Below are 239,022 nucleotides of genomic sequence, written 5' to 3'. Positions count from 1 at the left end.
ATTAAAGATTTTCAGAGCCTAGCATGCGACAGCATTGCTAAAAGATACAAAATCTACCCTGGTTATGTAATAGCAGCTGATACGACACTGCCGCTGTACAACGTTACAGGAAGGCCACATACTTGGGAGTCTTTCAAAAGCTCCACCAGCTGCTAGAGGATATGGAGGAAGAATTTTTCACACTTCATTTCTATTAGTCTGACTTACACTTGTGACCTGAATACCAGTAAACTGATTTAGCATTTCTCTACCAGCCACTATCTAAGCATCTGAAGGTATTTTATCCTAGATGTCTCTGCTGTGTTATTGGAACAACACACTGAACCTTCAGCAATGGATTTTCATTACACTTTGGCCTACTTTAGAAATGGGAAAACTAAAGCAACTGAGCCTTAAAGCAAGATTTGTACCATTACAATCCTATTGTGCATCTGCTAATCAAAGAGAGAAATAATCTGATATATGATTTGCTAAAAAACTAAAAGAGATTATAGAAATAATGGCTCAAAATTTGCACCTAAGACAAAATGGATATTAGTTAATAAATCCTAAACTTATCATATATTACAACAGCTTGCACCAAACACATCATCATCATCATCATGATCAAGTTGCCATCTCCCTGGTGCTTCCGATGCAAAATATTTCACTTAACCCACACTTCTATCTGACGCCAAGGTCACGCTAACACAGATGGCCCACTGTTAAGAGAGGGCATGTTGAGTGCAACAGAGACTCTACAGACCCCTGTAACGAAATGTACTGAAGGAGCGCTGATTTGAAAGACCTCTGCCAAGCCACCTTAGCCCCCCGGCTGAGATTCTCAAGTGGCAGCTGTAAATGGGTTATTCCCAAACGATGTCTGAGAGAGCATGGCGAATTCCTACCTGTTAAATGATGTTGACAAATAGTAGTCGGGTCTCCTAGCTTCATTCCATGAGGTTAATGCTGCAAATACCAGCCTAACTCATGCAAGAAATTCCATTCTGCTTCTGGTCTCTTCCAAGTTCCTGCATTGCTTACAATTGTATGGAAAATAGGCTTCACTCCCACCCTACTATATGAGCTTAGGAGGTATGAAATAATAAACAGTCAGATCCTCATGCAATAATACAGCATGTATGTATTTTACTATTTTCATAATAACTAGGAGTTATGACATAAATTAGGCAACAAGTAAAATGATAAATTGGATTCACAATATTAAAAACCCAACTATATAGTTTCATATTTTTTATATATATGTATACACACACGCATACACAAACACACCCCAGTTAATTTGAGTGAAATATCTTGTGGAAAAAAATAAATTCATACAATGTTTTTATTTTGAAACAGTATTTTAAAAGACTTGTTTGCTTTTGGGCTGGAAAAATTTACTTTGCTTCCTCGATGCCAGAAGAGGAGGAGGGAGAAACTCCCTGTATGCCATTAAATGTAGATTGGTCCACACAAAATTTAGACTTGTTTGGGTGAACTAAAAGCCAAAGTACTTTTCAAACCTAATGTAAATCATAAAATTTATGTGTTTTAACCAGGCTGTATCTTGTCAAGCAGAGTTCTAGCTGGTGACATCTGTTACGAAACATAAGGCTAATGTCATCTAAGCCTCAGCAGACATTGCTTATCTTTTAATTTCATTCCTAATGGGTTAGGAAATCCTTTGCATTTTTTCTCTTTGGAAATGGAACAAAGTTTGATTCCTTAAGAAGCAGAAGCTATACTATAAATACCTTGTGACATTTCTACTGTACAACAGAAAATCTGTTTCCCAAACAAACAACAGTGATTTACGGCAGAATAGTGTTAACAGTAAAAGGACCTAACACGCTGCCTGGTATTCAATGTCCCCAGTTCTTGGAAAAGCAAATCAGGCAGATTTTGATTATTAGGAATTACCAAATTCCCTCAACATTCAGACATATGAGCCTTTCAGTAGAGTTGACTGCACTGAATAAACCAGCATTTAGCAGAATTAACCATCATCTCATTTTTTTTTTCAGAAACTTTTTCCAGTCACCAGCAGACTCAATCCAGAATTGTGTATCACTTCAAAACAGGTACATTTTTCCAAGGCAGTATTTGAAAATTTATCAGCGTCATAGCTGTAAGAAGACAGCTTTGCACATAAATCGCTCTTAGAGTAAAAGCTGCCTAAACATTATTTTAAAGGAAAATTATGGGACAGCAGTGGAAACGGAGTTCCCTTTAGCAAAGTGCAATAATCCCTTGCTTGTTAGAAACAAGGTAAGTGTTTACATCTATATTTAACACTTGTTTCTTCAGAAGTCCCTCGACTACGAGGAAAGACTGGTTGGCAATTGAGAAAAGGTCAGTGACAGCTGACAATGTTGGTGACAACAGGAGTGAAAGGAAACAGCTACCCCAGGTTATCAACCTTTTACACAGCCTGTGATACGTACCCAGAAAACCTGACATCGGCATCACTGAAGGGAGGCAGGGATGGCAGATGAGCTGATAGGGAGGCACAGAATTTGTATGGGTTTGGGTTTCTGGCTCACACAGAGTTTACTTAGTTCTTGACTCGATGGAGGAGACTGGAAAACTTTGTTACTGGTCCCTTTTCACTCTTGGCATACTTCTTAAAGCCAGGCCTCGTGAAAGAGCCTCTGCAGGCTAGCTGACGTTTCTTGCACAACGCTTGTATAGAAGGGATTATCCTCCCATTAGCTACAGGCTTTATGCTCCCTGTACACTGGACTTATGTGCCTGGATAACAGATCTTCTAGGCTTCATTTAGATACTTTGCTATCTGTTGAGATGTTAATATAACCGAAGATCACCTAACAGCAACTAGTTATTAATAGTGACCTACTTTCTTGGATCAAATGATACTACCCACGGCAATAGTCAAGGTTATCCATATAGGGTTGTGCGTGTGTACGTGTACATACACGCGCACACAGCAGTTAGTTCAGCACACTGGTGAAATCCCTTACATGTAGAAAGGAAGAGCACAGATTTGGAAAGCAGATTTGGAACGTAGGCTTCCTGGGTTTTAAGAATGTTTTCCATGGCAGTGTAGTACCTCATTTTGGTTGAGGACTGATAGGACCTCGACATACAGCCTAATGCAAACATGCTTTCCTTTTTAACTTTACAATATAGTACTCGGCATTGAAATATAGTATTCTAAATAAATGATTCCAAATGTGAAGGTAATTCTACAGATTACTGTACTGTCTTTATTATAATCATGATAGTCCTCTGACTGGTCCTTTCAGATTTAAGAATCAGTCCATCATTTGAGATTATCGTTAATAGGAAGGTTAAATCATTTCCCTTTTTAATGAATCTGGTAGATCCATTATCTAGACATAAGCTAAAGAAGACATGCTACTACTAATTTGGGCTAATCTGGATATTTTTGTAATAGTTGAAAATTTCTTTATGAAACAGAAAAGCTGTAATAAACTGCAATATGTACTTCAAACAGTTATGGCAAGGAAAAAGCTAGAAGACCATCTTCTTATAGCAGTGCTAGTTGTACAACAGAACCTTTGACTGAATAATCGTAAGTCGGTAGGTAGAAGAGTAAGTGAAAAGCTCCTAGAGCTACCGGAGAAACTACAGGAACTAATCAATGAAGTTAACTGGGCTGAAGTTTCAAATGCCAGTATTTGAATAGAAGATAATATAACATTTCCTTAGGTTAGAGATGAAAACTGTTTGGAATTTGAAGCTCATGGAAGAGAAAAAAATATTTTGGATGAGCTCAGAACGGCACTGGATGAATAATCATTAGAAAAAAGATTACAAGAAACTCATAAACAAATAAATTACATCCTGAAGGCCAGAAATGCCAAAAATGAACTACTGGACCTGGAAAAGGAAATTAAAAAAAAAGAGAAATATAAAATTTTGAGTTTTGACACATAAACAGAGTTATGGCTTGTCGGCCACTGCAGCACTTCAATAACAATATCGATGGTTTTTGCTCCTCTTCCAGTAAAAGCTAAGTTACTTCAAAGTGCTTTATATTTACCAGTGTAAATGTGAGTTACATGGAGCATGTGACAGGGAATGACTTGCTCCTTTGCAGCAAATTGCTTATCTATTCCACCCCTATTCATATTCACCTCTACAGCCCTTTAAAACAAGGTGAACAAGGAAACAAATGCCACTATTATGTAAGAAATATGAACTCAAGGCCAGAGGTCATCTAGGACATGGCTCTGATGCTAAACACACGTAAATACACTTTCAAAAAATAAGTGTAACGTTAATGTCATAGTGGTATTGATAACAGTAGACCTTTACAGTAATGCAACAGGGATTTTCAGTTTCAAAAGCTACTGAAGCAAGAGTTAAGCATGAGTAAAAAGCAATAGCTCAGCAGAAATGAGAAAATCCAGGGTATTAACTACTACGAGCAAAGACTTGTAGTCTAGCAAGGCTTGTAGTGTATACAGGCTTCACCTGTACCAGGCTGCAAGAATAAACATACAAATTATACATTCTTTGGGTTATTTGCCAGCACCGGGAGTAGGAACTACAAACAGACAGCAGTTAACAATATAATCATACGGTTAATATTCTTCTAATTACTGACATAGCATGATACATTTCAATGAATGAAGTAACAAATTGGAACATGTAGTGGGACCATATAAACAAACATGTAGGAAGGCTGCTAGTACTCGTACCTGAAGAAGTGATCAGAGGAAGCCTGGACATGCTATCTGATCACAGAAAGGGTAATAATGCCCAAAGGCCCAAAGCAATACTGGTGTGAAAAGGCACATAACGGCTATGAAAGACCATATTAAAAAAAAAAATTCTAATTACCTCAGGAAGGGAAATAGTAGGGAAGGAAGACTAGTGAAAAAACAACCAAGCAACCCCCCCCACACTGTTGGCAAAATGTTGTGAAAGGGTGGTGTAGACTCATGGGAAACATCTCTAGTTTTCTTCCTCTCCTGCCCCTTCCTTCTTTCACCTTCTGTCAAGACCTGCTTATCTATGTACCAGCCGAGGAAGACAACTCTTTAACAATCTTCACCTAAGACAGTAGTTGTGAATAATTTCAGGATGTAACATCAGAAAGCTTCCAAACATCAGAGATGTTTTTGAACAGTCTCCGAGAAGAAAAGATGGGGATAAGAAGATACAGTTGTGGTGAAATGCAACTTGCTATTCTCGGGAGTAATAAGCAGTGGCAGAAAACAAGATACAATTATCCTGGTTTGTCTTAATTTTTTTTTTTTTATATAGCTATTCTAGAAGTATTAGATTTAGTACCACCCTTCCCTAACACCTCTCCAAAGGCCATCAGAGAATGGCTTTATAGAATTTTTAAAAAAACATTTCCAGCATTAGGTATGCCTGTTTATTTGAACAGAATCTATTTGTTGTGAAGAAAGAAACAGGGATAGGAAATCATTGTTAAGTTTTGGCAACTATATTGATAAAAAGCAAAATTTAAAACTTTATGTGATAAACAACTGGACAGAATGTAACCAATGTTCTCTCAAAAATTTAATATCAATCTGCAGGAAGACAGTTTTCTTCAAAATAAAATGTGACATAATTTTACAGCATGTAAATTTAAGAGAAACTTATCTTCAACTGCTGCATTAATAAATCCATATGAATATAAATAATCTGATTAAATCATATTTGTCATTTCCAGTTACAGATTAACAATTACAAGCAAATACAAGTTACTAAGCTAGAGTAATTTTTTGTCCTGGTCTGAATGTTGAGCCAACTTGTCCTTTCCTCTTCTTGGGATTCTGAAAAGTATCATACCTGGAAACAGAAAAAGGCATCAGCAAATTCTTATGAAATGCCTTTGTTTCAATATGCCTCTTCAGATACACATTAATGCAACACAGAACTACAGATGTTTATGTATATTTTTATATTAATGAAGAGTGCATGTCTCCTCAGATCTGGGGACCTGGAGGAGTTTTCGTCCACAAACCTAACTCAGACAACTCTGTGCCCTGCTTCCTCTATTTTTATTTTTTATTTTTACTTTTTGGGGCTGGGGGGGGAAGGTGGGACAAGGAATAGAAGTGGACAGGGTAGTATAGGCTCCTGGGAAGCATCTCTCATTCTCCTCCTTTCCTGTCCCTTCTCTCTTTCTCCTGCTCCAAGACCCGTTTATGTATGTATCAGTTGAGGAAGACAACTCCTAACAATCTTCATGTCAGAAGAACCCACTGGTGAGATCACAGAACATCCCGATGCCAATTTCCAGCTTTTTCACTCCAGTCTTTTCCAAGTCTAAGGAAACTCATTCTCCTTTTCTGTAGTTTATTGCCTTCCCCCAAACACAGCAGCTACAAAGACCACTACGGAGAGTCAAAATCCAGCAATGTGAAAATACAAGAGGCTACTACTCAGTGGGAGCAGGATGGACCTAGCTCTAAGTCTCAGAGAATCAGTGCCTCTTTGTACAGTATAGCTCTGAACATAATCAAGGGTTTTCTGGTCTGTGGTTAGAATTTCTAGGTCCTACATTAATAAAAACAATAAAAGACAATGTACTGGTAAAATATTTTGTATGTAATTTAGTATTTCTGAAAAAAAACCTGCTGTCAGAAGCAACTCTGACATTCCCCACATTAAATAACTATTGTGTTTCTGATAAAGAAGAAACATGAAAAGACCAAATCTCCACTGAATACACAATTACAAAAGAAAAAAAAATACTTACAGTTCAGCAAAATTCTTCCAGTCATCTTGGCTGATGGATGGTCTTATACCCTCAAGTGCAGTCATCAGATGGGACTGGGTAATAATTAAAGTGTTCTTGGCAAGCACTGACTGATTAAGGGTGCTGTCCTCCTTGAAAACAGAGCCAAGAACAGACAATGAAAAATTACCTCATGAATATTGGTAACTCTGGAACTCCTCATTACATGTACGGACAAATGTATTATAAACACAATCACAACTCCCCCGCCTCTCTCCAGTATTAATAACACAGAAATACCTATTTAGTTATATGAATGTTAACATCTGGCTTGTTTGTCCTCAAACTAGGTATCATTTATCTTTGCTATTTTTGTTACATTATATTTAACGTTATTGCAGAAATTATTTACTGAAATACCAAGAAGTGTGGGAAAACAATAGAAAAGTATAAAGACTAAATAATTGAAAAAACTGCCATACTCCATTCTTGCTTCTGTAATTGGCTTTGATGGCATTGATTTCTGTCCTCAGGTGCTCCACTTGCTGCTCCTGGTTATTTTCCAGGGAGTCTTCTTGAGAAGCTGCTCTAAGCATTGAAGGTTGTGATGATGCTGTGTCTCTCTGAGTCACGCTGGTAAAATCATGAGTTATGGAGTTTGGTCCAGACAAACACAAAGAGCTCTAAATTGACCACAAGAAGAAATACATTAACTCATTATGGATCCAAAAAAGCAACTCCACCATTAAGATTTAGCCTACAAATTTAATTCAGGATATGCTTGCCCCCACTGGCAAAAAAAGTACTTTCTTTTAAAAATATATCACATACATAACCTTTTGAACAGAAAGTTTAGGTTAATTTGCCACGGTGATTGGGGAAAAGTACAAATTTGAAAATAAAGTTTTCCATCTTTAGAAAAGGGCTAAATATTTTTGCAATGGCCTGTCTCAAAAAGAATAAAGGTCTACTAAGTCCATTGTTCTATTTACATATGAAAATCAGTGGTTCTGAAATCTGGGCAAGTTTATGTAGTTAGCTTTGGAGTGATTCATAATTTAAATATTCATCACCTCCAAATTCTCTGTGCACTTGTTAAGTGTGAACTTTCAAGTTTGAAAACTTTAAGAGATCAAAGTCCTTGTAGCCTTGCTGAAAAACTTTCACGGTTAGAGGAAAATTGAAGTCTCCAAAGATACATTAATGGAACACTATCATCTATAATGCAAGATAAAACATAGAAAAGCACCTCAGCAGTCAGTAATTAGCTCTGCAGTGCCAAGATAAGTTATTTTTGGCTTTAAGAATCAATGCAAAATAGTTTTGAAAATGAGTCTAACACCTTTCACAACTAACCTGTAGTAGCAGTTCTACAACAGATCTTGAAAATTAATGTCCCATGGCTCACACGCAAACTCTGAAGTCATCTGTTGACCATAAGGAGCTCAGAGGCAGCATATTCTGGTTTGCTTACCCGGCAGCCAAGTGAGACAAGGTGGCCAGCTGGTGCATGCAGGTGCTGGGTAGCCAGCCAGCACATCCCTATCTGCAAGCTAGCCAGAGAACGTGCTGCCTTCTACGCAATGTGGTACTACAGCAGGAACTCTGCTTCTAAAGAGCAACGATGGAAGCTAAGGTTTACTTCTGTTGTTTACACAGTCCCATGGTCAGATTATTCCATTAATGTACAGTCTACTGGAAACTGAAAAATGGTTGTTGATTCGTAAGATTATGACTTAATTCTTGAAAGCTGATTGGTCACTGTTTAGTAATAAAACTAAGTTAAAAAAAACCCCAAAACATCAAAGAGTCAAAAACTGGTTTAGTATTAAACTTGGGAAGGCAACAAGCCGCCAGCCCAGACAGTAAGATCTGGAACGAATGCAGTTTACTTGATTATAAGGTATTAAGCAGTATTTTGGGAATTTGATTTTAAAGTCCTGCAAAGCTGCAGAGAAGTCCATACTGTATTTTGTGAGATCACATCCTTCCATCTTCTTCCCCACCGTGGACCACAAGATACAGTCTGAAGACAGTTTGAAGGACAAAGCAGACATAATTGTATTTATAAAACCAAACCATTTGTCTGGTTCAGTTTTTCTGCTTCACAACTTATAATATTTACAAAATTCCAAATATTGAGTAATTTACCAGTTCTGAAGGAGTTCCATTTCCCAGCTCTGATTCATAAGAGCTTCCAAAATAAAGACGATACATGTTGGACCTTGGATCTTCAGGGAGCAAGTCAGACATGTCTAAAGAAATAAGAGATTGCTCTAGCCCGGCTTCTCCATCTGTTGCTGAATCATCTGAGCCACTGCTGTGGTTTAGAAAAACCATGGAAGAGAGACTGAAGTCACTATCAGAACTAGAACCAAAATCCTGTGACAAAGAACAGAACATTAGAAGTTAACTCATAACTAATTGCAATCTGAAATACATTAAAAAAAATTCATATACAGTGCAAATGGAAGTATCAATTTACATTTGATTCTAGTAATCTGTCTTTCTCTGGGAGTATATTTCCAAATATTTTGCTAAGAAAATCCAGTGCCTTTAAGCAGATTTTCTCTCTTCATGCTAGAAAAATAATTTGAGGAGATAATTGTAAGGTTTTATTTGTTTGCTTTCAACTGTCTCACTCACTCAGTAAGTGTTGGGAAACTTCACGTACATTTTCTGTAGAACCGATCACTTCTGTCTCAGCTATTCCCTTCAGGCAATTTACTACTTTGTGCAAAGTGCTCTGGGAGATTGTGGCGAGTCTACTTTCACAGAACCTAATTGCTGTACTCATCTTTAATCATAGTCCACACATTTTAAGTGCTGATGTGGAAATCACAGCTGTTGCTTTAGACTGGTGGCTGCAAAACTTTCTGATTGTACACCCCCATCAGTAAAAAATTTCTCAACACACTCCACCAAATATATACATATTTATTTATTTGTAATTTATATACATGTACTATTGAAGTTCTAATATTTTCTTCCTGCACTTCAGTGGATTGTCTTGTGCACCCCCCTGGGGCAGGTGCACTCCACTCTGGAGACTACTGCCTTGGACAACGGCCTCCTCTAATGACAGCTAATCATCAGGTATCCTTACAACTACTTACTGATGCTACAACTGAAGGGATTGTTAGGGAAGATATGCTGGCGATCCCTCCCAATACTATGAGTTGCATCCTCAGAGCCCCATCCCTTGGTAATAGCTTGGGCAAAAAGAACCCAAGAGGCCTCCTTGCTTTTGCACCCCTGACCCAATCCTTCCCTTTGACCTCTGAGCAGTGGAAGCCATGCCCGCCCCTTTCCAGCTAGAACCAGAAGGTAGGTATTAAAAATGTGAGGAGAGGTGGCTGAATAGAGGCTAAAAGAGGAAAGGACCTGTCAGTCATATAAGGGGCACAAACCAAGGGTGGGATCCTGTACCTTCCAAATGCAAGGATTAGCTGGTGCCTGGAAGACGAGCCAGAACAGGCCACTTCAGATATCACCATCCTCTCTTCACTTCTCTCCTGACCTCAGATTACACTCCATCTGTTGGAACAACTCCACAAAACCCACCAATTCCTTGCTTCCTCCATCAGCCAAAATTGAATTTGCTAGCTGCTCCCAAGAAACTCTAAGTGGGATCCCTCCTATTGATCTGTCAGACACTCCTCATAACAGTGATAAACAGATTTGGCTTACATAAGTCTATTTAATATTAAATACCCATCATAAAATGAAAAAAATCCTTGTGTTTAAAAGTATTTAAACTAATTTGTTACATTATTCTTGCATTTTTCTGCAAATGTATTAAGATTTTAATCCTCTGTATAAAAATATAGCAACACTAAATCTTATTAAACAGAGTTTTGCTAAAAAAAAAAATCAAACCAAAACCAAACCATGGATAAAATTAACCCTTTCAAACATATCAACATATTTCGAAAAAGAGGAGAGACTTCTTTTATGTGTTTTATTTACCTGTGTTAAACCTGAAGCTAAATTAGTATGGATTGCCTCTAACTGGGCATTGTACAATAAAGCTTTTAGGTCAGCCCCTGTGAACTGTTCTGTTTTTGCTGCCAAATCCTGAAAGTCCACATCGTTTGCCAAGGACAGAGAATGACTGAGAGCTTTTAAGATTTCATAGCGTGAATTCTGTAAAAAGGGAGGAAAAAAATGTCAGTAAAGCAACCCATTATTTTCCTTGTCCTGACTGCTAGATAGTGCTTTGGACCTGTCACAAGCAACTTCCTATCTGAGGGAGGAAGGATCTTTTTTAAAGAAGATACTATCCTAATAATAGTACATATAGGACATATGGTACAGTAGTCAATCTTTAAAATATAGGCATATATTTTGTTACATTTTCTTGAAAAGTCTAAGAGAGACTGTACCAAAGGCAGTATACCAAGAAATATATTTCTCTAACTATCCAGCTAATATCTGGGATTTGTATATATAAAAACATGAAGGTGAACTCTGCTACTTACCTGTCCTTTAGCAAAGACAAGTGTGACACAAGTAAAAAACTCACATTTACCTAAATGATCATATTCTAAACCAGAGGGGGGGGGGGGAAAAAGGAGGGGGAAAGAGAGTGTATCTGTGTTCTTACCGCACAGGATCATCTTCTTCATGTGTGTTTCAGAATGAAATGATGTGGCATTTATTAAATGTGCCAACTAATCTGAAAATGAAGAGCACTAATTTTTTCCTCATAAAACGGGGAATCAAAGACACTCATTGTACAGCCTCAAAGGCCTAATCCAAAACCCACTAAAATCAATGGGAATCATTCCTTTCCTAACTAGTGGCACATCTGACTTAAAAAGAGCTTGAATATTCCAAATTAAATGTGGGTAAAGAAGAGTGGGATCAACTGAATTTAGAACAAAACTGCACTGAAAACTTGAGATAATTCAAGAGTTGGGTTGGGAATGTCTATGGTTCATCACTTCAAGCAAATGGCAGATCCACTGGACTCTTAATTCAGAGAAAGACACAGAACATGAAAACACTACTCTGCATCCAGTTTCTTTCTGCAAAGTAGTTTCCTTTTTATTTATTTATTCTTTTAAATCAGCTGTATCCACAGGAACATGATTTGATCCTGAAGACTGTGGTAAATATCCTTGACTTTCCCCAGTTTTATGTGAACACATTGACACTAAAATCAATGAATTTATACTGTTGTATAACTGGCGCTGGGCAATCAAGTCCACTTTGTCCAGATTTGAAATACCACTAACTATAAAGAAAAGGAGAATAAAGACCATTAGTTTAATTCTTTTTTTCCTTGCCTCTCACATAAAATGTTTTGTTTCCTCACCTGATCAGGAGGTGGACAGTACAGGCACTTATCCAGTCGACCTGGCCTTAACAAAGCAGGGTCAATCAAATCTGGGCGACTAGTAGCAGCTAGCACATAAACCCCTTAGGAAAGTGCAGAAAAAGATCATTAACGTCTGCTAAACTTTTGCATAAAAAGGAGCACACAGATGAATTATTACCTTGTAATCCTTCCACACCATCTAACTGAGTCAACAGTTGGTTAACCACTCGGTCGGTGACTCCTGTGTTATCATGACCTCGGCGAGGAGCAATAGAATCAAACTCATCGAAGAAAACAATACAAGGCTTAGCTGCCTGAGCTCTAAAAGGAAAAAAAAAAGGAAATACTTAAATTCTGTTTAAGTTTGGGTCACAGGTAAAACTGCTTAGAAATATTAAAAATAATTGCTTTTTGCTTCAGAGAACAGCTATCTTTAATTAGAGAATAGAAAATCTGTTTTCTGTAGAAATTAAGAGGTTCTGAAGAATTGGATTGCAATGGAATCATGCTCATTTTTATGACATACTTTGCACTCACTTTATAATTTCTCAAGTACCCAACTTCATATTAATATACCTGAAAGCTCTAAAATCCAATCACTACAGATGACATCTTGGCTTATGTACATCTAACACAAAGACTGCCTACACTGTAAATTACACAAGAAGCAAAGGCTATGTATGGTATGTTTACATTAGTGAGCACTGAGGGTCAGTAAGGGCAGATTTGTGAGAACAACTGGCACTGAGGACCTCAACACCAAGTCTAGTATGACCCTACATACCAAGTGTTCATTACTAGTTGGAGCACACTAGTCTGTCTCCTGGAATCACCTGGAAGGAATTCAGTGTGTCTTTTCCAAGACAGTTCTGTGATGTGAACCAATGCACTGTAAATGGAGAGAACTGGGAGATCAGCTTCAAAAGCGCTCTCCTGTTCTGAGCCAAAATGCTCAGTTCTTAAATAATGACATTCAAGTTGAACTTGCCAAGAACTGAACATCTGATTCGGCCCAACTAATTATTTCAGATGTTTTTGTGATCTGATGCCATGTCTCTCCTAGGACAACAAAATTACTTCTTGGAGCTTCAATTAAAAAAATTCATTGATAACATCACAAATCTTTACAAAGCCAACCTGTTAAAGATATCCCGAACTGCTTGCTCACTTGCTCCAATGTATTTGCTGAGCAGCTCTGGTCCCTAAAAAAAAAAAAATCAGAAAAGAACATTCATGGTATGTTTCTTAGTTTTAATATGTAATTCAACATCAGCATAGATTTTATACACTAGAGTGGCATCTCTGAACAGAAGAGCCGAGGGGTCTAGATAAGCCAAAAGAATCTTTGCATTCCAACTTATTTTGAAGTTATAATTTCCATTTTTCTACTATAACAGAACATGTGTCACAGTATCATAAGGCAAGAACTTACACTGTATTTTGAAAATAGGTTTAAAATGCATTGCTCAATGTCATTGTCCAATGGAACCAAAATCTTTTTATAAAAAGTGGGAAACTAAGAACATCTAATTAAACTTTATAATTCTGCCTAATGAATAATTATACAAAAAAAATCTCAGTAATAAGAACTGTGAAGTTCCAGAAGTCAGATGGTGCTACATCCAGAGACATACCAAATTTTAAATGCGAGTTTCTTTCTTTGGTATTTTGCCCTCACAAGCACATACTCGCAGGTATTATGGTAAGCTATTTCATTGTTAATAAAATGAATCAGTTAGTCTTCAAAATCTTGCTACCTTGATGCTGATGAAATTCATTCCACTCTCTCGAGCAACTACTCCAGCTAACAGTGTTTTTCCTGTTCCAGGTGCTCCATACAGCAAGATTCCTGATCTCTGTCGTATGGGCAGGTTTGCAAATAATTCTGGATACTGGAAAAGATATTCAACAAGACATATTCTAAAATATGTAATTATTGTGCAGTGTACTGTAACATCACTGACTAGTGTTGATTTTTGTCTAAACAAAATGTGTCTAATTTCTTTTACCCACATTATTATCACAAGAGCTCACCCGGACTGTTAGTTTACTTGGGGCTGAAGTGGGTTCCTAGGATTCATAGGTACTTAAAATACAAACGAGTGGCATTTTGTACCAGAAGGAAACAGGACAGAATAAGGATGCACTAGAGCTTTGTAATGTACGCATCTGTACTTCTAAATTCCTATTCTAATCACAGACTGATATGATTAAATTATGTAAGTATACAGTCAAAGATTCTGTCCCTTATACAGAAAACTGTTTAGTCAGTTCTCAGAAGACTGAAATGGATGGCTCATCTTAATGCTAAAAGTTTTAAGCAAGGCAGAAATGCCAAAGTAAAACAAAGAGGAACTGATGGATTGGCATTCATCCAAAAAAGAGTACTCCTCTAGCAAGAGTACTGCAGAAGACAGCTGGAAATGTTATCTTTACAGAGCCTAATCACAAACCCTGCAACAGAGTGTAGCAAAGATGATGTTAGCAATGCCGCAGTATTCTAGAGCACCACTTGATCTGTAGAAAAGCACAAGCCATTGCCTTTTGCATTTGGAAGAGGGAAGGATAAAGAGTTTTCCAGTAGCTGAAGACCGTTGAAGACTGGGAAGCTAGAAAAGTAGCTTAAAATCATACCTGTCATCTTCCTGTCAAATACCGTGTCACACCTTAAAAATCATTCTTCCTCTACTAACGTTATGAACAAAATGCAGGTAACTAATTTAAAAGAACTGGGTACCTTTGCAGGTAACATGATGGTGTCCATGAGTATTTGCTTCACATCTTTTAGGCCACCAATCCTGTCCCAGCCGATATCCTTAGGTTTATGAAGGCTGACACTTCTCAGAGCTAATGGAGTAAAATCTTTTAGAGCTCTCTGAAAATCCATGGTTGACAGATCCAACTCTGCTTTAAAAAAAAGAAAAAAAAACCCTGAACACAAAAAAAACCCCTATACAGCCTGCCAGTAACAAGTTCCTCACAATATGTAACAATTAAATAAATTTTAAACATAAAACATAAAAGCTAGCTTTTTATTTCTGTATTACTCCACAGGCTCTGGATAATAGAAGTAAAACTATGAAATATGAGATTTTGTTGTCAACATACCGCTATTTTGAAATGCATTCTGGTTGGAAACACAGGCATGAATGGCACGATCAACCAGCATAGTAAAATCTCTGGCAACAAAACCTTCCGTTTCCTTTGCAATATATTGGAGGTCAAGATCAGAGAACTTCTTTATATCAGAATTCAGTTTCATTTTTATTATGGAATACAGCATTTCACATCTTTGCTTCTAAAAAATAGAATTGTGCAGCAAGTGTATATCAAGTTTACTATTTATATGGATTTCAGAAATTCAAAAAGTAAATACATGCAAGTTACTAAAATTTCCTTAAATATTTACATGTCACCAAACTTTCAAATAACAAAATCTGAGCAGGCATGAATATAAACAAAAGTTAGTTCTTCAGGTGAATTTCAATAAATTCACCAGTTTACCTTGCCACAGCTATCTTAAATCCAACAATAATAATGAAACAACCCTCCACCCCCCAGATTCTATAGTTTTACACTCATTTTTTCTGTTTCACAGGAAAAGAAACATCTTTCATTTTGCCAGTATGAGTAGAATATATTTGAGATGAAATATATTGCATTAGATAAAAATACATCAGATACTTTGGTATCTTTTGAGGTCCTGACTTTTCCAGTGATGTCTCATCCTTATTCATGTAATAGTATTAAAAATGATACAGGCAGACTTGCAGGAAGTGGGGAAAGCTACATTGTATGTAATGCAGAATTCCCCCACCCACCCACCCCCCCACAGTGGTTTTTAATTGCTAGCCTGTGACAGCAGACAATCGGGCTGGAACAACTCTTATTATTTAATGAGTGGCATGTCTGTGTCATGACATTAGGGCATGTGTGGGTGCAAAGCACTGCTTTCTCCTGCAATGAAATTATACTGTTTATTCTTCCCTCTATCCTTTTTACTTCTCAGAATGGAGTATATTCAAAAGTAGGAAGTTATAATTAATATAGAAAACAGAACCAAAACCTTCCCATAAAATTAACGCTTAGTTTTAATAACATTTTTAAAATACATACTCTAGGGACATACTTATTCCTCTGAGCTGTGAAAAAACACACCGCTTTAATCTCATTTATCTAACCGTAGTGACTTACATGTTTTATCCAAGCTGCTCCTCTAGAATCCCCGTACAGGTAACAAGGAGGCATGCATATCTCACCTACGTTACGCAACCTAACTAGTTTTACGTTGAACTGAAATGCCCTCTGAATACACCCTTCTCTTGCCACCGAAGATAAGGAGAGTGGGGCCAACTGGGAACTGGATTACTTTTATTTTTTTCAAAAACTTCATAATGACAGATCTAAGTACTGAGGTATTTAAGTATCATGAAAGAGCTAAGATTTCCAGATTTTTTCTCATCTTCGGGTGTAACCTACTATTTTTGCAGCTGTTCCAGTATTGTATTTGAGGCTGCAGGAAAGGCAAACAATATTTTAACCAAATGAATAAATACCAGAATTTACCTGATCTGGAGATCGGATACATTTGAAGCACTGAAATATGTGAGTTCCTTGAGCTGAAACCAGGGAAGGATGTAGGGAATGTTCAGACTGACTTGTGGCAATTAATGCAATCAAACTCCCCATGGAAATAACTTCTTTTATCAGATCTTTCAAAACTAAACACATAAGACATTGCTCCATGAATTGCAAAATAACAAAAGATTCTGCATTTCATAACAGACATTTTGACTGCACTGGAGAGCAGCATTAGGGCACATAAAGTGTTAACATCTCATTATATATTTCCCATGTCTACAGGCTTTTTTTAAATTAAAAAAATAAAATATATAGTTATTTTTTCTAGGACAGTACATTCCATTAATAAAATGCCAGCAGAAGTGCTCTTTAAAAGCTAAATTTGTAACATCACTGATGATGTCTACCACAGGATATTAAATGTGATTTTTTTTGTGTGTGCTATGATCCCTGTTCTAGAAATATTATTCCCTCCATGCAAACAAAAAAAAGAAATTTATAAAAATAAAAATAGCTGCTAAGCCTAGAAAATAAACAATCTAGGAAAAAATAATATATGAAAGTCAAAGAAATTACGGATGCAAGATAAATCTTCAAGGAATAATCTTTAAAACTCTAAACATCTGTTGTATGCATTATACCTGTAAATAAAGTAATAAGAAACACAAACAATTCTGCAAGTAACTTAAGTGCACATTTTTAAAACAGAAATGATGGTAAGATATTCTGAACTTCAAAAGCAATTTAATAAAAATTATGCTAACTCCCTCAAATTGAGCTAAGAAATAGAAGATGTTTTTTGCTATGGCTTTAATTTTACATGAACAGAGTTGAGTACAGCTTAAAAAATGAAGATATTAATCTTGATAATTTAATTTTATTTTGCAACTTATTACTGCCTAGATTTTAGGGAATAAAAAGGAACTGTATTCAGGATGTCAAACTATAATTGATAATCTTATTTTGAAAATCTATGTATTGTTACATTGTAAATGAAATAGAAGTTCTACAAAGTATACCAAGTAGGATGGTAAAGAAGTTAGTATTGAGCTAAAAGAAGTTGGTTCTAAACATCAGTATCAAATTTACATATCTCTGTAATTATAAATAATAATTATGGAAAACAGGATCAATTTTAATGATATGTCAATTATAATATTGATCTTATAAGTAATTATCAGTTAAAGATGCATCTGTAACTTGTAAGCAATTGCAACATATTTGAGTGCATGAACAAGGTAAAAAGGAACTGAGAAGCCTCTACGACTGGCAGTGGTGGTGACAACAGGCATTGCCATAAGCAGCAGAGGTGTACGTACCACTGGCAATGACTACTCCAAGCTCCAGAGTAGACAATTTTGATTCAGCTAGTGCTCCACAAATGGTCTACATACCATAATTTGTCAGTCCCTGCCATGGAATACCACATGGTCCAGAGGCAATAATGATACTGACAGAATTTTCCAGGTAGGACAATACAATTCATATGCAAGAAATTCCAAGTTGCATTATATTTTTATCCAGACACAGGTAGCACAGTATTACCATAAACAAGTCTATCGCTTTGAACGGTTTCAGGGCTGTTCTCATGTTCTGGTGTAGAAGGTACTCCAACAATGTGATCAAGATCGTCCATCAAAAGAATGGATGGTTGTCTCCATGCTGCCTCTAAAAAAGCTTCTTCCACATTTTTCCTTATGTTTACTAATCTTTTTCCTAAAACAGAAATACAATTTTAATGACAAAAGATATCAGGAAAAAAATCATCAAACTGACTACATCTTGCTCATGTAATACTACAATTTTTTGATTTGCATAGCTTAACTTCAGTCCTATAAATCCAGGTACCAAGATTAAACCAGAGTCAACAGTCAGTAAAGAAAGAGTCCACATCTTCAATCAAAACAGTACTACAAGGATCCATCTGCTCTAAAATGAGATTAATCATCTTTCACTAACCACTATAGAAGCTTACATGAATAATTTTTAGACATTTAAAACCAGAGCAGTATCAGCAGCACTCTAAATTAGCTACTAAAGAGTCCCGCAATTGGAAGAATTTTTCAGAGCGAAGGACCTAGCTCTTTATCAATCTTTCCCTTTTTCTCTGGAGCAAGGAGCTTAGTAGGGAGTTAAGCAAAAAGAGTACAGCCATGCAATAAAGGGCTCTGTAAGAAAACAGTTGAGTATTCTCTGCCTCTGGAACACCATAACTATTTGGGAAAGCCAGAGAATGAAAAACTAAAAAAAGCCTTTTTTGTCCTCTTCCATCTTTAGCGCAAAATACTTATTTTGAACTCACAAAACCTAAGGATTCATCTCATCATCATCTATAATCATGAATTATAGATGGTTTGATTCTTCTTTGGTACCTGTGTCATCCTTTCACTGAGTAATACAGGTATCCTTTAACACTTATGATTTGTTAACATACAATTTGTTCCAGCTAGCACAGCTGAAAAAACAGTTCAACTTGCAACTTCTTCCCATTTTGTAACAATTAGAAATAAGCATGGCAAGCATGGTGTGAATTTGGTGGTGGTACGTGGGACAGAAACTGATAAAAGTGTGCAATAATCTTACGGCAGCTGTATTTTCATCAGACTGTTAAAGATGCTTATTGCGGGGGATCAAATATCCTTGCAAAAGCAGTAATAATGCTAGAAAAATTATTCATACCAAATATAATAAATTCATAATTGTGCTTCTTCATCATACAGCAAACATTTGCAAGTAAAACAATTACCATACCTCTTAAAGCTTTACAATCAATTACTTCTACATGAGCATCCAGTCTATCGAATCCTTCTTTGCAGATGGCCTTTGCTAATGTTGACTTTCCACTTCCCTACAAAAATAAATGTGAGCTAATGTAAATTGACAGAACTATTTCATTCTGTTTCTGTGGAGTTTTTGTCACAGCATACACCAATTAACAAGCTGGGAAAGCTGTACACACACTGGTTTTATTCCTCACCAAAAGTATATACGTATTCTGTCTTTACATCACTTGGTAGACACCAAAGCCCTAGAGTGAAACAAGTATAAACAAATTCAGAGTGGATATATCCACTACAGACAGTGTTCTGATTCCGGAGTTCAGAGTTAAGACATCTGTTAGTTTCAGTGGAATATGGTATAAAATGGATCACCATAAGAGGCAATGGGAAAATAAACTCCACTGCCATTTTATAACACAGGAGAAAATACTATATTCTTATTTTCATTCAAATATTTCAGAGATGAGAAGTGTTTATTATACTATTAACATGAAGTAGATTAATCCCCTAAGGGAACAAATTGAAATTGCATTGGTAGCAATCTTTAAAACTTACATTTTATATATATATATATCATATATACACATGAAATATGAATACATATTGATGAAGTGTGCATATAGTGTGTATACATATATATAATATAATGTTTTACTGAATTAACTCGGTTAACTGCTTTTTTTTCAGCTTGTTCTTTAATTCTTTGGAATTCACATGGTATCAAAGAAAAGTAATGAAAACAGTTTTGTAACTACAGAAAACAATCTGGGAGGGTTTGCGAGTAGACAGTAGTAGTGTGTACCTTTCCTCCTGTGAGAAGCACCCCTCCACTTCGCAGTCCCACAGCAATAGTAGCCAGCTTTTGAGATAAAGGACGCCCCAGAAGACTGTGGCTTATGTGTTCAAAGGAAGATGTTCCTAATTTGTCCACTCCTCTGCAGAGTAAATAAAATATTAAATGGCCTAGGGTAGCATCAGTACACATGATGTACATAGTAATAACTTGCAGTAGGGTGAAGCTTCAATGCTGACACATTTCACGGTACTTCACCTTTTCAAGAAAAAGCTAAAGACAATTCAATTTTTAGAGACAGCCCCTTTAATTTGCAGTGGTGACACAGGGGACAGATAGCCATTGCAGAACACCCCCACAATGGAAGGGTTATCTAGTCATTCTACACCACCCTAGTATGAGGTAGGTCTCAGAAGGTAAGAGCTAACCATATTTTGGGGCTTAATCTACTTGAGTAACAACCTACTAAGGAATGTAACAAATTGGTAAAACAGGGAACATGCCTGGGTCAGAAAAGTTCTCAGCCTTTTCAGAAAAGCAGCACATAGTGCATTTGAAGGCATCCTTATCCTTTACCAGTCCTAAATCTCTGTGACTTTTGACACAACAGTGCTCCTTTCAGGTTCACAAACAGCAAGGCTATCAGTTTCGTATTTCAACTTTAAAAAAAAATTTAGCCACCTAGCAGATTAACCATGTAGCTGTTGAGCTTACATTGCACTTTTTACCCGTGGAGACACAATTCTGAATTTCTCTCCTCAGATGACAATTCTGATAAACCTAGGAACTACATTTCTTTGAGACTGTACTATTAAATTTAGTTAAACAAGTAAAGAGGTTTAAGTTACTGCGGGTGGAGGACTGACAGGCAGACTGCAACATATCGTAAGTTTTTCTTCATTTGGAAACCCCAGATAAAAACACCCTCCAACAGCCCCAGTATCCCTTACTGCTACACAGAGGTCTACTTCATACCACTTAGAAGCACAGCAAGAGTCACTGAATTATCAGTATTTCTTCTGAAGCTTACCTAGTTCTGAGGCCTCCCATCCTATTCTCAGACACGGTGAGCTTTTCAGTACATGAGTACATTTAGTCACGTGAAGTTTTCTATTCACTTCAATAAGACTATTCAGAGGACAAAATTAACCATCTACTTACTCTAGGATAAGGTCTGAGCCTGACACAAGCCAAAAGATGCAGAGGGGCTATTTAGATCTGGCTTAGTTTTCTAAAAAAATCGGCATTTCCACCAATGTTATTTTTTTTAATTCCCACTCCCTCCCATATTTTCGATGATGAAAATGTCTCACCCTAAATCATTTAGTTTGTGGTAAGGAAGGTTCCTGTCTGTATCACACATAGGTGGCTGGCTGTCACCATCAGCTTTTCTAGTTAGAGGCTGTAAAAGAACCTACAACACAGAAAAGAGTTAGTACTTTACATTATATATACCTACAGAAGAAGGGTATAGAAGTGACTAGCTGTTTTTGGAATTGTGTAAAGAAAATGTTGCATGCATGCTTTGCTGAAGCTTGCTGCGCTTGAAAGATGCATTGGTAAAACGTCATAGCTACAACTATTTCCAAAATGCAATCCAGTGTTCACAATGATGTAACAACCTGTGATTAGATGTTAGGCCAAGTGCTGTTTATACCAGACTATGCAGCCCACCATCTCTTTCCCTACCTGTAACACTACTTGTTCCTTATCCTGTGCCATGATAGTGAATCAGATCAGGAGTCTGATCTGGGTGAGAAGTAACCTAACAAAACACTTGGCTTTTTTCACCGGCATGAATTTTTCAGTCTAGTTCACCAGGGAGCTAGCATGGAAAGCTGGGCAGGCTAACAGAGAGGTTCACAGATGAGAACAGGCTGGTAGGAGATGCTAACACTGCTCTTAAGAAATGCACTTCATCCTTTCATCTTAGTACTAGTCACTAGCACAATTTGTAGAAGTCTTCTTGTACTTCTCTACTATCAAGAAAAATAAAGCTCTTAGTCTTTTTTTAACAGGAATCCTAAATTTTGCAGAAAAAATATCTATTCTAAACAGCCAAAACAGGAAACCTTAATTCACTGCTAAAATTTAACTGTATCGGTTTAAAAATGAAAAAAATGTTATCCCACTCCTATAACCATAAACCTGGAGTCACAGGCACTGGTTCAATCAGAATTATTAATGGAAACAGTAATCCTAGTATTAAATAGAAATATTTATTCTCCTGAGAAAGGAAAGACTGAAGAAACACAAGCACAGAAACTGTATAAACGAGAAGGCAGTGTGAGCTTGGTAGGGTTGAATGGGGAATATGTCTCATCTTTGTCAGAACAAGCTACTGTTCCTGCCAGATACACTGTGAAGTGATTTTACAGTGGTTTAGGTATTAAGGGAAAGAACAAGTATAAGGATAGTATGTTCAAACATGGACAGTATTGACTTTGCTCTGTTCTAATTGATTTTTCTGAGAATTTAATATTGACTATGAAATTCAGTAACTAGTGTGGCATGCCTGGAATCTCACCAATGCTGAGGCTATAAAATAACATATAAAGAATGCAGATACTTAATTTAATGAACAGACTGAGATTATTTATTTAAAAAGGGAAACTGAAATACGTTATATATAAAATGTAATATATTTTAAACCAAATGTAACAATTTAAATTACTTGATACCTGATACTATGTGATATTTACTTGTATATTAGTCTTTTGCAGCAAACTGGGACTCAGTATAAAAATATTCTCAGACTTATTTTCTTCAATGTGCATAGGATGCACTACACTAAGGAAAAACTCCTCCATTCCTGTAAAACCCAAGAAACAACTATTAAAATTCCAAATAAATTAAGTTTTTATTCCTCACAAGATTAAACAGATTAGTGTATTTTGAATTACTACAATATAATCCAAAATGAATGAAAAAGGTTAATCATTATTAAAGCACAATTCATGCTTACAGTTTCAGTATAAAGAGATATCTGTTATGTTAAATGGTGTATACATAGATTAAATGGCATATTGCCTAAGTAAATTCCATAATGGACAGTTAAGACAGCTACAGCACAGGACAGTATTATCCTTACCTTCTTTAACAGACAGATGTATACAGTCTGTGCTTGTCATTACCCATGGGAGATCGTCAGTAGCAGAATCCTGCAGCCAAGAACTGAAAGCAGATATAACATCATCTTCATGTATATCTTTATGCTAAATAGGAAAAAAAAAAGAGGGAAATTAAACAAAACAAGCTGTTAGTAAGTAAAACTGTTCTCTGCCTGTGCATGAGGCATTTGTTTCTCTTATGGTAGCAGAGAGATGGAAGATGATGTAAGAGTTTTATTTACACAGAAAATAACGTTTTGCCAATAAACACCATTTCTATCAACTGCTTTATGGAAAGCACCTATCTAGCCCTGCTACGGCAACATCTGAATCTTCCACAACCTCTAAAGATTTCACCTTTGGAACACTGACATGAGGGCAAGGAAAAGCTTTTATTCTTTTATGTATCTGTATTGCCAGGTCCAAGAGCACTACTCAGCTCCTGGGTTTGAAAGAGCACCCAAGAGATGCACCAATATTGACACATGACTTCTTTTGGGTGCTCACTGCACCCCTCTCTTCCCTCTATACTCTGTTTCCTATACAAAGAAGCCTGGGCTCATCTAGATCAAGGGCACCAACAATAAACTTCAATAGGCAGGCAAAGAGATCAAACAACTTAACCCAGGTCACCTAGATAAATGGAATAGGAAAAGAAATTGAGTCTAGTTCACATATATCTTGGCTGAGTTCCTAATCACCAAAGCATAATTCCTGTCTTAAAAAGGGGGAATCAACTGAGATCATGGAAGCAGCGTTCAAAAAGGAAAACGAAAGTTACTGTTATATTTCTTTCTGTGTTTGGTTTGTTCCAAGAACTAAAAAAACTTCAACTGAATTAGAAAGAAAGGGACAAATCTGTATTTAAAACATATAAAAGCACACATAACTACTTTGTACGATTTTAACAAATTACTGACAGAATACTCTTTTAACTCCAATATAAAAAAAAATAAACAATGCAGTTCAACCATTCCTCCCTAGGTAAGAAACCAAAATAGAATACTGGGCATAAACAACAAACCATGCATAAGCCCTGCTATGCTGGGTAAGTGCTGTATTTAAAGTTTTGAGAGGCAGCTAACTTGGGAAATAATCAGTCCAGTGTCACACAAAAACAAGCATACGGTACATTATGAAGAAATACGTCATTCCAGAGCTACACCTGACAGACTGTGAGAACTGGTACAAAATATGTTCTTACTGTCACAGATGCTCACTCAGAAGACTGGATATGTCTCACTTGCAGGAAAACAGAGGGATTCAATGATATAACTCTAGAAAATTTAATCTTTAGCATGAGGGGAAAAATATCACTATTAAAAGAAAGCAAAAACCTAAACAGCACATAAAAAAATATAATAATTTTACAGCAATTTTCTTTCCTAGGAAATCCACTGGGCACTGCAATGTTTAAAGAGTATAAGCAGGAGTCCCAGAAGACTTAAAATAGACATTTCCTCTTTAACTCTATGATTCCTTTTCATTTTTGTTTTTATAGAACTAAATGTATACACTTAAAATTTGCTAGGCTGGAAACAGTATTCATATACTACAGATGAGGGTCTGATGCAAAATTTTTATTATTGTTGGCATTTTGTTTATGCTTGAGACCTATTTAAACAGAAAATGCATCTTTTCCCCACCAATGCTATTTTCCCTTCATGATGTCAACATCCTTTTTAATAAAAAAGACATCGGAAATTGTCACGATTTGAGAATAACAAAAGACCCTGTGATTTAAAAGGTACTATACAGCATTCCTCTAATAGCTTCAGGAAACTAGGAGCTAAAATTCAGAAGTTCCATTTCCTCCACCCTCTATGACCTCTGCCAGTTCCTTTAAATAGGAAATTGTTACAGATAACATGCCAAACTATTTGAAATATTGACCAAGTGCAGAACAAAATTCAATGGCTTGATGTTTACAGTATCATTGATCAAAATACAAAACAGTATTACTAGAGAGGCCTTGTTTATATGGATCATAGCATCTTCTTAATTTAAATGACTTACATAGTAGAAAGAGAAAGCAAGGAATTATTCAAAAAAGAAATTCCTTTGGAATTATATCATACACAACAGACAACTTCCAAACTATCATCTAACAAATGAAAACAAATTAAACATTGAAAAAAACCCAACCTTGATCAGGGCAACGTTATCAGTTTTCCAATATATGAACAAACACATGACCACAAATATCAACTCACTAAGTTCTGTTTGGGTTGCAGTCTAAGAGATACAGGAATTTTAGGAACAGATTCAACTGACTTAATTCGGACTGTCGAATGTATTTCGATATGTAGTTTTTTTCTCAGACCATCTGGAATCTGAAATATGTAAAATAAAAGCAAATAAAAAGGAAATATCAGAAAGTAAACCAGTCGTAACATTGCATACATAGTACATCAGTTTCTTCATCACTAATAGAATTTCTACATTTGATCATCGACTATCGATCTGCAAAAGAATTAAGAAGGAAACCATAAAATGGATGGCGGTATCCAAATCGTGTTCTCTCATGCACACTTCTCATTGCCTTTTATCTCATTTGTGAAAGTGCTCACTATAGCTGGCCATCTACTAACTTCTTACATAAGAACCAAAAGGCTGAAAAAAAAGGGTTAGGAGGAATTCTTAGAACATTGTAAGAATGCTTTTAATATAGGAGAAAAACAACAACTCTACTTTCATTTGATTAAAATTAATTTTACATGGGCAGGTAAATATAGATAGGCCATTATATAGATCAGAACCAAGCACATCTGCTGCACAGAGAGAGAAAATCCAATTTCCCTAAATTGTACTAGTCAGTTTACCCTTTTAAAAAGGAAACTACTTTTCAAATACTCTGTGTTATTTTAAACATATATCCAAATTGAAAACATCTCGTAAATGTTTATTAAGACTTAAAGACTTTATGGTTGCTGCCATTTGGAAAATTGTTACGGCTTTCGAAAGATTTAGTGGTAAAGACCACTGCAGGGTCTTGCTCTCATTCCCAACAAAAAAATAAGTGAATGGTGACAAGTATTTTATGTCAAAATAGTCAAATAGTGATTTGGAGTGCATTTTTGTTGATGCCACATGAGCTTCCAGGAAAGAGAGAACATAAGCAGACTGTAGTTCTATCAGAACAAGCTGAAATGTCAGTGTCTGCACACTGGGACTTGTGGCACCTTGCAAAATTGTATATAAAAACTAAAATAGTTTGAATTATGTAAAGCTAGTTGATATTTTTTTAAAGATTTATTTTAAAGAGCATAGAGAAGCACTTGCAAACATTGTGTAGCACTAGGACAGGTGATGCCATTACTTTACAGTTTGATAACACCTAGAGTCCAAAGCACATTTTAAAGTGATAACTGATGAAAAGAATCTCATTATGTACTTACTGAATGTAAGTAGATACTTTCACATTCTCATGAATACAGTGGCTATGAACAGATTTTGAGAAAGCATGCATTCCCTCCAGAAACACTGAAGGATTTTCCCTATTTGGTGCAAAAATGCTAAGGGTGCAGAAACACAGAGTACACTGTACATCTTGGAGGATGATGGTAAGTAGCATAGTCCAGAATGAGATGGCTTTGCAAAGCACAGCTCTAGTAAATATTATCTGATTCTAGTACATTCTACTTGAGAGCTTAACACAAAGTCTATATCCCAAAACTGCATCTTAATTAGCCAGTTCCACAATTATCCAATAGAAAATATTATCCAATAAAAAGCCCAAAAGATAGTGTGCTCAAACTGACCCAAACTCTTCCAACATGCAGGGCTTCCCCACTGTGGCCATACTCTATGAGACTCTTTAGGTCTTCAAATCCGTTCCAAACAATTTGAACAACAGATCCCTCACTGGATGCTTGACTGCTATTACCATGATTTTTGTCTTGTGTACTACTCAAATGCTTTTGCTTTTCAAATGACAGATTTTGCTTTGCTTCTTGATGACGCTGTCTTGGGGAAAGCAGCTCATTAATTTTCCCATAAGATACTACAGGATTTGGATCCAAATCAATAAATTCTAAATTCCACGGGAAAACATGAACAGCATTGCACTGCAGAAACGCACGAGTGGCGGATGCATTCTGTACGCTGGGAGGCTGGGACTGACACACTCTGAAAATTGAGTCCATGTGAATTAAGTTCAGCAGCTTGTCTTTGAAGGTGCTCGTTTCATCTTTATCACACAAAGTCTTTTGTTTCTGCTCAGATGTATGAGAGAAAATGTTCCCTATGAAATTCCATATATTTGGGAGAACATTTGAGCCAAACGTCATGTTTGCATCAGCCTTGCTCTGCTCAAGGACTCCTGGCTTTAAGTAAGGTTGTTTGGCAAAAGGGTCCTTCATTGTTTCTTCTTGCTCTATGTTATTTTTCACAAAACTTTTGAGCAAGATGTCACTTTCTGTGGAAGGCGTGCTGGTGATATTTTCCTCAAGTTCGCGTGTTTTGGGAAGTATCAGAAGCTCCGTGGACGGCTCTAGTCTCCCATAGGGGGCTTCTGGCATAAGTGTACCTGAGTATGAACAGAGTAGGTCAATGAATGCAGCCCCTCCTGCAGAACAGCTTCCTCAAGGTGCCACCAGAGCCTTCACTGTTGCTTACCGATTTTGATGTAAACATGAGTGTGCTGTTCAACCCATACAGGAAAGACGGCTTTTGGAAATACTATTCGAATCTGGTCAAGAAGATGTTTTTCAAGAGAGGAAGCGTGCAGTTCCTGGGAAAATGTGATATCATTATAAATTCAATATTACACACATTTTTAACATTTGTTTGAAGATAAAAACTCTACATCTCTTTCTAATACACCATTTGAAATATAAAATACCATTAAACCTCACCACATTTAGTATTTCCTTAGGGGCCAAAAAGAATGGGGCATTGTGCAAAAAACTGCTTGTGTCAAAATCTCTGTCAGCTGTAAGAAAAGGATGTGAACAGGGGAAAAGGTTTTATTACCAGAATTTCCCAATCATCTGTTGAGAGCGGTTCCACTTCTACTTGCTGACAGGAGGAGACATGGGAACAGGGTTCAAGAAATACCTGGCAAAAGTAACACCATTTCAAAATATTTAACTTCTTATTTTTAAATACAGAAAAGCTCCATCTTTAATTCAACTAGAAAACTGACATGTCCTTTGTTACATATTTTCACTACTTTGAACATACATCTTCTTAATGACAGTGGGTAATTCATAAGCAGAAGATGGACGTTCAACATATTAGAAATGGATTGCACTGGGCATGCCTGGGGACTTCAACACACTCTGACCGTAAGGGAATGTGACAAGCATCAGGAGCTTTATCAGCTAACAACAATCAATTTTTAATGCATATTGATCACATAACTGTCTTTGCATTTTTATTTTTAAATGTCCTGGACTCTAGAATGCTGAAAAATTTGTCAAGTTGTGCCCAAATTTAGATAAAGCAGAAACAGATGAAGAAATGAGGAAAAAGTATGATACAAAAGCAAAATCAGCTCTTTTATGAATGGTTTCACAGGAAGCAGCCCCACTTCCACAGAACAGTTTTAAGGTCCTGTGTGTCAGGAGGAATGATAAAAGCTTTTGTGGCTTAGGCTTTAAGCATTAAACTTATATTTCAAAAGTCAATTTTTACCCAAGGTTCCATTTGACAGAAAGTAACAGTTGTCAAACAATATCATGTCATACATTTAAAAATAAATTTCATTATTTTTTTCTTGAAATAAAACTAGTTACCTGTCCTCTGCGAGAGATTTATTTCAGGTCAGCTTTTATAAAAGTAACAACTGATTTTAAATTCCTCTAGGTCCTCAGTTTGAAGCAAAAGTTGAGAGGAGTATCTTTTCCCCATCATGGTAAATAGAAGAGCATATTATTATGAAACACAACAAACATGCAATTCCTGAATCCAAAACAATGGCAAAACTACCTAATTATTCCTGTATTCATTTGATCATACAGATGGTTATTTCCAGGTAACACTTGGGGGAGGTTTTCTTAGATTTCCTTTGTCAACTGTTTTTCTGTCAAGGCTATTAATTGCTAGAACTAAAAAAGGTAGTTACCTTGCCACTGAACTAGCAAATTGTAAAGTTCCCCAAATAGATACATCATTTCTAGAGAGAATATGCTAAAAGTAAACAAGATAATACACTGCTTTGAGCCACATTCTTTGATGTCTTCTATTATGCTGAATAAAATTTTCAAAAGGAGAGAATAGGCATATATGAATACACTACACAATAACATTGCATAGAGTAATGCTTTTCTAATCTTGTTTGTTTAAATCTCTACCTATTAATATTTAAAAAAAACCCACGACTTGGATGTTGAGATTTTAACAGTCCCATGTCAGAAAGCTCTGCCTGCCTCTTGAGCATCTCTTCAGCTTCTGTCCAATGGAAGAATCGTTTACAAGAAGTTTCACACAGTGTCCAAGAGTAAGAGGCCAATTTAAATACATGTTCAAAGAGAGAGGACACAGGGGGACACAGTGAAGAGGGAAAAAAAGGATGAAAAATAAACCTCAAATAAGCCAAACAAGAAGAAATATGCAGTAAGTCAATAACTACTTTAAAGTAACAGGAACTCCAGGCAAAATATTCTCATGAGATAATTCCCAAATTATTTAATTGCTTAAAAGTGTATTTTCCTAAAATTAATGGCACTACAGATAGTGGCTCCAACCCTGCAAACACCTACCCATAAGCCTATCCTTCCTAACATTATTTAGGCAATTGTTAGTGATCTAATAAACAAATCTGTTTGTGTTCAAGACACTTCATGAAGGTTATCTTTTCTTATAAGAAGATATAAATGAAGTAACTGTCTAAAGACATGAAAAAAGGTCATAGCTAACTTGTAAATTATTACCTTTTCAGGTATCTTGCAATATACTTTATATTTAAATAAGAAAAAAAGATTGAATTTCAAACCTGTTCTCCATCTGTAATGCCAAGTTTCTCTGCTAACTGTCTGTTAATCTCTGCAATATTTTCACTTTGGTGACCTCGATGCCTGATTTCCATCCAGCTCAAAAATATAGGCTGCTGACCACAGGATACTTTCACAGCTTGGCCCTATGAGTTTCAAAGAAATAAAATAAATTAACATCAAACAAGCTAAATAAGATGACTATTAGTCAACCTAAACTGTATTTGATTAGAGAGATCAAAGGAATTAAAAATGTTTTCTGGGTTTTACATGCCCTATTTTAATTAATATTCCCTAACAATAACTTGTAGCATTTACAACATGTTAGCAAACAGTGTTTCTATTAGCAATGACAGATTTTTTTTTTTTTTTTTTAATTCTGGCAGACTGACCAACTTCTTAACCAAGCTCTTCTTTAGAATTCTTCTCCACGTTACCTATTTCCACAACTCTCAACATAGAAGTCTGTGTTGGTTGCAATTGTTAAACAGCTTTTAATCTTTATGGATTATTTTTAAGTAAGGGAAATAATTCCTCTTCCCTTCTTCTGTATCTTAGTCTAGCAAACAAATATCTTAGAGAAATGTATAACACCACATTTCTGTTTCCCAAATGAGGAAAAAATATAAGCACATGCTTAAACTTCATAAGCATTGTAACATGTGCATGGACTCCAAGAGTGCTTTCACGAGCTGGGGAATATTTAAAGTAAGTCACAAATCACATAAACTCAGACCAAAATGATTTTATCAATCTGTTTCAGAACTGCTCAGCTATTTTGTTTCCAAACTGAAGAATCTTAATATGTTCAGTCAGCTTCCATATAAAGAGACAATATCCTACATTCTATCACTCAATCAACATTTTCTGTATTTTTTTCAAAAAAGACTACTTTTATGAAAATCAAGTGACCGAGACAACGTACGCTGTGCATACACCACAGATTTACGCGTTAACATAGTGATGTTTTCTGTTCTGTTCTCAACTGTATCCTAATGATTTCAAATATTATTTGACTTTTTGGTAAACTCTGAAAACATTTTCAGAGAATATCTAAAACGGTTCCAAGATCCTTTTACCAAACGTAATATTTAACTTACTGCTCTTCCCTGTATTCACACAGATAAAGCTTCTCCCTGAGCATCATAATCTTCAAACAACATTGAGTTTTGTAGACCATTTTGTCACCCACTTATCTAATACCTTCTGCAATTAGATTTAGCTTTTGATTTCATTTAAGTTTTTTTTATGATTTACTCCTGTAATCTATTAACATAATTATTTGTCCCCTTTTTCACATTTTTATTCAAGAGTTTGCATTTAATATGCTATTCCTATCAAGATTTCAGAGGTCATCTATTTTCTTTTTGCAGATCACGTTAAGTAAAAGCAGAACGCTGCCATAACTATGTACAGAATGACGCTACAAGACTTCAAAGCCATTACGCTCCTTTTTCCTCTCTCTTGCCAGCAAATTTATAAAACACCCAGTAACTGTAGTAGAAACGAAGCTTACATTTATAGCGGATTTCTTGCAACCCCACCAACTACTTCTACTACCCCAAAGAAAAAAAAGAGCAAGTTTTTACAAGTCTAGATGGCTTTGCTTTTGTGAAATATCCTTTTTGGCCGTGGGAAAGCAGCATGGCAGGTTGTACAGGCTGGGTGAGGGCAGCCGGGCTGAGAGGGGCTTTGCCAGGACCGCGGCCGCCATCCCCGCTCCTGAGCTTCGCTCCCCTCTCCTCCTCTTCACCCGCTCATTCGTGCCATCTTTCCTCCGAGCTGTCTATTCTGCTAGCAGATCCTTAATTCTTGTGTCCAGGGCGCAAGGGCCACACGCAGGTTCTGCTCTTCTTGTCATGTGTAATGCGTTATTTAAGGCCTAAGGTGCGCTGCTGCGACTGATCCATGTACTTAGCAGGACTTTGCGTGGCAGCAGTCCCTTTCTATACAGGAACGTATAGTGAAAGATTTATGTACACCAGGAATTATGATTCTGCATGGATTTACCACTTCACCTCCTACCTGAAAAATTTAGATATTATTTGGTTAATACCGCTGAGTTACTGTGAAAACGGGTATAAAACACACAGCACTGAGACAGACGCAGATGCCCGCAGCGCGAGACTGCGTTGGGAGATAAATTCCGATCTTTTCCTCATTTGATTAAGAACGGACGGCAAAACGGGGCAGTCCCTGCCGGGCCCGGCCCCCACAGCCCGCGGGGCTGCGCGGGGGTCCCGCTCCGAGGCGCCGCACCGGCGGGGTCGCCCGGGCCCGGCCGCAGGGGGGGCGGGGGCGGGGCTCCCCGTTGCTATGGCCACAAAGCAGCCGCGTCTCTGTGAGGGGAGGGGGTGTCCCCCAACCGCAGGGGGGAGGCTCGCGCGCTCCGTCCCCATAGCGACACCGCAGCTAGCGGTGGGGAGGGCTGAGGCGGGCTCTTCGTGTCACCATAGCAACCGGATGCCGGGGGGGGGGGGAAGACGGTGCTCTCCCATAATCCTCTCTGACAGAGGCGTCCCTCCGCCCAGGCCCCGAGTGGAGCCGACCCGGTACCTGCTGCAGGCGGAGGTGAGAGGCCAGCACGGCAGGCAAGTGCAGGAAGCAGTCCCGGGTCCCGCTCAGGACGACCGTCACCGCGGCGGCTCCAGCTCCCCCTCCGCCGGGATTGCCGCTGCCCCACATGCCGGCGGCCGGCCGGGCCCCGCAGCCCGGCGCCACTGCGCGCCCGCTCCGCCCTAGCAGGGAGCTGCCTACTCGGAGGCGGGCCAGGCCTTCGCGAAGTTCCCCCTTCTCCCCCCCCCCGCCCCGTCACCCCCCAGAGAATGGTATGACCCACTGCCAGCCAATGCGGACGCGGCATATACTCATTCCCTGCCTCTGATTGGCTTCTCTATCGAGGGCTTCGGCTCTTTCTGTCTGGCGTAGCGATAACGTTAATTTCCGCCTTAGTAGGAGCCAATGAGAGTGCTGTCCGTTGCCTGATTGGCTGTTCTCTCGGCGAGCAGCTAGAGCTGCCTGTGCGAGGCGCGGTAGGTGATGGGAAGATGGCGACTGGCGGCGGCACTGGCGGCGGGCTGGGCGATGCCTACAAGCACCACGCGCAGCTGGGGGTCTGCGAGTCCCGCGCCAAGTACCGGGAGGGGCGGAGGCCGCGCGCCGTGAAGGTGGGGCCGCTCTGGGCCTTCCGCGGGCCGGGGACCGTCTTAGGGCCGCCGCCGCTGTGAGGGCGGCCCGGCGCTGCCGGTGGGGCCGCGGCGCGGGTCTGGCTGTGCTGTAAGCGGGACCCCAGCGGGGGGGTCCCGGTTCCGGACCGCCGCGTCCTCAGCGTTGGCGAGTGGCGCCGGAGCGGGCCGCAGGCGCCTGGCCCGCGGCTGGGGTTGTTGGCGGAGGCTTCTTGGGGGTGGGGAGTCCACCCAGCAGCCGAGCTCCCGGCGTTCCTCCGCGGCAGTCTCTTTTCTGAGTGCTTCTTCCCGCTCTGGATGTTTTTCAGTTCTTCTCCTCTCCTTGGTGCCAAGGTGCATCGGGACGTGGGCTCAGGCAAGCTTACTGTGCAAAACAGGCATATCCTAATTCTCTTTATTACAAAAGTCAGCCTGTCAGTGGAGAAGAATTGGCTCTTTTGGATTGCAAAATCAAAGCAGGAACTTGGTTTTATTCCTTGGAGGGGTTTATGTCTTACTATTGAGACATTTCATGCTCTTTCATAGCTAAAATATCCTGATGGTTGTGTTGTAGTCCACTTTGAGTGTTGTCATCGGGGTAGAGCTCTGTTGTGCCGGGAGTATGCAGCTGTGTAGTGTGATGGAGGCCTTGCCCTGAAGGTTTACAACCTTAAAATGTTAACCTGTTTATGCAAAAAGCTGATAGTAGATACTGGAAGGAATAATTGGAGTCACTCCCACATTGTATTTTGTAAGTTAATCACTTAGAAATGCACATAGCACAAGTAGTCTGGTTCTATGCAAAATATAAACCCCAAGATTAAGAACAGTGCAAGGAAAGCTAAGGAGCTGAGCGTTGCTGTTAGTAGCCAACATGCAGTTGGGTATGCAATGCCACAGCTCAGGACTCGCGTGCACCAGGCTGCTTTTGTACTTATGCTGCGGTGTCCAGTGGCTCCTGGGGAGACGAGAGAAGGCTACGCATCGTGGGCCTGGCCTACTGCGTAGCAGGAACTTCTCATTGCAGCAGCAAAACAGCTGGATTTGCTTTTTGTGCGTGCCCTTACTGTGTACAGTGTGCTGTAACAGCACCTTCTAGGGCTGACTTGGGAAAGACAGCAGGGAGGAGTAAGCTGCTATCACAAGAACAATTTATGTGACCCATTTGCAGAGAGTGTCTTTTCTGATGGCAGTTTGACAGCTGGTTTCCTGAGTGGTTCCATTTTTGTCCTGCATTTACTGGATTTTGAGAAAGATGCGTAGGTCACGTGGTCTAAACATTTTTTGGTTTTTTTAAACAAAATCAGAATGAATTTACTTTGATCTTATGGTTTAGCTACCTGTTGTATGTAGCTGTCACAGAATTCTCCTCAGAGTCTGTGTTATGTGTCAGTCGTTACACAAAACAGAGTAGTTTGTGTTTTTTTTTAACCTGCTGGGTGAAGAACTTGTTTGTCTCAGCATCTTCCTTGTATGTCTGTCTTAAATGTAGCTGTCTTCTCACTACAGTGATCAAACAGCCTTTGCGCACACATAATCTGCCCCAAGGAATTGTAGTGCTTTTTTACCTGCGTGGCCTCCCTGCCTGCAAGCAAGACAGGTTTTAAGTGTTATTTTCTTTATTTTGACAGTGCCTCCTCTTAACTTGTTAATAAGTCAGTCTTGCAAGGAAATTGGCTAGAAGCTTAGAGATTTTACTCAAATGGCAGTACTCTGACCTGCTGGAGAGGAGTCAGCTCTAATTTGTGTTCTACTTTGAGTAAGAAACTTGAGTTCAGTTCCCGCTCAGTGATGCAGAGGTCCCAGATAACTCTGCACTTACTGCTCCTGCAAGAGTCTGAAGTCAATGTAAAGTACAGAGGGATTTTCAGCATCCTGGGAGGACTTGAGGAACAACAGAAAACACAGAATGTGTTACTTTTGCAGTAAAGCAAGAATGTGAACATTTTAGAATACTCTTGTTTTTTTTCTTTCCAGGTTTATACTATCAACTTGGAATCTCGTTATTTACTAATACAAGGAGTTCCTGCATTAGGTGTTATGAAGGAATTAGTTGAACAATTTGCGTTATATGGTGCCATTGAAGAGTATCATGCTCTAGATGAATATCCAGCAGAGCAATTTACTGAAGTTTATCTTATAAAATTCCAAAAACTACAATGTGCATGGTATTGGACAGGGCAATATTTGCCTCTTGCTGTCTTAATCTTTTACACCTTCATTATTTACAATTTGTTAAGATTCTAGAGAGCTGAAGTAAAATCCTCGGTTTTGCCAATACCATTTAATTCCCTTCAGGGTGGCCAAGAAAAAAATGGACGAACGAAGTTTCTTTGGTAGTTTGCTGCATGTGTGCTATGCTCCAGAATTTGAAACAGTCCAAGAAACCAGGGAGAAGTTGCAGGATAGAAGAAAGTATATAGCAAAAGCAACAAATCAAAGAGGTTTGTAATTAAATTTGCTATAAAATCTTAACATCTCACTTCAGTGGTGGGTGGGGTTTTGGCTAAAGTGCCTGTTAAAGAAAATGCTTGTTATCTGGCTCTTTTAAAGGTGCATTTTAAGTATGTTTGCTGCAGAATGGAGACATCTTTTAATATTTAGAGGACTGTATCTTTTTCAAAGCAACTTCAGTTCCCAGTAGGAAAAAAGACTCACAGAAAGGTGGCTGGGAATGAAATATCACTGGTATTGCTTCTGTAACTGTATTAAATGTTTTTTCTTATGTGTTAGAACTAATAATGACATCAAATAGTGAAGCCACTTTTTTTGTTCTTTTAAAGATTGCTTTGTGTTAAAGAAAGTAGAGGGGCCTGAGAAGACTGTCTCAAAGAATTCCGACTGTCCGTGGAGTATACCACGGTCCTGTGTGACTGGTAACTGGGATCCATCCTGCTTTACAAGTTCTCACAGGGTATCCCAAAACACAGGTTGTCCATCTGGGAATCATAATCGGAGCCTGTTGACATTTCCACAGTATGGTAACAATTGTGCTGAAACTTCTGGGTACTTTGGTCAAAGCACATCCCTAACTCTAAACGTACAGCCAGGACGATGTCCTCCACCAGCTCCTTTAACGCAGCAAAGAACAGTTCCCGTTGATAATGGAGTTGATAGGTTTATGCCTCGTACAACTCACCTGCAAGAACGTAAGAGGAAGAGAGAAGAAGGAAACAAGTTTTCCCTCATTGGAACAAGTGTGGACAATACTGAAGTCATTATTGGTCCACAGCTACCAGAACTACCTAAAGTGGATATGGATGATGATTCATTGAATACTTCAGCTACATTAATTAGAAATAAACTGAAAGAGGTATGGATTCTGAAAGTTCTGATACTTTCAAAGATATACATTATGTACTTGTTTTCCATAAAAACAGAGACCCTAAGATAACTTAATTCAACATTTATTCAGTACTATCAGTTTATTTGCCACTTAAAGCTAGCCTTCTTACTACTTAACCATTTCATAATGCAGAATATTGCCGGCCATTCTGCTCTGTACCTCTTACACCACACTTCAGAAAGCATAAGCGTCAGTGCATGGTCTTAATGGATTTTTAGTAAACTACACTTTTTTTTCCATGTGGGGAGGCATAACTTTGCAGGTAGTCCTGCTGACCCCAGTGTGGGACTTGTATCTTGTTTCTCATTGAAAGGGAGTGAAAAAATAATAAAGTCAGAGTTGAATGTAATTTTGCTGCAACACTTCTTATGGGATTAAAACATATATAGAACCACAGATTCTATACTGAGAAGCATGCCTTAAGGTATGTAACCTTTTATGGAAGATATTAATCAATTAGCAGGTCAAACACTCCTGATAAAACTCCATTTAAATTAAGATATGAAAAAGCTCCCTTGACTATAATTAACTAGAGTGATTTGTAAGAGCTTTTCTCCAGTCAAACTGATAAATAACCACCCCTTATATTAAATACATTTCTCAAATATATGTCAAAACACACACTTTCCTTTTCACTTCCCTTTGCTTCTTGAAATAACCTGAGTTTAAAAAGCATACTAAACCTTACTTTGAAAACACCTTTGGTAGGGAGAAGGGTGATAAAATACGTAACACTCTATCACTGAATATCTGAAATTGGTTTATGGGGTTAAAATACAAAAATGATACTGCTAACACTATTTTCTAAATTTCAACTCTTGTGTTTAATGCTGCCTTTGGTGTTGAATTTTTCTGCAGAAAAAGGGAAAAAATAATACAAGTGCCATTATAGTAATATATCCTTCCTAATGCTCAAATGTTGGAGACAGCTTTACTCTAAAACTACCATAAAAAAGGAGTGGTTGCAGTTTGCTAAGAATTTTTTTTCCCCAATTTAGGTAGCAGATTCTGTTTCAAGAACGTCTGTGGAAAAGCTGGAGACTAGCTCTGCCAAACCACCTGTAAAGCAGAGAAGAAGAATATAGATACTGCTGGCATCTTTTTAAAGGATATAGTTTAAAATATTTATTTTTTTATGTCAAAAATAAAACTGTTTTATACTGTATTTCCAAACAATTCTCTGTTAAAAATTGTATCAATTTATACTGGTTTGTTCATTCCAAGAAACAATGTATTATTGCCACAATCTTGTCCTGTGTACCTCATAGTAAAACGTATTTTATAACTCATCAAAGAACGTATTTTATAACTCATCAAAGAACTGTATTTAGGTAGAGTAGTAGAAGTAAATTCTATTTATTCAGTAGCTTTTACAGTAAAGGAATACTTACTCATAGTTTTAAGTTGCTTCTACTTTTACTATACTGTGAAGGAAAAAAAAGTCTTACAACAGTATTCCACTTGGAGTTACAGTTTACGAGTTTCCTGGAAGGTTTTCTGTTCAAATGCCATACTGCTCTGTTTAAAAAAAAAAACCAAAACAAAGGTAATTTTCAATTAACTAAAGGACTTACTTAAATGTAATTGGAAAAGATGTTAAACTGAAATGTGTAAGCAGCGACAGTCCTTACACTTAGGATGCCTCTTGCATTTTAGCTTAGAAAAGGTAAATCCCATAGCATTAGTGACATCATCATTGAGAGACCGGTCAGAATGTTTGAAATTGTAACTGAAGGGGAAATTCAAATTGTTAACTGCTCAGCAGTGGTAATGTGTGACCAGGGCATGCTGTGGCATGGAGGGCAAGGTGGCCCAGCTGCAGGATGAGTTACACTGGCTGGAAGCAGGAATGCCAGAGACTGGGATGACTTAATGTAAAGGAGGGAAGTTTCCCTTGGTGATGATAAGACAGACCTGCAGCGTTGTGTTGCAACAACTCTGGAGTGGGAGCACTCCGGGCCATCTCTGGGCAGCAAAACTGGCATGGGGCTATGGTGCCCCATGCTGACACTCGCAGGATTGATGCAAGTGTAAGGAATCGGCTCGTGGCATATCTTTGCAGGCTCTGTGTAGAAGTGCTTATGGTGGCAGGACTCTGTCCGATATATTGTTCATTACTTTTTTTTTAAAATATATTTAAGTACAAATGAGCATTTAATTTGTGTCAAGGGGTACAATTAAAATTCCCCAACATGACTGCACTGGGAAAGTTAGTAAATTGTGGGTTTTCTTCATGTAAAGCTCATAGCCAAAATCTATTTATCGCTTTTGGGGCTTGAAAGGACATGTAAAGAGAGCTCTTTTAAATTAACTCTAACCCTGCCGAAACCAGGACACAGTGAAACTGGAGACCTAGTAAAAAGGCAACAGTTGGGTAGGGTACAGAACAGAGGGCACAAATGGTGGAAGCAAGAAACCAGCTGAGTTTTCCACCTCTTGCCTGAATTGTGTACTGGCTTTATCAGCAATGTTGACAGAAAATAAGTCATTTTTCTATGCGGATTAGCGAACACAAGTTTTGTTTAAAAACTTTTTAAAAGCTTTCACTGGTGTGAAAAATAGATTACTTACTTGAGTTTTCCCACATTCTTGAAAGTCTTTTGACAGCTTGCCAGGAGAAGTCTGGCATTTTGGAAACAGCTGCTTTGCAGCTGCTGTGATATAACACAGCCTGCAATCGTGGCTACCAGACCCTTTCTTCCTGTGTTCCAGCCTACCAGGTAGGTGAGCTGGCAGGAAGTGTCAGTTTCTAGCAAATGAAAAATTGCTGTGTTTCCAGCAGTCTTACACAACTTTTCTGTTTCTAGGAATTACTGCATGTATTTCAGAATTTTGTTTTTCCATCTCTCTGAAGGCACAACTTTCAGTATTTAAAAATGGCACGCAGTTCAAATAGAATAATGATTATTGTATTTATTAGGAAAAAAAATTATTTATTATAGAGCAGAAGTGCTCTCTACAGTTGAACTTAACACTGAGGAAATGAGCATGTTCTAAATTACTATCTTAAAAAAAAATTAATTCTGAATTGAATTAGATGTGTTGCTAATAAACAAAGCCCAGTTAGATGTAATTAAAAACCAGCAGTGCCATGCTCAGAAATGAACACTCTCAACGTCTTTTTTTACAGAAAGTCGCCAGCCTCTCCCAAAAGAGGCTCTAAGTGAGATTGATGACAGAGTTGCCAGTGGCGCTTAAGAAAGAAAAATAGAAGTTGTATTCCTGGAGAGCTTTTGGATAAACAATTCAAGAGAACAGTCTTGTTTTCTTAGTCTGAGAGGGTGCTTGAGGAGGATCATTCGTTGCATTGCTGCCCCAGGACAGACATTGAGCAACAGTGTGTTGCCACGTTCTCTGGTACCAGTGTGTGACTGTATAAGGAAACACTGGTGCTGTGATATGAACTCAGCACATACATGTCTCACAACTGAAGCATTTAGCAGTTGACTTCAGCAGGCCCCAGGTAACAAGTTAACGCCCTAATACGTACATCTCCTTACCAACTGTACCGAAAGTATTGCACATTTTTTTTAAACTTAAGGCTGACATACCTTTATGTCTGGCAAACATGGTCCAAAGGCTTCCAAGAGAAGATTTTCATCTCTGACTGCTTTTTCAAAGTCCATAAAAGAAAGCTTGCCATCATGATCATAGTCCTACAAAAGGAAGGGAACTCTTCAGCAAGGGATGATTACTTGGAGTAATTGTACTTTTAACATGGGAGGAGGCTGAGCTGAGAATTGCACGGACAAATCTCAAGCACAGTTGCACTGAGATAAATTAAAAGTAGGAGAAAATGTTGGGATATGTTCTGTATGTGTATTTACATCATTAGTGTACCTGCACCCTATTCATGAGACCAGAAATACTTTACCCTAGTGGTTTCTATAGTAGGCATGCTTCTGCCTTGTCTCTTTCCATACAGCACCCAGAAGCATACGGTGGAGCGTGATGATGCTAGCCCACTTCTTTTGTACTGCAGAATCTCAGCATGGCAGAATATTCCTCTGGGGGTGGAAAAAGCATCCTTGTGTTTTTAGTATTTCTGCAATTTGAAAACCTCCTGTTTCTACTGACATGGCAGCTTACACAGCAACAAATGCTATGGTGATGATAAGCACTTCTTTAAACCACAGAAAATAAAGGCTTTAAGTGAAGATACATCGGTGGCTATGACTAGTGTTCAAAGCACAGGGCCACATCAAAATTTTTGAAGATCAAGCCATGGAACCCTCACGGCTGGTGAATTTGCAGGGAGCACAGGTTCCAATGGCCAGAAAAGCAGAGGCAAGGAGCTATGTAGACAGATTCCTGAACAGGAAAGCCTGCCAGTGGATGCTTAAGAGAAGCAGAAGTGTCTGGGTACACACTGCCTTTTACATTCCTCAGCACAGGGGAGAGCAGGGCATGAGCATGTTCATTACAAATACTTGTAAGTATGAAAACGGTTATCATGGAACTGGATGTATGCTTAGTCACAATGCAGTTGTACCTACAGGCAATTGCTCAGAGAGTAGGTTTTTTTTTTCTTTCAGTGATGGACTCCACAAATGCGTTTTTGGATATCTAATAATTAGTTGTTTAGTTATTTGACATGGGCAGCAATCAGCAATATCCTACTTGGACAACTGCCCAGCAGCCAAATCAGGTCTTCAAACAAGTATTAGAGCTTTCTTATGTAAGAGGATTATGTATGTATGTGATTAGTTTATATATGTTCTTACATATACGAAGATTTCATTATGTCGAGAGGATACTGCTTGTGCTTGGACTAGCATAGCCCACTTATCAGCTGCCCAGACATGAGGGATTTTGGATGCAACCTGCAGGAAAGCTGAGCGTGTAGGTGCTCCAAAGATTAACAAATTGCTGAGTCAGAGATTGCTTTCTGCATGAAACTAGACTTGGCACTGTCAAGGAGTAAGGGTAAGACAGACCTTCCAGCTGCGGGTGTGCAAAAGGAGTGGGCTTGAGAAATAGAAAACACAGGGTTAAATAAAAGGAGTTGGGATTCAAAACCTGCTTTTAAGTGAAATTTTTGACCACCATCATAGAGGGGGAGGTTATATTTCTTGATTCCATGAAAATGTTGAAGCACAGTCCCTGGCTCATTTGGATATCCTAGATTAACCACAGTAAGACAAGTTTTACATTAATAATCTTGAGGTTACTATTCTAATAGAATATATAAATTGGACAGAGACATTTAGTGATCAATTGATAAAACACAAATGTACGTAATAATAAAGCTACTGCAGACACCTAATGCTGAAATAAATGCAGATTACACTGTTGAATTTTCCGCTTTTGACTGGGCTTTTGTTTTGACTGGGCATGCACATGTGTGTATGCACACATACATGTGCTAGTTTATACATAAAGTTTATAATGCATTCACATAATAAATTAACAGTTTCATGTGAGGATACTGGACTGGGACTTGTTAGATCTGGATTAGATTTCTGGCTTTCCTTAGGAGACTTGTTTATCTCAAGTATGGAACTAACTCCATGGCTCAGAACCCCACTGTAAAGCAGTCACAGTATTTAGTTACCTCATAGGAATGTTCTGAGGTTCAGTTAATGAATATTTGAAAGGCACTCAAGCATCACAAAGAGTAAGTACTTGCCATTTTCTTCAGTGCTATGTCTACCAAGTCCTTAATTCCCTCATCAGGATCTTCTTCTGATGGTTGTTTGAGAAGGCTGTTTTTCAGCATTTGAAACATTTCCTCTTTTGAAATGTATCCATCACCATTCAGGTCGTAAACCTCAAAACAGTCTTTTTGAAAAAGAAATCAATTTAAAGTTCGTACAAAATATTATCACACATCATTAAGTCACCTATAGACAGAAAATGTGAATTCTATGTTGTACAGCATAACTATTGAGCCATGTTTACCATATATAATATTTATATATGAAATACGTGTCACATTTTGGTATGTATACTAGTCAATTATTGGCTATTTACCCTTCATGGTTAAAATCTGTTTCTGCTCAAATAAATTATCTTCAGTTCACAGAAACCATAGTAACTTACAGATCTGAACTTCTCTAAAAGTGGCAATTTAGAATATAAATGAAGTTGTGGTTTAGAAGCCCAGTTTCCCATGGTGGGGACCAGCTGTCTATATCAGAAGGGCTTTACACCTACAAAACATCCTAGTAATTTCAGAAGCTGCGTTAGAAAAGTAAACAAAAGAAGAAGCAGCTGTACTAGCATGGAGAACTGAAGTACTCCTTAATGCAAAGAGGAAATATCTGTAACAGTCTTTTAAGAATTAGTATCTGCCCAATTTATCTTCTAAATGTTTCTACCTCCCTGGAATCAGACATCTACAACCATCATAAACTTTACTATCGTTCACAAAACTTATTTAAACAAACAAACCAACCTCTTGTTTTGTTTGAAGAAAAAAAACAGAGGTGGTTTTTTTCCTGACAAAGACTAAGCCTACAGTGAACAATTGTACTGGCATACACTTATGGCAGACAATACTGTATATCACTATGCACTAGTATATTCTATAGTGCTTAGAGCAGGGCCACATATTTTACTGCTTGTAGTTGTACTGACATACTGAGTGACAACCTGGGTGCACATCCTAGTGCTGTGACCAGGCCACCTTCCAGATGAATTTATATAGTGCATTAGGTATGACTGATGCTGCAACCTGGGAACTATGGAAACAACATGCTGTCATTCTCCTTTTTCTGTTACACTTTCCCCTACATTCCCCCTCTTTTTTTTCCTGCTGCTTAGAATTCTCGAGTTTTTGCTATTTTTTTCCTCCTCTATCTTTCTCCATCATTACTGTAGAGGTTCTCATGACCATCTTACAGACAGACTCAGTTTTTCCATCTATGCTTCCAAGCTGAAGAACTGCTAGAATTAACGCAACTGCTGCTGTATCCCCATTGTGCCAGACACAGGTCTTGGTTGGCTTGAGACTCTGTTACTTAGCCAAAATCACCCTTGAGCTACATCTGCTTCTTTCTAATTTTGTGTGTGAATACAAAAACATATTCTGTCAAAACTGTATACTGTAGAACAAACTTCAGTTCAAACGCTAGTTTTTGTCAGCAACAAAATAAGGGGGCAGCTATAACAGCAGGTTACACAGAAAAACCTCTGTCTCAGAGAAGCCATTTCAGAACTCCGTTTAAACTATACAGAAGACAACTCTTGAATTACCAAATACTTTATAAGAGTATCTACCAAATTATAACAAAAGCATTGTGTAATTTAATAGGCATGAATGGAATGATTACTACTAAGTACTACCATACAGATAAACCTTACATTTAATTTTTTCTTCCAGTGTCCCCCGAAGAAATACTGATAAGCCTTCCACCCATTCCACCACACTGATGCAGCTATCGTTGTCTCTATCAAAAGTGCGAAACACTGGGAAGTGTATTAGATACATTTAACATTTATATACTAGGGAAACACAAAAGAATATTTTCTTAAATTCAATGAAAATATAAAGTAATTTTTTTTCTAAAGATGTTTCTCTGCTTTCATCAACGTATGATTACCCTTCTTGAATCTTCCTAAGCTGTAACAATGAAGGGGATTTCTCACCTCAGCCTACTGATCTTCCACTTCAGAATCGGGATAAGACTTTTTGTTTGATTTGTTGCTTTCCTGACTTAAACAACTACAGGAAGTATGTTTCCATGCAGATGTAAACCAAATAAATCAATATCCCTTACACTAAGGTGTATTGCATGTGGAAGAGGATTTTAATGACCAGGTTTTGTCTCAGAAAATCTTGGAGAAAGTAATCCTACAAACAATACATACAAAGAAAAATAACCTCCTTTCATGTACCAAAATCTTTTTTTTCTTCTCCCTTCCCTGAAGTAAGAAATTTTCAGTCTTACAGCTTCACTTTTCATACAGTCTGTAATATAGTAGCTCAAATCCAAGATATAATTCAAAACATCAACTAGCATCTATAATAATTCATATTTCAGAATGGTAATTAGTCAATTTGCTACAGAAATGCCTCTACACATAGAGCCAAGCATTTTGGAGTTGGAAAACAATAGGTTTGCTTTTGCAAGCTGAAATCAGCCCCCTGGTATATAAGCATTAAAATAATTTTTAAGAAGGTATTTTCCAAGCTACCCGTGACTTGTTGCATAAAATGGCAACGAGTTTTTATTTTATGGCATTTAAATACCCCTCCTGCTAGAGAACAGGAGAAAGTTGAACCAAGGGGTGGCTCTTGGCAGCCTGAGCCTGAAAAGAGTGGCAGACTCATGCCTCCTCCACATCCTCCTCTAGACACCGGTACATCAGAGAGCATTCACGCAACTTTCACAGCAACTGCAGATGTGTCCCTCATGTTATGAATCTGTGAAATCACTGTATTTTCAAGATGTTATTTGGCTCATTACTCTCATCTCCCTGCATTGTCTGCCTAGGTCCTTTAGTGCTGTTCACAGCACCTCTATCCAGAAGTTACCTACTCGAATGCCTTTCTGGGACGTCCAAGCCTGAGCCAGAGCTGTCCACAAGCAGCAGCAACTGCAGCTCCTGCTGGAAGCCTCGGAGCAACGAGGGACGTGACATGACACCATGCTGCCCTCTTCTGTCACCACACTCCAGTGACTGGGATGGACAGAAAACCACAGGATAGCCCTACAGCTGCCTCTGGTGGATCTCCCTCGTACAAGAGCGTGAGCTATCCTAAACTAAGGGAAAACTATTTTGTGTAAAGAATAATAAAAAAAAAAGTTATCTTTTGCTCAGCAGCTCCTAAGTGTAAGCCTTCCTTTGCTGCTCTTCCAGGGATGAGATAGCACTACTTTGTCAAGGCACACTCATCAGGCCAACAACGTACAACTAAAACCATACATCGTTTTTAGACCTACACCTCTCACCTCTGTCCATGATCATGTCATCCGTCATGCCAAACGCGCTGTGCAGAGTGTCTCTGAACGAGTTACGGTCAAAGCCGACGGCAGCAAAGCGGTTGCTGGACTTGGCCACCAGGGCGTCGAAGACCTTGATCAGACATTCCACCTCGTTTTTATTAACTGCCCAGTCGAAACACAAGCAAACATATTTTATAACTTAACTTGGTACAAATACACGGCAGGCAGAGGGAGGCTACAGGGCCCGGACACCTCTGGGGGCAGCCACTAAACCCAATGCCCCGCGCCCCTCCGCCCCGTTCCCTCTGTTCCCAAGGGGGCGGCGGGAAGCGGCTGCTCGGGGGGTGGCTGGGTGGTGGACGGGGCCACAAGGGACGACCCGGGGCCGCGAACTCCCCTCAGGCGGCGGCGGAGGCACGGTTCCCGCAGCCCGGGGCCGTGTGCCGGGCCGGGGGAGAGACTCACAGTGCTTGGCGGATCGGCCCAGCGAGTCCACCAGCTGCTGCAGCCTCTTCCTGCTCATGGCGGCGGCCTCGCCGCTCCCCGCCGCCGCTGCCCTGGCAACAAGGGCGGGCGGGGCGGCCGTGGGCCCGGCCGGCTCGGTGCTTGGTGCCTCCAGCGGGTCGTACATAAATACTTTTTTGTCATATGCTAAAAAATAGCAGTTGTGGAAAAGAAAATACCTGAATGTCAAACTTCTAAAAATGTTTCTGGAAAGAAAAGCTGAAAATTGAATACTCCATACAATACTGCTTGTTCATCTGCTATCAGAGGACAAAAATCTATTAAAATACTTTTATTCCTGCATTTGCTCATTTTCTGCTTTATCCCACTGCTGAAACTTGGCACACACCTGTAGGGTGCCTGGTGCCACCGGAAACCCCCATCACCTTCTCACGTACTCTGCCTGTAACGGGAAGGCTGAAGGGTCGTGACCAGACTTTACTCTTCCTTTGGAGAAAGAGGATGCAAGAGGAGTCGCAACACATATTTGTTAATGTATTGAAAATGGAAACATTCCACTGTCGGCATTAAAGCAGCTTTGCTGTGAAGTGACAAAGCCCATAAGCCCCTGGGAGCAGGTACAGCACTTCCAAAGCGTGACAGCAGCCTTTGAAGCACGCGACTGGGTAGAACAAACAGGTACATTCAGACAATTAAAATGACATACCGGGTTATGTATTTGGAAGACTGGGGCTCTCATTTCCATTTTTATTTCTGTCTGTTGCAGGTAGTTGTGTAAAAGTCAAATTAGGTATCACATGGGACAGAGCATTTCTGCTATGGTTCATTACACATTCTTTTACCAAAACTGCAACATCACAACTTAGAAAGAAAACAACCCCAACAAAACCAAACACAAACCCCAAACCAAACCCCTACTGTTCACTGCATCTTGCCTTTACTTCAACCTCACTGTCAAAACCGTGTCTAGAATTGGTAACATCAAGCCCAACAGTATAAAATATTTGATCAAAATATTTTTACTATGGTTTAGAGGGACATTGCTGCAACTGAATGAATGGTTGCATTTTCCAAGAACTTCACTTGAAAAGTCAATTTCTCTGTAGAATGGCAATCATCCTTCTACCCCAGTTTTTAGTTACAGTTTGCAGGCTAATAATCAAGGTCTGAAAGGTCTTGAAATTCTTGGCAATAGGTTATTTGAAACATCTGTATACAACAGAGGTAAGTCCTAAGTTAGCACCTGTGCAATGCAAAAAGGGGTGATCAAGAGTACAATCTATAGTTGACCACTTGGGGCGGATTGGCAGATTTTAAAGGCTAACAGGAGGCCCAGCAATGGGTACTTCATTGGAAGGTATTCATAAGAATTTCATGTAAAAACTAAAATCAAATAGTTGCTTGTGTTTTCTTGCGTGCACATTTAATTTATAAAAGCGCTTTTTTTTTTTTCCCAATTTCTAAAGCAACTAATTGAAAGTAAAACAGCTTTATGATTTAGGTCAACATTCTGTAGCCCTCAAGTACAAAAATATAAATACAAACTGTTTAAACAGTATCTTTAATGAGATTCTGGCAGTAGTTTTTTTATCTAACAAGACACATCACATAACAGGTCTGCCACTGAACTTGCTTAAGAGTAAAATCAGCTTCAATATGAAGCTGTTAAGGTATCAAAACCCTGCTTTTTACATGCTAAATATCTTCAGCAAGTGTGCCCTTAAACACAGCAATGAACTTAACTATAATAATAACTAAATACATACATGAAACTCCGCATGTGGTACGTAATTCATAGAACTGGTTACAACAAATGATTACCTGCATTTTGTTAATTTAAAAATGGTACAAATCATGCAAAACAATTCTAAAGATAATGCAAAGAAAGCTACCAGTGTTTGCAAGAAGTGTTCAACTAAACCAAAATGACATTAAATGAAATACGCATATTTACTAGCAAAGATCTATCGCTATTTCAAAGAAGCAGAGGTAAAATCTTCAGGTTTTGAATGTCAGTTATACTGCAAAATGTCATTGCTCTTGCTTAATGCAGAAGCACATGCTTAGAAGCCCAGAACTGCTTACTCAGAAAAAGCCTGCTGACAATGGTTCTGGCTTCCCTAGAATCAGAGATGCTGCATGGATTAAGAATAGCAGAGATTTGCAAGAATCAAAGGCAAAGGCACCCTATTCAGTTAGCCAAAATAGTAGCATTCCCTTTCTCATAAGCGTGAAGACAGTAATGGGGCAGATGATAAACATTTCTACAAAGGCAGCTTTTTAAATGTTATCATTAATTTCCCATTTTGTAAATGCCACTAGCAGACACCAGCTTGTAGTAGTTTATGTATACTATTAACCTGCAGGATGAACTTGGGATTTTATTTGTCCTGATTTACAAATAAAGACTATTACTAATGCTTTAGAAGACTACTTTTACTATCTAAAAAGTTTAACTCTTATTTTCCGATATTTTACACCTCAGCTGGACTACCATCTCATATTTGTTTCAAACATCTAACACTGCTTACTGGAATTTTATGGAAGTTGTACCTCATGTATTAAGCAGCAGGCAATAACAATGGTCTTTCCCAGCACAGTTGCATCTGGCTGGCTACTGAAAGATTAGGAATATTTCTAAAACACAGGAAAACTCATGCAGTTTGGTAAAGTTTGCTGTCATTTCACAGTTTAAGTTTCCTTTAGTCATTGCACTTCTGTTGATAGTCTTGGTTTTTTTAAAATATTATTCCGAATCTGAATTTGAACCAGCAATCTTCTTTTTCTTCTTTTTACCATGTTTCTTGTGCTTCTTTCTCTTTTTTGTTTTATCCTAGAAAAAAATCAAAGGGAAGTTACTGTATAATAAAATTGCCATCTATTAAATTCTGCTAATGCAAAATGAGAGCACAGAAAGGATATCTTTACAAAGACATTTCAAAAGAGATTTCTATAGAAGCCTATTGAGAAATCACAAAAAGAAAATTCGTATTTCACCCAGTAATTTACACTATTATGAGCAGTCTTCAATTTATCTCTATCATGGTCTGGCTATTTCATACCTCTCATCACTGTCACTATTACATTTCCTAATCTTTGAAATGATTTCCAGTGCTTTACAGATTTCTGAGAAAGTAATAAGGAAGTGCTTTGACAAGCAGTGACATCTTGTATATGTGGGAATAACTAGAATGTTTACATATTTCAAAGTACGTGCTTACATTTACTCTGCAAAATTAAATGGTTCAACTACACTTGGCTAGAATCTCCAGCACTTGCACCATGGTCTGGTAGAGGGGGAAGACCTGTACACAACACTAACAAAGGAACAGCACTGATGTCTGTGTGGCACACTACTACCCTACCCAATACTATAGAGATATTAGTAGTTCTAGTAGGTTGACACAGAGTAAAATATATGCTACGGTAAGTGTTAAACCTATATAAATCTCAAGTCATATGTATCTGTATAGTGACAAATACCTATAGTGACAAAGTCTTCCTTTAATTCAACAACTGAAAAAGTGACTTCAGCAGGTAAATAGAGAAATTGTTAATTTCGATTCATGTGACAGAATACTTTTGCTATAAAACATCTGTATCACTGAAAAATGTGAAATTGGAAATTAACCAAGTACAGTGTATTATATCCTAAAACTACAGGATGAGTAAGAAGGATACTTGCTGTTTTCTCTTTTTCCTCATTGTTTTTCTTCTTTTTCGCTTGCACCTAAAAAAAGTAAATGAAATAAAATGTAATGGGAGAGCAGCTTTGGAAATGCTGTTTTAAATAACAGTTTGAGGTTTTGTTGCATAAAAACAAATGATGGCACAACAGTGGTAGAACATACTGAACAATTACCCATGAAGCAGCACTGGTTATCTGTGTTATATTCTAGAATACACATTATCCTATAAACATCCAATTTGGGAACACACTCTGCTTTTACAATACAGCAGAATAAGAAACAGCAATAGAGATATAAAGGTAAAATTACTAAGCTAATAATGTGGTAAAAATTCTTAATGAAAAACACAACATATTGGAACCTTCCCAAATTTTGTAATCCTACAAGAATACAAATCCTCAAAGTAGATATACACAAAGGTGAGAGTAATATTATTACATCAATTTTTTTTAATTCACTGGAAAAGAGAGAAAAAAAACTTTAGCCATTTGCCTATCTATTCACAAACATCAGAGAGAAATCTTGTGAAGGACACCATACTAATCACTTACCTTCATTTCACTGAGCTCTAAAATATCCATAAAAAGTTGAAAATTTTCAAGAAAATTAGTTCAAAATTACTTGTAGGAGCTGTACTAAACAATTCTTACCAAATGCTTTTATTAAAGAGAAAAATACAAACAACTTTGTGCTACACCCTTTAAATTCAACTGTACAGAGCAGAAGAGTTTCAACAATGTATTAAATCTAAGCTAGTTCATTCTCATTAACTCATGCAAATCAGTAAGCTAAAAGCATTATAACATCTGAAATTGAGATTTCCCACTGACCTCCTCTGTCTGATCCGATTCTGATAAGGATTCTGATGATAAAGGTCCATCACCACGATCGGCTTTCTTCCTTTTCCTGTGGTGATTTTTGCCTTCCTACATAAAATAATGTATTTGTAAGTAAAGTAAGGCTTTTCAAATTTTATAAAACTTCTGCTTAAAACTTAGATTGAAATATTATTTCTAAGTTGTGAAATATTTTTAAATATTGTTGAATTAAACTAATTACTCATCATCAACACATTACCCTAACAACTGTTAAAATGCTTTTAGTGGAAATAACCTTTTTCTGTATATTTCCTTCTCTTGTTACCAAGATACAGCAGCCTTCTAAAAGTGAGAGGAAGAATACTACAAGATAGTCTTTTATTTTAAATAATAAAACAGGAAGGAGTAAGCATTTGAAAATAAAATGTTTCACCACTTTTAAATACTACTGAGTAAATGAAGATGTCTCAATACATGCATACAAACACTGCAGCTTCAGACTCTTGCTTTGTTGATGAAATTAAAAAAAAAAATCTCCCTCTATATTTATGTCCAACCAGGACAAGCTGTGCCTGCCAGCTGCACTTCAATACTTCATATATAATCTCAGTATATGTAAAGGACAGTCTTTTTTTTAATGTTATTTTTTAAATTTTGATGCTGCATGAGATTGCTCTGATGAGCTACTTCTCCACATCCCCCTTTGCTCTGGAGCAGGCAAGGTGTTCCTAAGACTGAAGCTGCTTTCTTCCACTCAGTTTCCAAGGCCAGAACCTGAAAAGAATCTTGCTAATCATCTTTTTGCAAGGTGGGATCACACATCTCAGGTGTGCTATTTAGTCTATTATAGTTACCTCAATCCTTTCCCAGAAGTACTCATGCAAAGCACACATTTTTAAACATAATGGAAGGAAGAAAGTCGTCAGATGTGCGTACAAATCGGTGAGGTGGTGGGAAGGAGAGAGGGGTTGCATGCTCAGAGAAAAGGAAAAAGTAAGGTAATTTTTCTTAAGCTAATACATTTTTCTCTGGAATTTTTCAAAGCCATCTGCATTGGGTCTAGCTGAGCTGGAGATAATTTTCCCCACGGTGGCCCCCACAGTACTGTGCTGTGTGTTGGTAGCCAGGAAGGTGTTGATAACACACCAGTGTTTTGGCCATTGCTGAGCAGTGCCAGCACAAGGCTGTTTCTCCAACATTCCCCCCCATCCCCAGTAGGCTGGGGGTGGGAAAGATCTTGGGAGGGGACACAGCCAGGACAGCTGACTCAAACTGACCAAAGGGATATTCCATACCATATGACAGCAATAAGAAGCTGAGAGATAGGGGGAAGCACTGAGGGCACTTTTTTTTTTTTTTTTTTTTTTTTTTTTTTTTTTTTTACAATGTTTGTCTTCTGGAGCAACCGCTATGTGTACTGAAGCCCTGCTTCCTGGGAAGCGGCTGGGTATCGCCTGCTGATCACAGAATCACAGAATGGTTTAGGTTGGAAGGGACCTTAAAGATCATCTAGTTCCAACCCCTCTGCTGCGGGCAGGGACACCCTCCACTAGACCACATTGCCCAAAGCCTCATCCAACCTGGTCTTAAACACTTCCAGGGAGGGGGCATCCACAACCTCTCTGGGCAACCTGTTCCAGTGCCTCACCACTCTAACAGTAAAGAATTTCTTCCTAACATCTAATCTAAATCGACCCTCCTTCAGCTTAAACCCATTACCCCTTGTCCTGTCACTACACTCCCTGATAAACAGTCCCTCACCAGCTTTCCTGTAGGCCCCTTCAGGTACTGGTAAGCCGCAATTAGATCTCCCCAGAGCCGCCTTTTCTGCAGGCTGAACAATCCCAACTCTCTCAGCCTGTCCTCATAGAAGAGGCGCTCCAGCCCTCCAGTGAGCTTCGTGGCCCTCCTCTTCCTTCCAGGGCTTTGTCCCATAGCCATGGGAAGTAGAGAATAATCTTTTGCTTTTGCTGTATTAAACTGCCTTTATCTTGACCCATGAGTTTGGGGTTGGTTTTTTTCCATCTTATTTTTCTCCCCTCCCTGTCCTGCTGAGGAAGGGAGTGATAGACCAGCTTGGTGGACACCTGGCATCCAGCCAAGGTTAAAGCATCACACCATTATAAGTACAATATCTGTAAGTATGACTACATTTAGATAAATATATCCTCTGCTTGATGTTCCTTAATTTACAGCAACAAGCCAGCATCCTACCAGGCATGCCACTGACATACCATCACACATATTTTAGCTCATTGTGACTGCTCAAGATAAAACCCAAAATACTAGAATGCAGCTGATCTACTACAGATACTTTTTTCATATACCTGCATAACAAGAACAGATCCAGCAGTTTCTATGAACAACTACTACTAAAGCAGAAGCTGAACCCAACTAGCAGTCTACCTCAAATTGGGGGTACTGAATACCTTCTGACTTGTATAATTTTGGACAGAAAATTTCTGTAGGTGTAAACTGAGGCATTCAATATTAAAAAAAGAAAAAAAAGGGAAAAAAAAAAAGAGAGAGCAAGCTCCATTATACATGTAAAATGCAGTTCTGATGTAAGTATTTCAAGAGTAAAAATACCTTCTCTTTTTCATAATCTTCCTTTGACCTTTTCTTTTTTGTGCTGTCCTAAATAGAAAGAAAAACATAAACCATGACGACATTATTTTGGGAAAAAGGTAGAAATGCTAAAAGCACGTTGACCCATTGTCTTTTTCTGTCTATTGAAGGTTGTTCTGCAAAGTTGTTCTTTCTACCTTGCAGTTAAAAGGAAAAATATAAAAAAGCCATAATTTTGATGCAGCTGCTGATTTCCTGAACCAGGTAACAGAGTACTTGCAGTACATGCAGAGAGCCTCTGGAAGGAATACCAGCTATCACTACTGCAACCACACATAACAGCCTGGAGTCTTTATTCACTATCCATGCCCACCTCCACTGATCAGGCAGGGGTTAAACAGGTGTTTCTGTGGAGTTTTCTGCCTTCCAGTTTCAGCAGTAAGGGTATTTCTGTGTCCTTTATGTAGCAAAAGTTTTCGAACTCCCATTAGCACAATTCATAGGTATATGCAAACAGTGATTCATCACAATTTACACCACACTGAATTAGGTATTCCAGTGAAAACCTGTGATAAAGTCTACACACAGAATCTTAACAACTTGCTGTATTATTAATATTTAGGCAAGAAGTACAGTTACTACCCACTGTAACACAGAAAAATGCTAACAGAACAAATTGACTCGTGTTTTCTCCACTTTTTTGTTCATTCAGTAAGCCTGTGTATCTTCATTGCTCTACAGTCAGAAAAAGAAGATACCCTCAGTTTAATATGCATTTGGGAAAGGCTCAGTTCTCCAACAGGAAACTACTCAGTCCACAGATACTTAGGCAATATTCTGGCCACTGATATCCCGCAATACCTGTATTTTCACAGGTAGTGTTCAATTAAATAGCATAATCACAAGAATTTCACAGAACTTTTTATTTTTTAAGTGTTAATGTATTATTAAAACTAAACATTTGAGCAGCACAAAAGCTGCATATATTTGAGTTCAGAAAAAAAGCTAAAAATTGCTGGAATAAAGCATGTTCATTTCCTAAAGATCAAATTATTTCCGCCAGGCGTTGTTGCCAGTGGAGGAAGATTCATGATTGCATCTGGAAGACACAAGTGCAGCTCAGCTACAGTAAGAATGCATGGCTTTAAATTTGGAAGATTAAAAAAATATTGATATGCAAAAGTCAGAAATGTTTATGTCTTTATAACACAGATCAAGAAAACTTGCCAAGGGTAACGCATATTTACCTTGCTGTCTGACTCGGATTCAGAAGTTGAGCTTGCTGAAGATTTCCGTGAGGAACGATACTTCTTTTTCCTTCTTTTCTTTCCTTGCTTTTTATCCTATCCACAAATATTGTGGGGAAAAAAGAAGAACACAACCCTGAATTTATTCTCACTAGAATTAGAGACTTACATTAAATGTAAAGAATAGGGAACACCAAATTCCTACATGTTATCATGTTCTCTTGAGGAATAAAGTATACTACAATTGATTCTTTTAGCGGAGGACCTTCATAACTCTTCTGCATTGAAAAAATGTAAACTGGTGAGAAATCCAGGTTCTCTGGATTCTGCTTATTATTTAGATGTGTGCTGTAGAATCTGTTTATCTGTAACAAAGATTTCTGCTAAAAAGTAAAAATGGTATGTTTGCATTTTTATGATTAGATGGGGGATTCTATTGAAAAAGCATGCAATTCAATGTTAAAACAGAAATGGATCCAGTTTACAAGCCAGTGTTCATAAAGAAATTCTTGAACAAATATGTACCTAAAATTCACAAGTTTATAATATGTACCAAATGCATAAAAATTAAGTAGTTTTACACAAACCAAGCCCTCAAACAATATTCCAAAATATACTACCAAAATCTGTGTTAAATAAGCCTCATGAACAAAACATGTTAGATTCTAAAAAGTTAGTTCTTACCTCATCTTCTGAATCAGATGAACTGCTGGAAGAATCAGAGCTTGATGAAGAAGAGGAAGATGAAGACAACTTGACCAAACACAACAAAAAGTGAAGCTTGTGAGATGCAGCATTTTATCTAGCAAACAGTCAAAAGTCCATCCAAACACTTCCTTTATCATCACTTCATTTACAAAATATTATCAATGAAATTTTACTTCCAAGAAGCTGGTCTTACATAGATTTTCTTAAACAAAACTCTAAATAGTGACTTCTAACATTTTTCATTTAATAATACATATTTAATGCTCTTCTTCTCCCTACAAGCAGAAGTAAAATTCTCCTTGTACAGAATGTAAGCCACCTCTCTCAAATAAAAAAATCCATCAATTTAACAACTAAATTCAAAATTACAGCTACACTCTCTTTCCAAGAGAACTTTAATGACAAATAGGAACAACCTAAAAGCAAAAAAGCTCAGAAAACTGAAAATTTTGCTCACCCTATTAGATTTCTTCTTTTCCTTTTTCTTTTTCTTAAAAATAGAATAAAACAAATGTTACTTCGGCATCATGTTCTTTTATCGTGCATTTAGGTTTACGTACTTGGATGCTGGCTTTTAAAATGTATTGATGACATTCTGTATTGGCAGCACCAATGATAAATCCAGTTCCAAACACAGACTGTATGAAACTGAAAATAACTTACCTCTTTCTTTTTGGAGGAACTCTCGTTTCCACCCAGTAATTTCTCCCTGTGTTTTTCCAGTTCTTTCTTCCAATTCTGAAAACAAACCCAAACAGAAACACTGACATGAGCGTCATTTCAAAACAGCTTTTTATAAGAGACCTTTCTTGAAATCCTGTCCTCTATCTGACATTACAGTTTTCACAAACCCACATAAAATAAACAACATATAATGGTAACCAAGGCATTGCATTTTGATTTTGTAATCAAATGCATTTGATTTTACAGAAGATTAATATTCATCGAAATACCATGTTAGTTCATACCTTAATGTTCAAGGTATTTGGACTTAGGAGACTGTCCTTTATCTTGAAGGTCATCAATTATGGTATTTTTGGTTTTGTATTACTGTGTTCTTGCTAGACCACTTTAGAAAGCCAGGGCACCCTACCAGAAAAACTGCTATTTTGTCTTAAGTTTTAAAATCACCTGAAACAAAATTTCAAGACAAATTCTCCTTACCCTTCTTCAATGTATGGGTGTCTCTAGTGTCTGTTATGGGCCTTGTTGGTGTCCACAATGATTACATTATTCTACATGTCTTCATAGAAACACTCTTATTTTTGTTAGGCCAAGCACACTGCACAGATATAACTCCACTCTCATTCCTCCTTTTCAATCCCTCACAAGGTCTCTAGGTTTACCCAAAATCCCCCCCTTCAAGAGCTCTGAAACATCCAACCCGCCCCCATCACACTGAAAGGCTGCTGGCTTCAATCTGCACTATTCCTGCTTCATGTGCTTCCCTCTTTATTATTGTTACTCTGATCCTCTCTTTCCTCACAGTGAAGCTATATTGGTATTATATTGGCAAAGCAACGATAATCCACATATTGTGCTCAAGGGACAGAAATACCAGGAATTAAGTAAGATTATACCTGTGCATTGCACAGGTACGATACACAGCTCCCCAAGTCAGCATACTGTGAATTAGCTGAGCAGCGCTCCGAGAGACATGGCAGATTAGCCAGGATACGCTCCTGTGTGTAATGTGTTTCCACGGTCCAAGGTAGCATCTATGCGGTATTGCAGTGGGTTGTAGACTTTGATATACCAGCTACCCGGAGCTTCCTGAGAGGTCTCTAACAACAACCTGTGCTTTATTAGGCAGGCATTCTCTTTAAAATTAAGACTGTGCTAGTGTTATGTTTAAACAAAAAAGCACAACACCTGTCAGTAAAATAGGAGAGAGAGCACCTCATTCAGAGACTTGTAGTCTTTTCAACCATTCAGAGATTTGTTCTTAGGAGCTTTAGGAAGAACTCATAGCCATTTCACAATTCCCTGCATCCCTTCCTACCCTTCTGCCATACTGACAGGTTGTTATCTTCTATCCATGCCAATTTCAATTATTTCACAATAAAGCAAAGATACAAGCAGGAAAGGAATATGATAAAATACTAAACCAAACTCACCAAGCTAAAAATCACAGAGTGCAGAGCAAATGATCCTCTCAGAATAGCACCCCATGACCCTCCAAATACTGGTGTAACTTTTTAGGGAAAAAGGTATAGCAAGAGCAGAGGTACTATGCCCTTCCAGTAACAGAGGAGGAACATAATCTACTTCAACCAGAAACTCGCACACAGTGATGAATACTACTGCTTGAAGCTTATCCCAAGATACCAGAACCCAAGAAGGAACAGGAACAGTTAAATTCACTAGGTACTAATTTCTTCCTGTGTATGCAACAGCAATTACATGCGAAACTTTCTGATACTGTGCTGACCTCCAGTAAGTTCTGCACACAAGCATCAGAACAGCTGCATTTATAAGTAGGGAACCAGCATGGAATGTAATCGGCTTAGGATGAAAGAGAAAGAAATACTTTATAGTCCTGTCTTTATATTGAAGGCCATTCTTTGTGCCTTCTCCCGTATTAATATTATGTGTACATTCCTTGCCAAAGACATCTGTTTCCAGCAATACACCTCTTCCAATATTTTTGGATTGTGTGACCTTAAACAAGTGAAGATTAGCACAACAGACTTTGATCTATCATACCAGAAAATGCACGAGTTTCATTTGTTAATATAAACATATGCATTTATATAACTATATTTACATTTATGAAAAGTTCAAGTTTTATTCAGCAGCAATTTTCAAAACTTTCTATGTAGTGTTTCTCTGAACTGAGAATAGCTCTTCATGGGTTAAGTGGTAACCTTAACTTCTGATACAAACAAAACAAAACGTTTACTCATTAAAAGCTTGAGTGAAGTGAAATATTAGACTATTTGGTGCTGTTAATGATAATGGAGGAAAAGTAGCATATATGATAAGAAGAATCAAGTATTAACATCATAATATTACCAACCTCATTCATCTTTTCTTCAAACTCAGCCAAAGCCCTGGATCCTTTCTTTTTCTTTTCCAGTTGCTCTTTCACTTCTTCCCTACATAAAAAGGATGATAGATCACAATTACAAATTCCTTCTTCAGTGTCTAACTTTTTGTAGGGTTTTTTGAAGTTTAGCTTTGGCTGAACTTCCAACAGAAAGAAGAATGAAAGCATCTTAGATGTTATGCATATGGTTACCTAACCCTAATAACTTAAGTACAATAGCTAAATCCTTCTGAAAGATCTAAAGCTAACTTTACAATTAGGTAAATTGTTCTCTAATGCCTTACGAGAGGAGGCAAAATGGACTGAACATAAAGTAAGTTGTTGATAATATCTCAAAGTGATGATTTTGTTGGGTAGGGTAAACTGTGTTCTAAGAATATACCAGCAAAATGTTTTTCTAGAGATTACTTTGTTTAAAAATTAAGTATATCTCCAGATTTTAGGTATTAGGATTTGTCAAAGAGGTAAAAAGACCAATGGTTACCTTTTCTGAGAAACTGTTGCCAAAATATTTAAAGACAAATGAGAAATATGCATTTCAAAATGAAATACTATTGTTTTTAAAAGAAGAGATTGAATACATCTTTAGAAAAGAATGCCTTGGCCAGAGACAAGGAATCCTTCAAGATGTATTACTGGGTATTGTGGGGAGGAAGTAGGAACCAATGTCATACTAGCAAGAGGGAACAAATCTTTTACTCAAAAGGTCAGAAGGGCAGATGAGTATTGCCACTTACCATGTTGGTCTTGGCCTGTTCAAGTAGTCTTGTATTGTTGGTCCCGAATTTTGGGCAGGACCTCGCGCTCTGGCCATAGCTATGGGATTCATATAAGCCTTGAATATGAAACAACAAAAAGAAATGTAAAATTCATCAGCCGCCCTATGATACCAAAGTCCATCATTTTTGTTCTTCACAGAAACTTTTTCTCACTCGCTGAAAAATAATTCTGACTTGTTTCTAAAAATGTAAAATATTTAACTAAACCAAGTTGATTTGGTCTAGCAGAAAGACTCAGATAAGTGCTTTCAATTTGAGCTATACTGTGGCAGAAAGAACTCACCCACAAAGAGACCATGTTCCTTCCAATAATTCCCCTCCCCGAGCAATGATTGTGCAAACTGAGTACAGTATCACGATTGCTGAAATATTCTTCCTTGGGATACGGAAAATGTAATTAAATTTCAACTCTTACTCTCTGTGACAACTGATCTTAGGCCTTTAAGGTTTTGCTCAAAATTGATGATAGTAGATTCAACAAATTCTGCATAAAGTTTCTTGTTGTAACACCAAAATAAGCAAGTGGTGGTGCTTTGCTACGATTATGCTTGTATGAAAATTCTGTGACTTAGGGCTATTTTAAGGAGGAAAAAAACCACAAAACCTCTAAAACTCCCAATGTTATGAGGTATTCTATCTTTCAAACCCATGCATCCTCTTCATATTCACTCTAAAAATGTAATAGGTTATAAAAGATGAATTTATAACTTAGAATCCGTAATCCACCTCAGCAATTAATGGAAAAACTCTAATTGAGCAAACAATTCTTCAATTTTTTTGAATGCAAGTAATGTTTTGCTCATGCAAAAGGGAGGTACGTGTACTCCCTTATCTCATGGGCTTTTATCACTACGTAATCCCAACACTTCACAATTTACTTTTGCAAAACATAACACACACTGTTCTTACTGTCTAGAGTTTGGAGATGAGGAAAAAAATCAAATAGTCAAAACAATGACTAGCTCTGGTTGCCCAATCTGAGATATTTTTTTTTTTTTAAGAGAACAACATTTTGTAGATTCAAAGTAAAGATTTGACCATATGTGTAGCTCTTCCATGTCCGACACTGCTTTTTATCAGGCCATAAAGTAAGCATTCAGAAACCACCATGCATAGCAAGCAACCATTTATGAAAGCTGTCAAACAGCAGCTGCTGCCTCCCCTCCTGTTCCCCCCACCGCAGAAGCGGCGGCCACAGCAGTGTTGGACTAGACTCCGAGCGGGCTGGTGGCCTTCGGCCCTTGGGGCTACATTTAGTCCTGGAAGAGGGCCTTCGGGCTCTGCCTGGGAAGGGGCAGCGGGCCAGAGGGAAGCACTCCCCACACTGAATTTGGCTCGTGGTCCATCAGGTGGACCACACTGAAGGAATCAGAGGACTCTTTAAAGTGGACCACTTTTGACTCAAGCTGATTGTGCAACTCTAAAGCTGCCATTTGCTGTCATTTGTTGGGGCTTTGCTTTGTTGCTTTAATTCACACAAAAAAAGCTAACTAACATGGGCAAGTAAACGCTGAGGTATGCCAACTTAAACTAGTTTAATCTCATCTTGGCACCTTCTTTTGTAGCTAGGTGGATGTATGTGCCCAAGTAGTTATAGCAGTTTAAAATACGTATTTGCATTATTAACTCTAGCATTTTATGTTAGAAATCTACAAATGAGTAAAAATTTTGCATTTGAATTCAGCTTTGAGTACAAAAGGAGTTCCTTTAGCAATGCAGGAAAGTAGTATTTGAAAACCGTTTTCGTTAAACAAAGGTAATTTCAATGTATTAGATTCACTAGAGAAGACAACAGAAATGTAATCCATTACTTAGCTTACTCCAGTGAGCAAAGTGAGTCAACGCTTCTTGGTTACCATTCAAGAATTTATATCTGAGCTCCAGCTTCTTACATAATTATTATTCCTAAAACCAAGGTTTCTTGCTGTTCTTAAACAAATACTAGCTACTTTCTTACCTGAGCTAACCTGAAATGAAAAAAACACAACCAAACAAAATTCTTTCTACCTGCAGAAGAGGCTACAACGGTCAAGTGTTGGTTTTCTACTTCCTCAAACTCTCTCCAGACAACTAGCTATGAAGCTTCCTCCAGTGGCTTTCTTTAACTTTCTGGCAGCAAACACATAATGACTGAATACTGCTCTATATTCCACAATTAGGAGATTTATGTCTTAAAACACGTTCTTATTATTTCAAACACGTTTATTTATAAAGAAATACTTCACTGATAAACATTTCTTAGAAGTATTTACACTACTTTGCCAAACTGCATGTAACTAGCCAGAGAGAGCACAGAAATGCACTCTCAATAAAGGAAGTGCTTGTCTGCACATTCATTTTCTTCTTTTGGCACTTTGCTCAAGCAGCTATTAAAAGGTATTTGTTGTATAGCTTTCATACTCATAAAAAGCATAAGGCACCTTCAGTCAGCTCAGGTTCTCTGGGCAAGAAATACAGACTATTGCCTTGCAAGTATCCTGCAGATGTGAAAAAACAAAATTTATTTTCCATCTCCAAATAGTCAAAATGATGGTGTATTTAAGAAGGGACATGGGAAAGAAGTAACAGGCAGAAAGCTCTACAATCATAGAAAGGAAGCAAAGGGTCCTATATGATAACATGTCTGTACTAGCAGCCATCATGGCATAATGAACCTCATGTAAGAATATAAAGATTTGCTGGCATTGGTAGGTGCATCCCAACTGTCCTATTACAAGAAAATTACGAGTAAATAAATAGACACCCAAATACACCCAAAAACATCATAAGAGGGCAATACATTTCACGCACAGGCCAGGTCTTGCAGTCTAACACTGTCAACTCTTTCTCAGTAGACTCCACTATTTTAATGACTCAATAAAGCAATCAAAGGCACTTAGCTATCCATCTGTACAATGTATATGTCCATCACGTCTATTACATATTATTCCGGTAAGGTAAGCAAAAACATTTCCCTGAATGGATCTGAGTATGAACTCATAGCACATACTAGAAAGAGACAAAGAAAGGGGGGAAAAAAGTACTATGACTTGTTTTTAATCATAAAACTCATTAATTGTAAATTTTCAATGCCTAAATTAAATATGAGCATAAGGTGAACGGCTGACTGGTACAAAAAAAGTTTAAAGGAAAATACGAGGAAGGATGAATGTGGTAACAGTACAAAATTAGGCTCTGCAATCAGGTGCGTAGAAACGCATTTTTGGCCTGCTTCTGACTGCTGGCTCGCGAGGTTAGCAGAGTGCTGCGTAAAGCTCAATTTCAAATTGCTCAGGTACGGCTTAACGCCAAGTTTAAGGAAATACAGCTCAACGACGATCAGAGCTACTTCAGCAAATGCTGAAACTCCCACTGGGAACACTTTATTTTTGTAAGGACCAGGCCAGCATCTTAATCATCTTCACTTGGCAGATCACAAAGCAGGCATCAGTCACGACTGCTGCCGGATTTGACAAGGCAATTCGAGGTTCTGCCAGGGAGTCGCGGGCACGTGCCTGCCCACGCAAAGGGACACCCCACGTCCCTCCACACGGGACCTGCGGCAGTCCAGGCCCGGGGCGCACACCCCGGCCGGGCGGGTCCACAGGGCACGGCGCGCCTTTGTTGTCTGGTAGTATGGGGCCCCGAGGTCTGCCGGTCCCCCAATCCCGCCGCCGCGTAACCAGCCAGCCCTCGAGTGCCCCCCGCCCGCCACGGCAGGCCTGGCGGCACAGGAGCTCTCTTCTCTCTCGCCGTGGGGCGGCGGCCCCCTTCCACCCGCCCCCCCCGCCCCAGCGGCCGGAGTACGGCAGCGGGCCGGACAGGCCCGCCTAGGCCGCCGCAGCGGTGCGGCTGCCAGGGCTGAGGCAGCGTCCAACTCCCCACAGGTTCCCCACCAGGGCCCGCCCGAAGGTGCCGCCGCCGCGGCTGTGGAGGATCCCAGCGACGTCCGCCGCGCCGGCCTGGCCCCCGCCGCTGCCTCCCCGCCGGGCTGCCCGCGTTACTCACCACCCGGTTGTCCCGCTTCCCCATGGTGCCGCCAAGACCCTGCGCCGCAGCCGTCACCTCGGCCCAGCCTAGGGCCCTTTCCCCGCGCCCGGGAAGCCGCGCCGCAGGCGCCCCGGCCCTGCTCGGCCCGGAGCAGCCGCCGAGCTGCGCGGAGCGGCGATGGCGGCGGCCACGCAGCGCCGCCTACCGGGCCCACGGTGCCACCGCGGCCGCAGCGGCCCCTCGCTGCCGGCGGGTGGCGGCCGTTAGCGCCCCGCCTCAGCTCCGCTCCGCTCCGCCGGCCCCTTGGGCGAGCGGAGGCAGTGAACGGAGCGGTCGGAAGAGGAAGGGCGGGAAGGGATGATGAAAGCGGGGGAGCTCTAATGCGGTGCGCCGGTTGGGGCGGTGGCAATGGCGGGGAGCTACGGAGGGCGAGCGTCGTCGTGGCGGTGAGGCGCCCATCAGCGGCAGCGCCCCGGCCTGCCGGCGGGAAAACCCGAGGGGCAGGTGGGGGAGCGGAGGGCAGCTCTGAGGGAGAAATAACATATAAAGGTGGATTTGTATCCCGGGGCGCAGGGCCCGGGGCGCGTCTGGGACAGACCTCCCAGGAGAGGACAGAATTTCATTATGAGGGGTTTTTCTCCTCTTGTTCTATCTAGTGGTCAGTGACAGGTGGAACGGCAGTGTTTTCTTTCCCTTTTTCCTTCAGTAGATGCATATTATGAAATAGCAGCCCACCCTGGCGTAGAATTCAATGAAAAAAAAGCACATGTTCATCGTTTGTTAGCTATCTGCACTGCAAAGTAAAGAACATTGCAATATTGACCAGGTTAATGCAAATGCTAAAAGCCTGGGAATTACCAGGTGTCCAATTTCAGATGTCCTTTTCTTAAAATGTTACTGTTAAAAGTGACTCCACGTTAGTGTTTAGCTTTGTAAAAATGAAAAAAAGTAATTACATATTAATACTTTAATCATACAAAGCAAAAATTAGTTTTCTTTATGAAACAGCATTGCTGTGTTCATAATTTTTTAGCAACAGATGGAAAAGTTGGTGAGTCCACAGGAATTTGTGATACCAAGCTATTTCAGTAAAACCAAGAGCAGGGTGTGAGGAACTAGAAGAAAACTAAAAAGGTGACTACACCAGAATTGCAAGTAAAATTTGCTGAATTGCAAGTAAAATTTACTGTTGAAAATTGCAAGATAGTGCATAAGGGAAGGGATAACTTTAATTCCTCAGAAAATAGTTGGTATGTTCTGAAACAAGAATGGTGACTTTGGAAACGCATCAGGCTGAAGTTCCCATTGAGCTGCCTGTGATGCTGGAGAAGTACATTGAAGACAGAAGAAACAAACTGCATTAAAATACATAAAAAGATTAGGAGTATTACTAAATATATTGTGATACCCCTTTTGTGAAGCATGGTGATGTCCTCACCATGAACACCTTTTCAGACTTGGGCCATTTTGGAGTATGCCCACGCAATCCAGTTTTAGGTGACTCATGCGTCCGTGCAGGCTGTCCCCAGCGCTGCTGCAGCCCTTGGGGGTACAAGGGTGGCCCCCAGGTGTGGGAGCACAGCTGTCCGTCTGTCCCTGCGCTGACAGGGTGGTAGGACTGCAGGTCTCCCCAGGCTTCAGCTCAGCTGCAGCAGTGCAGGCAATACCTCAGCTGTGTCACGACAGAATTGCTTTTCAGAAATGTTGTGACCAAATTTGAGCCAGGAGAGTTTATTCATCCAACGCTTTGCGCCATGAAGTTCTGGTGGCTCTGAGCTGGTGTCTGGTGCCTGGAAATACAAAGACTTGCCATTGCAGGAAGCCAGGGGTGAGGAGTCCTTCCCTCCCTGTGCAGGCAGCAGGGAGGAGGGAGTCCTCCGCTGGGCACGCTGGAGTATTTTAATTAGACTCCCATTAGCTTTTCTTCCCTCACTGCGAAGGAGGCTTGGGAGTCCAGCCAGACAATTCAGCCTGCTAAATCAGATGTCTAAAAATGGATGAAAATACTTAGAGAAAGGACTTCTGTGTGACAGGAGACTGAAAGATGACCTTGTTTATGGAAGGGGAAAAACAAAGCAACACAACTGATGGGTGTAAAATGAGGAGTGATACAGATACTGTAAATCTTGCTTTCCATGTATCAGTAAATGGCAGGCAAATGATAGACTAAGACAAGGCATTTAAATCTTTTAAAATTAACATTTGTTTCTATGGTGCTAATAAGCATGTGACATTTAGTGTCATTAGATAATTTTGAGAAGAGGGTGAGAATATTTATGTGAATAATGAGAAGCGTAACATTTGTGCTTGTTTCTACAAAGTCATTAGTATTTTTGCTTAATGGAATTTGGTTTTAATTTTCTCTTCCATAATTGGGTTTTATGAACTTCATGCAGGGGGTAAGTCACCTTCTCACAGGTGAGGGCTCGGAAGAAAATTCCCATATGAAGAATTTGTTCCATAACTGTCCATGGGCTGTTAGATTTTCTTCTGTGGTATCTTGCCCTGAGCACTATCAGAGATGAAACACGGGATAGTATCCAGATCTGTGTGGTAGCTCTTACTTAATCTGTTAAATACTTCCACGATTTTTTCCCCCTTTTCACGAAGCATTAGTTGTGGCTACTATGGGTATTTCCGATGCTGACTGTTCTGCTCAGCCACAACCCTGACGGCAGTTGATGTTGTGTCTGTCCCTGGCTGGACTGCTGCTCATAATCTTATAATGTGCTTAAAGATTAATTTGGAATGTCACATAATGTAAAGGGAGGTGCTGTTTCTATTTAATGCTGCACCACATCCGCAGTGTATATGACTAAGTTTTGTCCAGGACTTTCATGGGTCCTTATATTTTCTTGGGGTGGTACAAAGTTTTACGTTTAAGTTGTAAAATCCTTTGTGGCTTTGGGGTCTGGGTAGCTTTGCAGTCATTTCTGTCTAGAGCTTTCATCCAGAAGCTGAGATCTGTTTGGATGCTTGAGGTAATAATTTTTAGATTCCTATGTCTGGTGGCTCATTTGGGGCCTTGTTAGTAGCAACTACTTGTATCCTGCTCTAAAGAGCACTTAATGGTCTTTACAATAAGCTGAAGCTTTATTTGAGTTGTTTTGATAAGGATTTTTTGGTTGGTTAGGAGTGAAGACAGAAAATACGCATCTGGTTTTAGAGTTTGGTGTTGTATCATTTTGTGTTTGACTCAAAACACGCACTTTTACCATTTCTATTTACCCAGGAACGTTACTAGTCATATTTATAGCCAATCAAGAAAAAAAGTCAATCAATGAAGTGTGCTCAGATTCTTAAAAGATGGAAGATTCTGCAGCAGAATTTTGAGGAATACACAAATACCACACACGTTAGTGCAACATTTGGATGAAGTAACATTTGGGGAAAATACTGCGTTTCATGAATGGCTGAGAGCCATGATAGCTGAATTAAAGCACAATTTGCCTAAAACAAACCAAAGATTTTAGTACAGACAAACTAGTGCTGAACCATATAGCATTCATAGCAATCGCAACAATTTTATGCCTTTGAAAGAAAAAGTGATCTTTCCTTTTTTTTTTTTTTAAATGGAATTCATCCTAGGTAAGCAATAAAGTAGTTCAGAAATGAGAAATCAGGACAAATGCGGTTAGATTTTTTATAAAACTCGAGGTACATGGTAAGGTGCTTGAAAGGGTGTGCGTGTGCTTATGTTTCTGTCTGGTTGTGTGTATGTTGATTTTCTAGAATACCCAGGGTGTTGAGAAAAACACTTGCAAACATAAAAACTAGAAAACAATGTTGCTAATTTTCTGTATTTAATATACAATACTTACTGCATTTGTATCCATTTTACATTTTTAGATAAAAGAAAAATATAGCTAGAAAGGTGAAGTAAACCTCGGGAAAGCAGTTTTAAATACAAAACTAATTCTTTGCCTTTTTACTTTCCAATAATTTGGGAACAACTAAAAAGAACTTGACACCGTGAAAACTTTTATTATATTGATTTTCATACTGAACCCTCAGCACCCAACAATAAATACACAACTTTGCTTTTCTTGCACTGCCAGCAGCAAAACGTTCAGTTCCAAAGGACTGTAATTCTGATATAATACAATATTGATAACCTTCTGTGTGCCTTAATTTAATTTTGCTGTATTGACACATGATTATTTTTGCAGTCAACCATCTTTACAAACTTGTAAAAGCTAAAGAATATGTTATATGGAAAGGTGCATGCTTGAAAGAGTATGCTCCGATGAACTTCAATGCAGTCAATGTAAAGTAGCCCCAGCTGAGGGTGTTCTTAGAGCAGAAAGCCCCAGAGGGCGAAATTTGGGACACAGAGCAGGCATGCAGTTAGATCAAAGGGCTTTGTTTGAAAGCTTGCAAAGGGAGCTCTAGAGTTTCCAAAGTGTCTGCATTATTTCCCAGCCATTCTGTACAGCAGAAACATACTTTTTTTCCAATGCGTATACGGTAATCAGCAGCTGTGCAAGAAGAGGAGAGAGGCTGCAAGATTTCATGGACAGCAATGGTGCAATACTTTTATATACCACAGTTTGCGTGTTGTAGCCCCTTGATGTCATATTGATGACTAAAAGGTAAACCGGTATATTTGAGTAACAGCTCAAGAAATCACTGTTGCATTTTTCTGTACCTCTGTAGGTCACACATAGGCAATTTTAATGCTGCATGCAAAGAACGTAAAGAACATGGAATAGTAATTATGAAGCACACAGAATAAAAAAAAATGATGCACCTTTAAAAGAAACAGTAACACACGCACCTTTTCATGTTTGTACCCTGATTAAAAGAACATTGTGAATTTCAAGTATGAAGTGATACAGTGAAATCATGTCCTGTGAGTAGGCATCAATGGCAATCTAGGTAGTACAGTTTGCACCGTAAGTAACTTTCCACCTTGCAAAATAAAATACTACTGGATATGTAGGTAAAGTGTCTTGAAATGCTAAAACTCGACATGCCAGCTGTTTCGCTGGCATAAGCTGATGTAATGCTGTAGAAGTCAACAGGACTATGCTGATTTTCACCAGCTGAGTATATGCCCTAAGGTGAATGAAAAAAAAATAATTCAAAACTGCTTTGCATGTTTTCCTTGAGCTATCCAATCCTAGACACCTCCAGAGCAGATTATATTCTATTACAAAAAAGGGGGGGAAAAGAGAAAAAAATAAGCCAAACAGCATTAGGGGCTGTTGTAACTTTCTGAATGTTTTTACTGTTATTTTTTGTAAAATCATGCTGAGAAATAAAGGTACTGAGACATATTTTGATTTGCTAATGGATGTTGGTGGTCTGATGTAAGATCAATAAAGTTACTCTGGATGTGTCTCAGAAGCTGTCCTCACTGTTCATAGTATTCTATAAACCTGAAAGCACAAGTTTTATTAATGCCTTTTGAGAACATAACTTATCTTGCAGATTCCGAAACCAGTATCCCGGGAGGGTTACAAACAGGCTTGACTTCATATATGTCTTGTTAACTTCATGGGGATGTGTAACATGTAAGGCAGGCACACATGGAGTGTCTGGAGCTGTAAGAACTGAATCTTATTTCTGATACATTTCTGTACCAGCATTATGCTTTTCTCCACATATCCCAATGCCACTAAGAAGTGCACTTCTGAACTTTTATATTAAAAAGTAATGAATAGAATTTTTGAGAGAAATAATGTTACTAGAGTTAAGATTTTTATCACGCGTTACCATTTATATAGTATTCTTGCTGATTTACTAAGCTTAGGTATCTTTATATAGACCTGAGCTGCCTGACGCTGAAATTTGTAGTCTTACAAGGTCAAATTCTTGGTTCAATTTAACTGTAGTCAGTGGAGTTACAACAAGAGTAAATTATGCGAAATGATTTAAAATACTTTGAAACCCCAATTCTATTTCATGCAATTGTCCATGCACCAAACAAAAATATACCTAAATTTGCTGCCTTTATGCTTTTGTTTAGCCAACAATTTTACTTAAAGCCCAGATGGGCAACTTTATCACTGCAAAAACCTTTCTTCAGTTACAAGATGCCACACAAACCTGGCCCCTGGCGTGAGCATCTGGAATCAACAGATACCTGCTGGACCTGCTACAAACAAAATAAAGCCAAAGGCAGCCTATGTAATGTTTTCTAATTTTAATTTTTCAGACGACATTCCCCCACTATGTGTAAAATTAGCTCTACAATAGCATTTCAAAGTAATCTGCTTATTCCTTTACATATTAAAACAAAGAAAAATACCCTAAAGCATAAAACCCCTACGTCTGAACACACATACTACTCTAGTTGCACAACTCAATGTACAGTATGAAGCTTATTTATATGTTGTTCTGACTGATCAAGCTTTCTGTCTATGAAACTAGCTTCACTTCAACAACCAAAATGTATGCTAAATGCAAATAAACAATAAAGCAGCAAGACTCAACTCATTTTTGGCAACTACCCTTTCACAGGACTAGTGTGTTTTCATAAGAAATAATATACTGAATTACAATAGCAATAATTTAGGTTAATGTCAAATAACTTGCAGATAAACGTGTCGACCTCTTCAATAAACACTGACCCCATTTACTGGTGTCTTGGTGCTGTTAGTAACCATGTGTCCTCACAACTACAGTCAATTACTACATGAAAGCCTTTTTCTGCAAATACTTTTTTGTGAGCTACTATACTCGCATGAGTAACCCCTCTCAGCTCTGTGGGACTGCTCAGGTGAGGTACAGTGTTCATGTGTTTGCATACATGGGCCTTCAGACTGAAGAGTATCAAGCTAGTGAGGAAATACAAATACGCACCATTACACAGAAAGTAGCAGACAGACATACAGACGAAAGCACCCTGTGATGCTTTCGGGAGTTATAATATAAACATCATTCCCAAAGTATACAGTTCAACTTCTAAGACATCATTCAGAGGGTATAATTTTCCTTTAACTAGAGACATTATACTTTTAAAGCTGTTCAAAGTAATGCAGCTAAATAGTACATTAAAAATAAAACCCATACGAGATTCAGTGGCAGATATAGACCACTTAAATGCATTGGAATGAAACGGACCATAAATACATTAATCTGAAAAGAATTTACAAAGAAATTAAAGACTGAAAGGAGAGAATAAATGGGTGCCTGTGGGCTTGGTTTCAGTGCCAAAATCATACAGCTTTGTGTAGAAAACAGATTCTATCAGAAAAATAAATGGCATCTTTATATTTTTTCTATCATCTGAAGTATTTTAAAACGTGTTTCTCACTTTGACAGAAGTGACTGCCTTGCCTGTGAAAGGTGCCTGGCTAAGAGTCCTCGAGACTCTTTCAGGCCCTGTTTCAATCGGAACCGGCTCTCATTCCTTACCAAAATGCGCTGCCATAACGTAAACTTCTGCGCACATTGCTGTGACCCTAAGTGCATTGGAGGAGCGGAGTTCAGTCTCCCCGAAAAGAGATTTTGACCACTGCGGAGAATCACAGCGAGGTTATTTAACAGCGCTGAATGCAGGGAAAGTGTCACAGATATTGAATTCTGTTTGCTGGAATCTAAACAGAGACAAATGATCCACTTGGCATTGACCACCAGAGAGTGATCCAGATTGTTAGGCAGTGCTGGCCCGCTCTAGTTTTAAGCTGTAATGCTTTTCTCTTCGCCTTATTATGCACAATAGGAAGGAGAATGGTGGTGGAGGTGAAATAAAACAAAACAAAGCTGGAAAACTACTGGGTTGCTAGACGTCTAGGGAGAAAAAGGAAAGGGTGAATCAATCTTTGCAGTCCCTTCAGCCTCCAATCTCATGACACTGCAGTCCTTCTATCATGTTATGATAGGGAACTTCAGATCAAAATGTGCAAGGCAATCAGTACTTTCAGATGAGCACATCCCCGCTGCACAGCCTCACATCCACAAACTTCCCGCCAGCGTGCCATTTCTGATGTACTTTTTGTTGTAGTTGCAACCCATAGGTACAGCCACCTTTGTCACAAGGGACTCCAAGATAAAGTCCCTGCAAGAGATCATGATGAATTTTGGGTCTTGCTGGAAGAAGACTGAGAAGCACTTCTTATTTAACTAGCACTCTGCAGACCCAGGCTACATTTTGAACCCAGTTTGTTGGGTTTTTTTCCATCACCGATGAAGAGTGATTGTTTGAGATGATACATCATCATCCACCTGGAATAAAACACTTCGTCTTTTCCCACAGTCATCCCTTCTGTGTAGTGAGAGAGCTTTCTTAAGGGAGTTTCTACAACGCTGCTTTTTAAAGTGCAAAAAAGTCAACTGTCATAGAAACAGTAAGCACACTGTCCCCTGTACATCCTGGACAGACTTTTCCTCGGGACAATATATTATAGGCTAAGGTCCATCAGTGCCTAGTGCTTGTGGCAGGGCTCTGTACTCAAAACTGCTGTAGCAAAAAGCAAAGGAACGAGCTTGATTGCCTGCATGCATCCAAATCATCTTGAGAGTTGGGGACCTTCACGTAAGGAAGAACTGTTTCATAGTTGCTCTGCCTCACACTGGGAGGAAACCTCTCCCTGGGAATAGTGGTCTCGGGGAAGGGGAAAGAAAGGGGGGTAAGCAGCAGGAGGCTGGCATTGCTAGTCTTGTTTGTATCCGTTAAAACCTTCTGTGTAACAGAAGCATCATTGGCTGCTCTTACAAACATGTACATCACAGACAGTTGTCCAGGGATCTTCTATACTTAGTAAATAACCTTCGGAATCAAAAATCGTTTGGGCTGCTCCAACACATTATGTTCACTCTAATCTATTCTAGCTCATCTCTTTGCTAGAACCAATGAGTGTAAAAGAAGCACACACTTTGCCATATTCGACTGTAGTATTTCCCAGTTCCTGATGAGAAGCAAGGAAAAATCTATAGTACAAATCATTGGCTGCCTGCAGACTGAGGGGCTGCAGATTCACAAGGCAGTAATTTAGCTCACAGCTTCCTAAGTGGCCGTGGAAGTATCAGCAGGGTCAAGTGACAGGTAATTAAATGTCACCGCAGTAAGAGGAAGCAGGGTGTTGAGAACCTGTTGAGGAGTGGACTCCCCAGGGCTTCTTTCACAGTGTCACAGTAGGATGAGCCAGGATAAGGAAAGATCTGGCCACAGCGTGAGTGGCTGGGTGATCTATCACCATATGCATTTAACATGCCAGAGAACGACTGCGTAGAATTGGAGGTTTCCCCTCCCTGGAACTGTGAAATTCGTCTCTGTGCCAAGCCTAGCTGCTCACGCCTAATGGAAGGACCACAATTAGGCGCTCTGTGCCAACACCTACCCAGCCACCCACACACATGGACTAAACATAACAAAATGCTGTACAGGCCTGCTATTCTGTATTTTTGGAGGTGGCATAACAATAGCTAACGGTAGCTGTCAGGTTCACACAGCAGCTCAGAAAGCTCCATTCCTGCTGTACAACCTACGAAAAAACTTTTTTTTCGATGGCAGATAGTTCTGCAGTATTATTTACACTGGGTGTTGGACAGACTTGCTAGGCTCCCAGACTTGCTCCCGTAAGATAGCGAACCACCTGGACTGAACCAGCAAAACTTGCATATGAATAATCTTACCAAAATCCAAGTGCTCGAAACCATGCCATTTTGGATTGCCAAAGGATTTTCGATTCGCGGCAGGAGTCAGCTCACAATGCGCCACGATATTGCACACTAAGGGACACTGTTGGTGACTCTCCTGCATTAGAGCGGTACATTCTCCATGTCTGCAGCTGAACTACGGGCAGTGTCTGCCTCGCCAGCTTAATCTGCTCTCAAGTTGTCTCATAAGACTGGGTTGTTTTTTTTTTATATAACTAGACAGAAAAACCTCTAGCTTCTGCAAAATCTGATTTAAAAAACAGAGCTGTTGCTATGTTGAAAAACTGCACTGGAACTCTTGATTTGAGTTGGCATTATAAATGCCTGGAACTAAAATCCTGTGCAATAGTCTTGCTTTATCATCTTACGCTTATGACAGTGAATGACAGGAGAACACTACACTTCTACTTAACTTTCCCACATATTCAAATTCACTTGCCAAAATTGTCCTGAACTCTCCTAATCTCTACCCAGTTTTGCTATCTTTGCAGCTCTTTACAATTTTCCTCCCTCATCTAGCTACTCAAAATTGATCCTGATGTTCGAGAACTGTTTGTTGGTTTGGTTTTTTTTTGAAAGGCTGAGGATTTGCATAATATGACATACGTATGAAACATGAAATAAGAGGAAAGGCTGCATATTGTAGAACATTAATTACAAACTCCTTAGGAGTAATTGCATGAAAGAAGCTGGCGGTCTGGAAAATTAATTTTCTGTTCAGTGGCAGAGACAGGGCTCTTTGGCTGGGTTTAACATGAGCATGTCAATGGGAGCAAGAATCCATGTAAACACTAGAAAATGTGTTTTCTTCTGGCACGTGTATGGGTTTTAAGGTGCAGAAAGCTAAATAGTGTGGATGCCAATTTAGATCGCTCAAAAATGGACAGTGAGCTTGACAGCTTTACAGCATATCCATGTAGACATCACCGAAGTAAATCACAAGTTAAACATTACCTGTTTTCCCTTCTCCTTTCAGTCAAATAGTATAGATTGCTTTAGTGCAAAGGAACATTAAAATGGTAGTTAGAATAAGTTCATATTTGGATGCTTTTCTTCCATAAAACCCTATCAACTTTGCAAGGTCAGTGAAAAAGTATCAGTTTCAATGCATATTTAATACACATTGTTTGTATTTACATTTTTCACATTATAAATACGCTCCTTTTCACTTATCCCAACAATATTTTCCCAATGGTTCCTTAAAATCTCCTTTTTAATCTTTACTAATTGTCAGTTGTTTCTTTTTTTTAAAAAGAAGGCAATATCTTTTGTCTGATCTTTTTTGGAATCAAAAAAATCTGCTCTACCACGATCACCCAGTATCAGAATATCCCTAGCAGAATCTCTTCTTACTTTCTCTAGCCATGCAAAGATCTCATTGACATTGGGCTGGATGAAGCCCACCAGTATATTCTAACACAGTTAAAACATTTCATCTGAACGAAAAAGTGCCATATGGTTAGGGAGTTTGGGTTTATCTTAGTTGTTTTGCACAGTCTTTCAGTGAAGGCTGGAAATCTGAATATTGCAGAAGCTCTCAAAGGACTTTGTTTAAATCAAAGCAAATTTTCCATTAACTTTACTCACAAAGCAGCCTTGGGCTTTTCTGGCCAGAAAGGAAAAGGCTCATCTAGGCATGGTGCTGGCTAATTTCAGCTTCCGCTGAACACATGAAGAATTGATGGTATCTGCTTGGCCTTGCAGAATCAATTTTGAGAAGGAGTTCCTATTTGATTCAGTTCTGTTTGGGTCTTTAGCACTGTCTGAATTAAAAACATATACATAATTCTTCAGGAATATTTTTAATGGAAAAATATAGCAGTTTCAAAATTTTGAGTGTTACAGCTAAAAGAACGATTTTTAGCTGGTTTCTGCAAGAACCTAATGAGCCATTTTTATACTATCCGTGCACACTACTCCTAAGTGTTTTTATGGTTCTTATATTGTGTATGTATTGCATATCAGTATGCAATACTTGCTAAGCTTCAAACTAAAGGGAAGAAATAACACTTGGCAAAAGTATATTTGTCAGTTCATATGTCCGCATCTTTCTTGTTTTAATGGCCTAGTTTGTTTAATTCGATGAGAAAGCTTCTTATTGTTTTACATAAATTACTCGGATTTGATGGTTACAAAGTCTGGTCCAGAAACTAGAATTATTTCACAGCTATTATCTAACAATTTGCAAAACAAAGAGATATAATAAAATAAATAGCTCACAAATAAAACGCCTATCTGAGTTGTAAAGCCTGCAAGACTGTTAAAATTGTAGCTGTGTTTTTGCACACCTGAACTGTACTTGCACAAAAAACCTGGATATGAAAATGAAACATGGAAGGTTAAATATACAAAATCCCGTTTACTTTTCTGGAGATTGTTTCTGATTTTTTTCTTCATGGCAAGTAATCTTTATACTGCAATATTTAGTAATCAAAAAGAAGTAAAAGTGATAGCTTATTGACAGTCAGTTACTGAAGATTTCAGTATATAACATGTTATTATTCTCTGTGAAAGTAAAAATACATTTCTTAAATTTTCCCAAACAGCTGCAGTTTGGAAAAATGTTTTTTCTAATAGACTAATTTCAAGAAAACCATTTACACATTAAGAGCAGTGTGAAATCCTGTTAACATCAAAAAAGATCTTGATATTTAGACGCAGTTTTGTAGCAATAAAATAAATATGTTAGATTCCTAAGCTTGTGGTCAATTCAAGCTTCAAGCATAACACAACAAAATCACTCTAATAGCCTAGTATCTTCTAATTCACATTGTATATAAAAATCAATCTATTCCTGAAACTACTGTATACGAAAAATACTAGCAAAGTGGTTCTACAGAACAGAGTTCTTAGAATAAACTTCCTCATTAGTCAGCCGTGTCTTATACATGGAAGATAATTAATTTACATGACCTTTTAAACCAAACTGTGTGGTTTATGATTCATATACATATTTGACAACTGATGCGTTTTCAGTTGTGAGTCAGATAAGTGCTCCAAGTTTGTTGGCTAAAAGACCAAACCAGCATGTTTTCTCTTCATTTTCCCTATCAAAGTTGACCTAATACCTAACAGCAGAAAGAATTATACGTATAATAAAAGATGCTTCTCAAAGACAGTGAGTGAACCTGTGAAAAGTAGCACGGCACAGTATTTTCTTCTTATTCACCAAAGCAACCATTGAGTATAAAAACCACGTAAGAGGTACAATGCTGGATACCGCCCCCCATGCGGGAGATGCTCAAATGCTACAACTTACTGACCTCTTTCATGTAAAAGGCTCTGTACACATAGCACCAAATTTCAATATTTTGCAAACATGACGTCTTCATTTTTTTGGTGTGTTTTAGGACAGAACCAGCAGAGAAAGGTACTCTAACTTTTACCATTGTGGACTAATAGGTTGAAACAAACCTGGAGTGTGGGCACAGCCTACACAGAAATATGCACAAACCCTATTTTTAGAATTTTACTTGGCACACAGAAGGCAAAACTAAGGGTGAGCAAGGAGGTTGCACAAAGAGATTCTTTTTTAATCATCGGTTCTTGGCTGCTAGGCTAAAAGAAGCAACACTTGCTAATAGGGACACAGGGGACACTGACACTGTAGCTGTTGAAAATTTGGAAGAATCTAGTTAGAAATAGCACCTGTGAGCGTCACCGAAACCTGTTTCGATAAGGCAGCTGAAGGAGAAGAACGGGAAAGCTAGAGTGAGCGTGGAGACAGGGTGAAGAGAGAAAAGGGCTGCTCCAGGTGTGTTGCTATGGTTCAGCACTCAGCACTTCACTAGTTGCCTTTGGTGATTTTTTTGCTTGGCTATTTGGTCTGTTTTTCCTGCAGAATTATGCAGTAGTGATAAAAAAAAAAAAAGGTTGGTGGGAGATAGAAATTGCTCCTTCCGTTACTTGGAACACCTTGTTCTCTGCTGAGAAGAGCACAGTGCCTGCTTGGGCCTGGGTGCTCTAGGAGCTAAACAGCTGTACTTATTTTTAATACATTTTCTGTTATTTTGTTATTCAGTGGGTTTTAGATGCTGTTGAACTGCTCCTGTAGAACACATACAGGCATAGTTATTGCTAAGAAGAATTGCACTCTCAAGTCTTATTTAAAGGGTGCATGAAGAGTTTTCATCACAGTCTGGAACATGCGTATCCAGGAGCACTTTCTTTTTCACCTATACAACTCCTATGTCCTACACACATGGCAGTAATGCGTAAAGGTACTCAAAGACTAGAACTGTAACAGTAAAATAAAAAGAGCAAGGGCATGGGCTCGTGCACAATCCCACAGTTGCCTGTACTGTCTAATTATCAGCATGATTCCTGGCATGATTTTAGCCAGTGCCAGCACTTTGCCCAGCCAGAGAACAGGATTTCTCAGTTTACTAGTGTAAGTGAAGCCCCACGGTTTGACAGGGAAGACTGGAATAAGAGTCAGTCTATGATGTGTCAAATGGAATTTCTTCCTAAAGAGATTTCGAAAAGAAGGTAATTTGAAAAGTCATTGGTCCTTTGACTCTAGGCCCTGCCCTTGCTACCACAAGGACTCCATTAGATAAATCTTTTTCCCAACCCTGCCAAGACAGAACTTATATTTCTTTTTTTGTCCCTGCCATTCCCACTGGAAGGATGTTCCAGAACGTGATCGTTAGTGCAGCCCTTCTCAAGCTGTTCTCCTGACACTCCCATTTATAACCTGATCCTATATTAGACAACATACAGCACCACGTTGCAGAAACTCTGCTTCTGATTCCATAAGCCAGCCCCTGCTTTTCTCTGCTGCTCTCTGAGCTCTCCTTCTGATACTACAGATTGGGAAATACTGCTTCAGTAATTAACTTCCTTATGATTTCCATATTCTCATTAGTTTTTGGGCCAACACTAACCTTTGGCTTAAAGTGTCCTCTTTGCTTCTTTTTGTTTTATCCTAATAAGCTACCTACATTCAGCAATCGTATTCTCTTCTAGCCTTTGCTTAGCTATGCTTAATACAACAAGCTCTTCTAACATGGAACAGATACACATCTCTGTCTGAGATTTCTGAGCCTAATTTGAAAATACCCCCTCCTCCCCTACATTTTCACCCTATGTTAGTTGTGGGAGAGCTCTGGGAGAGCTCCCTGAGAGCTGCTGGAAAGCCACATCAGCTGAATGCCCTGATAAAGTACGCATGATAGCTCGGTGCTAGGTAAAATGTGGCATGTTTTTAAAAGTGCTGAACTGTGTAGAAAACTTTTCTCTATCACTGTGGCAAGATTCTCTCGAATTTTCTCTCTGTTGCTCTAATTAGTGTTTAAAAATGGTTAGCAAAAATTTCAGTCTCGCCCATGCTTTTCTATGAATGTTAAAACCTATTCATACACCAGCCCATTGACCCATGGAGGATTAGGGCTGGGGCAACACCAGTGCAGTGGGTTCGCAATTCCCCTTGGACGGAGGAACAGAGAGAATGACAGAGGCCAGGCCAAGATTAGAGGGTTGGCTGCCGTGACTGCTTCCCTGGCCTTCAGCTTGCCGCTCACGAAGCTTCCAAAATTCTTGCGTTACGCATCTGTAGCATCTCTGTGTGCAGACGCCTCGTGCATGCTCTTGCCAGGCCTAATTTGCTGCTTGCCTGTTCATGCTGGTAGGTTTTGCATAGGCATCATTCTGGGCATGAAGAAAAGCACAGGCCACTGCATGCATGTGGTCCTTTTAAAATCTGGCTTATTTAAAACAGACCTAATTTAACCATATGTCGCATACTTATGTGTCTAACAGTAACAAAAAGCTTTATCCAAGAGACAGGTGAGATCCACTGACTATCCTAGCAATGGTACACATCCCGGACAGTGCAGCTACCTGAAACAGAGTTAACAGTGAAGTTAGCCACAACAGCCAGTCTATCACAGGACTGAGAAACCTGCCAGGGAGACGGCTACAAGTTCCCGTGCCACCGCTGGAAAAATTATATTGCTCAACTCACTGCTAAGGACCTGCTTCTGCCAAGCATGCTGTGAATGAGGATATAACGCTGGCTCACTGGCTAGACAAGATGAAATAGAGATGAGGAAGAGAGAAGCCTAAGGGACTATCCAGGAGTAAGCAAAGCTAGCTGCCTCGCTTATCTTCAGTTATACTGCAATAGTGTATATTTATGGTTTTATGGTAAGGGCTAACTCGTTGGACCAGTATTTTCCCCCAAGTCATATCCAGGTAAATGTGCTAAAGTCATGCTAGGGAACAGCTTTTATGGATTTAAAATATTTCTTTTTTTCCCAGTACAGTATTAAAAAAATAAAAGCTTCTTTTTAAAATACTGAAAATATATTTTAGTTAAGGTAAAAATACTAAATATAAAACTTTCATGTAATATTTAAAATAACTGTGCTATAAAGGCATGTGAATTGCTTAGTTATTTTGACATTCAATAATGGCACATTAATCCTAGTGGAGAAGCACGTGCCAGTATACCCACATGGTGGTTTAGGAGAGAAGCTCATGCATTTCTGCATAGGAAACAAGTCTGCTTAATAAATGACATCTGAGGGATTTTGAGACAGTAACGTTCATGCACTTGGGATGCATGGGGGGCTGTTGCAGGTAAGGCAGCGTAGTATACAGCATACAGTTCGGTACAAATACAGCTATAGGATTCTCTGCTTCTGAACTGGAAATATTTTTTCTATTTTCCTATTTGGCTGATAATCGGAACAGGTTGAAGGCGAAAATCTGTATTGATTTTCATTGGCTCTGCTCATGTCTTTGAGCTGCATATCAGAAAATTTGGAATGAGATAAAGAAAATGTGCTTGCAGCCGTTTCCAGGGAGGAGTGATGGGTTAGACGATGGGCTAGAATGTGCCTGGATTTCAACACAAACTGACCGTTTGGAAACCAAAAGAGTCTTTAAGAACAGGAATCTAGAAGTTTTTAAAAACACTTGTTCTTTGCAACTTGCACACAAACGTAGCTAGGTAATAACTTGTTTGTGTATGAAAAAACCTAAAAGTTGAGACATTTATTATGATCACCATCATTGCTGTTGTTTTTATAGAACGATGAAATGATAAAATAATCCATCCCAGTTTTCAAGTGGGGAAGCACCTGCATATATGCTATGGATGAACAGTAGCTGGATGTATTAATGCATGTATCAGTTAACTGCAGGTTGCAGAGATCTGATACTTCAATGCCATTCTTTAAATATCATTGTAAGAGATCACATAATAACAATAATAATAATAATAATAATAATAATAAAAGTACCAAATCATGCTTCAGCAGCTAGAGAGAGAGATTGCATCGTGGTTTGGCAGTGAGTCGATCATCCTACTCCACACTGGCAGCATTCAATATTAAAAGGATAAAATGGCAGCAAAACCGGTCAGCAGCTTCTCTTCGTCTGGAGTTTTCCCAGGTAGATAAACAAAACAAAAACAAAACAAAACAAACATAAAGCTGCAATGGGAGCAGGTCAAAGCCCTGGCCCTTGCGTTGCTCTGATGAAAGTAAACTGGATTGATTTCCTTGGATAAGCACGTCACAATCCCAAAATAAAAGATAAGTGCATAAAACCTCCAAATAATGATCTTCGCTAGAACAGCTATGTGGTTTGTATGGGACAGTGGCCTTGTCAGCTACATGTCTTGTTCATTTATGGTTCATCTTCAGTCAGCATTATGATGCATTCACCTCACTGGAGTTTTGGCTGGATGACATGTGAGAGTCCAGGTTCTCCTTGCATTTCTCCAGATCACGGAAATATGGGTGAGAGAGGGCAACATAGGCAGATATTCTCTTGGCTGGATTGAATGCTAAGCATTTCTGTAAGCATGAAAAGAAGTTGGTTTTAACTAAAACGTACAGTTAGCAGTGCTAAATTGCATATATACATTCATGCATGCCACCTTCAATATATGATCAGTATGAGACACAGCAGGGTCTCAGTAGGTGCTGCACGATAAGTTGACCATCCATATTAAAACAAGCAGTGGGATCATAGTATGTGAATATGGCATCCCCAAAGCTAATAGAAAATAACAAGTTAGACAATTCAACTACTCATAGTTTAGGAAATCCCAGAATTGAGGGTGTTTTGGGTTCACATGCAGAGGACACCTGTCTCACAGACTGCAGGGAACAACTGTTCACGAACAACTTTTGAATCCCCTCAGTGTTCAATGCACTGTTCTTTTCTGGTTATAGAAATATGGATGGCGTCATAATGTACAGGTTCATTTCTATACTCAGCATTTCTATAGGTCTTGGGACTTTGACTTTATAGCCTTTGTATGCTAATGTTTTGTGTTCAGTTTCTCCCCCTTCTTCCTAGTTGTACTTTGGCTTCTTTCCAGATCCTTATCTCAGCCTTTGTCCAGCCAGCACTGAAATCTCTCCTATAGCCTTGCTTTTTATACCTCGTTCTTCTTTTTTCCCCTCATTCACCTCCAAATAGTATTCTTCCTACTATCCTTGTCTAACCACTTCCTACTCCTACTTTCTTTTCTTCTATCAGAATTTCTACCATTTAACTTCTGAAATTTAATTCAGTGACTTCCTGTCCTACTCTCCCCTTTCATCTGTGGCTCCCAGTTCTCAGCTCTTTGCCTAACAGGAACAGCCTCCCTTCCCACCTCACCTTCTAGGCAGAGACATTTGTCTTCTCCCTCCCTCCCATCATGCCTCACACTCACTGAGCTCTCTGCCATATTTTATTCCTTGTTGTTCCCTGAATCTAATTCTGGTCCCATGTCTAGCTTCCATTTCCAGGCTGCCTGCAAGCACAACAGATGTGTTTCTCCCCTGTCATTTCAAGTGTCCAGATGTAGTTCAGCTTACTGCAGCTGGGAGCTGCAGTCATAAGGACAATGGAGGACTATCTGCTGTTCTGTAGAGATGCTGTTGGTCAGAGACAGCAGTTCCTGAAGGGATGCAGCAAGTCTTTCAAGAGTTCCACTGAGCCCACTCTACCGAGCCCATGTGAACCAAGATCTTTTAAAGGCTTCCAGAGAACAAATTCAGCTAGATTTCAACAAGCATGGCAAAAGGCAAACTGAGGCAAGGCCATTCCCTATATTCCATGCCAAGACTGAACTTCAGGGCTGAGGTTTATAATGTATCTATAAAAATGATGGAAATGAAATAATTTCATTGAATTCAGTGGTACCAGTTGTACCAGCACAATTTGTTTGCTTCTGTTCAATCCTGCCATTTGTAAGAGGCAACAACTGGTGAATTCCAAATCTCAAGTTTTCAGCATTCAGTAGAAGGCACGCAGATGTAATCTGCTTCTACAGACTATTTTCTGCTTTATACTGGGTCCACTATACCATGAAAAATGGTAGGTCAGTTTTTGTACTCACATCAGGCTTATACTTTAAGAATGGCTGAATCAGTGGCCCAGCAGTGGTCAGTACTGAGGATCTAAGCATAAGGTCTAAAGACAGGTCAAACAGGTACTTCCCTGACACAGTTTTCTAGTTTCTAAGTGTTCCCAGCTCTGCCACCTCCTGAGCCAAAGGTGATGTCTTTGTGCTGATGTTTCACAGATTTACATTAATCCGTCTACCTACTTTTGAGCTTTTCTTTAATAACTCCATTAAATGGAAACATAAATGTCTCTTGGCATGTTGCGTGCATGATGGGAACTATCAGTCATGCAGCTTGGAGAAAAACAAATAGAAACTCACAAGAAGCAAGTCTTTGCCCAGTTCATCAATATCTGGTACAAATTGTTCAATAGGTTGTGCAGGTCTGGAAGTGAAAGCATTTCTCGGAAGGGCAACGTCGTTAGGCCAGTCCTCTTCTTCTGGGAGTCCAATTACACTGTGAAAGAAAAAACTTAACGTTAGGTCTGAACATTTATGCAGTCTCACCTTTATATTGATTATACTGAGTGGCAGTTTACTTTATAAGTCTTTTTATTTAAATGAGATTAATTGTACAGTAGTGCACTGATCTCTGTTAATAGAGGCTGATGAGTATAGGTCCTCAGCGTGCTTGGTAGAAATCATTCTGTGGCCAGCACAATTTTCTGGCCTAGGTCTCAATTTTCTGAGGCTTTTTGTTAAAAAAGGGCTGAGTGCTTTGGAAGAAAGTTGCTCAGCTCTTGACTGGATGGTGCAACATATGTTGCTCCAGGATGATTAAAAGCAGTAAGTTTCAAAGGGGAATTGCATGCAAGGATCTTTATTCACAAGAATAGGGACTGAGAGAAGAGTGTGGGTCAAGAAGAGGGTAAGGCAATAAAAGGGATGTTTCATAATGCTTCAAAGCTCTGTGCAGTAATTGTTGCCCAAATTTAAACAATTTATTTGCTTCACAATACAGATTTTAAAGTATCAATTCAGAAGTGGCAGAGGAGTTGAGTGTCTTTATGTTTTTACTTTCAATGGTATTTTAGTTCTTCTTTACCCTTTAATAGAATATTTTAATTTCTTTTTATATTTTTTCTTTATTCTTTAAATTCTAGAAGATATTTGTATTTATTAAATAATCATGCTAAGGTTTAAAACCCAGATAAATGAAATAGTAGGTAAACCTCCAATGATGAATCATGTCTCATACATATCATGTCTAAATCTGATGCTAGTATTTGTGGGGTTGAAACACCAGTTTCTGATGGAAATTGTGGAAAAGACCATACATTACTATTCAGGTTTCAGGGAAAAATCAATTTTTACAGCCTGTAAAATCGAGATTTTTAATGGAAACGCTGACAGGGTAAGAGAAGAAGGAACATGAGAAAAGGTCACTAAAATACTTGGGTCTGCACTAAGCCCAATGCCACTAGGGAGCAGCATCGACCTTTCTTCTTACTGAGGTTGGTAGTAAGCCTGGGTGAGGCCATGGGCCAAACACTTTGATGTAAATCATAGGTCACCTCAGTGAACTTAGTGGAATTACTCCACCTCTACCTACATGGATTTTTAGATTATAATTTGGCTCACCTAAAATACCTCCGAAAAATACTAGGTCCTCAAAACAACAGCATGGCCAGAAAGACAAAGCAATTAAATTCTCAGGACAATTTAATTTTACTACATCTGAAGACATCACAGTTCTTGGGAAATGAGAAGTTAGATCTGTATGAAAAAATGAATTTGACTTTTATCACCACAGGTGGAGGTATGAGGCAACTCCCTTGGCCATGGGGGTTAAAGCCATGTGATTAGCTGTTTGAGCATCTGGACCCGTATTAAATATAACACAAATAGCAGCACCACAGGAAGATGAGGGAGTTAGATGTTTTAAATAACAATGAAGTTTAACCTGCCATTCAAATGTGTTTGGTTAGTCCCAGGTTTTTTACATTTGCATGGGAGAGAGCATGAACAGGGCAGAATGAGCACAGGCACAGGCAAAGCTAACAAAAAGAAACAAGGAGGCAGCCTGTTGGACAGCTAGGGTGGACAAGACCAAGGGTGGAAAGGAGAGACATTTTTAGTCACACACTCACGTAGTACTCAAAACTCTTAATAATGATTGTCTGAGTAGATGCCCTCACTCTGGTCTGGTAGCACTACCACTTCAGTGACTAAGTTTGGGAGTATCTTGGATGAGTTTCACCTCCTGCCAAAGGTTCAGGCCTGGTCTTGAGAAACGCCGAGTACTTTCCACTCCCATTGATCACAATGGGGACAAGTCTGCTCAAACCATTGCAGTGTTTAGCCTGAAATGTATGAGGATATCCCACATGCTGATGGTGTCCTGGAAAAGCAGGAAATTGTTTTGGGCCACCTCCGAGGGATTTACCCTCAAACGTGGTGGAATTTTACCTGATGCAAATCAGAACGCACATGTAAAGCAAAGGTAGACCACAGCCCCATTATCTGAAAGAATGCATCAGTCCAGATTGCATGAAAATCCCGAAACTACTTTCTGTTCAAATTAGTCTGCAGAATGAGTCACTACTGTAGAAAGAAACAATCCTCCTACAAGAAGAGCTATGCCTAACTGTAGGGGGTTCTCCAGCTGTGAAAACACAAAATAAACACTATTTAGCATAACCCCCCCAGAACCCAAGAAAGAAACTTTCAAACTTTTTAAGGAGAACTGCACAAAAGAAGCAAAAACAAACTTTCTCTTTAAGTAGATGTGTAATAAGGAATTTCTTCTAAAATTAGCACGGCATTTTCCCTTCTTGATGAATTCTTTTCTGCACAGGTAATCTCGGCCCCTAGGGATGGAAAGATCCCTGTCGGAGGCTGCTGCTAGCAGCTATGCATTTAATCCTAGCCCAGTTAATTTTGATTTTTCCCCTTAAATGTCATGAACAAATCAAAATCCTTAAAAAAATACAGCTATGTCTTTTTTAATTATAAAATATGTTGTATGTATCAAAACTGTCTTCATTTAATAAAGCAGAATATTGTAGGACTAAAGGAGTAGCTTTGGCAGAAGAAGAAAAAGTAAACTTTAAGGACTGATTTTTCTGGATTGGGCAGGAAGAGCTATTCAGCGCATGACAAATTAACCACGCAAGTGAGTCACATACACTGGTATGGTATGCAGGAAAGGGAAGTCAACTGTGTGAAATCAAGACCTGCAATTTAGGAACCTCATATTAAATAATGAAAATGCTTAGAAACAGATCTGTTATGATTTGAGAACTGGAAAAATGATTAAACAGAAAAATTCATTATTTATTCCGTTTAAGCTCTTCTCCCTAGAAATTTTAGTATCTTCTTTTTGGAGTATCTTCAAGAGAACAATATTTCAGCCTTCTCTCTCTCTCACACTCTTTGCCTATCTATTTATTTCATCCAGATCCCTGGATCCCTGCAGCCCCTCCATATGAAAAGGGAAGACAGAGGTGCAGACACAAATGGACGTTCATTCCCTGGAGTGGGACCAGCCCTACGTGGCTTTGATTTCCTAAGTGCATCATACGTACATCAGATCTTAAATTTACACGGTTCTTATAAATTCAGAAACATTCCTTGCTCTGAAGAGCTTTTACAAGAAAAAGTGATACAATCCTACTTAATTATCACATTGGTAATATCAATAACTTAATTTTTTGTTTTTTAACTAAGAACATATTTTGGAAGAGAATTATTCTACCTCAGAGAGTTTAGAGCTTCCCCAACTCCTCAATGTATTTGATATATCTGAAGAAGAAAACCACACACTCCTAGAACTGTAAAATGGTTTTAAAATAAAGCCAATTAGTTCATCTCTGACAAAGCACATGTTAAAATGCTGATATTCCTTCTGTTCTCAGCTACCTTCCCAACCAAAATATGTACTGTTAATTATTTTAACAGGCTACACAGTTTATTTTCAAAGCTAAAATATTTTCTTATGTACAGAAGTCTTTTCTGCAAAGAAGCTGTAATTGTCTTAGCGATTTCAGTTTAATAACAATTTTAAAGTATTCTAATATTGTTTTCTGAAATACACAAAGAAATTGCTGAAAAATAAAGCCTCTGCATCTGTTTATGTGAAGAGAATCTCTTGGATCTAACAGTTTAGGAATATGCATGAACAATACATACACAATATGTTTAAGAGATTTAAAAAGCCTGGAACAGAAGTCTCTCATAACTTCCTGATGATGGCTGTTAGTTCTGCAGAACTATATTCCATGTTGCTTCCTCCTCCCACTCTGACACAGAATACACGGAAATATCATGTTGCATACGGTAGCAATAGGAAATATGTTCTAGGAATACTTCGCTCTAGTCACATTATTGCATTAAAAACACAGTGTTTCAATGTTAAACAGATATCGACATGATGCAACTAGTTACTACTTACTCAAAGATTTTTCCTAGCTGATCAACATCTGAATTTCCACGGAAGAGTGGTCTGAAAGAATAAAGAAATATTTTTAGGATGTGACTTGCTTAAATTCATGTGAATTCATATTTGTTATTGACAGCTGCCAACATTGGGTGAAAACGTGTTATTTTTTTTGAGACCTCGCTTCTTCTGCCTCCAAGTTTTATCCAGTCTGTGAGTGTACCTTTCAAGTTTCTACTAAAACTGATAAGGGGACAGATGAGACATGTTTTTGAACATGCTGCTTCTGAAAATTTAGATGCATCCTTTAGCATGCATGAAATAACTTTCTATCAACTAAGACTATCCTATGAATTATATCATTAACAAAATAGTTTTAACTATAAAGAACATACTTAAATAGCTGTTTAGAGAGACAAAACTGTAGTGAATGTCATGCAATTCATTAAAACATAATAAAATTGGAGATTATTTATTATGGATATAAATGAAAAAAAATATTGTATATTGTATATTGGAAATGTGCTCCTAAGTTTAAGGGGTCAAATACATGACAATGGATTTATGAAGGTCTGTAAAGAATGGGGTGTGAAACGGTACAGAATTTACCTTGAAGGAGAGGAATACTTCTGCTGCATAAATAAAGATATGTTCAGGAAAGAAACAAATTAATAGGCTTAATGTCCAAAGGCTTTCAGAAAAAACAGTGACTAAAAATATTTTCAGAGAGTGGTATACACTTTTTCTTTTCAAAGTGCAATTTAAAATATTTTCACTCATCATTTATAAAATACTATCACCCTATAGTGCCTAATTAAATTTTGAAATTTGGATTTGTATGGCTGTATGGCTTGTATTACAGAATCACAGAATCACAGAGCGGTAGGGGTTGGAAGGGACCTCTGGAGATCATCTAGTCCCACCCCCCTGCTAAAGCAGGATCACCTAGAGCAGGTTGCACAGGATGGCGTCCAGGTGGGTTTTGAATATCTCCAGAGAAGGAGACTCCACAGCCTCTCTGGGCAGCCTGTGCCAGTGCTCGGTCACCCTCACAGTGAAGAAGTTTTTCCTCATGTTGAGATGGAACTTCCTGTGTTCCACTTTGTGCCCATTGCCCCTTGTCCTGTCGCTGGGCACCACTGAAAAGAGTCTGGCCCCATCCTCTTGACATCCACCTTTTAGATATTTGTAAGTATTGATCAGATCCCCTCTCAGTCTTCTCTTCTCCAGGCTTTAAACAGCCCCATCTCTCTCAGCCTTTCCTCATACGAAGAGATGCTCCAGTCCCCTCAACATCTTTGTAGCCCTCCCTGGACTCTCTCCAGTAGTTCCCCATCTTTCTTGAACTGGGGAGCCCAGAACTGGATGCAGAACTCCAGATGTGGCCTCACCAGAGCAGAGTAGAGGGGGAGGATAACCTCCCTCGACCTGCTGGCCACGCTCTTCTTAATGCACCCCAGGATACCATTGGCCGCCTTGGCCACGAGGGCACATCGCTGGCGCATGGAGAGCTTGTTGTCCACCAGGACCCCCAGGTCCTTCTCTGCAGAGCTGCTTCCCAGCTGGTCAGCCCCTAACCTCTACTGGTGCTTGGGGTTATTCCTCCCTAGGTGCAGGACCCTACACTTGCCCTTGTTGAACTTCATCAGGTTCCTCTTCGCCCAACACTCCAGCCATCTTTGTGTTGAATTCAGTAAGGTGTGATCAACAGTGCAATTTTATGTTTAAATTCCCAAGACATTCCAACAGATTACTGATGGATGATTAAGGATCCAGACAAAAATGAGGGCATCTGTGAAGATCAGGCCCCAGACGTTGCGTACCATTTTGGTTCAACAAATGGTAGGTTACTCAAGAAACACAATTCAGAGACACTGCAAACTGAGATACTAATTTGGGTCAACTGATAGCCAGGCTGCCCCCCTCTTCTGGAGCACTGTCGTGGTTTAATCCCAGCCGGTGACTAAGGACCACACAGCCCCTCGTTCACCCCTCCCCCACAGTGGGATGGGGGAAAATGGAAAAAAACTTGTGAGTTGAGATAAAGACAGTTTAATAGGATAACAAAGTAAGATATTAATAAAAAATAAAACAAGTGATGCACAAATGCAATTGCTCACCACCTGTGGAGAAAAAACCCCCACCCGGATGCCCAGTCTGTTTCTAAGCAGCGATCCTGCCTCCTGGCTAGCCTCCCCAGTTATATACTAAGGATGAGGTTATATGGTATGGAATATCCATTTGGCCAGTCTGGGTCAGCTGTCCCAGCTGTGTTCCCTCCTAATTTTTTGTGCACCCCCAGCCCACTTTTGCTGGTGGGGTGGTGTAAGATGCAGAAAAGGCCTTGGCTCTGTGTAAGCACTGCTCAGCAATAGCTAAAACATCCATAAGTTATCAACACTGTTTTCAGCACAAATCCAAAACACAGCCCCATACCAGCTACTATGAAGAAAATTAACTCTATCCCAGCCCAGACCAGCACAAGCACAGCTCTCGGAGTACAGCGCATGCAATAAACTTACAGTTATGGTTTCCAAAACTGTTCAACTGAGACCTGATGACTTAACAAGCAATGCATATTCCCATGTTTTCAGTGGCAGCTTTTAGTTATGGAGAAACGTAATTTCTCCTGCCTTTCTCTGCATACTCCTTTTCTCCTGTCTGATACAGGTCCTTAAGAGCAGTGATAACCAAAGACATTATTTCACTGTTGCTCTTCATAGGAGAAGACCTCTCCCATCTACACTGGCAGAAAAAGGAGTACTCAGTTATTGTCCTTGCCCTCTCATTGCCCATACACAGGAGCAGGTGTAGGACCTGGATCTCATTTTGCTAACCATGAGTTAATTCTGAAAAATGGCTCTTTACATCTTGACACTCTCACATAGACAATAGAGCTCTATGTCACTGCCTATCTTGTGGGTCCACACCAAATACAGTAAGCAGACCCAGATCACTGTGACATTTCTCAGTTAGACATAATGATGTCTTTAGCAATCTGTGCCACCAAGAAAAAGAGCAGAGCAATAACTGGAAGACATGCTGACCATCTTTGATGAACTAAACATGCATTTTGTCTCCTTCATGTTTGCTGCTATTCAGGTCATGTCGTATCAACTTACACTGCAAACTGCTTTGTGCAGGGACATTGAGAGAACAATTTCATCAAGTCCAATTTGAAAGCATACGACATCAGATTGAAACTGACGGGGTAAAATGCAGTAGCCTGTTACTTGTCCATAAAGGGCTTGATTTATTTTGATTCTGAATAAACCATAAATAATGGTATGCACTGCTTCCCAGATATACGTGATATTTACTAACTGCAGCCTCTTTGACAAGACCATTTCAACTCATACTTAGAGCTTTCTGTATTTTTTTAAGCTTTAAGGCATCCAGCAATACTGGCTTCTACAAAAAAACAAAGCTTAAATTCACTCAGACAGGAGCATCTACTCCTGCTGTAAGTTTCAAGTCTGATTTTCAAATTGGTCAGTCGCTAAAATCCTAGTATTGTTCGTGGCAGCAGACACACTCCACATCTTCCAAAGTCAGACAATATGACAACCTTAGACATTTTTTGGAATGACTGCTTAAAATTATTACCATACGGTTAATTTGAGTATTTAAGTTTGGCTCCAACATTAGAATATTGCTGCCCTTTAAACTAACAGAATCTACACAATCAAATAATCCTACCCATGCAAATGGAAAGCTGATTTAATGTTTTAAGATGTGTGCTGAACCTTGCGTTAATGTGAAAGTTTGGCAAAGTCAGCCTTGTTCGCAAATCACCTTAGGCAGTGTCATGCCAAAACAAGTATGATTCTTGGGATTTTTAAGGGAGGTTTTTCCCATCATTGCTGCTGTCTCAGATCCACTAAGGGCTGAAGCAAGAATTTAAATTCTTTTGAATATATAATTATACAAGACAAGGTGACCTTCCAACATACTTTGATATTTCATCATAATGAAGTGTTATTAATTCATCTTTCAGCCTCCTATCCATCCCACCATCATGACTACAACAGAATGCCAACTCCAGGTTAGGCACCACTAATGAAATGAAATTTGCCTCATGAATTTTGGCTGGAGGTTCAATTGGAATATTGGACGGATGATTGGGGAAGTAGATCCACTTAATCAGCAGCTGTATGAAGATCTCGTCTCACATTTTGGCACTAGTAATGACTTGCCAGCACTGCAAATCCAGTACATAAAAACTCTCACCTCAAGCCAATTCTTTTTCTAATTCTGTTCTTAAAGGTGGACATCAGGTCTCCCAGTGCCACTGAACTGGGAGCACAGTCAGTAGCCACAGAAATGTAGAAGTTCACCTTTGTTCTTGGTATCTTTCACTTGACTCACTCACCCACTCACTCCCTGAGGTTTATTTATGCAAGCTCAATCCAGAAGTCCTTACTTGGGGATATGTTCTCCTCTCTGTGATGATAATCTGTGTAAGACTGGTTAAACTCCAAGAGTATGATTTTGTATAATTCCTTCTTTTTTCCCCAGGAAAGGCATGAAGCTGGGTTTGTCTCCTGTGGCAGAAGATGCAAGTCTGTCCTCTGACTTCAAAGAACTCCTAAAATCTGTGTGTATGGGTGTCTCAGGAAAGAGGGATATTCCAAAGGAGGAAAGGGATCCATGGGGATACACTTGCCTTTTGTGTGGTTCCTTGATCCTCTCAACCTTCCCTGACTTTGCTTGCTACCAAATCCATACTCTGAGGGCTCCAACACCATTGCTGTTACAAAACACACACTTGAGTAGGGAAGAAGAGGGGATGAAAAGACTTACAGTGCACCTAAGAGATTTAATTTCCCTATTTGCTCAAGAAGTCTAAGATGTTGTTATGACCCCATAATTTCCATTTCCTATTTTTGTTGGGTTTTGCTTCTTTGACTTTTTGGGAAGAGGGGAGAGGGGAAATGTTACAGGGAATCTGCAGGTGTCCATCTTGTTTGACCACTCCTTCTCCAGGCCTTGGAGCTAAAGCAATATCCACTGCCTCTGCAATGGTGCCCACTGAATGGAGGAAAACCCCATTCATGTCTAATGTGGGACCAGAATACCCTTAGCCTACAGATATGAAGATGAGTTGGAGGCACCATATTACTGCCCTGTCCTGCTAAAATAAACTCTTACTGAGTCAATAAGCATGTACCTTAGTTCCTGAGGTACAAAATGTGTAGCTGCACAATTAAATAGATATTAGCTATGAGTCTGCATTGTGACAATTTTCACAGGATAAATCTATCTACCATTTTATATGGCAGTCCAACAGAAAGATGCATATAACTCCTGGGTTGCCTGAGGAACAGTGTTGCCAGCAGGTGAAGGGAGGTGAACCTTCCCCTCTGCTGAGCACTGGTGAGGCCACATCAGGAGTGCTGGGTCCAGTTCCGAGTTCCTCAGTACAAGAGAGACATGGACATACTGGAGAGAGACCAGCAAAGAGCCACAAAGATGATTACAGGACTGGAGCATCTGACATATGAGGAAAGGCTGAGAGAGCTGGGACTGTTTAGCCTCGAGAAGAGAAGGCTCAGGGGGATCTTATCAATGTGTATAAATACCTGAAAGGACAGTGCAAAGAGGACGCAGCCAGGCTCTTTTCGGTGGCGCCCAGTGACAGGACCAGAGGCAATGGGCACAAACTGAAACATGGGAGGTTCTCTCTGAGCATAAAACTTTTTTACTGTGAGGGTGACCGAGCACTGGCACAGGTTGCCCAAAGAGGTTATTGAGCCTCCCACCTTGGAGATACTCAAAAGCCATCTGAACATGGTCCTGGGCAACCACTTCTAGGTGGCTCTGCTTGAGCAGGTGAGGTTGGACTAGATGATCTCCAGAGGCCCCTTCCAACCTCAACCATTGTGTGATTCTGTGATAATACAGAAATAAAATTACAGATCATAACATAAGGTTGCAATGTAAAGCCTCACAAATCCTGAAAATGTTACCATCTGCTTGTAGTTTAGAAGGACTTGCACCACTAATCTTCTGGTTGAAAGGCTCTCATGCTTTTATGTAGCTGAACAAATTAGATTTCACCATTCACCAACTTTAGGCTCTCTTCTCTTGTCCAAAGGAACATACTCAGCTCATGTTGTTGTTTCATGCTGAGTTTCACCTTCACTGAATATTCTGTCTATCTGAACTGGATATTGGTGTCTGGAAGGTTGAGTACTTTATTTTATAGACACCGTGTTTCATCTCTGTGCTACTCAGTAAAAACTGAGATATAAACATTTCCCAAGCAAGTCTCCTTGAAAAAATTTTCCCTGGTGCAACTCCACGGACATGTCAAAGCAATTCTAAAAGTATTGTATACACTGACAATGCAATGACACCCCAGAGATAAATGAGGTTTAACTGTAAAGTGGCCACATTACTTCTAGACTTTACTTTCAGCCTTTAGTCTACAAAGCAAAGAGGGTCTGTAACTTCTCATAAGGAAAGTCAGAATTTTGATAAAGATTTGAATTAAAGACACTGATAAGCAATGCTCTAGTCTCTACTGCAGTACAGACACTAAGAAAAAATAGTCTAATAAAACCATATGCATTGAGACACAGAAAAAGATTTCTGTAGGTTTCTTGGGCATGGCTAGCATTTTGAACCAATTAGTGACATTCTGATGGGAAACTATCTTTCAATTTCTAACATAGTTATTAAACTACAGGTAAAATGGATAAATAGAACAAAGGTCATGTGAAGAAAAACAGTACTGAAGAGGGAAGAAAAGTCAAGAAATTCTCTTTCTCACCAAAGCATATTAGAGAGCTATCATGACAATTCTAGAGTTGCCAATCCAAGTGTCTCCAAGGCTAGACAACCCTTGTATCTTTCCAGATATGTAAGAAATAACTTCCAAAATAACTGTGTGGATTCTTTCTGCTACTCCATTTGTTCAGTGTGGTGACAACAGCAGATGGGAATCCCATCCCCTTCCTTGTTATCACAGAAAAACAGTAAGGATAATCTCTTGATTACTGACTGGCTTGAATATATACAATATTCGCAGTGAGAAGTCTGCATATTGCCAATCCACATGTCCTCAGTGAAGTCATGCAAGAATTCCCTAAAATGAAAAGAGCACCATGGGTGGGAAAAGTACAACTTGCTTTTTGGGTGAGTAGGGCTTAGACACTCCGGCTGAAGAGATGGCAAGGAGAAGTGTTGGGAGGAAGAACAGCAGTTTCAGAACAGGTAGCTGCTGCTTTGAAGGCATTAGACAAGATGGGGGAGGTGTTGAAAGAGAAAGTCCATGATAATTTGACATAGCGGAGAGAAAAATGTAAAGGGAAAGAATATAGCAGCAGTTTATGGAAGTGGTACAAGGGATTTTAAAAGTTGGTAAGGTTATAATAGTTAAGTCTAGGAGTGTGTATGTCTGTGTGTATAAGAGCAACAAGTTGACGGTGGAAGAAACTAAAATACTAAAGCCAAGAAACATTTGCCAAGGAATCCTGCATTGTGCCATGGGAAACCTGCCAAGCTACATAGTCTGTGACTCAAAGATATATTTAAATGATGTTTTTTTTCTTTTTTTTCTTTTCATATTACAAAATGTGATAGCTGGCAAATAATTTTGTCAGATTCTTAGTTACTTGTTATGAAGAAAATATTTTCATTTTTAGAATTAAAACCAAATAAGACCTAAAACTAGAATTATGAGATGACTAGAAATAACATGATCTGGACTGTCCTGTGGAAACCTTTATTCAGAGGGATTATTTCTGAGCTGATTCCTCACTCACTCTTGTTCCCACCACTGTTTCTCTTTGACAGATCCCCTGGACAAGTCTGTACGGCAGGCATAAAAAGAGAAACTAAGGCGAGATAAAAGGAAAAAAATATTTATCACTGTTTACAGATGAAGAGCGTTGGCCCTTCTGATAGGTAAAATCAATATGGTACAGTATAAAACATTACTCTGAAAACAGGCCACAGCTGAGAACATTGCAGGCTCTGGACAGTTACCCACTTCCAGTCACAAGTGACTTGCCTCAGCTGTTGTGCAATTCAGAGTTCTCCTTTTAAACGTAACATTTTTTTTTGTACTTCTCCCTCTCCTTTCCCTTTAATAATATCATTGTGTGGGTGGGTGCCAGACACAGCATAGGAAGAAGTTACTTCATGTAGAGCTTATTATACTTGATCACAAATTGCTCAAAACTTTTAAGTAACTTCTCCAACATATAAGAAGAAAGATGACATAGATAAACATTACGACTGAGGAAATACTCTTCAGCTAAAATCTGACAGAAAACAGATCAGCCATCTTGAGTTTCTCATTTTAGTCTTTCACAGTCCAATTTTTTACTCAGAATCTATCATTCTTCAAGTAGGGTAGTACCACAATCATGAATAACATCTCTAAGATCATTGGGGCTATGTCAGTATTAAACTATTATAAGAATCAGATCTAATGCACCAAACGAATTGCAATAATTATTATTTTCTCTGGAGTTTTTCATGTCACCTGGTAGACAGAAGCAGATGAAGGAAAACAGGTAATTTCTGAAAAACTACTGCAAACTTCCAGTGCTGTAGTGTGTTCAATTTGTGCCCCATTGCTATTTAAAATGAAGCAAATGAATCCTAAAACTAAAGATAATATTCTGACACCCAAATGCACATATAGTCTATTTCCTGCGAAACATACAGGATTTCTGCCTGAGCTGAGAAAGCACGTTCTTTGTGCCAGAACCGAGGGGCTTTCTGAGCTGTGTGTTAGCACAAGCCAACAAGGGAAAGACCCAGCTGGGACAGCAAGCTTCCAGGATACTGTTTGTGTACAGGCTCAAAGCTGCTAGAAATGTGGCTGGGAGCTGCAAGGCACTGGTGTGCAAGAGGAGGTAAAAGGTAAAATAGTAAAGAATATTCATAATGAGAGACAACACACTAAAAAAAGATTAAACATCATTTTGGCAAGCCACTTTGGGGTTAAGATTGCTCATCAGATGAATGTTTCGTTGTGTGGGCTTTCATCATGAAAGTTCACACTGCTTTGCTGCAAATGATTGTATTACATGGAGATCCTGGACTTTCCGAGGGTTTTTAACATACAGGTTGGCAGCCTGGGAAGAGCCAGAGTTGTAAAGTGGACCAAACACAAAAAATTTGCAGATAGATACGCATGCTCCCTTTGCATGCATAACTGAAAGGGAAACATTAGTAAAAGGGAAACCAGAGGCGCTGTGTACAGCTTTACAACCAAACCAGGGCCAGCCTACTGCGTAGATTCAGTTGTTGTTTGAAAATACAGCAAAAAGCAAGAGAAAGAGCATAAATGAGAGAAAATATAAGCATATTCAAAGGTCTCTTAGAAACTGGGCAAAGGAAGATCTTTTCCTGGGTGCATAACATTTGCTTGACACCTTTCATGTAAGCATCATGTTTCCAGGTCCCAGCTGGCCTTGGAGCAGAATGATGGGCCTTGTCCCCCACCACTGACATAAAAGGGAGCTTTATCACAGACATGAATGACCCCAGGATCAAACCAAATGGGATGTTGTTTCACAACCTCGTATAAGAAAAAAAAAGGTGCTTCAACAGAAGGATACACATCTACATATAAACCCCCAAAAGTAAGGCAAGTGCAGATACTATCTTTGACCAGAATATGCTCTAACATGGGCAGATCTCATCTGTTCCTGGGCAGAACTGCTTCAGCATTCAAAATTTAACACTACTTTTTGAAGTGGAAAAGCCTTGATAGGTTGAATGTCCTTCACTTATTCCCTCAGCACACACGTCACAGTTCTCTTATCTGTGGACGTTTGCTTCTCCAGAAGATTTGTAGGTTTATTTCACCAGGACTTTAAGAGTCGTTATCTCAGCTCAGGGAGCATGATGTAACAGTGGCATTTTGAAAACTGTCCCAACAGTTGAAGCAAGTTCTGGAAATACATACACAACTGACCTTGGAAAAAGGGAAAGGAAAAAAAAAATGTATAGTCTCTCCTCAGAGCAGAAAAAGAAGCATTCCTCTTGTTTGTACTGACAGTTCTACCAGCAATATGATTTAACCGTTTGTGTGTTAAACACCCACCCCATCACTGCACAGTTAGATTACATCTATCTGGTCAGTCAGCAGTTTGAAGTTTAATTATATAACTAAACTGCAGGCTTCTGCATTTTTATAGCATCCTGAAAGAACTACTGGTATGACAAATAGAATATGGTCATGCTCTTCCCGTGATCACTTAGTTTTCTGTATTCTCTTCTCTCTCATGAATCTATTTCATATCCCCTTTCTAAACTTGCCTTCTCTAAAACTGCCATGCTGCTTTGCTCGTCTTGTGCAACTCAGTTGTAGGGTTTGAAGGCAGTAACTGAACTATGGATTAGATAAAGGCTGTTCTATGTGGATGGACAGGAGCCAAGAGGGCTCCTTCCTCTCCAGTTCACTCACATAAGCAATGGTGCAAATCCGTGTGCAGGGTGCTGTGCACAGGCAGTGTGTGTGTCTGTGCAGAGCTCAGGAAAATCCTCACCTCCAGGTGTTTGTGCCTGTGAACAAATTTGCCCATATTTTCCTTGAAAAGATCTAAATCCTCCTTCCAGAGCATGCCAGAGCTGTTTTTCACCACTCCTTTCATTTAACTCATAATTTACTCCTCACTTAAAAAATCTATTAGACAGCACTCCAAAATGACATATTTTTAGTCGGAGTGTGAAGGTGCTCTTTAATGCTGTCTTTCACAGAAGTGGTGTTAAAACATCTGTATCACAGCAAAAGACCTACCTTTGAGGTAAGCAATAGGAGTTTAAGTCTGTTCCTAATCTTTATCAATTACACAAAATGAAAGTGATCTTCTACCTGAAGTATCTACTCCTTTGCCCTGTATGAAATTTCATTGTGAAAATCTATTCCAATCACAATTTTCAGAGATACAGAATTAATTTTTTGTAGTTCCACAACTTTTCTTGCAATGCCAAAATGACTCCGAGAAAGCTCATCAGTTGATATTTACTATATCTACTGGTCTAAAAAAAACCCCTTTAAAATAGACTTTGCTCTGCGAGTGCCTCTAATGCTGGGACGAGTTTTAATCAAAGGGATATGTAACAGGTTTTCAAGTCTGAGGCCCTTTAATTAAAATCCAATTCATGTTCCACACACTGAATATATTTCCTATCAGAGTGCTTTCCCAGCAAAGCTTTAAACTAAAAGATTTTGTGCCATTAGGTTGTTATCTTGGAATAAACTCTTTTTAACCAAATATGTAACAGTGTTGTCATTCCTGTATCAGCTGGAAGTCTATGCTCACATAATCATTGCGTGAAGAAAACTAACTCTTACCTACCCCTGATTCTTCTATATCAAAGGAGAAGCAAGTCAAAGTCAAAGGAACTCATATACCACACATACTGGAAGAGTAAGGCAGAAAAGCAAATATCCAACTAGAAAAGCATCGGGGGGGAAAAAAAGAAAGACAAAATCTTTTCTGTCATCTGCAGTAGTACAGTGACAGAGTGGTAATGAGGTAACAGAGACGGCACATGGGCACTCTCTGAGACTTCAGACAGCAGAGCTCCAATAGAAATCAAATTTCCATATTTGAAGGGAAACAGAATCGAAAACATTCTACACAATCTAGAACATAAAATTCTCAATATAGGATAAAATCCAAGAAAAAGGGTTTGGTGTTTTTTTCCTCTGGGAAAAAATGACAAACTAAGAGAGAGAATCCTCGGTTTTTCTCTCCAACTGGGCTTGAAGCTGCTCCTGTGTGGCACTGAGTACATGTTTTGATCTACCATCGCTTCTGTTGCCCCTGTATTAAGTGTTAATGGCACCTGTTGCACTAAGCCCCTCTAAATTTTCAGATAAACCTGAAACATCAGAAGATCTGCCGCCTCCCCACAACTAATATGTCTCATCACTTTCTGCTGTAATAAAACACTCTTGGTCAGAAAAAAAATCTCTGAAAGGGGATTACAACCCTTCGGACAAGAAAGGCAGGGAAAACATTTCGGTGCTAGAGAGTAAACTGTTATGTGAGCAGAGGTGAAATTTCAACTTCAAACTTTTTCTCCAGCTGCTGAGTCTGAGTGTCAAAAGACATGAAAGTGGATTAGAAGGATGGTGTGAAGAAAATACCTTAATTTTTAGCAGCTGTGCTGGCTTACAGTGAATTAATAAACACCTGCAGAAAAACTTGAGATCAGCATTAAAGGTAGAAAGTATGTGTAGCAACCATGCAAGGAAAACTGATACAGTTTTGAAAGGCCAGTTAAACTAAATATAACTTTGCCCTAAGCAGTATTTTGTCCCATGCAATACCCTCTGTTACTCAGGCTGGAGAAGCTGCAAGGTGTACATTCCCTGGCCCATGACAGTGCACAGGAATCTGAGTTCACCTATTGAGAGTTCTCTGGTTACTTATGCTGTTCAGCTATTAGTGATTTCACATTAAATCTTGCTTTCCCACTTGAATCCTGCCTAAAAGAAAGAGTAAGTTAATTTTTTATATTAATGAGAAAAAACTAAAAAAGAACTCCCAGGTGATGACACTGCTCAGATGCCACCCTCCTCTATGCAACCGCAGCGTTAACGCACTTTATGCTGTAGATTTGTGTGTTTCAAAGCTCCCCAAATTAATTTTGGGACAACTTTTATGCTGTTATCTCTGCTTTGCCATTACTGAGCCACAGCCCTGCTTCTACGTTGTTTGTGGCACAACTCTCTTGGCTTTTGACATTATTTTAACGGGAATAGCATACAACTCTGTCTTTACAGATTGAATGTTTCCTCAGTCTCTGAAGCACCGAGCGCCTGTAGCTCCTTGAGCCACCCCACATCTTGAACTTTTCAGTCCCCGCATCACCAGGTTGTTCACCACCTTCATGTCCACTACAAGGAGTTCCCCAAGATCCAGATGGAGTTGGCTGTAATTTCTGAAAAAAAATCTGATTTGTTCAGAATTAAACAACCAGAATCCTCTTCAGGAGTAAGTGAAAAAATGACTAGAAGCTTCCTTCCCTGGTAAGCCATTTTATGCCTTGCTTTTCATACAATTGTGGCTGGAGTGTTCACCAAAAAAAAAAAGAGAGTTTACCAAAAAGTCTGAACCCTCTTTAAACTCCACTCTCACTCTCCAGAAAAGTGCCCTCACCATCAAACTCTTAAAAGATCTAGGAGATGAGCAACACCTACCTCTCCTTTTGCAATTACTTTCCAGAAAAGGAAAACTGATTCCATGGCAGGAGACAAGCAAGCAAACCTGCTTCTGTGCCTCAGTGCGTAGGACACCCAGCTAGGATACAGTTCTGACTTTGTACTTATACTCTTTCATTGCTAATGGTCTGATGAGATTTAGTTGTAACTGAGTATCTTCATTCTTACAGCGGCAGAGTATGATTCATCACGGCCAAACAGGCTTAATTTAACAGCTACAGATAGGAACATTACTGAAAAATCTCTTGCTACGTATACTTCTTTAGATGCTGAAAGCTTGCACTCCAATTATCTAGATATAAAGAGCACTTAAAAATATTAAATTGTATAGAACGGTGTGTATGCTGTACTGACATAATAATAAAACCTGTTTCATGGACATAATCTAATAGAAATGATCTGGTAATTCACTATAGTTGGTCAAATTCTGGATGATACAGCTGACTGAGTCATTTATCTTTAGGTAACTGATTCAGACTCTGTCAAAATCAATAGTAACTGAATCTTCATGCCAATTTACTCCAGCTCAGTAGAATCAATGAGTAGAAATGAAGTAATCTCTTGGATGAAATTCTTATTTGCAAATGTCTGTATTCCAAAAGCACTTATTACTGACAAACGTGGATACGTTAGGAGAGAAGCTACGAATATGGAGAATATTTAAGTAAAAGAAGAAACGCTGATTCAGAGATTGTCTTAGAGTTGCTTCCGGACAGTATGCATTCAGTGCATCTATAAAAGGAAAGCAGAGCACATTATGCGTGAGTTTCTGGAAGAAGTCATATGGTTTGACCACGCATAGCCAGGCTGCCATTTCCTCAAAGACTGCAAAATGAAGCATGCCACCAGCAGAAGAGGGCACCCAGGCATGTTACATGCTGACATCATGAGCTCTTGACTTGTCAAATCTTGGCTCTGTCTCTAGCAGGGCCAGCGTACCATGCTGGCTGTGGCAATAACACATGTATTCGTATCACAAGGCTAACTGTGGCTTCAAAGGAAGAAGGGACAGGAACTGGTGCGAGCTGTATCCTGCCATGCCTCTTCTCTACTTTTCAGTACACAGGCGACACCAGGACCCTGAGGGCTGATGGCAAAGGAGGCTCCGGCTGCGTGTGGGTACCACATGTGCTGCCCTGTGGCAGTCAGCACGCACATGCAGCAGAGGCTGTGGCCACCTCCCTTCCTCCCCAAATTAGGACTCTAGGTCTTTGACATCTGCAGCTACAGCCAAAGCGCAGACTCCCAGATCAGTTGGCAAGTCCTCTGCAGTGGTCTGAACCCTGTGGCGTAGGTAAGCTTTTCCACAAAGGCAGCGGGGAGCTGCCTCTGGGCACTGAGGTTCCCTTGGAGAAATGGTTTTTGCAGAAATCTAAATACCAAACTTTCTCTTGCTTTCTCTTGGACATTTTGAGCTCTTATCTCAATAGCCAATTATTTACTTGGTACAAAGTAGTACAACGTTTCAGAAAGCTGTTATGTTTTGCTCTGCCGTCTTTAGCTGTTTTTAAACTCCTCCTGTTGTCTGTTCCTTTAAGTGCACTTTCCACTTCTCTCATGCAGATGATTTATGATGGTTTTTGGATGTAAAGAACATCTCACAGCTTTGGTGAGCACCTACATATGGAGAAGTGCTAGTGCAAAGCTGTTGAAAAGACAAATGAGAGACAGATTTGTCCTATATACTTCTGAACTATTACATATTATTTTTATGACTGACCAATGGTAGCTAATTATTAGATTTCTTTTCTAGACAAACAAATAGAGAAAACTCATTACAGCTGCCCAGATCAGAATTTCTGACTAGACACTCAATTTGGAAAAAAACCCCACACTTGGGAGCTCAGCAACGTGAGCCACAGTTAAAATCTAGTCTTCCTCCCCCACTCTCTGGAGTGCACCAGTGTCCAGGAAAGGATCCCATACACTCACTTGGAGTTTAAATACGTTTTTGTACCCATTTTCTTATGAAAGAGAAAAGTAAATAAAAACAATGTTTAGTTCTATTACGAGTCAAACAAAAGTACACAGAGCTTCCCCCGGCCAAACTCGAGGCAAAAAGCAAAGACTCTCTCAGCCAAGTTCCTGAAGAGGGAAGCTGTGTGAAAGGGCCAGGAGACCCTTTCAAAAGGGAAGTCTTTGGGCAGCGTACAGCTGGCTATCCCTCTCCGCGTTGGAGAAGAAGGGGCACGGGTAACGCTGCTCTGCTTCCCTCCTGTTCTCTGGCTGGTGGAGTGACCGCTGAAAGCCATCTGCAGCTGGGGATACCATCAAAGCAGCCCTCAGGCTGCTCTGGCTTATCACAGGAATGAACTTGTCTTTGAGACGCTCCAGAAGACACAAAGGTGGTGTACCTTCACGTCAACTGGCCGGCAGATGTGCTGAGCACAGCTCAGCATGAGGGACCCAGGCGTTTCTGCTGCCAGCTGCGTCTCTAAATATCCATTACAAATACAACGATAATAATACCACGGACTTACAAATATCTGTATCATGACTGACATGTTTTGGTGTTTCTCCTAGCCATAAGGCCTTTTCCTCTGACCTCTGGCCAGGCTAATTCAGATTGTCGCAGACTGGAATATCACCCCTCTAAGGAATGTATATTATTTTAAGGATGACGTGTTCAGGGGGATTTCGGACTAGTGCTGTGCCAGCTGCACATGAAGAAGCTACGGGAAGCCTTCCAGGAGGGGAGCTCTCCCGTGAGCTCCTGCTGGGCTCGAGCTGTGTGCGGCCGTCGGCTGCCAGCCCAGAGCCACCCAGCCCCGGTCCCTTGACCACTGCCCTGCCTGACATGACCTCACACCTGAACTCAACAGTGAAATTAAACTTGGTCAGTTAACACTGTTTCTGCGGGTCTTCCTACCCCTGCCTCGAGGTTCTCTTCTGTTTTTTTGTCATGGGTAGTGACAGTTTTTGGTTTCTATGGTTTATCAACGGTTTCCCCTACCAACAGATCTATTCCCCTGACTGAAAGTCTGGCACAGCTGGAAACTAGAAGGAAAACCACAAGTGAATGGCCTGGCACTCACTTACCACTCATCTCCAACCACAGACCGATATAGTTACTGGATTTGACTAACGGCTATCAATCAGCCCAACTGTAGACGCTTAGAAAGATATCAGCTACAAAAGGTTTGAGGGAAAATGTGAGCTAGAAAACAACAAGGTATTTTACTTGTAATGGAGTGACACTGTCTTGGAAACACAGCTATTTCGTACTCGACAATTAGTGGTATTATTCTGACTGTTTGCCCTTCTCTCCATTAATGCGCGCTTGTCCTCTGCCCGAAGCCACTGGGAGTTCTGCCCCGGAGGTCAGATTAAACAGAAAACAATCCTGCTTATCCAAAAACTGGAATAACATGAACAAGTGCAGTCTTCTGCCTTCCTTTGTTAGTTAAGTTTGAAGCAAAATGTCATTGTTGTTCCTTCAGATTGCTAAGGTCACTAAGCTAAATTGTGGCTTGGGTCTATTCAGCTTAAAAAATGCTTGAAAAAAATCTTTGTAATAGGCTGGCCACTTATCTGGGGAGGAAGAAAAAATCCCATTTTATTAGGTCTGGTTTGGAAAAACCATCAGCCTCCCACACACCCATATGCACATGAATGGCAGAAGAATAAAGGAGGAAAAGTGCAAAGCACAGAATTTTGAACGCTGACAAGATCTTTCCGAGGAATGAACCTTCTCCTAGTACAGTTGGTCTGGACTGTGGTGAACTTTTATGGCACTTGCAACTTAAATCATTCTTGTAACAAAATAAGATAATTTCCAAAAATGGCAAAAACAAACTCAGGCCAGAACTGCACAGTACCTTGGTGCAAAGGTTGCAAATCAAGCTGGGTATCTTTTACAGTTCTAAGCTGCAACACCCACTTTTGCTTGTTAAAACAAAGACAAAACAGAAAAGGAAGAAAAGAATTTGTTGTTTTAATTTTCCTGCTACCGAACTCTAACTGCGAGCAAGCAGACAAGAGAATGGTTACGCTTTTGAGCTCTTGGTCCACTAGATATGTTGGTTTAAGGTTCACTGCAAAACACCTGATAATATGATTGCAAAGTCTGTGTTTAAAATTCCTGCATGATAAAGAGAACAGTTCTCTCTGAAACCACATTTAAGATGTTTGCCAGTTTATACGGCAACTTATAAGCTTATACGGAACTTATAAGCAGCATTCATGGCTGTATTTACTCAGTTGCTTTTTGCCTAGATGTCTCTGCTGTCTTGGTTTTATTATACTTTCCCTCCCAATATGCAGTTATACATTTTTTTTTCTTCCACGGATTCCTCTTCTGCTCCCTCTATTTCTCTCTTCTTTCCAACATAAAGAAGATTCGAAAATATATTACAGCTCTCTCCTCTCTCTGCTTTTGAAAGGCATTTCAGAAATGTGTTGAAAATGAGAGAACAGAGCAGAAAAAGGGAAGGTTAAGCTATGAGCTGAAAAAAGGTAGAAACTTTACCATATGGAGAAATACAGGATCTAGTAGGCAAAGCAAAATATTCCTACTGCTGCACAGCTACTGTGCCCACTTAAAACAGTGAGGACTAAGTGATCAGATATGCTGAAGCACAGGAAAATAACTAGCAAAGAATTAAAATGCATCTGAAATGAGATAAAGCCATGTCATAGAAGTTTGCCTCACAATTCCTTACATGGCAGTATTCATATTTCAGAGCCTCTTTTCAGGCTCTGTTCATGGTACTATTCTTGTATGTGCAGAAAGGTAAAACAAAACTGAAGTCTTCATTACTGTCAGTCAGAGTTGCCTTTCTCTTGTGTTCAGTATGACCAGGATTTCATCTGCAATATCCATGACAAGGAATACAATCCTTCCCTACAGAAATCCTGGTGATTTTCCCAGGATTTCCTACCCTACATAAATCATGCTAAGTTTATGCATTGATTTCAGTTTGAGATAGAGTTTCATTTATGGCATGTTATATGAATATGTGGTCTCTCTCTTCTGGTCCTGCCCAAACCAAAGTATCTTCAGTCACATCTTTGCCTGCACTGATGCACTTGGGCTATGGCAAGAATATATACGGTACTTAGAAAAACAAGCTCCATATTAAGTTGCATAGTATTTTGCTGCTAATGTTCCAGTAAATGATACTTTACTGTTGATTAAAGGCTTTAAACAAATGCTTTGGATAATTGAACAATATTAATGGATAACATTTTTAAGTGGTGACATGCTGTTACTTACTTTGAAGAGAAGGTCAGTTAGTACATATAAATCCTCCTGTGAGGTACGCATTTGCAAAGTTACGGATTCATTGTCTGTTCCTCTAGACCATTCAACAGCAAAGCAACTCATCCCAAGGAATGACTAACCCAGGATATGTCTGGAGTAGAGGACACAGTACTTCAAATTTCCCAGCAATTCTCTGCAATAGCAGAATTTCTGTGAATCGCTTTCCCCAAAGCCCACTGTCCTCTCTACTTCATTCTCCAGATGAAGAACATGCTTAGGCAGTTGAGAACCTGTGGTTCTGCTGTTGAACACCCATTGCCAGATGTATACCTAATTTTTTCAAAGTGCAACCTTAAAAGACCGCATCTGTGAGAAATTAGCACCTATAGGAAGAGCTAATTCAGACCAAATGAGCATGTGATGAAACTGATGCTAGCTGGAAGAACAGACCCAAGGATGAACTGGATTGCAGATCTCTTCTGAGATGTTCCGAGCACAGAGAACCTCCAGGCTCTGTTACGAGTTATCACTTTGTTGCCTACTGGTAACAAATGGGAGTATGTACCTCCTCTGGATGAGGACGTGCATACAGTAGCTCACATGGCTTGATTTCTTTTGAAGCTACTTCTTTTTTGTGTGTGTGGTGTGATATTTTAGCAGACAGATAATAACAATCGAATGAACACAGTGGCTTAAATTCTTGCAAATTTAGCTTGGACACACTCTTTTGCTTTCGCTACACAGTCTCACAGAGACCAGAAGAGAGACACTGAGAATTCCAGCCTCAGCTCTTCACTGACGGTTCTTCATGACTCCCATATACATTGCAACCCTTCTTCTGAATGAAAGTCTCACAGTCCTGGGGAGTTACCTGTTGAGGTTTATTTCACAGATAAGACACCTGAAGCTTGTACAGGATCAGGGAAAGAAGTGCAACATGCTAGCTGCACAAGTACACCATGCTATGCCCTCTCCTCCTCGCCAGTTTGCAACGCCGTCTTTTACAGAGGTCACTCCGACTGAGTGCCGCACTAGGCACGTGAACAGAGATTAGCTCTGCCACTCTTTGTGCCACTCTGTCGCACTGAATTGTTTCTAGAGAGGTTACAATCCTCTTTGAAGTCAGGGTTAATTTCAACAATGATTTCAGCGAAGCCAAGACTTTACCACATGATCCAGCTAAAAAGAGTTATTCTTTTCACTCCCTGATAGAAGTTCAAACTTTCCTATCCAGCTTCAGGTTTTGGAGACAGCTTAAAACCAGGTGTTTCTGTTACACTTAGCTATTTTCTTCTGCAACCACTTGACCATACTTATCCCACAAAGCACTAACTGAAACTTAAGCTGCAAAGCCGACTGCTCTTCCCTCACTCACAAGTAGAGGTGGAACCCAGGGGCAGGTGGTGCCCCGTCTCCTTCCACAGACCTATCCTACCACCTGGTTCAGGAGTCGACACAGAAGAAGTACCTGCAATGGATCTGACGGCTGCATTCCAAACTCTACAAAAGGGAATAAAGATTTACTGTATTTTAGTCTGAAAGATGCTTTACAATTACTCTATACTGTAAGATATTGTATCTAAGAATGAGTATGTATGTACTGCTACTTTTTTTTTAAACCTGTTAAATGTTTTGTGATGAAAGGCAGCCTGTAGGTCCCCAATCCAGTGCTCACATCACAGCCTGATCACCAGACCAGGCTTTAAGCTTTGATTTTATCACATCTGTATACATTACCTAGAGCAACAAAGTCCTGGGCTCATGGCTTTTCTACACACAATGATGTAACTCCTCTAATTGGACAAATTTATACCATTGTAAGATAAGTTATATGCCTATAACTCATTTCCCTATGCCCGTTGTTTGTGCCCACCAGGGAACTTGTCCCATCATAGGTATTTTAGTAGAGTCACATATCTCTTATCTGCTGCTACAATTTTCAAGCACGGTTGGTAATGCAATAACTGTCTCACATATATTAGGAGCTGGCAGAGTTAGCTGAAAAATGAGACAACCGCTAAAAACATGATTTAATATTTAAAAATAAATAAATAATAACCTCATGCTATTTGGGCCAGTCTTGTGACTTACGAAATTCTGAGACTGATGGTCTTGCCAACAGCAGGCTGATTAAAACACCATGGAGCTGGTGCATGAATGGTCTCAGTAAGAAACTCATGTGCATGGAATTAATTTCCTTTTCAGCTGGGTGAAGCTTGGGCCACTGAGATAATACTGTTTTACTTTTGGTTTGGGGAGGTGGAAAAGGTTTTTGAGAGGAGACTGTCTTTCAAGTTTTGGGTTTGAATTGGTACCTGTAATGTTTCTGAAGATTGCATGTGCAGTCACAACACTGGCCACTCTCAAACATACGACTTCTTCAGCTTGACTGAGCTGTGAACATAACATAGGCTACAAAAACCAAGGGTCTCTTCCGATGATTTTTAGCTTTATATTTACTACAAAGGAAGACAAACTCAGTTGCTTGTGCAATATTGTAGTTAAACTTGCCTAGCTGGAATAATCCTATAGATATCTGACTCATTAGTCCCACATACACATCTACTATCACCCTAGTCTGTGCAGGATTGAAATCATATAGGATTGTGGTTTTGAAGACTGGGCATGTACAGATGCACTAAGAACTAAGCATCGAAACATTTTGACATTTTTTCTCAAGACTGCCTACTCGGAAGAGAGTCCAAAACTGGTGATCCCTGCTTACTTTTATAGATCACTTCACCCAGATTCAGATTCCAGTGTTCTTCCCCTCTCACAATCATTCACCTTGATTAAGTATGACCTGATCCAAGCAAGAAGAGGGATGGTCCCTTCTTCATGGCTTCCTCCTTTGGAGCCGCCTGCAGTCCTTGAGCCAGCTGGAAGAGTTTCATGTATCCAGACAGAAGTGGACACTACTCCCATGTTTGCCTTTCTCTTTAATGAGTTGTTCACTGAGTAGGAGGTACAAGGCCATTTCCTACTGGCCAGGAAAATGCTCAGCCTCAGACTGAAACCTTGCTATAAGTAATCCTTATTTTTACCTAAACATAAAAAAAAAGAACCTAATCCTCTTGCTGTGCCAAAGGATGCCCCCATGCCATGGGGCCCCCATCAGTCCTGCCAGTTGTATCTCTGAAGGATTCTGTGACATGGTAGCAAGCCATAGCATACCGTACAACTTTCCTTACTGGTTATTATTATCAATGCACCACAGCTTTTAAATCACAAAGGAAACAGTCACTGTGACAAATATGTTTACACTTTGGTTAGATAAGGACAGTCCATCCAAATGTGTCTAGAAGTCACTGCAACCTATTTAATTAGGAAATTTATAAACTGAAGTTTCCATATAAGGAATTTTTCACGTAATGATTTATTTGGGGATGCTCTCATCAGCAGTGCACATGGACAGAAAAAGATGCATATAGCAGAACAGTTTCTGCATACATAACATGTACACTTCACTCCTGAGCAATTTACTGCTGATGTGTAAGAAGAATAGGATCCTTGGGAATCCATGCAAAGGATACCTTTGTGCATTCACATATGCAGAAGCCTACAAATCTGCACCATAATTAAAATGTGCATGTTTTAAATATAGCTATGACTTTATACAAACCTCAGATTGCAGGAGGACCAGAGTCCTCAGCTGAGAAGTGTCATTTGTTTAGCTGAATCGGCCAAGGTGAGAGAAATGTTCATATTTACTCTAGGTGTATCTAGACAGAGATATATTTATATGTCTATGAATTCCTTTATACACTTTTGTGTATTTTGGATCTATTTCTCAAACAAATTGTTTGCATTTGTCCTAAACTGTTTTGGATTAAGGGTGATTTAAATTAGATGAGGTGCCTTCCACTTAGAGACACAGCAATCTGTAACATAGGGACCGGATCATTCATACAGAGCTCACCTCTCTCCTACACTTGTCCAAACCTACAGCACCCTGATTGTCTTTGTAACAGACTACAAAACTGTATTCTAGCAAACTCAAACTGTCAAATGTCATCTTGGCATAAACAGGATTCTGATATGTTTTGTGATGCTGTATAGTGTTTTATTTTGAAACCTGTTCCAATGATCTCCATGATATAAAAAAGCCCAGAGGAGTCTCAGTACTTTTCTTAAAAAATTCTTTAAAATCTTTCAAAGAGAAAGCAAAACACAGTAGGGAAAGGAGGAAAAAGTACCCAGCAAGATAGTAAAAAGAAAAGGTTGTCTTAATGTCAAACCAACATCTACTTCTAAGCTTTAGCTGCATTCTTGTACTCTTACCCTATCAACACCAGTGGAAATGCAGATCGGTGATTACCCAAGGGCACTACCATTTTCCAGCAGAAATAGCTGTTGCATTTATTCAATCTTTTGGAAATAATCCATGGAGTTTGCAAAATTTTACAGTTTATTGCTACCAAGGTCACAGTAACATGGGTTTTCTTTTGCAATCCATCAGGAGAATCAGAAAGCCAGCATATATCATACGGAGTGTTGCAACATTAACCCAATACAACAGTCCATGGAGATAGCGCTCAGTGCTGTTCACTGGAGCTTTATGGCAATGAGCCTTGACATTAGTCTTCCAAATCATGCTTGCATACTGAAGTATGTGAAAGTCATAGTGTTTCCAATGAAACAACATAGTACATACAGACTTGGCAGATTCCTGACCTCTACAGTTTTTGACAGTCTCCCAAATTTAGGACTGAGAATGTCAGACTGACCCTGCATTTGGCAAGAATAATAGAAGTCCTGGTTTTATCAAACTGTTTCAAGTCAGATCTCATTTCCATTAAAAAAATAAAAAAAATCTGTTTTTGTAATATTAATGTAATATTTACATTTGTAAACAAGTAGAAAATTTAACTGTCCCTAATTTAATTTGCTGTGTTGGATTTGGAGAGTCAGTGAGGCTCATACGTCATAAAAGGAAAAATAAAATTAAATTGGTGGTGCTTGTATATGGCAATATTTATCTGTCAGAATACTGCAAATTAAATGAGAAAAAAAAAAGGGACTTTTGAGCATATAATAAAGTTCTGTTGTTGTTTGTCCTGTATCATTCTTATTGCAAATGCTAAAATGAAGTTGTTGACTCTGCTATTTAAATCAGAAAAAGTAACAATGGCTTAATGCTATTGTGAACCTGAACTTATGGCATAAGACTAAATCTTTAAAAGTTTGCAATGGAGGGTTTAATTGCTACTCCTAAAATCCACATTTTTTTTTTCTCTCTTTTTCTGACCTAATTTCTGAGTCAGAGACAGAGAGGGTGGAGTATAATAATTCTACCCAGGCCATTTGACCAGGCAAGAAGCCCAAGAAAAATGATTTTTCCATATACTAACATTAATAAGTCGTAGAATCCCAAAGTTATTTTGCAAGACTCCAATTAGTATTTTGAACTTCACATCGTATAAATTAAATAGTTGTTTCTCAAGGCCCTTGCAGTGTGGCTTCTCCTTGTAAATTATACTGATTTTAGTTTTTAAGCCACTCAGTGTATCATTTTCTTTCACATTTCTTTATGAATATTCCTTGATTTTACAGTGGGTGTTACAAAATGCTACACAGTTTCTACACGGAGATCACCCAGTAGATGACAACATGCACTTTTTGCAGTAAGCTCAACCAAAATGCACGTGATTGGGTTAATATCGAGACACATTTACCTTGTTAAGGTTCTTGGGGGTTTGTTCCTCTCCACAGTCTACATGGTACAAACTTCACATCAGTGTCCTTCCATGGGGAAAGACCAGTACCCAAGTGTTCCTCTCACATTCACAACTCATCTGCATCCAGCTGTAGTATTTTGTATCAAGACAGTTCTGATAGTCAATTTAATTTAATCAGCCAAAATAAAGTCTTTTATCTGTTTGGGCTTTTTGGTTTGGCTTTTTGGGGTTTTTGTTTGGTTGGTTGGTTGGTTTGGTTTTTTTGACTACATGTAACAACTCTATACTCAGGCTAAATAGCTTATTCTTAAAAAAAAAAAAAAATTTAAAAAAAATCCTACTTCTGTTTCCTACCTTTAGAAATCAACTTCACAGTGACTTCTGAGATCTCAAATACGCCAAGAGGGCACTACGAGCAAACGGCTGATGTTCCAATGCACAAACTCCAGAGCAAGAAGATTCTGCTGACCACCATGCCCTGCCTTCCTCAGGGTAAATCCTTTCCATAATCCAGCTTTCCTCAAACTGATCAACAGCCTCTCTAGCCCGCTTTTATCTGCATGTGGATTCACGTGTAACAAGAATACAACAATGCTCATACGGGCTTTACCAAGAGCTTAGGCAGACTCCCATCAAAAAAGGAAGACTCCAAGACGGCGACATGTATGAATTCACAATGCGTATTTACATTTTGCGCTGCAAATAAAACATCCTATCAGGCCTTTCCAGTACAAACATGATCCAGTGTATCGTACCAGACATTACCGCACATTTTTTCAAATTTCAAATGAAAAACATGAGGAAAATAAAACTGTATTTCTTACTTTCGGCGGAACATTTCTGCAAATATGCAGCCAACACTCCAAAGATCAACTGGTGTTGCATAGCTGGACTGAAGCAAAACTTCAGGAGCTCTATACCACAAAGTAACAACCTGTAAAACAAAAAGGAGAGACCATGCTTAGCTACAGAAGGACAACCTCATAAGTGTTGTGACTGTCTCTGCCCACGTGCCGCAGGTTAGACCAGCACTATCTTCTCTCACAATTTATTTCCAAGTGATACACTCTTTCCCAGGGACATATGCTACGTAAAGCGTCTGCTTTTAGGCTGTTCCTGTCCTTGTGGTCATGTCGCAACATGTTGTAGAGACCCAGTGGGAATTTTACTGGCCCTGCTCCATCGATGTACTTTGATGAGTCCTGCACATTGGACCCACAACAGAGATGGGACAGTTTATGTTTAACCTGCTGTTTCCCACAAGTAGACCAAATACAGATGAGGCTGACTGTATCTTCAGTATATTTACAGAACACGAGGAGCTTCTTCAGAGTCCTGCATGTGCTATTATGTTGCTAGAAGATAATCTCAGAGCCATGGGAGTATCCTGCTCCTGAACACAGTCATAATCCAGCCAAAACAACACATGATCATCAGCTAAATACCAGTATTTTCTTAGTGCATGCTACGCTTTAAACCTCTGACTATTAATCTAGGGGCAGGGAGGGTGTCGACAATTATTGGTTTGTTTCTCCAACAAACACAAAGCTGGGAGATGCAGCATTCAGGAGGAGCATGAAACAAAGCAAAAACACTGAAAAGAAACAAGTGCAATGATAAGAATGAAAATAACTTTTAAAATAATGTTAAGTAGGATAGTGAGTTCTGAATTTCAAGACCAGTAGAAAGAAATGTGTGAGAAGAGCGGGGTTTTTTTTAATGATAACAATATAATTGTCTTCTAAGCAAAAATAACAATGGAAGTAATCAGACGAATTTGCTGGTCAAAGCCAGCTGAAACAAAAGCAAATACAACATTTATTACAACCATTACATGCCCTGACAGCCTTTGGAACTACTGAATGGCTATAGATGGGAGGTTCACGGATATTTGCACAAGTGGTCATATTTGCTAACAGTCCTCTTAAACACTTTGATCTCTATTCATAAAATTTGTCTTTGAAACAGTTCAATAACACAGTGCAAAGTACTGCATTGGCAAGCTAGACTTCCAGATACCTGTCCACAAAAACAGATTCCTGTGTGGAAGTTGGGCATTATTTAACTCCATTTGTCTTGTTCCTGATTTGGTACCAGACCGGTGATGCTTTTCCAAAATATTTCTCTCTATAAAAACCAGAAAAGTTTCTTCAGAGATTCCCAAATGTAACTGGAGCTCAGGGATTTTTACTGGAGCTGCCCTGAGTCAGATAGAATTCCTCCTAAAACACATACACGTTTTTCCTGATGCAGATATATCTCTCAAACCGAACTGCACTTTTATTCTCTCAGTACATTTGTGGAAAAGCTTACTGAAGAAATGTTGCTTTGAGAAATTAGATATAACAATTTCAACTCACTATTGCTTGTCAATGGCTGGGGGCAGTGTCAGGAGCAAGAGCTGCATGATCTCTGATCTGCGGGAATACCACCAAACCTCACGATTCCTGGTTTGAGATCCACACGGCTCTTCTCACACAGAGTGAAAGGGTGCTTTATTTTCCCCAACCCCACCAGCCCTGCCACATTAAGGCTCTACACACTCGTAGGCAAAGGGTTGGGGGGGATGCGTAGTTGTGAGACAGTTTGAATACTTCTGACGATGTATGCCCCAAACTGAAGTCCCTTTTCCAGGGAAACGCGGCACAGGACAGCTGCTCCTTTCGAGAGGAGTGTCACAGCTTGTGGCCGGTCCCCGGGTGCTCACTCAGGGGGAACAGTGCTGTTTTCAGAAGGCTGCGGAAGCGTGCGGCAGGTTAGCTGCTTCTCCCACGTGACCACTTACCGGCACAGTTCCCCAAGCGTTTGCACCCTGCTACGCTCCATGCATGCGTACACAGGGGACTGGGAGATTTTACTTCTGAGTAATTCAGAAACTTAAACCTTTTAAAAAAAAGATTTCCAAAGTCTTACGGTTAAATTCCAGCAAATGCCTGATTGCTTTATAGTCAGAGAGGAAGTAATCTGTGTTGAGCTGTTTTGATATACTCTGTCATTACTGTGCAATTATACAAGTGACCAAGTAACCTTTATGGTTTGTAAGTCTGTGTTCAAAATGTGAACTTGAAAGGGATCAAAATGTACCAAATGTTTGCACACAAGTAATGCCACAGATGACTCCTCTAGCGGTCAGGGTCGTCTCCTGAAAAGCACGGGATGATGCAGATAATGCAGTGGTTTTGACATAGTTTCACACTCTCTTTCTCTTACCATAGAAACCAAGAAAATATTTGTGGACATTCCATTAACATTTGCAGATAAATAGAAATGAACATTATTCTGAAGACAGGATATGATGAGGCTGAACAACCAGATCATCGCTTCCTCTTTAGCACAGTTCTGACTTAAAATGAAAAAATGCTTTCTTAGGTAAGTCACACCACCAGTGAGAGAGGCTCTCCCTGAGAGATAGAGCACTCGATAAAGACCTGCTTGTTAAAGTCCCAGTTTTAGGATGAAAAAAGCAAGCACCTGCTTCAGTACATTTCACCTGAATCCTGCCTCTCCTGAAAATCTGACACACACGTAATGTGGCACATGGCGACTGCTCTGTAGGAAAAGGGGCTCGTGCTCACATGCTGACGGAGATCCTAAATTCAGCGCAAAACTCCTCAATACTTTGGAGGTTGTGGGACTTAGTGACCGTGTGGCATTTTAGTTCTCTCATCTAATAAACTTCCCTCCTTTGCCTCCTCCTCGCTTCTCCTCACCCTGCCTGGCCTCTTTAGCTCCTCTCCTACGCCAGCCAGGTTCCTCCCAGCTGTCCCCCCACCTCCTGGCTCCTCTCCCCTGCCTCTGCCTTTCCGCCACACGCCAGTGCCCCCCCCGACAGCATCACCAAACATGCCCGGCGCCCTGCTGCTCATGTGCAAATGCCCAGGTGGACACGTCCTGCTGCCCCACCGCGTCCCACGCGCTCTGCCTTCCCTCGTGTTCCCCATCTGCTCCCTTGCACCCTCAAACTCCCCTGATTTTCACACCTTGTCCCTTCTTCTTCCAATTGTCCTCAAATTAGCTCCTTTTCCCCTTTCAGCTTCTCGGCCTACTCTGCCTGTCCTGACGATACCCTATGACATTTGTATTGCATCGATTAAGCTGCATATGAAAAGATTGAGAAGAATTCACACGCTGGAAGGAGTACGTGCCTGAAGGATTAACTATGCTCCTTTTCCAGTGCAATTTTATATTTCCACTACCCAGATAAGATGGGATGGTATCAGATAAGAATTATATCAGCAACTGCAGATCACTGCTTCTAACAAGTCAAATGTCAATAGATTTAGGCAGCACTTCAGGATGAAAAGAAATGAAATGTGCATCTATCTGAGAGGCATTAGAAAGGAAAAGAACATCTGCAAAAGTCTACTGAGGCTGTGTAGGACCCCCTAAAGAAGGAAATGTGCGCAGTGAGAAGCAAGGGAAGAGCTGCATTTAGAGTCAAAAGGAGAAAGAGAACTTTATTTTGAAATAAAGCTTTCTGCCTTATTATGCCTGACAGATGTTGCTATCTGGGACTGTCTAGCCCCAGGAGTTTCAATCCTGCACTTCACAGTACCTGTTTCTCATGAAAAATCAAATTAGTGGTAAGTATCTGCTCACGAGCAATGCGAACACAAGATCTAGGCATTGTGTCAGTCTCATTTAATTTCCATTTACTTTACAGAGCAGATTTTCACTTTTGGATAACTGCTTAATTTAAATGGATCTGCACAATACACAGCCTTTTCCAAATATAGTTGCTGTCTGAATAGCATACAGTTCAAAAAAGACAAAGACAAACAGAGGTTTAGGGATAGGGTTGAGTAACATAGATACAAAAGACTACATTTCGGTTTGCCACAGACTTTAAGTACAGACCAATGCTCAGTTGCACAGCTACAGGAACAAAGCAGGGATCAGACTGTAACACAGCGGCTATGTCTGTGCTAGGAAATTAAATGGGACAGGAAATGTTCCTTTGGCACCGAGACCAACAGGCACAGAGTGGCCTGTGTCCATATTATTAAATTCTCAGCCTCCCAAAAAAAGGTGACCGCATGCAAACTGCTTATTGGGAATGGTCTTTGGTCCACGCTTAACTGTGCCTAGGAACTATCTGGGGAAAGGCTGGTTGGCATAACTCAAAACCATGCCAGGAACCATTCTAATAATTTAACAGTATAGACAATCGAGCTCCACTACCCACGAATGTTTCCTGGCACTCTTTAATCTACCAGCCAGTGAGTCACGCTGTGGCCCCGGGTCTTCCTTTCACTCCAGAGAGAAAGCGTTTTGCTATGCTTCCCTCATCTCCGCTGATTCAGAGGGGCTCCAGGAGGGCGCTGGGCTGGGGGAGGCATGGCCCCCTCCTCACCTCACCCAGCAACTGACCTTCTCTTACCGTACGTGTGTTGCACAGGTCAGATGAAGGCATGCTGCAACTGCTCACCTTCTATAAGGAGAAGCTAACTGACTGGCCCACGTGTAGACATCTTTCTTTCAGACATCTAAAACTGGATGAGATTAATTCTACTCTAATTAATTCTGAGGAGACTTTGAAGAGGCCTATAAAACCTTTTAAAATACTAGTTTTCAGAGAAATCATGCCGCAAAAGCAATTAGCAGGATACTTAAAATTCATAAAAGGTATCCTTGAATCCAAATAAAAATCTTCTTCCAAATCTTTTGTTTTTGTGATTGTGGTTTCTACTGTACTCTTTTTGGTGCTGATTTTGTTAATTATATTTGCCATTAGACACTGAGACACTGGCTCATTTCATTGTTTAAAGCATTTCAGCCCCATGAAAGATTATTTGTAATTTTTTTTTTTTTAAGTTCCCTAATACCATTCTTCAACTCAGTTACTTTGTTCAGTTCTCACCAACAACAGGGCTTTCACATTATCTTAGGGACATCTTTTTGACTATTTTTCACTTATTTTTGTCCTTTCTTTTTGATTAAAAATGAGGGAATATAGCTATAGAATATATGGTGCACTATGTAGAATATAGCTCTTTAGTGTTGCTCCGTGGTCTCCCAACTTCACAAAAAATCTATTGCTTCAAACTGTTGAGGAGGATTTAAAGTGGAATCTTTCCAACTTCACTATGGAGCTGCTACTGCATGGCTGCTTCTTCAGGTCTGGGACTCTAAAATGACTTGCATAATTTTCTTCAAATTTTGTAGAAATTTCTCCTCAGCTGTATGACTAAGCCTGACACATTCACCACAGACCAGCTGGAGAGGACAGAATTACAGACGGCTAAAAATCCGAGCTTGCATATTGATTGAAGCCTGGCTTCGATCTCCACTGCAGAGAGACTCTCTCTCCCTATCGCACCTCCCTCTCACTTGCTAGAAACACTGCGCTGAATCTCCACACAGTCTGAAAAAAAAAAAGAAATGTAATTTCTTAAATGAATATGCTTAAAAATGGCTCACTGGTCTGACAGTGTAACATGACTTAAACTGAAGTCAATGTGATATTAAAAATTGCTTAGGAAAAGAAAGGATTTGTCTAATCACGTTTCATCACCTGCAGCTTGCAATAGTGGCTGACAACCAGGACTGAGCAGGGCAGAAGTGGCAATTCAGAGGGCAGATGACACTAAGTTACGAGGTGATGGCAGCATAGGGTTTTTAGCCTTCGTACAATGTCTTCAACATATTTTTCATCCCTGGTTTGGAAGAGGAGTGTGTCTGCTTTGCTTGCTGGGGACTGTCTTACTGTATTTTCCCATCACTATCCTTAAATCATTCGCTGAGCATTCTAGGGTACGAAGCAAGCCTAGAACTCTCTTTAATCTATCTCTGAAGACCTATTACTATTTCTAACTGTGATGGAGAAGGTAATAATCACTACCTCATACAATGTGCTTTAGTTTCCAGGGATAATATCAGTCTGAATAATTATACTTGTTTAATCTCTTTTTTGAGCAGTGATTCTTCCACTATTATGTAACTGTTTCCAGTTCCACCGCAGAGATAGGTATGGCTGGAGAGGATGTTTCTTTCTTACAGAAAGATGATTATATTTTGTCTGTTTATAGAAACATTAAAATAGATTCCCTTTTAAAGTAAAAGTGAACCAAACTACCCTGGTGGCTTTTAGAAAGCACTTTATTTCTTGACAAAAGGTTTAATATCTATAAAAATGACATCCTTTCAAGTGCTATTGGTCTCAGGAAGTGCACACGGTAATAGCAATTTTATCTCTTTAGCCACATTTGTCTCCGTTTTAGGCACAAGCTTCATTAACTGCTTTGTGAAAAGTGGAAGGATTGCTGTTATTATTTCATTAGTTAAATCGTCAAGCAAAAAATTATCTATTTATAGAAGACACAAATCCCGATCACATGTACCACCCACTACCAAGTTGTTATTTTAGAATGTGATCTCTTCTTTTTGATGCTAAAACATTTGTGCTTTGAAGAAAGCAAGATTTAGCATCTACTGTAAGATAAGTTGACAAATAAAAAAGCCATTCATTTCTTTGATGGTTTATACACACAAAACTAATCAGAATTTTGCTTTTTTTATTTCTAGGAAGAACCACATAACCGAGTGTGATGGTGCTGCTGAAGAATATTTCTAGGTACATCCGTTGTCAGTAGGAGTGCACGTACACGGATGCGTGTGAGTGTTTGCACATCATGCGTGTGTATATAAACACTAGCGGAAGATGCTTTACCTACATTCAGTGGTTTTTACCTCAAAAGTCTCCCTGCACTGTGTGCAACAGCTACTAGAAAAGAAAACTGGTTCTTAAATGAGGTAATATTTTCAACCATTAGTGATAATTCAGAACTTACCTCAAAACTAATACAAGGAAATATATTTCCATTAAGCAGAATATTTCATAGAATTCTCTACTGACACCATACAGAGAACATTTCTGAGAGACTACCTGAAACTTCACTTGAAAAGTGTTTTATCTTTATACGAAAAGAAGCAAAAATAGTATCATCAGCAACACTGCCGTACCTGTTCCAGAGCCCACAAAAGTCAAAGAAAGACTTTCCAGGGCTTATTGTGTATTAAAATCGAAACCATGATGCCCTAATCTCTGAGCTGCAGAGCAGTCTTCTACGGAATACGGGACAGCTCAGTTCTTTACAGAAGTGGTCAGCTTTGCGTGCAATGAGGCTTGTGCTGATATTGCAATGCATTTACTTATATAAATACTAGAGAACACTGAGAGTGACAGGCTTTAAAAAACCTAGCTGTTCTTCAGTCATGCTTCATGACTCAATAATCAAATTAAATTTGTAGACTCTATCTGTCTCAGAGCTGAAAAAACCACAAAGGCAGAAAGAAAAAAATACCATTGGCTTCTTATGCCGATCAAGTCAAACATCTACTATAAAAAAGAATTCCTTCCACAATACCAAAAGAAACAAAGCATTAAAAAGGTGGCAGCCTGCGATTGTGCCTTGGAATACAGGTCTTGTTCTGGATCTGACTGCAGCAATTTGTCACGTTTCCACTCGTGTCAGTCACCTGTTGGCATTAGGCAGCCAAAGGAATAGTCATAATTTCTAGTACCAGATCTTGGTCCTTGTCTCCAGCTGATTTGCTCTATTCTATGTCTTTAGGTATCCACAAAACCAACTCATCGAGCACCCGACGTATTCCCCCTGCGTGGAATCCGACTCTTCTACAGTCTCCTACATCACTTACGCCCGGTCCCTGGGAGACGCAGAAAATGTAGCTCTAACTTGCGCCAAGGAAGAAACCATGGTCAGTTCCATGTTGAGATCCCCAGAAGCTGCCCTTGTGTGTGCCTGGTCTCTTCCTGAGTTCATCACAGCTTGACTAGAGAATCTGAGCCTTACCACTTACGGTTTGGCTTTATAATGAAGACCAGCTCTCCATTGCTACTAGAAAACCAGAGTCTGGTTAATAGAACCCCACTTCCTGGTGTGCTATGTTAGACTTCAGTTCTGAACAGAAAAAACCTAAATATAGCAAAACCATGAAGGCCACCACAGACCTCTCTCCCATGGAACTTGGGCCCACTTGTGTTTCAAACCATCTTTAACAAAAGGAGATGACGCACAAAGAAAATACTGCCTCAAAGAATAGATTAAATACTTCCAGCTCTCTAGGTGAGAGGCTTTACCATAGACTCTACAGCTGCTTCTAGACAAGAAAGAAAGGAGAATTAAAGTTTTTAATGAAACATGACCATCAAAATTGACCTGAATAAATAAGTCACTCTCAAGAAGAAATATTCTGTACCGTTTTGAGGCAAATGTAACCACTGGGTCAGAGTTTTACACAGAATTCGTTTAGGATCCTGACTTGTTATAGACTTCTATGAATAAAACGAAGTTTTTCAGCTTGGAACTCTAGCAAAGGGGAAACTTGGTGCAAACAACTTCTACAAGACACTGTTTCCATTCAGTTGAGAATGAAACTTATGAACTAATGCCGTGCTTTGAGTTAATGGCCAGAGCTGAACAGGAAAGTAAGGATACAAATAGGAATCAGGGCATATAAATAAGAGAGGTGTACCTTGTTTGCATATGGCAGGATGAGCAGAGGACGTGTGCATGAGCAGGTTAGCTGCTGAGTAAGAAGTTATCTGATCTTTACCCAGAATGTGTAATGAAGGTAAAATTAGCTCAGTCCCAATTAATCTGAAAATATTTTTCCAAATGTCTTTTATACTGAAAGTCTGATTTGGACAAGAGTAGTCTCTGGCACATCTAAAATTAAGATATTTGTCTAGATAACTTATAAAGCTGATACATAAGAGAAATTTCACATCTCTACTACATTTTAGCTACAGCTGTTAAAAATTCTTGTTGTGACTTTGGGCTCTCTTCTCTTCTATGTGCCATTGACTCCTGGGAGAAGCACTCATCTACCAGCACTGAGAGCTGTAACTTTTCCCCAGCAGCATGGCATGGTATGTTGGGAGCCTCCACCTGACCTGATGCAGTGTTATGCAGCCACACAGCTCTCCTTCCCCAAGGTAGATTGGGGCTGTGATGCACCTACTGGAAGTGGAAACTTGTGCTCCTAGTGATACAGACTCTACCAAGGCTTGAGTAGGGGCCTGGAGGGAAAGTACCAATTTAATTGATGGCCTGGTATAGTACATAAAAGGGCTGGTGGAGCAACATCTGTCAGTGATGCTCATGTGAAGCAATAGTTTACAGTTAAACCTTCTGTATTACAGCAAAACCCAAAGGGAACCCAGGGCTGCAAACAAGGCAGCTTCTCTGCAGTAGAAACTCCTCTTGGGATGTACCTGTCCTCACTACTTCACAAGGTGCAGACTTCAATCCTGTTGTCACCATGATGGCTGACATGAAGTTGGACCTATCTGTTTTGCATTTGAAAGTGAATGCAGTAGATTTTACTATGGCTTTAAATGGAAGTAAGTAAAAAAGTAAATGACACCATAGAGATGAAACTCCTATGAAATGTCTTTCAAGAGCTCCTTGAAATTACATTTGGGAAACAAAATCCTCATGAAACATCTTTCTTTCTAAAACCAAATGAGAAAAGAGGTTTGGAAATATACAGGTTTCCAGAAAAAAAGAAAAAGATGAACTTTCTATATACAGATGCAATATATGGATAGGTGTATGTATTTATACATACTTAAACATATCACAGATCATTAGAAATGAGTTTTGAAGTAAATATCAGCAGGATAAGGACATGTAATTTCATGGCAAACCCAAGGACTGGATAGAAAGGACAAGAAGACTAAGGGGAGTCTTCAGGCTGTCTGAATCTCACATTTAAGTAGCTTTGTGAGCTTAAGACCAATAAAATGCCAGGCACAATCCGCTGACTTTCCAAGGCTATGAGCTTTGTAGGCATCTTTACTCATCCAATTCCTCCTCTTAGTCTGAAAGTGTCTGTGAGTCTTAAGTGTAGATGGTCACACACGTTAGAAAGGCCTGTGCTGGAGAAACAATCATCTGTGTTTCAGCTGAAGCTCTACTGTGTGTGGTGCATGTGTAGGCAGACAGATACCCCAGATACCTGGATGTTCTCAACAGAAGTCCACATGGAGTCCCACCTGATGAAGCCTGTAGCTAACAGTGGTGGTGGAAGCAATACATGTTTGCATCCACATTAACATCTTGTACAGATGTTATTATGTTAAAGTGGAAACTCAGCCTGAAGGAGACTTATTTGGCACCTCCTACATCCAAGCAAATACTTTGACCACTAGGCTAGGGGTTTTTTGGGTGACAGCTCTTTCCTTGCCTTTGCTGAAGCCAACTCACTATTCTGCCAGGAGTATATGAGTCATGGGGCAAGACTGTGTCTGAAAGTAGCTGAGTGCTTAAGAACAATCAGCTGGAAGGGGCGAGGAGCCGAGTTTCTGGATACTGCTCTCTGGAATGTGTATGCATTTTACATTAGACCATCACTGGATAAAAATAAAAGCAGGCATTAATTACATTAACCAGGCTGGATTCTACTTCGGATCTAGGCAGATTGTATTCCGTTTCTCTGACTTTAATGGATGGGACTCATAAAAACTCTAGAAGACGGCACTCTGTTTTTATTCTGTGGAGAAAGAAGCAACATCTCCTCCCTCGCTACTTGATACGCTACTTACTAGCCAAAACTTAGGATACACAACACAAAACAAAGCCCAAGATTTTTACAGAATCCAAAAGAAAATTTCCTCCACTTATAAATGCCAGAGGATTTTCTAAACTGATATTAAGAATATCAAGATTTAGCAGAAAACCAGAATATTACAGTTGGTCCAATTCTAGACCTTGCTAGGCTTTATTTCCCAATTTTAACTTGAAAGCTTGTATGATTAATTTATGTTATTTTCAAGAAGCCAGATTCCAAAAGAAATTAATTAAAGATAACATATTGTATTTGTTGGATGAAAAAGATCTGAGTCTAGATCACTGAAGACTCTACTCCAGAGTGGTTATAGAGTTATAAAAATATGAAATGTTCTATTTATGAAAATTATGTAGAACAGACTTCTACAGATGACTAATTTCTCTCAAAATTGATACAAAGCATCTTATTTAAACTAAAGAGGTAATAGCTTAAGACAATACAAACAAGAATGTTCAAGGTAATGAGTGCTTTCGTGTTACAAGTTCTCATGTCCGAGGGCACTGCATCAGGCTAAAGGACAACGAGATAAGAACAATATTACTAGTTACTAACAAATGGCAGATAAAAGAGCTCTTCTGGATTCTGATTAAGTGACAGCATTCTACACATTCCTGTGAGTTGAGAAAGTTTGCCTGAGAACAGCAGCTATGTTACATGCGGAGTACCACTAAACAAGCATATCTCTATGTTTTCAAATTCCAGCGTGAGTAATGGCTCTTTCCCTCATCTCTTTAACTTGAACAGAAGCTCCCTCTCTCCTTCTGGACATGCAGGAATAACGTGCTGTGCTTCAGTTTCCATTAAGACATATAAATGTATATGCTGAAAGTAAAGAGAAGTTCTGTAGGACTCCATGGCTTTGAGCCAATGTTTACAATCCCCTGGGTGGGAAATGCCGGGTGAAAGGCTCTCCATGGTAGGCTGTAGGAGTCTTTGCTGTTGCCGCCAGTGACCTTCTGCCGCTGTTTTCAAAGTAGCTCCCTTGTTAACCCCTTGCACACTGTGTGCATAGAGGCCTCAGAGAGGAAACACTTTCTCTGAGAGTCCAAATCCACTTCCAGGCATCTGTTTGAAAGACTCAGATTTCAGCAGTGGTTAATGGAGCGTTGACTATTATGTGTACTTTGCATCTGCTGTTGGAGCTGAGGCACCGAGACATATTTTTAACAGTCCAGAACTGGGTTTAGCTGTGTTCTGCATGTTACAAAGTGAATGTTCTCAGCTGCAGGCAATGGACATCAGTTTACAGGCACAGGGGTTGTGTAACACCAGCATACTGAGTCTCCAGGAGAGAAGGAAACATCCAATTTACACAGATACATTTAAGTTCTCTCTGGCCAATCAGTAGCAATGCTGTTCGCTGGTAGTTGGAATACCACCTCCTGGGGTCTCCTCGGGAGATGAACGATGCTTAAAATTCAAGACAGGCCAAACTGCTGTTGGCGCAATGGAGATACACAAGGGAGCACCCAGTGTGGAATGGAGAACTATTACTTTAAAAGGTTTTGCCTCTCTCCTGCCTGAGAACAAAAAATACAATATTCAGGAGGTCTCCTCCTGTGTCACATCTATTTTGCTGCTTCGTGAATCATTCGTGGCTTCTAACTGCTCAGGAACAGTCCTTATAAAAATGATAAAAATGGACATACGAAAAAGGCCTTCTAAAATGTTTATCACAACAAGTAATCCATCCTTGAAAAAGGAGAATTGTATTAGAGGGAACTAATATTCAAGAACTAGTATAAATGTTCTAATGGTGTCAGAGAGGGAGCCAAGAGCTCTTGTGATAACATCAACCTTACTACCAGCTGACCTTGGAATAATCAGTTTCATAGTCTACATGTGTTTCCCCATCATCATCATCATGCTTGTCCATGCCTTTTCCCCACAAAGGTCTGTTCTCAGAAGCAGTCATTCCATGCAAAAATCTCCCTACGTATTCCCTGCAATGGAGTAAGAGTGCCTGCCACCTCTGGAAAACTTTCACAGCATTAACGGCCACAGAGGGACAGCAACATTCTACCCCCCTCCATCAACTTGCAGAGGAATTCCTGTAAATAACATCCTCAATGCGGTCAGGGAATCCTTCAATGCATGGCTCCGAGGATGCTGAGGAGAGAAGAGAGAAGCAGCGCTAGATGCTACAGCTTCGGCAGAGAGACCAAGCCCAAGTGCCAACAGCTCTGGGATTGACACAAATCAATAGTCCCTAAAGCTGCTGCATGCTCTAAGGGTCTAAACCTAAAGGCAGAGAAGGTACATAACAAGCTGATAGGACCTCATCTATTCTTCCAAGGCAAAAAAAATGTCATGCATGAAAAGGCTAAGGTTATTAGGCTGTTTTAAAAAAGCCAGCTGGACATCTCATAAAAAGCATCAACCTAACTCCAAATACGCATGGAATTCCTACTGATTTCCGTAGAACCTCTGGGTGGTTAGAGGAAGACATCTTCACACAGCGGAATCATTTCTATTTAGATCTATCCTTGGTTTTAAGTGCTAATATTTTAAAAAGTAGTTTTAGAAACAAGAAATTAGAAATAACCTGTTTTCTAGAGAGTATACAAGTCCATCTAATAAATACTATCTATTTTTTCTAGGAAAGTGGCAGTCTGCAAGGAAAAGGAATTTTTTATGATAGCAAACAAACATATTTACTTTAGAATATTTTTATTTTTTGTTAATATCAAGAGGTTATGTTACCGCTGTATAAAATCATTAATGATTGTGGGATCAGAAACTAAGTGTTTTCAAGAGCTAACAGTATGATTGTTTTTAGAAGGATACTCATAGGCTGAAACTAGACCAAGTTAGTTTTTGTAATATGAAGCTTTTACAAAACATGGGTCTAAATGACCCCTTCTTAAGCTTTTTTATTTACAAAGCATCTTAAACACCAGATAAACTTTGTTTTGTTTTGGGCTACTGCAAGAAAATCTGAAAATGAAACTAGTTTGAAACGAAGTAGGAACAAGAATAAAATAACCCATTAGCATAATCCAGCAGAAGCAAAACAGAAGTGAACAGCACAACTAATAAAAAACCAGAATGGATTTTAAATCTTTTAAGTTACAGTAAAGGTGTTACCAGCAACAATAGAAGAGGCCTCTAGTGCTTCTTCTGAATAACTGAAGTGTTAGTCTGGCAACATGCCTTGAAATCAATTATGTGGAGACTCACAGTATTTCTTAAAACAATTCTGGGGTGTACTCTTCTGGCTGAAAAATGATGTGGAGTAGTGCAGATGACCTCTCTGAACCATGCTGCTGTTCCCGTCTCTAGGACCTGGGATGAGCGACAGTTGACCGGGAAATGCTGTACACAAGAATGCTGTATGTTGTAGCTCACATGTGAGGCACAAATGTCATTGTAATCAATTACATCTCGGGCAAGTACAAAGTAGATTACTTACCGCTCCCATAATAAGTGATCTATAAATCAGCTTCTTTTTCAAAGTTTAAAAGAGTTGCCTTGTCCTTGACTGGAGAAGGAACAGTGTACTTACGGGAAATGAAGCCTATTCTAATTAATCTGACTTCCAGTGAAGTTTTACATATTTAATGATGAATAGTAGCTCACTAGGTTGCAAATATATGATTCTTCATTTTCGTGAGAGAAAAAGACGAATCTGTAATTTGGAAAGGAATTTTGGTATCAATACATTTATGTTGCTAAGCACAGACCTGCTCTTGAACTTCACTGACTCCAACAGGACTTAAGGAGTTTCACGCCTCTCAGTGATGAGTAGCTAGCCATTCTCATCCCTACCTTAGATCTGATCCTTTTCTTTGTCTAGTGTTTTTACACCACTTTGACAGCTTGTTCCCAACTGACGTCCCTAATTGTGAATAAATTTCATTTATAGATGCCATTAGGGATTGGAAATGTGTAGAGGATCTTTGAAGTAAGAATCAGTTTCCACATGTGGTAGGATACACAATGCTTGGTTGTAAGGGTATGAAGAAGGGATCCAGCATAGGAAACAGCACACATATTAGTAAGAATGGAATGCTTTTGCACCTTAGCTTTTACTGAGGGAAACAGAAAGAGTCCTCTGAGATTCTCTCAGAACTCTGCAGATTCCTTCTGGTAGGTGACAACCATCAGGAGCAGCACGTATATAATATATTCAAAATTCTAGTATGCCTTATTACCGAAGTTATCTCTATAAGACCCTGTTTTCAGCAGTTTTTAACTACACCATAATTTCACGGATTACAGTAACATTTTCTGTGCTGGGTCTCTCTGGAATATACTCAGCTTTATTGGAATATTTCAGTCGAAGCCATTCAGGGGTTTCCATGAGTGAGGCTAGGGAACAATACATGGTTTGCCCATCTTAAATTCTGGTGACCACCTTTTTGAGAAGCTCTGGTGCCCTCATGTTTTGGAACAAGAGCTGTGGAACTTGGCCTCTATGTCAAGGAGGTGCCTCTTGCCGTCCTTGTAAAATTTGGCTCCAAATTTGGCTATGTCATAAATCTGAAAAACAGTACATTCTCAGTAAGGTTTTATACTAGTGTATAATTATTGCACTTCTGGAAGGTTTTGTTTTCAATGAGCACGCTTCAGGCCAGCTCCAGGGAGCTCAGCAGGACATCATGGCATCTCAAGCTTTTGACTGAGTGCAGAAAGCCTGTTACTCTATAAATGGTCTATCCCGTGTTTGAAGAAGAACCTATCAGACTCAGCCACAGAGATGACAATAGCTGGACACACTGGGGGAAGAGACTATGAAAGCCAGATTACGAGAGGAGATTAAGGCATCCCCTTGTTGGGTGGAAGAACAATGGGGAGTGGGAGTGTGTGGAGAGCTGGGAACTGACACTGGCTGAGAAAGAAGACTAGGAGCTATGGAGGGAAGAATGAGAAATGAGCAGTAAGGTGTGTGAGACTGGGATTAGACAAAAACTTTTAAAGGAGATGGGGACTGCTGAGGAGGCCTGAAGCTGAAAGCAGTGGAGACTGTGAGGGGCATGTCTGGAGCCCAGTGGGAGGGCAGACTTCAGAGAGGATTTGGGGTGGGAGCTAGCTTTAGTGAAGAGAGGAGACTGGGCTGGAGGAGACATAGGAATACAGGTTTGAGAGGAACGAATTGCAATAGTTCTGTGTTGGAAGATGAAAGGGAATCTGGGAAACCCCTGGCAATGCATCCTGCCTTCTTCTAGCTTAATCAGCTACTTATGACAGTCATCCACTACAGCCAGATATTCTGCTAGCTCACGTTGAAGTAATCTGTGACTGATCCATAGGTTCAGCCCTGCTGACAATCAGCATACATATGAATATAACGCCAAGTGAAGAAATTCCTTTCTTTAAAATATATTTTTTTTTCTTATAGAAGAAAACTGCACATGCACAAAGAAATGATGGAACAGATGACTTCCATATTTTGCAGCTAAAACCAATCACAAAAAAATCTGCCCTGAAACCAAAAACACAAACAAAGAGAAAAACAAAGTACTTAAAGCCAGAAAGAGCATGTGAGTTGGGAAGTGAAAACAAGCCTGTGGCAACACGGGCCACCGGTCACTGGAAGATGGTCTAAGTACATTCAAAAATGCTGTAGAAATAGATGACAATTTAAGCTCATAACAATAATTTCTTTCCCATCAACTGAACTACAGACCTGCTGTAGCTGCAAACCCTGTCACTGCCTAGCACAGGTGGGTCTCTATACATACTGATCGTCTTCACACCAACTTTCATCTTCTTTGGAGAGGCTGCCTAATATCTGCAAGGCTATTTTACGTGTAGAAGAAAATAACAGTAACCTGTTCTTGTTTCTTCTCTTTGCTGTGTGCTACTAGTAGCAAAATCACTTACTACATTGCGTATAGTAAATCAAGAGTGTAAAAGTTCCTTAAAAAGACGCCAATACCGTAACTGTTTATAAAGAAGACAGGAAAAGAGGATTAAACTACCATGTTTCTGCAGCCTCCTGGTTTTATCCAAGTGTTAATGGTATATTGTGGGTTTTTCCCTAAACCAGATAACTGTAAGGATTGATTTCATTGATGAGTTTAAAAAGGCAGCATTCACTGCTACTGAGGGTCTCCTCCTTGCAGCTGTTGCTATGATGGGTTGTACTTAATGAAATTTTCTCCCTCTTCCCTCTGAAAACTTAACACCTATAATTTAACATTTAAAACACAGCCTCTGTTTAAACATCTCACAACAAAAATGCATATGCATTGACATAATTTTATTGCTTGTAACAAAATCATTAGATTCATGCAGCAACAACTGAACTGCTCTATACACAGTATATAGTTAAAACTGCACAACTGAAGCCAAAATATGCACAGCTAAAAGGAATGTTACAGGGGGGCCTCTCTTAGTGAACAAAGCAGGCTCAGTTTGGCTCTTTTTCCCTAGCGCTACCACATCCGCACATCGTTAGTTGGAAAATTCCAGATATATGCTGTAATTTTTTGTGCTTTTTTTTCCCAGTACACTTGAGGCTTTAGTGTCCAGATGCCATTTTCCCCCCCTTATCTGTCCCTGCTAGTTTGGGTCTTTGCCAGTTGTGGTCAACAATTAATACAGCAAAAGAAAAATACAGTACACTCCCTGGCAACTGGCAGAGGCTCACAGGAAATACCAAATAAAAACTTTATTATGTATTGTTTAACTATTTTGTTTGCCTGTGGGCCACCCTGTTGTTGGTGTAATTTAGAAAAGCATGCTCCATCTGGATGATCTGTGCGCAGGCTCATTGTTCCCAGAATCTGTCACGCACAATCACTGCTTCAGCCTGTGGCCCTGTGCAGAAAGAAGCAAAGGCATGGCAGCCCTCCAGCCTGCATTCCTTTTCATTAGACAACTTGTGACCAAATGTTAGAATAGAAGAGTAACCTTTTAATATTCATGTAATTAATTTACTTTCCCCTTTAATTATAAACCTTCACGTGAAAAGAAGAAAATAAAAAGACTTCCCTTCATGATTCTCCTCCCTCCCCCATCCTTTCTATTTGCTTTTTGGGACACGGAAGGTGCTGGGAGTTTCATTATACATAGGTACCAATACCTCTGTCTATTGGGAAATTCTCATGGTCCTAATATGACCGTGGGCTTTTACTTTATGTATTAATCGCTCTGGTACGTGGAATAGATTCTGAATTATAACAAAATGGGAGAAATTAAATTCTTCCCTTCTATATGCCCTTGCAGCATCTGTTTCCTTGTCTTAATCAGTGGGGTAATCCATTGAACACAAAGCCATTCTTCTATATTTGAAAACACAATGGACATCTAATTGAAGTTCCCTTTCATGCTAAGGTCAGCATATGACTCAAAATACCGTGTCAGCTGGGATTTTGGCTGTGCAGGCTTAGGTGCATAGGGAGCGCTTTGTCAGTTCTGCTTTCCTGGAAAACGGTGCCATTTTTTCAGCTGAGGTTAGACCAGTGCCGAACTGGCTAACATGATGTGCACATTTGCTCCCCACAACTCAAAATGTGCATTTGATTGCCAGGGAAAGCACCTGATGCTGTAAGGTCCCACCATACCAGTTAATTTCAGCACACTGAACTGGGCCCCTGATTTCCGTGTGGGTAGTTTACCTCTTCGTTGCTGCAAACCCTTCAAAGGAATCCGATTGTAGCAGATTGTAATTCGAGTAGATGAAGCTAAGATAGAAATTGCCTGTCTTCAAGTCGCAGCATTTAAGCTCTCGTTGCCCGATTTTGATTGCAGTTTCAATAGGCAATGAGGACATTAAGGAGTCACAGAAAGCCACTTGGCATACCAAAGGATGGGAGCCCAAAAGCTGCCCAGTATCCTGCCTAAGATGCAATGGTTTCTATGGCAACTGAGGAAATGTTACTGAACTTCACTCATTTTTCTTTTATTTAATAGGTATACTGCCATGTTAAGTCTGCAAGTGATCAACATAGATGTTAGTGGTTTTGATTATTTCATGCACCAACCCATCATAGGAATGGAAAGTAGCGCAAGAGATTTTCTGTTGTGGCTGTGTGGGCACAAAGATAATGTAACAAGTCAGGATGTTTTAGATGAGGGCAAGACTTTAAAAGCTTCTGGAATGTCTTTTACTTAGTTTTAACATAGCACTTAATTAAGTTGGGACGATTCTGTCTGTGAAGCACCTTTAGCAGGGAATAGAACAAAACCGATGTCATTTGTCATATTAATTGCAAATTCAGGGTATAATATTTCACATATTCACTAGGAAAGAATTTCAGCTATGTGGCAAATTAAACTGCTTGCATATAAAAAAGTAGCATCTTCTGTCCAGAAGGCAAAGCAGCAACTGGAAATAAAAGTGAATTCAAACACTCCTTGGCCTAAAGCAACAAGAAATTAAAAAAACCCAACCAAGCAAAACCCAACAAAAAAATCCTTGTCATTGTATTTAGTATGGCCTCATTTTCCCTGTCAATGCAATGACTCTCCCAGTCTTTTTATGCTTCCTCACTTTCTTTTTGCTCTCTTCTCTCCTAGCTCCCTCTATGTACGCTACACAGAAAGTTCGGGATGTGCCATCAAATATACAATATTTGCAGGAAACAAAGATGTTAGGAACCATGCTAAGCAGACTTCAAACAAAGAGGTAGCTTGGGCTGTATTCCAGCCAGAACATTACAATTTTAAAAATGACTACAGTATACTTATGACAAGTCATTAAAGATGTAACAAAGGTCAAGCTCCTTCTACAATTCCAAACTTCTTCCCCATTTTCACTTCCTGACCAAATAAGCTTGAATATTAATGTAAAAACTCAGTAATTTAATTTACATGAATTCAAATTACATTCCTGAGAGGATAAAACCCTGAGAATGAAGAGCAATATGCATAACTACAGAGAGATGCGTACAAATATCAAAGGAGAGTAATAGACTCACATAAAGAAATCTTCTTTCCTCTGAAGAATAGGAGATATTGTTAAAATCCTTGATTAAAATAATTATGTTGACTAATAATTAGAATTAATAGATTAACTAGGAATTTTTCACAGTGGAAAAATTTAATGCTTGGCCATAAATATATAATATGATAAAATGTCTTCAAAAAGGCTATGAAAGAAAACTAGATCTTGATTCAAATTTGTACAGCTCTTAACACAATGATGTTCTGTTCCATGATGAAGGAGTCTCAAATGGGACTGAGGGAATTATGACAGCAAAGGCTGTAGACTGTAGACAAGTTTTTCTGATGTCAGAACATAAATCCATAGTTTCTCTGAATGAGCTTAGCCTGACAGGATGGTCCTACAACTTCCTTCATTTTACAGCCCATCATCCTCAGTTCCACTGACCAAATCTGGAATCCTTGACAGTGTACATACCGTCCCAATGCCATACATATACATATACATATACATATACATATACATATACATATGCATGCCATGCAAGGGGAGGTTTCCTGAAGATTGTGGTGGAAGCATGCAGGAAGAGTTCTGTTGAGCTCCTCACTTGGACAAGGTGCTTATAGAGACACTTTAATTTGTGGAAATACCCAAAGCAGTGTTCAGAGCAGGACATTTTGGTCCTGAAATGAATGTTCAGTCGGGATTAAAGGGCTTCTCGTCTCCATTTTAGCATGTGCCTTAGCAGGAATTATTGAGAAGTTTGTGCTCACACCTCTGAATGGATTCCAGAGCCTAAAGGAGATGTAGGGAATTCTCAGAAGAAAATGTCAGACCCAACAGATATGATTGTCTGCTCAATACTCTGTCTTTTCAGACTTCTGGGCTTAATTACAGCTACTGTCTATTGAGTTATTCATGTTATTAATCTAATGTAAATCTAATGTGAACATCTTCTCAAGGTACAAAGTGAAAGCTTCTCTGCCATGATGATTTGACTAGCAACATGGAAAAAGAAAATTAAAACCAGGATATCAACTGTATTAAAATCTTAACTCACTTCAATGTCATAGAAAGCAGCGAGTGAACAGAAAGCCCATTGAATGCATACTAAATACAAAATACATGGTTCCCTTCACCTTCAGCTGTTCTTCAGGATAAAGTGCCTTCCATTTTTTCATACTAGTTATCTGTGTACTGTAGCCTACTACCACTACTTATGACATTACTGCAGGTATAGAGGAAAAAAAATCTATTTGATTTTTAATACGACTTAAAAAGCTTCAGATACTTTGCATATTTTTCATTGTAGTGCTTATGATATGGGAAGATGTTCATAGTTCTCTTATTTTAAAAAAATCTTTTTTTAATCCCTTGGTGTGAAAAATAATAAGAAAAAACTTACTAGTGGAGTATCCACGAGGAAGAGTGACACAATACAGACAGTGATATTGAATATTCAATATAAATAAGAATTATCGTCCACTTATGATGAACGTCTTTATTTCTAGTCAGTCTAATAGCTTCCTCAGTTTGGTATGAATCTAAGAGTTTCTGAAAGATTTATGCATTTTGCTTGCTAATATTGTGAGGGTCAGATTACACTTGCGGTGTATCAACTGCGGGAAAAGTAAGTTCTGCATAAGGACAGCAGTTCCCCTCTCAGACAACCTGGTGTTTGCACACTATTCTTGCACACTAATGATGCAGAGAAGGGTAAATAAAAGCTCCTTAGTCCCTTCCTGGTGAATCCTTTTTGATAATAAAATTTCTTTAAAAAGGTGAGGGCTGGAGCTATCAGGCAGATCTGGAAATGAGAACATGTACATATAAAGTAAAATAAAATAAATTGAAGCTTGGGGAAAAAATATCATCGCTTGTAAATTCTAAGAACAGCTGCAGTTTTTGTCCTTGTTTTTCTGTGAGTTAGTGGTAATGTCCAAGACTAGAGAAGGGGATAAATCTGTGCATACATTCAGAGTTAGCAGTGTACGACTCCCATTTTCAGAACCTGACGGTTCGATACTGGAGAGGTGCAGTAGTCAATTTGTCAAACGTGACTATACATAGCATATGCACATAGCCTTCCCACAGCAGGGTGGGAACTCCACCCCCTTTAGGGCCTCAAGAAATCTCTGCAGGGTAAATATATAGCTGATGTTGTAAACACAAAGTAGAGCGAGACAGAATTCAGGAAACTCAGGCTAAGTTCAGAAGATGTTTACATTGACTATAAAAATCTGAAAATGGTGTTTACATTGAGACAGGCTTTCTTCTTTTCTGGCTTAATACAGATTCTTTATCCAAACTTGTCAAAACCTAATGTACATGCTTTTTAATTTTTAATCTGAAATTACCTGATGCAAACATATTTTTTTCCTTTGATTCACTTGTTTTATCTAATGCTGCTTTTTAAACAGTTGCACCTACTACTGCCTATCTTGAAGTTAATTTTATAACGTGGAAATGTTACTATTTCAATAGTTTTGCTGATAACTGCAGTTATGGATACATTTTCATTTTTATGCAGCAATGATCATTGCGTTAGTCGATCTTAACTGCCTACTGTAGTTTTTAAATGATATACTCAAAGTACTATTCAACAATGTGTTTCAATGTTACTTCATATTCTTGAACCGTCCTAAGATTTTTCATTTACTTTTGCATTAAAAAATGGATCACCTGCAGGGTCTTGATAAGTTTAATATGTTATTTTGACACTGTTGTGTTAACCCTAGGGGGAAAAAAAGAGGCTGTATTCTACAAAGTACCTGTGGGAATTCTGTGGCCAAAGCCCGTGAACCAGATAGGCACTTACATCAATACCATTTCTGAAGGTCATTGCTGTTCTCTGTATACTCCACTCCTCCAAAGCAGGTTGAATATTTGTTCAGAGAAACTGTCTGTATTTTTCAAATAGAATATGAAAACCTGGAATGAGATCCTGGCCACAATAAACTTAAAGGGATGTTTTCCATTGACTGCATTGAAGCTAGGATTTCATACCATGGAGATTCAATAACAGTGTGCCAGTTCACCTTCTGCAAAATTTGAGTAATTTTCTTGCTCCACACTTTTTCTTCTTTGTTTGTATCAAAAGATCCTTGCTACTCGAGTGACTATGTCTGGAGATGCCAAGCTTCGTGTTTAAAACTTAGCTTATACTATAAATTCAGTTTTACTACAAACTCATGCTTTTTACATTTTCAGATATTGATGGCAATACAAATGGCTTTGATTTCTGTTGAAAATTATTCACTTGTCCCATGTATGACTTGAATTCATCTGGCTACAGTAAATGACAGTGTCTGCTTTTAATGTCCTCTGAAATTACAGTTCAAACCATGTTTAAAGCTCATAGACAACTTCCCACAAAGCAGAGAAGTTCGTAGATGAATAACAACTTTTTTTCACTCTGTTCCATCTACATAATTTTTTCTCTAGAAAATTTGCATTTTTAATAAACTGATTTTTCCCCCCCAGACCGGTGAAAACTAGCTTCTGGAACTAGGTTATGCACAGACTTTGGTCCATTTAACAAGGTCAGACTGTTTATTCTTGACCAAATTCTTTCCCACTGTAAAAAGGTACTTTTAAATGCCACATTCCAAAACCAGTGCCAGTAAGTCACTGAAGCATATTTTCCCACAAGAACTGATACCATGCACAGGCCCCTCCTTATTTAATTCTTCTGGTGTTTAAATTACATCAGGTGCAGGATGTCTTTAGTGTCACAGATCACTTAAATCTATCCATAGCTTAGTAGCACTGAATCTACACAGTGCCAGCTGTGTCTTTATTAACTTAAATAGTCCCATTCATTGCAAAGCAATAGTGTCCGAGCAGCATCAGACAGCAAAAGAGAAACAGACAATTAAGTACAAAATTTAAATATAAAATAAAATTAAACCAAAGGCAAAATATTCACTGTTGATTCAACAAGGAACTACTGGAGAGAGTCCAGCAGAGAGCTATGAGGATGATGAGGGGACTGGAGCATCTCTTGTATGAGGAAAGGCTGAGAGAGCTGGGTCTGTTTAGCCTGGAGAAGAGAAGACTGAGAGGGGATCTGATCAATACTTACAAATATCTAAAGGGCGGGTGTCTAGAGGATGGGCCCAGACTCTTTTCAGTGGTGCCCAGCGACAGGACAAGGGGCAATGGGCACAAAGTGGAACACAGGAAGTTCCATCTCAACATGAGGAAGAAGTTCTTCACTTTGAGGGTCATGGAGCACTGGCACAGGCTGCCCAGAGAGGCTGTGGAGTCTCCTTCTCTGGAGATATTCAAAACCCACCTGGACGCCATCCTGTGCAACCTGCTCTAGGTGATCCTGCTGTAGCAGGTGAGTGGGACCAGATGATCTCCAGAGGTCCCCTCCAACCCCTACCGCTCTGTGATTCTGTGATTTCAAGACAGACCCTTTTATTCGCCTTATAAATTGGCTTAGTTTGATGAAGCCATGCTGATTTATACCAGCTGAAGTATGTAGCTATTATGACCTACTGCAATAGCTGTATGAAAATGTAAACCAGTAAAGCACTTCCAATTTTTAAGCTGTGGTTCCAAGCTGGTTTTCATTTTATGGAGCCAGAATGTAAATATGTAAACAAAATAAAGGAACATACATTACCTTAAGAAGAAACATATCTGTCTCTGATCCTCTCTGTTTAGATGTTATACTGAGCATGTTTTGAGATTTGTTTTTCATAATGTAACATAGCACCCAGATCAACCCAGCATACTAAACTGCACACCAAGATTTTCACATTTGCCAGCACTCATCTTCTGCATTTTAAGAATGACTTGATTGGTTCTGTCCTTGCAAATGCAGTATGAAACAGAACATGTAAGAACCATGTGAAAAATATGTATCGAAATAAAGCAGGGTTAAAAAGAATCAGCTACATCTTTTTCTGAGACGTACTGTCATTGAAATTACAGTACCAGTGATGGAAGCATATTCTCTGAAGTGATCAATAACATATTTGCAAGGTAGCCAAAACTGTACTGCCTCTAATGAACATAAGAAATATATATTACTCTTAGTGAATATTAGAAGAAATTTACTCAAGTACTCACATTGAAGCTGGTTAAAAACACCGAATAGTCAGGAAAACCGTGTTTGATTAGACTTTGATTTAAACAAAACACCTGAAAAAGTACTCTCCCAAATTAAAAAAATATATTCAAAGGTTCTCCTGTCTCTTTTTTCACTGGAATTTCAAAACCTTCAACATGAGTCTATGAGCTCTAACACGAATTCCATGCCATGCTCCTTTCTTGCACCTGAAGAGCTCAGGCACACTGTTCAATAGAAAGGACTTCAAAAAAACTAGAAACAACTGGATTTCCATGAATAGTCTTAACATTTTCTGAAAAAAAACCCCAAAACCCCACTCTACTTGTTTTCCATACTTTGTATTGAAACCTGTAAAAGAGCTAAAATTTTTGTTCACCATCACCTAAGAAGTGCCAGCCTTTATACCAGAGTGAACTAAATAGCTAGTTTGCTTGTTCCATAGAGCCAGTCAGTAGAAGTGGTGCTAGTAGAAACTAGCACTTAGTTTGCATCTATCTCCATGTTATTGATATTCCAAGTGGATTAAAAATATTATTTAATTATTCCCTGAAAACTATTGCCCTAAGTGGTATTATGAGACGTTCATACCACTCTAGAAAGCATCAACTGATGTATTCTACTCCCAAAGATATTACAGATTAGCAGCTCCTGATATAGCTTTTATTTCCATTTTAAAAGTAAAGCTCATACTTTACTTTTAGGGGTAGTAAGATTCTCACAGGCTTAGGCCTTGCATTTTCTTACACCCAAAATCTTTCTGCTATGTGTATGACAATATATATACATAGAAGAAAACATCCCATGTTTTTCAAAGACACAACATCCTCAGGTTGTATTAGTTTATAGCGTCCTCTGCCTGAAAATTTAATCAAATTTTTTATAGGTTAGGTGAGGAGGGGCAAGAAAACATGAAGTGATGATGGAAGCAATGTATTTCTCTGTTTTGCTTCATAAAAAATGTGTAGAAAATCCTGTTTCCCTGAACAAACCAAACAGGAGGATATAGTTTTCCTCTAGGACTTATTCCAAATACTCCACCCAGAAGGTCTCAGCTTTCATTTGTGCACTGCTTCCCATTGCTTCCCTCACACTCACAGATACCTTCTCAAACACCACTGGCTCTTCTGCACTTCCATTCAGATTTCAGTCAAACCTGCTCACCCACATAGCTTAGATTCCTAACTGGCCTTGCATATGTCGAGTATTTTGGGTGGTGGTTCTTATTTTTTCAGCTATATATTCCAGAAAAGTGCTTAATTGCTTTTACAGATTTATCCAAAACATACCACTGCTTTTAGGCTTCAATTAGACTTTATTTCACCAGGAGCTGTCTCAGTTCTGCCCGCATCTTGATGGAATCCTGGATAGTGATGTCCTTTCTGACTCACCAAGAGCCCAAATGGCAAAGGTATCAGGATTGACTTGGTCTGGATTCACCTCAGCTGACTTCACATCGGAATACCATGTAGATGTACACATCTGAACTTGTCACCCTTGGCAGTCAGTGGAAAGAAATAGGTACTTTTAGATTCATCTGACCTATGTTAACTGTCTTCTTTAAGCTGAGACAACTCACTCTTCACTTTACTGATTATACTGATTAGGAGATCTCCTTTGATTACTACTAGCCTACTAATTCAGCGGACTAGCTTAGCGTTAGATGTCTACACTTGGTCAGATGAATTCCACTTAACAGTATTTCTATGTCATGAGATATTCATACAGCCTTCCGAGTCCCCTATAGTTTTTCCTCCTTTGTCCAATTTCCTTTCAACTATTTCTCAGCTAACTCTAAGAAATGGGTTTTGCTTTTAACAATAGGTTGTCTGGGGCACAGGGACACACCTTGATAGTTTTATCCTAATTGAGAATGTATCACTACAGCTTTTTCAACTTCCTTTTGGCAGCATATATATATATATATATATATATATATTTGATAGGTGGTCAGTGGAGATTGGCTGGACAACGCTTAGTTTACTGTAGGAGCTATCTATTGGCTTCCTATTCATCACTCCATTTGTTCAGGTCAGCACTGGAGAATAGCACTCTCTGAATTTCCTCAGTATTCATTTTTACCCCCTAATTTCTCCTAGCCTTCTAGGACAGTATCAAATCCCCCTTTTTAAAAGCTTCTGCACATGGTATAAGCCATTGAGCATTTTTAGTTTATGAGAGATTATGACCAATTTTTCCTCACAAAGATGTGAGCTCAGTTTCTGCATCAACCAAGTGGTCCAAATCTCTCTTATTCCTGTCAGGAGAATCATGGTCCCTGCAGATCCATGCAGTGTGCATAGTGTAAATATAGATCATTAGCTCATACCTAGACATAATGAATGCTGAAGCACACTATAGCTTTAATGACTTCTATATGCTATCGGAATGAATATTATACGCTGATTCCAGTCTCTTTTGTGCTTATTCTATGAAACTAATCTCCAGCTTTGACTGAAAAGCTTCAAAATTGCAGATTGCTGACAGAATTTTTCCCTTATGTTTGTGTGCAATTTGCCTGGGATCCCGAACCTAGTGAAGAATTAATTCATTACAATGTCTGCTACTGTGAAGCCTCTTGGTTCCTTGCTTTGTGTATCCTCAGCCATCACAGAAAATGGCCTAGTGCTAGGAGCTAACGCTGACTGATGGGCTTCTCCTCCATGCTGAGGATGAAACACATCAATGGCCATGTGCTTCAGTGCTACTCAGTGCTACTGTAGCAAGCTGGATCTATCTTTCTCTTAGGAAGAAACTTCTTTGTCATATAACAACCACGGCATATCCTGCACTTGTGTTCCATTTTCTCTGCACCCTCCACCAAGTAAAATCATTCCTTTAGTTGAAGCAGGGATTTCCCAATCCCAAAATGTGCGACAGTTTAACAAGCACAGCTGAATCTTTCTTTCACTGATACCTGCAGTTATCACCTGCTGTTTCTTGTTGATTCTGTATCTCATCTTTAACTTCCAGACTACTACCATCTGCTTCCAAAGATGATACTAAATTCCACCTGCCAAACAACTTTTCAATTCACCTATCATGGATGCTCTAGTCTGGGAAGCTTTTAAGTGAACAGAGGATCATTCCAGCTGTCCCAGTGGATAAGCCATTTGTCTCTCTGTAAACTACATGAAAGGAGAAAAATAAAAGTCTTCTGAGGATGCATGTTTCTTTGCCAACATATTCCTCATGGTTCCACTTAGGACCATGCTTGCAATAAGAACTTCACCAAGGACCTCAAGCTGGCCTATCCTCAAACCTTCTCTCATACAAATGACAGTGAAGATACTGTAGAGATTTAAGCACCTCTAAATGTTTGGGTTTTGTTGAGTGACATAAGTTCTTTCCATACTACTGACATCATCATCTAAGTCTGTGGTGTTTCTGAGTTAATATTGCCATGGAACCATAAGCTCTAGAATTTGTGCCCGGTATGAGCCAAGAAGGGTTTTGAAAGGGTTTTGGAAAGGGATAGGTAAAGAGAGAATTCGTAAGAACCACTTCCAACACTGAAAATTAAAAAGTCTTACTCTTTTGCTCGTTTATACAGCTTTTCACCTAAAATTAATTTTGCAATGTTGGTCAATGCATAAATAAACTTTTAGTAATAGGAACACAACGCTCCGTACAGGTGGATGGCTCTGGAGTTGACAGTTCTGTACAGCTGCAAGTTTCTTGGCTTTTGTGGAAACCCCCCCATTCATAGATTTGGTGCGCAAAGTAAAAGATCTTTTTTGGAAGCAACTCACCATCCACTAGGCATTCTTCCTCCTGTTCTGCAGAACAGAATATATGTATTGTCAGATCATTTGTGCTAGGAACAAGGCTGTTAAAAATGCTGAGTTTTTTCCAAAACCAGGTCATTTACTTTAAGTATGGCAGACGAATCTGTGCAGAATAGGAGAAAGAAACACTACCTTTTCCACTACCTACTCAACTTGTCCCAGCCAAAGACCTCTGTCTCTGAATTGCCTCCAAAAGTTTTTGGATAGTTAGTGTACTTTCCCCCATCCTTTGGACCCACCTGGCATTATCTACTGCTAACAGTCAAGGTGAAAAATAAGTACTACAGCATTAAGGGTACTACTTATTCATTGTAATAAAAAATAATTCTTTTAAGTTAAAGGTACTAATTTTGGATGTTAATAGCCATACAAGATATGGTGCTGAATCATAGCTAAGGGTGAAGCCCAAGAACTAGCTAGAGGCACATCTCTGTCTCTCCATATTTCTTCAAAACTAATTTCTTCTTTTCTGCTGGTCAACAATGAACTAGCTGTTTACATGGCAGGTTTCCATGGTTACAATCTTGCTTGAGGCCCACATGGTACAATTTATATCTTTGTTAAATCAAAAAATATCTCCTGCTTCCTAAGCAGAAAGTCCCTATTCTTGTTATTCCTCTTTCAAATCTACAACATGACCTCAGAACACAATCAGTATCAACTTGCAGGTGGTTGCTTTCCCTTCTTTTTTGCAGAGTTTTCTCCTGTATCTGTGCTCACTAGACTCATTGCTCATGTTTTGTAATGCTAGTTGGTTTTGTTTCTTTATCATCTGCTCTTTGTCACTCAGGCTCAGCAAATGATCAAAATTCATCCTGTTTCAAATTAATCTGAACTTTAAAAGCAAAAATGTACCGAGTCTTCAAATAGTATGCCGTCATTCCTTTGTTTTCTTTTTACTGCAAAGCTACTACAAGATGCCAATGTCATTATGAAAGTTGCCCTGGAGAGCAGAACGACTTGCTGACTGCAAATCAATTGCCCACACATCAGTTCTTCCATGTTGATCACAAGTTTAAAGGGTATTTTTATAGATGGTATCTGTAGAACAACTTTGCCTTTCAAAATCCAAAGTAATCATTAGCTTATCCGCTACTTTAGCTGTTCTGATTTGCACTTGAATTATACAGACTCCATTTTTAAATTCAGTTTTCCCAGGTTTGCAATGGACAACTTCTGTGTGCATTTCAGAACAATTACAAGTTTTATTTTCAAATCTCCTGCTTAAGTTTTTTAGCATGTCTCATTCAGTAACTAATTTATGACCCTTCTGCACATTTCGTAGGGCCAGTTATACATTTTAATAGACCAGTTTCAACTACTGCTACTCATCTGTCTGACCTAAACAAAAACTGAAGCCACTGCTTGTACCTCCAGGGTCTGACTTTCAGTCTGGAGGAATTTCCTGAACTATATTGGGAGTTTTTGATATATACTACTATGTCCTGGCTGGTTTTGTATTTTTGAAAAGCATTCTGCAGTCATCTTTCATGACACTTATATTTAACTGAATTATTTCTTAATCTTGGCACTGATGTCAATTTTTCTTGTTTTATAAACCAAATATAGTATTTCTTCTACTTACCTACAACTGCAATTTATCAGATCAGAATCTCCTTTTCCGTTGTCTTTTAAACATAGAATGTTCTCCTAGAGTTTCAGACAAGTAGATTCTGGGGTAGCTGTATCATCTCCTGATTCCTTTCAATAAGAAAATATTCAATCTCTGTGGCAAATCTGACAGATCCCCAGAGAGCCTTTGGCTTCTTTGCTTTACCTTGACTGCAAAACCCAATCACTGCTAATGTTTCTTGTCAGGGTCTGTGGTATCTGCATGTTATAAGAATGCAAGTGTCCCCAGGTGTCTCTCTCTTCTTCCTCTCCCTAGCTCTTAGTAGTATCCAAGCCCGCTCAGATTGATGGCTGTCCTTGACATATGTATCATGGCCTTATAGCAGATCTGAACAGCTGAGGCTGAGTATAAATTCTGAAGGACCATCAGAGCTGGGCTACCTAGAAAGGCTACCAGAAGTGCTCCTTTCTGCTCCTTTTCCTCACCATTTGTATAGTCAATGCTGAAGTCAGAGTCCCTGGGATTTTAAGTAGGCATTTCTATTATTTGAGCTGGGAAAATGTAAGTGTGCAGGATGTTCACACTAAGTAAAAAAATTATAAACAGTCTCCTGACAGGTTCATTTCTACATCCAGGTGTTCACTTTACTTCCACAGTAGCCTATGTTTCTGCTTACTTTCATGTGCTGATTTTTCAGCTCAACTCCTTGTTGCAGATTATTTCTGTTAGCCAGTTCCAAGTTTATCCAAGCTTTTCTGGCATCCCCTGTTTCATGGAAAGCCTTCTGATCAGGTTTTCAGCAGTCAGGTTGGTTGTCACTCACTGATGTGACTTGCCAGGTTCATGCAATTTCCAGATGGAGAACGTTGCAACCAGACTTCCCACTCCATCTGGACTTTTTCAACTTGCTGTCCCAACAAAGATTCCATTTTTGCCTTCAGACCATCTTTCATCCCTATTTGGGAAACTTCCAGGTTGTCTTTTCACTTCTTTAGTGGAGTGTCTCTCTGGTTTATATCTCATTTTAATTCTTTGCGCTCTCATGCGAGCCTTTATTTTAACCGTAGCCTCCCTTGGTTTATGAGGCTATCATCTCCACTATTTGCTCAAGCTCATCTTGATAAAGCTAAAAGTAGCTCACCAGTTCTTTCTCTGGTGAGCTCTGACATTGATTTTGCTCTGACATTTATGCCAATCCATCTGACCTGCTGAAAGCTGTTTTCATTCAGGGTGGAGCTTGTGAAGTGCATCTCTTTGATAAAGTTGATTATATAATGCACATGAAATCTTGAAGGGGCAAATACAGAGATATGGAACTGGAATGGACTGCCTCGGTCACCAAGATTTGCCAACTGTGTCACAGACGTTCATCAAGCTCTCTCTCAGAATCAGTTCTATTTCTTGCCTGGTCCTATTTGTTTTCAACTTTCTGTCTAAAGTTATTTAAGCCCGGCTTAAACTAACTAGTTCTCATGCCAGCACTGTTTTTTTTTTAACTTGTGTTCTCCCTCTCTGGCTCCTTCCTGATGTTTGTAGATATCAGTTGTATCTACTCTCGTGATTCATTTTGTTAATTTAAGTTAGGTTCTTCTTGCCTTGCAGAAAATAGTGTTCCCCTTTCCCTGGTCGTTAAGACAGAAATCTGTCCTTCCCCATCCCTGTTCCTGTCCAAAATCATCTCTCAACCACAGAGAAACCGAACAGCTCACAGTATTCTAGATGAGGTCCGATCAACTAATTTGTGTTGTGGCAGCAGTATTTTCTTATTTCTAATAAAATGTCCTGCATCTGACAGTCTACATTTCCATTTGCTCTTTTCATGCACCTAAACAGTGACTCACAGCCTGCCTGTGATCTCTGCAGCTTGTTACCAAGCTATTTGTAAGATCCCCAAAACTGAGGAATTCAACTTGTAGCTCAATAATTATTTTAGCATAACATATTTTCCTCTGAATTTATCCACTTAATTCTAGATGACGGGAAGTCTAGAGAAATCTAGTTTAATTCATTGGTGTTCTATAGTTTACTGAAATCTGGATAATCTAGGACTGTTTTACTTCCACTGTTTATCAAATGAATTATCTTTTCACTTTTTGCAGGGACGAATGTGTACAGCAATATGTAACTGATTTTTCTAACGCAGGGAGCCAACTACAAGGCTTTGGCCATCTGCTACCATTCAGCATATAATAACAAAGAATATAATGGAGTTAAATTAAGAATGGGAAATTGAAGGCTGGACATCAAGGAAACTTTCTGAGAGTGATTATATAGAGGTTTTGGAACAGGCTCCCATGGGAAGCGCTGGAATCCCTATTTCTTGGCACATTTAAAGTTAACATGGGCAAAACATTAGAAATGACATAACAGAGAACAATCCTGCCTGATTTACAGAAGGACCGGATGATTTCACATCTTCTGCTTTTGAGCTCTAGAATTCCACGCCAGCAACATTGAACAAGTACTAAGTATTATTAGGCCAAGAGAAATTTCCTCGGGTGTACCAGTACAAGGGAATTTTCAGTTAGAAATACCTTCTACAGCAGGACTTTGGCCAGTACACAGAGAAAGTTTACGGATACTTCCCTGCCACTGCAAAAACGTGTCAGCGACTCATTTTTATTATATATTAAGCCCTAAACGCATTTCCGTCAGCAGTGTACAGACACCTGCCTTCACTCTGGAATAGCACGAGCCCCAAGGAGAGTATGCTATTTTTTTCTGCTCCCCTTCCTTTGGCTGTCTCACATTCAAGTACCAAACAGGCCCATGCCTGCTTACCCTGTGTGCTCTGATAAGGGCATAACCTGGGGCCGGATTTTAGTGTTTCGGGATGGGTTGAAATTATGTGGGAACAGTTTTGTAAATACACAGGGAGAGACCTTGTCAAACAATCAAATTGTTTTTACAATCCAACCCACTCAATTATCTCTGGGAGGAGATGTAAAAACAGACCCGCTTAAATCAACAGAAAAATAGTACAAAGAAGATGTAAATCACTGGGTGGGGGGAAATGCACCACATATTTTTATATCTGAAAACAGAAGACAGAAGTACGGTCACACAATAGCAGGATGCTCTTTTATAATATAGAGAAAATACACAGTAGTAATTTTCTGCTTGCCTTTCTCCCTTTTACAACCTCCCCTCCTCCATTTTTTTAGCAGATTAAGCACAGCCTGTTCATTATAAATTCAGTTCTTCTACATCCTAAAGTCCGTTCACCAGATATTTGTATGAAAACTGTAAGTCAGTACCGTACCATCACTAACAATATCTAATGTATATTCTTAAGTGAAAGAGAAGGAAAATAAAGAAAACAGAAAAGAAAAAAGAACATTTCATTTTATCTTCATATCAACATGTGAAGGCCTATTTGCAGTGAGTACATTTTTCTTGCACCAATGGAACTGTACTGCTGCAAAAGGATACCAAATTTCACCCAGAGGTGAAAACGGAATGCCTCACAAAAGCAGAATTAAGAGGAACCCAAGTAAAATTATCAGGTGTCAGATTTAAAACAAATTAAAGAGCTTTTCTTACAGTGCAGAAGTTAACTGCAGCCCAGAGTATAAGGAGTTCAAAAAGTAAGTAGGTTAATTTATGGGGGATGAGTACTTCAGTAATTATTCTAGACAATCATCCAGATACAATCTCCAGCACTGGAAATTCCTAAATTTCTGATTACTGAAAGCTGATTCTTACTCTCCTTCCTAAGCATCCTCTGTTGGACATTATCCTTCGATAGTGCGCACACTCAACCTTTGGGCCAGCCCAGCAGAAAATTCTCAGCTCAGTGTGGACAAACTCTGTCATCACATGATATATATTCTAATGTTTGCAGCTCTGAAAAGGAGTTTTCTGGCACAGAAAATATTCCCATGTGGAGCCAATTTGCTTGTTTACTGTGAAATAATTTACTTTCTTTGAAAGATTAAAAGATAGGCTTTTTATGGTTCATGATAAACCCGGGCCTGAATCAGAGCAGAGAGTTGCATTCCCTGCATTCCTGACAGGTCTCAAGGGTGAGTTGTGGCATTAGCTGCGGAGGAACAGCACAGAGCCCTGAACCCAGGCCTTGGCACTGAGGGGGTAAAAAGTACTTCAAACATCGATACGGATACCCTTAGAAGTTTTGTTAAAGTCAGTTACAGTAAGAGCCTTAAATGAACCAGTAATTGGTTCATCTAACATCTTCAAAACAGCCTAAGTCAGCACGAGTTGTGAAGTTTTGAAAAACATTTCCGCCTTTGAGTTAGTTTAGTTATTTGAGTCCTCAGCTGAAGACTTCAGATGTGGTTTCATAACTGACTCCAACAAATCATAGACTGTGGTGTCTATAGAGTGGATGACCCCATCTTTCTGCTCACCCTCCCCTGTGTGTCAGTGCTTTCACTCATGTGGCCGCGCACTGATTTCTATCCACTAATCCACCTGAAAATGAATAACTACTTTTTATGGGGCTCATTTAAAGTTGAACTGCGAGGGCGCAACCACTAATGACGACACAAGGGAAGTGATGGAGCGTGTGGTCAAAAGCAGGACCTTCCTTTCAGCAACAGTAGAAATGTTACATCTACTTAGCTGACTGTGAAACGGCACCCTTAGAATACTATCTCTAGGATGTGTTTCTAAAAATAACAACCTTGCCATAAATCCTCTGTCTCTCTACGAGAGCAGCTAGTACTGATCTTCCAGACAAGTCTTAAAAACTTTCAAGTTTCTTATGATGGGCAACAAAAATTAGTAGCTGTTTTGGAAAATAATCTTATAGGATCATAATGCAGATGAATAGAAGAAACTTCTAATTTCCTCACTTTGTCCATGTGTATTTCTGTATTGCCCTTTGATAATATTGTGACATCGAGCAATCTGTTTTTCCATCGTTATTTTTATTTAAATCTGAGCTCCCTTAGTGAACATCTGATCTGAGTGAAGTCAACATAAATATATATTGAAATGTTTTTAGTCAGCTGCAGACTTTACTGTCAATGTGCTGATAACGATTTTTGTTCTTAAGATGGCTCCGGAGATAAACGACTCATTTTATGCGATGGAAATAACTTTCCTATAGGGTGTCTGGGAGGATGCAATAAAGATTCCTTCAGCTATCCAGATGTTAAAATATCAGAGAAATTCACTTGTTTCTTCACAAAGCCAGATCCATGGACTTTTTACGCAGAACTCTGTGTTACTAGGGAAGACAGATTCTCCTTAAATAAGCTAACCAATTTAATCATAGTGCATTCCTGAATAGCCGCAACCTTTCAGCAGCAGCACTGACAAGCTCAACAACACATATTTTGATCCTCTGGATGTCTGTCTGTGACCCATTTTCCTTTTCAGGGACACTTGAATGGACTAGAGAAATGCACCAAGAAGAAAGAACTGGAGATCTGGGCTCAGATCTAAGGTGATGTGCTTCCTCACAACAGTGAAAGCTCAGTGCATACCAAAACAACATCACTTTCACCTGTCAGAGGGAGGAAGATTTATGCTCTTATCAAATGATGTATGAGATAAAATCTAGTGTCACTGTACTGATTCCATTAAGGCACTCTTTAACACAGCCCAGATTTTGACTTTGATTCACCAGAGGCAAGTGCTTGATTAATTTCCATAGGTCTACTCCTATGTTTGATGTTAACTGCGAGCTTTAAATAGATTGCTGAAGCAGGTCCATTTAGGGATACCCAATGCCGCTCAGGTTAAAGCTGTACTGCAACAGACTCCAGGTCTGCTGGAACATACCCAGCATAGGAATGGACCCTGCAGGCTGTATTACGTACAAACAAATATGTGGATTTTGGGAAGCACAGTATCAGGAAGAGGTGGCCATGAAAAAAAAGGGAAAAAAAACCCCCAAACCAAAACCAAGGCAAAGCAAAAGAAAGTTCTTTGACTGTGCTCTCAACTATCATATTAGCTCAGATGAGAGTTTACATTCACATTATTTACTAACAGGTGGCATTTATTAGAAAATTACAATGCAACGGAGGGCAGAAAACAGGACAGCACTCGTTCCTTTTTGGAAGAGGGCTTTTCTGTCTTTTTTGGTTGTTGTTTTTGTTGCTGTAACTAATTTATATATTTATTTTTACAAAGTAAGCCCAGTTAGTGAAAATTATTTTATGCTCCCTTGCTACTATACCAACAAAATGAAATCCAAGTTCCTGCATGATGTGACATGTAAACCATTTGTGCTGAAGTGACTGCCAGAAATGGATGGAAAGTTTTTATCCTGAAGAAACACTCAAATAAAATGCTAGCGTAATCTAAAATTATTCACTGACAGTAACTGCAGGATTTTTTGTGTCTTCTCTTTTTAATCGTCAATTTAGCCGAGTCTAGTATTGAACAACTTAGAGGAACAGCAGAGAAAGTATTCAACGACTTAGAGTAACAGCACAGAAAGTGGTATGTTTTCCCTTCTGATGTTCAGTAATTCTGAAAACAAGTGTTGTTTTTTTTTTAAAAAGGAAGACATAAAAGAATTTTGTTTGCATTTCATGGGGAAAAAACCCATCAGTAGTGCTGCCATCTAAGGTAACGCATACACATTTTCAAAGAAAGCATTATGAGTGTGGTACAAACACTAACATTCTGCCCAGTTTCACTCAGATCCTGATGCAGGTCAGGTTTGAAAAGCTGGACAGTCTCAGCTCCACCTGGATGCTGCGATCACAACTGTGTGTGCTTATCTCACTTAGCATTCTCGTGTGCCGTGATTCAGCCTAATTTCCTTTCTTTAAGGCAGTTAGAAGTCTATTGATAAATGCCTTATTCCTTTTTCATAATATAAATGCAGATTTTCCAGACAGCCACTTGCTCCTTTGCTCAGAGAAAGTTAGAATTGAGTGCCCATTTTTCTGCACCGGGACAAGACGTGACAGTTCATTAGCTTTTGCTATCAAGCTCTAAAATTACACGGTCACATCAATCCACCTCCTCTGTCCTATGGAGCTTCTCTGTTATCACAAAGCCTATTCAAAATTTCCCCAAGGGCCAAGACCAACACTTCAAAAAGAGTCTGACTTTGTACGAAACCAAAAGCGTGCCCTATTACCCACCATCTGAGACACCCCCGCCCGACCTCCTTCTTTCTAGTGCTGTTATTTCAGACCTGTATCAGTTCTCAGCCCGACCACAGCTGGAAGCAGTGATCTCCACCCTGCCCCCTAAGCCTGCGTAACATTAGTTTGAATCTTTTATTCACTCACTGACAGAAATATCCAGAGGTTTCTTTAAATGACAGCGATATGCCTGGACGACTGATCTGCCAGAAGGATTCTTTAGCATTGTGGAAACAACTGGCTATCGGAGAGAGCCTGCTTTGAAGTTACCATTTGCAGCACCCAGAGTACTGGGCTTGGATCCGTTTTTACTGGATTACTTTCGTGGCAAGCTCTTTTTGTCCCATCTGCAGAGTTTCTTTGTAAGCAATGAATGAGGATGCATCTTGGGAACGATCTGATACTTCAAAAGATAATTCTTGTAGTTTATCTTGCAGTAAGCTTCTCTGCTGAAGGAAACGTTGCAGAGCCCGTATATTGATCACAACGATAGCGCATGCAATGTGCCTTTTATCACTGGGCTATCTGCACTATTGCTTTTCAATATAACTCCGAAGCAAATCCTTGCAAGCCAGGACTTTTATTACTTGACATATGTGTAGATACATGCTGTCTCTTACAATGCAACATTTTTTTCTGCAAACACTTCAAAACAAAGCTGGTCCTGCTGAAGTCAATGAAAGTTCACTCACTGCCTGGCAAAGAACTGCAATTTAGACTATTTTGGGAACGGTAAAGTCAAGAATATCTTTATGTTTAAAAAACAGAAGGTTTTTTTTTTTTTAAGTTTTGTTTCCTGTACTGAGTTTTAATGGAGGAAAAAAAAAAAAAAGAATTTGCACGCCAAAGCAGCTAGCCAAAGGTAAAAGTTACATTCAGAAAAGGAAAATTGATGGCTTGTGTCAGCTAATACATATTTAGTAACAGTTTCTAACCAGCACTCAGCCTGTAGGAGCAATGAAGACTGACATTTAAAACCATACCACATTATCACATTGTAAGCAACGCTCCCATATAGGTTTCTACATACCCAGACAAAAGTTGATTTTGAAGGTGTTAAACACTAAGTGTTTTAAAACCAATAAATTTTTAACTTAAAAAAGCCATGGTCACAGCTTCTTTTTTTTTTTAAATAAGAAAATAATGATATACTAAGTTCTAGGTGTGAAAGCCATTATTCACGCCTATGCTCATATACTTTATTTGTCATTGATCACTGAATAATTCAATTATTTTAATACTCTTTAGCATAGCTGCAATGACAATCGAATGCATGTGCGAACACGGTACAAACTTGCATGTGGACAATCCCTCAGTCTGAACAACTCTTGCTCACAGCAGCGCTAAGACTACAAGCTAATAGATTTTGAAACCTGATTTCTAGCACCGAAGTATTAGATACCCGAGCATACGTATATCCTTCGCATAGCAATTCTAGCAATGTTCTCTTACTAGCAGGCCCTGGTACGTTTTTGCCTCAGTAGATGCACTCTATTTCTGGGCCTTTTGACCTTCCTTCCTATGCAGGCTACATGCCCACGGACAAACTCCTGCTCAGTTCTGTAGATATTTTTTCCTCATTGTACACAAAACTTTTAAAAAACACCCTGCTGGAAGCCTTACAACACTCTGCAATTTTAGCTCAATGAATTTTATGAATCAATAGAATTACTGACTGATAAGTGGGAAATGAAAAATTACAGTGTCCTAGTTTCCACTGGGATAAAGTTAATTGTCTCTCTAGTAGCTGATACAGTGCTGTGTTTTGGATTTAGTATGAGAATAATGTTGATAACACACTGATGTTTTTAGTTGTTTCTAGGTATTTGTAGTGTCTACACTAAGTCAAGGACTTTTCAACTTCCCACACCCTGCCAGGTGCACGAGAAGCTGGGAGAGCACAGCCAGGACAGCTGGCCCAGACCCAGACTGGCCAGAGGGACATTCCCTACCACGTAACGTCATGCTCCATGTATAACTGGGGAGGTGATTTCGTGGGTGGTGAGCAATTGCATTTGTGCATCATTTGTTTTAATCATCATCATCATCATCATCTTCCTTTGTTATCCTATTAAACTGCCTTTATCTCAACCCACCAGTTGTTGGGTTTTTTTTTCCATTCTCCTCCCCATCCAAGGGGCAAGGGGTGAGCGAGCGGCTGCGTGGTGCTTGCTTACTGGCTAGGGTTAAACCATGACATACAGCAATTCAGGAACAACCTTTCTCTCCTTTTCTTCAAAGCTCTGTTTTGAGTTACAACATGATCAATCCTCACTGACCTCAGCAGAGAGATTCTTTCAGCTTTGGATTAGACTACATCCTACAGGCAATGAAAAAAAACAACCCCAAAACACAAGTTTACATATGCTTTCAGCGACGAGGATACTTTCCTATGTTTAGCAAGATGATGATATAATTTTCTGTTGCTTTCTGCCTTCATTCTCACTGAAGCCGGAACCCAGGATGTCATAGTTACATCACACAATGATGGGAAGACTCTCACAGTAACTAATAATAACAACAGATTGCTTTTTATCAATGTGAGCCAGGCTAATTTCTACAATAAGATGTAAAATGCAAAGTGGACTCCTTTCAGTTTCTTTTCTCAGCAGTTCTCTCTTTCCTGTCTTTAGCATAAGTGATACTGCCATGGCAGTTGTGATACTCAGAACAGAAAATGGAAACAAAAATTTCACGAGCAGGCAACGGAACCAAATGACACCTAACATGCATGCAGCACGGTCACTCTTCAATACACTTCAGAGATACCATGCCAAGCTAACAGCAGCTGATTCTCGGGGCAGGGCCAGCAAGTGTGGAAATGGGGTCAAAAAGCGAGGAGCTGGCAGGGCTTCTACCAGCATTGATGCAGGAGAGAGCCAGACCTTCTGGGAGTGAGCTCATGTCTGAGCCAAGGACAACCAGGAGCTGCTGGGAGAGGGGCAACAGTGGCAGGGGGGCCTAGAGATACTGGAGGTGCTCTTCAACAGCTGGCCCCACTTGGAATCTTTCAGTAACATATGGGAGGAAGCACTGAACCCATATTCACAGAGATGGAAAATCAGAGGCATGACAGCGTGGCATTTTCACAAGTATCCGTGTATTTTTTCAGGCAAGATATCTGGGGATCAGCAAGAGTTTTATCTTAAAATAGGTACTTCAGAAACTTTTGCCCTACCTGCCTGGCTTAATGTGCAAAAGAAGTCAGTATCACAACAGAAGGTAGACTGACGGAGTTTCAGAAAACTAGCACATAGCTATCCTTCAGTAATCAGTCATGATTTAATTTAGAACCAGTAATCAGTAATTGATTACTTGTACAAAGTAACCACAACAACTTCAATCCTGGCTGGAAAGCAATTGTTTTTCAGATACCCAAGTAACTTCAGTTGCAGAGGTGGTTTTAGAAGCAGCGTTGTAATATGGGATAAAAAGCCAGGAACATAGGGTAAAGCACACAGCTGCAATAGAAGAAAAATAAAAGCCTCCAGAAACTTACCACTGAGGTAAGAGCCATCTGAAAACTGTAGATTCGTGCAAGGCCAAAGTCAGCTAACTTTATCTGCCCGCTGCTGGTTACAAGGATATTTTGGGGTTTCAGGTCCCGATGCACCACACGATGCGAATGCAGAAAATCCAGTCCCCGAAACAGCTGAAGCATCATATCCTAAATATAAAGAAGAAATCAATGTGCAGTTATCAAGACAAGATGGCAAACAAGTAAACTCCCTGTCATAACCTGCAAAACTAATTTAATAAATATTGACTTAAATATGTGCACAGGACATAAAAACAACTATTAATATAAAATGAACAGGATGTTGCTAGAACCAGCTGACTTGAACAGGTGTCCTTATCGACTGAATGTATTGTTTCTAGTTGAATTATTTGAGCTTGATTGATAGAAGTATAAAGACTGGTCAACATACTTAAAAGAAATAGCAAAAGCATGTCTGTAAATCTCAGGACAACTTCAAAAGAATGCTGTCCAAGTAAGAAAAAATACATAGCAGCTTTTTGATCTTAACTTTAAACGACACACCACTTTTTGCATCTCACAAGTTTATGCTTTGCCTTGCCCCAGTGAAGTGAAATTTTATCATTCACTTCAACAGGCACAAGGATCCGTTTCAATCAGAAAAGCTGTTTAAATGACAAATTCCCCAGGATTTAATGTTATAGAAAAAAAAGTTTACTTGGCAAAACCTGTTGTATAGAATTTACTGAATAGGACAGAAACTACCTTTAGATCAAAGTTTAGCACTAAATCAGTGTAATAATGCTAAGTAACATTTCTCATTTTGCTTTCTGCTTTGTTACAGTGATGCAATCTTCTATGACATTTCCACAGCTGAAGAAACTATTTCATCTGTACTCATGTTTTCAGATTAATCTTACTAATGTGAAAGGAATGAACCAACAGACTCAAAACTAAATACTAGAAATCCCCTGAATTCCAAATTAGAAGGATACTGTCAACTTGAAAATTATATTTGCAAAACAGGCAGTTACAAGAAGGTGCTGCAACAAGTAAGAAACAAAAAGGACAGAGAAAAAGGTTATTATTACATGAGTTCATGAAACTCCAGCTCTGTGTTTGCTGGTGACATATGCCCTTTCCATAAGCCATGCAGCAGGGTGTCCGCCAATCCTATTATTAGCAACCAAAATGATCTTGGAGAGGTGGATGGCATGAAACATGAGAAAAGGGAAGAAGGATAAATTGAAGTTGGTTGCTTTTATTCTTCTCTGTGGACTTGGGCATATTTCAAGTAAATATTCAAGGCACACTATTAAAAGGAATGATATCTGAAAAAGGGTTTAAAAATAGCTCAAAACATTCAACTTGATAATATTGCTTTAGCTGGATGCATTTTTAAGATACACTTTATAGACATTGCCATATAATTTAATACAAAATTACTATTTTCATGTAATGTTCCCTGACCATCTCTGCAGAAAGTATTATAAAATGTACAGATATTAAGGCTGGAAGCTCTAATCTGACCACTGATAAAACATGGCCATTTCTATACACAGCCTATAACTCTGTCTGCCAAACAGCAGTAACAGTGGGCTGCTCATAAAGTAATCAGTTTTTATTTGAAGACCCTGATAATGGAGATATTACCATGGAACTATGGATGCTGTGACAGCACTTAATTATTATCACCTCTGAAGGATGGTGGTAAACTGAGAACGCCATTCCCTGTTAGCTGATGCCTTTTCTTCCCTTTGCTTCCCCTGGAAAAATCGAGATCTGATAATTCCGATAGCTAGTATACTGGGGTTTGCAGCTTTAAAACAAATACACAAAGTGTATCGAATCCTCTTGTACTTATATAATTTCCTTTCACAGTTCAAAAGTATGTGGAAAAGCTAGGACTACAGCTCTGCAGGTTTCAGTCATCAGTAGAATTAATACGTGTAATGTCTGCTCACTCTGTGCTGTTATAACTTAAATCAAATCCCAACCGTATTTGGATCAGTCTTGCAGATGTAATGAACACGCCAAGAACATTTAAGCGTGTGGTTATCTTAAGTATCTACGTAATGGTTTCACTGAATTTGGGCCTAATTTATTTTTACTCCAGGTAGACATAATATCAGATAAAATAAGAAAATAATTTAAAGAACTTAAGGACTAGTCAGTAGACCCTGGCAAGTCCCTTTTTAGTGACATTTCTGCATCCTACTCATTTGTCAAGTATGTAAACTCATTCCTGCAGTTACCAAACATATCAAGAATATTTTTTCCTACAACTGATGCTGGTTTTGTTTCAATTTTCTTCCTCAAGCTCAGCAAATGCAATTCTGCTCTGCTAGTTGCAAGTTGCAAGAAATGTCTTCAGCTTCTAAATTCAGAGTCTTCTTCCAGGCACAGGTAAAACAAAACCAAACAAACAACTTGGAAATGGAAACCAGTATATCTTTCCCTCCCCCACAGGACTCAAAAGATGAGTAACATTTACTGAAGTTCTCTTCACACACAAAAAATGAGATGTGCCAGAGAAAAGTGTACAAGGAAAGTGTAAATTTACAAGGTACTAGAATAAAAGTGCTACATTTCCTCTTCCAGGAAATTCAGAGTTAGTCCATACAGGCTATTCTCTAGTATTCATTTTGGACTGTTGATTATGCTCTTTTGCTATCCCTTATCACTTACTACTACACGTAAGAACACATTTCACTTCAAAATTATCTTGGAAAAACAGCCAAAAGATTCATGTGTGTAAAGAAGGGTACTTTGATGTAAAAAGACCATTTACTATTTGTGGTTCATTGTCCTGTTTTTAAATTGTCAGCCAGTTAGAAAAAGAGCCAAAACCAAAATCACATGACATAGCCTTGTTATGTTGCACTTTAAATACAGAATACCAAATCGTGCAGCTCAGAATTTGGTATTTGTTTGCACAAATAGATTTTCAATATCAAAGCAAACAAAAGAGAGAGCTTTTAAATTATTTTTTTATTCATAATGAAAGATTAATTTTGTGCTGTACATAAGCCTAGTCAAAAACCATTAGGCCTCACATTTGAAAAATGATCTCATACTCTTAGTCAGCCACTTGCAAGAAACATCAGACTCACTCTGGGCTGTGTGTTTTCTTTGGTAGCGTAACTAATATTAGAAGATACTAACCTTTGCTAGCAAACTGGATAAAAGCCGTAAACATGCACAAGCCAGATCACTAGCTAATTCAATCAGGATAATTCCACTCATCTGACAGAAATGCATCCATTTTTCTTAGTGATGATTACCCAGTACTATCTCAATGACCAAGATCTAGAAACAACCACAACAGAGTCTTCATGTGCCTCAAGGATTAGGTTGGTCCATGTCTGCTTTTCCCTGAGAAATTTTCCGTAGTAGCTAGGCATACTATACTTTGGAATTACAATTAAAATCATATTTCAAAAGTTAATTGAAAAATGATCAATTCTACTTGACAAATAAGAAGATTCATTCCTTAGCAGATTTGAGGAACAAACTCTAGTGACTCATGATCAAACCCCTACCGACGTCTATCAGATGTTCTTTGGATAGTGTGTGTTTACAAACATAGACACAGAATAGCGCCTATTGCAGATTAGAGATTTCTGCCATGGTTCTAATATCACAAAATCTACGATGGTTGTTGCCCAGGTTGAAGATACGTACATTATTCCACTGTGATTACTTTCAGATAGTCGTGGCTTTACAATGTTTTCCCTTTTCAGGCTGCATTTTCAATGCAGTCTACGCACAAATCTAAAATATTTATCCATAACTCAGTTGAAAACTGAGCTATTTTGGGATGCAACAAAGAAATACGCTTTCCTCAGAGGCAAATATGTAGCTTTAATATTTTAAAAGCCTCATAATGGAAATAGTTAGGAGCAAAATTTGTTATGGAGATGCTGCATCTTGTGCGTGTTCCACCATATATGGTATCAGTGATGGCAGTGCTCAGCCTGATATTTACTGAATTTATCAGCACTGAATGTCAGGACCAAATTATGATGAACTTTTCAAGCAATACCATATTATGTCACGAGTCCCAATAATACACAGAAATATGTCCTGCATATTCTGCCTCTGGCATCAATGAGGATGGGGATAGGCTTGGGTTAGGATGAGCAGCTGCTGTTGCTGCCTCTGCCAAAGGTGGGCTTCACGGCTCACATTGCCCGACTCAGGGGCAGCAGGAGCAGAAAACCGTGCTTTCCCACAGACTTTTGTCTCCTCTTTGTCCTATCCCCTCTTGACCCTACGCTTCACCGACCCCTCTTAATCCTCCTCCACCTTCTGACCATAAATCCCTTCCAAGCCATTGGTTTTCAAAATTCCCCTCTGATTCTTTAAAAGCCCCCCACCATCTTGACTTCCAGCTCAAAGGTGTCAATTGCCTATAGTAACTTACTTGCTGTTTAAGACCAGCCAGATTCTCTGGAGTACTCTGCCTGCCTAATCCAAAAGAGGATGGCATGGCTGTCAACCAAATAATTCAAGTATGTACTCAAAGAAAACAGAAAGTACAGAGTTGTTTTGTGTGTTGGTGCCTCTGTGAAAACATATTTAAGAAAGGGCAGAAAAGGCCGGAGGGGAAGAGGAGGAGGGAAGAAAAGGAGTGAGAAACAGTACAGGGAACACCAAGGTGGGAGGAAGAGGAGAAAGAGGAGATTCTCCGTGGTGGAGCACATATCCACACTGCAGCCCGTGGAGGACCCGCATTGGAGCAGGTGGATATTCCTGAGGGAATCCATGCCCCTGGGCTACTCGGGGTGGGGACAGTCAGGAGTGATGTGGAGCCTGGAAAAAGGCAGGAGAAGGTATTCTTTGAATGTTTGCCTTTTTTTTCCCCACTACCTGAATTAGCAATTAAATATCTACCTTAATTGGCATTAAACTAAGTTCATTCTCCCCATGGTGAGTCTATTTTGCCCATGAGGGTAATTGATAAGCAATCTCCCTCTCTTATCTTAGCCCATGAACTTTCTTGTTCCTTGTTGTTCTTTATTTTCTGTAACTATCCTGCTGAGGCAGGGGAAATGAGTGAGCGGCTGGGTGGGAATTTGGCTGTTGGGCTAGGCTAACCCACCACCGTGGTAAAGGTATAGATGCCAGATTTTGTCTTTGTAAAGGGGGACACAGTGTGATGCAACCTGAAGGAAAACACCAAGAATAATATGTCTTCAGAGAACACATGCACCCAGAGGTAACATACACTTATGAATGGCTGCTCGTTATGTGAAGCTCACATTTTTCCTCCACTGAATACTATGCGAAGACAGAAAAACCTTTAACCAGATTGCCCTCGCTCATGGTGATAGGAGTTCCTAGTACCAGAGAAAGTAAGTCTGTGGAAGCCCATATATATACTCAGTGGTATCACCAAGTAAAAGCAACACGGTACAGGTCCTTGTCAACTACAACAGACCCTAAATTTGTACTAACGCACAGGCTTTTCATGGTGTTTATTTTTTTTTTCCCTGTTTTTTTTCTTTTTTTACCTGCCCTTCATGCACCTGCACAACAACCTGCACCCTCCACCCATAGTTTCTATCTAGTTGTAACTCTTTTTTTCTCTTTTTGCTGAGCAGAATGGAATGTCCCTATTTTGGATGGCAGGTGTTGGGATACTTGTCCTGAACATTTCCTGTAGGAGTGTTTGCGTAAGAGACGACCACAAGTGTAAACAAAGGGGATGAGTTTTAGACGGAAATGTGTAGTGAATCAGTCAAGCTAGTTTGACGAAAAGGCTCACTGCCTCTCAATCAACAGCAGGACCTTCCCTGAGCAGAAGAGAAGCAGGATGAGGCTTCCTTCATGGATTATATTGAACCCCCAACCAACAAACAGCTCTAATTTTAAAGGGTGTTTTTTAAACATGCCAGCATGAAAGTTTAAAGAGTTTTCACATTCTCTGGGGGCTATTTTTGAAGCAGAATAATTACAGCACTTCTATGGTTATACTTTGTAACAAACAGTCAACATTAATTAATGCCAAAAAAACAATGGCATTCCTGAGGAATTACACAGGACAGATACATGAATAGCAAAAGACATGATTAATGTTGTTACACTGAATCCCAAAGGCATTAGCAATAATGTAGTGACTCCCTGTTAAATGCAGTGACTTTCTTTTTTAAATCTTGTCCTCAGGCTGGGCTGGGAACCCACCACACCAGCCTATCTAGAATGCCATGGCTGTGATGGTGGGGGGCAGAGAAGCAATTTGCCAGAGCCTATGGAGCCGTAGGATGCTCTTCTCCATGCAGCGGCTGGGACACAGTAAGAGGCAGATAGATCCCTGCCTTTGTGTCCTTTTCCTTCTTCTCTCAGGAGAGAGCTACTCTGATCAGCCTCCCTGCAGGGCACCCAGACAGGGGAGGAGGAGGCTGTGCTCTTTGCACGATCCAACCCAATATACACCCAGGATATAGAGCTCTTACTTTTCCTGATACTGGGTAACAATTTAACTCAGAGTAGTCCTATTGCTTTCCATGAAAGTATTCACAGGGTAAGGGTCGTCCCTCAGAAGAGAAGACCGCTGTGATATTCCTGTCAATTAACTAGAGAGCACCAGGAGAATGTGAACTTCACAGCATGTTCAATTTAAATATGTTCACTGTTTTGATAAGAGAACAATAAATCCAAATGACTCATTCACTTAGTTGTATTAATCAACCTTACTGTACAAAATAAAATGTTCATTTTCTGTTCATAGAATAAAATGCTATGCAGAGAGAAAAATACAGGGAATTCATTTAGGTTATTATTAGCAGAATGGAGCTAATATCTGCCAAGCTCATGCAAGGAATTGGTCTAATCATTGTTGGTGTTTGGTATGCTGCTACCCTAAAGGTAAACATTTGTTGAAAATTAATTAACAGTTAAATACATTTTTAAATATGAAGTAAAATATTTGCATAATTATTTTTAATTGTAAAATTATTTTAATCATATCAAAGATACTTTAATATACTCAGAGTAAATTAATGGATATTTTAAAATATATTCTGAAAAACAGTTTCTAATCTATTTTAAACTACTTTTATAAGAAAGAAAACACAGCTCAAACAAGTGATTCTGGATTATCCAACTGTTAGGATGAAGAAGCCTACAGACATGCATACTCACAAAAGTATGCATGTATGTATACATGCATTTTAGCGTTTTGAATAATCCCATTGAAGGCAATGTTATCTGTATTAGTTCACTGCAAAAGTATAAACACTGAAATGAATATAGTTGGGTTCTTTTGGGGTTTTTTTGTTGGTGGTTTGTTTTTGTTTTTGTTTTTACTGGCTAGAACTGTTTGTATAACAATTTAAAAGATACTATACCTGAAGGACTGGAGTCTCTAAAACAGTTTTGAAGACTGTTTTCGTTGCTATTAAAAGTAGTAAGGTAACCAAGATTAGAAAGTAAGTCCTAAATAAATTACTGTGGAATACACTAATCAGCCAATCAGTCAATCTAATAAAACTTGCAAATGTCACTATTATGCACAGACCTGCCTGTGTATCACAAACATTATATGTCAGTCTCAAGGAAAAGTACCGCAACTGCGCACCAGATTCAGGAAAAATGCAAAATTTTAACTGAATTATAAAGGTCTGTGATAGTCTTTGAAAAAGTTTTAGGCTTAACAATGCTACTGCATTGCCATAAGTGTATGATTTAATTTTATACATGTATATAATAGCTTTCAATATACCGAGGTGCTATTTTCCTTCTGTTGTCATGGTCCCGTTTGTAGACTGAATTCAATTCATAGCCACCACAGCAGGTTTAACATGTTCTAGTCCCTTTGCTTTAAACTCACCAACTGTCCCTTCTGAGTTAGAAGGGAACCACTGAATATGCACTGTCGCGGGAGATCCTGACCAAGCATCGTTTGGGGTACTCCAAACACTCCCCAAACACCAGCACTCACCAGCAGCGAAGGCGACATAATTAAGACTAGATTAAGACAAATAGATGCATCCGATTGTGTTCAAGGAACTGTTCTGAGTAACCTTATGTCTGCCCTCCTTAAAACAGGGACCTGGATTAATGTTTTAGAGGTCTTTAAAAGTTTCAATCTTAGTACATGTCTGTTTTACCAGTATCTTAATACTGCCAGACTTTCATAGTGATCTCAGTAGTTGTGAACCAAAAGACCAAATTCAGTATATGAAATGCGTACTTACCATCTGTGGGACGCATATGTACATACACATGTACAGGCACACATGTGGATGCATTTCATTTTGGGCAGATCAATATTAATTTGTGTATAAGTCTTCACACATCAATTTCTCATTTTATAGCTCAACACCTGTCAAGTCAGTTTGCAATATAGATCTTTCAAGTTTTACTTCATCAGCTGCTATTTTTCATATTTGATGAGAAGCATTTGCATGACTGAAAGGAAACCTATATAATTATTGTCCTACTTACTTATTTTCACTGATTCAGTGTACCAAAAATTCCTATCAAAGTGGAATTACCAGACATGCAAATGAAACACACAACATTTTCTATCTGGCTACTGGTATTTTTAAGAGAAAATACATGCAAATTAAATGAGAACAGAGGGGAATTTTGTTTTAACAATTTGACATAAATTGGCAAATGTGGCACTGCTACCAAGACCTGTCCTGGCTGCGAATTTTTTATAGCAAGTAAATGTAACTTTGTGATTAACAATCTTTTTCACCGCTCAAACCTTTCCACTCTTTGTCCTGAGTAGAAAAACCAATAGAAGGCACAGGTCTTAACAGAATTTATAGACCTGAGCCTAGATAAGCAAACAAACAGGTTTCTTTCCTGTATCTCTGGATGATAACATCACAGTTTTGTACAGCCCCAAATATTTTCTGGGAAACTTCCCTTCTTTCATGACAAGCTTTTCATAAAACTGTATTGAGACAGTAGTCTCCCACAGCGCATCCTGGTTTGACAGTTGCTACCCACTCTGTTCTTTTATTCCTCATACCATCTGAAAAAGAGATGAGGACTAAAAGGAACCAAGAAATCCCCCAAATGCTTTACTGGCTCACCCAGTTGGTAAGCCCCATACAAATGACTTGAAATAGCATCTGTGATTTGTACGCATTGGCTCTGAAGCCCCTTCTGGCACATGTCTGGGGACCGACACCAGTCAAAATTTGGTATTTAAGCGTCACACCAGGTCAAGCTGGATAGCTGGGGCAGAGCTGTAGTTTGAATTCTGGAGTACACTTTTCATATAATTCCAGCTTCTTTAATGGTCGTGTTTCTCAACAAGGCAAGTCATCCTTCCTTCAGCTGATGCTATGAGCCTCTTCCTTCTGGGGTAAACCCCAGACTTTCACTTGATCAAGTCAACCTGTTCTGGAGCACTGTGTATACTCCCCTATCTCTAGCATTTCTCAGTAGGGCTTTCAGTTTTTAAAAAGGACTTTTGATTGCTTCTAATAGTATATATTTCCTTCTCTCATCATGGGAAATCATTGCCATTTCCTCTTCATAGACTGCTTCTGCATTCCCAAGCTGTATTTTGGGACATCCTAAGTGTATCATCACTTGTTGCAATCCTTGTGGAAACTCTCCTGATGTAATCAAAGAAATTAGTCCACCCAGAGAATCCACAAAGCTGATGTGGCTCCCTTTAACTACTTCAGTATGCTTCTGAGAGGAGTTCACAGAAATCACTCTCTCACTCCCTGCCAGAATCTACAAACTACAGTAAATTATCAACCACTGACAAGCTATTATCCTCCAGCGCCGCTCACATCGGTCCTTACGAGGAATGGTACCAACAAACAAAACCCCTTCCCTAGAGGAGAACGCTGCTCAATCAGCACTACAGCTATTTACCAGCACCTTCGTGACACTGTTGGTTATAATATAGCTCTTTTTAATTTACTCAAACTTCATGAAGGGTTAAAAATATGGCTTATGTTGACAGCCGACACTCCTCGCTAACAGGAAAGACACGTTGCTGTGGGGCCCAGATCTCGGCTTCTCCTTCCCTGCAGCTGTCTGTGGATAGCAGCTAATTGTATCCACTTGTTTAACCTCAGGGATAACGTCTGGAGGGGACCAAGTGCCACAAGCATACTTTTTTTTTTTAACGGTCATTTCCTCTCTGGTGTAACTTGCATGACAGCATGTGACAAGCAGAAATTAATGGGGACACTGCTGTGCCAATACCTCTTGAATTGCTTTGACACTGGCTGCAGGCTGCCTGCTTGGCCACCCAGCCAAGACCTCACATGAAACGTGGCAAGGGGCCCACAGCTCTATTCACTAACAAGCCAGCTGGTCAGTGATTAGAAAGCTGAAACAATGCTGTGCACATACATCAAGAAAAATGCTTTACAAACAGCTTCGGACTCAGGAGGTAAAGTCTCCTAGAAGAGTAAATCTGTAAATTTATCTTCTGAGGACTGCTAACTTAAGCTAACATTAGAAATAATGTGGAAGGCCCTGGAAGATGACTGCCCTACACTGTCACCTGAGCACAAGAAGAGCTAACCTCAGAACAAAGACTAACGTCTTAACAAGCTCAAAATCATGTGCAAACAGCTGAGACCACATGGATTCTGGTCCAGAGGAGCATTCAAATTATGTAAATACATGGAGATTTATGACAGACTACTCTTCCTAATGGTCTATCAACACCTTGGCAACATTACTGACATTTCTGCAGAAATTCTCATTGGATTTGTCTGCAGTGTGCCATCAAGAAGGCTGAGATTTGTTTATACGCTGATACATAACAACAAAGGATGACACTTTAGAAGTACCCCGGGAGATTGGGATGACCAGATCTCCTAACCCAAGGCAGCTTTGAACATTTCAGCCAAGACTTTTTTGAAAACTGTCAAATCCTTGGCTAGACACAAAAGGCTCAAGAAGACTGTTGCTTTAATTTCTCTCTCAGTTGTTTTTTTTTAAACAGTATCCACTAAGAATGCACGGGTTCTTTATGAAACACCTACATGGCAACAAGAAAATAGGTTATGCTTTTTTAAAACTGAGAAAAAAGCAGTCAATAGGATCCTACAGATTGGAAACCCAAACATCATTTAAAATCAACAGGACTTGGGCACCTAATTCCTACGGCTCCTTCAAAGTTATAAACCCAGTCCAGCAATTTTTGTTTAATAGAAAACTTGTTTAAACTTATTATAACACAGGCCTGCTCCAATTCCTGATATATAAGGAAATACATTTTGTGACGTATATAGATACATAACAGTTCAAGGCACTGTAAAAGTGGCAGGCAGGATAGTAGAGTCACTTTCGTGAATTAAAAATTTGGGTTACTGTAGAGTTTGGACTTTGGGCCTAATTAATTTTGACTGCTTCCATCATAAAAATGTCTAGGAATTCAGCATAGTAATGAATGGCACTTACATGCTGAGGAAGAAGATGGCCTCTTATTAGGCACAACCAAAGCCCAGTGAAGTCACTGGGACTCTATCCATCAATTTTCAAAGACCTGAGCTGGTCCCACTGCTTTTTAATATTTCCATCTTCCTCCCACACTCATCGGAACCAGCAGGACCTTCCGAGAGATGTAGACAATCTTCTCTGAGACAAAAGTGTCAGCATGACACCAGACATCGAAATACAGCTATTCTCTAGAGTTAGACACTCTTTTATAAATAGTTAACAGTTTTTATTAAAGACAGTAAGAAGACAATCCCTTCCTAACCTCTTCAGGGAATACATAATAAACAAAGCTCAGTTGTGCACTTTTAAAAAGCCACTTTTCAATAATTTTTTTTTGCTTGTAATGTACTTGCATGTTAGAAGTATCGTGATGTTCGTCAGTGCTGTGCAATGGCTCAACGTTGGGGTCAATTGCTACCTGAGCTCTAGTCACAGGAGTTCATTTAACTTTGCTGCCTCTCTTGCTCTGTATTATACACTCAGGGATAATGGTTAACTACTTCACGAGTGTTGCAAAAATTAACTGGTTAATGTTTGTTAAGTACTCCAAAGATCTAGAATTTGCTTTCAGTTATAAAGGTATAACGACCTTCAAGAAAACCAAGGCTATACACAAGGGGAAATATTTCTATGGGTAGAAATGGGCTTCAGGGAAGAGCTGAGCGAGGACAGTGGCCTACTGGAACCAGCTTGGCCAGAAGCACCCATCCAAGAACTGTACATACAGCTTTGCACTGCTGTTATAGCATTGTACGAATAGTCTTCAGGATAGGAATCTTACCAATGCCTTAGTACACCTAAATCAAAAGTAAGGAAAAAGAGAATTGTTTCTTGGAAGCACTCAGCAGGCTGAGTTGTTCTCCACAGTTACAGCAGCAATTCATTTGCAATTCTATTACGTTGAATTAAAAAATCAATAGATCTTGAACCAAGAGCTTTACAAGGGCAACAGGCCAGCACTTTATCCTACAGACAAGGCATAGAGAAGAAATTTTGCAAGAGGAGTCAAGCAAGTGCACAAAATCTTTTGTTTTCACTGAAAGCATGAGAAGCTTGCCAATAGCACAAGGCTAGGGGAATGGCTGCCCATTCCCTTCCACCTACATGGCCTATCACTTTCTCCTTTCTTTTCTGATTTCCTACCTTTCCCTTTACTTCTTTCTTTCCTCCCTTCATGCGCACTGTTGCCCTTTCCTGCCCCATCCTCAGTTCTGACCCTTCTCTTCACACCTTCACTGCTCCCCATCCCACTCAGCCATTTCCTCTCCCACTGCACTCACTCTCAGGCTCTGTGGTCCTACTCCATCTCTTTGGGTTGCTGCCTCCCACAGGCCAGGGGATTACCGAGCAAGGTAGATCAGCAGAAGATGCCAGCTATTAGCATGCCTCAGCAGCTCATCTCTGGATTTCAGATATAACAAACTGTAACAGGTAGCAATGTGCCTGAGATGTTTGCTGTGGCTGCAGTGGTGGGATATGGTCCCACACATCTGCTGAGTCTCTCCAAAGTGCAATGAGCCATAGCCCTTCCAGTTCTGAGCAAAATGACACTGATTTACATTAGTGTAAATTAGTGTAAACCTTGCCTTGTTTTCTTTTGAACACTTGACTGGTTTTTAAAGGAAGAAGCATCTTCAACTCGTAGTGACACAATGAGCGATGAGCCTACTTTTTTCTTAATGTTAGCACAATGGACAAGAATCAGCTCTGCTTTGGGGGTGAGGGTGAGGCTTGGGGATCGGGGAAAGGTGCAACATGAGAGTCAATAGTCTTCTTGGGAGGGGAGAAGATTGCCGTCAATGTTTCCCAGGCATGATAGTCTCTCCCTTCCCCCACCACCCTGAATGCTAAACGAAACAAACTAAGAGATTTTTAATAAAAAGACAAATGTATGTTAGAACTCAATTTGTAAAAAGAGCCAATCAATGGAACAAACTGCTTCTATGAAGAAGTATCCTTTGAAAGTAAAGTACAACAAATGATGCACGTGACAAATGTAGCTTGTCAGAAATGCCTCATTGCTTCTCAAAAGAATAACTCATGACAAGCAAAAAAGTACGCTATTGATTATGTAAAGCCAATTTGGAAAAGAAAACTACATGTGTTCTGGTGTATCGTCACTGTAACCATTCATGGAAAACCTGTGAGAATATAAGTAGCTAAAATCCAGAGAACCTGGAGCACATAACGTCTGTGCTTTGCTGAATCAGGCCCTAGAAAGATAAGCCTTTTGTTTTCCCTAACAACAAAAAAGACATTACAAATCATACAATACATTATCAAATTCTATGTTATTCCAAAATGACAGTCAATTAAGTAGAAACAAACCATATCTTCAGAAGGGCAAATAAGAGAGCCTAGGGATCACTATCAAAGGACTTCTGTTTTCTTTTGTTTATTAAATAGCAACTGTATTATTTACTGCAGCTTTGCAAGCTAGTGAGCAGCTGGGTGTAACACATTTCTATGCTGTGTAACCTCTCCTCATGCTTCGTTAGATTCCTTATCAGGACCAGAAGAAAAGAAATCTCTCTGTTATGCTTTTCCTGTGGCAAAGGAAAAGACAAGATGATGACTTTCCAGCTCATTTCACTTGTACAACGTTCTCATCAATCACCATGGGGTAGGCCTTTGTTATTTTCACTGGAGGACTGTTCTTAGTTTTCTGTCACAATAAAGCGTGACTCCGCTAACTAGCAAACCAAGGTTACCTCCACCACATTTGCAAAAGAACAAAATGCAAACATAAGGCTAAAGCTACTTCTGAAATATTTTCCAAGGCCCCGGGTTCATAGACATAAACCTAAGTTGAATTAGGTCTAAATTCTTTTCATTGAAACGAAGGTTAAAGTCTGAAACACTCAGAGCAGTTGAGGTAAAGAAGCTAAGCTAACCATTTCATCAAGAACCAAAAGTTTTCTGCTTGTTTTGCGACTTTCTGCTCCAGAAACCAAGCAAAGAAACTGTGGTTTATTTTTATTTTAAACTCTCTGTCAAGTATGCATCTCTTTGCAGTTTTGGTTCACTATAGCCCACGCAGCTTGGCCTCCATTCTCCTTTTCCTATGTCTTCAATAAGCCCTATAGACATCAGCAGGAATTATGTGAGCAAACAAAAAGCAAGAATGGGATATATTCTAATCAAGGCAAAAACATAATAAAAAATGCTTCGTAAGATGGTCTCTCCTCCTTTAACTGCATGTTTTTATATGTCTTTTCCTTTTTGGTCTGTGTTGTTTCTCACTGAATGACAGTTATACACAACATACTATTGTAATAACAAGCATATGGCTCAGAGATCGCTGTTGACTTTCCCAAGTCTCAAATTAGACATTTTTATTTAAAATACATGAAAGACATCTGTATACTCTTTCATTAAATGCATTTTACATTTGTAACATCCTACGTATTCTTTTGGAACTATTTCCATTAAAATGCCGACTCTGGGTTTGGATAGCAAGTATTTCCTTTGTAACACTAAGGGAGGAGCATGTTACTGTCAAAATTTCTCTCTAAAAAGTCCTTGCTAAAATATTTACTCTGCTTGTCAGAACAGGAATATCTGAAGTTAATTCCAAATGAAAGAATATTTTAGAATGAATCATAAACTAGACGTTCAAAAAAGGCAACACGCTGCCATTCCAGTGCCCCTTCCCTGCTGTAAGAACAACCCTGTGTTTGCATCCACAGAATATTGTAACATTTTGGAGCCTTCTGAGATTCCTTAATTGTAGTTATGCAATAGAACTGTCACATCCTAAAACAAAGGACAAAAATTCAGCAGCTGAATTTATTGGCTTGGAAATGAAACGCTCTTAAGAGATGGCTAAAATGTCTTCTTGATTATTTTTGGCATTTTAAAGTTACAGTGAAATGCTTCCTATTGCACAGACCAAAGAAGAAGGACATTTTAGAAATACTTACAATTTTTATGGCACTGTTCGTAAAGTCACATATTTAGCAACAATGAAAACTGTTGAGCAGTAACCTTCTTTGCAATTAAGCCACTTATTTCAATGGGCCCTTATGGTATAAGACACTGTTCAACAATAATAAAGATATAATGCGCTGGCTTCTGATGAGTTGGTCATGATGGTAAAAAACAGCTTCTTCTTTGATAAATGGGTATTCTCAAGGGTCATGATTTTCAAAGGCAAACGGGATAAATTCTGTGGCCAGAACAATTATGGTATTAATGAAAAAAGAAATAAACAAACCAGTCCATCAAACCTGTGATCCTCTGGAGCCCTTTTCCATTACTGAGTCAATTTACTATGATGACTGACTATGACACACTGTTGTGAATAGTCAGGAGTCTGGTTCCAAAGGCACAGACATTGTTTACACATAAGTTTTGCGGGAAGACTACTTCCTTGCTCTGGCAAAGCATTTAAACACAAGCAGAATGCATGTTTATGACTAATCTGAGACTATGGAAGCAACGGTTTCAATTCTTCTTTGTTCTAACCTTGGAATTCATCAGGTCAGTAGTACAGGATAAAAACTGCTTGTCCTCTGTTAGCTCCTCTAATTCGCAGTCTTTCAACCTCACTTCTTCTAAAGCTGGAGCAATCTGTTTACATAAAAGTAAGCAGAAGCTTAAGTGCTTTGCTGGAGCAGAGCCTCTGCTCCCTTTGGGGTTTCTCCTTTAAGGCCTGAAGTTGAACAAGAAGGTTCAGGTATACGTTCCAGCACGAGTTTAAATGTTTTATGCATATTGACATAAGTGGTAGTAGTGTATAGCTGTCATGATAACAGAGAAGGAAGAAGAACCTAAAATACTGACGTTTATGGGTCTTTAGATAAGGCTTCCAACCCAAAAATTAAGGACAGATTTGATCAAGGAGCTTAAGCTTTTGTAATTTGCTCTTTCTTAATTGCAAACTGTTCAGGCTTTGCATGAAAACAAATGAAAGGCTGCTTGCTAACTGATGCTAATAGCATTGCACCACACTCACCCCTGGAGGAACCTTAAAAAGCCAACAGTTACACCACAGAAGGATTTGACCCATAGTTACGCTCTGGAGTACTGACATTGGCAAGTATTACAAAACCACGTCTGCTTTATTAAAACTACAAATAAATTAATCACTTCAATTTCTAAATATTTTCCCTTGCTGTCGCACCAAGAGCAAACAACAAACAGTATTTCTGTTATTTCACTTGTGTTTCCATTCTAAATTTTCTGTCTTCTGGCAGCTGCTTGCAAACATACTAATAATGTGTGTCTTTGTTTGGACTTCTTAAATAGAAGGTTATTCTCAAAATATTCTCATTTTATTTCCTTCTGAAACCTGAGAAACCTGTAACACGAACCATACGCTGATTATAGAGCACTGATATATAAAGGAAGCAGTTGTGTAAATGTGTGAAGTGGCTGTGGTGGGGAAACAGCAGAGCAGAGGAGAAGCACTATTTTAGACAAATAATGCTGTTGTAGGATCTGATTATCATGAGTCATGTCTAACAAGGTATTGTGTAAAGGCCAGCCAAAAAGGAGGGCCTATTATGGTGGGCACTGTACAGTCAAGGGTTTTCACACAGCCTCTTCCATTAAAAGCTCACGAATAAAATGGACAAGACAGACCCCAGGTGGAGAAACAGTGTGACAGTTCCATGATATTACTTTTTTTATGGGAGCAGAGTCAGTTAGGAGGGGATAAGCAAAATGGAAAGAAAAGCGATGAAGAGAAGAGTTCTGGAGGGAGGGAAAGAACAGAAGAGTGCTACACAGTGTAAATACAGAGCGAAAATGAGGTGAAAAAGTGAAGGTGGAAGGGAAGGATGGAAGGAAGGAAGGAAGGAAGGAAGGGCTGGAAAAACGGGATTAGCACAGGCAGAGAACATTGAGTTGAAATCGCTGGAAGCTCTCTGAGTGTCAGAGGGCTTGGCTTTGGTTGCTTCAGCAGCTGAGCGTAGCTGGCTGATGCCACTGGCTGGTGCTTCTCTGCAGTTCCGTCCCTGATGGCCAGAGGATGGGAAGCAGGGAGGAACCGCGTCTGTTCTGGTATCTGCAGAGGCGGGTGGGACGGGGGCTCTCCATGTGTCTCTGATTTGACACACTGAGTAGGAGGGAGAGGCGCAGCCTCAGCTGGGTCCCGTTTTATTCCTTCCCTGTGAGTGTAACAGCCCTCATTCCAGCTCAGCTGTATCTGATGATGAGCTGGAACATAAGCCTATGGGATGGACTCTGGGAATCAGCAGATATACATGTGTATATACATACATGTATGTGTAGTATGCCTTCACATTTATACATATAAAGACAATATACATGAAACTTAGGCACAGGAGGAGAACTGGTGCTATTCCTTCTGTATTCTTGTACTTTTGATTCTTCTCTAAGCATCTGAGTTGCCATTCTGGCCTCTTCTGGCCCACAGCTATTTTGAGATCGTGAACTTCAGAGACAGCAGGGTGATGATCAAGTTTCCCTTTCCTTTTCTCCCACTTGCTCAAATAGCAACATTTTTTCTGCAAATATGTTAGAGGACTTTTACAATAATTATATAGATATGTGTATGTGTGTTTATGTGCCTATATATGTAAAAAAAATTTAAAAATTCCTAAATCTAATTTGAAGTTCTACATATGAAAACATGCAATACAAAAAAATTCCATCCCTATCCATTTGTATGGGACTTTGTTCTCTGGCATAAGCTAAATACAGCTGTTACAAAGGAATAGAAACAAACACAACATATCGATCTTGATTAAATCAGTGTGCTGCTAAAGTAACACGCTTCAAATTAATTTTTACTGTGGGATACAATAACCTGCCTATTCACTGGCACAAAAGCAGTGCATACAGCTAGTGCAAGAGTATTACATTTCTCTTGAGGTGGAATAGAGAAAACAGTTTTATTAAAAAAAACCTTATTTGATTACTATATTATCTTCTATTAGCTATGCATTGTCTGTGGCCAACTTTTGAATTATTTAACACTCCAGCTGTATATTTGCTGTGAATAATTATGGCCACTTTGTGAATATTCTAGTACAGAGAATCTAAGCTGCAATAACTTGAGTTGGCTGAGATGGGAAATGCTTCTTGTCCAAGGTCAGCTGAGTTCAAGCCTTAGAATCTGGAGTTCAACAAGAAAAAATATGTTGGCCAGGTTTCCCAAATATCTACCTTGTCACAATTTGTGTCATTCTGTCTCCTCTTCCCCATCTCTGTGTGCTTGTTTTGGGGTGAAGTGTAGCTTTGTGGGTATGCAGAGGCATAGGGGGCTGATTTCCTTCCAGTGCAGAAACTACTATTAAGAAAGTGATTTCTATCTGTCCCCATAAAAATCAAGAATGGCTCTTTGAACGTCTCCTCTTTATCTCACATCTGCTGCAGTCCGACCTTCCAATTACTTGTCAAAAGTAACATATGGCTTGTAAGCAAAATTCAGAACATGGGTAAATCCGAACATTTCAGTCTATTGTTCTGTCAGTGCTTTACGCGCACCATGAGCTGCAACAGCTTCCTCTTAATTGCTTTAACTGTGGCATCTCATCTTCGATGAAGGGAAAGACGCTGAAAACATGAGTGACACTGCTGCAGATCACTGAGGCAGGATTTACTTGCAGCGCAAGTTGTGACTATACACCACGACCATGAGACAAAGGAAAGATCTCGAAAGTACTTCCCACTCCGAGGAAAGCTAGTGGCTCGCTGCGGAACAGTACGGCACTGTCTGTGACATGCCGTCTGGCAGTCTAGCCCCACTTTTACACCTGCTTGGGCATTAGTCCTACCACATGCTCCCTTTCTTTCAGTGTCATCAAAGCATTTCACGTAGCAATTGCTACCATATTGATGTTCCAATAGCAAAACCACAGTGTCACTAATAATCCGAGAGCGTCTCAAAGGAATCCAGAGCAGTAGGATCATACGCTATTTTTTGGCATCACATCCATGTCCTATTCTGCAGAATTAACAGAAATGAAATGAGTTGATAGCAATAGCAACATTTCACTTTCCAGTGTTTGCAATACTGCAATTTTGCAATGACTTGATCATAAATTCTGTTCCACCAAAGGCTCAATCTCCATCCCTGACCACAATTCAGAATCTTTCCAGTTTCTTAATTACCTTTGACTTTCTGAATAAAGATGATTTCTGGCTCTCCATCTATTGAAAACAATAGCTTCCTTCTGACCTCAAAAGGGATGTGTCCCTTAGGGCCCTACTGGCCTGTCCTGCTGCCTCGAGAGTTTGGGCCATAAAAGAAAAGTAGGTTGAGATGTCTATTTAGAGAGTCCTTCACAGACGTCTTTTCACAGTGACATTTCTAATTCAGTGTCATTGCTTTGAAATACTAAAATTATTATTTCAGGCAGGTTGCTTTCATGCGTTATGCTACAATGTTGCTTGACTGCTTTCCAAACTGGAACAACTGAAAAAATGTGAAGCGCTCCAATGATTTTAAATCACTCTAGTCAGGACAGAGTGATTTAAAATTATTGGAGTGCCTCACATTTTTATGAGCTCTCAGTTTGCAAGCAATGGAGGTCTGGGGAGTCCTGGGCTACAGCACTGCAAAAAACCAACTGTACATTATCATCAGTTTGAAAATGTTTGCATTTGAATTTGGAAATGGTAGGGATTTGGAGATATTTAACGCCACCATAATTAAAATCAGTGGCTGTACACTGACTGTAAAAAGGTCTGAGCTAAAGAAGTGTACAGATACAACATTATATTTTATAGCATCCTCTGCTCAGCAGTCCCTTCATTCGAATCACGACAACTCCTAGCCTCTTGGCCAGACTGTACATTACTACATGTACCACGGCACCGAAGGAGATGTGGCTGTGTCTCAACATGCAACGCAGTATGGGAAAGAAATAAGAACACCTACAACATAGGGAACCTCCATCCTTTGGAGAATATCATTTTTTAAGGGTTAGCTCCTTCAGAGCTGGGCACTTGCTCTCCTGCTCTCCTTCCATGCAGCAGTCCAACCCCTGGTAGTAGGATAACAGAGGAAAAAATAAAAGATTTGTCCCACAATAATATATCAGTTCAGTCCTTTTGGTTTTCATTTATTTATAGTGGCAACTCTTCTTTAATTCATAATAGGAATTCAGAACAAAATTTATTGCAAAATACTCCATACAGAATGAGATCCTTAGCAGCTGTAAATGGGCATCATTTCACTGAAGCTCATCGATTTACACCTCTTAGTATCAGTTGGGGATCTGATCCATTATTTGTGGACTCTAAGTTCCTCACTAAGTTTTGCTTCTTTCTTTACCACAAAATTACTGACAGGAAAATGTCAGTATCCACGCTTCTCTTAGTATCTTTCTTATTAATTTCAGTCAGCTCTTTTTTTAGTGACTTTTAACTTTGATGTTGCTAAATACGACCACACTCTGAAGACTCTCAGTACTGGCGAATCTGTTTTCCTGGAATATCTTGTGTCGTTTTCAGAACTGCATGATTGTGTGACATCTGCTCCACATCTCATACGTGATCGACTGAGTAGGTACAACCGTGGCAGATGGCTGATGACTCACCTCACAACACTGAGGTTTGCTTTCTGAGAAGCAGCATCTTCATATTCATTTTCTAGGAGTCTTACAAAGATGTGACCGGTCTGCCTGGTTTGATAGCCGGTAATGGAAGTTACAGGAAACGCAACAGCAACGTGTATTCTAGGACTCAGGGTAATATATTAAAATTCAGTTTATGGGCTACTATCAGATAAATCCACAAAAGGAAATCAGGTTCACTGCTGTCCTTTCTAAATTTTAGGCATCTAAATAGCAAAACCTGGATCCTTGAACTAGATGGAGATCTAGGCTTCCTATGCAAAGGAGATACAGAATAATATTCACAGAAGCTGTTCACTTGAGTGAGGAATCAGGAAACACCAGAGAAAAGGATATACCTTAAACCCTGTTCTCTCTGTGATTTGGCTGCTCTGTTCCAGGCTGGGGGGAATACCATGAAGATTCCCAGATCACGGACCTGGGTAAAAGGACATTCCCAGCTCTTCTAACATTCCATGCTAGATAACATATGCACCTGCTATACCAGAGACCTTTGATCTGTTCCCTTCTCTTTTGACTGTCAGATTGAAACAGGCACAGCCCAGACAGCATGTGTAGCTTGGGTAGGCTAAGTTCTGATTAGTTGTAAGGAAACTATTGCAAGAAGCCACAAGTTTACTCATAATGACTTTGCTTCGCAAAGTTAACTTTGTTCATTACTAAAATCAAAGAACCTCGGTAACAGTTTGTTATCCCCTCTCATTCCTACAGACTCCTTGGCCTGGCAGAACAAGATGACTGGAGGGAACTCCAAAGAGCCATTCCTAAACCATTTAATTTACAGCTCTATACCAAGACCACATGCATATATTAATTTAAAGCTAAATATTGTTATATACATTGCAGTAGCTTAAATCAATAAACATCAACCTGTTTGCAAGCACAGGATTTCCATACTAAAAATGTACTTAGTGTTATAACAACCATATCCATATCCAAATCCTTTAGGATCAAAAAACCCATGCCAGCCTCACAAGCATCACATCAGAATGTGACTACCCAGCTTACACATACTTCAGTCCCAAAGACTAACAAACACATCAAAATGCTTTAGTGGCCTGTTAACTATTTTTTTTTTTTTAGTCTTTCTGTGTCAGAGACGTATCATTCCCATTTCCACTACCCTTATGTCAACTAACAAAAGTTCCTAACGAGCCAAGTCTCTCGGAAGCTCAACTGCTACCGCCATTAACATTACCAAGGACCCGTACATGACTAACAGCTGCGTCCTAAGGAAACTGAACTCATACCTTCCATTTCCACATAAACTGCCCTAAAGTTAAAGAGCACCCCAGGAAGAAAAGAAGGGAGGAGATGATGGGTAGAGAGGAAAGAAGGAAGATGTCGTCATTGCTGATTCTGATTCATCCCATATGGAACATATATTAATCAGGTCTGACAGAGGAAGCCAGCAAGGGTGAGCAGGACTATAATCCAGCAGTTACAAAGACATATTAATTAGATTAAGGGCTGCAACATTGTTCTCTTTCAAACATGGATGCCATGTCCACGAGTATTTGGAGTCACGTTCTCCATCCCTCTAGCTCAAACTATATTCCATTAAAAAATAACGGAAGTGCTTCAGCAGAAAATATTTAAAATACCTCTGACCAGAACAACCTAGAATTCAGTAGCCAGAGCTATGGCCACAGAAATGGACTACAGCATTCATGCTCCTGGCAACAGGGAGGGGAAGTGAGAGTGTCTGCCCTACATCCTGGGTAAGTATTCCAACTTACCCAGGCAATGCCTCAAAGGGAAACTGCCTCTCTTCTATGATTCTATTTATTTTACTTTTATTAGAAAGGCATTGCTGAGCACCATTAAGACAAAAGCTTTAGTTGTGTTTAAATGATCAATACGGTTAGTTTCTCTGAACTGCTAAACATAAAGGAAATTCTTCAAATGGTACCGGTGTCACTGTTCCCTGACAGCTGGTAACTAAAAACCCCTGCATGCCCCAAACCAGCAAAAGCTGAGTCTCCCTCCCCCAAATGGTATGCAATGATGGTAGCTAATTCACACAGAAAAGATCTTTTGGGGCTGATAATTCTCTCTCAGTAATTTTGTCATTCAAATTCCACTAACAACTGTTGAGTTTACTCCATGGTGCCAAAGAGGTATGTTAGATCCTTCAACTTCAAGCTATCCAGAGCTTACTCGGCTCATTTGGCACCTTGGTGTTGCTGACACATGCAGAACTTTAACAGATGGTCTTACAATACTGGCAGTTGTTTTGTACTGTGCTAGTGGTGAGGGGAAATACTCTACACAAATTGTCTGCAATTCTGGAAAATAAATGAAGTACAAATCCATATTAACCTCAAAAGCCAAACTATAAAAAGTCAGATTAGTCATTTAACGATGTATGCGCTCTGAGTTAAATGCTCAGTTGCTGCAAAATGGCAATATCTCCCTGCAGCCAGGAGAACTATGCTTTGCTTCAGTTTCTACCAGGAATATCCATCAAGACTGTATCATTAGAAAGGTATCAAAATGCATGAGGAATAAGCCTTGAGACACTTTCTCATGTGATCAGCCCTGACTATCAGCAAAAGTACCTCCATAATGTGGATGTTTTCACATAAACTGTGAAGCAACAGGGTGCAACTTAACTGAATCTTTCTTTTTTCCCGTGCCAAACAGAATTCAAGAAATAACACACCAGCTACTGTGTAAATGTTGAAATCAACAGCGACGACCAAGTAAACAGCAATTTTACATTCTTCCTCACGCAGTTAAAAAGAGCTGTACGTACCACAAGCCGAATTTTACACCCACTAATTTCACTGGCTGCAGTGGAACTTGCACTGTATGTAAAAGACCAGAATTGCTTCTCCTTGTTTCTAAACAAGGCTAATTTTTTCTCTTTTATTGTGCCAAATTATCAGATATATCAACTGGGTTGAACAAGTAAACCACGCATGCAGAATAGTTCTTTTCAAAAGTAAACCCAATTATTTCCTTCACCAATATATACCCGCCATGAAATGTATGTTCACACATACATATTACAATCTACTAGTGCAAATGTAGAACAGGCTTTTAGAAAATCACAAATGTTTTAGTCCACTGCTCACCTCTTCTATTTGCTTTAAATGAAACATAGCTCAAAAGATATTTCAAACTGAGATTTCAGAGGCTTCGTCATTCTGTTCCCATCCATTTCAATATATTTAGTTAGATAATATCTCGGTCACCTTGTACATTATTTTCACAATGTTAGTTACATTGAAATACAGTTCCCTTAGGTAGCTTCAAAGGAAGTAGAACCCTAAAAGCATTATCATAAAAGAGTACTTCAAACGCAAGAGGTACATTCCAGTCTTCTGCTGGGACTGAATCAAGGATGTATCCATTTTTTAAAAATTTTATTTTATCCACTAAGGTTGTTTAAAACCATAGTTGCTGGAACTGGCGTAATACATTTGTGACTTTGATACAGGTGAGAAGATCTTTATCAGTTTTATGTCTAATTTTATACTGAAAGATCAAACAACTCCTAAGTTTGAAGCTGTTAAAAAAAAAAAAAATTAAAAAAACTAAATTTCAGATAGGTTTCATGTCTTCTTTTCCTCCCTCAGGACTTTTGCCAGACTAAGATGACACGACATAGTTCCAGAAAGCACTTATACAAATGCAAGATAATCTGTCTCTGAAAGCATAAATTATTTCTCATGACAAAAGAAAAATCAAAAGAAATGTTAAGCTGACACAGTCAAAATGTAGGAACATCAATCCATCTGCTTCTCTTCCCAGGCGTAAACATTTTGTCAAACATTTCAACCTATGATCCTCAACGTAGCACTTTGCTGTGAAATTCGCAGGAGAGAAGAGGAGTTGGTATACCTATTTCAGTACCAATAATACAAGCACGTCCTATCCTGGGAAGTGGTCCTCCCTTACAGATGCAGAATATGAGATAACATGATGGGAAAACTTCATGATCATCCAGTTACTGAGAGTCTTCCCAGATTCTACAACAGCTGGTCAGGGCTATCCCCTTCCTGGAGCCCATCTTCTGCAGAGCTCACCACAGGTCCACCATAAACACTTCCTGCTCTTGGAACATATAGAAACCTTTCCGGCAAGAGAGACATGAAATGAAAGGAGTCTCTTGGGGAAACAAAAGGCTAAGGGAAGGGGACAGGAGCACAGGATTTATTTTATCCATTCTAACAATATCCAGCACTCTACCAGACACCTTCTAGGGAAGTTTCAAGTAGTCTTGGACTAAACAATAATGGAATCATCTGCCTACAGCTGCAAGCAAAGGTCATTCTTAATGATTTGGAATACTACATTTGGCAAAACGGTAGAGATTCAGGGGATTTATAAGTCTAAAAGAGAAAAAAAGCCCGAACAAGTGCAACATTTCCACAAAGAGGAACTAACATCTGTTAGTGAATACAGATCTTTGTGCTGCAATTCATGTCCCAAGCTGGACATTACTCAATTTTGATATAACAAAATCCTATGGAATCAAATGCAGTTTGTCTGTGTGATTTATCTCTTTGCCTGTCCTACCTAATATTTTCTGAAATAATATCCAAAATCTTTCTTCTGAAATACCTTTATAGTTTCAGTAGGCACTCCAGGCTCTGGAACTTTATCCAAGTAAGTAGTCAAGTCTTGATCCACGTGTTCAAACACTAATGTTAACTTGGTCTCTCTGTCTGTTCGTGACACGGTGCACACATCAAACAATCTGAGAGGAGGAAAAGAAAAGAGGAGGTAAGTATACAGGAACCAGTACAGACATACATACCTGGCGGCTCACACATGTCTATTTAAATTTCTTACTGCATATAGAATGGAAAAAAAGAGCTTTCCAAAGGTAGAGCAATCTTTGAGCTCTTGATTCATCAGACAACTACTGATACATCAATAATATCATATCTCTCTTTCATGTGTGGATTCTGAAATAGGATTAAGCATGAAGAATTCATCAGCTTTTTGAAGTAAAATAATTACATGAAAAGAAAATATTTTGGACAGAGCAACTAGAGTTAATACAGAAAATTCCTTGATATTTATCCACATTCTATGCTGCAGCACTTACAGTCATTTAAAAAAAAATTTGCAAGAAACATTTTTGAGAAAAAAATATACAAGGTGTTTGCATGCACCTTCAGTTTCTTCCCTCATAACTCCCATGCTCGCTATTACATGGCTTTATAATTAAATCTACTTTGGCAGGAACAGAATTTTTTTGCTGATTACTCTTGCAAGTTCCTGGATGCAAGGAAAACCTTCAGAGTCAAGATACAGTCTGGAAAAAAGCTTTTGCTTTTTGCACAAGATGCCACTACTAAGCAAGCTTTCTTCTCTCATCGCTTTCTGTCATTCTTTTACTGAAATTTCTTTATCATATCACCTTGTTGCACAACATCAACTTCAAACTAATTTGCAAAGCTCTTCATAATGTCACATTCCTATCTGATTACTCTATTTTCTATTGTTTTCTCTTTTTAATTAGGATTTCTTTCATCTTCTCCACTTCACCCACTGTACCAGCTTTAATCCCTGTTTTATCTTTATCACAAACATCTGCCCATCTTTCTGTGCTTCACACCTATGCTCATGCCAGTGACTTTCGCTATCCTTCCTCAAGTCCCACTTCTACAAAATCACAGTAGGAAACCATCGTACAGACAGAAGGACGCTTGTTGCCAGCTCACATACTTTACTAATGTGTTTATTCATTTAGTTTTAAATTGTACAGATTAGATTGCTTTTCTCTCTGAAATGATTTAGAAAACCAATTTCTACTTTTATTAGGTGACAGCAGATTTAAAAAAATGTATGGATACAGTCATTGAGAAAAAAGTCTCTGCAGTTAAACTGAAGAACTTCTCATTGGTAACAAACCAAGGTAGTGTTGATACTGCTGCTTACTTTGGTCAACATCATAGCACTTACATTGGTTTATTACATGTATCTATCTGTCATCCTCTCGCTTAGAATAACTGCTTCCTTGCTTTGTGCAAAGTGCAGGATTTCTGATCGCATTATCACGTAATTTTTTTGTTCTTTGTCCTAGCACTAAAGGTATTATATGCCGGATCGGTAGACAACAGATCATGCAAAAAGCCTTGGGGGTCACTGCTCTTCAAAGAGGACATCTGACAAACAGACTAGGAAAACACTTTGTACTGAGTTTTTACTTCTTACCTTAAATCTGAAAATATTTCACAAGAGAAGGGAAGATAAGAATTGGCACACCTATCTGTGAGGACTGTCATCCAGGTTTAAGAGAGCAGCATGTTTCACTTGAGATGATAAAGATTTAACATATAAAGGCCGTTGTCTCACTTTAACAGCATTTCCTAAATTGTCTTTGGTCAGACACTTAAAAATTGTTTAGTATCCACCATGTTTTGAAAACAGATTCAGGTACATTCCTTTTAGCTTAAAGAAGCTTTTCAGTGAGTAACAATTTGGGAACCACAGTTACAGAATACGGAGGGACTGTCACCCTACCTCTACTAGAAGACTAACCCGTACTTAATCTGTAATCATCATGTGAACAAATATTAATTGAATTATTATGGTAACATAGTGACTGTAACACTGTGTCTTGGCACATTTCTCAAAAAGACAAATACGGTTCTCTTTATAATTCCCTTAATGGGGCGTACATGGAAGATAGATGTTCTGTACACAGTAAATCAGTTTTGTGAAAAGTCACAAACCTTCCTGAAAAGCGAAATTTGCTGGTATTTGGCTGGAGTTTAATAATCTGCAATATATTCATATAAATCAATGTGGAATGTAGCCAGACTGCCTATAACCCCAACACATGCAAATAGAGAGGAGCCAGACAGGTCTGAACATCTGAACATAAACACTGGAAAATATTTCCAACTGTATGATTCCTTTGTGTTGACCTACATTTACCTAAAAATGTTCTAAAACACCTTTTTTTGCCAGGTATTTAATACATTTTTCAACTATAGCAGATTTATAATTCAAGAAAAAAAGGAAAAAAGATTTCACTGTATAGAATATAGAAGCAACACACAATTTCCAACTTGCTGTGGAGGAAAATGCTGATTCTCTATTTAATTCTTCCGTACGTGGCTTATTTTGATTCTGGCATTTTCTGGCACAGCAAAATAAGGAGCTCAGAGGAACGTGATTCTAGTCACCTATTACTGAGTAATGATATTATCACTGAGTAATATTATCTTTCCTTTTTATACACCCTTTATGTGAAACTCTAAATGCTTTACTGTTAATAATAAAAACTCCAGATCCTGCACTGGGCTGGGTGGAAGCACATTGTGTTTACTCACACAGAAAATACAGCTGCTGCCTTAGAAAGATAATAATTTAAAGCACAACTTATATGGATCTGCGATATTACAAAAAGACAACATCTGGCATTGTCCATGCTAATCATTCTGGAAATAGGCTGAGAAAGACACAGCCTCTTTATTTAGTAGCTTCCATAGGGACAAAGCTACTTTCTATAAATTATATTCTTTTACATCCACTGTGAGAAAATCATCCATAGAGTTGTCGTCTTTAGCTAGGAACGTCTCTGCTGTCTGCAGTGCACATCTCCCAAGCCATTTTCTCATTATTTTCTGTACATGAAGGGTTAGTTTTGCATGTGATTGCCTCTCTGGAACAGGCAACACCAAAAGGCCTTTTATTTAAAGAGTTACTATGTGGACACTGTCCTAAGTGAAGTAAATGTACCTCAATTAATACAGGATTTCCATACTAAATACTTTGTAAACACAAGCCCTGCCCTTCTATTGTACTTACAAAAGAAACGTTTGAATTATTTGATTAAAGAAAGATCCGTTATGGGAAATCCTGCAAGTATTTAACAAGATGTTTGGCTGGGAGTCATACACCACCTGATGTGTCGATCTGAACTGGCACATCGTTGAACACTTACGGAGTACCTGTGTTTTAATGCAGACATTTTTTCAAGTTAGTTATACTGAAGTAAAAAAAAAAGCTTATCAGCTACAAATCTATGTCTCTGTTTTATTTTGTGTCTTGTGCCTAGTGGATCTTACTATAACCTAGCAGAATACCTGCCTTCTTACAAAAACAGTTGGTTTTTTTGAATGCAGAAAACTAGATGATGCATCTTGAAGTCTCCATAGCTTCTTACAACAGTAATCTGACAAACACAACCTCAGTTCATCTTCATTTTACAATACACAGTCTGAATGCTTAATGCTTTTATAAGAAAAGACAGTTATGCCAATCCCTTTGAAAACTATTGCATCTACTGACTGGTACTAATTTGATAACAGCTTGTAGAAAGTTATAAAATGTTACCGGACTTGCTTCTGGGATGCTCTGAGAACGGCTATAAAGTTACCCACTTTCAAGTGGAATAAACAATTTTTCCTGAGGAAACTGAGATAACAGTAATGGAGATCAAACCTATCAGCCCAAGACACCTGCAAAAAATACCAAAAACCAGATCTAAGACCTGAAAATGAAAAACTGTAGGATATCAGTTCTCTTGGCTATTGTCAAACGGATCGGTAAATACATCTGGAAATTTAACCAGATGATAGTCAAAGGAAAGACCAAAGAATTAGATACTTGCTGCCAATGCATCCAACGGCTTATTGTTATTTTTATTGCAGCATGACTAATCTAACATGAACACATATCCCTTTACTTTGCTGGTCACTCACAGCACTGATCAAAAACATAGTCCTTGCCCTCTCAAGTTTTTCAATAACATGGATTTACTTTAATTTTCTGGGGAACAGTATCTTTCTAGGAAGAGTCACTTCCTAGCTTATGCATGACAGAGAAAGAGAACTGGAGTAGGAGAAATGTTTAAGACTGTGGTGTGGTAAGTAGCGGCATAGTAATATGCTACAGTTTTAAGGTTTCACAAGTCTGGACAAAGACTCAGATGGAAAGAGGTGGTTGTCTCAACCTAATCCCAAAAGGTTTTTATCCACTTGACAGAAAACCAGCACAGAATTTATGTATGATTGACAGTGTTTATGCAAACACCACAGGATCGGGATACCAAGACTATTACAGGTCATGATTGAGGTTTACCTTAGAATCATAGAATCATGGGATCATAGAATCATAGAATGGTTCGGGTTGGAAGGGACCTTAAAGATCCTCTAGTTCCAACCCCTCTGCCATGGTCAGGGACACTTTCCGCTAGACCAGGTTGCCCAAAGCCCCATCCAACCTGGCCTTGAACACTTCCAGGGATGGGGCATCCACAACTTCTCTACCAAGCAGATCCCTGAAGAGGCCAAAGTCTGCTCTCCTGAAGCCCAGGGTAGTGAGCTTGCTATGCACCCTCCTTGCTGTCCTAAGGATCTTGAACTCCACCATTTCATGGTCACTGCAGCCAAGGCTGCCCTTGAGCTTCACATTCCCCACTAGCCCCTCCTTGTTGGTGAGAACAAGGTCCAGCATGGCACCTCTCCTCATCAGCTCCTCTGTCACTTCGAGAAGGAAGTTATCATCAATGCATTCCAGGAACCTCCTGGATTGCTTATGCCTGGCTGTGTTGTCCCTCCAACAGATATCGGGGTGGCTGAAGTCCCCCATGAGGACCAGGGTTTGTGAACATGAGGCTGCTTATTCTATCTGTCTATAGAGGGCCTGATCTGCTCAGTCTTCCTGGTCGGGTGGCCTGTAGCAGACCCCCACTATAGTGTCTCCTGTCCCTGCTCTTCCTTTAATCCTGACCCATAAGCTCTTGGTCAGCTCCTCATCCATCCCCAGGTGGAGCTCCATGCACTCCAGCCGGTCATTGACATAGAGGGTGACACCCCCTCCTCATTTCCCCTGCCTGTCCTTCCTAAAGAGCTTGTATGCTCCCATTCCAACACTCCAGTCCCATCCCACCATGTCTCTGTGATGCCAATGAGATCACAGCCCTGCAGGTGTGCACGTCTCTAACTCCTCTTGCTTATTCCCCATACTACATGCACTTGCACAGAAGCATTCAAGTCAGGCCCCCAGTGAAGGTGACTGACTGGCTGGAGTGGGTGGAATTCCTTTGTGCTGCATGTCAGGTGCTCTCCTGCTGACCTGCAATCCTTCTCCTGGCTCTGGGCATCTATTGCTGGCACTGGCATCAAACTGGTAGGAGTGGGATGGATTGAGGTTCCTCTCCCCCAGCAACTTCAGTTTAAAGCCCTCTTCACCAGCTTGGCAAGCCTATGACTGTAGATGCTCTTCCCCTTCTCTGACAGATGGATCCCATCAGCCCCTAGTAGATCAGTTTTCTCAAAGTGAGTCCCATGGTCTAAGTAGCCAAACCCCTGGCTGTGGTGCCAGGCCTGTAAGCATTTGTTGATTCACCAGATTGGACTGGCCCTTTCAACTCTCTTCCTTTTGACTGGGAGGGTTGATGAAAAAACTACCTGCACTCCAGAGTCCCTTACCGCTGTTCCCTGGGCTCTATAATCCTTCTTGATACTCTTCAGGCTACTCCTGGCTGTATCATTGGTGCCCATGTCAAAAATAAAGCAGCCAGTAATAGTCAATAAACAATAGTGTATTGTCAAATATGTCAGGGGGAGCCTTAATAGCTTCTGCTTTCACTGCCTTTGGCTCAGGTTAATCCTGTGAGGCCATAATTTTCATGGGCACAGAAAATTCCAGCCTCTCATACCTAAAAGCATTCAAGAATGACAATCAGGCATCCTTTGAGCCCAAATTCCAGCAGCAGCCTAAGACTCATCTGTTCTCTGGAAGCCACTCAGTAGCAAGTCCTTCATTCACCCCAACTTCTTAAACTACGTACTCCTTCAAAAAAGTAGTTTTCCCCATACTTTCAATATCAGCTACCTTCTCCTGCCTTGCTTTGGAAGAGGAAAAAGACTCTGCTAACAGAAACCAGTCTCTACTTGGAATCACATATACCCAATGCATTGTAACAAAGGGGTCATATTTCAGATGAAGAAGACAATAGCTGGGCAAGTGGAGTGGAACATGTGCGTTACAAGAACATGTCCCACGTAGCATAACAGGAAATAGAGCTTCACACTCTGAAACGTATGACAGAACTGTTTCCCTTTGTTCAGGACATGCTGCTTTGTCTCATCTTAATCAACAATCACCTACGTACTCCTCCATGTCTCTGAAAGCTATTTCAGACATAAATATTTCTCGCTCGAAGGTGCTTAGTGAAGTACTTTTAGACGAAAAAAGAGCACATGCAGATGAACAGGCCTCTAAATTCAAATTATCTCATATTTTGAATGCATTTTTTCTGGGACAACATTTGTAAAACCACGTAGTAATGCAAGATCTGAGTTCCATTTTCAAAAGAGTATGGGGTCTTCAGGAGCTTCCCAATGTGGTTGTCACACCAGCTGTAGCTGCACCAATGTGCATCAACACTTAGGATATGCCTTCACAGCAGACTGCCAGATAATGCAGAGACACTCAGACCACGCTCAACTGACCCACCTCGGTACTGAAAACGTACAGTGTGACAGCACAGCACTGCCTGCAGCACGGTAAACTAGCCCACCATGAGCTCCATCCAGCAGCAGTCAGATGCCATATTTTAATTAATCGAGTCAAACTCGATTAATTAAAATAAGCTTGGATATCTCTATACTGCTCATGGCAACTTTTTATCTCAAATCCTTATTCTCTACGTTTCTACTGGGTTCTTGGAGTTCGTGAACATTTTTCCTGCTTCGCTACCCTTCCAGGAAAGAGTAGCAGGATCTCTTCTTGTCTTCAGAAGAAACCTTTCAGGCAAATAGCAGAAAAGGGCAGAACGTAACATCAGATAAAACAAATTAATTTATCTAGGACAGGCAGATGTTACGCAGATAGATGTTTTCAACTCTGCAGTCACTCATTCATTATCTGCTCTGCACAGAGCAGAAAGAGCTACTGCAAAGAAGCAATGGCATGATGAAAGCAAGGCAGCAGAAAGTCCTGTCCTGGAGATCTACTCCAGCAGAGCCCAGCCAATATTCTTGCTTATAGCCCACTCACCAGTGAGGTTTAAGGGAAAGAAGGGGGATATTAGGATGACAAGGCAATCGTTCATCTGCAAGCTGAGCTTTGTGCTGTAATTTTTTCCAGTCTCTTTCCCTTTCTGACTTGGAAAAATTATTTAAAATGCTTAGCTGTATAAAAGATGTTTTTGTTCTTTAAGTGTGTGTGAGGAAGAGAGACAGAGAAAGTGACAGAGAGAAATAGATGCTCTTGAAAGCGAAGTAAATAGCACTGGCTAAAGTCCGATAGTGTGGGCTGACTGGGCAAGCTTTCAACGCTCAGTACCGACTGCAGCCCTGACCTGCAACACCCCTGCTCTCCTGCGCTGGGCCCCACTTGAGCAACGACGAGCCCTGGTGCCAGACTGAATGGTTTTGTGATGCAGACAAATGTCTGCTCCGATGAAACCACCAAACCTAATTTTCATTTTCAACAGAAGCCAAGATTTGTGCCCAAAAGATGAAAAGGCCAAGTACATTTACTCTCTGTGCCACCCAAGTCACTAAAAGATTCAGTTGTTAAGAGCTTTACTTCAAGGAAAAATACGCCTGACGACGTTCTCTGCACCTCTCTTTGTTTATAGCAGCATGCTGTCTTTTTTAGCCCTCACACTGCCATTTCTTGTTCACCTTCTTTGAGAAGGGAAATTATTTTTAATAGGCAAGGAACAGAAATGGATCTGGTAAGGCTCAGTAATTCAAACAATATCCTTCCTTGCAGAATTTCACTTTCAGGACTTGTCCTACAGTTCGCCAGTTTCTGACATACTTACTCCTCACTAGCCCATTACCGGCTTCGTCTTACTGCAATTGATTTTAAATCCAAACTGGCCACACACTGAGCAATTGCCATTACCGAGGGAAAACACCAGCCTGCTGGTGCCTACGCTTACTCCTGTGCGCTGCCGTACCAAACAGACTGTCAGATTCTCTCTGCGAGGGACAGGCCAAGTCACCCCCAAATCAGAAAAATAACGCGGCCTGTTATGAAGACAGTCGCTGACAGATTGTTTAGGATCAGCAATAGCTGTCTGACCTATTCATAGTGCTCTCATGTGATCCTCGAGCAAGCAAATGTACACTGCCTTTCAGAGTCATGTACGCTGCCGTTATACAGTACTGAGAGCTTCCAGTAAGCTTCCATCAGCTTCCAGTTCAGCGTACAAATTCGAGATGGTCCGATTCATTGGCAGTGCACGTGCATCTTTGATTAAGTGTTTTAGATTTTCTGTAGAATACCTTCCTCAGGGAAAGCCGCATTCCTTCTTACATTCCCTGAATTGCTCAGCATGTAAATAAAACTTATGTCTGAATATTGATTTTGTTTAATTCAAATGCAAGGAGCACAGAAGTTATTCTGGACTCCCAGCTGTACCTGGTGCAAGATGGGATACAACAAAAGCCAGTTTTTATTCATGTGTAGCTCACAGTCAAACTGATTGTTACAGGCTCCACACTTCAGCTTGCATTTTCAAACCATGCTTGTGTCAAACCTACAGGATCTAAATCCAAGTTGATCATCTCTTCCCTAGATTTAAATAAAACCAACAACACATCTTTGAAAGATTTTACAACAGTATAAATTATCATTCATTCTTTAGTAGTTTAATAATCTAATCTATCTACACTTGAGACTTAGTGGTGATGCCAACATATAAAAAGTAACAAAGGAAATAATAACCCTCCACTCCATATAAAAAGTATCCACAGAAAAAAATCAAATGTCCTCTTTGATACTCTGTATTGTCTCACAGTTTTTTAAGTCCTTGCAATATCACAGCAGTTCCCGAGGTGTTTAATTCAGCATTTTTAAAGTGGTAAGTAATTCCAATGCAAATTTGATTCCAAGCTCTTGCTTTTTAGAGATGCATGAGGAAACCTAAAAAAACAAGAAGCAGGTACTGTAGAAGATGACAGAAGAGATCTACTGTTTTGATGCTTACCATCAATTCAGGGACTGCTCTTCCTGAACGACCTCCAGGTTATTCTACACAATCCTACTGGGGGATGGCGGCTGTACGCAGAACTCGGGTTCTGTTTGAATCCAAATTAACTTTCCAGCGTACGCTAAGGCCTCAGGAAAACAAACAACCACAGCCTGATTGATAGTACTTCCGAAGGGCAAACCCAGTTGTCAGACCCATTGAACAAGTAAGGTAAGGGGGCTTGCTAAATGGTGCAAATACACTTGAGCCCTGATGATCTTGCTACCACTTCCTAGGAAGAAGGGCCAGTACTGGCAGCAGCTGAAAGGAGCCCAAAGCTGGTGATGAGGAGGGGAGAGAGAAGACTAGGTGCAAAACGTCTTGCTGTAGTTCTTTTACTGCCATTAAGTACAGTTTTGATTAAGACCCTCAGAAAAAGTAGTGATCTGTGAGACACCGAGACATTAAAGCCTTGTAAGAAAATCCATTTCTACAACGTTTCATAGGTAGAGATGGGACCAAATGATCTGTTTTTCTCAAAGAAGGGTCAAGAGCTGACTTTTAGAAAGGGAAAACTTCCAAGGTTCAACAATACTGTGAACTCCACTGCAAAAGCAAAAGAGCAGGAAAACAGAAGAAAAAAAAGCCTAAATAAAAGGCTAAATTGGCTACAGTTGACATTACTGATATGCACAAAATAAATAAATAGCGATGCACAAAGCAAATAAATAGCATGTATGTTAGTAAAGACAGCTGTTAATTTGAAAACTAAATTCATTCTTTTTAGTCCTTCGAATTGTGTTGTTCTAATTATGTAAGGAATTATTAAGGAAATCTGTAGGCTTTTTAATGTAACATGCTGTATATCCATGCATTAAACAGAAAGCAATTAGTACACACAGGAGTAAAACAGTAAAACATTGCATGGTTCACTGTCAGGCCCATTTGTTTATATTTGGGTTTATTATTATGTATCATTTCTTAAATACAATGTTCTCGGCTCTCTAGATAACACTATAGCAAAGAAAATCCTTGGTAAGAGAATGAAACAAGCACTAGTCTGGGAAGTTAGGTGCAAACTGCTTACAGAGTCTGTTTATTGCTATGACAGCACAGTCAGTTGACATAACACAAGCTTTGAGCAGTATTTTATGAAATGTTTTTAAATCTGTCAGTACAAAAATGCAATTTTGGAGTTAGGGTAGTAGTGTGCAGAAAAAACCTGTCATAGATCTTGATCTTGCACGATCCACTAGCCCTGAACTACCAAAGTACTTACGCTGTGCTTAACTTCCAGCATGCAAATAACCTAAGTAAGTGACTTCTAAGGAAGTATACATCATCTAAAGCTTCATCTCCCCTATATGCCTGGTATCTTTCAGAAATGAAAGCAGAGAAGGAAAAAAAAAAACCCCAAGAAAAAAAGACAGAATTCATTGTCTGTGCACGTGGAATGAAAGACAGAGGCCAAAACCAGTCATTCCTTATACCCAGCCAGTCATTATCTGGACAGAGCAATGTAAATCCCTGTATGCCATTTAAACCCATTATCTACTACGATAGTTGGTGTTTGTGGTTCCGGATCTGGCTTCTCTTACCCATACAGTGAGAACTCTACAACTTGGGGCCCTGCATGTGAGCTCCCCTTTTGCCCCTCAGTGTCCTTATCTGTACCACAGTCTCTCCTTCCTAACTTTTTAATTACCTTTAAGAGTCAAGTTAATTCTTGAATATGGCCATACATCTCTGAAAATGATGTTCATGATTTATTTGAAAGAATTCATCACAGTATTTGGTTTTTCCTTAAATTCTGAAATGAACAAAACTGTGAACCATCGCTTCCTCAGTCTTTACCTAGGGGACTAGAAAACAGCAATGGATATGAACAGTTCTTGTTATCTTACAAATGGAAACAGCAATTTAACACCAGATATTTAAACTGCATGAAAACAACTTTTAAAAAAATGTCTAAATCTGTTGAAACAATCTGTTTATGGATTCACTAGAACTGCTCAAAATTTCCTGAAAACGGACCAGACATACCCACCCACTTCCAGCACAAGCACAGCGGTTAGGCGGCGAACACAGTTGCCACATTGAGCAACAGACCAAGTGGAAATCCAAAAGGTGTCTCACATTTTGTGTGTTGATTTCCATGCATGCTTGCGTCCTGCATGAGGTTAAAAGACATAAAAATAGAAATGCAGTTCCCAGTGCTTTTTGGCTACACTTGATATGGGGAAAGACTTTGATCAGGCTTTGATGCCAGATGTATTCCCAAGAAGCCCGTGTGCCGTGATGCCAGGGGCACCATTAACTTCAGACAAAGGGAATTCCTCCATTCACTTCAGCAAAACCTGGATGGGACCACAGTGAACTCGACCAACCTCCCAGTGGCACTGTACCGCGTCCTGTCACCACCACTCAACGTGCTACGAATCACATCCCATCTGCCCAAAAGTAAATAGCACTCAGGTGATTTCCAAAAATCAAAAGACAAAGGCAATTGCTCACATGGGTGAGCGAAACAAACAGGATTCGGCCAGGTTGTGCGAGGCTGCCAGATTTATGCACCTAAACGTTCTACTCCTCTTTATAAGTTGCATTCTAAAAGCAAAAAATGAGTGGTAGAGATTAATCTATGACTTTATAGGAGAAAGAAAACAGTGAGGGGATATTCATTCTAAAACCAAAGCATAAAAACTAAGGGAATACAATGTTAAGGTAACACTTCAATTCAGCACATCCAGACGGCAGATTTAAGGCTTGCAAGAAAACTAACAACTCCGCTGTCTTTGGCTACCCATCATCAGACAGCTCAAATGCCATCCATCTACACAACAGGCTAGCAGAGCTCGTGGAGCACTGAGTTCTCCTCTCAGCTACCATGGAAGAGAGATAACTCATGCCATGGAGCTGCTCAGGGGTTTGGTGGTTAGTCTGAACGGGTCATGTAGGCCCCCAGATATTCAAGGGAAAGAAGTAGGTTGGTTGAATCACTCTTGGGGGGAGCACTGTCTCTCCCTGCTTGCTATGGAAGACGCCTGGATGACTAATTTCGACAAGATGCTTGACTTTTTAACTGAATGTAGGAGAGATGACTCTTTCCCAGGAAGACTATAACTGAGAAATTTTACTCGGCGAGTTTCCAGATTATGTTCAACTGATTTTTCAAGATATTTAAAAATATTTCTTATCATGAGGAACTTAAAACAAAATGAGAGAGAAGTCAAAAGAAAAAAAAAAGACACTGAATACACCTCTGCCCTATTCACTCAACCCCCCCAGACCAGAATCAGTCCTACAAAGCTCTGCACGCAGGAGGAGCCTTTACCTAAGCCTCATGAAGTCAGTACATGTATTTAACTGGCTTTGGCTCAGGTCCAGAATTTTCTTTGATTTGAAAGGGAGTTTCACCTGTGACAAACTTGCAGGATTGAGTTTAATATTCATGTTGTACAGAACAGAAACAAATGGGACTAATAAATCTTCAATAGATATTTACAAGATTTTTCTGGCTTAATAAATTTAGCCAGGGGGCAATTGCTCTTAAACACTCGATACATAAAAAGGGATCCTCGTTTCCATTAGCATGCAAATTCCTTACACGTTTCATCAGAATTTTAGACATTACATCTTACAAGTTTTTAAAAATGTGGACTTCATGGCTGCTCTTTTTCGCATTCGCAGTCATTCACACGTGGCCATACAAGCTCCTTGACTGTCATGTCACTTCTTCTACTAAGCTGTCTTTTTTCTTAATTTTAAATTAATTCATAGCACATGCAAAGAAAACTAAAAATGTCTATTTCTGTAAGATTCTCAGGTGTTTTCATCCTCCAGTTCTTCAGGTAGATGTCTAATACACGTCTCCTCCTTTTCCAGCCAGTTTACACAGCACTGTGAGCCAGCCATTTAAAGATTAATGCACACGGAGTGAAGTATTCTACAGGCTGTACAGCTCTTTAAGTATTTCCTTTAAGCTCTTGCACACATACGTAAAAGAAAACAAATTAAAGATTATTTGCAGAGTTTGGCAATGAAAATGAGGTGTTAGTAGCATTTTGAGCTGGCAATAAATTTTATTCGACTGTTTTATTACTTCGGGGCAAAGGCAACTATTTCTTTTGGGGCGTCTTTTAGCAGCATGAGATGAGGGTTTACATTTTAATGCATGGATAGTTTTGAAGTAAATTCATCATTTTGTAAATGATAGTGTATGTCAGATGTAAATACAAAACTGTATTTTGATTGTTTTGCAACAATGCCTTTCACATTTCTGAAAGAAACGAGTGAACTATAACAAATCTTGCAAAACAAGGTCTGGTTCCTGGAGCGCTAAAACATTCTTACGTCTAGGCAAATGAAAACAAAGTACATCTACCCAAGCTCTGCAAGCAAAGGAGAGCGTGCTCTGCGACGTCCAGGCAGCCCGTGTCAGCTCAGGCTGTGCTGAGGAAGATCTGCGGACGGCAGAGTGTAATGGCTGAGGCTCCGCAGCGCTAACATGGCTACGTGGCTTCCAGCTGGCTCAAAGCACCGGCAGAGCGAGTAGGCATCTGCCGGGGAATGAGGCAGGGCTGGCTCACGTCTGCTTGCAAATGCTGCGTGGACTTACCAAGCAGTGGACACGGATTACTTAAGATCATAGAGCAAGCTGGTGTCAAAACTGTCGATCCTTAATTTGCCAGGAATTATCACTTCAGGTCTGTCCTGCTCTTGCACCATTCCCTAAGCTATCGGCTCTTTCTCACTTCAGAAAAATACCGGGTGAGATGGAAATTGTTCTAACCCTTTCTAAGCCATATATGATATGTTTATTCATGTAATTATTTTTATTTCAAGAATAAGGTAAGAGACATTGAGGGCTGAAGGAGTTGCTCCTCATTATTTTCTCTAATCCATCCCCAAACCCTACAATCACCCTATTTGCCTTTCTTTGGGGGAACAACACAGAAACTTACACCACAGCTGATGGTCTTCAGCCTTTGTACCGTTTACTAAAGAGGCAACGCTACGCACCATACAGGGCCCCCAGGATCAGCACACTCTACAAAAGCCTTTTCTGGCTGTGGTCAGCTTGCCTATGGCAGTGACACACTACTGTTGGGTTTTGGTTTTTTTTTTTTTTTTTTATTTCCATCTTTTTTCCATCCAACAGAAACAATTATCTCTCTCAGTTCTTCTTTAGAGCTTCCATTTATCTTCTATTTAGATATGAAATCAAGGAAAAGCCAAATTTTCACACTGTGAAATGTATGTAGCCATACTGGACATCATTATTTATGTACAATTTTTATACGAATTTCCATGCTTATTGCACCACAGACTTTTAATTAAGGTGTCACTGGACTACCAATGATACCTGTTGCTGTATCGTGTAACTTCTGTGTGTGTGTCAACACTTACCAGTGGCACTGGCCTACAAAGACAAATACATACTTTTTCACCCACATGGCCAATATACAACGGAATAGCAGGAGTTAGAAAAAAAAAATAAGATTCCAAACTCAAGGAGGCAAGAGTAATTAAATTAATAGATACAGGGAACACATTAAGGAAATGTACGATCTCAGATAGTAAAGATATGGCTCCATTAATTGCAAGGGGAAAAAAAGACATCATAAAACTGTCAAGATAAGTTAAGTGATTTAGGAACCGAGGTCCCAAATTACAAAATAACCTAGGTATTTAGGGTCATCAGTGCATTTGAGAATCACTTGTTGTCCAAAGTGTCACTTCTTGATGATTTTCAATTAGTATCCCAATGAATCATAGGAATATAGGATTGGAAGAAAAAAAATTACTAGTTGCCTGCATTAATAAGCACCCTCGCAACAGACATTTATGAGGATGCGCAGATACCCCAGGCCACAAGATGCTTCCTACTACCCCACACCAAATGCAGAGCTAGAAGGAGAGCTGCAGCCCTGGAGCTTTTCCTTACGGTGCATTCTAGTTCGAGAGCCTCACCATCACCCCAGGTCCCTGCAGCAGTAGGATACTCATGAAATAAAACTCCTAAGTTATTCCAGGAAGCTGACCTCTACCATTTTACACAGGATATTAAATAGACCCCAGCTGTCTCCACTTAGAAGTGACTTAGTTCATATGTTTTATAAAGGTCCATTCAGCCGCTTTTTGAGTTATCACAGAATTGACGTGACTTTCTGTGCAGAAAAAGTCAAACTTGCCGATGATTTCCCTTACCTACTTTTCATGCAGGCATGTCTTGGTTTTCAAACACCACAACTGGCATCTATATGTTCTGAAATAAGAATCTGTGTCTGGATTATGAAAATATTTGAGCGAGAAATAACTGTCTCAAGTCCACGTGGAAGAAAAATACACAGTAGAGCACTTTTTTTTTTGCTAAATCCAGGAAGACATAGTAGCCAATTTCCACGAATGCCTCTGTAGGCAAGCCTCTATGGTATATGACTACTGATCTAAGCGCAGTACAGTTCACACGATTTCACTCCAGAAGGCAAAGAAATGACATGGATTTAGATTTTCCAAAGCACAAGAACACTTGTTCAGGCTTGTGAAAATGACAGTGATCAATATATTAGAAATGCCATGCTAATCATGTCCATTCAGAAAATTTTAGTTAAATTATTTCAAGAGCTCAACACTCTTTTTAAGAAGAGCCTCCATTTAAAAGCTTACAAGATGATACTGCAATATTTTTGTATAAAGAATGTGCTCTGGGATGAATACGTTCTGGAACAGAGTGAATAATGCAATTTAAAGATGGTGATTTCATGCTTGAAAGAAGAAAGATCAAAGTGACCTTAAATTTTACAAGATTTGAAAAATTTAAAAAGGGTCAATATTAAAAGGAGACACATATTCCCATCATCTAAATATTCCCTAAAGCCTTTAAAAATATATATTTGTACTGCACACAGGAGGAAAAAAACCCATCTGTTTTAAAAATTAGTTCTGCTGCTTTTAAATATTGACATCCCTTGTTCAATTGCCTGCTGCAGCAGATTGTGCCCCAGTTAGGTTAAGCCATTAGATGTTTACTCTTTTGGATATTGCCTGGGCTCTTTGCCATCACATCAGGCTTTATAATTTTCATTTACTCTTTCCAGAATACACTTAATAAAATTTACTATTTTATTATATTTAGGAGTGAGATGGTATTTCAGTTCCAAGTTCCAATTTTCAGTGCCATGTAACTTTCTAAAAACAATTAGCTTTTGGGATGGTTTTCTTCCTGCCTTGCCCTTATTCCCTTTCATTTTTTTCTTTTAACTTTAAAAAAGAAAACTGCTCAGACATTTTTAAGGCACAGACTTTAATTGCAGTCCTATGTGTCTACAAATCCTCATCCATGTTACAAGATAAAAATTCTGAGCTTCCTGGTATAAATGCAGTCAAATCTTGAAATTTTCATGTTTTTTCCTTTCCACATACACACACATACGTAATACGCATATCCAAACAGCTTAATAGAGCAGCTTATTTGCTTTTCTACAATTATATTGTCTTAGTGGTTCCATAATAAAAAAAGCTGTTCTCAAGTTTTGTAAATCAAGCTATAAAAGAACTAGCTCCAACAGACACTCAACATAAAAAATTATGGAGCAGAATCTGTCAGCATTATTGACTGATTTTAATTTGCAGGCTATTACCGAGCAATGTGGGCTGACACGTTTTGAGATCACGAAAAAATAAAACTTTAAGTTAAAAAAAAAATTATTATATTAAATAAAGGTATAGTACCACTGCTTTCCAAGCGCTCAGGTCTCGGATAATTTGGAGTGGAATATAAATTCCACCACCAGACATTTTCCCACTACTTGCAATTGCACAATCACGTAATTTGCTTGAAAGGAATTTGAGGGAATGAAACTATGTGTAGCATCAGAATTTTATCAATAATGAGATAATTAGCCCACTTAACGCCAAATCCTGATGAGACCAGTACAGCAAAGTGAAGGGAAATAAGAAAAATATGCAAGAGAAACTACATCTGAGACAGCTTTGAAAGGTGCCTTAAACCACTTGTAAGCTGCATGACTGGCCATCTCCAACACACATCTTCAACTACTCTTCCTCTTTTAAAGATTTACAAGTTTTGACCAAAAAGGCTTCTGCTGGAACTTAAAATTGCGTACAGGGTAACCAGGCAATGCCCACCCATTCCAGCTACATCCTGTTCCCCTTAGCACTTTAATGCCAAGCGCAAACTAGAAGCAGATTGTCTGAAGTCAGAACATTTCACAGAAACCCACACTCTGCTATTAGGAAAAGTACATAATTTTTGCCAACTGATAAAAAAAGTGTCTTGTACAAGCTCTTACCAACGATCCATATACTGTGGACTTTGGTAAAAAAAGTAAGTTGCTCTATAATACTCTCATAGTTCAAGTGCCCTCTGATTTCAATACTAGCTTTTTGTTCCTCCACCCCCAAAAGAATTTCCTATTTGCTTTTTTTAACCTCTCTTATTTGCTGCACAAACTCCCTACTAGTGTTTCCACTTTCCACCTTCCAACCTGAACCGTACCGACTGGCATTAACCGCACCTGGCTGTAGCAGGCTACAGTTAGGTGTCCACTCCGCACCAGCCACCCGGGCCCCCTCTGCAGTCCACAAGAGAGAGGCAGGCATTTCCAGAGGGCAACCCATTCTGCTCCAGGGTGGGTATGGAGGGTGAGTAGGATGAATTATTCTCAGAAAGCGCATCCTCTCTCTCTGCACTCACTACGGGAAGATTCAAAATGACTAGGATGGAGTATATGTTCAATATTCAGATGGTTAAAGTTATTAACAAATAACTGCTCACAAATGTCTCACATTCCTATTTTAATTTTTTATGCATGGCTATGTGTACCTTCTGTGCATCCATCATGATATACTGGAGCAGAGCCATAAAAGGCACAGAGGAAGTGTGCTGTCTCCCTTTGACATCCCCCACCCCTCCAGAGAGTTTGAGGAACAGATACGTTTAAACTGTCCTGCTATCCCTAGCACCCAGGAAGAGGCTATAGACCCAAAGCAGCAGCCAGGATTTCCAGTGACTGGACACAGGATCACACCAGCGAAAGGTGTATGACCCAAGTGACAAAACGTGCTGCTACAAATCTCTACTTAAGTACCCACCATGTTAAATCTAACATTTTTATTTTTATTACTTCCTGTTTCTTAATCTCTCTTTTCTAAAGCCTATTGTTACTACATCAAGTTTGGGAACCATCCCTTTCCCAAAAGTGGATTTGTCCACTTTATTATGAACAGTGGTTGAAATTGTCCTTTATTACAGTTCTAGTAAACTTAGTTGACTTTCCAGCTTCTTCCAGAATTACAGGCTCAATATCCTTTCACTGATCTAGAGGATGGCAGAAGATTTAAATTTGCTTTTTATGACTTAAGCTTTGTTTCTGCAGAATGGTCTTGTCCACTCTCAATTTTGGGTTACTGGAAACCAAGCTGCCTTTGAATGTATTTTCTTACAGACATCACAATATCCTATTGATTTGAGACATTCCGATATAGTTAAAATGTCTTCTATAAAAAACTCTCTCATCAGTGTTATTCACTTATCTGGGTTTTATCTATAGCCACAAATACCTTTCATTTTCAGTCAAACTGGTTACCTAACTCTTCTGTGCAACTTCTAACTATTCTTGCTGTTGTACTGCCATGGTCTTCAGTTCCAGTCTCATTTCTGTTTTCACTACTGCATAAAGATGTGTTTTTGCAATAAATGACACCTTTAAGAGATGTTTTAATCTGACCAAATAAAATTAAAAAGTAATAAAACCTTCTTGATTTCTTAAGAAGAGAGATAACATGAATAATAAGCAGCATAGAATTAAGTAATGCCAGGTAACTCTTTTTTCGTCAAATGATGTTACAAACGTAAAGGCAATGTGATGAACGGGATTCCGTGCAATGAAGAGATACAGGTGTTTAGTTCTGCAGAAGTACTAACTTGTCTGGGCCCTTCCAAGAATGCCAAATCTTTTAAGTTTAATGAGACATTTAATTCTGATTTTCAGACTATAGTAATTGATTCAAACCTGTCTGGATATGGGTATTATTCCTTTGATCACAACTTCTTGCTCAGCATTTTAAAAAAGCAGAGATGAACATTAAGGCAATAAATTGATTAGAGATGTCTGCCAGGAAACCACAAAGCTCAGTGGGTAGGCCTATCTCCATTAACAGTCTAGAAGGTTATCTAAGGATAAACAACACACTAATTAAAAGTGCAGATGCTGCTCAATCTCTAAGTTGTAAAGATCACAAATACAAACAAAGTATGCTGTTTGTTAGATAAAATCAGCAAAATGAGATTCACCTTATAACCTACTTCCTAGTAGAGAAAAATAATATAGGTCATTAACTTTCACTGTCCTGAAGAAACCTGGAAATCAATAATAAAGGTTCTAGTGCTGTGCTAGTGAGTAACAAGTTAGACATAAAGTTTCAATGCTGTTCAGCAATCAGAAGTCTCTAATTGCAGCTACAGAAGCATTTTCTCTTGAAGAAGGGAGATGTACAGAACACTGAAATGACCGTGGCTGTGATGCAACCTGGAGTTGTGGGTAAGCACAGCATTGTACAAATTGCTTAGGCGACAACATAGAGATAGACATCAAATATTTCAGAGGGCACATACTAAGGTAGAGAGGAATTATTTGTGGTGCTAAAAGCAAATGTAATTAGGAGGAGTGAAACAGGACAGCAGAAACTCTGAGTCCATATCAGTGAAAAACCTCCTAATGGAAGAACTATTTTTATACCCCACTTTGGTGAATGCAATAGTTGCAGCATCTAAAATCTGAATGGTAAAGTCTCAAATGTGCATGCTTGATGGGAGACCTCTGCAGTCTGCCTGTCCTAATGCATTTTTGTTCATCTTAACATTAGGAATTTATGATTTGAACAACCAGAGCTGTCTGAATTGGTGTAGCTCTACGGACTTTAACTCCACGAGCAGAAATTCAAGCCTTACATTTACAACTGTGTTCTTGGATTAGCTGGCAGACGTGGATGCAATCCTCCCATCAGTAGCAAGTGTTAGGTTGCTCACACAGATGAACGGTTAACTGGGCATATTGCTTTTCAGAACATAATACAATAATAACCAGAAGATCTTCCTTCAACTGTAGTCTTCTGGTTAAAATATTGTATGTATGATGATCCACTACTGCAAAGTCAGAGCACTTAAAGATCAGAACCATCTTTTTCTGGAGAATACCATCTGAATATAATTTAATGAAGGGCTGTCATTTATTACGAGACACATTGGTATTCTAGACAGCCATTAGAGTCTTCTAGGAAAATGATTTGATCACCAGTGAGGGCAACTGAAAAGCAAAAATCATACATAATACATAATACTGTAAATCTGAAGAATCTAATTTCATCTTTAATATGCAACATAAAACCTCATCACAATATAGTAATATGATGAGGAAAGGGGTAGTAAGTCAAAGCCAGGAGAATGACAGAATGTGGGAACTTACTAAGACTTACCAAAAGGGATATAATTTTAACACTGATACAATATATCTATGACAAACCCACCATATTTCTATTTATATACTGGATTTTATTATAACTTTATTCAAAATGCTATTGCTAGAGATGTTTAAGATTTTTGTAAATAAAAGACTTTCATATCCTATATATGTTTTTAATATCACAGGGTTTCTTTTAAATGTATGATTACGTATTTCTATACATTAAAGGTTTCCAATTTTTTTGTATAAACACTCACAAGGAGTCCAATTCTTTGTCATAATGAATGAAAGTTAAATGTGACATTCAGTGGCTTCACAGCCCTCCCTTTTTATGGGGAAGGAGCAGAGTGGGCAAAGTCCTCTAAGGTTGTTTCACTTTGGCGGTAGCTGTGTATCCAAACGAATCCTCCCCCCAAACATCTAAGCACAGTCAGTACATTCCCAATTCCTACTGCCAAGTTAAAATGAAAACGGCCTTAGTTCAGAAATGATTGAGGTGGTTTGCTCTAATCAAATTAAACCAGCCAAATGTTCTTTTCAAAGGTAACTGTCTACTCTGCAGCTGTATGCAAAATACCACATCAAATGTGAAAAAAAAAAAAAAAAGAAAAAAGTGATAGAATTCTATCCTTACAGTAGAGCCCTGGCTCCACAGATGAAGAGAAACAAAAGCACCAGTGCAGCTAGGAATTACATTCACAGAAAGCTCCTAGAAATATGCTAACTTAAGAAACAGTGAACAAAGTACTGAAATTTCCAGTTTATAATTAATTGATTTCAGGGAGAAGGGAATTCTCTGACATAGTTAAACAGCAACAGACACCTTCAGTTATTTATCATAGTGACCACACTTGAAATTGATATTAAAAGACTAGCCAAAGCTTCACATAAAAGAGAAAAATAAAAAAAATCAGACAGGCTTTTCCATTCTATTTCTCACTTCCTTTCTCTGTTTCTATCAAAATGTGTAACATTCTGCACTGACTAATGTTGCAAAAGTCCAAACTCGAGAGGTTTCATCTAAACTCACTATGATTCATCTGCACTAGAACTGAGTTTTCAATCATTAAATATGGGAAATTCCTGCAAAGATGAATTCATACGTAAGGGGTTTTTTTTTATTATTTTATTTTGCTAAGAAAAGATCATTCACCTGTTAATGATAATCCAGAATGATAACCAGTCAGTGTTAGTATGAACACTTTTAAAACAGTATGGAAATTTTTGCTAAATTTGTAAATTGTTTGCTAGGTATGTCATGAGGAATCTACCCCAGGGCAACTCTACCAATATCAGCAAATTGGCACGTTCCAGTACAGCCTGTATTTAGGTATCCGAAATCATCACCTGGTCCTGATGCTTCTTAGGCTAGAGACCCATCTTCTTCTAAAACCCTAAAAAGACATCTAAAGCATCATATGGAAGAGTTTCTTATTACTCATATAAACATTGTTTGTTTTGCCTAAAGAAAACACAAATGTGGTGTTAGAATTCTAAGGCCTGATTTTAAAAGGATTATTTAGCGGAATATTTCCTTGTGAACATTTTCTAAGGGTGGGACAAATTTTCAAAGGCTAAGGGTAAATAAATAAATAGGAAAATCAATACAATAATTTGGAGGCAATGAGGTATTTTGAAACAGTTCGGAAATCAACAATCATGTTTCCACTCTTTGATGACCATCTCATCAAAAGCTTCCCAAATGGACGTTTCCCAAATGGAAAATGTCAAAGTACACGATGGAAAAAAAACACTCTCTGAAAAATTCTAAAGTGGTTTGTTTATTAAATACAAACACTCTACAGTTCAAAGGTATAGCTTTTAAACAATCATGCATGTGTAATTTAAAATATTTTTCAGAATGTAAGAAGAATACATGAAGAACTGATATAGGAGGAGAAATTCCTTCTCTTTTGAATGAAAAAACACAACTTAGTTATATATGTGTATGGGCATACTTATCTTTTGATAATTTCTTAGGTCATTAAGAATGAACTTGTTCAGCAAAACTGGAAAACAACTAGATTTCACACAAAGAGTGAAAAGCAAATGCTCCATATACAGCTGCAAAGTTCTGGAATGAACAGCAACTTCTATTTTATTTCGGGTTATGAAACTTCATAAAATAATTTTAAAACTTCAGAACTAAATTAAGTCACTAACAATTACTACAAAGACAAATAACCACTCCAGATGCCAAATTCACGTTATTGCTATCTGAAGATAATTATATTATTTATTGTGCATGATTTATGTTACTTTTTTAAATAGAAAAATTCTCTAGAAATAAGGCTTCAGCTAATGCAATACATGAATAAGAAATCAGTATCTGTGATTCATATTGTTATGTATACCGTCCTTGAACTCTATTCAGAAAAGCATTTTAAAATTCAGTGCATACTTAATATCATAGCTATTTCTACTTGATAACGCACTTACATCCACGCTAAACTTCAAACAATGACCTAAAGCCCGCTGAGTGTACCTGGGGGACTCACTTAGTGCTTTGCTGAGTCACAGCCTCCAGCCTGCTCTCTCTCAAACACCCGGAAAGCGAGCACTTTCCTTCTCCCTGCTCTGTTCCACACATCAGCCGGCAGCAGACACCATGAAGCAAACTGGAAAGTCCCAATTAATCTACTCTTGCCCCTGTTTGCTGGGGTGGACCATCCACTCTCCTGTGCTTTTCAAGGCTTAGTTCTGAATCCTGGACCCCACTCCATTAATCCAGAGGATGCTGATGCTTTGCCTGGCAGTCACAGGCTGTCACCAGCAATGGCTGTGGTGAAATGAGTTGGTTTTCCATTCTGGGCAGGACCCATCAAGACTAGATCTCTCCATGAACAGCACAGACACAACCATCCACAGATTTAAAGAAGGAAGGGAGCACTGGACATAATCTAAAATGACTAACATTTACTCACACAAATACTGGAAACATGGTTTTTGTAAAAAGCTTAGATTCAGAATAAGATAAAATGCTTTTTGAAGAAAGCTTGTACTCACTCCAGAAAATTTCCTAAAGCTCAGAAGGCTATTCTATATTCAACCCTTCCTTCCTGACATGCTTATCTTGTCCTGTTTCTGGCAAACCATGTATTCAGACTAAATCATCACATCCATTACTAATAAACAATTAACAGGGACAGGAAGAATATCACTTATTTTCCCTGTACGTGCTTATTCTGTGTACTGTAGGGTTGCAAGCCGATGATGACAGGCCAGCATTCATGTGCAGTCACTTCACAATGTCCTCTGCTAACTCAACAAGCTTCTCAAACCCTACCTACTGCCAAACCCTGTTCAGTGTCAACCACATCATTCCCCTTTGCCCTCTTGCCATCAGAGAGGCCATGTTTCCAGGTAGGCAGTCCCTCCCTCCCCAAGACCTTTGCAGTGTTCCTCCTCGCCGTGGTCGGTCAGTGCAGGGACCATCTCCCTCCCCCTCCGACCATCACCGCTCTCCAGCCTGGAAATGCCTCTCTCCTGCCAAGGCACTTCCCGTCTTCACATCTGCCTTGAAGACCATCCTGTTTGTGTTAAACTAAAACTGACTCTGAAGCTCATTCAGTTTTTCCTTCCCATTACTCATCCACCTCTTCTACCTCAGCTGAGACTCATCTGCCACATTAATCCCTTTAACCTTGGCAAGTTGCAAGTTCAGTTTCTTCTGCTTCACTTCATCCCTGCATCTTATTTTACTCTTTCTGCATGCAAGACAATCCCTGTACCTATGTAGGGGTAACCATTTCTTTCTCTCCAGGGCCATGCCAGATGCCACATGAGTGGTGCTACACAAAAATAAATTGTATCACACAATACAGCACACTGCTGATCTGCAAGAATGATGTCACACCCTAGAAGCTTAACATTAGCTTGGCAGAAAAAGGAAGTAAGGAAGGAAGCAGAATTCACTGGAGACAAACAGCCCCTAAAATAGAAATGTTTCACTTGACGGGATGGAACATCTCAATGATTTCGAGAAGATCATCCTTTAAACATATTAACAGTAGAGTAATAAAGCCAGCAGCCAATATCAGCATCACCACAAACTGGAAAGAGAAACAAAATTAGCTACTGCGTTTTGAAATTCTCCCTCTGTATGTTCCCATATAATTTCAGTTTAACAAACGGAACAAAGCAAAACAACTACAAGTTGTAATTGCCTTGCAAAAGATTAGCTAGGTATTGAGCTGCTACAGATATGTTCTGACGGCTCAATCTATCAGGTTAGACAGAGAACTTTAAGACATTTATAAACAGACACCTTCTAAGTATAATCCCATTTTAAGCACCAAGCCACCATACACTTCTGGGACCTCTGAGCAGAGTCAAGTGCTGGTCTTTATGTCAGGGCACAGAGGGATGGGGGAGGCACATGTGCCCCAGCCTCTTCCCCCCACACGCAGGTTGCCTTGCCAAGGGAATCAGTTGATGGGCTCCATCAAGTACTCAAGTACAAACCAAGAGATAACAGCATGGACCACTGGACTGCAAGAACAGAAGAAAAGCAACATGACAGTATTGCTGTACCACAGAGGGCAGCGTGCAGTGTCATTTATGTTTCCAGGGACATAAAGTAACATAAAACCTTGAACATGGCATAACTGTGCAAACACTCATAATTGCTGCGTTTCCCCCATACTGATCCATATACCAAAAAGAGTGAGGTATAACAGAGTTACACTTCCAGCTCAGTGGATCATTCTGTTGAACCCAAGTCAATTAGCTGGGGCATCTGTTCTGCAAGTGAACAGGAAGGAGAGAACCAAGATTTTTAATTCCTTATTATATGGTAATGATGACCTTGAATGGCAAGATTTCTGACACTTATCTTTGAAATAATAACCCAGATTAGATTATATTCTAATAGATAATATTCAATATAATTTTGGTTATTTTAAAACTGAAGACTTACTAACCCATGAAAATACTAAAAAAGTTGTATTTATCAAAAAACTACGAGCCAGGAAGCAAGAATATACAGCTTTGCAGGTTTGCTCTATTTGCTTAAGGTTCAATACTGTTAAAACTGTTAAATATATATCTATGTTAGAAAACAAGCATGGCAAGAATTACAGTAGTCTGTCTTGTACATCACCTTCCCAGAGTGCAAATTCACAGTTTGATGGATGATTAACATGAGGGAAAATTATTCATCTGATTACCAGCAGGAGATAGATAAAATGAACACAATATATTGCTGAATTTAGCATTATAATCACAAGAAGAATTTTTACAGATATATTGCAGCAGGGAATACTCCCAGTTTTACACACAGGAATTTCCTGAATCTAATATGTCATTTATTCCTGGCAAAGTCTGTCCTTTGTCTACATATATTTCATTTTTCCCAAACAGAACAGCACTAAGCTACCTAAGTGCTGAACCAACTTTTGCCAGATTTAACTACTGCATATAGTAAAGCTTTAGTAAAGCACTACATCTTATTATCTGAAAGGTGAGCTAGAGGAGCACCTTAATCATCCTACAAGTTAAAAAGGACATTCCAAAGCCTAGAACATACCTCATTTTAGAGAAATTCACAATAAGATTTACTCTTGAAGATTCCATTTTTTACTTTGTTTTGTGAAGATAAATAGAATAGAGTAAGGTGTCCTGATGGAGAGGAATTCTATACAAGGGCAAAAGTGAACAGTAGAGGATTGTAAGCCATAGCAATCATCCTTTTAACTGTATTTTTCCTATGCCTTTCTGAATACTATTTTTGACAGTCTTACAAAATTTTAGACTAGTTCTCCAGGCCTTATTTCCATTATAGTCAATAGTCCAGAGACTTCCACTACCATCACTTTTCTGATGAAGATTAGACTTCCTTTCACCTCTTATCTTGCACCTCATTTAGCTTTATTCTGCAGTGAAGTCTTATCTAACTTCATTATCTATCATTGTAAAAGCAACTGTGCTGCGAAGAATGCATCTCTTCATTGTACGAACATGGAAATGATAGACTTGGAGAGAACGAACGTGAAACAAAGCTCTCATAATTAGCAAGCAGCAGCATGGAAAAAGATGGTAAATTTTTTTTTTTTAGAATTATTCTATGCTATTTAGATATTTTTACTTTATGGAGAAAATTCTCTTCCATCTCCAATGCCAAGCACTGGAAACCAGTTTTGGCTCTAAGCGTTCCTCAGGATTTTAGAGGAAGGGAATCTATGACCGCTATGACAAACCTGGGCTGCAACAGCAATGCTGGTCCTGCATCCTGGCTCTGTGACCAACAAAGCCATGGAGCTCTACCTCTGCCTACCAAGTACTGGGTCTTTTCCTTACCAAACCGTTCTTCACGTTCAGTACCGCTTCATGGAGACAGAGAAGCCCTGAACTGCTGAGCTCCTTACTGTACCCTCTGGAGATGCCCAGACCTACCATTTGAGTTCAGCATGACATTCAGCACAAGTTCATCTGGCCTGTGATTTCTGCCGTTGCCGTCAGCTGGTTCCAGAGAGCTGCAGCCAAGCACAGGGCGTATGTGGCTCATCTGTTTGAAGTCTGTCTAAATTTTGACTCACAGAATGTCAGTTTGCATTGAGCGACTCAGGGATCACACATGCCATTACTCAGAGGTAACAGATTCAACATTATATTTGCAGTTCTCACTTATTTCTCTCAGGCTAGTTGCCTGTAATATTCAGAAAAAAGCTAGATGTCCCCTCAAAATTAAAAAAAAAAATTGATTTCAAATATTTGTGTTGTTATCCTAGTGCTCTGAAAATGATGTACATTTTAATCCAGTATATAGAAAATGCATTTGACATTATTTTTATTTAGTAGCCTGGCCATGATTCCAGTTTCCCGAATGCATGTCCAAACAAAGAACATTTTTGTGAGCATAATATGTTCAATAATTAAGTACAGCTAGGTCAGCTGCTTAAAATTGCAGATCTTCTTTTACAGTATTTCCTTTTCTGAGTATATTTACATAATACAAAAATAGATCTTTAATTTCAATAAATTACAAACGCTTCTACCGTATTTTGTAACGGAACTGGGGCATTTAAATATTTTCAAATAATCTTTCATTATAAGGGTATGATTTCAGTCACTCCAAAATGCTACTTATAGCTTCATCTGCTCTACAGATTAAAAACATTCACAACAGAGATGAGTTTTTAAATAGCATTCCTGACATTTTAGAAGAGATAATGTTTGAAATTGTTTCTTATATTCCCCTGCCTGTTTGTGGAAATATGTGTGCAGCCAAGGTCCCAAGCATCCTGATGCATCACAGCACCCCTTGCGCCTGAAATGCTGCTTATGGCAAAGGACACAGGCTTCACAAGGTCACTATGAGGACCTGGAACACACTTTCAGAGATTTTTATATTGAAACTACATTCTCATAATGCTAGTTGAAATATTTGCTGCTTGCAGAGAATGAATTTTCATTCAAACTTGTAAAAATATTTTAAGCTGCAATGTATTTATGCAACGCTATGTCGAGATTGCACTGCACTTAAACCCAAGCAAAACAAGCCTGCAGCTGCACAGTCAGTTCATCAAACAGCTCTTTGGAAAACAAGAATTTTATTTTCATGATTTTGCTGAATTCAGGATTAGAAAGCTCTTAAAAAATACTTTACTTCATCTGGAAAGATGTCAATGACAGAAAAATTCTTAAGTATTGTTATGTTGGATTATTCCCAAACAAGGTTTACAATTTTCAAATATGTAAATGTCTAAACCTGAAACACTAAATCCTTACTTACTCTCATAAATTATTGGGCTGGATTTCAGAGATTTTGAGAACTCTCAATTACCTCTCTACTGCCAAGGAAGAACTTTGTGTGTGCTCCTCTGTAAACCAACCCACTTGATTCGGTGATCAAATACGACATGTTGTTCACACAAAGATGCCCCCACTTTTGAAATTTATTGACTAAGCCTCTGGCATTACCAGGTGCCAGCAAAAATAATGGTTATTAACCAAATTGTGGAGTTGCTTGATTAGCAATGGAAAAGTGTGAGCTGCAGCCTGCATCCCATTGCTCACTGCAGTGAGACCGATGACATGCATTCCATTATCAGTATTTCAGAATACACATGCTTTGCCTATTCATTTTAGACAGAAATGAGACTGTTGTACTACCCTGCCTTGAGATGTACAAAAATGAATATATCTCTAGCTATTCACTTTTGTATTTTAAATATTATTCTCTGTCTCATCTTTCCTCTTGCACCTACCATAAACCCTCTCATCTCAGACCCTAAACCAGGAGCTATAAGCGGGAGGATCACAGCTACAAGCCATTCTGAAGGTCACCTCTAACTTCAGAGTATCTATTTCTCTAGGACTGAAAGAGTCTTGGTCTTAGCGAAGTATAAAATATTTTCCTTTTGCTATGCAATATGTGTGTAGAATAACACAAATAACAGGAAATATTCTTGTTAATACAGCACCATTGGCAAGATGCTGACCAGTTTCAAATCACTGCATACCTGGCTATCTGCAAAGTGAAGCTTACTTCATAATATTAATAAAAGACACTCACAGGCTGCTGGAGGTTTCCAGATATAGAAAAATGTAAGAGGTTATGGTAGGGCCAGCCTTATCATTGAATCTGTTCAAGAACACAGGTCATTTATCCAGGGTTTATGCTACCGACACGACAGGAAGGACATCCTGGGGCCATTGCCACCATTTTGCAAGCAAGGCCTGACATCTGCACTGTTGCAGTCTTGGTAGCACAGTCATCAGCACGCGGTGAAATGAGTACCAGCCAAACAGTATTCAACCATGAGGCCACCTGCAAAGCTTGAAGTCTTAAGCTGTTCTCTTTAACACAATAATCTACAACTCTCTACAAAAGCATCTAAAAAGGTGGAACGCACATTCCATTACTGCTCTCATAATCTTTGCCATTTTGATAATGAATAGAGCTGCTAAAAATCAGCTGCAGCTGGCAGAACTAATACTTGAGACAAAACCAGGGAGACATTGGGGTTTTTTCATTCTCTCTTATGCCTGAGGAAATAGTGTATATATGGCTCCTTGCCCATCCACTCAAACACTTAAGTCACACACCTATGCCTCTGGAGATGGGTGTTTGTGTGTGGGAGGCAATGCACAGGGATGAGGTGAGGTCTGGCAGGCAGTACCACGGCCTGCTGAAACCTCAAACCACACCTCATGTACACAGTTTAGTGCCCGCTTCATCCACAAACCCAAACTGGTGTCCAGTCCATTTATGTACCCAAACTCTTGCTTGCCTAGCGCATGTGCTAAAACCAGGACCCCGCTGACCAGGACGCCTGCCCCACTTCCTCACCTGACCACGTTGGGGTGCTCGAACGTCTCCAGGTGCCTCAAAACTGCCACCTCTCGGATGGTGGACAGCGGCATCCCCTCCTCGCTGGTCTGCACCCGTACCCGCTTCAGCGCAACAAAGCGACCTCCGTTCTTCAAGTCTCGGGCTTTGAACACCTTCCCGTAGGCTCCTTCCCCAATCTCAGCCACACATTCATACTGCTGGTCAGCCACGTTTGTGCTGTCCTTATCCATGCTGGCACTGCTCCTCTTCCTCCCGTGCTCCAAGTGCCTCGGAGAGGCTCTCGGTCTCGCTCGCTTTCTGAAAATTAGTACTTCACTCGCGTTGCAGGTACACCACGCACTTGGTACCTCTACCAGAGGGGCAGTAGGAAGCTTTTGCCCTCCTGTTCCCGTTCCTCTTCTGTACGGGCCCCAATGTGCCTCCTCTTTCGGCCACCAGGATTTATCATACAGTCTTTGGGACCATTGTCTGTGTAAAGCCAATTAGATCTGGAGGACAAACCAAGCAAGAAAACTGAGTTTAGTTTACTTCATTACTTTGCAACATTCAAAGCCAGAAAAAATTAAGCTAATCTAGTAGATAGGTACATGGAAAGCAAAAACGTGGTGCAAAGAAATACGTGAACCACCAGGGTAACATTCGTGCATAGATGGTACAACACAACGTAGTTATCATGGTCTGCACAGAAGGCTACAACACACAGCTACAGAGCAACCGCATGCTGTGGGATTTTACTGAGCAATGGGCTGAATACGACGACCCTGTGAGACATGGCTGATGGGGCTGGCAGAGCTAACTATGCATGTGTGAGAGGAAGTTGTGTCCAGGAACCTATGTCAGGATTGCAGGACTCAAAGGTTTCTTCAGCGCACATGGCTGGGTCTTGGGAACACATCCCATGCTATATTACTGTTACTTATTTGTAAATAATAGCACTTGGAGGTTTCAGCCTTGATCTGTTCTCCCCTGTGCTGAGCCCTGCATGAACACATCGCAAGAGACAAGTTCCTGCCTCAAAGTGCCTGTGGGGAGGAGAAATATGCACATATTTAAATGATGATAATAACATGTTACCAAGCATGGTGTGCTAGAGGTAGACTCAGAAATGTGCACTTTAGCAAACTCATGAACACGCAAGGGTTTTGGCCGCAGATACTGCTGGATGTGCGACTGGCAGTTCCTTGCACAACAGTGTGATGAAAGATGGTCTTCAGGAAGAGCACGCTCTGCTGTGTAGTACATGAGGCTGGAGAGCACAAGCGCTTCCTTCTGCATCCAGTTTCATCCACACTTTCTGCAGGACTGTGGGCAAATCCTCTCCCCTCACAAAGCTCCGTATCTATCCTCCTCCTTCTCCCTGCCCCTTTTTAATAAGATATTGTGATCTCCAGGGCTGTAACCCACTTCTACACTGTATTTTTACTGTGCTAGGATTAAAGTGCCCCAGACAGCTCAGCTGGGGACCTCCTAACTTGAATCCACACGTAAAGCCAGAGGTATTTTTTACATCTATGTTAATCTTACACCTTAGTTGCAGATGAAAAGAAGAGCAATCTGAAGGAAACCAGTGCCCTGTGCTCATCACTCTTCCCCGGTTGCAGCCAGAGGGACCACCTTGCCCCACCGACTTCAGCTGCCACCGCACCGCCCCGGCCGGCCGGCAACACCGCGCCCCCCGCACCTCCGCGCCCGCAGCATCACCGGCAGCACCGAGCGCGGACCGCCCCGGAGGGACACCTGCCCCGGAGCCCCCCGGCGGGGCCGCCCGCACCCCGCACCCCGCATCCCGCACCGTGCCGCTGCGGAGGGCGCCCCCGGGCGGCGGGCAGCGGCGACGCGCGTGTCCGTGGCCGCGGGGGCGGCGGGCCTGCCTCGGCGTGGCCGCTGCGCCGGGTGGAAAGTTACCGCTCGCCCTACCCAGGCACGGCGGGATACCGGGGGTGCCCCTCGACCCCCACCTCCCCCGCCACGGCACCGAACTCCCCTCCGCGGGCGCCCCACACGCGGCGGGGGGTGGCGGCGGGGGACACGCGGGGAACAGCGTCCCCCCGCCTCCTCTCAGGGGACGGAGGTGGGGGGGGCGCTCGGCTGCTCGGTAGGACGCTGAGTGGACCCCCCCCCCGGCGGCTCCCCAGGAGGGCAGCCCCCTCCCCCCGCGACCCCTTCCGCGGCCACCGACACGGGGGGCGCCCCCACGCCGACCCCGAAGGGGGTGCGGCGGCACCTCGGGGCGAGCTGCGCCCGGCCGCGGCCGCCGAAGGGACGCGTCCGCGGTGCCGTTCGCGAGGGGGTACGCGGCGTGGGCTCCCCGGGCCGGGCGGGGGGCGGCGTGTGGGCCACGCCGCTGGGCCGGGTGCGCGGAGCACATGGGCGCCCCGCGTTACCTGGTGTGCGCCACGGCCGCCTCCACTGCCACCAGATCCCCAAATAATCCTCAGCCCCGGGGGGGGGGGGGGGGGGGGGGGTTGGGGAGGGAGGGGGTGAGTCCTCCCTAAAACAAACCTCCCATTGAGCGAGGCGGGGTGGAGAGCCGGCCCGGGGTCTGCCCCTTCACATGGCGATGTCTCCGGCAGGTCCCGGCAGCGGCCGCCCGGGCCACACAGGTAGCTGCTCCGCGGCTCGGCCGCCCTCGGCTCGCATCCTCCTGCCGCCGCCGCCGCCGGGCTGCACCTTGGCGCAGAAGGCAGCTCGCACTCGTCCCCCAGCCCGCTCCTCCCGCCCCCACTCTGCCCGGGGAAAATGAAAACGCGAAATAAAAATCGCGGCCGGCGGCCCCCGGGGAGCTGCAGCGCCGCGACCGCAGCCCCGCTGACCGCAGCGTGCCGGTGCGGGGCTCGGGCACCGGCCCTCGGCGCTGCCGCTGCTCCGCCGCTGCCCCCGGCGCTGCGCTGCCTCTCCTCGCTCGCTCCCTCGGCCTCTGTTCAGCCTGGGAGCAGCAGCAGCTTGCTGCCTTTTTTTTTTTCCCCTCTCCTCAACTTTTTTTTTTTTCCCTTGCTTTCCCACGCTGGCTGAATGTGACTTGACCCCGTTTCAAAAAAGTTTGACATAGTGCTTCAACATTTCCGCATTCCTCCCCGACTACAAAGGCTGCAGCCGCCTCCTTCTGCTTTCTGTCTCTGCTCTCTGTCTTCACACTCAATGAAATCCTTCATGTGCCTCTGCCAAAGGCAGCCGCATACCGCAAGGGTCGCCGCGAGCGCCGCGGCCAGGCATGGCCTGGGGCGATGCGCCCCGGGGGGTCCCGGCAGGGCCCGGCCCCGGCCCCGGCCCCGCCGCCGTGCTCGGCGCTGCACGGACGCGGGCTCAGCCGGCTGCGGCAGCACTGAGAAGCCTGACTCATTCCTAGGGCTTGGTGTGCAAGGCGCTGGGAAATAACCCTTTTGGGGTTTGGGGTTTTGGGTTTTTTTATCCTTCCTGGGAAATAACCATACTTTTTTTCTCCAGAAAAACGCGGATTCTTCTGTGCTTTTTCGTTACTTTCCATTCACAGCGAGCGCAGAGCTCCGGCAGGAAGTAAGCGCCCATGAATGCTTTCGGGAAGCATCAAGAAACTTCGTTGCTGAAGAACCTTCCCCCCCGCCGCCAGCAAAGTCTTTGCCCCGACAGGCTTGCAGCTGGAGATGCAGGGGGCGAGGAGGGCAGCGTGTGCGGAGGAGCTGGGCAGCTCTCAGTCAGCCCGTTCTCTGATGCGGAGAACATTTTGTATGGAGCCGATTCCTACAAATATTGAAATTCATTGCAGAAAAAAATCATAAAACAGATGCCGATCTACTCTGTCTCCATGGGGGAAACACACTTCCGGAGTGCCTAATTGCCAGTTCTCCCAGCTGGTACCCTCCAGTACATGTTTTTCTGGACCTCAGGGATGATTATGGCTCCAGAACAAGCTCTTATAGTGGTTTAATGGGGATAGGGTAGACCCAGATCCTCTCTTACAATGGGAAGCATAATTTAACTAAGTGGGTTTATAACTCAAAAAGTGTGTGTCGAGGACTTGGCATCATACGTCAATTTAGAATAACAACAACAACAAAAAAGATACCGTACACACTAAAAGAATTCCTGTCACAAAGAACCATATAATATAATTACTCTATCTGGACTCACAGTGCTACCAAGTACATGTGAAAATCTATAGCTTAAATAAAATGTTTTCCTTGCTTCAAAACTGACCCCAGCAATTCCACATGCCCTTCCTATTTTTGAGAGGTTTAGAAGGAGCACCTGGGGGGGGGGCGGAGAGGAGAAGCTGGCTGAGAGCAGAAGGGAGACCTGATTTTCCCAGGAGAAAAGAGGGAGCTGGTACGGCTCATGCCTTCAAGGAAAAGGCCAGTGGCATGTGTTGCAGGAGATCATGCATACTTTGCAAGAACTTAATTTATGCTCATGATATATTTTAGTTTAAATCACAGAAATTCCTCAACAACTTCTGAAGCCCATGATTTATCAGAAAAAGATGCTGAAGTTAATGGCAAACCCCATAACCTTTAAATGTGAAAGTGTCAAATTTCCAAATACACAGATCAAATCTTCTTTTTAAAAAGATTGGAAAAATCACATCACATTACAAGGTTCATATGTACACACACTACCTCCGTTTCTCTGTTTGCAACATTTATGGTTTTCTTAAATGTATCTTTCTTTTGTTCGTTCTTCTTTTCTTTCTTTCCTCTCTTTCTCTTTCTTTTCTTTCTTTTATAACCTAATATTTAGGCAGCTGTAACAAGCTTGGTACAGAAAACCCTCCTCAGGTTCCAGTGGCGTTAGCTGTCTCACTTGACATGCAAAAGGCTTCACTTTTGGGGAAGGAGAAGTGACGCCTTGGTTGCTGTCTCCCCCTGAAGATCTCTGGATCTTTACACTCCAGTTGGGCTCTGTTCCCGAGAAGGCGCTGAGGGGCATGGGGTCCTTTGGCCAGGTAAATGTGCAGCTTCACGTTCAGGGTGAACGTGGCAGGGAGATTGCTGCAGCGCCCTGAGATTTACCTCTGTGCTCAAATGTGCTGATTTATCATTCCCCTAATAAACAGTGTTCAACACAAACTCACCCTTTCACCCTATATTCTCCCAATATTTTGAGGGGATTATATGTAATGTTTCTGTCCTGTTTCATCTGCCTTTCTGTGTGGTGATGTCAGTAGAGATTGCCATGGGAGATTATAATACTCATGCTATCAAACTGAATGAATTTAAACCAGAAAAGTGCCACATAGTTAATGTGGCTTTATATGATCCTCAGATTTTTTTCAGGGACTTTTTCAAAAAAATGCTGTGACCATTTTTTTTTCTTTCTCTCTACCTGAAGATCAGGTAATCAAACTACTTTGTCTCCCAAAGTACAGACTTCAAAGCAGCCATACAAACCTCTCAAATGACCTAAACCAATTTTCTCAATTTTCTTTAGATAAAAGTTAAGTGGTTGCAGGAAGACATTTCCAAACATGATTAAATATAAATATCAGCTAAAATGGATGATATTACAAATAATTTGTTGTAGAGGCTGAAATTAGTTACCCAAATTGTCGGAATTCTTTGACAATACAAAATCTACTACATTTGTTTTAAAGTTCAAAGTCAAGAAGATGTTTCAAATAATATACATTGTAGAATAGCAATAAATAATCAGAAATACACATTAAATAGTTTTCTTCTTTTCATAACAACTTTTAAAAATGTTTAATATTTTGTTTTCATGAAAACAACATTCTACTTTTAACATTTCTGATTTAGAATAGGTAAGTATACATTTATTTTTTTATCAACAGTGGAGGTTTCCCTGTAGACTAATTAATAAATCAATAAATCCCTTATTTCTTTTATAATTGAAAACAACTTAATTATTAGAAATTTACAGCTATTTTGAGAAATAAATGTTTTAAGAAGCTTATTAAATATTGTTATGAAATGAATTCTGAATACTATTTGTTGCTAATTCTAAACTTAATTCTAAAGGGTTTTTTTTTGTTCTGGAAAAACAAAAATTTGGGACTGTGTATCAAAAGAGGAAGAAAAGAAATTTCTTTCTACATCACTGTTTTCTGATTTTCCATCAACTTTTTCTTTGTGAAAATGTGTTTTTCAATATTTTTCAATTCCAGTATTTTTAATTCTAGTATTTTTTTAAAGTCACAGCAAAAAAGAGCAACAACTTATACTGAAATGCATTTTAAAAAGGAAAATTCTAATGCATTATTTGAATTGGAATTAAATGTAATCAAACTCCATTAAAACTAAAAAGAAATTATGTTATATTCTGTGTATAAATCATTTTCATAAAATGAGATCTGAAATGTTTTGCTGGAAATAATGAATAAGCCAGTAGTGTGGAAATGGATAACAAGCAATTACCAGAATGAGTATAAAGCAGTTGATTAAAATAAGCTGGTAGTGGTGGGCAATACCAAGAAGTGTGATGAATAGACCAAGACTTTCAGAAAGGATGAGACACAGTGTATTGTTTTGTTTTGTGTATTTTATCTGTGTTTCAGGAACAGCTGAGGTTCTGCTGGGGATTCACAGTTTGATCTTACAAGAAGTGTTCTACAAAACAGCATGAAACTTCCTTTTCAAAGTGCAGATTTTCATAAAGCTTTTGGAAAATAGTTGGCTCTGATTATGGTGTTATTGCCGGGTTTTGTTTGTTGCATCTTCAGTCTCAGTTAATATGATTTTTAACCAATTTTTCTGGGCATTTATCCTCAAGAAAACACCTGAACTGATGATAGACCAACTTTTGTTGAAGTAGAGAGACATCAGTCAACTATTGTGAATATGAATATTTAGAACCCACAGTAGGCAGAATTTATTTTAAAATGGTAGCATAAATTATGGCTTTTTAGAAGTTCCCTTTAGCAAGCCAAAAGAGGTTTTATAAACAAAACAATTAGTCTTTATACTGTGTAGAAAATTATTCCTGAAAAGATATTTCAGATATCATATCTCATACCATGGACTATGAATATATACTAAATATTTTGAAGCTACTTTTAATGAAGCATAGGCATAATGAGAAATGTGATGTAACTGAATACTAAGAATTAATTCCAATGTGAAATATTAAAATATTTTCCATATGTACCTTCTTAGATAGTTGAACAAGAACACACAAAAAATTTCTATATCATATTTACAGAAAAATAATTCTTTAACATTCACACAATGTTTTAACAAATTGAAGTGAGAGAAAATACTGTCTAATGCATGTAAAATGTATGCAGCCACTATATAACTGGCAGTGATTAAGGCATATAAGCCAATTACAGTATGATTGTTTAGTTTACTTTTCTTTCAATCAGAGCTTTTGTTTATAGCAGATAATTTTATGTTTTGCAAATTGTATCTTTCCGTTATTACAGTAATAAACTATACTGTGGGGCTATTGTTTCTTAGTACAAAGAACCATAACATAACGTTAGGTATTTAAGCATACACATATTTCCCCATATTTGTTTGTGTATGCTTTAGTAATTACCAGTCGCAGGAGTGGCCAAGAAACATGCCATGTGAAAAGCATGCCTACATCTAAGACAAGCCTGTTCACTCCAATAGTCTCTGAATACTCCAAGGAACACACCTGAGCGAATCCACCAGCCGTATTTTCTTATCCAGCTCTTAAAGCAAGAGCCAGCAAACTTCATTGGCTTTCTTCAGAAAGTTGACTTTTGGGGGTTATTATGCAATGGAAGATCAAGGGCAAAATGTATACCTACTGTCACGAAAACAGCTTGCTGTTTGTATTTGCATCGTTCCCTCACAGCTTTAGCTAGGAACCGGGTCCCCTCTTGCACTCCACACTATGCAGCACCCTACTGAAAGGCAGTCTTTGCACCCAATTGCTTGCAGCCGGAGCCAGGGAAATGGAAGGATAGAGAAGGGGAAAGATTTGCTGAAAATCACACTGCAGATCAGAAGGGAAAAAAAAGAACAAGAAAACGGAGATTTCTGGAGCCCTGATCCTATGATCTAGTACAGGGGTAGATAAACTATGGCATGCACACTGCAGATGGTGTCCAAGGCAGTGGGATTCTGGTGGCACGTTTTACGCCATGGGACTGGCAGCCAGGCTGTGCCGCTGTGGAAGCTGCTAGGTAATCCAAATCCCTAACAGGAGTGACAGCAGGGAAGCAAGCCAGGGGGCTCTGCTGAGATGGGCGCTGCCAGCTCATCCCGGGACCCCGTGGCATGCGGTATGAGGTGGGACTCCCGAGGAGCCGGTGCCATCTCCCATCTGTGGTCTCTTGCTGGCACTCTTCCTTTCAGCTCAGAGCGCTGAGCCGAGGGGTATCTGTCTTGGCCTCAAGATTAAAATTTTTTTGGAATGGGGCTCATAGGGGCAGAAATGTCGGCCACCCTGAAGTTGGCAATAGGCAACGATTGAGGGACACAGTAGAGAAGGGACCTGTGCTTTATTTTCTTCCAAGAGTTTTCCCTAATTTGCAGTCATTGCTCATTGGCATTATATTCTTCACTTCTTTATAGTGATATTTGGCATGGGTAAGATTCTTGCCTCTTCCCTTTTGCTCTCTTTATTTGTTTTAGTGGCTTTTACATCTGCTTCAGATAAGTGTATTTACATCTCTGCATATATATTCAGTGCATGGCCATATCTTTTTTTCTTCACGCTTATTCTTAATCTCTGTTTTCCATTCAGTGTACGAGAGAAGCAGAGACAGATCTTTAGCTGTGAAAACTGATGTTGTCCATGGAAGCTTTCAAAGAAAACCCTGTTTGATTTGTACACCATAATCCTAAACTTTTTGTGTCATTCAGGTCTTAAAAAAATGACTCATAGTATGACTTATTTTAGAGCGTAGCTGTGATCAGGAAAGTTGGCCACAGAAAACAGGACTTTACTCTGCTGATCTGGCCCTGAGTAAACATGGTCTTATCTGTTGGTAACAGTGACTAATACAAGATTTTATAAATTTTTCTTCTGTTAGTGTTTCACAGAAAGGGAGCAGACTTTGAATGCAGATAATGCATGGACCAAGTTCTTAAACATGTTCCAGTTGTGGCTTTCCTTCTGTCATGCAGAAAGAACCTACCTTATCCCAGAGCCCACATGGTGTTTATCCAGTGGGTGGCCAGTAAGCCTTTTTTTGTGCTGCACTTGGGAATTAAGTAAATTTGATCTGGAAATTGCCAGTTCACCCAGAACTCCAGCATGCCATCTGTATAGTCACATTTTGGAGAGAAAAGACATATTTGTTCCTGCTTAATGAAAAACGCAGTAACGTTTGTCATAGCGTGCTAGAGAAACTTGTGTATGAGATAGGAACATGTCCAAAGTATGATATCACTGTTAACGAATATTTAGCCAATAAATCAAATAGAAATAGGACCACATACAATCTCTGGTGTCAGTAAAAATAAATGTAATGAGAATTAAGTTGAAATTATGTAGTATTTGACTGTAGAAAAAAATGAATAGTGTAAAAAATGCTGGGAGCTGGTAAGAAACTGCTGCCCTAGAGCACCAAAGAAGCATCGTGTCCTATCAGTCAAGTGATGGAGGGGATAAGGAATGGCTACCGTTCAGCAGCTGCAACAGGGAGCTGCGTTTTATTACAGAGAAATAACTGAGAGCTATGTTATATCATTGATTGATTTATATGGGTCTATCAGATCTGTGCTGTTTATTGATCTGCATCAAGAAACAATTGGCTTAATTTACAGCACAGACCTGTGTGAGGCATTAAAAAACACTTTCTAAAGACAAACATATAATCAAGTTCAAGTATTCTAGCACAGTGTCAGGCAACCACAAGAGGCAAACATCTATTGGGAATGATCTAATTCTGCTCCAGAGAACTGGGATGGACTAGGTCATTCTGAGATCATCTCCCATCTAGCTGTATGCATTTCTGATTACATACCATTCCTGAGGACAAAGACAGTAATAGTATATAAGCATCAACAACAGCTGTCACAGAATGCATAACGTTTCAGATAAGAAAGTCATTTTATATATTCTGGAAAAGCACTGGGAACATGGAAACCCTGTAGCTAAGTGCTCTCTGACAGTTAGTAGCAAGTGTTTAATACTGATTGCTCTGTCTACAGTGTCACATCAGTGCACCTGCATGTTTCTTCCCTGTTAGCTGGTAAATACATAGCAATTACTTGGAAAGGGGAAAACTTGGTCTGCCTTACACAATTCCATGGATTAGAAAGCTGGGATAAGAAGGAAAGCAAAATTTTAAGAGCGACCAAAATTAGTAGGAATTATAACAAAACATACCAGCCAGTATAATTTACCTGTATTTGGCATCCAGTGATGCCGCTTATGTGTCAACTGTCATAAATGACAAGTGCAAATGTTAGTAAGCGATGTCAATATACGTACCCATCACATCATCTAAAATAGTCATGCACTTTAAATTAGAAAGTTTATAACATAAAGATATATATTTATGCATTATATATGTTACACTGCCTACAAAATTGACTATATTATTCTTATCTCTATGAAGTTATACCTATGTAACATTGAAGGAATAGTTGCCTTTTTGAGTGGTATGGAGGGTGTTGTGATTCTTCATCTCACCCGAGTACCATAGGGTAGGGACTGATGGCTTCTGGTAAAGAATTCTTTAACGTTGCCCATGACATAGACTTAAAAATACAGTGCTATTGAATCCAAATTGTCACTGTTACTGATCTTATTATATTGCACATTTGTGTAGACCTCAGTATTTCTATAGCAGGCACAAAATGCAATGTATGCTGAAGTCACGTAGATAACACTGGCTATAAAATGTTGCTGTCCACTGTTTTAAAGGAAAATTAGACTTTGTAAATAGTGGGCAGGTGTGTTTTCAGGATAAAAGCACTTCTACCAGTATTCTGTAGAGCATAATGTGATCTCATTGCACATGGATTTATATGCATAACTTTTCTACTAAAATCAATCAATGTTACTTGCATAAATGCCCTTGCTTGTCCACAGGAATAATGTATCCCTTAAGGCTGCAATACAGTTTAATCTGTTTATTAAATGTAATGTAATACTACAGTATGAAAAAGACTTTGGAAACTGATGTTGAGCATGCACTAACTCATTTTAGGAACATTCCAGATTCATAAATACGTGAGCTGTTTATTATCCACACATACCAGAAAGCTTCTATCAAATATAATTATGCAGTATATTATGTACAATGGATGCCTGCCAGTATTCCCTGCTTGTATGACCACTATTATAGGATGGTCAGTTCAGAGTATGCAGTCTGGCCTTCATCAAGAGATACTCTCCTTAAGCTGCTTTAGAAAATTAATTTTTTGTTTTCATGCCTGGTGCAAGCAATGTGCAGTAGTTATTAAAAGCCAACATTGATGTCGGGATGTCACATTTCTAATTTCTATACCAAGCAGAGGAAGTAAACATGGGATTTCAGGTATCAGATAATGGCAAGAGCCAATTAGAAAAAAAAACCCAAAACCAAAAAAACCCCAACATTGAACAGCTACACTGGGTCAGAACAAAGATCTCTGTAGTGCAGTCTCTGACAGTGATTAATAATGTATGCCTAGGAGAAGAGTTTGAGAGTAGTACTATTGGTTCCCTGCTCTACTATTACTTTTTCAAGATAAAAGAAATTGTCTGATGCCTAGAACTGGGGATTAAAACCCCAAAGTTCAAGTTCCTAGCCTTGCCTCTGCTGAGCAAACAAGAAACAGTGTGTGCACCAACCCAGCTGTTGCTAACGTGATTCCTTATCCCTGTTTCACAGGTTGAAGACTGTGAAGAGTCCTACACAAGGGAGCACTGTCATTATTTATGACAGTAAAGTAAAACCATTATTTATCTTTTCCTAGCTAAGAATATCCCAAACTTTAATGGGAAGTTGCATCACCTTTCAAGCGTGGGTGTACATAGGCGCACATGCGTGTACACACACAGCTCAAATATTTTGTTCTGAACAAGATCTAACATTGCTGACAAAACCTCACCAGGTATTAAAAAGACATGACATTAAAAGGCAAAATAATTACCTGAGGGTTAAACTGTATAATTTGTGATAATGTAAATATATTGAAATTAGATTTATTAAATGACAAAGTTATGAACAAAATTGTACTGAATACTTGGGCTCCTTCTAAGCTGAGAGACCTGGGAGTGCTGCAGTACTCCATGTCAGGGCAAGACCAGGGTGTGTTCAACTCCCTCTTCCTCCTCCTTTCCCTATTCTCTGTGCCCCACTTTCCGCAGAAAGTAAACCCAGATTTCTGGGCTGGACAGGACCTGCAGCACCTTCCCACCAGGACAGAGAGACAGAATCCAGTGACTTACTGGGGTTCCGCACTGCAGATTGGCTTAGACGTACTTCTAAGATTTCTAACACCCAACTAACATAACTATTTTATTATTTTTTTTATTTCCTAAAAGCTTTGCCATGTCAAAATTTACTGCACGTATTTTCTAAATACTTAGGGAAAAAACAATCCAGAAGCAAGAACAGAACCCAATAAAGAAGATAGATGTATACAGCCTGCTTCATCCAGCCTCTCTGTTACTGGTGTAAGAGCAGCTCTTATGGAAATCTTCCTAAGTCTCTCTGCTTCACTGATTAAACTTCCCTGATCTGTTTTTATGTCACAACTGGAAACATCGACCAGATCTACCCTTTGGCACAGTTCAGAAGTGAACCTCTCCATACTAATTCTATGACTGAATGTTTCAGTTTATTCTTATATATGGCTCCATTCCAGGAAAGACTAATGCATCAAAATGTAACTTGCAAGGAATTTGGATGTCCAGATTTATAATCACAGTCCTGAAAACTCCCACTCCTACTGCCTAAACTGAAGTACACTGAATTCAGTAATTCAGGTTTCTGCATTTGGGGATACAGCTGTTTCCAGAAACGTCCAATAGTAATATAGTACAAAAGTCATTAAGAAAGTAATTTTAAAAATCTGCAAAGAACAATAGGCTTCTCATAAGTCTATCTGAAGGCATAAGTCAGGCTGGTTTCTTTCCAAGTATATGTTTACATATTGTTTCCACAGTCCTTGAAAGCTCTTAACCGTTATGAGTAACAGCTTTGTCGTAACACCTGCCATTCAGAGAAAACCAGATTGTTGCAGTTAAAAACTAAAGGTGTGCTTATATTTATTGTATAGTTACTTTCCCATACTTAAACCACTGTTTATCAAAGACTAGTTATCCAAAGGATTTTATTGCAAGATAAGAATCTTACTGCAATTTTCACTTTTTTATTGCATGAGCATGCGGTGGCTAAAATACAAACACGCTGCATAGGACCGCCTTTTCTCTTGAAACCACGCCTGAAGGGAAAAAAAAAGTCATATGGCACCACAGAAAATATTGCTTCTGTCAAGATTTCTTCTATCAGCCTCAGTCTCCTTAGGAAAAGGTGAATCCTTTTCTTTGCTGTTCTAAAAACAGTGTAAAAGGTTGGCATCACATGACAGATGTTTTTCTCACCATGCTTCTTTGCATCACCAAAGAGTGCATCCCTTGACCTCTTTTCTTGGCCATACTTCAGTTGAGAAAGCAGTAGAAGATCAAAGTTCCCCTCCAGTGTTGTTAATAAAAAAAATTGAGACAGATTCCTGAATTAGGGAAAACTAGGAAAAACCTGAAAACTATTAGATTTGGGGTTTTAGGTAGAGATGCAGTGAGTATGGAGAGCCAGGCAATGACCATTCATACCTAACCTCAATGTACTCTATAAAGACACTGTGAAGCCCTGCAAGGCTGCTAAAATCGGTAAAGACACTGCATGACATTTATGGATAGCAAAATGGAGACAAAAAGGCTAGTGCGAGGCAGAGATAATGGAGGAAAAAACTGAATTTTGCCACCTTGATCTGTGAGCAGGCTGTTCCTGCCACAGGAAAGGGAGCGGCAGGGCTAAGGGACGAGAACAGGACTCTGCAGAGCTGAGCTGGAACCAGCTGCCACCGCGGGAGGAAAGGAGAGAGAGAGCCAGAGGCACCGGAGACCTGCGGCACTTGGGGCCCAGCTTGCCCAGCACAGCTACCAGCACTGCCATCGCACCTCCTTCCTGCCAGCGGTTGTCCTCGTCTTCTGGCACAGGCAAAGCAGGCAGTCAGGCCACAGACATTTTGCTGCACGCTTCCTCCCCTCATCTCCCCCATTTTGCCATTTTGCTGTGTACTAGGCTTGTTGAATAAGAGCATGTATTGATACAGCGATGCCCTCCTTCCTTCCTTCCTTATTGTCTTAGTGATCTCTCACTACTGTTTTAGCATTTCTCTAGCACATATACATGCTTTCCAGGACATGGAGCATGTTCTCATCCCCAAACACAAATTATCCCTAAGTATCAGAAACTACAGTATAATGACAAGTAAAGCTGCTTTCTGAGTGATGGAGAGAAAGGGAAAGGGTACTTGTGTAAGTCAAAGACTTTCACTTTATACAGGGCCCAGCATTGATGCACTAGAGTAAAAGGAATCATTCTTGAAGAGTTTGGGTTCAGCCTGCCACAAAATTGTGCTCAGGGGAGTCTCAGACTGCAAGGAGGAGCTGAACTCCCATTCATTGAAGGCAAAGAAAGTTCAAGGCTCTTGCACCTCCAAAAGAGCCTCAGTAGCTTTTAGGACTGAACCAACAGTTAGTTAATAGGGCGATTTGCATTTATAGTCATGATGTTTAAAATGCTTCTCTGTTTTAAAGTAGAAACCACTATAATAAGGGAAGAAGGCACAGAGCTAGCTGGAAATCTCTGGACACTGGGATGCATCAAAAGCGACAGCTTTTTGTATTGGATGTGACAGCTCCTCTAAAAAAACTATTTAAAGTTTGAGGGAGAAAAGCATGCAAATGGGATGCCTGGTTTTCAAAAGTCCATGCAGCAGCTTGCATGAGCTTCCAGGGGAGCTGCTGGGAACTCAGAGGCTTTCAAAAACTCTAAAGATTTTAAAAAACAGGTCTATTATTTAGATGTCTAACTTGAGGCTCCTGCTTCCAAAGTCATGTTTTATATCTCCATAATGGGTTGGGGACTTATTCATGCACCAAAAGAAAGAGATCTGAGGGTAAAGATTATGGACTAATTTCACTTATGAAATTTCACAACAAAATTTTTGGTGCTCCTCATCCAAAAGAACAAATTTAAGAGTGCTGCAACAGACTCATTGTTCAGTAATGTTATATCAACTCCTAATGATTCAGCACAGAAAAAACATAGGAATGAAACCAGTAACTGTGGTTATCGCTTATCAGCCACACAAGAAATTTGACTCAGCAAAGTAAGCTGTTAGTGCAGCACACATCAGATTAAGCTCACAACTGCCTTTTGCTGCAGGGTAATAACCAATGTACAAACTTAAAATGAAACTACAAAATGGTTATTCTGAATGCCCATCAGGGTGCTAAAAGATCAACAACAATTACTGACGTGAAGTGCCTTTGTCTTCCCATGCACTGGACTTTGGATATTTGGAAACTGATTTTTATTTAGTTGTTCAATCCTTCAGCAGAAAGGAAAATATACAGTGTTCTTGAAAAAGATGGAGCTTATGTCAGTTGTTGCTAAGTTTACCCGTTGCAATCAATCCATAAAATTAAAATGTTAAGGTAAATGAAGAAGGCTACTGTGAATTCAGCATTTTACTTGGCAGCAAAAGAAGCCTTAAAAAGACTCCTGCAGTATATCCTTACCAGCTCAGGCATTTGGAATATAGAAGTTGAGCAAACTACTATCTGTCTTCCAATTGGAAACAATAGTATGAGATCTGTATTGTAGTATTTAAAAGCCTGTAACTACCAAAGCTGAATCCATGGTTAAACATATGAGAAAAAAATGGATCTGGATAGCCAGACTCTCACAAGGTAAACAGGTCTTTTGAGGTCCCCTGAAGTCAAAGGCTAGACCTTTCTTGTTGCCTCAGAAATATATGGCAGTCCTAATTGATTGAAATAGGCTTTGGAAGTACATAAAAATAACTGAAATGCAGGGAAAATGTGAACCTATCTTCCTTAAACCTCAGTTTCCCCATTTGTGTTTTGAAGTCCCTGGATTGAAAATGCAATATAAATAAATATTATTATGAAATAAATAAGCATTTTGATATGTAAAGAAATAAGAATAGATCTCTAAGATGTATTCTAGCACAGCAGATACACAAGTTAATGAAGAATTTGCCATGGTTCCGCCAACACGTCAGCTCCACACTCAGGAGCTGGTCACTCCCTGCCATGCTGGCAAAGCCCATTTTCATCAGTCGGAGGCACCTTCACAATGTTATTCCGGTAGTTGCAGATTATTGTCTGATAGGAGTTGTCTGCTTATGTAGCTATTCTGAAAGACAGGCAATAGTCAGATACTATGGAGAAGTCCATCTTCTCGAATTCTAGCTATCTAAAATGTAGGCAGCTACTCTAAACAAACTAGCTAGTTTCCCTCTACTGTTACTAGAGGCTAGGCACTTCCAGAGAATTATTCATACTACTGCTCTTAACTATCTATTTTAAGGCAAGATGACTCATGCTATAAGTATCTCTCTCTTTCGAAACGGAACACCTATGTTTTAGATCACCAAATGTAGGTGAGATGAATGCCCTCTTTGGTGCAGGAGAATGTGCCTTTCCTTAAGGGAACTGCACCTGCCCAGAAAACGTAACAAATGCTCTGTGCCCTCCAAGTCATGGGGGGTGAAAATCAACTAATCAATTTTTTTGGGGTGGGTAAACTCTAGGATTTAAACCAGGAAACTAATCTGAGCAGTTCAGCTTTGGAACCTTATCATCAGATGCTGGACTCTAAACCCCTAATACCTGAGATATCACTAATAAGACTGTGCTTAGGAGCTTTAGGGGAAAATTGGACCACTGAGAATTTTTAAAGATCAAAAAATTAAAAAGACATCATTATCCCAATGCAAACAAAATGTAACTAATGGCTTCAGTCTGAAAATCTTTCAGAGCTGACAACACACAGCTTGAAAAAATGATGCATGATCATAACTCTAAAAACCAAATAGATTTTTTTTAAATGCCTAAAATTAGGTTATTCAGAGTAGCCTCTGAGATCCTGTGCCCAAGGCCTTCCATAGTGTTCTGTTGCCTTGCCCCTTCAGGCATCTCTCAATTCTGGGCCGTTTCTGATTTTAATTAAAGGGAAATAATGATACAAGGTATCTTCTTTCATGAACCCCAGAAGGGAGAATGAGAATTATAAAAAGTAAAGGAATACTTTAGACTCAAGGAAGTAGGGATTATGAATTACAGGAAATACACTATTATATTATATTAAACATTCTTTTAAATCAGCATGGTTTGTTTCTTATCAAAGGCTTGCTTTTACCTCCTAGTTCCAATAACTGCCTTTTGAAATGGATGCCAGGACTCTCCGTTCTTTTTGAGTTTGTTCATTTTATCCAGGGGTGGGAGATTAATGTTAGAAAACAGGAAAAAATACTTTGCCTCAAAGCATGCCAAAAAAGGTAGCTAAATACTAGCACTCTATGGGCAAAAATCTGTACTGACTGCATTTTAGGCAGACCCACTAACTGCAATAAGAGTTGGAATGAGTACAACTCAAAAGTTAGGTCCCTTTAATATAAGAAGTGAACCTCTTTTGATTTGTACCTATTTCCATAAAAAGTGTGAATTACAATAACCTGTGTCAATTAGGTTTAGCATCATTTGCTTTTTTGTTGATATTTTTGATTGGAATAGGCCTTAGCTAACTAAGTAGAGCCTTTAAACAACAGGTCCCCACGGTTCAAGCCTTTTGTCAGTGGTGTAGAAAACAGACTTTTCTACAGTGATTCCTTCATTCAGGCTTTTCCCCATGAAACTTACAGCGTAATGGTTGGTGATGAGAGACAGTCTTGGAAAACTTGATGATAGTGCAAAATATTGCAGTAATTTAAAACACACACCTTAGGAAGTGCAAAAATTTTGTATTAAGCCATGAGGTCAGTTTCTTTGAGCAGCTGAATTACTGTTGAAGTTGGTATCACATTCTGTGATCAGCTTGGGAAAGAAGCTGTTTTCCAGGTGAGTCTTGCTATGTAGTTGGGTCAGACTCCTACTCAGCCCCTTTGATCTAGAAATCTCCCTGCAATGTGGAAAAAATAAGAGATGTCTAGATGTTCTATATTTTCAGTTGGGTCAGAAATACTGTCAGAGAATCGTTATTGTGGCATTTTGAGATCTGATATCTAAGGAAACTAAGAACCAGAGAAGCTAAAACTAAATAGAAAGCAAGAGAAGGCTGAACATATTTTTCAAGATAGTAAAAACCATAAACCAACGTAAATTGAGAAAAAAAACAATTACCTTTCAGTTTCAATTAAATTTAAACTTTATCTACAAACTGAAGCTGGTTATTATATCCACAGAATCACAGAATGGTTGAAGTTGGAAGGTGCCTTTGGAGGTCATCTGTTCCAACCCTCCTGCTCAAGCAGGGTCACCTAGAGCAGGGTTGCCCAGGACCATGTCCAGTCTGAATATCTCTAAGGATGGAAACTCCACAACCTCTCCAGGCAACCTGTAGCATTTGTTCATGAAAAGTAATGAATGAAAAGAAAGACTTTGTTCTCGATTCCTGCCAGGACTTACAAAAGTACATCTCACTTCTGTGAATCAAGGATTCAGGATGGATTTCATCGGCTGCTTATTTCCCTCTACTTCTTCTTCACACTTGATTGATATCGATGACCTAATGGTCCTGAGACACAGGGAAAACTGATTTTAGTGAACTTCACATCTAGTCCAAAGATACTTGTTTCTTAAGAGGGAACATAGACTCCCACCACAAAAAGTAATACCAAGTCTGTGGCTCTGGAGCCACAAATACAGCTTCAGGGCATCGTGCGTGGCTCTGATGGAATCCAGAGGAGCTGAGGGAATTCCTCTCTGTGGTTAGGGACCACAGGAGAACAATGTGTGTTAAAAGAGTGATCCCTGTGACCCATATAAAACAGGACAGGGACAGCTGAGCAAACATGGCACCAAGGAGGATCCTTCCCCATTTCTTTAAGTGGCCAAAATAAGGAAAAGGACAATGAAGGAGAGAAAAAAACTGACACTGTAATAAGGGTTTGGAGGTGAGACTGGGGAAAATTAAGATTTTGAGTAGAAATGCTTTTTATTCCCTGCCAACATCTACAAAAGAAGGTGGGAGTATGATGAGTGGAGTGGTTGAGATCCACAATAAAAGGCTGAGCTTTGCACTATGGCATCTGTGTGTCTTCTCCAAATCTAATGATCAAAGGTTAATGCATTCTACTCTTTGATAGTATTTCGTGTAATGGTGAAACTTGAGGAGGACAATTCTTACTATCCCCATTTCTATACCCATATGCAGATCTATGGAACAATTATTAAAAAAACCAAACCAACGCAACAAAAAAACAACCCAGTCTTGAAGCTGATGGCAAACAAATAATGACAATATTTTGCTCTCTAGGCTCCCTCTTCTGGCTCTGGACTAGTAATTTTCTAATGGAATCACATTCATTTCTGTTACCTAAATGATGACTTCAGTGCACAAAGAAACAGAGAGGAAATATTGGGGAAATAGGAGGAACTCCATTCTGGCCCAAGGGAAGAACTGAATCCGTATCCCAAGAAAAGTTTAGCATTTTTAAGATGTGGCGGCAAAAGCAATTTAAAACCCACTAAAGTACTCTGCTAGTTATTAGTAAATGTACAATATGCTGTATGTTAGAAATGATGAATGTTTTAGTTGTAATGCATTAGATCCAGTAAATGAATAAACCAATATCCCTCTACAGCTTCTGTGACTCATTTGTCAATAACATTTGTACTGAGACTGAAATATTTCAGTAGCTTAAACACAGCTTTTTCCACAGTGACTTCAGTACACCATACATAACAAACTATCTTGAAGCCTAGAAGATGTAAATCTGGTCTTTGAATTCAGAAATAAATGTGTTTTCACTGACAAACATAATCACAACTAAAGACAGTCATACTAACGAGGGAATGGCACAAAGCTGCAGCAGAGCACAGGTGCATATTTGGCTCAGGGCATGCAAATACCTCCTTTTCTCCGGCCATAAAAAACAGAAAACAGGCAGTTGCCTGAGGAAAAAAAAAATAATGAAGTTTTGGGTGTGGCACCCTCTCCCCTGCCCCCCAGAAGTACTTGATATGTGTAGAGAAAGAGAGCTAGAGACTTCAGTAACAATATACTATTTTGTTTTTCTGGTCACTTTTTCTACTTAACACAGCAGCTAAAAAATCGAGCTTGTAGGTTTTTTTCCCCAAAATAGTTCTTTCCAGATTTGATAAATCTTAAAGAATTCAAAAAAGTGTCTTGGAAAGCATTTTAAAAGCATCTTATACTGTGGGAAAATTTACAGTTAAACACTGGCCAGGTTTTCGGGAGTGCTGGTGATTACCTCTCCCACAGCAGTTGGCAGGAGCTCTGGGTACCTCTGAAAATCAGGTCAGAATTCTTTTGAGACAGAACTGCCAGACATCAGGTACCAGATTCATTCTTGGTTTTATCATACTGAAGCACAATAAATAGCTTATACCAAGGGATTAATTTGGCCAGTGTTTGCTGGTTTGTTTTGGCCCCATAGTCATTGAATCCATCTTTCTAACCTGCTGGAGAACTTTTGTCCTGATTGGAATTGCCAAGCAGTTACAAAGATATCCCACTACTTGGCTTCCAGGCTGCTGGGCTCCCACTGGGATAAACTGAAACCCATCCTGTCGTTTCAGTGGGGGGGGACAGGGAGCACAATGACTGCTATAAAAGACATTGATTTAAAAATAAAAGAAAAGAGGGGACTCCTCCTTAAAGAGAACCATGAAATATAGACTGAAAGGGATCCTTTTCACTGCAAACTCCCTCTGCATTGCTTGATTTGCTTGCTGTTAACTATCTGAGAGCAAAGTGGTTCTGACTTAAATGAGTTTCATCCCTGAGCTTTAAACAGTAAAAGTATCGACCCTTTTACCTACACCTTTAACCTGTATTTCCACTGCTGCACACAGCTATACATGAATTTGTCTATCATAACATATAACAGGGCTATAATAATAGATTGTTTATTTCTGGATTACAGCAGCTCTGAAAAAAAGATATACAATGCCTATGAAGAGGAAGTCTAACTTTACTCTCTAAGGATCTCTGCTATGTTGTTTTATAAACAGTTGAACTACAACACAGGGGCAGTATGAGTTCCCCTTATCTCAAGGATGCCTAATGCTTTCAGCCACATTAAAATATCATTAATTTTGTTTGAAAAGTTTCCATATCTCCATGGTTTTCAAATAGGCTTTGAGATTTGGCAGCAATATAGTCTTGGAGTCAAGAAAATACTTTTTTGTGGGAACTATGAAGATCTGTTCAAAACTAGCCAAATTATAAGATGTCAAAATTCTGAGCTTTTCTGTCTTTCAGATGGCACAGCTTGGTTTTGGCTCTGTACCAGAGTTCCCTGAGATCTGTTAATGCTGAATGTGCACTTGGCCAACCTCTTAGCCTTGCTGTCATTACCCGGAACAAATACTCGAGACTGGACATGCTAAACAGATCCTTCTCCTTATTCTTCTGCCATAATTTTCATGGGGATCCAAGAGACCATTCATTCTGGATTTTTTCTCACTGTGGTAAATGAATTCTCACTGTACTTTCATGCCGATGGCTTGTTAACCTTGGACTGCAGGATTGTCATTCCTTTGGATGGCCAATATCATCTTGAGGCTTTGCTGCTGACTCTCAACAAATCTGAGAAACATGTACTGGCATACCTAGTGAAAACGGTGCTCCTACAGATAAAGCCTGCTGTGGTGTGTGTAAGGGACAGAGCTCCAGTCAGTTAACAATCACCTTGCTAAAACATATCAGCGCTATGTTTTACTGCACTTTGTTGTTTTAATTGCGAATATCGTGATTATGTTCTTCTCTTTCTTACAGTTGTGATGCAGCCCACAGCACACTGCTGTTGCTGGAGACACCTCCAGGATGATCCAGGGCAACTGTGTTCAACAACAGGGTTTATCCTGTAAGGTCGTACCTGAGCTACTCACCCGCATTTCACAATGTGTCCCAGAGCAATGCATAGAAATTTCTGTGAATATAGCATAGTAAATTCATTCGACAAATAAAGGATATTCACTAAGCGGGAGGAAGAAAATGTCTTTTTGGTTTCGTTCTGCTATCATTTGTTATATCTTCACTTAGATGAAGGCAGAATGTATGTGCAATGTAGTATTTTCACATTTTTTGGTGCAACTGTGATATTACAGACTTGCAGACTTGTGGAATCACACAGAACACCAACCATTAACAATATTGGCTTTGTTTAAATCCAACTCTGCCACAAAATCTCTTCCTCAAACTTGTAGTTTCATGTGAGCATTTAATGAATACAGACCCTAGAGACAATTTTTATCTGGGCATGAGCTGCTCTGCTCTGCCAGCTTAGTCCCTACAAAAACTCTTCATTTACATCTCTGGATGTTATCAGGGACATAGTCATTTATGGAGTGCCATAAGTTAACACAGATCCTGCTATGAAAAGCTTAAAATGTACAAGGCACAAAGTAGTAAATTATTATACAGAACAACTGCAGAGTGGTTTGGTTATTACAGAAGGCAGCTGTAAACGGACATCAATACTTTGTGACTTGTCTAGCCTTGAACCCCTCAGAGATTTGGAAGTGGCTGGGGCTGCCCAGTGTGGTCCACTTTCACTCAGTTCTTCTCAGCTGCTTTTATGAGCCACAAACTGGTTTTTCTGTGTGGGGATGTTGGCTTTCTTAGTATGGGCATCTCTAAAGCAAGGGGTTAACATATGGATGCTTTGCCCTGTGCTCAACACTCAGTATTGTTTACATTAAAAAAAAATCCAAAACATTTTGTCTTTCATGCATTTTTACATGATTTAAAGGCTGGAAATGAGGGGGAGTGAGAAGAATATAACAGGTGAATACTGATCTCGGGCAACACCCTTGAATTACTCCCCATAGGCACGGTATCAGAACAGATGCAATTAAGTTCATGATAGGAAGTATAAGCCTACAGCTTTAGAACTGATGAAAAGAGAAAAAAGATACCTGAGCATCTTCCTATCCAGGCAATAAACCAAGTGGTGTATCGTTTTTTTGAGTCATTACAAGATGATGGACTGTAAGATATCAGTGCTCTAGATAACTAGGTCTCGGGTGTAATTCCCACACCAGGTATACACTTTTTTCATGCCCACGGATGAGGCATGCTGAACAGAGAAAGTGGGAAAAGTCCTTTGATGGTGATGTTTAAGACTATAAAGAAAATAGCCTGAAGAGAGCTTGCACAGGGAATGAAGAGGATGTGAACTGAAAACAAAGCACAGGAAACGGAGATAACTGATGAAAAAGGTACTGGATTTGTGCATCATAGGCACAGGTGGAAGGTTTAGGAGTTGGAAAGAGGAGATGTGTTTTGCCCTGGGAATGAGGACAACAGTTAGCACCTGGAAGAACAGTTCAGATTGGACAATTGAAAGAGACAAAAGGGATAAAAATATATTATGAAGATTTTAGGACCCTTTGAAACTTAAAGCAGCAGATAGCAAATTAAGCAGTCATTGCACTGTTTGATGATTATTAGGTCTTCCTCTCCCACCTCTATACTCTGTAATACCCATTCACAGAGACATTCCCTTCTCTTTGGTGTTGCTCTGAGAACTGACCATTAAGCTGACTCTGTCCATGGCTCAGGTGAGCTTCACAGGGAGTCCAGCTTGGGGAACCCTGAGAACTGCTGCTGCAATTCACACAGGCAGTCTGGCCTCAAGACCAGGTTTAAAGGCAGAAAAGTATCAGATTTACAAGCTACCACTACACCCACTAGTTTAAGAATCTTCCCAACTGGGCATTGCTTGCCATTGTTGAAAACTATGTGTGCATGGAGGTTTAGTCTTGATTTCCCATGCCCTGAGGTGGGAAGTTTGCGCACTCTTATCACAGGGTTGGCTTGTATAGCTACAAATGTTAATGAACAAACAACTAATGGACAATCCTTTCTTAAAATCCAACTGCAGCAGTCTTGCAACTACCTCCTGCAGTGTGAATTCCAGTCTGACTGCACACTGCTGAAGGAAAAATTTCCTTTTCTTTGTCAGAAATGCATTGCTTTTGCATTTTTCATTTTTTTTGTCTACTGTTGCACAGCTGGGGACAGCAGATGGGCTGTGAGTTTCTGTGGAATCCCTGAGAATTCTCAACATTTCAGCCAGGCGCCTTTCAACTTTTTGTTTTCTTTAGGATTAAAATCATATTCATCTTTATAAGCTCTGTGCATACCTGAGACCATTTATCCTCTGTTATCCATCTTTTCACTCTGTACTAGAGGACCATAAAGTTAAGCTGATAACACTCAGTTCTGGTAAGGTGCCCTTTGTGAATCTTTGCTAGTTTTTTGCTCTGTGTCTTGGACAATGGACAAGTTTTGTTACAACTTGTAACAGCGAGGTAAGACAGTATTGCATTCAATACCCCTATATACCCAAATGACCATTGCTAATATTAGTTGCTGACAAGAAATAGAAATACATTTTATTGTAATTCTATGTCCTTCTTTGCAAAGAATCAGAGTTTATCAGCAGACAAAAGATGTTTTTTAAGTATGAGTTCTCATACGTTTATCCAAAACCAGTTTTCATCTTTGGTATTCAATCACCTTCAGCCATGGTGCAAGAATTCAACGAGAAATTGCAGCTGGAATTTCCACTCCCTATAATACTTACCCATTTTTATCTTGCTCTAATGAAAAAAATGGCTTGGAAAACCAAGATTATTTTATTTCCTTTTTCAGGTCTTATCAAACCCGTTTGAAAGCCAGTAGGCATTCAAAATAGCCAATTATATCTCCTATTCCTCCAGTTGGTGTTTAACTTTGAATAGAACACCTTTTCAAAATGAAACCTTACTTCCTCTTTCATGGCATGAGTTCTAAGTGTATCAAATAACACCATTGCCCATAGCAGTAACTGGCATATTGTACTATTATTTTTTATCACTCTGAAGAGCACCAGTTTACTATTACCTTGATTTTATCATTTAACAATTTTTTAATCCAGACAGGCTGTTTGCCCAATGATCCATGATTATTTGACTTCCTTATTAATTTCTTATAAAAACTTTTTGAAATCCATGTAAATTACACCTCCCAGGTTGTTTTTATCTACAGATTTATAACCTACCCAAATCCTGTCAGGTTAAATTATGTTTACTTGCACTTTGCATTTTCCGTAGGAAACATTTTTTAACATGCATACTAATACAATAACAGTAATGCAGCAGCTTTTAAGATTCTAGATATTAATTCTACTCTGAAGATTATATTGCTTATACTGTTAAAATCTCAGCTTTTTCACAACTTTTCCAATTCTTACTACAAAATATTTTACCTGACTTCTCCATTTGGTTAATTTATACCTGTTGACACGTTCTTGGTCTACAGTTAAGCTAGGATAACACTGGAATGTAAGACAGCAAGCTATGGTGCTGAAGGACAGGTATTTCAGTGGGGGCTTCTCTACTTTCTTGGTTAATGCTGGGACAATACTAAGGGAGACATGCTGTATCTTTTGAATAAGAGGTAAGTAAATATCTTTACCATTAATCCTATGACATCTTGATTTTTTAGCCAAGCTCTGATTTGGACCACTGTCCTATATTCTGACTGTCCTCTGTTTCCATTAGTGCAAACCTGGGCTTCAGCACAGCTTAATTACAAATTTTAAGGACTGAAGGGGGCACAGGGATTTTGTTTGACCTCTGACGTGCACAAGCCATATCTTTTTACTCTTACTACCTGCATCACAGTCACTCAACCTATGCTAAACATAATACCTTGTGTTTGACTATACTGTAATTTTCACTAAAACTTCTATTCTTTATTTAGATACATCAAGAGATGGAGAATCAATTATTTCTTTTGCACAAGATTAACCCATGCTCGTGTGGGCAGTGTCATGGAGTCTTTAAGCTAACAGGCTGTCCTAAAGCTTTCTACCTGCATTCATGAACTGAACATTTTGTTCAACTATGCTACCCATCCCTTTTTGGCTTTCTTCCCCCCTCCATTTCCTTTCAAGAGTGTCTGACCAAGATCAGCAGCTAGATAAATCCCAACACTGTACAACAGATGATCCACTTTCAAAAGATCAGTAAAATGTCACTTACAGGAAAAACAGCACATGACAACTCTGAAATTTTCATTTATGATTCAGTTTGTTCACCAGCAGGCTACTGAGTACATTGTACAAATCTGCAATATGTCAGGGTAGGAAAAACTATGAAGAAGGTATTTTAATTTTTTTTTACAAGTTAACTGATTCATAAAAAATTAAAAATATTTGCCAATGTTTTCTGAAGTTTGCTATTATTAGAGGAGGGCCAAAATGAAGGAAGGATATAGAAAGAAAGAAAGAAAGAAAGAAAGAAAGAAAGAAAGAAAGAAAGAAAGAAAGAAACTAATTTCTAGATTCAGGCATTTACCATTGACTCAGACGGATACCCAGATGCCATCAGCTGCATCTGTAACTTATTGCAGATAAATGTGGAAACAAAAGAGAAGATAGCTGCCTTCTTCCAGGAACTGTGAATATAAAATAACATTCTGTTTGCTGCATAAACAGCAAGGAAATATTATTAAACTGGTCCGTAAAAGAACTTTAGCAAGGTCATTTTATAGCACTCAATTGTAACTTAATTCTTTGTGAATTTCCTGGCTAATGTCAATTGAACTAGATAAAGGATGAATTCGATTTATGAAATAAAATTGTTGAAAAAGTGGGGTTCATCTTATCAGATACCTTAACAATTGTATGCCACAGTACTTTCTTTTTCTTTTTTTTCCTTTTTCTCTTTCTTTCCTTCCTTTATTTTTCTCTTTCTCCTGCCAGCCCTGATTTTGTATTAAACTAGAGGCCTGAAAACTGTAAAAACTCATCTGTGAGAAATAAAACTAACCAAACCAAACCAAACAAAGGACCTAGAAATAGAGGTGGGATCTACAGAAGATTTTATGAATACTCTAGGGAAAGTAATTGACATTTTTTAATAGATTAAAAATTTACTTGGAAATTCTCCATTGAATGAATTAGCTAAGCGCATGAGACTTAAAATTTGGCTTCTAAATTTTGTCTGGAAAAGTTGATGCAATGTGTGGTATGGTTACAGTAAAGCAGAGCTAACATCTGAATTCCACAGTTACTCTTCCAGCTTTTTGGTGGGGAAGTTAATTAACAAATATCCTGGCCTATTTGATTTACTTTCAAGCATCTGAGCATTTGAAGACTTCCTGCTCTTTACCCAAAACTAATTCTAATAGGATACCTTTTTTTAAAAAAAAAAAAACAATAAACCATTATATACTCAGAAAATCAACATATGTTTCTAAAAGCAATCTTATTCATACATTTTATAGATTCCTGTGAAAGTGTGCATTGTGACCTGGAGCATGAGAAATGTCAGGCTTTATAGCCTTAAAACAAACTTAATGGAAAACTGCCTGTAAGAGGCACCTATGTTCCAAAATGTAGGTTTAAATATGGATATAATTATTTGTGACCAATCACAGAGACTTTGTGAGAGTGAATGCAATTGTTAAAATGTTGTTTTAGGTTATTAAACAAGTACATGGGTATAGATTTCAAACACAGTATATTATATTCCAGTTTATCTTTGAGGGGGATGCCACACAGTAATTTGAAATAATACAGGAGCTTGGTAAAGATGTAAGTGACCTTCTGATTTAACAATTGCAATCCAGATGTCCACAGAGCATTGCTTCTACTAAGCTCTCAGAAGAAAGAGAATGTTCATAGGATATCCCTGTTGAAAATTTTGGCTGAAGTCAAAAGAATACTGCCTGTCATGCCAACAGCTCAGTTATCAGCAATCAACAAACCCATTTTTTGGCTTTCTTCACAGGAGTGACTGAACTGTATAATCCAAATGATGAGTTTCTTCTTTAATCATGATGTTCTTGTAAGGAATAAATAATAATAAATGACCTAACTGGGGATTAAATTAAGGTCTTTTGGCTGTTATTCTTCTGCTATTCTGTCAACCAAATCATTAAAGCATCTGTCTGACCTAATGTTTGTTTTGTTGATATCATTCACCAAGCCTACAACTTCAGATGCAGTCTGCAAGAGACAGCCTGATGCCTCAGCATAGCCTGCTTAGGTAAATAAAAAAAACCCCAACAACATAAATAAACCATTTTAAGAGAGTTTAGGCCTCCCCTCTACCTCATTTATTAAGTGTAATTATTCAATAATATAGGAATATTAGGCAGAGGTTCTCAAGGGTATCCACAGTTGAATGTTAATTTGGATGAATGTAGGATGTGAATTAAGGGTAAAATTATTTTTCCTCATATTCTTGCCATTTGGACAGGAATAAGTTTAACTAGAACAACTCTTTGTATGCCCAGAATTAAACTAATGATTGAACACAATAAAATTAAGAAAATATCTTAAGTCATACTTTACTTTATATACAGGGTAGATAAAGAGTATTCATGTAGGATGTGTAGTAGTTTCACTCATTAGCAATGTCTTCCTATCCATGCCATGCTTGTACTACACAGGGGTCATCACCAACATTCAGGCATAGCAGAGCTCTGTGTAGACAAACCCTGAGCAAACAGAGAAGCCTTCTGCAAAAACCTCTTTTGAATGGGCCCTATCTGAAGATCTGGGCTAGAAGGAAGGAACCAAAACTGCCAGTCAGCTGCTGACTCTCAGCTCCTTAAATAATGGCCACCATGCCACGTGCGGTTCACGATGCCTGTAAAACTGGGAGTTCCCCTGCACGCCATAAGGCTGGAGTTGGTTTTACCATTATGCTGTGCCTTGGTACAAGCAGGTTCAGCCACGGCCATTTCATGTGACACTAGAGGTACAATTACCTGCTGATTAATCATGTGTGGCAGAAGAGAAAGGAGCTCAGACTTCTTTAGCTCTCTCTGGGAAAGCTGTGTCTGACACAACCACTTACAACCCAAGCAATTTAGGAGGCAAACATCAGCATCTCATTTGTGCTGAACTCCGTTATACTCTCCTCTACTGGTATCAGAGGATCTCAAATACAAATGGGAATCGGACTCGCTTTTTCTTTTGCACCCTGCAGCAGAGCTGGCCCTAGTTCCTATTTAGATCTTATTTGTCCTACTCCTTTTCTGCTACTTTTTTCCTTCTGTCTCACAGGAGTCTGGATTAGTCAGCTAGGACAAATCTAATCTTGCGACACTTTGCTGTGATTAGTTTGGCAAGCTACAAACCATTCCCGAGCAGTGCAATCTTGGTTAATAAAACCCTCTCTGTTTTCCACAGACTAGCCAAAGGAAAGTAAGAGCCAGCCAGCCTGTAGAGCCAGCAGAGGAAAGCTGGTGTCCAAGAATGGCTAAGGGGTTTGTGTGCTATACCTGCAGTCTTCCAGCAACTGAACTGTGGCATCATGGTTATAAATTATTTTTATTTACCTATGGCTGTTCTTTTTGCTTGACCTACATGTATGCCTTCAGCTTAAACACAGAGATGGAAGAAGCTCACCTATCATTTCTCATAGCATACTAATATATTTTATTGGAGTAAAAAAAGAATCTATTTGTACTACTAGGACATGGTCGGCTGAGGTTATCCCTCACAGAAGAATTTATAGGAGAAAGAGGACAGCAACATGTGGAATAAATCAGTGTCAAGTCAAAAACCTGTTTTTTAAACATCTCTGTATGCATGAGAATATTTATTGGGCTATACAAACCAGCCCTTTTCCTCTGCTCTCTTCCCCTTAAGTGTTAAGTCATTTCCTCAAGGACTGTCAGGAAGATGCTTCCTTCCCTTTACAGCTGAGCCTTCTATCTAGGGTAGCCTTGTTCTGGGAGAGGGTTGCTGCAATATAGCCCAGTCAGCATCTTACACCCTTAACCGATCTACCTAGACCTAGTTCTCCTTCACAGACCAAATGAGAGCAGTCCCATAAGAAAACAATCTCCCCTTGCAGAAGGGTCAGTGCCAGGCTTCTATGCAGCAGTAGACAGAAAAATCAGGATGAAACAGTGTTATCTCTTATGGTATTCAACAATTTTCTGCTTAACAGGAACATAGAAGAAAGACACACATTGGCTAGACAACCCTAACAGCATGCGAGGGCCATTGACCAGACAATTTCACTCTACCCACCAGATACTGGCAAGATCTTCTGAATTTCAGAGACCCCAGACCCAACCATCAGGAACCCACTTCCTTCCCTTCAAAACTGAACTAAGTTCACCAGAAGAATTTCCTTCCCTTCTACTGTGACTCCCTATCCTCTAAGGCAAAGCCTTTTTATAGCAGCAGCTGCAATTGCATACAGCTGGTCGGCTTCCTGCCCCTCCTAGGGGCTGCAGTTAACTCCTTCTCTGCCCCTCGTTGTGCATGGGCTGCACACAGCTCCTCATCCTCAGTGCTAGCCTGCTCTTGATGGTTACCTGAGCTTTCACAAAGTCTCACTGTACCACCGCTTCATTATCTCCTAGCTAAAGATTACAAGTGTATCCCCTTGTAATTTAACTTGCTTGATTAAACAACCAACTTTTCCCATTGAATTTGCTCCTTGCTTTTTAAAGACTGAACCGGGGAAAAAAGGCATTAATGACGGAGACTTTGACTATGTAATGATGCTTTCCAGAAAGGCAGCGGCACCTGGCTGCAATGTGTTGATACCTCCCAGAGCGTTTCTGTGAGGCTGAGACTCCAGAGGCACCCAGCAGGGTCAGTTCAGTTCAGTCAAATCATTGACATGCATATGCATGCTCATGTATACATCTGGAACATCATTCTTCAATATATTGTTCAAGGAACAGAATATCTTAAAATCTGTTATTAGGGGTCATTAAAACCCAAGCTGTGGAAAGACCGACATTTTCAAGGGAAACTGTTTATAAATTGGCTAGTACATATATATCTGAGAAATGTGCTCACTTGTAAAAAAGAAGTGTACCCCCTATTTTTTCATGCTCTGATTCTGCTTAAATTTCCAAAAGCACCAGTTCATTTTTGGGCAGAAAATACTGGTCATTTCAATCTGGTGACCAATTCATTTTTAAAGGCATAACTAACTGAAAAAAAGAAAAAAAAAAGAGGAGTAGGCAAGGACTTTTTTTTTTAAACTATAAAGCTATCAGTAAGAAGCCAACAACTGTCATATCCTCACACTCATACCTCTGATCCTGATACTGCAGTCGTACATCTGATAACTCCTATGAACGTGAATAGTGTGAACTCTCCCACACAGGGCCCTTTGTGCATGTGCAATTCCAGGAAGTCTGAGCTAATTTGTCACCCTAATATCTCCAAAAATCTGGCCCTGAGTGTCTGCAAAATGGGTGACTATATTAAAACATATATTCATAAAAAGTTATTGTTTGAAGACACAAGCTCTTGAAAGGTCCTATTAAGTTTTCACAATTACATAATAAATCCAAATATGAATTTGTTATTATACACTGAAATCTATACTTTATTGCACCTAAATAAAAAAAAAAAAAAGGCTAAAAATAACACTCAGTTATCTGCTAGTTATTTCCAGACACACAATGTGCTGAGGTTTTGTCCTTGTTAAGAAGATTATCTTCGCTTTTTCCTCTGGAATGCATGTAAAACAGCTCTTGC

General features: G+C 39.6%; 5 protein-coding genes across 19 annotated transcripts; 1 reads left to right on the top strand and 4 right to left on the bottom strand.

Moving 5' to 3' along the window:
* Nucleotides 1-1,282: 1,282 nt before the first annotated feature.
* Nucleotides 1,283-32,974, bottom strand: PEX1 (peroxisomal biogenesis factor 1). Of its 12 annotated transcripts, XM_054816204.1 has the most exons (26): nt 32,746-32,871; nt 31,779-32,214; nt 30,192-30,335; nt 28,229-28,312; nt 27,872-27,986; nt 27,016-27,782; nt 25,468-25,587; nt 23,236-23,359; nt 22,847-22,956; nt 21,458-21,558; nt 20,154-20,286; nt 19,323-19,419; nt 18,117-18,287; nt 16,557-16,711; nt 15,099-15,288; nt 14,728-14,897; nt 13,748-13,882; nt 13,128-13,192; nt 12,169-12,311; nt 11,988-12,091; nt 10,637-10,813; nt 8,819-9,049; nt 8,634-8,693; nt 7,150-7,350; nt 6,689-6,819; nt 1,283-5,775 (listed from the first exon to the last, which is right to left on the bottom strand). In XM_054816204.1, the coding sequence occupies exons 2-26, from the start codon at nt 31,833-31,835 to the stop codon at nt 5,691-5,693; spliced, it is 3,870 nt and encodes a 1,289-aa protein (XP_054672179.1). In that variant the 5' UTR covers nt 31,836-32,214; nt 32,746-32,871; the 3' UTR covers nt 1,283-5,690. The 12 variants fall into 12 exon arrangements, 10 of the variants coding, with proteins under 10 accessions (XP_054672179.1, XP_054672180.1, XP_054672183.1 ...); XM_054816205.1 differs by lacking the exon at nt 31,779-32,214 and having other exon boundaries at nt 15,099-15,192; nt 32,746-32,974; XM_054816208.1 differs by lacking the exons at nt 31,779-32,214; nt 32,746-32,871 and adding an exon at nt 28,993-29,096 and having other exon boundaries at nt 30,192-30,316.
* On the top strand, nt 32,876-37,907 carry RBM48 (RNA binding motif protein 48). Of its 2 annotated transcripts, none has more exons than XM_054816211.1 (5): nt 32,876-33,017; nt 35,331-35,521; nt 35,652-35,797; nt 36,137-36,666; nt 37,698-37,907. In XM_054816211.1, the coding sequence occupies exons 1-5, from the start codon at nt 33,015-33,017 to the stop codon at nt 37,782-37,784; spliced, it is 957 nt and encodes a 318-aa protein (XP_054672186.1). In that variant the 5' UTR covers nt 32,876-33,014; the 3' UTR covers nt 37,785-37,907. The 2 variants fall into 2 exon arrangements, with proteins under 2 accessions (XP_054672186.1, XP_054672185.1); XM_054816210.1 differs by lacking the exon at nt 32,876-33,017 and adding an exon at nt 33,237-33,356 and having other exon boundaries at nt 37,698-37,828.
* CLXN (calaxin) lies at nt 37,634-46,615 on the bottom strand. Of its 2 annotated transcripts, XM_054816217.1 has the most exons (7): nt 46,056-46,615; nt 45,597-45,752; nt 44,005-44,109; nt 42,329-42,480; nt 40,251-40,355; nt 38,148-38,217; nt 37,634-37,758 (listed from the first exon to the last, which is right to left on the bottom strand). In XM_054816217.1, the coding sequence occupies exons 1-6, from the start codon at nt 46,219-46,221 to the stop codon at nt 38,167-38,169; spliced, it is 735 nt and encodes a 244-aa protein (XP_054672192.1). In that variant the 5' UTR covers nt 46,222-46,615; the 3' UTR covers nt 37,634-37,758; nt 38,148-38,166. The 2 variants fall into 2 exon arrangements, with proteins under 2 accessions (XP_054672192.1, XP_054672191.1); XM_054816216.1 differs by lacking the exon at nt 37,634-37,758 and having other exon boundaries at nt 37,948-38,217.
* A 166-nt stretch (nt 46,616-46,781) lies between these two features.
* On the bottom strand, nt 46,782-63,166 carry FAM133B (family with sequence similarity 133 member B). The gene is made up of 11 exons (XM_054816214.1): nt 62,901-63,166; nt 58,872-58,969; nt 58,105-58,183; nt 55,749-55,823; nt 55,543-55,575; nt 55,062-55,130; nt 54,378-54,473; nt 53,152-53,199; nt 50,575-50,670; nt 49,741-49,785; nt 46,782-48,888 (listed from the first exon to the last, which is right to left on the bottom strand). Exons 1-11 carry the CDS (start codon nt 62,922-62,924, stop codon nt 48,802-48,804), a joined length of 750 nt encoding a protein of 249 aa, XP_054672189.1. The 5' UTR covers nt 62,925-63,166; the 3' UTR covers nt 46,782-48,801.
* Nucleotides 63,167-64,498: 1,332 nt separating this feature from the next.
* CDK6 (cyclin dependent kinase 6) lies at nt 64,499-210,595 on the bottom strand. Of its 2 annotated transcripts, none has more exons than XM_054816213.1 (9): nt 209,885-210,595; nt 207,380-207,870; nt 177,271-177,406; nt 151,736-151,903; nt 111,119-111,228; nt 86,231-86,281; nt 82,159-82,294; nt 79,736-80,293; nt 64,499-64,672 (listed from the first exon to the last, which is right to left on the bottom strand). In XM_054816213.1, exons 2-8 carry the CDS (start codon nt 207,610-207,612, stop codon nt 80,147-80,149), a joined length of 981 nt encoding a protein of 326 aa, XP_054672188.1. In that variant the 5' UTR covers nt 207,613-207,870; nt 209,885-210,595; the 3' UTR covers nt 64,499-64,672; nt 79,736-80,146. The 2 variants fall into 2 exon arrangements, with proteins under 2 accessions (XP_054672188.1, XP_054672187.1); XM_054816212.1 differs by lacking the exon at nt 64,499-64,672 and adding an exon at nt 66,848-74,251.
* Nucleotides 210,596-239,022: the final 28,427 nt, after the last annotated feature.

This window comes from Grus americana, chromosome 2 (genome assembly GCF_028858705.1).
Source record: "Grus americana isolate bGruAme1 chromosome 2, bGruAme1.mat, whole genome shotgun sequence".
NCBI lineage: Eukaryota > Metazoa > Chordata > Aves > Gruiformes > Gruidae > Grus > Grus americana.
This window is presented reverse-complemented; position numbering and strand designations above follow the sequence as displayed.

Bases quoted from the DNA above. Each gene is read 5' to 3' on its own strand.
- RBM48 (XM_054816210.1), top strand. From the start codon at position 33,237: ATGGCGACTGGCGGCGGCACTGGCGGCGGGCTGGGCGATGCCTACAAG. The intron at 33,357-35,330 runs GTGGGGCCGCTC...TTTTCTTTCCAG, and splicing joins GGAGGCCGCGCGCCGTGAAG to GTTTATACTATCAACTTGGA. The intron at 35,522-35,651 runs GTATTGGACAGG...AATTCCCTTCAG, and splicing joins CAAAAACTACAATGTGCATG to GGTGGCCAAGAAAAAAATGG.
- CLXN (XM_054816217.1), bottom strand. From the start codon at position 46,221: ATGTACGACCCGCTGGAGGCACCAAGCACCGAGCCGGCCGGGCCCACG. The intron at 44,110-45,596 runs GTGAGAGGTGTA...TACACTTCCCAG, and splicing joins TGACATGATCATGGACAGAG to TGTTTCGCACTTTTGATAGA. The intron at 38,218-40,250 runs GTATGTCAGCCT...TTTTTTAAACAG, and splicing joins CATGTTTGCCAGACATAAAG to AGCAGTATGGCATTTGAACA.
- CDK6 (XM_054816213.1), bottom strand. From the start codon at position 207,612: ATGGATAAGGACAGCACAAACGTGGCTGACCAGCAGTATGAATGTGTG. The intron at 151,904-177,270 runs GTATTTCAGAAG...CTTTATATTTAG, and splicing joins TGCCTACTGAAACTATAAAG to GATATGATGCTTCAGCTGTT. The intron at 82,295-86,230 runs GTAAGTAGTAAC...TTTCTTTCACAG, and splicing joins CAGCTAGGAAAAATCTTTGA to TGTAATTGGACTCCCAGAAG.
- PEX1 (XM_054816199.1), bottom strand. From the start codon at position 32,874: ATGTGGGGCAGCGGCAATCCCGGCGGAGGGGGAGCTGGAGCCGCCGCG. The intron at 16,712-18,116 runs GTAATACTGTGC...TTATGTGTTTAG, and splicing joins AAGCGATAGACTTGTTTATG to TTTTGAAAGATCTGATAAAA. The intron at 13,193-13,747 runs GTAGCAAGATTT...TTTTTTTTTTAG, and splicing joins TGAATTTCATCAGCATCAAG to GGACCAGAGCTGCTCAGCAA.
- FAM133B (XM_054816214.1), bottom strand. From the start codon at position 62,924: ATGGGGAAGCGGGACAACCGGGTG. The intron at 53,200-54,377 runs GTAAATATGCGT...CTTTCTATTTAG, and splicing joins AATCCGAGTCAGACAGCAAG to GACAGCACAAAAAAGAAAAG. The intron at 48,889-49,740 runs GCAAGTATCCTT...ATTTTTTTCTAG, and splicing joins ATGAGGAAAAAGAGAAAACA to GATAAAACAAAAAAGAGAAA.